General features: G+C 36.6%; 15 protein-coding genes across 21 annotated transcripts; 7 read left to right on the forward strand and 8 right to left on the reverse strand.

The window, feature by feature from the left end:
- Positions 1-46,869: 46,869 nt before the first annotated feature.
- Positions 46,870-49,573, reverse strand: LOC141482869 (uncharacterized). 2 transcript variants are annotated; one of them, XM_074176744.1, is made up of 3 exons: positions 49,069-49,573; positions 48,788-49,009; positions 46,870-48,730 (listed from the first exon to the last, which is right to left on the reverse strand). In XM_074176744.1, the coding sequence occupies exons 2-3, from the start codon at positions 48,965-48,967 to the stop codon at positions 48,083-48,085; spliced, it is 828 nt and encodes a 275-aa protein (XP_074032845.1). In that variant the 5' UTR covers positions 48,968-49,009; positions 49,069-49,573; the 3' UTR covers positions 46,870-48,082. The 2 variants fall into 2 exon arrangements, with proteins under 2 accessions (XP_074032845.1, XP_074032846.1); XM_074176745.1 differs by having other exon boundaries at positions 48,788-49,573.
- Positions 49,574-72,956: 23,383 nt separating this feature from the next.
- On the forward strand, positions 72,957-74,878 carry LOC111504912 (uncharacterized). The gene is made up of 2 exons (XM_023159632.2): positions 72,957-73,507; positions 73,701-74,878. Exons 1-2 carry the CDS (start codon positions 73,153-73,155, stop codon positions 73,955-73,957), a joined length of 612 nt encoding a protein of 203 aa, XP_023015400.2. The 5' UTR covers positions 72,957-73,152; the 3' UTR covers positions 73,958-74,878.
- Positions 74,879-75,606: 728 nt separating this feature from the next.
- LOC111504911 (THAP domain-containing protein 1) lies at positions 75,607-79,144 on the forward strand. Its single transcript, XM_023159631.2, has 3 exons — positions 75,607-75,812; positions 76,162-76,348; positions 76,424-79,144. The coding sequence occupies exons 1-3, from the start codon at positions 75,733-75,735 to the stop codon at positions 76,754-76,756; spliced, it is 600 nt and encodes a 199-aa protein (XP_023015399.2). The 5' UTR covers positions 75,607-75,732; the 3' UTR covers positions 76,757-79,144.
- Positions 77,948-111,860, reverse strand: LOC111504928 (DDB1- and CUL4-associated factor 6). The gene is made up of 11 exons (XM_074176754.1): positions 111,535-111,860; positions 108,617-108,889; positions 105,441-105,597; positions 105,210-105,370; positions 104,997-105,148; positions 104,742-104,925; positions 101,180-101,411; positions 96,201-96,492; positions 91,978-92,108; positions 88,451-88,703; positions 77,948-86,256 (listed from the first exon to the last, which is right to left on the reverse strand). Exons 1-11 carry the CDS (start codon positions 111,620-111,622, stop codon positions 86,104-86,106), a joined length of 2,076 nt encoding a protein of 691 aa, XP_074032855.1. The 5' UTR covers positions 111,623-111,860; the 3' UTR covers positions 77,948-86,103.
- A 624-nt stretch (positions 111,861-112,484) lies between these two features.
- Positions 112,485-142,238, reverse strand: LOC111504927 (uncharacterized). 2 transcript variants are annotated; one of them, XM_023159646.2, is made up of 11 exons: positions 140,225-142,238; positions 139,023-139,352; positions 135,933-136,241; positions 135,092-135,469; positions 132,752-135,009; positions 131,882-132,122; positions 130,829-131,305; positions 127,919-128,014; positions 122,066-122,398; positions 119,174-119,239; positions 112,485-118,618 (listed from the first exon to the last, which is right to left on the reverse strand). In XM_023159646.2, exons 1-11 carry the CDS (start codon positions 142,143-142,145, stop codon positions 112,554-112,556), a joined length of 12,474 nt encoding a protein of 4,157 aa, XP_023015414.2. In that variant the 5' UTR covers positions 142,146-142,238; the 3' UTR covers positions 112,485-112,553. The 2 variants fall into 2 exon arrangements, with proteins under 2 accessions (XP_023015414.2, XP_023015415.2); XM_023159647.2 differs by lacking the exon at positions 119,174-119,239.
- Positions 142,239-143,181: 943 nt separating this feature from the next.
- LOC141482871 (uncharacterized) lies at positions 143,182-147,342 on the forward strand. The gene is made up of 2 exons (XM_074176755.1): positions 143,182-145,113; positions 145,591-147,342. Exons 1-2 carry the CDS (start codon positions 144,241-144,243, stop codon positions 145,849-145,851), a joined length of 1,134 nt encoding a protein of 377 aa, XP_074032856.1. The 5' UTR covers positions 143,182-144,240; the 3' UTR covers positions 145,852-147,342.
- Positions 147,343-147,428: 86 nt separating this feature from the next.
- On the reverse strand, positions 147,429-161,765 carry Pbp95 (proximal sequence element A Pbp95). Of its 3 annotated transcripts, none has more exons than XM_074176757.1 (10): positions 161,503-161,765; positions 160,953-161,025; positions 160,820-160,894; positions 160,048-160,493; positions 159,479-159,711; positions 156,007-156,399; positions 152,188-152,569; positions 148,776-149,449; positions 148,394-148,701; positions 147,429-148,306 (listed from the first exon to the last, which is right to left on the reverse strand). In XM_074176757.1, the coding sequence occupies exons 2-10, from the start codon at positions 161,007-161,009 to the stop codon at positions 147,737-147,739; spliced, it is 3,138 nt and encodes a 1,045-aa protein (XP_074032858.1). In that variant the 5' UTR covers positions 161,010-161,025; positions 161,503-161,765; the 3' UTR covers positions 147,429-147,736. The 3 variants fall into 3 exon arrangements, with proteins under 3 accessions (XP_074032858.1, XP_023015413.2, XP_074032857.1); XM_023159645.2 differs by having other exon boundaries at positions 160,953-161,037; XM_074176756.1 differs by lacking the exon at positions 161,503-161,765 and adding an exon at positions 161,415-161,475 and having other exon boundaries at positions 160,953-161,037.
- Positions 161,766-163,613: 1,848 nt separating this feature from the next.
- Positions 163,614-171,207, forward strand: LOC111504925 (uncharacterized). The gene is made up of 5 exons (XM_023159644.2): positions 163,614-164,330; positions 164,573-164,853; positions 165,729-166,016; positions 166,315-166,701; positions 168,943-171,207. Exons 1-5 carry the CDS (start codon positions 163,960-163,962, stop codon positions 169,206-169,208), a joined length of 1,593 nt encoding a protein of 530 aa, XP_023015412.1. The 5' UTR covers positions 163,614-163,959; the 3' UTR covers positions 169,209-171,207.
- Positions 171,208-173,542: 2,335 nt separating this feature from the next.
- On the reverse strand, positions 173,543-177,871 carry LOC111504923 (mitochondrial ribosomal protein S31). The gene is made up of 7 exons (XM_023159643.2): positions 177,716-177,871; positions 177,435-177,663; positions 176,994-177,096; positions 176,819-176,933; positions 176,426-176,596; positions 176,135-176,352; positions 173,543-173,851 (listed from the first exon to the last, which is right to left on the reverse strand). Exons 1-7 carry the CDS (start codon positions 177,739-177,741, stop codon positions 173,586-173,588), a joined length of 1,128 nt encoding a protein of 375 aa, XP_023015411.2. The 5' UTR covers positions 177,742-177,871; the 3' UTR covers positions 173,543-173,585.
- Positions 177,872-178,848: 977 nt separating this feature from the next.
- On the forward strand, positions 178,849-180,324 carry LOC111504922 (uncharacterized). Its single transcript, XM_023159642.2, has one exon. The coding sequence runs from the start codon at positions 179,026-179,028 to the stop codon at positions 180,169-180,171; it is 1,146 nt and encodes a 381-aa protein (XP_023015410.2). The 5' UTR covers positions 178,849-179,025; the 3' UTR covers positions 180,172-180,324.
- Positions 180,325-181,724: 1,400 nt separating this feature from the next.
- On the reverse strand, positions 181,725-191,589 carry LOC111504931 (bis(5'-adenosyl)-triphosphatase enpp4). Its single transcript, XM_074176758.1, has 8 exons — positions 191,470-191,589; positions 190,368-191,413; positions 190,174-190,314; positions 188,153-188,305; positions 187,929-188,100; positions 187,636-187,845; positions 186,504-186,761; positions 181,725-184,786 (listed from the first exon to the last, which is right to left on the reverse strand). The coding sequence occupies exons 2-8, from the start codon at positions 190,710-190,712 to the stop codon at positions 184,611-184,613; spliced, it is 1,455 nt and encodes a 484-aa protein (XP_074032859.1). The 5' UTR covers positions 190,713-191,413; positions 191,470-191,589; the 3' UTR covers positions 181,725-184,610.
- Positions 191,590-192,414: 825 nt separating this feature from the next.
- Positions 192,415-193,663, forward strand: LOC111504921 (EEF1A lysine methyltransferase 1). Its single transcript, XM_023159641.2, has 4 exons — positions 192,415-192,710; positions 192,877-193,027; positions 193,247-193,456; positions 193,511-193,663. Exons 1-4 carry the CDS (start codon positions 192,561-192,563, stop codon positions 193,639-193,641), a joined length of 642 nt encoding a protein of 213 aa, XP_023015409.2. The 5' UTR covers positions 192,415-192,560; the 3' UTR covers positions 193,642-193,663.
- Positions 193,664-194,866: 1,203 nt separating this feature from the next.
- LOC111504920 (uncharacterized) lies at positions 194,867-197,356 on the reverse strand. 2 transcript variants are annotated; one of them, XM_023159639.2, is made up of 6 exons: positions 196,927-197,356; positions 196,714-196,742; positions 196,411-196,459; positions 196,044-196,159; positions 195,552-195,707; positions 194,867-195,485 (listed from the first exon to the last, which is right to left on the reverse strand). In XM_023159639.2, exons 1-6 carry the CDS (start codon positions 197,041-197,043, stop codon positions 195,224-195,226), a joined length of 729 nt encoding a protein of 242 aa, XP_023015407.2. In that variant the 5' UTR covers positions 197,044-197,356; the 3' UTR covers positions 194,867-195,223. The 2 variants fall into 2 exon arrangements, with proteins under 2 accessions (XP_023015407.2, XP_023015408.2); XM_023159640.2 differs by having other exon boundaries at positions 196,044-196,135; positions 196,927-197,355.
- Positions 197,357-198,914: 1,558 nt separating this feature from the next.
- LOC111504919 (lipase maturation factor 2) lies at positions 198,915-206,926 on the forward strand. Its single transcript, XM_074176762.1, has 10 exons — positions 198,915-199,139; positions 199,240-199,423; positions 200,168-200,269; positions 202,942-203,138; positions 203,198-203,376; positions 203,436-203,670; positions 203,842-204,041; positions 204,104-204,344; positions 204,414-204,630; positions 206,030-206,926. The coding sequence occupies exons 1-10, from the start codon at positions 199,046-199,048 to the stop codon at positions 206,301-206,303; spliced, it is 1,923 nt and encodes a 640-aa protein (XP_074032863.1). The 5' UTR covers positions 198,915-199,045; the 3' UTR covers positions 206,304-206,926.
- A 213-nt stretch (positions 206,927-207,139) lies between these two features.
- spn-E (tudor domain containing 9 protein spindle E) lies at positions 207,140-226,823 on the reverse strand. 2 transcript variants are annotated; one of them, XM_074176761.1, is made up of 11 exons: positions 226,480-226,823; positions 226,089-226,332; positions 224,699-225,418; positions 220,491-221,291; positions 218,750-219,120; positions 216,828-217,145; positions 216,179-216,635; positions 214,106-214,402; positions 213,640-213,975; positions 209,713-209,972; positions 207,140-207,795 (listed from the first exon to the last, which is right to left on the reverse strand). In XM_074176761.1, the coding sequence occupies exons 1-11, from the start codon at positions 226,641-226,643 to the stop codon at positions 207,417-207,419; spliced, it is 4,347 nt and encodes a 1,448-aa protein (XP_074032862.1). In that variant the 5' UTR covers positions 226,644-226,823; the 3' UTR covers positions 207,140-207,416. The 2 variants fall into 2 exon arrangements, with proteins under 2 accessions (XP_074032862.1, XP_074032861.1); XM_074176760.1 differs by having other exon boundaries at positions 220,491-221,294.
- Between the last annotated feature and the right edge of the window lie 1,278 nt (positions 226,824-228,101).

Genomic DNA, 228,101 nt, shown 5'->3' on the forward strand with positions numbered 1-228,101 from the left:
GAACAGGAATGTGGGAGATTTCTTCTGAGAAATCGGTACATTTGCCTCATTTGAAGAAACTTCTTTAAACGGTTTTTGTATGTGCTTAACCATTTTTCTGTCCGGCATTCCGTGAAAATTCCAACAGCTTTATCAAGATTTTTTTTCGATATTCACTCAAGATATTTTCGCGTTGTTTTCGCTGTTTATGTTCTGTTTCGTTCAACTCATGCCGAAACCACTTTAAATGATACTATTATGATAATTTGTGACAAATCTGAAAAGAAAACGTTTTTTCCAATTCCTTATTTCAGCCTATATAAGTATTTTAAGAAAGATTGTTTTGAAAAGGGCTTAGCGGGATAGTGACCGACCAGTGCAATCTTAGGGGAAACGTAATAATAATAATAATAATAATAATGTATGACCCCTTTCTTTGCAAGATGTGGAAAAATAATGTCTTCAGTTCAAAAATATCTGTGAGGATTTTTATTTTCCGGTCATCCAAAAAAATAGAGTTTTCAAACTGACTTGGTCCGTCACAGCACACATTTTAGCTCATTTTCAGCACTTTATTATTTCCCAACTGGTCATTTTGACCTTTTGAGATAAATCCACTTAATTTATCGGACTTCTATATAAATATCGAGGTCTAATAGGTATTTTATTTATATCGAATACGATGCATAATTTGGTATCAACTAAAAACGGTATTCTCGCCATTATATCCTCCTAATAAAAATGATAATCTCGACACTCAAAAAGTTGTAATCACGGCATTAAGTAGTTCTCTCGTCTGATAGACCGAAAAAAATCTCGGGCATAATTTTCGTTCATTGTGTGTCTCATTAGAATTTTACACGCGTGTAGCATTAATGAGGAGACATAATTAAAATTTCATTTCTAATGAATGGTATTTTAGTTTTATTCTGTTATTCGCTTAGTGCTTAATCATTCGAATAAATGACTCACGAAATATTCGAATGGAATACCTTCTTCGATGACGGTGACGTCGTACATTATTAAAGAAGCAGTTTTGATTAATTTTCAGATAAACGCAATTGCAGTTGAATGAAGAGGTAACAAAATAGAAAACCCGTATTCCGTGTAGTGTAGAATATACTTTACCAGGACGGATATCTCAACAAAGTGATGCAATGTGCTGAAACATTTAGAACTCTACATGCATAATTATGTGCACCAGAAGAAGCTATACTTAATGCGGTAGACAATCCTTCAAATAGTAGGAACCAGGAAAATTGCACTGCAGCCGGAAGTCAGCCGAAAAACCATACGGACAGTTCTAAAAAGAAACCTCCTATGTCAGTATCACATACAGCGGGTCAAAGCTCTACTGCCTCGGGATTTTCACCCAAGATTATTGTTTCCAGGCGGTTGATTCAAACAATGGCACAACATAATTTTTTACACGCTTTATATTAGCTTCATCTGTATGTATGTATGTATGTTTTTATGTATGTTTCTTTATTTGTAATTCTCAAGCTCGAAATCTGTATTTGACAGAATTATCGACATTATTGCTTGATCTATTCGCGGGCAGTACTCGTGATTCAGTACAGAAAAAAGTTTTGAACGAAAAGGAAGATACATTTTAAAATCTTTAGTCCGTTCATAATTTGTTGATAGCTCACTGCAAGTTTGACCCTCATTAGAGAACTGAAATACAGAGAGGACAGCTAATATGATATAATAACAAAAACCAAACTAAAACTGGCAGTTTAAGATGTTTTCGACTAACCCACCTTGTATCTGAAGAAATACAATACAGCTATAAAACTTTTAATCCGATTATGTAGGTATTTTGAGTGGAAATGAGTGACCAGTGTCGTAGAGTATATGATTAAAACATTAGTTACTTTAAATAAATAAATATATTAATATTCTTAAAGTGTGGGTACTGTAAACTGTACTTTTATTTTAAAAAAAATTCTTTATTTTATTCAAAAATAATAAGTTACTTGCAATTTGTAAAAGATACATTTATTTAATTAATACCTATTTTTAAATGATATAAACTACGATTACTTACAAAACTATTCAAATTCAAAATAAACAGGATCATCTTCGGAATCCGAGTCGTCTTGCAGGTTAATAATTAGCGGTTGTATCTCTACAGTCGCATCAATTATATTGTCAAGATCCCACATTTTTTGTTCTTCTGCATCTTTTGTCTTACTGCATCTCGCCAATTTTGTTCTGTAATATGTTGTAAAGACTCATATAACAATTCACGTACAGCTTGTATTTTATATGACGTATTTTTTGTAGCCACATAGCTTTTCATTTGTGCCCAAATGAGTTCAATTGGATTTAATTCGCAGTGGTAGGGTGGAAGTCTAAGGACTGTGATGTTTCGTCTTTCCGCCATTTTGTCAACTACGTATTTCTTGAACTTAGATTTGTGTTGCCGGGCAATTTTTAAAAGTTCTGCTTTAACCATTCCATCTTCGTAAGGCAAGGATTTATTCCGCAGTCAGTCAATGATATCCTGTTTCTTCCACGCAGTCGTTGGAAGTCTTTCAACTAGTCGTGAATGATAAGGTGCATTATCTAATACTATAATTGAGTTTGGTGGTATATGTTCAATCATCTGCTCAAAATACTCTTCGAAAACATCAGCTGTCATCTCCTCGTGATAGTCTTTTGTGCTTTTGGATTCAAATTCCAACATACCATGCTTAGCAAATCCTTTTTCACTGCCAATGTGAGAAACTATTAATCTACTGCCTTTACCAGAGGGTGGGGAAATACCAGCCTTCCATAAAGGCTTGCCTGGAGCTTGATATATTTTTATCTGTCCAAATTTTTGTGAGAGTATGACCTGCGTTTACCCACGTTTCGTTCTGATAGTAAATTGGCCTTCCTTCAGCCCGAAATTTTCGTATAGATCTTAGATACTTTCTTCAACATATTATCTCTTCCCGGTCAATCAAAAGTGATTTTCGGTCTGATTTCTCCCACCGGAAATTTAATTCTTTTAAAACTTGCCACAATTTGGTTCGTCCGACATGAGGCAAATCCGTGTCGTCTCTAACTTCTTGTAAAATTTTGTTTAAGTTGGGTATTTCTTTTTTGTAAAAAAATTCGTGAATTTTCCTTCGAATACCATTTTTGGCAAATTCATCAATTTCAATAGTTTTTCTCCCCCTCTTTAAGTATTCGTTTGTATTTGGGTTAGCTATACCTTTTTTTTTCTTTCTGATAGGAACCTATATATTGTTGACTCCCCTACGCCCGTCATGTTGGCACAACTCATGATTATGTTCTGAACAGTGTTTGTGGGATTCTGAGAAACCAGAGCATCGTGAACGTTCAAAACAATAGTCTTCTCTCTTGGTGAATAGACAGACTTACTGACTGTACACAACGGTACCGGTGTAAAACTTGATGATGTTGATGATGATGACGAAGCCATCGCAAGCAATCAAACAAAACAAGCAGGAACGAAAGGTACGTATATGTTTGTAGGAATTTGAAAAAAAGTTACTCACGCACTCCACAAAATTCGCAAAATAAATATTAGAGACGTTAATTACTGCCGTAGACGCCGAAACACCAACGAGCCGTAAATTAAATGCGATTAAAAAATGTACTAAACCAAAAATTATTTTCGTTCGTAACAACTTCACCCTTTCAAGGCAAGTTTCGAATATAAACTGAAGCTTTATATTTAATGAATAAACACCTCAGGAACCTCCGCCTATGATTTTACGAGTTTTACGACCGTTTTATGACTTGGGCCCTCATTTTGTGCTATCGACAAATTATGAACGGACTATAATTTGATTATTTGAAAGCAAACCAGAATATAGATTTCAACAATGAAAACGTTATCATACATTGTACGCATAAAAAATTCAGTTACTTAAATATTTCAAAAAATCGAAAAATAGAATTAAGGTGCTCAACATATCAAATTAAAAGATTGATTCGAAAAATAAAATTATTCACTGAAAAAATATTTCAAGTCCATTAATATTTTGAATGAAACTTCAAATCAAAACATCAAGACTGAATTGTTTTTTGAAATTATTATTGCAAATTTTCCCTTTACTTCAAAACAAATTTTACAACTGTCCGCTCTCTGTTAGAGACTAACTCTACTACCTGCATCTCAGTATTACTATAGAATTTAAGACCTCAAACTTTATTATGTTGTTTGAGAGGAATTTCACATTCGTGCACCGTCTGTTAAAGATTTATAATACTAGTGACTAGAACTTAAAAAAAAATTATTTTCGACAATGAATTGGACTAAAAAGTGAAAAATAAATATAGTTTGAAACAACTAAAAAAAACACGCTTTTATATCTTATGAAACTAAAAAGTAAAAAATAAATAAAGTTTTAAAAAGCTCATAAGATACTTTTAAAGAACATCGAACTAAAAAGTTAAAAATATTTTTTTAAATAAGCTTAAAACAATAACGAACGAAAAATACTATTACTATTGAGAAAAAAGGGTGGTGTTTTGTGCCATATTTTTTGTATATCAAGCGCCCGTCCCTTTTTTCACAATAATACTCTTATTTTTCGTTCGTTATAGTTTTGAGATTATTAAAAAAAAAAACTTTTTAGTTCGAAGTTCTTTAAAAGCGTGTTTTTTAGTTTTTTAAAACTATATTTATTACCAAATATTTTATTTATGGACGACTTTCGGGCCGACGAAAATCTCCACATCATTAGAGAAAGTCACTTTCTGCAAGAATTTTCGCTGAACATTTGGGTAGGAAGGATTGGTGACTACCTAATTGGCCCCCATTTTTTCTACCAGCAAGATCGACATGTGAATCCTATACGAACTTTTTGCGAGCTCATTTACCCATTTTGTTAGATGCTCGTCAGCATTTCAACATCAGCTATCCTTGTCTCTGGATTGGACGTGCAAGACCTCAAAATTGGCCAGCTCGCAGTCCTGAAATGAATCCTCTAGATTTCTATTTATGGGGTTATCTGAAGGTTCTTGTTGATAAAATTCCTATACTAGATGTGAATGACTTGAGGAATGGAATAATTGACAATTGCTGTGTCATTAGAAATACTCCTGGTATTTTTTAACGTGTCAGACAAATCGATTGCAGTCGTGTATTTTATCAGAAGGTGGAACTATACTTGATTTCAATATAAATTCAATGATTTTCACGACACATTAATTTTTCACCTTAGTAGAGATGAATGAACAAGATATTAAAATTGCACAAAGAACAGGTAATACGTTGAAAACATTAGATAAAAATAATAAAGACAAAATAACCAAATTCGAGAAATCAAGAGTACCTATATAAATTAAATTTATATAATTTTTTTTTATATACCTTAGGGAGTAGTACTGATGAAATTTGTGTAGAACTTCTGAAGAAGTGTTTTAGTGTCATTTGTAATCCATTGTTAAACCTTATCAACAGTTCTTTAGGGAAAGGTGAAGTACTAACTGAAATAAAATTATCTACTATTGGTCAATCGGTAGCCAAGCGGTTCGGTGTGGGTGCTTTGTTCACTCACTCGAATTGACTGCCGTGCTGGTCAGTGGTTCAAGCCCTAGTCTGAACGATCGATCTTCACTTGCTACCGACAACCCGTGTTAGGAATCACACGTTAAAAGGTAAGACCTCGTTAATCCTTGGCTCGCACAAGTTTCAACTTCTGAGGGTTGTCGTTCGTAGGGGTGCGACAGCTGGTTAACGGAAAAACAGAATTTAAACAGATCTATACCAAAAGGACCAAATACAAACCAAGCTATTCAATTGAGACCGATAAACATGATTAATGCTACAGCTAAAGTATTGGAAAGGGCTGTATATGAACAGATAGTGGATTATTTGGAAAGTAATAGTCCTTTGTAAGTATCAATCAGCTTTTCGGAGCAAACATAGTTGTGAAACTGTTTACAATGTGTTTTAACAGAAGGGAAGAATGGTGCGGAAAAGGATAAGTATACTATGGCAGTATTTCTTGACCTTCAAAGGGCATTTGAAACTGTAGATGCAGACTGATTAGTAAGATTGAAAGCTTAGGTATTGATGGAATAGCACTAAACTGGATCATGAATTATCTGAGTAATAGACAGCAAAGGTTGAAAATAGAGGAAGTTTATTCTGATAACATGCAAAATAATATAAGTGTACCCCAAGGGTCTATTTTGGGACTATTGTTATTTCTTATATATTCAAGAATGTAGAATTAACTAATTTGCCGACTGTACCTTAGTAGTGAAAATGTGTGTTGATACTATAAACGCTAGTCTTGAAAGGGTGTATAGATATTGCTCTGCAAATCTGCTGAAGGTGAACGTAAATAAAACAAAATGGATGTTATTAGGGAAACATAGAGATCATAAAAATGAAAACCTACTTCTACGATTAAATGACAGTAATATAGAGAAGGTAAACAAATTCGTTCACTTGGGTGTAACTAATAACAGCAACTTGAAATTCAGGGGACATGCTAATCAAGTTATCAAAACAATAGTTTACAAAATCAACTATTTAAGAAGATGTTCCCCATATATGAGCCAGTGGTCTAAGTTATTAGTATACAACTCCATAATCCTTCCATATTTGAATTATTGTTCTACCATTCTGTTCTTTCTCAATCAAAATTGGATATTCACCTGTATATCTACAGAGTAAATTACCTTATGTGGCTGAAATACATAGGCATAATACCAGAAACAGAAACAATATAAAAAAAAGTAGTACACATAATTCTTTATTTTATAAAGGAGTAGATTGTTTTAATATACTATGTTTTAATATAGTATAATCCTATGTATGACTTTTTTATGAAACTTTTTATTTATACATTTGTATTTTTAATCAGAATTTTTGTATTTTTTCATATTGATATTATTTTATTTATAATGTGACAATGTATTTACTATTGCAAATGATTTAGTTTCTCAACTAAAAGAAGATATATATATATATATATATATATATATATATATATGTATGTAATTGTAATGAAATTGTATTATTATTATTATATTGGTTAAACTGGCAGAACATTTAGGAATCGCATCCAGGAACATCATATGAACTATGTAATTGATATAATATGCTCTATATAATCATAATTTGAGGATGTACCTTAGGTATATAAAAGTTGAGTAGACTATGTAGGGGATAACCACTAATATATTAGTAAAATTTAGTCATAATGACCTCATGAGGACGCTAATTTGCTTAGCAACGCGCATCGATAGACCGTAATTTTGTTCTGGTGTTGGAAAAGTGTTTTCAATATTAACGTTGATTTCTTCCTCAAATGATTCTCAAAAATCAATTGATTATCGCACACGATCAATTACAATCACAGATAACGCTATACGAAACCTTTCAACGCATCAATCGTCTTCAAATGAACCGTTTAATTGTTGTTTCAGATTACCATCTCGGTCATTGAGTGTTTTAAATGCCCCAAACAGTATTTCACCTGCGAACAATTCGTCTCCAGTGACCCTTGACAAAGTAACAGCAGATAAAAGTATCCTCGGTGTAACTGTTCTACCTGATGGTATGTAGATAGGCACACGGATGAATATTGTTTTTTCTTTCTTGTCCCATCGGCGACCTTCGTGATTTTCTTGTCGATATTAGTTGTTTCATTTAATTAATGAACTTGTTCTATTTTAGGTAATTCCGATTCCATCAAACTCTGGACTTTTACGAATTCAGAAACGAAGTTAGGTAATACATGGTCTGTTTAAAAACAGGTGTATTTTCTTTTTCTCAAAAAATATCTATTTATTCATTAGTTTTCATTATGAATTTTTATGAATATTTCCAATTAATTTTAAAAATATCCGGCTCGAAAGACCAATGTTTCGACCCACGATTGTTTTATCGTGAGTATGAATGCTTAATGCAAACAAGAATTACAATAACTCTTTTGAAAATATAGGATAAGAAAAATAACTGGCAAGATGTACTGTAGACAAGACAAAGATTTATTCTAACTATGCTCTTACATGGTATGAAACTTAAATGGATCATGTTATAAAATGAAATGTTAGAGAAGGGGTCAGATTCGTTATTGTATGGATAGACAGAGGTTTGGATAAATATAGGTAGGAAAGGACATAATAGTGGGTTATTCTCAAGATAAAGGAAACAAGGAACAATTTAGGAATTGAAATTCTAGCTATTTATAGCTCACAATATATTTGCTTGAGAAAAGATATTCGAGAATTTTGAATTTTATGAGGATAAGTGGATTGGAAAAGACAGGGGTCTCCAAACTTTGAAGCCTTCGGGCCATAATGATTTTTTCAGTTTGTTCCAAGGGCCAATTTCTGCCCTTAACTATATGTCTAGACTAGGATAGTCGCAAAGTGCGTGACCTAAGCAAATTTACGCTTTTTTGCATTTCAATTATTATTGTGTATTGTGACACTTAACGACATCTAGTGGCGAGTAGTGGTACTGAGTACTATCTTTTTCAGCTACCCGCTAGGTGGCATTAGGCGTAATTAAATATTTGGAATTACCGCGTTGGTTCGAGAAAGTTCTGGTTAATATGCTTAAACTTATATACTTTAGTTAAGTTTTCTTTATCAACATTTATGTCGTTAAGTTTTACCTTGCAAGTAAATAAAACCGAGTAATTATCATTCTGTGTTTTTTTTCTTCAACTCATCACAGCAATAGTAACAGCAATTAGGTAATCTTTGGCTGTCGCGGGCCGGATTGATGACACTGGCGGGCCGGATTTGGCCCGCGGGCCGTAGTTTGAGAATGATGAAAAATCAAATAACTTCAACAAGATTAGTTAACAATACATAAAATAAAAATAATGGCATAAAACAATCTGTTTTGTTGTACAAATTTTAGAGCTGGCAACTCTAGGCTATATAGTAAAAAATTAAGATTCCCATGAAAAACATAATAATTACGATAGCAAGATTTTGTGTCCGATTTTTTTGTTGCTACAAAAATTTAATCAAATGAATTTTTTTTGCAATAATCAAAGCAGAAGAATCATGAAATTTATATAAATTGATAGAATTTAATGAAGAAAAGAGAACTAAACCAGTTTTGTCAAACTTATACATGTACATGTACAACGGCTATATCCATCAATTTATTGATAGAATTTTGTTTATAAAAAATCAGAAAAATACCCCAAAGGTGCTTCTTCGTTCCATCCTGTTTATATGTCCCCTCACTCACAAGCGATTATGGTGAAATTGGGGATACATTTGGTGATCCGAAAGTGCATATAGATTATAACGACAAGGAGTCACATGTCTCTAGAAATGAAATGAAATCGAGAAAGGTTAATGCAATCAAGCTGCTGAAAAATATTTCTATGAATATAAAAGATAATTAGATAAGTAACACTATTCTGATCATTCCCACATTGATTTCAATTTAGGAGCCACCGGTAGACAGCTGTTTCAGCCTATTGGGCATCGTCAGTACCGGGCAGGCGGTCCTCGATCGAAGACAAAATGTGAATAACCAATAAAAGCACTTGATAAATTAGTTCCCGTTAGATATGATACACATAAACAGATGCGCTTTCAAATGCAGGAACAAACAGTAGTAACTCAGCATTAGATCGGGACAATATAGTGGGTGTTTCAATTCTTCCCAACCAAATAACAGGTCGTCCTATTCGTTTCTTATCGTTAATATTTTGCGGCCCCAACCTATGTATGTGCCATTTTTGTTGAACCATATGTGTTGTCTTGTTGAACCGATATTTGTCAAGAATAATTACATATGTGCACATATCAAGTTTTAGACGCTTTCATTTTCTTCTTTTTCAGACGGAACCCGACAATTCTATATTTTTTGTAACGTATACATTTCAAGTATTACATGTCCGTACAGTTTTTAAGATCTGTGGGAAATATTTCGAGGGATCTGTTTGAATTTCGTAACACTTCAAACTTTGTAAGCTAGTCTACATCAGATTATCTTAAATTCCCTGCGCTTGCAAAGTCGTCCAGCGATAAATCGTCCCCTTCAACATAGTTTCCACAACAATAACGTTGAAATGTAGCAGCAAATCTTTGCGCTACGAGACTGAAACGACTGTAGTGTTGTGTCTTATCTCGATAAATCAAAACCATTTGTTGGACCGCAAGCAAGGTGTATGAACATGTCCCGTACGCGGAAACGGAGGCACCATTAGAAAATTCACAAAAGCCTAGTTGAATGTATAAATCACTGAGCGTGTGAAATAGCACGCTGCCATACCACTATTTATGCCTCCTAAAGTGTGCGTTTAACGACGCCACAAAAAAAGTCGATACAAACGCAATAATACTATTAGAGGTATACGCTTAAGCAATTAAGAGCCGATTATTAGTGATATAATTGCCTGGAGCTTGCGGAAATATCAAATGCCATTTACGATGATCCCGTAAATACACATAAATCTATGAGAGCTTAGGCAAACACCTGAGGAAGATCACTAGAGACCAGCAAACCATGTAACACCAAATTATTTGAAAAAATCATCATCAGATCATCATCTATGAATTGAAGAATCCACTACGTAGAAGTTGACAAGCTTGAGGGGTCTCAACGGATGCCAAATATAAAGTTTACAATCTTTGAAAAAATGTTTTTACTTAATGCAGAAAAATGTCAAAGTCAGTTCATCAAAACCCACAAGTATCCAAAAGTATTAAGCTCATTGAAAAACATTTTTGGGTAATCCCATAGAACCCTTTTTTTGAGTCGCATTAATTACAAATGATATTATACTGTTTCTATACGTATATCAATAAAGCCTGTGCTATTCATGTTACAGAAAAATTGATAGTAATTATTTTGCACAGTTTTTTGAGAGAAACAAAAATATCCTATGAACTCTTTCGTCACTGAACTAATTCGAAAAATTGTTGAAAAATATCTCAACTATTTCTCATTTTTCTTAAAACAATTATACAGGGGTACACAAAAGTCCGGAATAAAATTAATATCTTTTTAACCAGTATTTTAGGAAAAAAACGCTGAAACACGTCAGTTGCTTTCACGTTGTACGCATTTTTTGGCAATAAAATGAAATATTTTTTTCAACCCCTTAACTGCAACCCTCCCCAACTTTTTTATCAAATGCAAACCTATGTGTATGGGATCATTGAAAAGCTCGTAAAAAATGGAATCTGACAATACCCTTTTTTTTTCTCATGCGGTTACCACGAAATGAGAAAAAACTCTTTTAAAACCAAAAAAGTTAGAAATACCTACTTAGTGCTATTTACGGGTGAATTAACGTTGCAAAAAACAAATAAGTGGTGATGATGTACATTGCTCAACAATTGCTAAGGATCACCAGTACCTACTTTCTAAAAGTTTGCAAATTTTTAGAATAAACCAACCGGGCCAGACACCACAACAAATTTTATTGGTTTATGTGTAAAACTGATAACGTAATGTAGCATCAACATTCTGTGGATTTTATTTTTCTTACCAAACACTTACACATATTTTTTTTAAATTAGTTCCATCTGGCGCCAGATGAAGCCATTGTATGGCGAAACACGTGTTGCGTTTTTGTAAAACAATTTAGTGAAAATCTCACAATAAAGTGTATTTGGAATACGTTAGTTATGGATTTTCATCAAGTATCGGCCGATTCCATCATATCTCTTGAGTCAGTTTTAAAATTGTGGCATTTCTGGGTGAAATTGAAATTGTATGTATGTTTAGTTTATTAATTGGGTACCTTCAATGTGTTCTTTTTTAATTTGCTAAACAAAAATGGTATTGTTGGAGAGGCAGCGTATCGAAGTCTTGATATTGTTGGAATATGGGGATAGAATGCCGAGTCAAATTGAGGTGTGTACTTTATTTATTGCAAAATATCCGGAAAATCACATTTCCCAGGCTACTGTGAGTAAGATCTTACACAAATTTGAAGAACATGGTACAGTGAAGGACTTGCCCAGAAGTGGCCGGCCACATGTTTTAGACGAAGATCAAAAATTGGACATTGCCGTATCTCTGTAGGAAGATCCACATTTGTCAACGGTTTCATTAGCCCAAAACATTCCTGCGTCTAGACGTACGATTGGGAGGTTTTTGAAAACAGAAAAATACCACCCATATAAGGTATGTTTTGCCCAAGAGCTCTTGGAAGATGACTATGACAGGCGTTTGCAATTTTGTGAGGAAATAATGAGGCGATGTGACGAGAATAATGGGTTTCCACTCAACATACCCTTTTCGGAAGAAGCTACTTTTTATTTACGTGGAGAAGTTAACAGGCACAACTATCGATTCTGGAGTCAGGAAAACCCACACTGGATATGCGAAGCTCGTACGCAGCGTCCTCAGAAAGTAAATGTATAGACAGGCATCATCAACAGAGTATTAGGGCCATCCTTTTTTTAGGGAAACCTTACAGCTGCATGCTACTTAGACTTTTTACGCTTTGAATTAGTCCCTGCTTTAGCTGTTATGTTTCCTTATGGAGCAGATCCAGATATCCCCACTGAAACACTTTGGTTCCAACAGGAAGGCGCTCCCCCACATTTTGGTATTGATGTCAGAGAATATCTCGATGACATATTTGCAGGACGCTGGATTCGACGACGTGGTACAATTGAATGGCCGTCAAGTTCCCCAGACTTAACGCCATTAGATTATTTTTATTGGGGATATATGAAAGACAAGGTTTATAAAAATAGGCCGGTTAATTTTGAAGATCTAAAAAGCAGAATTAGACTGGAATCACATAACATACCGGCTGAGGCCATTCGGTGTTGAAAAAAAAATTCATTTCATTGCCAAAAAATTCCTACAACGTGAAATCAACTGACGCGTTTCAGCGTTTTTTTCCTAAAATACTTGTTAAAAAGATATTAATTTTATTCCGAACTTTTGCGCACCCCTGTAGGTATTTTTATTATATAAACCACTATAACTGTCGAAAATTTCATTCATTTACTTGATGCGATAATTAATGCTAACAACCTACTTGAAAAACGAACTCTCTAACAGACGACTGAATTTTTTCCATTGCCGATAATTTTCTGCAAAGCTATCAAGTATCTAACGTGTTAAAGAAAAAAGTAAAGGCCTGCGGTAATGATAACACTATAGCGCTGTGTAAAAGCGGTTAGCTTTTTATCACATTTCGGAGCAATACAAATTTTAAGTAACCTGAAAAAAAAATCTTCAGTGCTTGCTTCATCGGGGCAGTTGAAATTTTTTGCGACATTCAAATATTATTTCACTAGTTCGTACTTCCATTGTCTATTATATAAAATGATTTGAAATCCCTGAAACAAGTAAAAAAGAATAATTAAAAAGAATAGTTGAAAATAACTATTATATTGAGCAACAATAAACCTGAAATGAAATGATAGTGAAATAACCTACAAGTAAAAATATAATAATTGAATAAATAAAAATTAAAGGAATGCAAAAAGAAAATAATAAAAAAATAAAAAAGTGGAGAGATTCCAAGTCACCTTAGTTCACGACGTTTCGATTGTTGGTATCTACAATCGTCTTCTGGTGATGACTGGACTGATTCCTCCGAGAGATGACTATTTTATAGGTCGTTGAAAGACTTTCACTTTCTCTACTTTCCATTTTCCGCTTCACTGATTCCGTGAGAGATAACCGATTTGGCGGGAGTTGGTCATTTTTCGTTTGATGATGGGTTTCCATATGTTTCGTATATCTACGCTGGCCTGGCTGAATACGTTGTTGGACAACATGTATGCGGCTTCCTTAAATTTTCTCCTGAACCAATGTTCCTCTCTGTGCAAGATCTCAGCTTGGGACCACTCGATGTTGTGTTGATGGGTCCAAACATGGTCTGCTATTCCTGATTTGCTGGTTTCTCCTCGCTGTGTGTGCTTCTTGTGCTCGGCAATGCGAACATTCAATGGCCTCTTAGTTTCACCAATATAGGATTTTCCGCACGCAGACCATGTTTGGACCCATCAACACATCGAGTGGTCCCAAGCTGAGATCTTGCACAGAGAGGAACATTGGTTCAGGAGAAAATTTAAGGAAGCCGCATACATGTTGTCCAACAACGTATTCAGCCAGGCCAGCGTAGATATACGAAACATATGGAAACCCATCATCAAACGAAAAATGACCAACTCCCGCCAAATCGGTCATCTCTCACGGAATCAGTGAAGCGGAAAATGGAAAGTAGAGAAAGTGAAAGTATTTCAACGACCTATAAAATAGTCATCTCTCGGAGGAATCAGTCCAGTCATCACCAGAAGACGATTGTAGATACCAACAATCGAAACGTCGTGAACTAACGTGACTTGGAATCTCTACACTTTTTTATTTTTTTATTATTTTCTTTTTGCATTCCTTTAATTTTTATTTATTCAATTATTATATTTTTACTTGTAGGTTATTTCACTATCATTTCATTTCAGGTTTATTGTTGCTTAATATAAGTTATTTTCAACTATTCTTTTCAATTATTCTTTTTTACTTGTTTCAGGGATTTCAAATCATTTTATATAATAGACAATGGAAGTCCGAACTAGTGAAATTCATCACGAAACATTGTCAATCACCTTCAAACAAATTCAAATATTATTTTACGGTTATTTTAGCGGCTGACACAAATCAAAGTAAACAATGAATTTGATGAAAATTCAGGGTGATGTACACCAAAATAAGAAAAAAACAACGTATTCATCCCCGGACGCCTGACAGAAGTGATAACTTCAAGTAATCTCAGTTGAACTATTTAATATTATAATACCAAAAGCCAATTGTTACTTTTGCAGAAATAAATAATGATACTAATATTGTAAATACACACAATTCATATCATCATTTTTAAGCCAAGTTTTACATTATAAAAGAATATTATGAACTTGCTGGTTAGATTTTTATAATACTGTCAACAGTATATGTCTAACGCACACTAAACACTGAGCGTTTGTCCGACGAGAGAGGAGGAGCCTGCCTTCCGCTGACGTATGCGTGAGAGAAAGGAAGCCTGAGAGACTGGCGCTGTAAGGCGTTAGGTAACGAAGCGGTTTACCCTCTCATAAAAAGTTTATCGGACTCGCCAAATCTGTGAAATATTAAAATTCCTGTTATTTTCTGAATATACGTATGATTTCACTGATGGCACATCTTAATTACAATTTATAGTCCACGAAAAATTGATTTTAGGAACTACAACTGAAAAAACAGAAGTTTAATAAGAAATTCTAATTAGAGACAACTGTATCATTTTGGATTTATGGTGATGTCACATTTTGTCCAACTCGTCATGATATAATTTTCAATCGTACGCCTGCGATAGAGAACGTTGAAATGAGACATGGTCGGATTATTAAAAAACGCCCCGTTATGTTATTCCTTAATTAGATCCAGTTAAGCCATCATATTTCATCGAGGTTGATTAAAGAAGGCTAATGAAAGCTATCCGTTAACAACAAAATTTCGCAAATGATATATCATTAGTCCGTCCCTCTGAATAACGTATCAAAACAGAACAATTCAATCGCTCAGAAATATTTTAATTGCTTTTGTCAGCTCTCTTCGAACGATAGCGATCCTGTTCAGGAAGTTCGGATTCCAACCCATTCCATAATTAAAACCAACAAATATGTTACAAGTTTTGTTCTGCTCCACCTCTTCGGTATCAGTATGGCTTTGTAGCTTCGATGATTTTATTATAATTATAGCTTGTCTCTCTTCAGAGTTATTAACAAACTGTTCTCACTTACACAGAATGATCGGATTGATGGAGACGTTTAGTTTTAATAGCATGGTTCTTCAAATGGTAGCTGTCTTTCTGGTGGTTCTGCTTCTCCCTTGTAGTCGTGTTTTTTACATGACAGACCGTGGGAATTCTTCCTTTGAAACCGAACACAATAGTTACATAAAAATAGAAATACCACAACTAGGAGATGATATTTTTATACTGAACTATTTCAGAAAGATAAGGAAATAAAAGAAATTGAAGAACTTATTGATGTAGCCGTTGCTACTTGGTGGTATAAAAGTGGTACATAGAAAGTTTCATTTCTCATTTTTCATCTCCAAGTAGAAAATATAGTTATTCTTTGAGAAAACAAATAATAAAGAGGTATCAATGAGTACATAATGTGTATTAAAAAAGTGAAGGCAAGCAATAAAAAAGTGGTGAACCTATTCAGAATATAAAACACCGACGACAGAGATAAAATAATAAATATATCGGGTCTTTTATTAAGCCTTCTTATCTTTGAATTTAAATAAAATAAAGTGTTTGTGAGATATCATCAACCTTTTTTATTCGTTTGAAAGACCTATTGATGCCATTATGTGTGGAATATAACAAGTTATATCAGGAACTGATAGTACACCTGATAGTACATGCATTACAAATGCATGTTTCCAGCCCAGGTCGTTGGCCGATCAGTTTTTTAAAAAGTCTCAAAGCAAATCCTTCGAAATAAATATCCTACCGACTGCGCCAATTATTTCGAAGGATTCGCTTTGAGACTTTTCAAAAAACTTCATTTGCACATTTAAGGCAAATGACTACAATTGAATTGATTAAATGAAAAAACAAGGTGTATAAATAAGTTCGCATATGACGCAATGCTGTGTAAGCAGCATTTGGACTGGCACCGTCAGTCCAAAATCCACACCAAACAGTAACTTTTGTTGCATTGGACGCTCTTGGATCTCATGTGGATTGGTACTGTCCCAAATTCGACAATTTTGTTTGTTGGCCGTTATTAATTGTCAAAGTTCGAAATCTCTGTTGAAAGACCCGTTATAACTTGAAAGGAATGATTTTTTGCTGTTCTGCAACCGCCTGACTAGCTCATTTCTGCAAACGCTACAACGTCATGGCCCTTTGCATTGTATTTTCCCTTCATCTTCATGACACCAAGTCCAACAATCTTGTGTCCTGTATTAATTTGTACAGGTTCTTTATTATGGGTGTTTATCATATTTTTTGGAAATCAATTTTGGTTCCAATGATTTGCTAGCTTCTTGTCATCCAGCACCTCACATGTGTACAAAATACAATGAGCTTGTATATGTTCCTTTGTTGCAACAGAATCTTTTCTGATGTTGACAATTTAATTTCAAACAATCAACACGGTTTCTTTAGCAAAAGATCAACAATAACTAACTTAATGTGCTTCACACAATCAGTGAGTAATGCACTTAATAATAACCTACAAGTAGAAACTGTCTACACAGATTTCTCGAAGGCGTTCGACGAGTTGGATCATAACATTCTTATCAATAAACTTCACCAATATGGATTCGACTCCCAACTCTTAAACCTTTTCCGCTCATACTTAACTGAACGTATCCTATTCGTAGATTATAGGGGTCACAGGTCGTTCCAATTTATTGCAAACAGTGGTGTCCCTCAAGGAAGCAATTTAGCACCTCTTTTATTCTCACTTTTTTTAGCAATTTCTTACTCTTTACAGATGATTCGAAAATCTTTGGATCATTACATCACCGGAGGACTGCTTAATCTTACAAAAAGACCTTGACTTTTTGTACAATTGGTGTACCAAAAATAATCTTCCCCTTAATACAAACAAAAGTAAATACTCGAAATACACCCTTAAACATGATGTTATTTCTCATTATTACTGCATAAATAACACACCTTTTCAAATAAGCACTCATCAAAGGAATTTGGTGTCATATTTGACCCTGAATTGAGTTTCTCCATCCACTATGACACAATAACATGCTCAGGCAAACGGATGCTAGGGCTCATTTATCGTAACTGTAAGAACTTTCGTAGCAGAGACAGTTTTTTAACTCTTTTCAATGCATACGTCAAATCTCGGCTGGAATATGCCTCCCTTACATGGTCACTCATATACAATGTCCACATAAACAAAATCGAGTCTATACAAAGAGGCTTCATGAAATATATTACTTACAAGCTAGAAGGAGTTTACCCTGAACAAGGCATCGACAACTGAATACTACTGAATAAATTCGAAATATTATCCCTTCAAAACCGAAGAACCTACTACTCTATAATTTTCATTAATAAATAGTGAATAATCTGATTGACTGTCCCGAACTACTCTCCCACTTCAACTTTCATGTTCCACGAATCAATTCTACAAGTGAACTGACTTTTTATCTACCAAATTCTAGAACAAACATATTACTAAAGTCACCAGTTGTTGCAATGAGCAAACTTTACAATCAACTCTGTGAAAATCTCGAAATTTATTACGAACCTATTGGTCAAGTTAAGAACCACGTTGAGAAACTTATATGTATGTGTATTGTGTGTATATAGGCAGATATGAACTGTAACATGCTTGTTAATACTGTTAATGTGTCTAGTTATTGGGATTTATTTCTGTTTAGACATTAAACAATTTTTTTTTACTTATAACATATCAAATGATTTTTAAATGGACACTGTAATATTTCAGATGGTTTCTTTAGAAAGATTTTTTTGGGCGTAATCCCAGATATATTTTCTTAGACTTCATTTCTGGGAAAGAAGGTTTGGGCATTCCATTTCTCTGTCTTCATAGAAAAAAGTGGGAATCTCCAGAGAAAGGAAAAATGCAAATGATTCCAAAAAATCAATCCTATACAGAGATCATGCAAGAAAATATTTCAGACACTTGAATTACAAGAAATAAAAAACTACTTTTAAATGAACACTGAATTATACAAAAAACACGTCTCTCTATTCAGTTTGTATTCCAAACATTCGTTATTGGAATTGAATTAGATATCATTCACAGGGTTTCTACACAATATACTCCTTCCAAAAATGTATCTAGTTACTCCCATAGCTCTTTTATGGATTTGATAATACTTACCATCTCCCTGAGTATCTTATCACCCAGTATAAACTGAATTTATTCCATTTGTCGGTACGTTTTTACGTCTTTTACCGTCAATCCAAAGTAGCATTCGTTGAAAACTGAGTTTCCTTCATCTCCTGAAGAATATTGCTTTTCTGGCGATTAGGAAAAGTATTGTTTTGGATTTATTTTACGCCAGAGGTTCAGTTTTACACTTCATTAACAAATTCACAGTCGATTTGGATTGAACAAATTCATCATTATATTCATATACATTCGGTGAACTTATTTTCTGTTCAACTGTCCCTCACTTATAACGTTAGAAATTGATTGAATTTTTAAATGTATCCATCATAATTTGTTGTGCTTTACGGAATTTCTATAAACATCGATAAAGATGAGATTTTCAATGCTTGCTGCAGTTCCAAAAAATTCCAATTTGTTACATCAACGTAGAAAGTATTAAAAACTCTTCTTTGTTACCAAATAAGGAGCATATTCACCTTGAAAATGGGTCTAAAGTGAGAGAGAGGTCTGTATTTGAGAAGCGTGTGAAGGAAAGACAACAGTTCATCATCAGCATCGCTAAAAAACAACGACCGTACGGCAAAGTGTGAAATTTAATTACATCGTACGCACATGTAAGGATTTGAAGAAACATGGTCGATGGTAGTCACGCAGACGAAGGTGTGTTTTCTTTAGCAATCTTCTAATTCCAACCAATAAAAATTAGCCACTCGATGAACTACTTTTCCATTGGCTTTACTTCTACGAAAGTAAACAATACTGATTAGAAAGTACGCAATACGTTGAAGATGTTTATATTGTGATTATAATTCCTCTGTGGCGAATAAAAGACAGGAGAGGGAGAGAAACATAAATATCTTTATCAGTGTCAAATAATTTTATGGATGTAAATAATTAATGACACGTAAAATCTTACAGTTACATATTTTTTTAATTGATGGCGTTTCTTAATATGGTGTCTAAAAATCTCAACCTCCCTTCGTTGGGAAATAGTGGCTCCTCAAAGATCAGAAGGGGGTCATATTCCACCTTCTTTTCTGCACGAAAAACCGATCGGGATACACATGAATTTATTTTGATTCTTTACTGTTCGATTGACAAATTCAAGAAATATTACCGGAGTTGTATGCCAACACCAAACCGTTATTCAGGAAGATTAATCTTTCTCTTGAAGATGATAACTTGGTGATTGAAACACGTGTGGAGGTGTTAAAAATAACTGTTTGTTGTTGGGATAAAATCCCAGTAATATTCGTTAAAAATTTAGTTAAAAATTCACGTTGGTAGGATTGCTTCGCTCTAATATTACAAATTCGAATAGTATACATTATGTCGATTACTAAAAAGCTCAATCCTATTATAGAATCAGAACCTCAAAAGCTCGGGAAAGCTTGTCTTTGAGGAGTTTAAGCTCAACATTTGCAATAATTTTAAAAGAAAACCTCAAAAAAGTTCGGGAAAGCTTGTCTTATTTGCAATGATTTCAAAAGGGAACCTCAAAAGAGCTCGGGAAAGCTTGTCTTTGAGGAGTTTCAGCTTAACATTTGCAATGATTTCAAAAGAGAACCTCAAAAAAGCTCGGGAAAGCTTGTCTTTGAGGAGTTTAAGCTCAACATTTGCAATGATTTCAAAAGGGAACCTCAAAAAAGCTCGGGAAAGCTTGTCTTTGAGGAGTTCAAGCTAAATATTTGCAATGATTTTAAAAGAGAACCTCAAAAAAGTTCAGGAAACTTGTCTTATTTGCAATGATTTCAAAAGCGAACCTCAGAAAAGCTCTAAAAAGCCGTCTTTGAGGAGTTTCAGCTTAACGTTTGCAATGATTTCAAAAGGGAACCTCAAAAAAGCTCGCGAAAGCTTGACTTTGAGGAGTTTCAGCTTAAAATTTGCAATGATTTGAAAAGGGAACCACAAAAAAGCTCAGGAAAGCTTGACTTTGAGGAGTTTCAGCTTGAAATTTGCAATGATTTGAAAAGGGAACCACAAAAAAGCTCAGGAAAGCTTGACTTTGAGGAGTTTCAGCTTGAAATTTGCAATGATTTGAAAAGGGAACCGCAAAAAAGCTCAGGAAAGCTTGTCTTTGAGGAGTTCTAGATTAATATTTGCAATGATTCCAAGGGAGAACCTCAAAAAAGTTCGAAAAAGCCGTCTTTGAGGAGTTTCAGCTTAACATTTGCAATGATTTCAAAAGAGAACCTCAAAAAAGCTCAAAAAAAGCTTGTCTTTGAGGAGTTTCAGCTCAACATTTACAATTATTTCCAAATGAACCCAAAAAAGCTCGGGGAAGCTTGTCTTTGAGGAGTTTTAGATTGATATTTGCAATGATTTCAAGAGGGAACCTCAAAAAAGCTCGAAAAAGCCGTCTTTGAGTAGTTTCAGCTTAACATTTGCAATGATTTCAAAAGAGAACCTCAAAAAAGCTCGAAAAAAGCTTGTCTTCGAGGAGTTTTAGATTAATATTTGCAAAGATTTCAAAAGGGAACCTCAAAAAAGCTCGGGAAAGCTTGACTTTGAGGAGTTTCAGCTCGAAATTTGCAATGATTTGAAAAGGGAACCTCAAAAAAGCTCAGGAAAGTTTGTCTTTGAGGAGTTTTAGATTCATATTTGCAATGATTTCAAGAGGGAACCTCAAAAAAGGTCGAAAAAGCCGTCTTTGAGGAGTTTCAGCTCAACATTTGCAATTATTTCAAAAGAGAACCTCAAAAAAGATCGAAAAAAGCTTGTCTTCGAGGAGTTTCAGCTCAACATTTGCAATTATTTCCAAATGAACCTAAAAAAACTCGGGAAAGCTTGTCTTCGAGGAGTTTTAGATTAACTGTTGGAAAAATTTCAAACTTTCAATGACTGGGTATAGGGTCAATGACCAAGCAACAACGAGGTGAAGAATATGGTGGGTATTATATTGTTAGTTCTTGTCCGTATTTATGCATACATACGCACGCACAAATGAGGATCTACAGGAGATTTCGAACTGGGGTGAAAAGTAAGCAGGTTCAATTCAATGCCACAAAAACCCAGGAATCGGTTTTGTCCGGTCTCCGGACCGGTCCGGTCCGGTCTCCGAACCGGATATAATGATTTCAGGACAACCTCCTTCTGTTTCGGTAAGCTTGTTGACGGTTGAAATGGATACCAATACGTCTTGGCACAATCATGTCGCTGATCATGATTGTTCAAAATATAGCTAATAACAGTCGTCACTGAAATATTATGAATGAAACATTTTCCGAAGAAATGCAATTTGTTGTTACCAATAAAACGAAACTCGGTAGCTTTCAGGAACGTAACTGATGTATATCTTCTTGTTGATCCAGGTGCAATTTTTACCGCAAATAAATTCTCCTGAGTTTAATCAAGATTAATCGTATAGTTGATAGCAACCCTCTCGTGTGGACCAACACATAAATTTCAGGCAGTGGTTGTGTTGATACACCTGTACAAAGTTCAGTTGTATGCAAATCAAATATTCAAATGAGCAACAGGAACACACGAATGCTATAGCATATCAATGAAAATGGTCCTCATGCTCAAAACGGTGTCACGATGGAAGTTAAGGTATTGAAGAAGTTGGAATATTGAATGGCCGACTCACATCAATTTTGAAAAAAAAAAAACAACAAACTCTTCGATGTCTTGAATATTGACAAAACATCATTTAACAATACAATATGTAAATAGTTGGATATATCTATACAGTGCATTTCTTTAATATCCCCCCCACAGTAACGTCAATATCTCTACAAATAATCATTTTTCTCTGCCGTATATCCAATATTGAAGCAGGTTCAGTTCCGTACACCTTTTGCTTCGAATAGCCCCTTGAAAAAGTCCAAAGGTATCAAATCTGGCGAGCGGGCTGGCCATTCTGTAGGACCTCGACGGCAAATCCAACGACCGGAAAAAGTAGTATCCAAATAGTCCCCATGTTGAATTTTGATCAATAAATAGAGGTGCTACAATATGGTTTCCAAATATTCCTGCCCAAACGTTGAGTTTTTCTGGATATTGGGAAAACTAAATGGGAATATTCTAACTGAACAATGATGTTTATTTTCGTACTGACATTTTTTGTCGTTTTTATGAACAAAAAATAACTTAACAAACCTTATCGGATTGTTGGAATTGCTATATGGCAGATAAAAAGGAATATTTCTAGAAATATCGATATTAATGTGTTTGTCTTCAGGAAATCATTAAATGTCCCGCCATTTCACTTCAAAATGAAGTATTCATGCATTAATTTCATTATCCCAATCAGTGAGTGAGTGAGTCAGTCAGTGGGTCGGCCAGTCTGTCAGTCAGTCGATCAGTGAGTCTGTCAGTCAGTGTATTTGTCTATCAGTGAGCCAATGATACAGTCAGTAAGTCAGTAAGACAATCAGTGATTCAGTCCGTCACTCAGTCAGTGGGTCAGTCTGTCAGTTAATGAGTCAATCTGTCAGTGAAAGAGTGTGTCAGTCAGTGAAAGTCACTCAGTCAGTCAGTGGGTCAGTCTGTCAGTCAGTGAGTCAGTCATATGATGGAATCGATACTTGATGAAAAATCTATAACAAACGTATTCTAAAAACATTTTATTGTGTGATTTTCACTAGACAGTTTTACAAAAACACACCACGTGTTCCGCCATACAATGGCTACCTCGCCCGATGAGGGGCGAGCGCGAGGACACGCCCGAGGAAGCCATTGTATGGCAAAACACTTGTTGCTTTTTTTAAAAATTATCTATGGAAAATCACACAATAAAGTGTTTTTAGAATACGTCAGTCTTTCAGTCAATCAGTGGGTTAGTCTATCTGTCAGTGAGTCAGTCTGTCAGTAAGACAGTATGTCTGTCAGTCAGTCAGTGGGTCATTCAGAGAGTCAGTCTGTCACTCAGTCAGTGGGTCAGTCTGTCAGTTTATGAGTCAGTAAAAGTCAGTCTGTCAATCAGTCAGTCTGTGTGTCAGTCAGTGAAAGTCAGTCTTTCAGTCAGTCAGTCATTGGGTCAGTCTTTCAGGTAGTCAGTGGCTCAGTCTATCAGTCAGTGAATCAGTCTATCGGTCAGTGAAAGTTAGTCTGTCAGTCAGTCAGTGGGTCAGTTGGTGAGTCAGTCTTCAGTTAGTCAGTGGATCAGTCTTTCAGTCAATCAGTGGGTCAGTCTGTTAGTGAGACAGTGTATCGGTCAGTATGTCAGTCAGTCAGTGAGTCAGTCTGCCAGTCAGACATTCACATAATTTTTTTAACACACCTCGTATATGAAAGTGGTTGTTTCGAGAGGACTTTTTCTTTCAGTTTGTTTCTGCGAGCTACTTCTTTTCATGATCTACACATCTTTGTTTAAAGTTGAATTTCTTTTTTTCCTTCTTTGGAGGATTCTCTTTTTTTTGTATAAAGATTGAGAAGAAATCTAGAACTTCTCTCTCTCATAGTGGAATTCTCTTTAGATTTAAATGGTGGTAATCAAATGTCATACATCAAAGAGACCCAAACAATACCAAAATTGAATTAGGAGTCGTAAATTCATTTTGATTATCGATAAAATTTCCAAGGAATTTCTCAAGCCTTTGGATGAGTATTCCCAGATCTGTGTTACTTGAACTTTCTCATGGCTAAAGAAGAATTTTCGCACGTAAGAAGTATCGTTTGTCTGACAGCAGCAGCAGCGGCGAGTAATTATTTAATAATTTAAAAATGGTGGTGCATGTACATTACCAGGTATTCTTATTTTGTGAAAAAAGAAGCCGTACACCGCGCTATCGACGATGCCAGCAGAATCTCAAAAGTCTCTGCAATTAAGGAAATTCTAGAATGTTAATTGTCGTGCCTTATGCGGAGGTAATATTCGAAAAAAATCAAAAATACGTGTAATTGCAGTTGTTCTAGCTGCTGCGTGATTATCGTACTTTATTGGCGGATTACGGACGCAAACTTTTTTGTCGAATATCCGCCGTTGCCTGTCTTGAATTCTAAATGAATGCGTCGATAATTATTGGCAGACCTGCTCTTCGATACGGTTTTGAAAGAACACGTAGATTACGAATTATTTCTTCATTAGGGTTTATTGGTTCGCTTTTTGAAAAGGTTCTTCTTCTCGGATCGATCCGTAATGTTTATCGATTAATTTCTTGTTTGACGTCTTCACTTCGATCAATCATGAAAAACAAATGATCAATTTCTACTCGCGACAATCACTGTATAGATTACCGCTTCTTTCACAAACGAAACAGATACCGCATTGGTATATGATTATGTTTCTGTTTTGTCTGTTTTCTGTTTAAAATCTGTTTTTCCGTTAATCAGCTGCCGCCCCCATACGAACGACAACTCTCAGAAGTTGAGAAACTTGTGCGAGCTAAGGACTAACGAGGTCTCACCTTTTAACGTGTGATTCCTAACCTTGATCCTTGAATCCTTGATTACAAGGATATATTGATATGTGACGATGTCTTGAATTTAGTGTCTGGAGACATCCTACATTTCATTTTATGAAAGAGAGGACATTGGCAGATCAAGATCTTCAGATGATGTGGTGCTACAGGTTTTTTCGGGTTTTCCTGCAGCTGAAAAAGCAAATGCGCCACTGGAATCGATAAAGTCGCCCTGGAGCGCTAATTAATTTTTGTTGTTTTATAATTTCAAAATTTGTATTTTAGAAAAAATAAAATAATTTATTTATTAACCGAGAATAAAATAAATATTGCGTTGCCACGGAAAGGAAGTATAACATATTGAAAGCGTAATACACATCTTTGTTTCAAAATGAAAACTTTTCTTATACAGGAAAAGTTGTAGAAAATATGCAATAACGAAAATGTTTACAGTACCTACATGCATACATTTTCAAAAAATAATACAAAGCTTAAAATTATGAAACAACAAAAATTAATTGGCGCTCCGGGGCGACTTCATTGATTCCAGTGGCGCATTCGCTTTTTCAGCTGCAGGAAAACCCGGAAAAACCTGCGGCACCACATCATCTGAAGATCTTGATCTACGAAATGTCCTCTCTCTCGTAAACCAAAATGTAGGGTGTCTCCAGAGGCTCTAAAAAATTCAATACATCGCCAAAATGAGCGTTTTAAGTTGAATCTCCAGAAAATCAATGAGTTTGTTCCGAAATGCCTATTTTATTTTGATGTTTTGTGATTTGATATTATTGAATATTAAGTTCTTGCTACAATACTGTATAATTTTGAGTAATTTTCGGTGTTGACAAGAAATAAAAATAACTTTGCACTAAAAACTTTGAAAATTTATTTTCTTTTCAAAACAATTGACCGTGGTTAACACGATAGCTGTGTAATTTGTAATATTACAGGATTTTAAAATGAACCGTCGTATACAGAATGCTATCTATTTATCGTTTTAGCAAAATTTTTTCGTAGTCCCCATTAAAAAAAATGGGTAAAAAATAAAACTTCACTTAGATGGCCATAACTTCAAATCTAGATGTACTTTTCAATGCTGAAAAACTTTTCTAAACTATTCTTGTCACAAAATCAAATATTTGAAGGCTCCTCATAAATTACGAGTGTTTTACTGTATTTTGTTGGTGTATGTTTGGTTTTAGGAGATGCACAAACTTTTATCAAGAATAACTTTTTGTCGAAAAACCGTTAATAAATAAGTTTCCCATATGGTGCATACTTAGGGGATGACACTGTATAAGTATACCTGAACTCAACTAAAATCATTAGTCATAAAATACTTAAAAGGTCAATGGTTGAAATTGTTAATTGAAGTACTAATTATTTAGAGTTTAGTCAGTATCAATACGCCTGAGGAAGTTATTGAATAGTGAATTTTCTTACAACAAAGTTTATATCTTCAATTTCGAGACGATGTTGTTGACAAAGTCACCCGACATAACCCTTCTGGACTTTTTCGACAATACAAAGTTCAAACTAGTTGGTGCTGCTGAAGAAACAGGTGGTATCTGCGTATACGGTTAAATAAAGAAATAAGAGGTTTTATTTGTTCTCAACTTACCCATTATGTTCGGCGTATGTTTGGAATGTCGATTTATAATATTGTTAACTTCAGCTGCCTCTGTGCCGTCCAGTCTTCTATTCCTCTGTTTGACTATTTCCGTATAGACCAGGCGATAGAGGCCGTTATATGTGTAAATTGGGGATTCTTGGTTATTCTTCCTCTCACCTATATCACCCTAGTCTTTTGAATTTTTTTAGATTTCCTTGTTTCTCCACTATCTGGGGTTTAGGTCATTCACACGAATTTTCAACAAGTGGTTTTTTAGAGTTCCCAATATGAATGTTTCTGTAAAACTTGAATATATTTTAGAACTCGTGGAGACATACAGTGTATCTCACTTCTCATGGAAACACCCCCGCATCTTCCGTAATAATCGCGACGGAACAACCCATTTTTACTGTAAAACATACTAGGGGGCAAAATAGGCTCGAAATTCCTTCAGATTCGTGATCAGGACTACCAACTTACTACAAATTCAGAGAAAAGAGCTATTCGCCTGGTTGGAGATGTGAATATCACTTGCAACCCCGATAGTCTGGAACATCGAAGAGAAAGTGAAGGTAATTGTTGTTATGGAGAATCGTCTAATCACTATTAAAAGGTTTCTGAGTATGTCGGCATATCGGCATGCCATGGCGTTTGATGATGACACACCATAAATTTTGCTTGTAGCTAAGATATTCTTAAATGAGCATACCTATTTATTATTATGTAAATATTTCAAATTGCAATGTTGTAGCAAAATTGTTGTTGTATATAAATAAATAAACATAATTCTTTCAACATTTCTTTCATCAAATACCCCAACGCACGCCACTGCAGGTAATAAAACTACCCGAACCCTCACCCGCCTATTCCAGCTGTGGAAAATTGTAACGAAATCTCCAAATTTTGTTAGCATTCTGCATCAATACTTAGAAAACAGAGTATAGAACTATCAAAAACGAACTATCGAGAGTACGAATATAAAGATAATTTTTATAGTCTTGGATGTTCCACTTTCAACCACTCTACATCGGAATATCATGAAAGCCTGTCTCCGTTTCGAAATTTGATGGCCTCTCGTTGAATAAAGTACCATTTTATTTCTCAGTTCTCATTTCAAAGTTGTCTTTCGTGAATTACAGATGAGAACTACAAGAATTTGATGTTATAATTACAGTAACTCTGCTGCAGTTTCATATTTTTCTGTGAACATGAATGGTTCTGGTTCACATGTTTAAAAACCACACTACCGGCAGATTATTCAACGGAAGCATGAAACATTCAATTTCCATCGCTTTTGTGTTTGCATGTCCTGGGCTATACATAGAAAATCAACAGAGTATCATCATATTTGCCTTTGTTATTATTATATGGATATACCTACAAGTTCAGCACGTGGAGAATCGTCTTTCATTCCTTTCAAAGGTTTCTTAAGAACAAAGTAGTCTCAAAAAAACGACACATACCCATATAGCTTCGACAAGACAGTGTTGTAAGTGTATATTCCTGTAGCACAACTGGCAAATATATTGTAACGAATGAAAGAATTGACTGTCTTAAACAAATTTATTTTTAACAATATTTCACAATCACAACTAATTTATATACAACACTTAGCAACTAACGCTCTATTTATCTTCACTGTTCAAATTCTTTGTTAACATTCGATTTGCTTTCTGAATACAGAATGACTGCCGCTCGAGACGGAAAGCGGCCTTTTTATATCGGCAACGATCGCTCCAGATCTCTCTAGGGGTTTCGGCACTCATCTATACCTTTCGCGGTGGTTCGCGATAAGTCATGTGTTTGCTGGCTGAGATCTCGGTCAGGGCCGGCTTCAGATTCGTTACAATATAATTTAAAATAGCCCAATGAAATCAATTTGACGTATAAGAAAACCTTCTCTCATACTTTCTGTGTTTTTAACTATCATACAATATTCCTATTTTTCTGCACCTGGCTTTATGCTTTTACTCAGTGGAGTTGCATTTTCACTTTTTCCTGTTTCTTGAATAATGAGATACTTTGAAAGAAATTTCAGTAAAGAAGACAGTGCTTCTTCCTAATTTTCTGTGTTTTCAACATTCGACAGTGTGAAAAATAAACAAAAGTAAATCAATAGAGAATCAGCTGATGTTAAACTGAACAAAAGTTCAACCCCAAAAGTTACTGTAAAATATAAACCATTGAATATATTCTTGTTAATTCTTCAGAGAGTAATTGAATAGATGGGTTTGAAAAAACGCTCCCTTTTTATGCCCAGGGAGCTCCCCAGTAGACAGATTCAAAAATCCTTCCTTATTGTACATCAACAACATATAAAAGAACCTACATACAGAATCCCAGCCGCCACAAAACTGGAGAAACAGTTATGAAAAAGTAATTTCATATGTAAACGCTCCCCCTTTTATCCCCAGGGGGATCCCCAGTTGGAATAATAAAAAATCCTTCCTTATTGTACATCTACAATATGAAACAACCCTACATACAAAATTTCAGCCTCCGAAAATATAGCGATACGGAGAAACACTAATGAAAGGTAATTTTCATATGTGAACGTGCCTCTTTTGCCTCCAGGGGGCGCTTCAGTTGAAATATTTGAAAATCCTGTCTTATTGCACATTTACAACATAAAACGAACCTACATACAAAATTTCAGCCTCCGAAAATAGAGCGGTACAGGTCTACTTATAAAAATTATCATTTTTATAAGTAAACGCTCTCCTTTTACCCCCATAGGGGGCGCCCCAGTTGGAATATTTGAAAATTTTTCCTTAATACGCATATAAGCCCTAAGAAGCACCTATTTTCCAAATTTCCGCTTCCTAGAACTCACCAGTACGAAGAAACAGAGATGAATGAGAGATTACATATTATGCTTTTTTTCCTAAGCATTATCATTGCCCATGGCATATAATAAACCACAATTTTCATTATCATTATTGATGTTTGTTGAAAACGATATATTTATTACAAATCGAAGCGTTTTTAAACAATGATTTATTAGGTTTTGAGAACTTCTCAAAACGTAAATTGTAGAAAAATTTGGACGCTTCAGTGGTTATTCATTTATACTGGAACTTTTCAAAGTGAGCTTAGACATAGACTCTTAAAAACCCAGAAAACAGCAAGAAAAAGTAATACCGAAGTATTTTACATTTTCTGGTACTATGTTCATCGTATATTTCAAATATAAAAAAAAGAAAAGTTCGGGAAATTGAAAAATATCACCAAAATCAAGGTCAAAACTAATGAATCTAAACATACTCTTTATTGGGTGACAGAGAGATTATATACCAAATTGACTCGATTATATGTTTGTCAAGTCCGTCGTTATTGATTTTACATAAACGTGTTCAGCTACTTTCGCATGAAATACAAAGGCCATCTTTGTTTGAACAAAAGTTAGAATGTCTCATGAATAACTATTCTGGTGTATTTTAATAATTACCAGCTACTAGCATTGACGAAAAATAAAACTTTTTTATTGGTTTCATTAGTGTTCGTTACTCACAAATAAGCAAATAGAGTCGACAAATTGTTTGCATCTCTCGCAACGATGTTTGGGATAGGTGTGTGATGATAATGATGATTTATTCAATAAAAAAAAACTTGTCCGAGTCCGAGCACTCCAATAATTCACAAAAAAAAAAGTTTTCTAGAAAAATCCAACCATTTTAGTGTTCACTCAGTTTGAATCCCATATTAGTCTGGTTCACATGTACCCGATTTAGCTCTTCTTGGTGACATTTTTCAGCCCTGTCCAAAAATTACGACCAAGGTATCATTCGATTCGTATTTTTGCCTAGAAAGTTCAAGGAAAGGTCCGAAAACGCGCCGATAAAAATTACAACAGTTATAAACAATTAAGTGAAAAAAGAATGGGGCTTTAGTTTTTTCTTAATATCTCGGAAAATTTTGGAAATTTGAAAAAAGGCTGGGATAAATAGAGCTGTAGGGCTTCTTCAAGGTGGCATGCGACAAAATGATGTAGCTCTTCGTTTGGGGGTCTCCCAAAGTGTTATCAGTCGATTGTGGCGGCGTTTCCGTGAACTGGCAGTCCAGCCGAACAACATCCAGGGCGAGGACGCGCTACAACTGCAGTTCAAGACCGATTTTTGGTCCTAACCGCAAGAAGACAACCGACAATCACAGCACCTGAGTTGGTTAACGTGTTGCAGCAGACGCACCAGGTAACCATTGGTCGTGATACTGTCAGAAATCGACTGCATGAAGCAGATCTCCACAACAGAAGGCCACCTTTTGTCGAGAGGCAATCGCGGTAGAAGATTAGAGTGGTGTCATGAACATCAAAACTGGGATGCAAATGATTGAGCCACAGTTTTGTTTACAGACGAATCCAGATTTGGATTTCATCCAGATTCTCGTCGAGTAAGACTGTGGAGACGACCTGGAAATAATGAACGTTTGAGACACGTCCAGGAAGTCTACACCTACAGAGGTGGTACAGTAATGCTATGAGGCGGAATCATGATCGGCGGCAGAACCGATCTCGTTTTTCCAAATCGCTCCCTCACAGCTCGACAGTACCTCGACACCATTCTTCTACCTATCGTCCGTCCGTTTGCTGGTGGTGTTGGTGAAAACTTCCACCTAATGCACGATAATGCTCGTCCACATGTCGCGCGTCTAGTGACTGACTAGCTCACCAACGAAGGAGTTGATGTATTGCCATGGCCAGCACAATCACCGGACCTGAATCCCACCGAGCATGTGTAGGACACGCTTTAACGAAGAATTACTCCGCATATGGGAAACATTCACAGAACGTTTCAATTGAGAGAGCTTTTAATCGCTGAATGGGCAAATGTACCTCAACAAGACATTGACAATCTCATTTTGTCGATGCACGATAGATGTAGGGCCGTAATAAACCAGCGTGGAGGCCATACTTTGTACTGATTCCAATTTTTTTGTATTATGATTTTTTTTTCGGGGTGCCAAAGAAGAGCCATATTTTTTTTAGTTTTGCTTATATGCGCACTCAGTATTTTTGACCATTTAATAAATTTTGTTTTAAGTAACATTCGTTTAATAATCACCGATCAACTTTTTTTTTCCCTAAAGCGATCTAAAAAAAAATTATTGCCGTTTTTAAAAATATCCCTAGACTTTTCCGATGTGTGTATTTTGAATAATTTAAATCCTTCGCCTAATTATTGCTACATCTGGTGGAATATCCACCAAATTTTGAAATTTTTCTTTGAAGTACTGTGTATTCACTCTGTGTGACATTTCTCGATTCAGAATTCCATGCTTCATAAACACTTTAGTACGTTTCACATTGACATGACAACTGACAGTTGTCCTCCAAGACAATTAAACATAGTCGTATAATGACACAACTACTTGAAGTGACGCAAGTAGTAAGTTTAACAATATCAAGTACCCGAAGTGATGATGAATGTACACACCTACGTTCATTTTCAGAGAGTAAATATTATGGTGGACGTTTTTATATCCAACGAAGAATTTCTAATAACAAATAATTATTGATGCCTCGCAATCGTATGAATCGACCAGTATATTCGCACGTAAAACTGAATAAAGGATCCATTTTCTGATCGTGATTACCAGCGTCATTAGTGCAATCATCACAGAAATGACTTTCAGTTCCTAGACAAGCTTCCCATTCATCGACGCCACTGATTCCGATGATTTTCCATTTGAGTCGATTCTCCATTTGTAAACCACAAGTGGAGGCTCATTAAGGCCCTGTAAGAGCTTTGACGGATCTGGTTTCTATGCGAATTTGCAAAGATTGACATAATCCGTGGCTTTGGATTTATTTATTTAGTATTCGTCTGAATAAGGACGTTTTCCAGATTCATACGTCACGTCACGACTTCTTTGTTACTTTGCACAATATACAATTCTGGGGATTCATAGTTTCATAGTGATGAATTTATTTACTGAAGAAGCGACAGCTACGGCTGAAAAATCAAAGGGGCGTTTGTTTGAAGGTGGTTGACAATGTTTCGTGGTGTATTTCATCAGTTCGGACTTCAGGTGATAACTGGACTTATTCCTCCGAGATCTGACTATTTATAGGTCATTCGAGTGCTTTCACCTATCTCCTCTTCCCTCCCTCCACTTCATTGGTTTTAGCGGGAGATGACCGTTTGGCGGGAGCTGGTCGTTTTTCGCTTGATTAGAGGTTTCCATATGTTACGTATCTCTACGCTAGCTTGACTAAATGTGTTGTTGGACAACATATACGCGGCTTCTTTAAATTTTCTCCTGAACCAGTGTTCCTCTTTGTGGATGATTTCAGCTTAAGCCCACTTGATGTTGTGTTGATGAGTCCAATTATGCTCTGCTATTCCTGATTTGCTGGTTTCTCCTCGCTGTGTGTGTTTCTTGTGCTCAGCAATGCGAACTTTCAATGGTCTCTTAGTTTCACCGATGTATGATTATCCGCACTCGCAGAGGATCCGGTAAATGCAATTCTTGGAATCGCAGTCCGCATTTGGTGGCCTGGTTTTCGTGAGGCTGCTACGGATAATGTTCCCAGATCTGAAGCAGGTCCTGATGTTATACTTGGACCCAATCCTTCTTATCCTTTCCGATAATCCTCTGATGTAGGGAAGTGCAAGCACTGGTTGTGGCGGCGTCTCTTCCTTGTGGAGTTCCTGCTATCTTCTAGCTGAGGCCTGTTCTACCATCACTCTGGAGTAACCATTCCGTTGTAGGTCATTTTTGATAATGCCTAGTTCCTTTTCATTCACTGAGATATTACAGTTTTGACTAGACTTATAAAAGCAGACCTTCGAATAAACCTAATAGTTTTAGTATTCTCAACAATTTTAGCATTACATTCTTCTTTATTTTGCGATTCATGAAACATTGTAAACCACCTTCAAACAAACTTCTTTATTTTATTCGTTTCTCCATAAATTTCAAATCTGTTAATCTTAATCTGTTAATCTTAATAATTTTTTTAATTGTTTTTTCATGGTTTTCAAATCAATTTATATTATATTAGACAATGGAAGTCCGAACTGATGAAATACACCACGAAACATTGTCAATCGCCTTCAAACAAATCTCAGAGAATACTCATTCAAGTCAATTGAAATAAATGCTCGGGATTCGACGAAGTCGACGAATGCCGTTTTATCATGGTCTTGCTTGGCGAAGGTTCTACCGGTAACACAGTTATCGAAGTGCTTGAAAATATGGCAGTCACTTGGCGAGAGTTCCGGGGAGAATGGTGGCTGAGGCAGAACTTCCACGCTCAATTCGTTTGATTTTCAAACGGTGATTTATGAAACGTGCGGACGAGCGTTGTCGTGTAGCAAGATCGAACCAGTACCGGCTCTGATGTGATGGTTTGGCCCAGTTGCAGAAAGTTATATAGAATCACAGCTGTCGCTGACCACCATAAAGTAAACATAGTTTTTTCTGGCGGGTTTTCACCTTTGGAAAGTGCCTGGTTGGGTCATCGGTGTCCAACCACTGTTCTGAACGTCTCATGCGACGATCAGATAAAAAAAAAAGGATCGTTTTGGTTGCGAAACGGCGCAATTTCTGTGGACGGTTCTATTACGTTTCAAACCACCAAAAAACGTATGGGAGCTGATTCCCAGTTCCTTCGCCATCCCACACACCTTTTGTGATGGGTCAGTCTCCAACAGGATCCTCAAATCCTCGTCCTGGATTACTGTAGGTCGACCACTTTAGGCTCGTCTTCGAGGCTAAAACCTCTTTATTGAGATATGAAGCTACAAAAACACTTGGCAATAAAACGGGCAAAACTATTGAAACAATCTTTTAACTGGATCAAAATATTCGGATGTCAAAATGATAGAAATTATGTTAGGAAAAAGAAAATTTCGATGAATATAACAGTTCAAAAATGAATCAAGTATTGAAATTAATGAAAAAACTAAAATTATTTTGGACCGAAATAGTCGGTCGAGTTATTTAAATTAAAAGTAATTTAAAAAAATTAATGAATGAAAAATATTGAAAAAAAATGGATGGCAAAAAATTGTAAGAATGATGATTTGTGAAGAACACCGATAATCGTGAATTGATAGTGGGAGTGAGAGCAATATTTTGGAAAAATCCTGATTTGGATACTATCGTAAGTCGAATTAGAAGCCTTCAGGAATTATGTGACACTGTTCCATTCGAATCATTGAGGATAACATCTAACCTTCATATGGGGTAGAGCCGCAGGATCAGAAAACATTCTTCGAAATAATTAACCTTGAAATGAAATCGATGGTTTTTACCGATTTTTTATCCACTTTGAGGATGTCAGAGTCAGTCAGAGTCAGAAATGCTTTACTGTCATGAAAGTTTAGGTTTTGTTGACAAAGCAGGCTTAAGAACTAAAACAATCTGAAACATTAACAAGAATTTAAAACAAGATATTAATATGGCTCAAGCACACTTCAAAAAGTTTATTGAAAAAGTCTGTGACAAAAAATGTTATATGTTGACAAAACAGGCTTAAGAACTAAAACAATATTTATATTGTTGGAATTATGAGTTACAAAGTTTTTTTACTCTTTTTCGAAACTGTTTATAGCATGTTAACTTTCTGATTGAAACGGGGAGATGACTGAAATATTTTTGCTATTACAAAGAATCGAATTTTTAATGTGTGCTGTTGACGGGACATAAGTCTGAGTTGAGTTCGAGATGTTATCTTTGTGCTTTATGTGCATTAGGCAGACTGTTTCTAAAATAAAGAGGCAGTAGTCTGTTAAGATGTGATGTGCTAAAAAAAGGGGCTTACAAAAATCTTGCACTCTAACTCTGGTAATGAACCCCTCTGCTCTTTTTGTATAGTGAAAACTTGACTCAATAAGTTTTGACAGCTGCTCCCCCAGAAACAAATTCCGTGCCACAAGTGGGATTTAAAAAGTGCAGAGTATGCTTTTCTAGCAGAGTGATAGTCCAAAGAGTTAGAGATAGACCTTATCATATAACGACGAGGATTTTTTTTTGCATAGTACACTAATATGCGTTCCAAATTTTAATTTGTTGTCTATGTTGAGGCCAATGATGTGTTCTTCAAGAATTTTATGGTCCAGGTTACATTTAAAGGACATCACATCAGTCTTCGATATATTGAAAGATAATAAATTGGCATCACACCATTGTTTAACTTTGCCTATATCATGCTCTACCCTAATTTTTAGTGCATCAGTGCTTCTTCCATGTCAAAGTATAGACGTGTCGTCAGCAAAACTTGTGAATTTGCCTTCAATCGATATATATATGCCAGATCATTTACATATAATAAAAACAGCAAAGGTCCGAGGACAGATCCCTGAGGTACTCCGCATTTAATGCTCATTTTATCTGATGATGAACTTTTGAAATTCACTACTTGAACGTGAGAGATCATCCCATCCTGAAGAGTTTTTATTTTTTATGCTAGACAGGGTTTCTTTTATTTCATTTCCAGAGGTTGGGGAATAGTTGAATGACTTCGATATGGCTACATGCCTAAGGGATCTCATTGGTTGATATTTTTTTGCTATTTTTTGAGCAATGGAACAGTAGTAAGTGTTTAATTCGTTTCAACTCAGTTCTCTATCAACCAAAGATTTTTTTGCTTTTTCCTCTTAATTCGTTAACAATTTTCCATGTTTTCTGCTGTTTATTATTTGCATTTAATATTCGATTGCTGTAATCAGTAGTTTTCGCATTTTCTTAATGACTTCTCAGAATGAAAATTCAATTCTCAAAATGAGCGTACCAACTATGAAAATGGAAAAAGAATAAATTCAAGAATTTCACTGAAAAATAATGACACGTCAGGAATCTTTTCGTTTACTTTTTGAGACATTGATCAATCAGAGTCCCCCCTCTCGTTTCCTGTGCTTCAAAATCGTGTCAGACCATTCATTAACATCCATTGTACTGGTTTCTATTGTCTCAATATTTCTTCATCGATCGAACACATATCTCGTTCCTAATCTGGCAGGAACACACAGAAGCATTTTTTTAAATTAGATTCATTATCATGCTCTTTGAAATATCCCTTAGAAGGTATGTTCAACATCAACATTTCTCCGTTTCAATAATAATCGATGAAAGGCTCTGGCCATTCTTCAGCTACAGCTCACAAACGAAACAATCGGCGAGAATTCATTGTTGCCGACGTCCCGTTAAATAATAATTATCGGTGTGTACAAAGTAATTAAACCTCAAATACGCCAACGGGGTCATGCATATCAAATCTTTTGTTGTGCCAAAATAGTAGAAGCAAGGTTTGTTAATGCGATTTTGATGTGCGTTTCAGTCTTTGGATATCACACGTTCACTGTTATTTCAACCAAAAAGTTATTATACAGGGTGATTCAAAAGTATTTTGACAAACCTATGGAGGTGATTCCTCACAATATTCTAATATGAATTGTCCAAATAAATAAATGTCCGGAAACGCTTCGTTTCCAAGATACAGGATGTTGAAGTTTTATTTTCGTTTTTTCAAATAACTTTGGAAATACTGAACAGTTAGTGAATGGCATTATCAGTATCAATTTTCTGTAAATGTATGGGCGGCAATAATTGATAATTACTTGATAGGTCCAACTTACAGACACTTTTTAGAAAATGAATTACCGGGACTACTTCAGGAGCCCCATCATGCATGATGGGGCTCCGGCCCATTTTAGCGTTGTAGCCAGGGAATTCCTTAACACAGTCTATCCAAATCGATGGATCGGTAGGGGGTGTAGAAGAACCTAACCAGGCGTGGGCACCAAGGTCCCCAGATCTAAACCCGATAGATTTATATTTTTGGGGACATTTGAAGTCACTAGTATATAAGACTCCAGTAGTGAACGAGGAAGATCTAAGAATCCGAATAGTAGACGCCTGTGAAACAATAAGAAACACACCAATAATTTTTGAGCGGGTACGAGATTCAATGACTAGACGACTGACTGCCTGTATCTTCGCTGAAGGTGGACACTTCCAACAATTTATTTGAATAAAATTTAGTTTCGTTTATTTTAGTTTATTCTACATATTCACAATTTCCTGAAATAAAATGTTGACATTTCTTGCAAATTTTATTAAAACAAATACTGATTATGCACCCTTGATACAAAAATAACTATTTCGCTTAAGGATGTCATAAAGGAACGTGCCCAACAGTAATGACGTTTTACTCAAACGAGTAAAACGTCAAATTCATTTCCAAAGCATTCTTGTGAAAAAAGCAAAATATTCGTAATAACTTCAACATGCATCGATTATCAAATAATCGACTTGAAGTTTTCAAGTCCAAATATTTAGAAAACGGTTGCTTACAGCGACTAGTAACAAGGGTACTTCATTTACATAGATATAATAGAGAAATCGATTTTTTTACTGAAAAATGTGCTAGAATTACGCCCAAAACAGTTATGAATCTTTAAAAAAGAAAAAGACGTGTAGGTGGCGCCCCCTACGAGTAAGAGCAATAAGAACATCAGGTTCGAATTCGACACCTCAAAAACCTCCTATTATCAAGTTTCGTTAAATCAAGTTCAGTATTTCAAAAGTTATTTGAAAAAAACGAAAATAAAAATAAAACTTCAACATCCTGCATCTTGGAAACGAAGCGTTTTCGGACATTTATTTATTTGGACAATTCATATTAGAATATTGTGAGGAATTACCTCCTGAAGTTTGTCAAAGTACTTTTGAATCACCCTGTAGAAAGTTCAATTTTTCTAATAATTCTACCTCATAAAAAATTGAATGCATATTTTCTTGTTAACTTCTGGTTATGATACATCTTCGTAAAATTTATTTATTTATTTACTGACTTGCCATTAAACAATGAACATGTAATCAGTGTGATTGAAAAAATAAACAATTGAATAATAATATACAATATCAAAAAACCAATCAATTAATTATTTTTAATAATAATCAGCAGTTTCTTCATAGTAGGTCAATACGATTAACTTGATTTTTACAAGAGTACAAGGATGAGTCAAACAAATCAATATAGCTGCTGTTCTTATTTGTTAACCTGAGCATTCTAGTGTTGGTTTCATTTAGCCATAGCTTGTAGAATAGTAAGGAAGTAAGTATAGTAAACAACTCCGACACTCTGGTACTTCTTGAATTTACATTGAAGTTAATCATTAGTGTTAGAAATGGATAGTTCATATCATCATTTATAACTTTATGAAGAAGTCTTAGATCAATTTCAGCTCGGCGGTGCTCCAATGTAGATAAATTCAGAAGAAGCAGAATGTCTGAGTACTCATAGACAGACCTCAGATATCCGAGCTTAAATGCACATGATCTCAGAAATTTGTTTCGTACTTTCTCAATCATAGATATATCTGTCTGATATAGAGGACTCCATATCACGCAATTATTTTCCAAGACCGAGCGTACCAAAGAACAGTACATTATTTCAAAGGTATTTATAGACCATTTATCTGTGGATCGTTGAACAAATCCCAATAATTTGAGTGATTCAGATATAATGTGATCAATATGATCTCTTTAAAGGTTACTTTGCTATCAAATAACACTCTCAAGTCCAGAACGCTGTTAGTCAACGTTAGATAAATGTTTTTGATTTTATATGGATATACAATAGCTCTTGAAAATGTTATTTGGTAACATTTATTTATATTTAAATGAAGCATGTTTTCGTCATACCAACGAGATAAGTTATTTAAATCTATCTGTATCAGTTCTGCATCAACCCTGTAAAGTTTGAGATCATCTTCAAACATTGAATAATAGCTGTGGTGTATGACATCCGACACATCGTTTACAAAAAGAATGGAGAGTATTGGGCCTCTATGCGATCCTTGAGGGACGCCAGACGTTACAGGAATTTGTGATGATATGGAACCAGCATATTTAATGAATTATATTATCCAAATAACTCTTTAACCGTTTCGACATGTTACCATTGATGCCTAACGCTAGGAGCTTAACCATGAGGAGATCATGATTCACCCTGTCAAAGGCTTTAGAAAAATCAGTATAAATAGAGTCAAGTTGGTGTTTTTCCTCTAGGTTATTCAAAAGAAAATGTTGATAAAGCAATAAATTCGTAGCGGTGGATCTACCAGATATAAAGCCTTGTTGGAGTTCATTTATTATGTTTTTGTATCGAATATCAGTTTTTTAGTTATCAAACAATCCAGAAAATTGGAATTTCAGATTGCTTGCTCACTGGACGGTAGTTTTTAATATCTTCTCTATCACCAGATTTGTGGCGAAAACTTTGCTTCCAGAATTTAGGGAAGATTACCATAGATAAAAAAAAGAATAAATAATGTTTGTAAGGGTTTTGCTAGAGTGAATATGCAGTTTTTTAGAAATTGCAAAGGAATTCCATCGGGACCATCTGAGAGTTTGTCTGGGGCTATCATAAGTTGATTGATTATTTCTGCTGTTTCAATATAGTAGTTGGAAATCTGTAAACTCTCTGTGAATTTGTTTTGCGGAATTTGAAAAACCTTTTCGTCAGAATAGGTAGTAGAAAAATAATTTGCGAAAAGATCAACAATACCATTGTTACTTTTGCAAGTGATATCCTCCAAATACATGGTTGATGGTAAATTATATGATTTTCTTTTATTTTTTTATATATTTCCAAAAGCTTCGAGAATCATTTGCAGTCCATGCAGTCCAAATTCAATCAGAATCAAATAGATTCAATTTTCAATATCAACATTGAATTTATTGTATTCCGAGACATATAACAAAAACAAAGTCGTACTTTTTATTTGCGCTGGTAGACACGGTGCTGGTCCCAGTCGTATCCGGTCTGACCTACAGATGGCGGTATTTGTTTAAAAATATCACTGTATTAGAGAGTACACAATTTATAAAGCATATGTTTCAAGTTTGAAGACGCTGCGCTGTTTAGTATTTGTTTGGCAGCCATCAATATCGAACGTTTTCGGTGAATTTGTAAAAATGAAGAAAATTGGTCATCATTATGTGGTACACTACTTTTATTTGAAAGGCCTCAGCCCAACAGTGTTTGGAACAGTGTTCCAAGCTTTCCAGAAGCAGCTGTTGCAATTCCAGCGACACGAATGTGCCAAGACATATTGGTGTTCATTTCAACTCCCCAACAAACTTATAGAAGCAGAAAGAGGAATTGTTTGACCTGATATTATCAAGTCAAACACTCAGTGTTTTTGTTTTAGAATATTCCAAGTTCATAGACATCGAAATTGATACGATCACAGGATATAGAAACATAAAACAATCCCCAAATACGTAAACTTTGCACAGATTGCATATTGAGCTTTTAACTAAGCACAGTGGCCGGATCAAAGTTGCAATGTTAGCGTATAAATCTTCATAAATATTGAGGGAGATCAAGATCATGAACAGACATTATTCAGAAATTCATTCAGTATCTATTGATCTTCAGAAATGGTTCCAGCAATGCACCACATCTCTTTTTCTTCGATCTTGCTGAGTGGCAGTATAATGTAAGTTTTTGGTGATTTATTGTATTTTTGATTAACATTTTAGTGTCAGTTTATTCCTGAAATATTTCCCCGTTTCGTTACAATAAATATTTAATTGAGTTTTCAAACGAGTTCTCTCATTATTTGGATGAATGATGAATGGGTGACATCCTCTCGTTAATAAGCCAAGCGAGTACAGAGTTGCGACAATAGCAACAAAGAAGGCCTTTATTTTAAACCAATTCGTTACAACACCTCACCAATATTTCTCCACAATAATCCTTCATTTCAAGGAGCTGCAAACTGTAAAAAAAACTACAAATTTCTAGTGAGAAGAAAGCGATAATTGATGATTACCAGAGTGTCCACCGTCATGAATCATAATAAAGTAGTTGGTTCAATATTCAAAGTCATCTGAACGAGTTCCTTCTCTGCATACATGATACACTTCTATATTACAATGCGCGTTAACATAAAAAAAGAGATCTGTTGTATTTAGTTCAGCGGTGAATAGTACCTGTTTCGGATCCGGTTATCATGATAATTTCGTTTCTTTTTCGCGATGAAGCGAGTGTTACGGAAGCCAACAGGTTGTCGTCTCGTCAGTGAGATATGATTTCTTCTTCTTCTTCTTATGTGTGTCGGAAAAATGTGTAGACAGGTTGAAACAGCATACAGTCAAAAGCGGGAGCAAGTTTATTTCAACACGCTTTTATTAGCTTTACATGTATATATGTTTATTTGTAACTCTGACGCTCGTGATCTGTATTTGTCAGAATTATCGACATTATTACTTGATCTATTCGCGGGCAGATGGCGCTGTACGTAACCTCCTTGATATAATTCGAACTCACGCCCTCCATTGCGCGCCTTGGGCTTGGTAGCTGATTTTCAAGGCTCCCTCTCCGGATTCGGAAAATATCAATGATCATTTTTCTAAACAATATACCGCTGATTGATCCCATAGTTTAGATGAAACAAATATAGTTTAAAAAGACTGAAAAACACGATTTTATAGCATACGAAACTAAAAAATTAAAAATAAATACAGGGTGTAACTGAATAAGTGTAAAACATTTGAGGAGGTGATTATCTTTCATATCTTTCATAACAAGGGAGCATCCCTTGTTAAGATACAGCCCCTTAAAGGGGGTACATAAAATTTGTATAACAATTTTTTTCTCAAGCACTGAAAGAGTTACAATATTGAAATTAACCTGCCGTTCTGTACTACCAAAAAGACACTTAGACAGAAATTTATTTACATTTACATTTACAAAAAATGTCTCTTGGGTTTTTTGCCCAAAATAAACCAGTTCGCAACAAAAAATTATTTTACGAACAACTACAGAGATACATCGTCATAAATGCGAACTGGTTTTATTGTTATTTTGTAGTTAGTACCTGCATTTAACGATTAAAGGATAATGAACAAAACTAATTTATTAATAGCAAAACACACAACATGTAGAAATCATAGTAAATGTTCAATATGTCTACCTTCAAACATTACGCATGCGTCTAGACGTTGGCGCATTGAGCCACGTATTCGCTCAAATATTCCTGGAGTCTCTCTGATTACCCTGCACGCATCGATGATGCGGTTTCTTAAGTCCTCTACATCGCGAACAGGAGTACGATAAACCAAATGCTGTAAATGGCCCCAAATAGAAAAATCGAGAAGATTGAGATCCGGGGATCGAGCGGGCCAATTCTGTGGTCCTCCTCGAGCTATCCACTGATTTGGATATGTTTCAGTTAAATGCTGACGTGCTACTTGACTAAAATGGGCGGGAGCCCCATCATGCACAAAAACATATCCCTTCTGACGCCCAAAGGAACTTTCTCCAGCAGTCCTGGATGCACTCCTCTTAAAAATTGAACGTATGCCTCATCATTTAATTGAGGAGGTAGAAAATGAGGCACAATTAAATCATTCCCAATAACTCCGAGCCACACGTTAAGAGAAAACTGTTTTTGATGGTTAGTTTCGACAATAGCGTGAAGGAAACACCTGTACACCTAAAACGCACTCATACGGGACAGTATCTGAACCACGAATCCAACAACCATCAATCGACTAAAAGAGGAATCATCAAGACTCTATTAGACCGTGCTTTTGGTCTCTGTAATACGAAGGAAGGTTTCGAGAAGGAACTAGACATTATCAAAAATTATCTTCAACGGAATGGCTACTCCAAAGCGATGGTAGAAAAGACTTTGGCTAGAAGACAGCAGGAGCCTCGCAAGGAAGTGCTTGCACAACCAGTGCTTGCACTTCCCTACATCAGAGGATTATCGGAGAGGATAAGAAGAATTGGTTCCAAGTACAACATCAGAACTTGCTTCAGATCCGGTAACACTATCCGTAGCAGCCTCACGAAAACCAGGCCACCAAACGCGGACTGCGATTCCAAGAATTGCATTTACCGGATACCCTGTGAGTGCGGAAAATCCTATATTGGTGAAACTAAGAGGCCATTGAATGTTCGCATTGCTGAGCACAAGAAACACACACAACTAGGGGAAACCAGCAAATCAGGAATAGCAAACCATGTTTGGACCCATCAACACAACATCGAGTGGTCCCAAGCTGAGATCTTACACAGAGAGGAACATTGGTTTGGGAAAAAATTCAAGGAAGCCGCTTACATGTTGTCCAACAATGTATTCAGCCAGGTCAGCGTAGAAATACGCGACATATGGAAACCCATCATCAAGCGGAAAATGGCCAACTCCCGCCAAACGGTCATCTCCCACGGAACCAGTGAAGCGGAAAATGGAAAGCGGGGATAAGTGAAAGTACTCGAACGACCTGTAAATAGTCATCTCTCGGAGGAATGGAAGTCTGAACTAGTGAAATTCATCATGAAACACTGTCAATCACCTTCAAACAAATATTTTTTATTAGTTCTTTCAGGGATTTCAAATCATGTTATATAATATCAGACAATGGAAGTCCGAACTAATGAAATTCATCATGAAACATTGTCAAACACCTTCAAACAAACAAAAACATCAATACAATCTTTAAAATGAAGCAAAAGTTTCTTTCTCATTTTCAATGTAGAGTATTTCGACGTTAAACGCAACACTCGAAACTAGTCACATCGTCGCTAGATCATCGCGAAGCATCGACCTTCCCCCTCAGGTGTAACACCACGACATCCACCTCTATCACCGAGAACCCCTTTTAATGTACGCTCGAGCAAGAAAGAGATGCACCGCCGCGAACATACATATTCATGCCGTATCTCGCGTCGGGATCTAATCTCCGCATCTCTCCGAGTTAATTACGGCATCTGTCATTGCGTCGACCGTTGCGAGCGAGCGGCTCCCAAAATGAACCTTGTGGCGCGCCTGCATTGGGCGCGCGCGAGACACGTGCGCGCCGCGCCAGAAGGTGTTTCGGCCCGAAAGGAATGCCGATGGACGGAACATCCACTCAACTGGTGGCAGATGCCCGGGCGCAGGGGTGGATTTATAAGGGATTGGTTGCCGATTGCTTTTTTGAAGACGCAGAATACTACAGTTAGTTTCTGTCAAGCAGTTCGTATGTTTATCACAATGTTGCCGAATATAATTTTTTCTCGGCAACCGTCCGAGAAGTACCCATTTCCCAGACGCTTTCTCTTTAGGAAAGTAGTATTTCTCCTGTAACTTTTGTTCAATGGTTAATTTTACTTCCATTGTCTAATATGATTCGAAAACTAGGAAAAAAACAACGCTGGGTGTCATAGTAAAAGGACAACAGCAATTCATAGAGGTACCACATGGTTCACAATTGAGGCCTCTATTATTGACCATTTAGATCCATAATCTGTACTATTATAGATATGCTACCTGTGAATTATGCTCCATGGTGAATTATGTTTCTTGATTAATTTTACTTTTATTGAATCATATAATTCGAAAACTAGGAAAAAAACAACGCTGGCTGTCATAGTAAAAGGACAACAGCAATTCGTAGGGGTACCACATGGTTCACAATTGAGGCCTCTATTATTGATCATTTAGATCCATAATTTGTACTATTATAGATATGCTACCTGTGAATTATGCTCCATGGTGAATTATGTTTCTTGATTAATTTTACTTTTATTGAATCATATGATTCGAAAACTAGGAAAAAAACAACGGTGGGTGTCATAATAAAAGGACAACAGCAATTCATAGAGGTACCACATGGTTCACAATTGAGGCCTCTATTATTGACCATTTAGATCCATAATCTGTACTATTATAGATATGCTACCTGTGAATTATGCTCCATGGTGAATTATGTTTCTTGATTAATTTTACTTTCATTGAATCATATAATTCGAAAACTAGGAAAAAAACAACGCTGGGTGTCATAGTAAAAGGACAACAGCAATTCATAGGGGTACCACATGGTTCACAATTGAGGCCTCTATTATTGATCATTAAGATCCGTAATTTGTACTATTATAGATAAGCTACCTGTGAATTATGCTCCATAGTGAATTATGTTTCTTGATGAATTTTACTTTTATTGAATCATATGATTCGAAAACTAGGAAAAGAACAACGCTGGGTGTCATAGTAAAACGACAACAGCAATTCATAGGGTTACCACATGGTTCACAATTGAGGCCTCTATCATTTATCATTTATATCTATGATTTGTACTGGCATAGTCCAATTCTTCTTATCATCTGACGTAGCACTGGTTGTGCTTAATACCCTTCGTGGTATTAGCCAGGGGAGTAGTTGTTTTCTGATAGGCATCAGTCCATTAAACCTACTATGTAAATATATCGAGACCTGGCTTGAACGTTTAAAATGCATTTGCTTCAGATTAGATTAGGTTCAGTTTAGGATTAGGCAGACTTAGGTTAAGTAGACTTAGGTTTGGTAGGCAAAATAAAAATTATATAAGCCTTACAACAACAAGGGTTAAGTGTTAGAACACCAATTGGCGCAATTCCTCTTGTGATTGCCTGTCATTCATGTTTGCTTTCTTTTTTTTTCTCATCTGATTATAATTGTGCTTCAGGGTACGTGGAAAGCGGAAATGAAGACATTTATTACTATTATCATTATTAATTTTTGATATCAATATTTGTTTGTTGAAGCTTTAATAACTTCCAACCATTATATGCGAACGCTTTCGATAGCAGATTATACTGTCATCTTCATGGTTCTACTCAAACTGAACGTTTTACCTTCTTGTTTGTTCTTTTATAAGGTTATAACGCTTTAACGCAGGTATTTGTCCTCTCCTTTCATCCGGATTTCTTTTTAAATTTGCCTGTACTTGGCTTACATCAGGTAATATCTAGGTTCATTGATTCTAGGAATGTGTATTGTTTTGTGGGTAAATATTAGGTATTGCTGATAGCACAGCTTGCTATCGAAAGCGCTCGCATATAATAATCAGAAGTTTTTAAAGCTTCAAAGCCTTTTTGTGAACAAATGTTAATATCAAAACATTGAAAACAATAGAAAAACTAGTTGCATCAATCAAAAATAAAATTATTATTATTAATATGACAATAAGCTAATGAAAGACCCGTATAAACTAATACAACGAAGAAAAATGTTGAAATATTTGTCATGGAGAGTTAAAATCGCAGTAAACGCAGCAAAAGACAGAGACGGCTCCCAAATAGCAAAGAAAAATATTCTAATTCAAAGCGCGATATTTGAGATCTGAATTTTTTTATGCAGAAGCTGTTACTCCTACAGAATACTTGAGATTTTCATTCGGATGTGAGTAGTCAATTAGTAGTCCATTTATTATAAAGTCAACACAATTTCTCCGCTCGCTAATACGCTTCTTAAACTTCCTTTCTCTTGCGGACGTACGTAGTTGGCATTTAATATTTCCGTTTGACAAAACTTTTGACAGCTTCATCTAACGGGTAATTCAACAGCGATATTCTTGTACTTATTCGATGCTATCGAATGTGATCATAAATCAATGTGTACCGTTGAAATTCGATTAATCAATTTGGAAGAATGCCTAGATCGGCATCAACAACCTACAGAGAAATGCTCCATGAAGTCACACCGGGAGAAAAAATCAATTAATAATCCCTGCTTCAATTACGAATGAATATTTATCTACATTATCGGCTTGTTAACACCTGAGTCTGTATGTATGAAGTGCCTACATTCAATGGGAGTGACTTCTGTGCCATGTCTTCGAGTCTCTCGAGTTTCATGCCAATGTTACGGTATTATTATCAGTGCATATTATAAAACAGAGTCCCACTCCGGGCCTGTCTGTCTGTCTGTCTGCCTATACAATGAACTCAAAATACTCCCGTAGAGGAAGGTGAACGGGATAGTTCATCGACGTTTTGTGTGAATTGGTTGAAATATGACGTTATCTGTTAGAAGTCGGGGCAGTGGTGCTACCTTGCGAGTTTTCATCAAAAAAGTTGCCTTACCCCTTTGTTCAACACAAATTGTTCTTCTTTTATGGGTCTACAAAAATGTCAGGCTGGGGCATATGTCTATCTTTTAAGGATAACTCCCAACACTCATTTTAATTTCCTAAACTACACCTCACGATTTGATTTGTAGTTTAGGAAATTAGTATGGATCTTCATCAAGTAACGGCGGAATCAATCAGAAAACTCATTTTAATGTTTAAGAAACAGTGACATGATGTGGTTGGGAAAACAATTTGAAAGGATGTGATACTAATCATTATCAAATAAATTATAATTGAATGCACCATACAAAATTAAAGGTTTCGCGCGAGAAAATCAATATTAATAATAATAATATCGTTTATTTCTGACCGGGATATTATAAGCTTATATCGTCATAGTTACGCTATCAATAAAGAGGGTCATAACTCCCTTGGGACATTATAGATTTTATAATTCCCTCTACCTTTCACAAGTAAAAATAAATAGAAATGAAAACTGAACCATATTTTATTTATTCACGTCATTACAAATAATAAATGTACAATTTTGAAATGTTCCCTGAAAATTGCTTCCGCCACTAGAAACAATTTCTTCTTTTGTATGGCTGGAGCTTCTGTTCACTACAGTCGAGGTACCTGCCTCTTCTGATGACAAAGTAGACAACATACGCGCCGTTTTATTTCGCAATTCGATGCTATCCTCCAAATACCCCTCCGCCACCGTGGAACTTTTCCAACCTCCGTGTCTTTTTAAGTTAGTCATAGTTGCTCCTGCATTGGCTAGAGCAGTAGCAGAAGTGCGACGAAGGCAATGTCCCGTATAGGAAGATGAGTTTGGCAATCCTAAATACATTGCGATTTTGCTGGGGATTTTCCCAAACATGTTTTTTCCAATTGGCTGAGATGTACATTTATTTTGTCGGAAGCTCAAAAAAAATCGTTCAATACCTTTAGGACGCAAAGACATATAAAGTCTTAATAAAGGCAAAGCGGAGAACTCTTTTTCATCCACAACTGTAAATTTCTTCGATACACCAGTTTTACTTTCCGGTACGTTCACTACCATAACGGAATCCCGGTCCTCTATATCCGATATCTTCATATTCAAAAGTTCCTGACTTCTGCATCCTCCAAAATAACCCATAATCAAAACAACCTATAACAAAAAAAAGGAAATAAATACACACAAAAAGGAAAATAAGAAAAAAATTACCTTATGCAATAAATGAATATCATTAGGAGCGTCCTTTAGGAATCTGATAACATCTTTAGGAGATAAAACAGCAGACTTTTTCGGCTTATAACTCTTACTCTTCCGTTTCAAAAAAGCCTGTAGTTCATTGAACTTGGTGATATCTCGTTTCTCATGTATAGTCACCATCGATTTTAGCATTGACCATTTAGTCCATAAAGAATTCGGACTCTACGTTTCTGACTGAAACGAATAAACACAATTACTACCAAATCTACCGAAAAACATAGAAAATTCCTTACCAGTTCTTGAAAATATGCCAGAAATACAGTTTCAGTGACATCTTTTGGCATAACATTTTTCCGTGTCAGCCAGTCCAGATATATCTTGTATTCTTTTTGGTATACGGCTTCACTTTTCGATGGAATTAATGATTCTCTTGCTTGTTCAGCTTTTTTCAAAATATCCTCCATTATATTTGGGGTAGAAAACACGTTTTCACCGCAAACACAGTTTGATAAAAAAGTTCTGTTTATAAACAAGTAACATAGCAACAACCTAGCAACAAGAAAACTCTACTATAATCAACGGTACCTGATTCAAATATACCGGGAAGGTAATGAATTGGTACATTTTTCCGTTTCAAAAATGAACAAAATTTTATTGAAATCGGTCAGAAATAAAATTATCTATGTACCACGGGAATTAATGAGCCTTAATAACCTCAGGCAATTGCTGTCCCTCGGGCCAGAGGCCCTCGGGACGCAAACTTTGCCATCGGTAATTAAGGCCCTCCCTTGGTACATAAATAACTATTATTATGCATAAAAAATACATTTATGCATAAAAGGAAAACAGTTAGCCAAAGGGTATCTTCCACCCATCCCAAAAATTATACAGTGAGTGTAAGAAAATTATAATATTAAAACTTATTTACTATCATAACACTGATGGAAAATTGAAAAAAATACTAGATCATATAGTTGCTAGTAACTCTTAATATTGTCAACATTATTTTGCTCAATTTAACAATTTCATTGCACTACCATGCGTTGAATTTTAAATTTTTTAAATTAGCACTGCTCAGGAAGCATCTGGGAATTTATTTCTTTCTCAAATTGATGATTATTATGATTCAAAAGGGGTAAAATTTTATTCAGATAAGGGGCAATATAAGAAAAAGATCCTTGAACTTTGAAAGTACGGTGCCTAGGTATGTTGAATGAGTTAATTCTCAAATTGACCATATGACGAATGTTTGACGAATGATACTTTGAAAATGTTTGTCGCATGTTCATGGAAAAACAAAGAGCCATCTATGGTTACGTCAAGATTTTTAGCACTGTCTACCCAGTCAATGTCTGCGTTATCGAGAGTGAGCCTAAAGTTAAACTGAGTTTCTACTATTTGTCTTTGAGACCCAATGCATAAGGCCAAAGTTTTATTTGGATTAATTTTCAGTCCATGATATAGGAATGTTTTGTGCAAATCTGTGTTTATATTGGCCACGCAACTTTCTGTATCGGTGTTATGAGAAGACAAATATAACTAACTGTATATCATCTGCGTATAGATGTTCTTGACAATGTCATAAAAAAGTGGGGTATTCAAAAATGAACACTGAAAACATCAAGGGTCCTAAAATACTTCCCTGCGGTACACCTGAGACTATTTCTTTTAGGGTTGACCATGAGTAATCGTCCAGTTTGACCCTCTGGGATCTGCCTGTGAGATAGCTGGTCATCCATTTAAGAAAAATATCATCGAATCCTAGGAACTTGAGCTTGCTGATGAAAGCTTTACTTTGATCAAGCAGTACCAAAATGGTGACTTCTGATTGATCTCTGAATCTTAATAATAATAATAATAATAAAAAAAGCGGAGATTTGTCGGTTCCTAAGAATTACAGACCGATAACATGCTTGAATTCGTGTTATAATTTGTTTACAAGCATCTTATACACACGAATACTCACCGCAGTTGACCGAGTGTTCGAACGGATATATGAGCAGAGAGGGTCGAAGAGAGGAGTCGCTGGATGTAAAGAGAACTTGCTCATCGATAGATGTGTAACGCAGGACTCGATACAATATAAGCGTAACCTCTCTATGGCCTGGATCGATTGCCGTAAGGCATTTGATACAATTTCGCATGAGCTCATCTTGCATTTGCTCAGATGCCTTGCGGTACCCGACAACATAGTGAGATGCATTGAACAACAGATACCACTTTGGCGAACTCGCTTCACCATAACATCTGGTCAAGCAAGAGTTCAAACAGGGTGGATCACTTTCAGAAGGGGTGTATTTCAGGGTGATTCCCTCAGCCCCCTTCTATTCTGGATCTCACTATTGCCATTATCCGTTGCGCTCAGAAATACTCGAGGGTATAACTGTGGCACCCCCGGAAACCGGAGGCAAAAGGTCACCCATCTGTTTTATATGGATGATCTTAAACTTTATGCCTCTGGAGAGAAGGATCTCCATCAGTCCTTGAGGGTGGTGGAAGAGTACACGCATGCTATCTGTATGGAATTCGGGATAGAGAAATGTGCAATGGTTCATCTCAAAAGAGGACGATGCGGGGACTACGGAGAGGATGTGCAGCTCGTAGATGGAAGCATCTTACACCATCTGGATGCCGGAGAGACGTATACTTACCTCGGGGTGGAACAACGCCACTCACAAGAGGTAACTGCAGTGAAAAACTCTCTCCGCGGCAAGTATCAGCACAAACTTCGACAGATCTGGTCATCGGAACTGTCGGGGAAGAACAAAGTAGCTGCAACAAATATGCTTGCCGTTCCAATCTTACTCTACTCCTTTGGAGTAGTGAAGTGGACTCGGGAGGAGCTGTATCAACTCGACGTAAAGACCCGAAAAATGATGCATCTCTATAGGAGTTTGCATCCCAAATCGTCCGTTCCACGGTTGTACTTCCCTCGACAACAGGGAGGCCGTGGACTTTCGAGTTTTGAGTGTCTACATGACAGAATGGTACTGGATACAGCCCGTAAAGTCGTCAGGAGTTCGGATCCCCTTCTCTGCATGGTCCGTGACCATGAGAGAGCAGGAATTGGAGCTTTTCTCCTTAGGGCAGCTGCCCGAGCAACTGATGAACTCGGTATAGTTTTCGACTCTGAACGAGGTGACTACAACTCTGTCACCGAGTTGGAACCCGTTCAGCAAAATGCTCAGATAAAAGCCGCAGAGATCACCTTACTTCTGCGGAGACACAAGGATAAGCCAATGCATGAGGTCTTCTTCAATAACATTGGAGACCTTGGCTTATCAAAGCGCCTGACGTTCGCTTTTCTCAGGTCGAGTGGGCCGAAGTCAGAAAGTGAGGAGTTCATCATGGCTTGCCAGGATAGTGTCTTCAACACTTGAGTTTACCGCAGTCGCGTGATGGGTATAGAGGTCCTTGACACAAGGTGCAGGGTCTGCCGCGAGGCGCCCGAGACCCTAATGCAATTGCTGTCAGCATGTCCAGCATATGCGGTCTCGGCCTATATCCATCTACATAACGCGGCCCTAAGAGTGCTATATTACCATCTACGGCACGCTTACGGTATTGACGAGACACCGGTGTTGCCCTACGCTCCGGGGGATATTGAATCCTTTGTGGGGAACGAGAAGTGCCGAATTTATTGGAACTATTCGTTCCCCACCCTCAGGCTCATACAAGCTAATAAGCCTGATGTAGTCCTTCTCGACCACCAGACCAAAACGATATTTGTCGTGGAGTTTTCAGCTCCTGGCGAGACGAATATCGTCAGAAAAGAGGAGGAAAAACGGATAAAATATCGAGATTTTCTTTTCGAACTCCGCAGACTCTATCCAGATCACTCTGTCAAGATGGTCGTTCTGATTGTTAGAATCCTTGGTGGATTGATGACCTCTCTACTCTCGAATCTCAAAATCATACTGGCTTGCCGCACTAAGGCAGAAATCTTAGCCGCACAGATGCAGAAGGCTGTCATTCTTGGCTCACTGCGTTTGCTCAGGGCACATGATTCTCGGACCCAATGATCACTTACCCCACGGTGTGGGGAGTGGTCATTGGTTGATAATGCTGGCACACCCTCCCGAATGTATCGGGGCTTCGGGGGATAAGGCCTGACCAGCGCACAATACAGTGAAAAAAAAAATAATAATAATAATAATAAGGGCTCGTTGAAAATATGTTTAACTTCATCAATACAGTGTGGTATCAACTGAAGAAATCATCTTGATATTTATATTGTCAATACCTAAAGCAATAGATTTTATTTGTTTGATAGCAGTCAAAATATCATCATCGCATATATCGGTGAGGGAAAATCTCATAGGAGCGTTCAATTTATTGTAGAATGAAAGGGTGTTATTATTAACTATTGAATGTCCAGCCATGTTTGAAAAATAATCATTGATTTCATCAGGTCTACGTAGTTCAATTGGCAGGCTATTGGTTTGCGAGGATGATTTTGTAGTATCACCCCAATCTGTAAGATTTCTCCATGTCATTCAAGCGGCCTGACAAACCAATGTATTGGTTAATATATAGGTTGGTTTTTGTTTTACAAAGTGGAATCATTTTGAAGGTTAACGTCGCATTTTCATTTCGTGTTGTATTCAACTCTAGCTCCTTGCCTACTTATCTATTTCAAAATTAAAATTGATAGTTGTGAACATACTTATGGCAGAATATAACGAATTAACCCGCGTAGAATCCGATCCCGAGGGTTTATCTGAATTATAAGTTGCTCTTGGATAATGCGGCTTTCTAATAGTGTAAAATGTGTAGTATTTAATGTAAACCGCGGAATTGGGTCAAATTGGACACTTTCAAAGAGAAACTCCTGCTGTCAAACTAGATAGATGAGTTACAGCATGTTTTTGCGAAAATGTGCATTTTCGAAAAGTTGCTGTAACTTATTGCTTTCAAAACTTTCTTCTTTCTATGTAAACATTTTCAAAGCACTTTCTTACGTAGAATTCGTCAGGATCTCTGATTTCTTGAAAATAAAATGCTGGCCATGTTACTCGTTGATGATGTAGCGGTCTATAATTTCCCTCTTTACATTTTTTCCATTGAAAAACAATCAAATCCACACGGTCAACATTCACCTTATCAAATAAAATAGTTGAAAATGGAGTGAATATGTCAATATAAAATCTCGTTTAGATACCTTGAATCATCATCAATTTAGTTCGGGTCATGAGCCACTCCCAGTCAAATGGAGGTTTTTGATTGAGCCTCGCATTTACTCGCTTGATTACTGATGTAATCAAAGTTGAAAGTACAATACCAGAGATGGATATTTTTGTCTGTGCGTAAGCCCCAAGAGCCAATGAATAATTTTGTTTCGTATAGAATGTTGTTCATTACTGAATATTTTTCGTGGTTTTAATTATGGAGAAGTGTGTTTTCCAAGCCTTTATCTCGACAGGTGGGTCGTTTAATTCAAGTATATCAAGATAGACGTGTCGAAGACAAAGAAAGAACTTCGGAAATGCTTTTTTCTGATGAATTTTCATTATGATCCTCAGATAAGGTCCGAGCATATTAAAAGTTTAGCGTTGTACGGAGGGTCATAAATTTCCCAAAGCTCCCTTTTCCTAATAACAACAAAAATTTTATTGCATTTTAACGCACCGAGTGAATTAGCCAAATATTTTCTATATATAAATTAGCATGTTTTTCCTATTTAAAAAGTTTACTACTGTCGTAAATTTCTTCCCGTAACAATTATTTATTCTGTCTGAAATAAGAATGCTAATATATTGTGATGGTGTTTGTTCGATAAAAATTATGAAAATAGTAGTAAATCAATTGATTCAATTCGGCAATGAGAGTTATCAAATGAGTTTTGGTAAAATTTGTTAGCCACTGCCATTCCACTGGCTTCAGAGTGCCTCTAAATAGGTGTGACCAAAATTTCATGAAAAAATATTCATTATTAACAAAGTTATGACAACTCAAAAATTTGAAAACTCACACAGCTAACAGTCACAATATATCATTTTTTTTATGATTTCAACTATGAAGTGCCGCCAGATGAAAAAAAAAACAAATAGCGTAAATATTTTTAATGAAAAGTGCCGCCAGATGAAAAAAAAAAACAAATAGCGTAAATATTTTTAATGAAAATAACGGAATTACATTCACACAATTCAACTAACAATGAAGCAAAAATTTTTAATAAACGTAACTAATAACTAATTATTGAAATGTTTCGATTCAGTGCAACAATTAATTCTAACTCATATGCTAGTAGCCTCTACTAATCCACCACGTATTTCGATACATGTGTCGTAACGCTTACGAATGTTTCTGATTACGTTCCTTAGTTCTTGAGGGCTAATATCTGCACATACCTGTCGAATCCTTGCACAAAGTTCATTTCTATCTCTCGAGAAGTTTTTGTAAACCTTTTGTGTGAGAAGTCCCCAGAGAGAAAAGTCCAAAACTGTGAGGTCTGGAGATCTGGGTGGCCACTCTATAAACGGACTACCACGGCCTATCCATCGGTTTGGAAAATGTTCGTTAAGCCATTGCCTCAGAGCTCTGGCATAATGAACTGAACACCCATATAACTGGACAATTAAATTTGATCGTTAATTGATTGGCAGCTCGTGAATAGCATCCCAAAACTCTGTGTTTAAAAAATCTAGAAACCTCTGTGCATTAATGTTTTCCTCAAAAAAGAAAGGACCAATAATTCGTTAAATTGAAATATTGGGTCTTAGTTTTAGTTAATTTGCGTGAAAACTTGAATGTAATTCCGTTATTTTTATTAAAAATATTTACGCTATTTGTTTTTTTTTTTCATCTGGCGGCACTTTATTGTTGAAATCATAAAAAAAATATTCTCATGGCTATATCTGTTGATATAGGGTGTTTTTTGTGACTGTTAGCTGTGTGAGTGTACGAATTTTTGAGTTGTCATAACTTTGTTAATAATGAATATTTTTCATGAAATTTTGGTCACACCTGTTTAGAGGCACTCTGAATCCAGTGGCGTTGTGATTTTTTCAATAAAAAAATCGCTAATGAAAAATCCCGATTTTCTACTAAGAAAAAATATCGTAGTATGCCCTGAAACTTTAATAAACATTTCAAATTTTGTCCCAAAGTAGACCTTTTAGTACTTGACATTTAAAAAAAAAAATTTTAAAATCGGTTTACAACCTCAAATTTTAGGGGGGTGTTTCCATTAAAAATGGGTCACACTGTATATACACACATCGGAAAAGTCTAGGGATATTTTTAAAAATGGCAATATTTTTTTTTAGATCGCTTTAGGGAAAAAAAAAGTTGACGGGTGATTATTAAACGAATGTAACTTACAACAAAATTTATTAAATGGTCAAAAATACTGAGTGCGCATATAAGCAAAACTAAAAAAAAAAAATGGCTCTTCTTTGGCACCCCGAAAAAAAATCATAATACAAAAAAAATTGGAATCAGTACAAAGTATGGCCTCCACGCTGGTTTATTACGGCCCATATGCGGAGTAATTCTTCGTTGAAGCATGTCCCACACATGCTCGATGGGATTCAGGTCCGGTGATTGTGCTGGCCATGGCAATACATCAACTCCTTCGTTGGTGAGCCAGTCAGTCACTAGACGCGCGACATGTGGACGAGCATTATCGTGCATTAGGTGGAAGTTTTCACCAACAACACCAGCAAACGGACGGACGATAGGGAGAAGAATGGTGTCGAGGTACTGTCGAGCTGTGAGGGAGCGATTCGGAAAAACGAGATCGGTTCTGCCGCCGATCATGATTCCGCCCCATAGCATTACTGTACCACCTCTGTATGTGCGGACTTCCTGGACGTGTCTCAAACGTTCATTATTTCCAGGTCGTCTCCACAGTCTTACTCGACGAGAATCTGGATGAAATCCAAATCTGGATTCGTCTGTAAACAAAACTGTGGCCCAATCATTTGCATCCCAGTTTTGATGTTCATGACACCACTCTAATCTTCTACCGCGATTGCCTCTCGACAAAGGTGGACATCTAAGTGGCCTTCTGTTGTGGAGATCCGCTTCATGCAGTCGATTTCTGACAGTATCACGACCAATGGTTACCTGGTGCGTCTGCTGCAACACGTTAACCAACTCAGGTGCTGTGATTGTCGGTTGTCTTCTTGCAGTTAAGACCAAAAATCAGTCTTAAACTGCAGTTGTAGCGCGTCCTCGTCCTGGATGTTGTTCGGCTGGACTGCCAGTTTCACGGAAACGCCGCCACAACCGACTGATAACACTTTGGGAGATCCCCAAACGAAGAGCTACATCATTTTGTCGCATGCCACCTTGAAGAAGCCCTACAGCTCTATTCATCTCAGCCAATGGTAAGTGATGGCGTTCCATGTTAAAGCACAATATTTCCAGTTTAATTGCTGAGCAAGAACTGCATAGAATGTACAAACTCGACACTTTCAGATTATTCATTTTAGCCGAAAACCTACAGTTTGTAAAAAACTTGATAAAAGATTAGTTACCGTTTTTGCAGGCTTTGTTCAACCCATAGAAATATACAGGGTGGTCGAGTGTACCAATTTAATCGAAATTAAACGACCTCATGCATTTATTTTTATGATATTTAGTATGTTATAAAAATATCCCTAGACTTTTCCGATGTGTTTATATATTTATGTGGTTGAAAAACCCATCAACTCTCTTTTAAAGCTATGTTCGAAAGAACTGTTTACTCTCCCTAGCCTTTATCAAAAATGAAAAACAGTTCAAAAGTAGTAAGTGCTTTCAATCTGTTTCCGCGACCCACCTAAATTACTCTAGCGACCCATAGTTTGGGAACCACTGGATTAAACAGTTAAAGCTGTGAAAAAGTTGCCTAGCCTTCAACTTTTTCATAATTTTTCAGCATTGAGGAAATTATTCAGGCCAATATCTCTCTTACTATAATAATTTCTGGGAGAAACTAATAGTTTATATTTATTTTCAAGTGCATATAATATAGTTTTTTTGTTAACTGAACAAAAACACACATTTGTTTCCGGAAATTTTATTTAGGAATAAATAAAAAGTAAAAGTTCTTTGACATATACTCAAAATTTCACACCTGCCACTCGAACTCATCAAAACACAAAATATATCCCATCTGTATAGAAACTCATCTTTGAAATCACCGACCTACGTCAAAGGTACAATATATGTCATTACATGTCCATTCGCAAAGTAGATTTCCGCTTGTAGATAAGATCAGCGACAGAGAAAATAGAACAAAAGCCGAAAGTCCTATCTTCAGATTGCGCTTATGCAATCTCTCCCATCAGTATCTACCTGCACGCGACGGAGAAGAAAAAACTCCTCAACCCATTTTATCACCTAGTTATTAGGTCTGTCTACAGGTGTAGCGGAACTACTTCTGTTTCAGGCTTTAATAATTCATAATAATCATTAAATTTATTAATTCTTCGAGCAAGGTGCGCCTCGCCGAACATTACTTTCCAAGTTTATTCGCCAAACCAACAAGGAGCGAACAAACAAGGATTATACGCACGATGTCGGGTGACAAGTGCATCCATTGAAGTATCAGCTGTGAAAAATTTCAAGTTTCTTTGGACATTGGACAAGGATTGTTTTATAGATGACCAGATGAGCCGACGGACTTTGCATCAACGCAGAATTAATAAATGCTTTGTTATTAGTTGAGTTACTTTTTCATATATATTTATTTAACAGCAAAGCCAATTTACAGAGACATATACAGCGTGTTCCTTAAACACATGCTAATATTTAAGGAAGTAATTCTTAGACCCATTTTAAGGAAAAAACGTCCTATGGACGTATGTCCTAAACGCCTTAACTTTTGAGATACAGGGTGGCAAAGTTTTCAAAAATAATCAGTTTTTTAATAATAACTGAGATAATTTTGTAGACATCTTTGGCATATTTGGTGCATATGTTCCATGCCTCAAGGCGCATTTTCTGATGTACAATTTTCTTAATTTTCTCTGCCAGTGGCGTACGTACGAGTTTTGAAATGTATATTTTTGGCGAAAAAAATACTACGCCACTGCTTTATCTTGAATTAAAAATTATTTTTAAAATCTCCATACATTTTTGAGCACATTTGATTTGCTGGGTTTTCTTTGTCCGACGCATGGTTTTCGCTCAAAAAATTAAAAATCGCTTTACTTAAGGATAAATTCCTCAAAAATCTGATGCGGTATCGTGCATCGACTGAAAGCAAACTAAGAGATCAGATTTGTTTTCAAAATAATTGAGGATCTAAAAGGTATTTGTTTGTTGTCAGATGCACTGTTCTCAATTAAAATTACGTCATAACGCAGCACCGCTTAATAATTTTTGAAAACATAAATTTAGTTATCCTGGAATAAATGACGTGTAGCAGAATTTATTTACTGCACCTCTTGGAAATATGGAGTTTGTCGATATGTGATTTCTTTTAAAGATTAAAAGCAGAAAAACCAGCGTACCCACCATAGCAATAAAAAACGAATTCTCTGTATGAACAAACGTCAGTAGCTAATATTGATGTTGGTTTAAAGTAAGGTGGTGGTGTTAAAAACTGTCACAGCGCGTTTTGATTGATTTTGAAGTTATTAAGGTAGTCCGCTGTTTTTCTGAATATCAGTAAATATGGTAAATTATACGAATGCGGAAATGGCGCAGATGCATTACGTATATGGCCATGCCGATGGTAATGCAACAGAAGCCAGGTGCATTTATCAGGAAAGATATCCTAATCGTGCCTTACCAGATAGCCGAACCTTTTCAAATAATCATCGTCGACTTGGGGAAACTGGTAGTTTCAAGAAAGGGACTCCGGAAGGTAGACCTCGTGTAGTAAGAACTCCTGAAATTGAGGAAGCGGTGCTGCAAGAAATTGAGGAACATCCTGAGACGAGTACGAGGAAGATCGCTAGAACTCTGGATATTTGTCATCAAATTGTTTGGCGTATTTTAGTTGATTTTTTGTTATACCCATACCATATTTCAAGAGTGCAGGCATTACTCCCCAGAGATTTTCCACAGCGTGTGCACTTCAGTCAGTGGTATCTACAAAGTATTGCACTAAATCCGCAGTTTGAGACACAAATTTTGTTCACAGACGAAGCAAATTTTTCTCGGAATGCCATTCAAAATTTCCATAACAATCATGTGTTGGCTTCCAGGTCTTCCTTATCTCCACTGCTTTCATCATAATTGATCTGAAGTATTTCGTTTTCCGACTGCGCCATATTGTAATAAACTTTTGGAGAAACAAGAGGATGAATTCCTAACTAATAACAATACCTGTTTTTTATATCACGATGGTAATAAGAATGTATGAAAAAGAAGTATACATAGTGTTCATATACTACAATTTTTGGAAAGGTAATTTCAAGCTCTATTGAAATATGCAGGAATATAAAGGGTGTCTCATTAAAAAAAATAGTTTTCCATCAATAACTATTGATATCTCATTAGAAAAAAATTAGTTTCTTACAACATTGAATTCTACGTATGAAAGTGCTTTGGAAATGTTTTCATAGGAACAAGAAATTTTTGGAAGGAAAAAAGCTACAGCCACTTTTCGAAAAACATGCTGCACGTTTTCGAAAAACATGATGTAACTCAGAAACGCTGATATATATTAACATGCGGTTTTCACCATTAGGTTTGTCATAAAATTTGACTCACAGACATCAGATTAAAAGTGTCGTATTTGGCCCACTCTGTACACGCCTTGATAATTGTATATTAATTTTTCTTTCTTAAAATCAATCTTGCCGTATAACCTGACTATGGTATCTAGAAAATATATTGTATTTTTGCGATTCAATTCGATGATAAATATATTTCATTATTTCTATTAATCTTGTGCGAATAAAACAATCAAAATTATCCACATTTTCGTAATGCTTCCAAAAATTTCAATCTAGCTCAGTCCAAACACGTCAAACCTTGTTGAAAATTATAAATCAAAAGTTATTTCTTCCAGCACGTGTCAGGTCATTTTTCTTTCCTTTTTCAACGACAGCGCCTCCCATAACAGCTGGCAAGTGGCGGTTTTTACCTTGTTCGGGGGTGGATATTGTGTCTTCCTTCGTAAACTACGACTGATGGTACTACCGAATCTGTTATTCAAATGTTCAGGTGCTACTTGGTCCTTTTTTCTTCAGGTTTATATCTCCGATCTCCTGTTTTTACTGATAAGTGTGCTACGATGAAAGAAAATGAGCTCGACTCAAGATTTACAGATGGGAAGGCAAGTTTTGGTATAGTCTCCTATTTTTTTTTTATAAAAATTATATTTCTAGTTTTTACTGTGTTATCAAAGATTGGTAAAATTCAGCCACTATATTAATATTCCAGAGATATTGATAGTTTACATTATTTATTCCAAGATTTGTGTGAATTAAAAATCTAAAATGTAATACGAATATCAAAGTAACATTTTTACAGAAGTTCCGATGTGTAGCTTTAGAATGAAGAACGGGCGCTTGATATACAAAAAATATGGCACAAAGCGCTTTTACACAATAATACTATAGTATTTTTCGTTCGTTATTGTTTTAAGCTTATTTAAAAAAAAATATTTTCAACTTTTCAGTTCGATGTTCTTTAAAAGCGTGTTTTTTAGTTTTTTAAACTATATTTATTTTTCATTTTTTAGTTTCTTATGCTATAATAGCATACATGTAAAGTGAGTTCGAATTATATCAAGGAGGTTACATACAGCGCCATCTGCCCGCGAATAGATCAAGCAATACTGTCGATAATTCTGTCAAATACAGATCACGAGCTTAAGAGTTACGAGCAAACAAACAAATATACATACATTCAGGTGAAGCTAATGAAAGAGTTTTGCAAAATTATTTGAGCTAGCTATGTGTAATAACGTTACAAATTTTCTACATAAATGTAATATAATTAGCAATAACCAACACGGATACTCACGAGAGAGATCAACAAACAGTGTAATATTTCAATTTACTCAAAATATAAAAAACTTAATGGAAAGAAAATACTTAGCACTTGAAATGTTCTTAAATCTGTCAAAGGCATTTGACTGCTTGAATCACGAGATACTTATAAAAAACTAGAACTAACAGATCGCCAACAAATCTGTTTAAAAAATCTGTTTTTCCGTTATCCAGCTGTCGCACCCCTACGAACGACAACCCTCAGAAGTCGAAACTTGAGCGAGCTAAGAATTAACGAGGTCTTATCTTTTAACGTGTGATTCCTAACACGGGTTGTCGGTAGCAAGTGAAGATCGATCGTTCAGACTAGGGCTTGAACCACCGACCAACACGGCAGTCAATTCGAGTGAGTGAACAAAGCACCTACGCCGAACCGCTTGGCTACCGACCGACCAAATAGTAACTATTAACAAACATGGTCAAACATGTAAATCTAAGAATGCGGCAGTGAAACCAGGAATACCCCAAGGAAGCATTGCAGGCCCCTTGTTATTTATTATCTACTATCTATTATAAACGATTTATGTTATTATTCAAACACACATAATTCAATTTCAGTCTTTGCTGATGACACTAATTTATTAATATGCCGTGAAACATACCCTGAAGTAGTAAAAACAAGTATGGAAACGTTTAATGATACAAAAGAATGGTTCACTAGGAATAGATTAATTTTGAATGAATCTAAAACTAATCTTATACTTTTTAGAAGTAATCAATTCCAAATAGAACGACCTCAAACTTTGAATATTGAAAACATAACAATAAAATATTCAGAAGACACCAAATTTCTAGGACTTCATATTGATGAATTCTTGAAATGGAACAAACAGATTGATTATACAGCTAACAAATTGAGCAAAATTTCGTATGGACTAAGGGTGGTTCACAAATATCTCAACAAAGAATCGGTAAAAATTTTATATTGTTCCAATTTTGAGTCTGTAGCTAGATATGGAATCATATTTTGGGGAAGCAATAGTAATATAAATAAAATATTTATAATTCAGAAAAGAGCAATCAGAATGATGAGTAATTTGAAGTATAATCAATCGTGTAGAAATGTCTTCAAGAATAACGGGATAATGACGATATATGCTCTTTATATTTATGAATGCTTAATGTTTGTATTAAAAAATAGGCATCTGTTCTTTAACAATATTAATCAACATTCCTATGGAACAAGAAGAAATGATTTCGTGCTCCCTATACATAGGTTAACAATAAATTGCCTAATCGAATCAAAGATTTGAGGAGCATAAAGAAATATAAGAAAGAAATAAAAAAATACTTAATCGATTTAGAATCATATAGTGTTAGTGACTTTTTAGACCAAACGGAATTATAGAAATGTATATATTTATGAGTATATGTAGTCTTTTTTATTTGTTTTTGACATTGTTTCATTCTATGTTGTCTGTGTACAAGCTGTAATAGTCGGCATATTTTTGAAATGAAGATTATTATTATTATTATCATTAATTAAAAAAGGTTGTGGATGAGCGTAGCACCATCTACCAAACGATGAAACTCTTTAATAAAATCCCCCAAAATATACGAAATATTGAGTTTGTGAGCAGATTTCTGAAGCCTTTGAAAGAATTCTCACTCGATCAGGAGCCCTACAGTATTGAGGAATTTTTTCAAGTTGTGTAAAGATGTAAAAGTTTCATTTAAATCAAATTTTTTTCATTTCAGAATTTCAGTCAGAGTGTGTGTTTCTAAAAAAATTTGATGTGTTTTAATTCTTCAGCATCTACTTTTACATGTTTATTTTTTAAAGTTCCCTATGATGATTTTCATCTTATACAGTCCGAATTCCTGGAATGTATATATGTATGTATGTATGTATGTATAAGATTTTGTATTTTGTGGAGTACTTTTACAGACAAGGTATTCTGTTTTTCATGTAGGACTACAAATACTATGTGAAGTAAATGAATTTATCTCTCTATTTATCTATTGATATGAAAATTTGGAAAAATGGGGGATAAGAAGTTGAAAACGAAAGATTTTCCAAAAATGCAAAAAAAAGTACATTTTATATAAAAAAAGCGATTTATTTCCAACAGCAGTACCCAGTTACAGGAAATGCTATTATTACAGAGTATATTGAAATAAATATTAAAAATAATGGAATATAAAATGGTATAAAAGTAAATGCTAAAACAAAGTATATATAAAATATTCATATACGTAGGATTTCAAGAGATGAATGAAAAATTGAGTATATAACACAAAAAGTTACAAATCATGAAACGTAGCCCTACTGAAACAAATATTATTTATATTATTATTAAAAGTGATTGTGCATACATGATACCAAGGCGTTCAGAGAGTCGAAATTTATATCGCAATGTTCACAGATTTTATTGAAGCTACTGCACATAAAATTCAATGTTGATCGTAGCATAACATTTGTGCGTGATGCTTCGCAATAGAATTTCAGATTGTGTCGACCTTCACTTCTTGGTACTAAGAAACTGATCTCGGGTGAACGAACCGTACTGTCAATATTGTTGTTCAGTAATTTATGCAGGAATTTTATACCAAGGATAACTCTCCTATTTTCCAAAGATGTCATATCAAATCGTGTCAGCAATATTTTATGATCGATGCCTCCCGTGGGGTATTGACCATCAACTTATAGACATAAGTATTTCAGGAACTTTCTCTGCACACTCTTAATTGATGTTTTTTGGTAGTCGTAAACTGAATTCCATAACATAGAGCCATACGCAAAATATAGCAATTTTAAGGTGGCAATACTTTTGAAGTTTTTGCCATTTCTGTAAATGAATCCAAGCATCATATTTGCATCAGCAGTCATATTCCTTATATATGTTGTAAATGATAATTTACTGTCGACGAATTGTTCTCTATTAACTAGATATGATTCTATTAGCGTAAGCAGTTAGGTAGAGAGTCCCAACTTTGTCAATTTGCTGAGAAGAACATAATGGTCTATTTGATCGAAGGCTTCTTGAAAGTCTAAATAAACAACATCCACTTTGTATGCTGAGAGAGGGAGTTCAAACACACCCGCTGGTATGTTAGAGTAGCATAAAAGAAAAATCTGACCCGTCTCTACGCTCCACCCCCTCGTCGAACCCCTGGAAATGCCCCTCAGTCCGTACCTGGCATCGGTTGTTGCATCAAAGTAGAGGTGGTGCAACACACGCGACCAGTAGTGCAGGTCAGCCCCAACCCCGTAACCTCTTCGTAAATACTTCCGCATAGGTCAGCACGCCATCAACAACAACAATCAACCCTTCTGCTTTTCTAGCTTCCCGCCACGCTTTTCCTGCTTCGGAAACAGTTTTTTTATCGTGCCATTTGATTTTTTCTTCGAGGGGTGTTTATGAGTTTTTAGTGTTTTTGAAAAAGTGTGATTTTTTTGGATAGTCATGCAGTTTTTGGATCTGTTCGGTACTAGTTGGTATGTATTTTCTTTTTCTCGATTATTATAACAAACTTCTATTTGGTATTTTCGAAACTCCATCTCCTTCAGTTTATCAAATCAAAACATGAATAAATTTAAAGATGAAGATTTAAGTCAATTTGTTTTTGTTTTATCAACTTTTTTGTTACTACAAAACTTTAGAGCTCGGCAAAAGTATATTATTTAATGAACACTTGTTGTAAAATATTCGGAAGGATATATTCAATATTCAATCATTTAACATAGGATAACAAATATGTGTGATTGATGACTATTTATCGTATGGAAATTTATGATCACTTTAATGAAATGAATAAAATAGCTATTCATGAGCAATTTCAGGGACAAAATAAAATTTACTTTTAACGCAAATATCATACAAAGTTTTTTGTACAGTTGTCCTGTTTTAATAATAAAATAGACAAATTTAATATTTCTTTAAAAACACATTCTGACATCTCTTGTCAGTTAACCACATCGGAAAAGTCTAGGGATATTTTTATAACATACTAAATATCATAAAAATAAATGCATGAGGTCGTTTAATTTCGATTAAATTGGTACACTCGACCACCCTGTAGATGTCTATGGGTTGAACAAAGCCTGCAAAAACGGTAACTAATCTTTTATCAAGTTTTTTACAAACTGTAGGTTTTCGGCTAAAATGAATAATCTGAAAGTGTCGAGTTTGTACATTCTATGCAGTTCTTGCTCAGCAATTAAACTGGAAATATTGTGCTTTAACATGGAACGCCATCACTTACCATTGGCTGAGATGAATAGAGCTGTAGGGCTTCTTCAAGGTGGCATGCGACAAAATGATGTAGCTCTTCGTTTGGGGGTCTCCCAAAGTGTTATCAGTCGATTGTGGCGGCGTTTCCGTGAAACTAGCAGTCCAGCCGAACAACATCCAGGGCGAGGACGCGCTACAACTGCAGTTCAAGACCGATTTTTGGTCTTAACCGCAAGAAGACAACCGACAATCACAGCACCTGAGTTGGTTAACGTGTTGCAGCAGACGCACCAGGTAACCATTGGTCGTGATACTGTCAGAAATCGACTGCATGAAGCAGATCTCCACAACAGAAGGCCACTTAGATGTCCACCTTTGTCGAGAGGCAATCGCGGTAGAAGATTAGAGTGGTGTCAAGAACATCAAAACTGGGATGCAAATGATTGGGCCACAGTTTTGTGCACAGACGAATCCAGATTTGAATTTCATCCAGATTCTCGTCGAGTAAGACTGTGGAGACGACCTGGAAATAATGAACGTTTGAGACACTTCCAGGAAGTCCACACATACAGAGGTGGTACAGTAATGCTATGGGGCGGAATCATGATCGGCGGCAGAACCGATCTCGTTTTTCCAAATCGCTCCCTCACAGCTCGACAGTACCTCGACACCATTCTTCTACCTATCGTCCGTCCGTTTGCTGGTGCTGTTGGTGAAAACTTCCACCTAATGCACGATAATGCTCGTCCACATGTCGCGCGTCTAGTGACTGACTGGCTCACCAACGAAGGAGTTGATGTATTGCGATGGCCAGCACAATCACCGGACCTGAATAACATCGAGCATGTGTGGGACATGCTTCAACGAAGAATTACTCCGCATATGGGGAACATTCACACAACGTTTCAATTGAGAGAGCTTTTAATCGCTGAATGGGCAAATGTACCTCAACAAGACATTGACAATCTCATTTTGTCGATGCACGATAGATGTAGGGCCGTAATAAACCAGCGTGGAGGCCATACTTTGTACTGATTCCAATTTTTTTTGTATTATGATTTTTTTTCGGGGTGCCAAAGAAGAGCCATATTTTTTTTAGTTTTGCTTATATGCGCACTAAGTATTTTTGACCATTTAATAAATTTTGTTGTAAGTTACATTCGTTTAATAATCACCCGTCATTTTTTTTTCCCTAAAGCGATCTAAAAAAAAATTATTGCCATTTTTAAAAATATCCCTAGACTTTTCCGATGTGTGTATTTTCGTGTTTTCCCAGTATTGTATTGTTTACAGCTCACGCGTTTTATTTAAAGTCACATTTAAAGTTCTTGCTGGTGTTTAATGTCTTGCGTAATAAAGAACAAAGGTGAGGAATTGTGTTTTTCCAACGATATTGAAGAGGCTGCAAAAAGAGCCAAAAAATTCGGCTCAGCAGTACAACATCGGACATTCTAATTTTCTTAGCTGGTGTAGACTTAAAAACGTTGAAGGAAATGTCAGCGAAACCGTCTTTTTAAACTATTTAGAAGAGAAATCAAAAATATGGAACTCGTCAACTTTGTGGACCAAGTTTTCAATTATAAAGTCGAGTGCGCTCTTTAAAAATGGTGTTAATTCAAGCAAATATTTCAAGGAAATGAAATTCATAGGTCCAAAAAATCAAAAACTCTTACGTTCGAACAAGTCCAGAGGTTTATAAATGAGGTGCCAGATGAAAAATATTTGATAATAAAAGTTGCTAGATACTATTTTCGGAATATATAAAGCTTGCCGGCGTGAAGAGCTCTGTCATTTATTAATAGAAGACATTAAATCAATGGATAAATCATTGATTGTTGAAAATCCAAATACAAAAACGAAAATAGGTCGTTCTTTTTGCATTGTTGGAAAAAACATTGACTATTTCAATAAATACGTTGCATTACGCTCTTCTGTTATCAATCATCAAAGTTTTTTTTCTGAAATACTCAAATTATAAATGCAGTGGCAACCTAGTTGGTATAAACACGTTTGGGAAAATGCCCTCAATCATTGTTGAGTTTCTGAACCTCCCGGAACCAAAGGAATATACAGGTCACTGTTTCAAAAGGTCTTCTGCTTCTTTGCTAACAGAATCTGGAGCAAATATAACGGATATTAAGAAGCACAGAGGACGGAAGTCTACAACAGTAGCTGAGGGTTACATCGATCAATATATTTTTTATAAAAAGGCTATTGCTGAAGAATAATCCCAACAGCTAGCTCCAGCGTTACAATCGTCCTTTTCACTCAAAGAACCAAATGTTAATGCCCATGAAATTGTCAACTTAGCTAGTTCAAATGTAGAACAAGGCTTTTCAACATCGCAAGATATTAATAATATTAATAATAATATAATGAATGTATATTATACATTTGTAACAGATTTTAATTGTATCTATATCTATTGTTCACGATAAAACTCCCTTGAAAATAGAATAATTATGTTTTGTTTATTGCTATCTGGTCGAAAAAAATCGTGTTAAAAATGCTTTTAACTAACACTAGTGTTAAAAATGTTTTTAACTTTGTGAACATCATCTTTTCTTGAAAATGTCACTTTTAATGACAGTTGTACCAAAACACTTTTGTCTAGTAATTTTATTTGTACGATCGGTTTCAGGTTTTACCCCGTTATCAGGTTTCGGGGTTTACCCGGATAAATATTTTCGTATTGAGTGTAGCGATCTCAAGTTGGTCGAATAACTTTGTATGCCCTGTGTAATCCACGATGTATTTTTTTTATCTTTATTTCCCGTTTGGGAAAACATTCTTTATTAACCAGAGTTTAGGAAGAATGTTTTCCCAAACGAAAATTTTAAAAAATCCGTGGATTATACAGGGCATATAAATTTCTGCGACCAACTTGAGATCGCTACACTCAAAACGAAAATATTTTCCCGGTTAATTTTTTAAAACATTCTTCAACGAATATGGCCAAATTTACGGACGGGTAATTAAACATGCAAAAGAAATTCATTACAAGAGTTAATAAACAAAGCTGATAGTAAAATCAAAGAAAACTGGGCCAAGAAATAAATCAATTTCAATTTTATAACATGTCAACATAGATCCGGAAACACTCAATAATTTTTATTGCACAATTACTCAAAAACTAACTTCATCCCCTGTTTCTTCTTCAAATCCTATGGATTATTCAAATACTGTAAATATGTCTAACAACTTTCATTTTGAAGATAGTAATTTATTAGAGCTGAAAGAAATCTTGCAAGAAAAAAATACAAAAATGCAACGGACATTGACGAAATTTCAGTGAAAATTTCAAATAATCTTGGCTATAAATAAATCCTTTTCCTTTGGAAATCTCCCTCCGTGTCTAAAAACAGCTCTTGTAATTTCTCTTTTCAAAGTCGGTAATGCAGAAGATCCAAATAACTTTGAATCCATCTCCATGCTCTCAACATTCTCAAAAAACATAGAAAAACTGGTTGAAAAAGAGTTTTAGCTTTTCTTTATGAATAGATAATATTGTCCAAGTGTCAATTTGGCTTTCAAAAGGCAAGCTTTTGATTGTGTAAATCATGAACTTCTTTTGCTTGTTTCAATTGAATAATATGTAATATGTATTTATATTATAGTTATTTGATAATAAAATCACTACCAAGATGAATACAGAATATAATTAATGATTTTCGTAAGTGTTTTCCTACGAACAAAGTAGTTACTTTCATGAGTATATTAATAGTTCCTTCACGATAGCTACTTTCAATAAATCGCTCATAAATGTCTCAGAATGTGAATTAGTTGTTATTTTATCTTTCTTCAGAGAAAAGACTTGAAAACATATCTCAACGTTATGCAGTAAAATTCATAAGTCGTTGGCGTTTCATACCAAATATGCATACATAGTAGCAATTTGAGGAAATGGAATCAGGTATTCATTTTTTTATTTATTTAGTTAGTTTTAGTACTTCCCATACAAATGTATATCATATTAATCAAGCAGAACCCAGTACTTTCGAAATTGATGATCCATCAAACACTTCTGATATTGAAGATGAACTACAGAGTGACAAAGCTGTACAAGTCAATATCGGAATTTCGATTTATAATACAAGTACATGAAATCACTATATATTCGCATATTTACAAAAAGAAAATAAACTTATCATACTTGAGTGAACTTCGATAATATAAAAATACATATGAATTATTATGATATAGGTGTAAATATAGCAGTTTTGGAGCCATTTTAACGAGTTTTTGTATAGGTTATGTTTTGGTATATTATAAACTGCTGTGCATTTATGAATGAAAATCTATGTTATGGACTAAAATATATCGTCTAATATAATAATTACCTTGCAGTTTTCACTCCTTTGATCTCTGCACACGTAAAATGAAGTTTTGATGTAAAATATGCTGCATCATAAATGCATCCATTTTCGGTAGATTGTCCGATCGTACTTTAACAAAAACAGTTTCAGTCATTGTCCTAGGTTCACTAAAAATCTAGAGTCATTAGAAATCACCACAGGAATACAAGTTTTTAAACTATTTTTGTCACAAACACTACTAACATAGTATGAATATCAAAGCTGATAAATCCAACGTTGGGTTATCTGACGTCACATTTCGTTTCGACCAATGGTGAAGCGTTTTGGAAGTTTGAATTTCCCTCCCTTATTTTTCACTGTTTATATAATATTTTATGGATTTAAATAACTAAATAACTTTGCAGTTATAATGTACTGATAATAAAGACTTGAAAAAAAAAATATTTGAGACAAATTTGGGAATCTTCCAAAGAAAGGAAGGAAGATAGATCATGCAAAGAAGTCCACACAAAGTGGAAGTTTTTTTATTGATGTTCTCTCGACAGTTTTTAATTTTCGTTCCAAACATGGAATTACTTCGAAATATCAAGAAAAGTGTTCATCATGTACGCACTTGAATATTTTAATGACTTAAAAAATAAATTGAACGTAGTTATTTAGTTATTGGAATTTTTGTTCTCACAGAACAAAATTGCACGTCCAAAAGCAGTAACATAATGTTTTTCCAAAAAACCATTTTCGTTATCATCATCATTTTGCCTCCTCAGTTATTCAGCTAGAAACAAATATTTACAAATTTATTTTAGAAAAACTTGCAAATAGTAGTGTGCCGATAATATGACAGTAACGAATGCGGCAAAGAAATAAGTGGGTAATTATTTCTTTGAGTAGAATATTCCGATGGCGCCGTACAATCATTTTTGCGTGTAAACTATCCGAAAAGTGACAAAGATACCTACCAGTGATGATTTTTGCCGACCTAACTCGGCTGAAGCATCATTTGTCTCTTGTTTGTCGGTATTCTTTTCGAAAAGGTTTTTGTCATTCGTTGTTTGTTCCGTAGTGCGTGTTTAATAAATTATCAAGAATGAATTCAATGATGACCACTAGAAGTTATTGAAAAATTAATTTTGTTGCAATCAAATCTGCCAAATAAATGAAAAACGATCAATCATAGCATTTATAAAATCTTATGAATAAAAAAATTCGTAATAATTGCCCTTTTTTATGTAGTTTTACTCCTCACTATATGAAAAAAATATTATAGCTGAGTATCTCAAATTCCGAGATAACGGGTGATTTTTTAAGAGGTACAGGATTTGATTTTCAAAACAACATAAAAAATTTGAAAAAAATGATTAAATCTTTATTGGAATCGATAGAACGATCAATATAATTTAATATTTGAAGATGATTTCATGCAAATGTTGTCTGCGGCTCCGCTTTAGATCCAAAGCGCAAAGTCCGATTTTGACACACTCTCTCTAACATATCGACCGGTATTTCACGTATGAATGCTTCAATATTGCCTTCTAGAGCGTCAGTCGTTGCTGATTTATCCCTGTAGACATGAGCCTCAACATGACCCCACAAGAAATAATCCAAAGGCATTAAATCACACGATCTAGGCGGCCAATTGTTGGGCCCCAAACGTTAGATAAACTGTTTACCGACATGCCACATGTCTGGCATGTCCAATTCTTTCATTTTGGGCAACAAAAAGTAACGTACCGGCCATTGTCGTCTTTGAAGAAGTACGGCCCGATGATACCACCGACTCATAATCCACACCAAACAGTGACTTTTTCGGGATGCATCGGTAGCTCTTGCAATGCTTGTGGCTGGTTTTCACTCCAGATGCGGCAATTTTGCTTGTTAACGTATCCATTCAACCAGAAATGAGCCTCGTCGCTGAACACAATTTTTCGATAAAAATGTGGCTCTTCCTCCAATTTTGCTAGCGCCCATTCACCAAATGTTAAACGTTGTGGGAGGTCGTGTAGCTTCAATTCTTGCACCAGCTGTATCTTATAATTTTCCAGGTATTTAAGTAACAGAGACCCGCTGCGAACGGCGGCGAATCGACATTTCACGGTCATCACGAACACTGACGGTTACAGCCGCAATATTTTCTTCGGTCCTCACTCTACGTATGCGTGTTGGTGGTTAAATGTCCAATAATGTAAACTGGGTTCGAAATTTAGTCACAAGCTTCCGAATAGCTCCCTCAGTAGGTCGACGAAACTGCCCATAAATTGGAAGAAGTGCACGATGCACTTTCTTCACCGAGCATGAATTTTGATAATGAAATTCAATAATTTGCAAGCGTTGTTCATTCGTTAGTCGATTCGTGGTTAAATTATAGAGCAAACTGAACAAATTTGACAATGACACAAGACACGATTCACGCGTGATCTGTCAAAAACAGTGTTGCCAAAAAGATACCAGCAAAAAAATTACTATTACTTATCTAATTTCGACTGGACCATAAAGTAGTCTTCAATGTTATGTGTTGTTTGAATTGTCAGCAGATATGCCTTGAGGTAGTTTTTGGTTTGAATTAAGTTTAAACCTGATATCTATTTATACGCATATTGCACACTCGATTTATCTATTCATGTAGTTTGGAATATAAGGTATAACAATATTAATAAAAGATAAGTGGATTGATGCTTGTTGACTTATAACTCTTGAAGTTTTGGTATTAGTAGATTGGTCTTTTGTGCAAAAAGGCCTCAATTTGTATCAATAAATTTACATTTCTCATCAAAAAATGTCTCATTCAGCAATATCATGAGAACAAACATCAATACGTCGCGTATTCTTTTCGATTTCATTCCCATTCTGTTTACTTAAGTGCTAGATCGTAAACCCAGCAAAATAATAACTTTTTTCCACAGACATTCGCAACCAGACCACCAGGACTTTTCTTCTTTCTCGAATCGAAAATGGACATAATGAAATCCTTCTACGGCCGCTACCAACCCCCCGACAACCACTACTCTACCTCCCCTAACGGTAGCTTCGACGATGTTGGCTACTTTCCCCAGATGCACCCCTACAGAAGCGAGCAGGTTTTCGCTACTAGAGACGTCGTGAAGAGTCCCGAAACGTACGACGTCAACACTTTCGACAGTTTTATTTCCACGACGAGCGACATCAACGATCTCAGCTCTTTGTCGGAGGCAGAGAAGTGCTCCTACGGAAACTTCAACTTTTTCAAGCTGAAGAGGGGCCATTTCAACAGCGACGGGGGCGGAAAAAACACAGTGATCCTCAATCAAGACAGGAAGAGCTCGAGGGGTATGTAAATTCTTGTAGTTTATATTTTAAGTAAGCGTAGAAGGCTTTTTGTTTTTTTTTTCGGTATGTCGTAAACTATAGCCTGTTTTCTAATAGTAAAAAGTATTAAATACTAAAATTTCGTGATTTCGTTATGATTTGTCACAGCTGTCACAGTTGATGCGACTATTTTGTACATGGTTATTGTTTCCAGGTCGTCGAAAAACGGTGGTGCGAGACCGACCGACGTCGCCGAGCGTGATGAAGAAGCGTCGTCTAGCGGCGAACGCCAGAGAGAGGAGGAGGATGAACGGCCTCAACGAGGCGTTCGACAGACTTCGAGAGGTGATTCCCAGCTTGGACGCGGATCAGAAGCTGAGCAAGTTCGAGACTCTGCAGATGGCGCAGACGTACATTTCTGCGCTCAGAGAGTTGCTCGAGAGGGGCGACGCAGGCACGCCGGACAGATAGTACACGGTGTCGGGAGTGTCCGGACGACGGTTCCGGGCGCTTTCCAGACTCTTCGAGATGTTCCGTGACTGTGGATGAGATGATTCGTTTAACGGCTCGCGTAGTTTTGAAAAAAAATATGGGCTTGTGTATTTTTTTTGCGAGTCTGATATCGAAACTCTCGGAAATGAAAACTGTGGAATATAATTCGTACGATTTCATTACAGAACATAAAAATTCAACAGAACACTAAAAATCAATTGACAGAAATGTATTTGCCTGTATCATGCTTAATTTTGACTGTATCAGTGTGTTGATCTCATTTCAATGTGTCTTTAATATAAACCAGCAAGGTATTTTATCACACCTTATTTTCACGATCGGCGTACCTTCATTCACTTGTCACTTTCATACTCATTATTATTTTTTTAAATACAATACGTTCAACTTCCTCAAAATGATATCTTATCCGGCAAACTGAATCATTAAAACTAAATAAAACTGTTACACGGGACTTTTTCGTGGGTTCTGTCGGCAGTGTTGCAAAATTGAACTAAAAATTATTGCGCCGTGATTAAACTTATGATTCATTCAAATAGAGTCTGAATCGACAGTTTGTATTTATTCTTTTGTAATTTTGTAATTCGTATGCATACAATTATGGAAATATGGCAACATCATTCACATTTCTTTATTTTGCCTTTTCATGATATTGCCACAGAACGTTTAATTTTCTGAGAGTTGTATCATTTCCACCAACCTCCAAAAAAATTGTTTTTGAAACTAAATCACGTTTGTATGAGGGATGTTTATCGATACTGTTGGAAGTTTAATAAAATTACACTTGAAATGAATCAGATTTCAAATTCATGAGGTTATCGAAAAGATATATAAGTTTTTTCCAAGTTGACTTCAGATACGTGGTCACTGAACGAAAATACATAGTAATAAACGAATAATCACCTTGTTTGAGTTCGGGAACGTATTTTTTTCTGTAAATTTCGCCGTTCTATATTATTCTAGTCCAATTCCAAATATTTATTATCAATTCACTTTTTGTACATTATTGTTAAAAAGACACGATAGGTTAAATACCATATTTGTAGAAAATTCTGTAGTTTTAGGAAATAATGGAGATTATTTATAGCTAAACATTTTTTAATGGAAAATTAATTTGAACATGTACATTTGTACATACTACACAATTATCAATTTTTTTATACATAAATATATATTTTTTGTACTTTTTTCAGCCTTTCCTTTTTTACTTATCATTCTGTGATTAATATGCTCAAGTTAGATGTTTGTCGCTAGACACAGCATACGTCTTGATCCTATTTGAAATACCTTTTTGAGGCTGCCAACATGACTTCAAAAGTTGGCCCTTACATAAAAAAACTTTGTTATTTGTTCCCACTTTTTATAAAGTCCATCATCTCGTAAATAGTAGCCGAAATATTGTCTTTACGCCTCATGTTACATGCTGCTTCATCTTCCTGACAGTAACCGAAACGCGCAGTTGTATTTTGTAAACACAGTTGCGTAGGAACCTTGGCGAGCAGAAAATGAAATTGATCAAACTTTGTACATAAGGTAATAGATGGCACTGGAATCGTTTCCAGATGTAAACGTTTTTGTGTGCTCAGCGCCTCTGTGAATGAAATGCCGAAGTAGATTGGATCCATCGAAGTAGAAAGAAAAGGAATACGCACTCAAATAACCGTGTGACGACTGAAGTGTGGTAAACACTTTTTATGAAAAGATATTTATTTTAACGTTCAGTCTTCGAGATCAAAATGGTTCAGTGCTCTGTTTTGGTGTGTTTCAATAATAGTGCAAACAAAAATAAAGCTTTATCTGGTGTGACATTTCACAGGTAACTTAATAAAATATTCCTATGTTTACTTTGGAGGCTATGAAAAGTTACTGAATTGTATGGACCGTACTCGCTCGAAGTTATAAATTGTTTTATTATTTTATGCAATTAATTCTGCTAAATAACTTAAAAAAGCGCAATTAAATTTCCATAAAAATAAATTCAGTATTAGAATGAACATAATATCCTCTAGAACACTATTATTTTCCCAAAAATAAACTCCACATGAAAGTAGGATTTCAACGATACTTCATGTTTTTTCGCAATAGATTTATGTATTTGATATTTGTTTCCAATATTTAAGATACAACAACAAAGAGCTCAAGCTTTAAATCTTTGCTTTTTCAAGGTTTCCAAAAAAAAATAAGTTGAGGAATATGTGGGTTGAAGCCACTAGAAGAGTTGATTGGGCTCCTCCTAAAGATGCTGTCATCTGCTCTGTTCATTTTGAAGAGTCCTGTCTATATACTACTCCAAAAGGTCAGCATAAAGTGATTGAAGGCTCTATACCAAGCAAATTTCTTCTTAAAATTGAGGTAAGATTAATTTTTCGAACATGGCCGCATTATTTGAAATAAAAAAAAAGTTTCAGTAATTATTTTCAATTATAGAGTGCTCCTTCAACTTTGACATTAACACAAGATGAGTCCATGGTTGTGCCGCATATAAAGGAAGAGCCAGAAGAAGAAACACAATGCAGTGTCCAATCATTCATATCTACTTCAAATGAGGAAAGCTCAACAATAGTAACGACTCATGATGACATGAGAAGATTGTCTGATAGTGATTCGCCAGAAACGAAAAAACTGAAATTGGAAATTTTAAGACTGGATAGTGTTTTAGACAGACAGCGAAGAAATCTTAAACGGCTTTGGCAAAAAAATCGCAGGCAGAGCAAAAAAATTAGTTCTCTTCAAGAAATGTTTTTAGCCATTGAAAAATAGAACTTTTTAGATGACGCAGAGTATTTTACTCTAGATGAAATAACTTGAAACATGACAGATCAAGATCTAATGAGGAGATACATTCGTAAGGCCAAAAAATGACGAATCAAAAACAATAGTTGCCATTTTTAAGTACTTTTACTCATACACTACATTTTTATTTCGCACCCCCAAACTCTGCAGAAATGGTACCAGAACTACAATTCTGAACCAGGGTTCAAGTCTACGGCACTAGTTACATTAAAAAAGTAAGTGAAAAACAGGACACAAGCTGTTAGTTAGTCTCATTCTGGATGAGACGTTTCTACGAGAACACATAGACTGGGACGGAATGAAATTTGTTACACTGCGAAAACTTCCTTTTGTTTGTAAGTTGCCAATTGTTTATTTTTATGTGGATTCTGTATCTGGGTTACTAACACAGTGGTTATAAAATTTGGATTGTGTTAACTAGATATGAAACGCTAGCAGTTTAGCCGGATAACAGATATTCTGTCAACCTTGCAGAGGGACAATCACATGGATTTAATGCTAGTAGCGCCATCTGTGTGTTATCCTATTAACTTATGAGTCCATCTAATAAAGGTGTTATTATTTTGATATGATTTTTATCAACATTTAATCCATTACTATTCATACGATTTTATATTTGTGTTCAAACTTAATTTGAGTACGGATCTGCCTTCGAGTAGTGTTACTTGTTGAGCGGCGCCGAATCCTCTTACCACACTTCGGACTTCACTTGCAGGCGCTCATACGCTCACTTTGCACATTTCCTTGGTTTCTTAATTCCGTGGTTGTATCTGTTGAATTCAAAAAAAATTGAGAGTCCCGTAGATCGAGTGTTATCGTCAAAATATTTTACATAGAAGTTGAAGTGATTACACCACGATATTTCTAAGCATCTTGATCCATAATCTTCAATAACATGTCTCACCATCAGTTGGGCAATATTGATAAATAGAATTTGAAACCTTTTTCCACGCTAGAACAAAAATAATGTCTTTTGACGCGCGTTTCTCAGTCACCTCCTGATGATGCTGACTTAGTTGGCAAAACGCGTGTCGAGAAACATTATTTTTGTTTTGGTATGAGTTTCAGTTGTCTACTTTCTGTTTTCCGAAATTGAGGATTCATATTCGACTTCAAACAGTGCTGCAAAGACTTGTTAGGTAGAAAAAAAAACATTAATAATTCTTATAGCTTTATTTATCGGAATGAGCAAGAGAATACACGTTATAAAACCAACATTTCTCAAGAATCAATTGCCTATAATTGGAGACAGAGATATCTCTTCAACTTTCCAAAAGATAACAGTGCTTCTGAATACTTGCAGTTTAATTAAATGACGTCATGCTTTGCAACGCCCCAAGGAACTAAAAATGTTCAATATCTTCATACAAACAAAGTGGCAATAAGACAAATGTTTCATTTCGAAACATCGATGTCCGCCATTGAAGATGACAGTGTTCCCAGTATATTGTGTAGGAATCCTGTGAATGATATCTGATTCAATTCCAAAACGAATGTATGAACTAACTAGGAAAAAGTCGTTTTTGTACAATTCAATGTTCATATGAAAGTTTTCTTCCAGTTTGTGCCTGAAAGATAGTTATTTCTTTGCATAATCTATGCATCTTTGTTAGGACGATATTTTGGAATTACTTGCTTTCTTCCTTTCTTTGGAAAATTCTCACATTTTTTGTATAAAGATGGAGTAGTAAGTAGAAAGCCAAAACCTTCCTTTCCCAAGAATTATTCTATTCTGAAAATAAACTACTCAAATTGAATATAGAGACACATCCTTAAAATCCAACAAGTAAAAAAAATATGTATTAAAAACTTCTGGTGTGCACTCCATACTAATTCTTATCTCGTTCCATTCGGTTGTTGTTTACTTTTTCCTTTGTTCACTTCTTTTTTTACTTTTAGCTACAAAATCAGTAATATAAATAATTCTGTATTTAGTTTCAGTTTACTTTCGTTCGTGATAGGTATTTAATTTTAAAATTTAAACAATGAATGTTGATGTATTGGGTAGACAGAGGATACGTAGAGTGTACCTCAACGAATTTCAAGTTGCTAGAGCAGTGGCATTGATCGAAGTAGGATATTCAAGACGTCGTGTAGCCCAAATGCTTAATGTGAGTCATTCTGCGGATTCCAGAGCTTGGAATCTCTACCAAATATACGGCATAGTAAACAGAACCCCTTATCCCAATCGACAGAGGGAAATAACCCGCAGAGAAGATCGTTTGTTACGACTTTGGGCAATTAGGGGTCGCACCGATTCTGCTACAAAACTGCAAAAGCTACGGGAACGCGAATTTCGACCCAATCGATACGAAACCGACTTCAAGAAGTACAACTCCATGCAAGGCAACCTGCTAGAGCCCCTAGATTAACTCCAGCTCATCGAGGAAATCGTAGAAACTTTTGTCAAGAGCATTGTAATTGGAATTTGGAGCAGTGGGCCAATGTAATGTTTACAGATGAAAAAAAATTCATGTTATTCAAAAATGACGGACGTGTTCGCGTATGTAGACGTCCCGGTGAACGCTATTTGGATGACTGTGCAAGAAATTGTTCCATTTGGAGGTGGATCGATAATGGTATGGGCTGGTATAACTTTGGCAGACACACGGACATTGTGGTGTTTCGGGAAGGGACTTTACTGGCTGTCCGTTACATAGAGGAGATATTGGAACCTCATATCGTCCCATTTGCCCAAAATATGGGCCCTGGGTTCATTTTACAACACGATAATGCCACGCCACACGTAGCCAGGGTTGCGAGAAATTTCCTACAGGAGCACAATATCAATGTCATGAGATGGCCAGCTAATAGTCCGGATTTAAATCATATTGAGCAGCTCTGGGATGAACTGGAAAGTCGTTTGAAAGGATCAACCCTTCCAAAATCTGAACCAAGTTGCAGATGCTTTTTTGACGATTTACGAGCAGTTACCCCAACAAATAATTAGAAATTTGGTGGAAAGCATGCCTCGTCGTTGTGCCAAACTTCTTAGAGCCAGGGGTGGACGTACTCACTATTAATGCACATTTTTCTTATTTTTTTCTGAAATGAATTTTCTTTGTTTCTGACACTCATTTGTATTTCTTTTTAATCATATTACCAAACAGCATTTTGAAAATAATGTAAGTAAATTTTGATAAAGGCACCTATAAACTATTTTATACATATAAATGTTTGACAAAATAGTACATATTTTGTACTTATTGCATTTTACGGACATGTCTCTATATTCATTTTGAGTAGTTTATATCCCTTTCAACCTGTCATTGAAAAGTTCAATGTATATGTCACGAAAATAATATCCCATAACCTGGTGTTTAACAAAACGAAGGGACATTTTCTCAATTCAAAAGTTGGGTAGAGATGTCTCATCAATTTCTGATAAACGGGTCATTCTCTTCCTCGTCCCAAAGGCCACATAATATATTTCATAAAGAGTAAAATTTATACATCACAAAAATAAATCCTCGCTCTCCACAAAACAAACAGTACTCAAGATTCTGAGGACAATCAATTCATATCAAGAATCTGGGAAGTACCTACTTCTGAAGAATATAACTGAACCATTTTCAGTTTTACCAATTTTATCTGGAACTAATCGGTTTTACAAAAACGCAACACGTGTTTCGCTATATATATATATATATATATATATATATATATATATATATATATATATATATATATATATATATATCAAAAGAGGAAAATTCGTGGACAGAACACTCAAAAAATAGGGGCAAACCGCGGACACGTGTTTCTGGCTATTGGCCACGAATTTTCCTCTTTTGATTTATATCATACACACTCGTTAATATTTACATCTCTATATATATATATATATACTTTTTTTCTTAAAGCCACCGTTTCTGAGACACGACGAGTCAAAAAGTTGTAATCGTCATTATATGCATAAGTATGCCACTTATATACATCTCTGAAATTGTCATTTAAGTAAAAATATTTTACTTTTGGTATACATAAGTATAAATATAAGAATATCCGGTAGAATAAAATAGCAACATCTTCATCTTCCGATATTCTATTTGATGAACTTATGACAGTTCCTACCAGTCAACAGAAATTTCTTGCAAATACTCACAACAATTCTCGGTTCATTTCAATGTTGAAGGATAAGTTTATTGGCGAAAATATATTGGTTAAACAGGCTAATAGCGATGCCGACGTACTGATTATTGAAACACCTATAGAGCAATTTGATTTGACAAATACAACTATTGTTGTTGGTGAAGATGTACACTTACTCGTACTTCTTACTGCTCGAACTCCACCTGAAAAAACTATTTTCTTTCTAAAGCCAGGAAAAGCTCAAAGTCAAACCGAAATATATTCGTCAAAAAGTTTAACTGCTTTTGCAAAGAGTCAAAATCATGTACTATTTTTACACGCAATAACTGGCTGTGATACGTCTGCATTTTACAGGAGGGGTAAAGTAACAGTCTTTAAAATGTTTGAAAAACAAGATTTAGTTCAATGTGCTGCAGTTTTCAAAAAAGTAATTTGACTCAACAAGAAATTATCACCAACGGGATTCAGTTTCTTCTTTCTATGTACAAAGCTCCGAACAAAACCACCTGCTTAGAAAAGTATCGACATGCAGGTTTCGTAAAAAACACTAAAAATAAGAAACAGGTGCAATTAGCTTGTTTTCATCCAACCTCAGTTGCTGCTCATCAACATCTTTTCCGGGTATATTACCAAGTTCAAGTGTGGCTTGGTTATCAGCTAGACCCAAAAGACTGGGGTTGGAAGTTGGTCGACAATGAATTAGAACCTGTTCAGACTTTACTCCCACCTGCACCGGAAAAACTGCTGAATATAATTTTTGCAACTGTAAAAATGGATGCAGCGCTGAATGTGGTTGTAAAAAAGTTGGACTGCTGTATTCTCTGGCATGTACACATGCGATAAATCACTCTTGGCGCAGTTTACCTACACCCAGGATGAACATCAAGAAGAAGAAGAAGATCAAGAAGAAGAAGAAGACCAAGAAGAAGAAGACCAAGAAGAAGAAGTATTTGAAGGTTATGACTCAGATGAATGAATTTTTACATTTTTTTAATTTCAATCGTTTTTTTTAATTTCCAACCCTTCCTAATATATTTTATTATGCCAGTTTTCAATTTGACAGAATCACAATAGACATGTGGAATAGACCTACTGGGGAAACCACTTTTAAAAAAACGCGCTAAGTACACTACCTCATAGGTGGCGTGGAAATGTGTGCATATAATGACGATTACAACTTTTTGACTCGTCGTATCTCAGAAACGGTGGCTCTAAGAAAAAAAAGTATTGATACAATTTTTGTAGAGAATTTCATGATCTACAATTTTCATCTGAAATTATTTCACGATAAAGCTCACCGTTTTCCTAAAAATCGCAAAAAACCAATTGTTTTCGAGATTTTTGACCTTTGACCTCGAATGCATTTTTTTCCAGGCGTCGCAATCATTCGGAATTTTAATATATATGGTATTATCAATGAAGAGGAATTCTTTGTACAAGCACTCATATGAAAGTGGGCAAACCGTAGACACGTGTTTCTAACTGCGATGACATGAAACCGCAGTTGGCTCCCTGATGGTGAATCCGCTTGTTTTGTTTTCAACCCTTTTTTTCGCAACCAAGTGTTGCCCATCCTTTACACTTGGCTGTACCGTACTGACGAAGGCTAAATAGCCAGTAACACGTGTCTACGGTTTGCCCACTTTCATATGAGTGCTTGTCCAAAGAATTCCTTTGTCTAAAGTGTTTTTATTCATTTCATTTGAGTGATCATGAATTACCATGAAGTAAATAAGTCATAAATCACACATATTAACTTATGTATCAGTTAATTATCAGTTTCCACATTTGAAAGAATATTCAGTGACGGGAAGTCATTCAATTTTAGTCGGTCACTTTAAATTCTCAATCCATTTATTTCTGAACATTCTAAAAGACAGAGTCAGCCCTATGTAAATTTCAGTCGAGAATTTTGAATGCTCTTGACAAGAAAAAAATGTGTCATGGGCCTTTTTATAGATTTCTTACGCGCTTCTAATTGTGTGGACCATGAACTGTTACTATCTAAGCTTTATTGATCAGGTGTAAGAGGGGTACCACATGATTTGGTGAGATCTTATCTCATAGTTAGGAGGCAAAAAGTGAGAATTGGTCAATGTACAGGCGATGATTGTGATGTAAAGCAGGGAGTTCCCCAGGGTTCGAATTTAGGCCCCTTTTTTCTCTTGTTATTTGCTAATGATCTAATTACGTTCATCAGTAAAACAAACTCGGTATTCGTTACAAGTTATGCTGGCTCCCCTGGCTAATACCACGAAGGGCGTTAGATTATATCCGATTATATCCGGTATTAAAACGAATTGTTCTTAGATAATTTGATTTATAGCCAGTCTTCAAGTATGCCCACTGACTATATGTGAAAATTTTACTTCCTTATACGAGGAATTGGGCAAATTTCGGATATGCAGTCGGTTACCTCGTTCACAGGCAGATGGGGCGACGACAAACCTGTTGTATGTTGTATGCTTCAGCTTAGTTCGAGGAATGATACTCTGACGGAATTCGATTTTTAATTATCGGAAATCATCGACTTTATGTTGATGATATTACAATACCTTGTACTGACGAGTGGCCAAACAGCCCGAAACCGGTCTGCAAGTGTGTTCCAATAATTGAAAATCTATTGCGGCAGTTGTATCGCTAACAGCATATGCAGGAATAACTTCTGTGAAGAATCCTGCACTGACACCTGTCGGATATAATCCAACGCCCTTCGTGGTATTAGCCAGGGGAGTAGTTGTTTTCTGATAGGTGTCAGTCCATTGATCTACAGTGTATGGAGTTGAGACAGGTCTGAACGAATTGTTCTTAGATAATTTGATTTATAGCCAGTCTTCAAGTATGCCCACTGACTATATGTGAAAATATTTTGACTGACTTATAATATGGTTACTTATTATTTGGACTAACTTTTATAATATGGTTACATGTAGTTATTTACATTTATATGTTTTTACATTTACTTTTACTTTCAAAATCGACATTTTCTTTGTTTATGGTGCATTGATTTCTGTCAACTGTACATTTCAACCAAAGAAATAAATATTATTATTATTATAAATGTCTGGTTACACCACCTTCTCCAAAAAATGCCCCGTTTCACGACCTCCAGTTTTTTAAAAGAATTGAATGGATACAAAAATATAGACGATACTCTATCTAAAGCTGTACGCAGTACAGTACAGTACGCAATACCAATTGTAGTATTTGAATCTGGAAAATGTTTCCTTATTCTGCTTCGATGAAAATATTTTGATGAATGTTGAGAAAGAAACGGTAAAGACTCTAAACAGGCCAGTAAACGGGTAATAATAGGGGAATTAGTTAAAATAGAAAATAAAGAACCTTTTTGAGGAGTGGCATCATAAGAAGGGCCACCCTAATAGACCAGCCTTGCGTTTTTGTAAAACTGTTTTGTGGAAATATAAAGCTTTTCTTGAATTCATTCATTTGCTCAAAAATAAGCATTTAAAACTGACTTTCAGAATCAATGGTGACCAACACGACAATTCGACTAGATATTCCGGCAATCCAAAAATAATAAAAATCAAAATAAATGTTGGGCACGGAGGTATCAAGTTTTTTAACGAGCTATCAAATACACAGACCATTATTAGGAGTTAATGATTAAGAAACCCTGCTTCGAAACTTTCTACAGTCTTTTAAATATTCTCAGGGTCAAAATTTATTATTCGACTGCCTGCCAAAACAAAAAGGTTGACTCTCTAGAGGTGAGAGTGTCAGAAAAATTGGTTCAACAACTTTCTCGGAAGTAGGATTTATCGAACGCCTCAGAACCTCGGAAAAACACAAAAGTATTAGAATCACAATTGGAGCCTTAAGATCCATTAATTAACAAACCCTAATAACTTTCCGATTATTTTCTAACAGATGCCGTAACAATCTGGCAAATTTCAATTCGGGGGCTCCAAAGAGAAAATACTGAATGTAATTTTATGAAAAATCAACACAAAATTGGACATTAAATGCCGATACAAGGAAACTTGATTCAAATAAAACTAGTAAATTCATCTAGAATGAACAATGATAATAATAATGATGAAGAACTGCAGTATACTTGAAACAATCCCAAACTGAGTAAATAAATAAATTAAATTTAAATTTGCAAATAATTTAGATCAAGAGTATATAAAATATAAGTCAAGTTTTATTTTCAAACATTTCAATACAACATTGAAAAAAATATATGACTTTTTGTATATAGTAGACTGAAATACAATATTTTTCAAAAATGTTGTTGGGTGCAAAAACAATTTGTAACAATCAACAAAACTGCGATACTCATCAGTAAAGCAAACAATGAAGAGAATATAAGAATTCTCCATTTGTCAAACACCGTAAATATTTCAATATACTCTGGATCAAACAGCAGTTCACACATTTCGGATTCTTGTCGTGTAACAATGTCTACCACCTTCAGCGAGAATATTGCAACGTTTACATTGAAAATCTTGTTATTATTGATGTCAAAGTTTATTTCTAAACTCAAAATGACTTTCAAAAGAGCTGCTAAACTTTCTCAATGGTTGTATGAACTTCACTTCGGCCACAGCAAGCCATGAAAGACACAAAAGGCCAATAACAGATATCCGTGTTATAATTAATCATTTTTCTTTATAATTTTTGCCACTGGCCTCCATTCAGTGCATTTCATCCATAAAAATCACACACAAACTACTAGACTAGATGCTCTTGCATGAGAAATTTGTTTGGAGCACATACAATTTTACAAAGTTGGTAACACTGTGTGTTCGTCACTAGTGTCAGTTGTCATATCAGTTGACGTTTGTATTGTCCGTTTTTGAGTTTCATTTCCTGTCTGACAGTTTTTTACATTGTAATCATACTTTTAGTCTTCATCATATTCAGTTGAAGTTGGACAATTGACACGACAACTGACATTAATGACGAATGACAGGGTATCCAACTCAGAAAAATACATGTGCTTCTCCATCTGATATGGTCCAGTGTTGCTTTCGAAACTGCTGTCATAAACACGATGAAAAGTTTGTCGAAGATCGCTTTGAAAATTTTCCGCATTGCTCATTCTCGCAGCGCCATCTGTCCGCAGCATTTTGCAACAAACAGGCGACCCGTTCAGCCTACGGACATCTAGTACTACATTGGATAACGACAACAAAATAATATCACAGTATCGGAAATAAGAACCCAAAACGCGTGAAATCTGCGAAAAAAAAGCATTAACCTTCCTCTTCTTCTCTTCTGCGAGGCGGTCTGTTTCGTGCCCCTCTCCTGATCTGGTTGAGGGCCGCGAGCATTCTGATCATGAAGGCAGCGGGAACAGTAATCGTATCTCTGGTTTCTTCCAGCATTATTGCGTTGCGATTAATTAACTGAAAATAAAAAGAGACGTTCTGAATCCTGCGAATAAATTCCAATCTGGTTACAGTACAATACGATATGTTACGAAAAGAAATTAGTCTGATGACTGTATGAGATCATATGTACAGAAAATAGAATTGAAACATTCACCTTTTCCTACACAGTAGTATCTGACAAACGCCTGTCGGATGTAATTCAATGCCCGTCGTGGTAATATCCCGGAAAGTAGTTTTCGCAGGCATCTCCCAGATACTGTTAGAACATTGGAAGAGGCGATTGATTAGAATTTTCATTTGAAATATGTATTTTGTTACAAAAACTTCTTAATGAGACAATTACCACGGCACAGACAATATGCATGCGTCTAACTTACTTATCAGATCTGTACGGTCTGAGTAACTTTTTTTTCTGCAAGAATTCGTGGTTTTCAGAACTAATTTTATGAGAAATTCGAATAGAAATATGAAAATTTATTTTCTTAATTAAATCTAGAATCACAGTTAAGTGTTGCTAACAGTTCCTAGATGGCGTCGTATTGTGTGTTTGTTACTATCGTATAATTATTACATGATGGCAGATTCAAGCGAACCGGTACCTTCTAATGTAGAAAAGCGGAAAGTTATACACGTGAAGAATTCAAAAAAAATTATCTGACTAAGAAATGTAGGAGATTTTATACGATTTACAACACAAATATTGTGACATTAAAGATTTGAATTTATATTGTTATACCTTTAGATCGTCTGGAAGATTAATTTGAGAGTGACAATTCTCGAAGCGGGGGCGCATTTTATCAAGATATTGTTGTAAATCATGCACTAAAGAAAATAACGCTGCCCGCCACTGGTAGCCATAAACCAATTGTGACGTGGTCAAGAGCGCGCCAGTCCGGCCAACGTTTCGTGTTTGTTCAACGTTCGCAGCCGTTCTAGACGTGGCGAGCATAATTCTACCTGCTTCAAAGGATTTCTGAAGAATTCTCCACCGGTTTCCGGATAGTTCGTTTGCCGCATATAAACGCTACCTACGAGCATATCGACAAGTTTAAGTGACAGTGCGGTGCACTGCGATAAAATTTGAATAATATTTGAAGTGTTTGGTTGTATTAAAAGTGAAATAAAGTTGAGTTTGACTTTTGTATGGCGGTCAATTACTGTCAAATCCACGGGGAATAACGTAACAATATGGATGGAAATGGTCTGTCAAGTACGCAATATCATTCTTTGAAGTGATGAGGTTGTCGTGCAATTATTTGTCTTTGTTTTCCAAAAACTCTATTACAGACTCAAATAGATTGTAGAATCAAGTGTGTGAAAAAGGAATCGGTTGAAATCTTCATCATTAGCAACACAAAGCTGATTAAATAATCTGTCATTTAAAGAGCTGTTTCGGATTTTATTGACTGCTTTGATGATATATTGCAGTGATTGAGAGAGGCGCTCACTCAAATTTTTCGCAACCAAATGTTGCCTTTGCGACGTCCTGTCATAGCCGGAGCGCCATCCGTAACAGCTGATATAATATTCTTCAGTGGAATTTATTTCTCATTATTATATTTATATGGTTTTTCCTTTTGTATCCTTCTCTAAATTTCTGGCAAATAGTAGTTCTTGATTTTGTCTTCTGACACCACTCACAATATTCACCTGCACCTAGCTAGTCGCTAACTAAATTCACTTATTTTCGTAATATCGTCGAATGACATTACTGGCTGTATGGCGCGCGCGCTTTTATATGAGGCAGCGGGCGGGCCTAGTACTTTCGAGAATGGAGACTAGAAACTTCTCGCTTCGCATTGAATCTTACCGCCATCTATTGTACAGTTTGACAACTATCAGACAGGAAATAGTTACTGTCTAGTCCCCTAGATGGCGTTACACGAGGAAACGCGCGTCAAGCTTAAAGAAACGGTAAAGTTTGTGTTAAAACCAAAAAAAAACATTTTTGAATCAGCCATCGCCCCCCTAAACCTCTTCAACGCCCCCCAATTTCTCTGTGCCCTTTACTGCCCCCCCTATAGGCCTAAAGCGCCCAAAAGGGGGCGTTATTGCCCACTCTGAGAAATACTAGTTTAGAATATTGATTGATGACCAATTTTTTGGGCTTATTTGACATCATTTCAAATGTAATTTTGTATTTCATGACATATTACGAACTTCAATTCGTACCCTGGATATGAGTTCCTCTTAAAGACAAATCACTTACGTCGGCAGACATCACCTCGTCAAAGGACGGCTCCTCCAGGATGGGACCCCACACCTTGACGTCGTGGTCGATCCCGCTGGTGGCGAGTAAAGGAAGCGTCGGGTGCGGCTGGAGACAGTTCACGACGTGCTTATCGGCCTGAAGCAGCATCTTCACGGCGGCCGTCTCGCGATTCCAGATGAAGACGTGGCCGCAGTCCGAGCCGGACATGACGTAGTCGTCGCCCCAGAAGGCCGCCTCCTTGATCATCGTCCTAAGAAAACAAAAATTATTATTTAATGTAATAATATTAATAATTCATTGAAATAAACAAACGTGGACTAATGTAAACATGATAGACAGATATTCAGATATTTATTCGTGCTTCTAATCATGAGCTTGTACGGTATCAGAGAACATCTCACAAATAACTTTACATTGAAATACACACATCAGAAAAGTCTAGGGATATTTTTATAACATAAAAATAAATGCATGAGGTCGTTTAATTTCGATTAAATTGTTACACTCGACCACCCTGTAGATTTCTAAGTATTGAACAAAGCCTGCAAAAACGGTAACTAATCTTTTATCAAGTTTTTTACAAACTGTAGGTTTTCGGCTAAAATGAATAATCTGAAAGTGTCGAGTTTGTACATTCTATGCAGTTCTTGCTCAGCAATTAAACTGGAAATATTGTGCTTTAACATGGAACGCCATCACTTACCATTGGCTGAGATGAATAGAGCTGTAGGGCTTCTTCAAGGTGGCATGCGACAAAATGATGTAGCTCTTCGTTTGGGGGTCTCCCAAAGTGTTATCAGTCGATTGTGGCGGCGTTTCCGTGAAACTGGCAGTCCAGCCGAACAACATCCAGGGCGAGGACGCGCTACAACTGCAGTTCGAGACCGATTTTTGGTCTTAACCGCGAGAAGACAACCGACAATCACAGCACCTGAGTTGGTTAACGTGTTGCAGCAGACGCACCAGGTAACCATTGGTCGTGATACTGTCAGAAATCGACTGCATGAAGTAGATCTCCACAACAGAAGGCCACTTAGATGTCCACCTTAGTCGAGAGGCAATCGCGGTAGAAGATTAGAGTGGTGTCAAGAACATCAAAACTGGGATGCAAATGATTGGGCCACAGTTTTGTTTACAGACGAATCCAGATTTGGATTTCATCCAGATTCTCGTCGAGTAAGACTGTGGAGACGACCTGGAAATAATGAACGTTTGAGACACGTCCAGGAAGTCCACACATACAGAGGTGTTACAGTAATGCTATGGGGCGGAATCATGATCGGCGGCAGAACCGATCTCGTTTTTCCAAATCGCTCCCTCACAGCTCGACAGTACCTCGACACCATTCTTCTACCTATCGTCCGTCCGTTTGCTGGTGCTGTTGCTGAAAACTTCCACCTAATGCACGATAATGCTCGTCCACATGTCGCGCGTCTAGTGACTGACTGGCTCACCAACGAAGGAGTTGATGTATTGCCATGGCCAGCACAATCACCGGACCTGAATCCCATCGAGCATGTGTGGGACATGCTTCAACGAAGAACTACTCCGCATATGGGGAACATTCACACAACGTTTCAATTGAGAGAGCTTTTAATCGCTGAATGGGCAAATGTACCTCAACAAGACATTGACAATCTCATTTTGTCGATGCACGATAGATGTAGGGCCGTAATAAACCAGCGTGGAGGCCATACTTTGTACTGATTCCAATTTTTTTTGTATTATGATTTTTTTTCGGGGTGCCAAAGAAGAGACATATTTTTTTTTAGTTTTGCTTATATGCGCACTCAGTATTTTTGACCATTTAGTAAATTTTGTTGTAAGTTACATTCGTTTAATAATCACCCGTCAACTTTTTTTTCCCTAAAGCGATCGAAAAAAAGAATTATTGCCATTTTTAAAAATATCCCTAGACTTTTCCGATGTGTGTAGTTACCTTATGTATATACATACATACACATGATATGCCCAAGTTCAGGTGAAAATCACCTCACCCCCTGCTTCTTATGTGAACTCACAATTTTGTAGGTATCTGTGGCAGATATTCGAAGGGAAAACAACAACTAACCCAGCTAATGCCACGCAGAAAGCTGAAGTGAAAAAGTGAAACCGTCAAGCACCTGTGTAACGTCTTCCATTCGGAAAATTCGTCGCAATTTTTCATTTGGTCGGGACGACCTCCGATTCAATCGTTTCCAAGTCCTTGCTTCTCGTCAGTACCGGGCAGGTCATTTCAAACGGAGTGAACCCCCTGAGTATCCCGAACAAACAACATTAATTCCAACTAGTCATAAACTCTATCTGCAGTTGATTCAGTAGTATGTCCACTGCGCCATCTGCAGACAATGTCCGGAAACAACTCCACAAACACAAACTCCGGGGTGGGAATCAGAATAATAAACGTATTCTGGAGAGGTGCTTTATGACCTATACAAGTCTTTCCCAAAGTGGTTTAAGGGGGGGGGCGATGGCTAATTTGAAAATGATTTTTGCTTCTAACACAAACTTTACCGCTCCTTTACGCTTAACGCGCGTTTCCTCGTGTAACGCCATCTAGGGGACTAAACAGTAACTATTTCCTGTCCGATAGTTGTCAAACTGTACAATAGATGGCGGTAAGCTTCAATGCGATGCGAGAAGTTTCTAGTCTCCATTCTCGAAAGTACTAGGCCCGCCCGCTGCCTCATATGAAAGCGCACGCGCCATCCAGCCAGTAATGTCATTCGACGATGTTACTAAACCAAGTGAATTTAGTTAGCGACTAGCTAGGTAAAGTGCTGTACGTGCGGTGGTGAATACTGATGTCAGGTGTTTTTCCATCTGAACTTTGGGCATGTAATACGCACCTATTCGAAATATGTTCATTATACATACACATATTATTATCATATTACCATCATTATACATTATATACACACATATATCCACATATATACAAGCCTGCATAATGTGCAATATATCAGCTAATGGTTAAAAATAAGATGAAAAACCTTTATTTGAATAGACGCAATACATAAGGAGAATTGCATACAAGCTAAAAGAAAAAAAGATGAACTGCTATATCAGTTGAAGATGATTTCAATCTTAGAGTGTATCAAATTGATCTCTCAGATACTCAGGTTGCATTTTGTGAAGATCAAGATAAAATGTTATTGATATTCTAGTAAAATGTCGATTTCATAACAAATGTAACACCCAAATCACGTACTTTATTCACTTGTTGAATTAGTGTATCATCAAGATGACTAAAGTAAGTAAGTTAAGTGAGTAAAGAAAAACCGGTTGATTTGCTCCAAGAAAAAGTGATCCGAGGTCTTTTTTCTTTTGACATTATAGAAGAATAACACACAAAATTGTTAATTATATTACCCCAGATATAATATCCAGTATTGGTTATGAAAAATACGAATGATGAAAGAATTGAAGTTACCGGAGAATTGTCTCGAAATTTAATTACAATTATCATCTCAATATAATATTTACGAAAATATGATACATTTACCTTGTGAATGATACATTACCTCGAGTTTCTATGACCAATGTACTTCATTTTTACCTCGGCCTCGTGTATAAAGTGCTCTTCACTTTTCTTTTCTCTTCTTTCTAATTTATCTTCTTCTACGTTTTTGGCGAGGTCTTCAGAGTCAACGTTCTAAAAGTTAATTTCAAATACATCAACGATCTTATTCAATTTAGTGAATAAAAAATACAGAATTCCTCTTTTCAGTCAAAAAAGTGAATATAGGCTTTCATGGCCGTAGTCACGATTAGAAACAACAAAATCCGGGCTGGTAGATCCTGATTGGATGGAACCTGAACCACCAAACCTTTCATCTGCTACTACGACTGACTTCAACAGTGGTATGTGCGTTGACTGAACAGATGAAGGTTACGTCTCCAAGTTCAGCAATGACTGACTGGCGAGCTATGTTTTCACTCGTATTTATTATTGCAGAGAGTGGTGGGGTGATTGTGCAGATGGTGTGGACGGTGGTGGGGGCGACTGCGATGTGTCCCTACAAATGCTCACTTCTGATTGGGCCGCACTTTTGCTGGGTCGTTCTGATTGGTCGGCACAGATACTAGGTTGTTCTGATTGGTCCACGTTGATGACATACATGTTCCTAGTGGTATGTCAATCAGAGTTGTATTCTAGTCCATTTCTGGCCTTTATGGCTATTGAAATTGATGGCCTCCCTATTTAGTTGTTTGTGATAATGCGTTGAATCACACCGGATAGCAGTTTCTTCGTATTTTAATACATGGTCTGTTTCTGCTAGGACATGTTTTGCAATGGGGAATGTTCCGCCTGACGAAAATCAAGTAGTTTTCATGAAAGAGCTCTAAAACAACGCATTTTAAACTTATCATTTCAACCTTTTTCTTCAAAAAATTATTTAAATACTTAAAAAAGAGGAATGAAATAATGCATTCATCACTTAAAAGGATTCGTTTCTATTTCACCATTTGGCAACATCGGTTATAGCTAATAAAGGACAATGCATCTGTTGAGACAAACAAAGATGACATATTTCAGAGGCGTGCTGTTCTGTTTACTTATGTTCCGAGTTCCGAGACATTCTGTGACATATGACCTAACCTATCTTCCTCTATATAAATAAATAACAAAACAACTGTTGTTTATGTGGCTTATGAAGGTGGTATTGAACTATAATTTATATTTTGCCTTAATTGTTGATTAATAAAGATAATTTTCCTTTTTTAAATTAGAATATCTAGGTACGTATACATTATTTCAACTTGATTAAGGTGCTGTTGCCAATATGTGAATTAGAAACAAATCCCTTTAAAAATTAAAACCCAACATTTGAAACATCAATTTGAATACTTTTCGAATTGAATTTGAAAAACTCATGAATTAAACTCAACTTTATTTTGTTCAAACTTGCATTTGCTGTAATAACCCAAATTGAGGAACATTCCCCATTGCGGATTTCTCCGGTTAAATGAGACGGCAGCTACGATTGTGTTCTTATATCCTGGTGTTGATGCTGCGATTAGTGGTTCTGACGTAAGTTTTGTATATGATTTGTTGTATATGTTGTTGACATTAACGCTAGTTATAGGATCTTCAAACAGGGATTTCCGAACTTTGACAGCTGATATCATGGAAAAGGATCCTTGAATGTATACCACACTGAGATCCTTCAGATAAACAAGAAAAAAGATAGGCCCAGGAAGTGAACCCTGAGGAACACCGCATCACAGTATTCGTTTCAGAATTTAACAATCTGAATTATGTTGGAGAGGTACGCTTCAAGCCGTTTGTTTAGAATCCCTGACGCTTCAGCTTTCGGAGAAGTATTCCGGGATTCACACAATCAAAAGCTTTCGAGAAATCACAGAGCACATCTCTGTCGGCCTCATCATTGTTCCTTTTCAGTCCGATCCTCACCATCCTTGCGATATGTGGAAAATCACAAGACACTAGAAACTCATATCTGAATAAAGAGGAGAAAATGAATTTTTGAAAATACAAAAATATTCAACAGTATACAGGGTGTAACTAAATAAGTGTAAAACATATAAGGAGGTGATTCCTCATCGAAAAAAAGATAGGATCTTTCATATAAAGAAACTTCATTGGAGCATCCCTTGTTAAGATACAGCCCCTTAAAGGGGGTACATAAAATTTGTATAACAATTTTTTTCACAAGCACTAAAAAAGTTACAATATTGAAATCAATCTGACGTTTTGTACTACCAAAAAGACACTTAGCCAGTAATTTATTTGATTTACCCCATGGTTGTAAGGGGTGGAAAACGCAACCCCTAAAATTTATTTCCAATGTAACTTTTTGTCTTATTATTTGTTTACCATTTAAAAATTTATTTCCGATAGCCTGTTTCATTCTAAACAAAAAATGTCTCTTGAGTTTTTTGCCCAAAATAAACCAGTTTGCAGCAAAAAATTATTTTACGAACAACTACAGAGATACATCATCATAAATGCGAAAATACAAACCTATCTAGTGGGTCGCTATTAGCGATAGTGACAATTAAATTGGTATGACGCTGTCAGTTTGTGAATTTTCGAAATTGAATTAATAATAATTGTGTGTTGTTCTGTTCTTAATTTGTTACTTTAATAATTCACTATTATTATTATTATTATTCACTATTAAAATGGCATACACAAATGAGGAAATGGCTGACATGCATTACGTTTACAATCAGTCGCAGGGGAATGGGTTAGAAGCTTCTAGAAGATATGCTGAAATGTATCCTCAACGGCAGCATCCTTCACATAGAATATTTGTTTCGACTTCATCAACGATTACGAGAATATGGTTCATTCGACAAAAGAACGCAGGATTGTGGTCGCCATAGAGAAGTACGAACACCACAGCTTGAGGAAGCAGTACTTTATTTGATTGAAGAACAACCTACTACCAGTACTAGAAAGATTGCTTTCCAGCTAAATGTTGATCATATGACGGTATTTCGAATTTTAAAGGAACAACTCTTATACCCTTACCATCTGCAACGAGTACCGGCACTGTTAAGAAATTGTGACTTTCTGAAGACGATAGAATTCACAGACGAATGTAGTTTTTCTCGGGACAAGATTATTAATTTTTATAATTACCACATATGGGCTGATGAAAACCCTCACGCTATTGTCGAAACTAACCATCACGAACAGTTTTCTCTCAACGTGTGGCTCGTAGTTATTGGGGATGATTTAATTGGGCCTCATTTTCTACCTCCTCGATTAAATGGTGAGGCATACGTTCAATTTTTAAGAGAAGTGCATCCAGTACTGCTGAAGGAAGTTCCTTTGGGCGACAGAAGGTATATGTTTTTTATGCATGATGGGGCTCCCGCCCATTTCAGTCAAGTAGCACGTCAGCATATAACTGAAACATATGCAAATCAGTGGATAGGTCGAGGAGGACCACAGAACTGGCCCACTCGATCCCCGGATCTCAATCCTCTCGATTTCTCTATTTGGGGCCACTTACAGCATTTGGTTTATCGTACTCCTGTTCGCGATGTAGAGGACTTAAGAAACCGCATCATAGATGCGTGCAGGGTAATCAGAGAGACTCCAGGAATATTTGAGCGAATACGTGGCTCAATGCGCCGACGTCTAGACGCATGCGTAATGTCTGAAGGTAGACATATTGAACATTTACTATGATTTCTACATGTTGTGTGCTTTGTTATTAATAAATCAGTTTTGTTTATTACCCTTTAATCGTTTAATGCAGGTACTAACTACAAAATAACAATAAATCCAGTTCGCATTTATGATGATGTATCTCTGTAGTTGTTCGTAAAATAATTCTTTGCTGCGAACTGGTTTATTTTGGGCAAAAAACCAAAGAGACATTTTTTGTTTAGAATGAAACAGGCCATCGAAAATAAATTTTTAAATGGTAAACAAATAATAAGACAAAAAGTTACAATGGAAATAAATTTTAGGGGTTGCGTTTTCCACCCCTTACAACCATGGGGTAAACCAAATAAATTACTGGCCAAGTGTCTTTTTGGTAGTACAAAACGTCACGTTAATTTCAATATTGTAACTTTTTCAGTGCTTGTGAAAAAAATTGTTATACAAATTTTATGTACCCCCTTCAAGGGGCTGTATCTCAACAAGGGATGCTCCAATGAAGTTTCTTTATATGAAAGATCCTATCTTTTTTTCGATGAGGAATCACCTCCTTCAATGTTTTACACTTATTCAGTTACACCCTGTATGTATCAACTCACTCACCATCGGCTCCGATGTGGCAGAGACTGCAGCGCCTTCAGAAGTGGAAGGTGCACTAAGAACGTCCTCTCCGAACGTCCTGTTGACCTCCCTGCCGACCCTAAGACTAATGGTGGAGTTCGAGGTGCTCTGCTGCGAGTACCTGAAGCTGACGGAAGGTTCGGCGCCGTGCTGTTCGATAAAACCCTCCCGGAGATTCCGGAGCGCCGTCAAATGGTTGTGCAGGTGGCTTGTTATCGTGGAGCGGTTAAAGTTTTCGGGGTTTGACGATGAAGGCTCCTGACCGGAAGACGATCTGATGTCCAGCAGATGAAGGTAGAACAGATTAAATAAAAAAGGTGGTGTAGGTGTACAATGGGCGGCAATTCAGTTTTTGGACCAACAGGTAGATAGTTTATTTCAAAAAGGAAAACCTAATCTTTGCAAAAAAATTATTGCACATATACATAAGAAATTGTATATATAAATGAAAACTATATCATTAAATGGTATATTGCATTGTCTAAACTTGAAAACTGTGCTTTAGTAGGATGTCCACTGCGCCATCTACAGACAAAGTCCTGAAACAACTCCACAAACATAATATACTCCGGGGGAGGAGTAAGAATAATAAACATATTTTAGAGAGAGAGAAGTTCAAGTAAAAAACACCTTGCCCCTCGCCTCTCATGCTAATGCCACGCAGAAAGCTGAAGTACAACCATCAGGCACTTGTGCAACGTCTTCCATTTGAAAGATTCATCGCAATCAACTTCCTACTTATGAAGAGCAGAAATTAATTTCATTTGGTCAGGACGACCACCGGTTTCGGAGTACTTGCTCCTCGTCAGTACCGGGCAGGTCATTTCAGACGGAGCGAACCGTCTGAATATCCCGAACAAACAATATTAATTCCAACTATACTAAAACCAATAATGATTGAGAGTAGAAGTAAGCCCAGTTGACAGCAAATCGGGGGCGTGCTTATTCATTTTTGAGAGGGTTAAGAATGAAAGAAAAATTCTTAGTACAATTAGTTAAAATATTCATACACATTTTTTATTTATTTCATTGAAACTTTGCAATATCGTAATTTAGCTAATCGTTGTAGTCATTAGGTGGGCCTTATGAAAACGGAGTAATAATCGTGGTAATTATAGTAGGTACCGAATAAACTAACAATATTAATAAAAAACACAATATATATATATATATATATATATATATATATATATATATATATATATATATATATATATATATATAACTTTTTTTCACTATTGGGTTGCAGCAATTGATAAGTGAACTCTTTATAACTATTCTCAAGCTTTCGAGTAACTTAAACTCATCGTCAGGGGTACTAACAAATACAAATTACAAATTTTTGATAATAGAATATAATATAAATGTAAATGTACAAATTTTCGTCTAATCTTTAACCTCAGATTCGTCACTGTTGCTACCGCTATCATCAAAGTGAATAATAATTGGTTCAATATTGTGTTCAATACGGTTGTCTACTTCCCACATTTTTTGCTCCTCTTTTAAAACATGCTGCATGCATTTCTTCCAGTCTTCTGCAGAAACAGTTCGAAAAGCTCCTTATAGGTGATGTTGCACGTCCACTAATTTAAATGTTGTGTTTTCTCGTGCCACATATCCTTTTACTTGCGCCCAGATTAATTCTATTGGGTTTAATTCGCAGTGGTATGGTGGTAACCTTAAATCTGTAATTCCACGACTTAACGCCATTTCATCCACTGCGAATTTTTTATATTTGTCTGTGTGTAATTTTGTTAGCTGAAGTAGTTCTGCCTTTAAACTATCTTTATTATATTGGATGTTCTTATTAATTAACCATTCTTGAATTGCTGCTTTTTTCCATGATTGTTTCGGTAATGGTTCTAAATGTCGACTATGGCATGGGGCATTGTCCATGACGATGACAGACCCAGGTTCCACAAGTTGAATGATGCCTTCAAACCATTTTTCAAACACCTCCGCATTCATCTCTTCATGATAGTCGCCTGTTTTCTCAGATTTAAATATTAATTCACCATTTGGTAAAAATCCACTGTCACTTCCTATATGCGTAACTATCAGACGACTACCTTTTCCAGATGGCTGTTTTAACCCAACTGACAAACCTTCATTAAAGGCTTGTCGTGCACTTGTTATATTACCATCCTGACATACTTTTTTGACCGTATGTCCTTGGTTAACCCATGTCTCGTCCATGAAGTACAATTTTTTTTTGTGCTTCCGAAATTCGTCAATTTTTCTTAGATAGTTTCTTCTCCATGCTATTATTTCTTGACGTTCAATGAGAATGCTTTTGCTGTCAACTTTTCCGTACGTAAATTTCATTTCGTGTACAAGTTTCCTAAAAAATTCTTTACCCATTTTTGGGACCAATTCATGATCGCTAAGTGCCTCCAGATCTGTTTGTAGTGTGGGCAGCTCATTTCTGAAAAAGAAACTGTGAATAGTTCTGCGTATACTGGTTTTGGCTTCTTCATCAACTGTGTTTTTTTTTCATCCGCTACTAGTTTTTGGCGTTTGTACGTCCCCATGAATTTCTGCTTCTCTTAGTATTTTGTAAATCGATGATTTTGGTACACCGGTATAATCAGAGCACATATCAACTAATTTATCTTTTGTAATTGTGGAATTTAATGATGTAGAAATGCCCGGTTGGTTATTCGGAGGTACACACGTACAATTACAGCACACATGCACAAAGTCATCTTTTGGTGGCTGATGATCTCTTTCAAGATAGTGAAATACTCGCAGTACAATTTGTTTTCCTCTTACTGACCGAGACTCCGACCGTTTTACCTTTTTCGACGTGGAAGGCCCGACCATGTCTCCCATTTTTTGAGTAGTTTGAGAACGGTGTAGAAATATAATTATGTAACGCTTAAACACTTATTAGCACTATTATTTTCACCAATTGTTATCACAACACGTCGATTGCTGACTAACTTAACTGTAAAACGTACAATTCACGCTGTATAATTCACAAACCAATGATACGCTCATGGCTGCAAGTACATTAGTGAGGACTGCAACGATGAGATGGAAGTTACGGTTAAGTGACAAAGACAGAAATATCGTTGCGTACAGCGTTGCCACTAGTTGTAATAAATATCTAACACTATACAGAAAATAATGAATTTCAACTGATCAGTAATCAGGAAATGTATAAGTATTACTCATTACAAGCTCATTACAGATTTTTGTCATAAATAATACCTTTTAATCGTACTAGTATTGTGTATTATCTATAATTTGCCACAACCTACAACTCTACTGCTTACTATATTTTGATTCTGCTATAAACTGGTAACGTAAAATTTAAATATGACAACGCGCTTTACTCTCAATCATTATTGGTTTTACTATAGTCGTAAACTCAGTAGGATGTACCACTGCGCCACCTGCAGACAAAGCCCGGAAGGACTTCTAAATGGAAAACGTTGCACAGGTACCTTATGGTTTTACTTCAGCTTTCCGTGCGGCATTAGCTGGGTTAGTTGTTGTTCATCCGTCTAGTATCCGTCACACTTACCTACAATGTCATAGGTTCACATGAAAGGCAAGGGGGCAAGGTGTTTTTCACCTTAACTCGAGTATGTTATATGCACCTCTCAGGAAGATACTCATTTATTATTCTCCCAATATGGGAGTGATCAGAATTTAATATTTGACTTTCATGGAATTATTTTCCAGCAGCTCGACTGCATTAACCTTTCTCGACTTCACAAAACAGGTCCCAGTTTTGATCTTTGCGGTACGCCGGATATTATAATTTTTTCAACTAATTATGTGGTATATTGTTCAAACACTGATTTTTATACAAACAAAAAAAGGTTCAGATTTCGTAATAGTTTCATTTTCACGAATGACAATCATAGTGAACTTACTCGGACATCTAAGATCACCTGAGTCATCAAAAATCAAATAAAATAATGACAGGTACAATTGATTGAATCGATCTAAGAAGCATTTGCATGAATTATGCATACTCTGGAGTCTTTTCTGTTGATAAAAGTATGTGGATTGGAATATTATTTGGAATATTATAGTCGATGTTATGGTTTCATATGTATGGACTATGTTGTATCCTATGCAATTCAAATTTATGGCGATTTTTAAATAGAAACATTAAGCACGTGGACATATTGGATGGCCAGCTATGTCGCCAGACTTAAATCCGTTGGATTACTTTATGTGGGGCCATCTGAAGAATGTTGTTTATAAAACAACAGAAGTAAACAATATTATAAACAAAATTATAAACAAGGTTCAACAAGAATTTCTTTAACGTTTATGTTACTGTCAAATACAGCAAGGACTACAGTTCGAACATTTAAAATAAAGTCATGAATTTATTACTGGATTAATTTCCTATTGGTTGTTAAATTGATCATTAAAAAAATATAAAATAATTAATTCATTTCTACTTTTACAAGATATCAATAAAATTTATTTTCTAAGCGCATATCTTTCAAATTCTGTCCGTTAGACCCCAAGTATCATACCTTTTCGGAACCAGCTCGTTACGGATTATCTAAAAATGACACCAAATACAGGGTGTTGCATTTAAAAAAATTACTGATGACGTCATCACAATACTATGGATCACAATGTATAATGAAATTTTGTTGTAAAATGTAGAATATTGAAATTAAAAATCGACGTGTTTCAGGTTTTTGTAAAACGACCTTTGGTTTTGGAAATATCCAATTTACTACATACTTTGCGGACACACTGTATATACCTATATGAGTGCTTAATGTTTCTATTTAAAAATCGCAATAAATTTAAATTGCATAACATCGACCATAATATTCCAATCCACATATTTTCATCAACAGAAAAGACTTCAGAGTATGCATGTATTAGGTCCTTCCAAACTTTAGAATTAACTCCATACTTTGTGAACACTCTGTATAGGTCCCTGACATGGTCACTATATTCAATTTTCTGATGGCTTTTACCTTCTGACAGCTTGGTCCGAGTCCATACCGGCCTCTTCAACGTTATCGGGGTTCCTCGAAGCGATCTCCCTTTCCCTGCTCTCCATGAACCTCCGCGTGGTCTCGTCGAGAGAATCCTCCCCGCCGGCGCTGAGGGCGGCCCTCGTCATTGGATCGTTGAGCATGCGAGAGAGAACGTCAGTCATGCGCTGCATCAACGTCGCTTGTAGTACAGGCCTGGCCTGTCCGAGACCTGAAAAACATCGGTTCACTAGTGACACAACATATGAGCTTTCAGTAATGACGTATGAAATAACCCCCCAACTGACGAGGACCAACAATTCCGAAACATTTTCCAGAAAGTTTTTTTTTTACAATTAAGAATATTTAATCAACAATCAACATTATTACAGAATTACAACTAAAATCTATAAAAACAATAAAGTTGTGCATATACATATATACATACATATATATATATATATATATATATATATATATATATATATATATATAATATATATATATATATATATATATATATATATATATATATATATATATATATATATATATATATATATATACATCGGAAAAGTCTAGGGATATTTTTAAAAATGAGAATATTTTTTTTTAGATCGCTTTAGGGGAAAAACAGTTGACGGGTGATTATTAAACGAATGTAACTTACAACAAAATTTATTAAATGGTCAAAAATACTGAGTGCGCATATAAGCAAAACTAAAAAAAAAATGGCTCTTCTTTGGCACCCCGAAAAAAAATCATAATACAAAAAAAAATGGAATCAGTACAAAGTATGGCCTCCACGCTGGTTTATTACGGCCCTACATCTATCGTGCATCGACAAAATGAGATTGTCAATGTCTTGTTGAGGTACATTTGCCCATTCAGCGATTAAAAGCTCTCTCAATTGAAACGTTGTGTGAATGTTCCCCATATGCTGAGTAATTCTTCGTTGAAACATGTCCCACACTTGCTCGATGGGATTCAGGTCCGGTGATTGTGCTGGCCATGGCAATACATCAACTTTTTCGTTGGTGAGCCAGTCAGTCACTAGACGCGCGACATGTGGACGAGCATTATCATGCATTAGGTGGAAGTTTTCACCAACAGCACCAGCAAACGGACGGACGATAGGTAGAAGAATGGTGTCGAGGTACTGTCGAGCTGTGAGGGAGCGATTTGGAAAAACGAGATTGGTTCTGCCGCCGATCATGATTCCGCCCCATAGCATTACTGTACCACCTCTGTATGTGTGGACTTCCTGGACGTGTCTCAAACGTTCATTATTTCGAGGTCGTCTCCATAGTCTTACTCGACGAGAATCTGGATGAAATCCAAATCTGGATTCGTCTGTAAACAAAACTGTGGCCCAATCATTTGCATCCCAGTTTTGATGTTCTTGACACCACTCTAATCTTCTACCGCGATTGCCTCTCGACAAAGGTGGACATCTAAGTGGCCTTCTGTTGTGGAGATCTGCTTCATGCAGTCGATTTCTGACAGTATCACGACCAATGGTTACCTGGTGCGTCTGCTGCAACACGTTAACCAACTCAGGTGCTGTGATTGTCGGTTGTCTTCTTGCGGTTAAGACCAAAAATCGGTCTTGAACTGCAGTTGTAGCGCGTCCTCGCCCTGGATGTTGTTCGGCTGGACTGCCAGTTTCACGGAAACGCCGCCACAATCGACTGATAACACTTTGGGAGACCCCCAAACGAAGAGCTACATCATTTTGTCGCATGCCACCTTGAAGAAGCCCTACAGCTCTATTCATCTCAGCCAATGGTAAGTGATGGCGTTCCAAGTTAAAGCACAATATTTCCAGTTTGATTGCTGAGCAAGAACTGCATAGAATGTACAAACTCGACACTTTCAGATTATTCATTTTGGCCGAAAACCTACAGTTTGTAAAAAACTTGATAAAAGATTAGTTACCGTTTTTGCAGGCTTTGTTCAATCCTTAGAAATCTACAGGGTGGTCGAGTGTAACAATTTAAACGAAATTAAACGACCTCATGCATTTATTTTTATGTTATAAATATATATATATATATATATATATATATATATATATATATATATATATATATATATATATATATATATATAGCCTAGCGCTTTCGACAGCTGGTCGTACCGTCATGATCTAAGCACTATTCAAACTGAACGTGTCATTGTTGTATGTCTTTTTATACGATCCGAACACCTCAATACAGGCACTCCAGGTATTTCAAGTAAATTTGCCTGTATTTGGGTTACATCAGGTACTATTCTGTGTGTTATACAAATTAATCTGAGTAAATAAAGAGATTATTATTATTAACTGATAATCCGAGACAGCTTTGAAATTTGTACAAGGGTTAACTGAAAATCATATGGATTTAATACTAGTAGCGCCATCTGTGTGTTAGCCTACAAACTTCAAGCCCATCTGACATGACATGATGATGCCACATTTGACAGTTATACTGCCACCAGGATAGTTCTAAATTCAATTGAGGCTGAAGATTCCAATTTTATTCCTCAATATATATTTTTTTGAATTTATTGAATTAGGATTCCCTAATATACAGGTTAGCTAACTTAAAATATAATATAATCAACAAAATTTATATTAATAATACAATTTTATATACATACATGATTTTCTTGTATTTGTTCTATTTATATGAATGTGACTGTTGTGCCTAGAAGAATGGTGATGAATGTCCTCATTGAAAGTTATTAATGATAGCAAGTTTGGTGGGGTCATTTTATTTAATATTTTATAAATGAAAACCATGGAACAATAGAATAATCTTTTAGATACTGAGAGCCATTGTAGGGCAGATAGCATGGTAGAAATTGGTGTACACCTATTACATTTTAAAATTATTTTCATTCCTCGATTTTGTAGTTTTTGTATTTGTTGCACTTTGTTCAAATTTAAAGAGAATAAAATAGATGCACAGTAGTCAAAATGGGGTTGGATTATTGATTTATATACCATAATTTTTGTATCTGTTGATAAGTTATTGGCTATTCTTGAGAAAAAATATGATTTTTTTGCAATCTTTTTTTCAATATATTTGAAGTGGTCGTCGAATGATAAGGAATTATCCAGTTGAAATCCCAAATACTTCACTGATGTTACTATTTCTATACGTTCATCTTCAATTTTTATATTTATGTTGTTTGCATTCATTTGATTATATTTGAATTTAGTAGTAATTATCATTGCTTTTGTTTTTTCAACGTTAAGTTTCATTTTATTGGTTTTCCGATATTTTTCTACTTTCTCTAGAACTTCATTCATTCTGCCAACAGTTTCTTCTAAATTTGCTCCAGTACAGGCCTGCAAATAAGTTAATGAACTCACAGTCTGTAAGTAATTGAATATCATTCAGATACAGAATGAATAATAGGGGACCAAGCACACTACCTTGTGGCACTCCTGTGTGAATTGGTTATGCATGATGAGAAATAATCGTTCACATGTACTCTCTGTTTCCTATTTGATAAATAATTACTCATCGATACGATTCAAAATTCAAAATATTTAGAATATAACGTCACTTACTGACGGTAGTGGTATTGTCCCTCTCTGGCCTGGCATCCGGCCCCGTATCTGACCAGTCCCCCCTCAACCTCAATCTCCTCACGGGCGGAGGAGACATTCTCTCCCTCTTCCCGGTCGCTGCTCTGAGTTTCTCCCATGGCGTCAATTTTCTAATAGGCTTCTTGAACTGCACCGTGTTTTTATCCTACAAACAAAACAATCCTCACCAACCAACTAAGTCAGTGGCCTCGGCAGAGCGCCTCGCGGAACACCTACCTGCACGGTGAACAGATACAAATATTCGGAGGAATAGCTGACCAGCATGTCTTCTCCGTTCCCGCTGAAATTCAGAGAGGTGATTCTGCTGTGCGGGTTCGTTCCGAAATGCGGTGGCAAGAAGGCGCAGAAAGGCTGAGCTTTGAAGTGATCTGCAATTTCAAATGAATAAAGATGACCTTCGGGTTGAACGAGCAGTGAAAAGTAACGTACCTCCAGGTTGGGTTCCCAGAAATCTTCTATCGTAGATACGAACGGTGGAATCGGAACAACCTGCAGCTAGTTGGTGAGAAGACATCGGATTGATGGCGAGTGCTGTAACAGCGTTGGAACCCGACACGAGTATGTCGTCTTTGCAACGAGGTTTGAAACAACTGAAAAACACCTCTAATTTCAGAACAAAAACCTCAGTTACATCCATACCTGATAGTTAGTAGTGTTTACCTAGATTTGGTTCGCAAATCAAACCCTCGAAGAGTGCCGTCTTCCCCACAACTGACAAAAGTGAAGGGCTCGTTTGGAATAGTTACAACTTTATAGGTGGTGGTTCCTCCGTGGCAATGAAACTGATTATGGCATGATTCGTCGGGCCTGTTCAGATCTATAATATAATCAATCAGATATTGAATGGATTTTTTCTTGAGGGAGAACATCAAGGTTTTTTATTAATAATAATAATAATATTTGTTTCTTTGGTTGAAGAGTACAGTTGACAGAAATCAATGCACAATAAATAAAGAAAATGTCAATTATAAAAGTAAATGTGAAAACATATAAATGTAAATAACTGCATATAACCATTTTATAAAAGTCAGTCCACATAATATGTAACCATATTATAAGTCAGTCAAAATAATATAATCAACACAATAACACAAATAGTGGTAAACATCCATAAGTAATAAAAGTAACATATAAATGTAACTAGTTATTGACTACAAAAAAGGGAATAAATAATAATCAATAAAATATAATCAACACACAATTTCTCAAGTATTTCTCAAGTATTGAAAGTAAACACTTTAACCAAATGTGCTAAAGCTCAAGATCTCAGGTTAGTTGATTGGTGAAAAAAAATGGTTTCTTAAAAAAAATTCTTTGTTGCTAAAAAATGCGTTTGTCAATTAACAGTCGTTTTTTGCAACTAAATATTAAAATTAAGGAACCGTTTTTTTTTTAATCATAAACTCTATTGTTTTTCAAGGTTTTGAAAAAACTTTTTTTAAATTCTTTTTTTTAATTGTTTATTTACGAAAAATAAAGAAAATCAAAGAATAAATTTAAAAAAAACACATAGTTACTTTTATTATAGAACAAATTATTGAAAAAAAAAATTGTTTATAAATTTTTTTTTAAATAAACAATTAAAAAAAGAATAAAAAAAAGTTTTTTCAAAACCTTAAAGAACAATAGAATTTATGATTAAAAAAAAAACGGTTCCATAATTTTAATATTTAGTTGCAAAAAACGATTGTAAATAACAAACACATCTTTAGCAACAATGAATTTTTTTAAGAAACCATTTTTTTTCTGAAAATCATGATTTTTTTCAATTAACATAATGCAAAAAAAATTTTTCGAATTGCTTATAAACAATGTATTTGTTTATAATAAATTTATTAATAGCTGTAAAAAATTAAAAAAAAAATATATTAATTACTTTTTAGCCATGAGACATTGAAACAATAAAAAATTAGAAAAAAAAATTTGTAATGTATTTTTTATAAAATTATAATTTTCAATTGTCAATAAAAAAATAGAAAATAACAATTTTTTTATTTTTGGCAAGGGTAATGTATTTTCTTGCCTATTAAGGATAACTTCACCAAAGGAAAAAAATCCCAGGTTTTAGTTTAATAATTATAGGGATTTTTATATTAACTTTCAATCAGAAAAAGTTATTAATTAACAATTTTATAATTAACGTTAAAATTGGGATAAAAATTTTTTGACTGCGGATTATTGTTTATTTATGTATCCCAACATTACATGAATTTTTTCATTCCTTAATATTTACATTTAATATGTATGAAATTCATGGTTACAAGTATATGTTTTTACATTTACTTTTATAATTGACATTTTTTTTGTTTATCGTGCATTGATTTCTGTCAACTGTACTTTTCAACCAAAGAAATAAATATTATCATTATTATTTTTCAAATTGAATGTCTGCAGACGTTTGTAGCAATCGGAATGTTGTTGATAGGTACCAACGGAATTGTTGGATTTTTAATTACTCGGTAGGTCCAGTGTACATTTCAGCTAGGTTAATAATTTTGAAATCACCAAAATTGTTATTGTCGAATTTTTTTTTGCACCGTTTCTTTGAAACAAAGCGATCTATCAAAAATCATCAAAGAACAAAATATCCTTAGAGTAGTCCAAGGAATAGCCTCCTAACTTTTGCCGCATGTTTAATAAACACCCTGTAGATATAGTGATTATTTATTGACACGCCCATGAATGGCAAAAATATTATTCTTAGTAACAGAGATGCCTCTATTTAACACTCTGTGTATTTTGTTTCGAAATAAACGCTAAAAAAACACGTGTTGCGATTTTGTAAACTTCAAATTGGAAATTTCACATCAAAGTATGATTTTTTTAATACGTTTGATCAATGTTTAACTAATTACAGATTCCGTAGGCTATTAAATATAATAGTAATATAGTGATTATTTATTGACACGCCCATGAATGGCAAAAATATTATTCTTAGTAACAGAGATGTCTCTATTTAACACTCTGTGTATTTTTTTTTTGAAATAAACGCTAAAAAACACGTGTTGCGATTTTGTAAACTTCAAATTGGAAATTTCACATCAAAGTATGATTTTTTTAATACGTTTGATCAATGTTTAACTAATTACAGATTCCGTAGGCTATTAAATATAATAGTAATATAGTGATTATTTATTGACACGCCCATGAATGGCAAAAATATTATTCTTAGTAACAGAGATGTCTCTATTTAACACTCTGTGTATTTTGTTTCGAAATAAACGCTAAAAAAACACGTGTTGCGATTTTGTAAACTTCAAATTGGAAATTCCACATCAAAGTATGATTTTTTTAATACGTTTGATCAATGTTTAACTAATTACAGATTCCGTAGGCTATTAAATATAATAGTAATATAGTGATTATTGATTGACACGCCCATGAATGGCAAAAATATTATTCTTAGTAACAGAGATGTCTCTATTTAACACTCTGTGTATTTTGTTTCGAAATAAACGCTAAAAAAACACGTGTTGCGATTTTGTAAACTTCAAATTGGAAATTCCACATCAAAGTATGATTTTTTTAATACGTTTGATCAATGTTTAACTAATTACAGATTCCGTAGGCTATTAAATATAATAGTAATATAGTGATTATTGATTGACACGCCCATGAATGGCAAAAATATTATTCTTAGTAACAGAGATGTCTCTATTTAACACTCTGTGTATTGTGTTTCGAAATAAACGCTAAAAAAACACGTGTTGCGATTTTGTAAACTTCAAATTGGAAATTTCACATCAAAGTATGATTTTTTTAATACGTTCGATCAATGTTTAACTAATAACAGCTTCCGTAGGCTATTAAATATAAGACATCGATGATATGATTACCCGTGTGCAATATTATTCCATCTCCAGAACAAGAAACGATCTGATTATCACTAGTGCAAGGCAGGAACTTGGCGCTGAATATATTAGCTCGGTGACTAGTGCGGTAACACTCCTTGACGTTGGCATCGTGAGCATTTGTGATTACTAAATGTTGATCATCCGATCCGGACAAAATATACTCCCCAGTGTCATTCCAACAGATTGAATTAACACACCCTTGGTGGATGAGCATGTTCCTGATGAGGCCCAATCTTTGAACGAAGCTCTCATCGCCTGTAATATCAATAAAGGTATAGGTACTTTATTGTCGAAAGTAAGGAATACTTTACATACAATACACACACACACATACACAGTGTGTATATACACAATATACATACATACATAACCACAAATACGTACATACAAATTAAATGCATCATGTCCCAAAAAAATGTATAAACAAAAATATTATGACAGAGTAAAAAAATAGATCTTACATGATGGCACTAAAAGCGGATGTCAGAAAACAAATTCACCAATATTTTTTACAATTTGAAATTCTGTGTATAGAGAACGTTTTGAAAGGTCTTTCCTCGAACTATAATGCGGCCTAATTTCTGAATTATCTCCAGATTTATTTTTATATATTCAAGAAATCGATTATACATCTTACCTCCATTCTATTTTAATGAATCTTTGGTTAGAGGTAAGATATAAGCAAGTTCAATTTATTAGTTCGTAGTATTGACTGACGAATATTGACTTATTTTTATTGACAAAGCACACTGAAAACAACTTTGAGAATCTTGTGTGTTTCGAAGGGCAGTCTACATGGGCCAAGACAGTTCGGTTTGCTTATGTTCCCTTACAGCTCGTTTTTGTTGCATCAACACACTTTGTAACAATGAAATGTTACAAGTGTATGGAATGATTCATTTTTTCACCTCTCAACTATTGAGCATTGTTAGATCGTTCGCATATGGTAGACAAAGATAGTACCAAGGACGGATCCTTGAGGCACTTCATTATTGATGTTTTCAACATTATAAATTGTATTTATACGTCTGATTTGATAACTGAATTGCACATACGCCCTCTCATTCCATAGTGGTGAAGCTTTTGCTTCAGTTTTCATGCAGTCAAATGTCTCAGACAAATCACAAAAACTGACGCGGACACAAAAAACGAACGCGATCACAAAATAACTGACGCGGTTACAAAAAACTGACGCGGTCACAAAAAACTGACGCGATTACAGAAACCAATGCGATCACAAAAACTGACGCAGTCACACAAAACTGCCGCGGTTACAGAAACCGACGCGGTCACAAAAACTGACGCAGTCACACAAAACTGATGCTTTTTCTCATTATATTTGATTACTGGAAGGAAAATCAATCATAATCAAATCACTTCATTTAATTAGTTTTCATTTCAGTCTTTGCTCTCTCCGTTATTCTACCTAGGTCTTGGTATTCTTCAGACCTCTCCAATAAAATTATGTCATTAGCATAGAGTTCATATTTGGTAAGGTCATTAAATAATGGAAGATACTCAATATAAATAAAAAATCAAAAACTGACACGCCCACAAAAAACGAACGCGATCACAAAAAACTGATGCGGCCACAAAAACTAGCGCGGCCACAAAAACTGACGCGGTCACAAAAACTGACGCGGCCACAAAAACTGACGCGGTTACAGAAACCGACGCGTTCACAAAAACTGCTGCAGTCACACAAAACTATTGCTTTTTCTCATTATATTTGATTACTGGAAGGAAAATCAGTCATAATTTAATTGGTTTTCAGTTCAGTCTTTGATCTCTCTGTTATTCCATCTAGGTCTTGGTTTTCTTCAGACCTCTCCAATAAAATGATGTCATCAGCATAGAGTTCATATTTGGTAAGGTTATTAAATAACGTAAGATCATCAATATATTGTTATTGGGATTTATTCCTTATTTTAAATATAAATCAAGAACAGCAATAGATCAAGGATGCCAGAAGTAAGTTCACATTTATTTGACATATTTTTTATAAATTTTATCATTTGATAACGTTATTTCAAATAATAATGAATAACCTTGATACTGTTCCATTTGAAGCAACAGTTTTTCTATTAGACTTGCGCTAATATTCAGCTTGTTGGAATGTATTTAGATATATTGATTGTGTACTTCTAGTTTGGTGGTTTTAGTGATTCATTTTTGTGAATAAGTCATTAAATAAAGTCCACTGTTTTGCTTCGCTAAGAGCTTGAAAGTTAGTTGAAACTGCAGTATCTTCGATCTTTTCAAATTTGCATCGGTATCATTCGAAAATATGTACCTTCCCTGATCAACTGAAGCAAATTGACACAAAACAGATATACAACGATAATTGCTACATTTGTCTTCAAATATCAAATTAATATTGTTTATAATGATGTTAGTTATGACCCCAAACATTTTGAGATCAGTAATTCAAGGAAAAAATTCTGTTCTTCTGATACATTATTCTGAGAATGGATTAGAGATCAAACATTTAATCGGATACAATTTTTATGTGATGTTGAGAAAACCATTTTAGCTTTCATGATCTCTTAAGCTTTTTCAATCATGAAATTATAGATTAGGGTGTGTTAATGATATTATGTTAAAAATGAAATCATAGCAAGCTCAGCGGTGTCAAATTCGAACAAGTTGCAGACAAAGGAAAATATTTCATTCCTATGATTCATAATAATTTTAAAACTAACATTTTGGAATCAAGCCCATAGATATCTTTACAGTTCTTATTTTTAGTATCTCCCATTTGTATGAAAGTTATCTCCTTGAAAATGGAACCTTCCACTAACAAGTTCCTTTTCATGATATTATTGTTGGTATTAGCTTCTTTAGAGTTTATCTAAGTTTTTATAGATCAGAGATTCATTTGGTAGCGAACAGTGACTCACCTTTTGCTATTTCATAAGTTTTCGTCCTGTTACCGCTGTACTGTCTCTTGTAAATATCTCTGAACATCGATTTGCGTTCATTGTTCATTTTGTTGCTTAATTTAGTTCAAGTGGAGCTTATAATTTTTTTTGTACTACTGCTAAAAATAGACCATTTTTGGAGAGTTTCGTAAAATTCATGTTTTATAATGTGACACTCGGATGCTGATGCATAGATGAAAAGTTTAATTTTTCACTTCTCATGTGAATTGCATTTTGTTGCAGATCAAGAACAAAATAAATAAAATTAGATAAACAATAGACCTGTCAGTGTCAAATGAATTGGGCATATGCGCAACTGACGTTTTGCTGGGTGAGTAAACCTGGAGACATTCACAGAACACAGTTCTTTCCATCGAACTAAAACCCAGAGATTTAGTTCTGTGAGTGTTTACCGTTTACCTTTGCTAAACTAGTGCCGCAAAGAAATTATATCAAGTTCCACGACCGGTAAAATGATTGTCCCTAATGTTGAGTGCTTGATAAAAAAAGCAAAGAATCATCATTTTTGAAATTAATTTGAAACTGGAAAATAATGGTATTCATAACATTCATAGTTGAGAAATAATTCATGACTATATATTTATGACCTTTGGGCGACTTGAAAAACTCATATACCTGTACTTATAACGGAGTCTTCCAAAAACACTGGGTTTCAGGATTCAGGAAATAATTTTTTCGTTAATTTGCTGCTAAATAATTAATTTTAATTCATTATTTTTCATTACGAACTGTATGTTTCAATCATGATTATTTCCATTCGAGACATTGGAACTTTAAAAAAATGATTGAACTGTGCTTCGTTACAAAGATTAGAGAAATCATCGCTATGAATTTGGAAACACATCTTAATGAATGTCAAATGAACCAAAACAAAATTATAGTACTCATTGCACCCTAAAACAAATACATTTTTAAGGATCCTTTTATTTGCAGAACAATCATGTCAAAGCATTACAAAAGTTGTTGGTGACGACTGATCACGGCCTAATTTCATAAATGGCAATAGCCGGGGGTTCACACCGCCCACATTTTGTCACAGCGTAAATAGTTACTTGAATGGTCGAAGTCAGGTCCAAAGAATGAATCATAGCGCTCGTCCTACCGCCGCTCATGACCTTCGACTTGTTCACTCCGTTGATAAAAATGTCGTAACCCGTTATGCTGTTTCCTCGAGGCGGTTTCCATTTGATTATGATACTGTCCTTCGTGATGCGTCTTATGTCCACGATCTCGAATCCGCTTAAATCGACGTGCGGCGGATCTTTCGTCCGATGCGACTTGCCGCACTTGCAGGTCTTCGAAGATTTCTTTTTCTTCTTCTCCGTTTCTATAGCTCTCGACATTTTATCGTCGAAATGGCTTTTGACAGGCACCTCTTCTTCTACGGTGTATAGGACGTTAGTGGAAATGACCTCGTGCGATCGGTCCAGCGATTTGACATCGTCTGCCTTGTCGTAGTCCGGGGCATCACTGATGGATTTGTTCAAAACTTTGTCAAAAGTCTTGCTGCTGGTCCGCTGCTTCAACTCTCCCGTCATAGCGTCGATCATTCTATCCTTGGCTTTGCACTTCTCCTGCAGATTAGTCAGCGCCAACTTCAGACCGGACATCGTTTGTCCGAACGCGGATGCTTGCTTCACCAGTGGCTTGCTCTTCAAGGCCTTGAGTTCCGCTTCGGTGCAAGCGCACTTGATTTTTGTCAGTGCCTTGCGAATTTCTTCGATTTGCTCGCGACATTCGCAATTTTCCTTTTGATCTTTTTCTATTTTCTTTTCTAGAGCTTCGTCGTTCATTTGCGACAGATCGATATCTGCCAATTTGGCTTCGCAAGCGCAGCACGTGGGACAAGTGCAATTCGTGGAATGTTGTTCTGAATCGACCTCTGTCTGTTGCTGGAGTTTGCTGACTTTTGCCTGGACAACTTGATCTGGACACGGTGCGCAAACGCAGGTAGGACAATCACACTCGGGAACTTGCATCTGGGGTACGTCTCCTATTTGCCCAGAAATAACATTGGATTGCTTTTGAGATACGTGGGATGCTTGGGCAGCCATTTGGCCAGATATGTGAGATCGTTGGGCAGGCATTTGGGAACCTTGTTGTCCTGATACGTGAGATGGCTGAGCAGCAATTTGGGTAGACTGTTGACCCGATATGTGAGATTGTTGCGCAGGCATTTGGACAGATTGTTGTCCTGATATATGAGATTGTTGGGTAGACATTTGGACAGATTGCTGACCTGATACGTGAGATGGCTGAGCAGCAATTTGGGTGGACTGTTGACCCGATATGTGTGACCGTTGTGCAGGCATATGGTTAGATTGTTGCCCTGATATGTGAGATGATTGTGTGGCCATTTGGGCAGATTGTTGTCCAGATATGTGAGACGGCTGAACAGCTATTAGAGTAGATTCTTTTTGAGATGATACTGAAGGAGCGAATGATATCTGGGCAGATTGTTTTCCAGATACATGAGATGGCCGGCAAGACACTTGAGACGACTTTGGAGGTATGGGGGGTGCCGAAAAATGAGTATTTGGACACTGGCAAGATGGACACTCACAATGAGCTACCGGTAAAGATCTGGTCGGCTGGGATTGCTTTCCAGATATACGAGATGTTTGAGCTGACACCTGTGGTTGAATCTGTTTGGATGTTTGGGCTGATACTTGAGGCCTTCCAGATATATTTGATTGTTTTCCTGAAATATGTGAAGGTTGTCCAGAAACGTGTGACGCTTTTCCAGAAATATGTGATGGTTGTCCAGAAACGTGTGAAACTTTTCCAGAAATATGTGATGGTTGCCCAGAGATATGAGATGGTTTTCCAGAGATATGAGATGGTTGTCCAGAGATATGAGATGGTTGCCCAGAAACTGCAGGTGGACATGATACATGTGAGCCCGGACATGATGGGTGACATGATACATGGGAAGGTTGTCCGGATGCGTGAGAAGTTGGGCAAGACACTCGGCGTACTTCTGTTGATTGCTTGGCGGACATTCGAGATTGTTTATCAGCTAGAGGTGACAAAATACCAGCTTGGAAATCCTGAGCTTTTGCTGCACACGAACATGTTGGACATTCGCAGTGTAGTCTCGACACTGGCCTAGCAGAATCAGGCGCGGAAGAAGGACGGGCCGATACATATTCCTTTTGACTAACCGCCATAGAAGGTGTCGACTGTGGTTGAACTGTTCCTCCCTGGACTAGCATAAGTTCGTCTTGGCTGATGGGTGGTTGCCCACCTTCCTTGTTGCAACTTGGGCAAGTACAAATTTGGCAAAAACATGGTGCTCTAAAGGGCACTTCAAAAGGCGGTGCTTCCGCAGTTGCAGGGGCTGATACTTTACTACGGTCGTGAATCGAATTATTGATTGCTGGTTGTTCTTCACTCTCGGTTGCTCTTCTCTCTGAACAAATTACGCAGGAACACGTACTGCAGTCGCAAAGTTTCCTGATAGGCGTTTCGAACGGTGGGGGATCCATTAATTTCTGCTCTGCAGCATTGGGTTGGGGTACACCGAGCACTTGTTCTGGTGGAACCTCGTTGGGTTGAGGCTTCTGTAAGAATCCACACACAACACACTCGCAATCGCCACAGTTGCAAATTTGAGTATTTCCGTTCGGAACTGTTGGAATTTCTTCTTTACCACAATTCAAGCATATGCAGGTGGCGCATTTGCAATTAGGGTTGTGCTCCCCGGCAGGCCCGGGAAACGATGCTGCTGCCGGTATTCCAGTCTTATTTCCAGCCCCAGCTTTTGCTTTGTCGAAACAGTCGATGCAGATACACGCCAGACATGTGCACGTATCTGGATGTTTCAACTCCTGCTTCGGCTTTTCTCTCGAACAAACATCGCAGTTGCATTCGATGCAATGGCACGGTGCCAAAACGGCCAATGTCGGAGGAGTCTCAGACGTCACTGTTTCAGGCGTAGCTACCGGTTTTTCTGATTTCGGTTCAGGATCGGGGGCAGTAGCCGGCTCCGTCTCGATGTAAGAGCACTTCTCGCACAAGCAAACGCCGCATTTACACTCATCGTAATCGTATTTTGGTTTTATGGACCAATAACACACTCCGCATATTGTCGGATCGTCACAAAGACATTTCTTTTTAGTGACTTTTTCTATTTGTTCCACTTTTTCGACGAAACTAATCGCTTGAGGAACGCCGAATTTGGACGCTTTCGAAGGGACACCTCTCATCGCGTCTCCCCCTGGTTGAACCTTCGGGCACTCCACGCAAATGCAATCGCCACACTTGCATTCAAGAGCGTGTGATATTCTATCAATTTTGCCGTAACAATCGACGCATTGGCACACTGAACACGAGCAACCTTCCACGTGCCCTGTAGGTTCTGTCGGTCCGTCCGTCTGATCCGACACCGGCTGGTTCACTACTGTTTCTTCAACCGCTGCCTGAACTGCATCCACCTCCTCGGGACACTTGCATTCTGCGCAGATACACTCCTGTGCATGTGTTCCGCTATCCGTTTTCGTACCTACGCTCGGTTTAGCGGACACCGCTTGGCTGAAGTCGCTCGCCGTCTCCATGACTTCGTCCAGGCATTGGCACTCGGTGCAGGTGCAGTTATCCGGGTGACCGACTTTGGTGGGCTCCGGAGTGGGTAATCCTTCCGAACAAAGGCACTCCTGGCAGATGCACTCGTCTGGGTGTTTTTCATCGCTAGTTGTGAGGGGCTGAGTTTTCGACTCGCCAGTGGGTAGTGGTTCGGCTGGTTTCTCGTCTCTCTTTCCCAGAGCTTTATCTTTGCCAGGACACTCACAAATATCACACGTGCACCCCTTTGGATGGGACGGGGCTTGGACGCTCGATTTTTCTTTCAAAGGTTTATCGCTGCAAATAGCGCTTTGTTTGGCGACAACAAAAGGCTTATTCTTAGTCGGATCCGCGCACGGTTGGCATTCGCATACTGGACAATCACAAGGGACCGGCGCGCTCTTAGCCACGGTTGCCGGCGTCTTCTTTTTCTTCGGATCCTGGCACGGCGAACATTCACACACTTCGCAGTCGCACTCGGCGAGCGGTCTGTGCTCCGGAATGGGCTGCAACGGTGTAGGTTTTTGTTCGGAAGGCTTCGCCGAAATCGGTTTCTGTTCAGTGAGTTTCAAGGTGGCAGCTCCAGGGCAATCACACTTTTCGCACGTGCACTCTTCTTCTGGTTGGTCGCCTTGAGCGCTCGATGGTTCGGGACACAAGCAAGTAACACAGTCGCAATCGGAGGGTTTTTTTCCGGGGGGCGGTTGAGATTTGCTCTCGATTTTGCTTACTTTTGAAGCCGCCGCTGGTAGTTGAGAAGCGATTGTAGGTACTTTAGATGCAGTCGTGGGTATGTTAGATGCGGTCGTAGGCATGTTAGATGCGGTCGTAGGTATGTTAGATGCGGTCGTAGGCACATTTGAGGCGGTGACAGGTAAATTGGAAATGTTCGTTGGTACTTTTGAAGGAGATTTCGACATTTTTGATGATGACTTGGGACACACGCACTTATCACAATCACAATCATCAGGATGGGGCTCTTCTCCTGGAGATGTCGGTGTTTCTTGAGGCGCCCTATCGGTCTGCCCTTTAGACATAGGGCATACGCATTCTGTGCAGTCGCAATCCTCGGGCCGTGACAATGACAACGCCTTCACCAGCTTTTCCGATTCCTTCTTGCTCATCTTAGACTGTTGAGCCGAAACCGGATCTTTCGCTTTGTCACCTTGGTCAACAGGACAAGGTTCGCACGTGCATTCACCTTTGCAGCAACAACCTTTGACTCTGACTTTGTTACTCGAAGGCGCAGGCGTGGCGCTCTTCGCCCCTTTCAGCTGATCGCAGGGAAGTTGTGACGGGACCTCATCGGCCGGCACAGGTTTGGGTTTGTTGAAACAGACTTTGCACTCACACTCGCCACAGCTGCACATCTTTGCCAGCTGGCTGGGGGTGACTCCTGGAGCTAGTTTACTGGCGGTAACACCCGGAGTTTCGGGAATTTTTTTTTTCGCTTGATCGCCGCAGGGGGAGCACTTGCACTCCTCGCAGGTGCATTCCGTGGGAGTCGGGAGCTTTATTTTCGGCGGGCTGGCGTTCGAGTTGGTCGCTATCGGAATCCGAGACCGTTCCATGGCCAATTTCTTGGCATTGATCGCGTTTATACACTCGCACTTCATCGACACCTGGTAGATCTGCTTTTCGTCCCTAATAACGGGAAACTCCCGTGTCTGCGCCAATTGCTGGATTTTCGGTAGGCAGAGGCAGTCGATGCATTCACAGCTGCGCGGGTGCGGAAATTTTTTGGGAGGTTCTTCGTAGAGCTCTAGAGGACAGTTTGTGGCCGGAAGAAATACGTCTTCGATACTGATGCGCTTTCTGTTTTTGGGTACGGCACCTCGGTTTGTATCGAGGTTGGTGCTGCGCAGAAATGCCTCAGTTTTAAAAGGAGAGCAACACGGACACCCAGGTTGGTGGCCCGACTGCATGTAAATCGCTTGATTTTTCTGCGAAGGAAAAACACAGCAGCATAGTTTCTCAGACTCTGGGTCCGGAGGTTTAACGGTTCCGGTGGCCGCCTTCCTCTTGGCAATTATTTCTGGTGAACAAACGACGCACTGGCACACTCCAACGCAATCGCACGCGCTGTAGTCCAGTTTAGAGGAACGCTTTTTCTTCTGCCTTTTCCCCCCCGAACTGCTGCTGATCGGGGGAGGATTATCTCTGTCTGACAACTTCGATACAGAATCTGGTACTTCTGATGAACTTTTGCGTTTTTCCGGTTTCTTTTCTGTTTTCTCTGGACGTTTCGATTTATTTTTCTCGACTTCTGTTTTGGACCCCACAGAATATTTTCCTTCGATGGGATCTCGATCTGCATTAGTAGGTAACGGTTCTCGGGCACTTTTGTACGATTCTGAAGGTTCACTGGATGTCTCGCGACGAGTAGGGGTAGTTTGTGATAGTTCAATGGCATCTTCCCTATTAGTTTTTCGTGAACTTTTGCTCTCAACTAACTGTTCCTTCTGAGCGTTGCTCCTGTCTGGAAAATGGAGAAAACACTTTTAGTTTTTTGACAAAGAAATTAGTTTTATACGAACTAAAATTAAAGTACTGACAATCATCGATTACAAATCCAATTGAGTTTGAAACTATGTTATATAAGGTGTGAGATTTCTCTTCTGGTTAAAGAGCAGAGACAATTGCGGGTTTTTCAGAAAAAACAATGTGGAAGTGGCATTCAGACCACACGGCAGGTTATCTAATTATCTTTTTAATGCAAAAGACAAAGTGGACAAGGTGGAGATACCTGAAGTTTATAAGCTCAAGTGTCCGGAGTGTTTATGTGGGACAATGTGATCGAAATTTCTCAAAACGTAAAGGTCCTTCAGGCTAGGTAAAAATGATTCGACGTTACTCAAAACATGAATTTCAAATATTTTACAAATGCAACATATTTTGAAAAAGTTTTGAAATGACGTTTGAAAGTGCATGATAAAGACCTGAATACTAATCAAATACAACATGCATAAATTATTTGATTCAATTTCTGAACCGTATATTTTTCATATATACATTCCAATTATTTATGGCTCACCTTGATCATTGCTATGTTTTGAATCCAGAGACTCTTCATTCAAGATACTCAATTCATCTGTAGTTCCTGGAAAAGGAAATGATATAATGATAAAGAATTCATTTCTTCAAGAAACACACATGGTGTGGAAAAATGATTCAAAGCAAAACTACCACATAACTTACTACAAATAAGAGAAAAAAGATAAGTAATTTGAAACAGGGAAGAAGAAATGAGAAGCCTGAATATAAGTTGACCACTATCAAGAGGATTCACATTGGATTTGAATCGCTAAATTAAATCCATTTGGAAAAATGTTCTCAGGAAGTTTATTCCATATGAACGCAGTTCTCCAAATGAGGAACTTCTCAAACAGTGAAGTTCGAGATGTACTGAGTTGAACCTTAAAACGATGAGCAGCCACAGTTTGTCGCGTATTTCTGATGTTCCACTCTTGGTGCCAAGTCACTTGAACAATTCCTGTGAAAGTATTCATAAAAGAGAGACAAATCCCCAACCTATCTTCGATGTTCCAGACTATCAACGTTGTAAGTGATGTTCTCGCCTCTAATCAGGCGGACGGCTCTTTTCTGGATGGAATCCAGATATAAAGCGTTACTCAATTAACACATTCCTAATTCTTCATGAAGAAAATCAGTTCTTTGGATCTTTTAAGGGATTCACTCCTACCATAATCTGAAAAATAGCACTTTGTAAAATAATTTTTTTTTCAGATTGTGGAAGGTTCCATGCAATTTTTTTCACTTTTTCACTTTCTCTCTCTCTCTGCTCCATGTCGTTTCATCGAGCAGAAATAGCAAATAAATATTGGCGGGAATGATCTAATCTATAATAAGATTAGTGCCAATAAAACGCACTTATAAAAAAAACCAACCACAGAATAGTAATAGTATTCTGTGACCTGATATCAATCAATCAAAGAAGAAACTAACCTCGTTCAAAGACGTTTATTCAATTTTGGTTTTGTTAGTTTTTCGGTTACATATTTGGTATTAGGGGGGCCCTGCTATAAGCTTAAGCCTCTTCAGCGTTAAAACTTACCTCGTCAATCACCACAACTGTTGTCGGCGTTTCTAACTATTACATATTTTCATGGTAGGTACGAATATATGGAATAAATAAAAGATATGAAATTATGGTACCCTGATATCTTCAAAAATATTCACAAGCCTCACTGACGCAAGAGTGTAATAATTGGCAAATACATATATAAATAACTATTCCAACAGGTTGCTATTACATCGAAAAAAATATTTGATATTCTATGAAATTACTGAAAAAAATTTCAATTTTTTTGCTAGTGTCACGTCACAGATTGTAGATCACATTGAAAAGTATTATTTGTCTCTTACAGATAGAAGAAAAATGCCAGATATATTAATGCTGTACAAATTATTCAATAAACGTGTCGATTGTCCTACGTTGATAACAAAAATTTCATTGAATACACTTTGCAGAGACTTGCGAAACCATGATCTCTTTGCAACCCCATTTAGAAAAACCAATTCAGGAAATAACTCTCCTTCATGCAGAATTGTAAGATCCTTCAATTGCAATGATATTGAAAAACTGAGGTTACCTTTCCTTAGATTTGAAAAGTATGTGAAATATATTTTTATTTATAATTAGTTATCGATTCTTCATATAGGTACTGTTTTTTTAAATTTTTTGTTAATATTCATTAGTATATAGTGTAACGTACTTATCATTTATATTTTGTTTTCTCACTATCTTTCATATGTAAAATGAGGATATTTTTGGATTGATTCTGTTTGTATCCCTATTTGTGTAATAAATAAATAAAAAAAGTCATCGCTCATTGTGATTGCATCATGATTTGTAGTTTTTTGACCATTCAATGCCAATATTTATTAGGAATGGGCTATTACACTACAATCAGCGAACTAAGTGCTAGCGCATTTTACGATGGAACATGCTACACTGTTGCCATAACGGGCCATAGATACCAACCATCCTCAGCTAACGAAAACTCAGTCACAGAAAAGTAAACAATCAGAACTTTCACTGACAAGAGCAACACATTTGAAATGTTTTTATGAGTAGACAAAAGAAAGATAATTTATTGTTCTGTGACACAGATTAGGCGCCCTCCACTGTTCTGTAATAAAAATTGATATACATGATTCTCTCCGACTTTCATTTATTAATATTCTAAGGCATTTGTTCTGCAATAGAAATAATTTCTGAGCTGCTGATAATAAGATAATAACAGTCGTGACTGAATTTCAGCTTAGAGTTGTAAATAATTTATTTTTAAATCAGTTGCTTTCTTCCTTTTTTCGGAAGACTGCCTCATTTGATTGTGTAAAGATGGAGAAGTAGAAAGCCGAAACCTTCTTTCCCATGAATCAGATTAGTTTCACCATTTCTTCAATTCCTCTGTATTCATTATCGTTAACAATGGGTATGCAACATTTATACAAATTGTAATTTAAAAAAAGTGAATCGAAAATCTACATTCATATTGCTTGAAAATGTAACAAAAATAAATATTGTTTACAAATTTATAGGTATAGTCATCCTTACGAATTCACCATATGATGTTTCCAAAATTTACACGTTTTATTTTAACTTATAACCCGGGACAGCACTGTATCAAAACCAGATACATTGTATCAAAATTTCAACAATTTATCTGAATAATATAACGCCCATATTTCAGTTTACTTATATTTTGTTGTAATTTTCACGTATACTGTTGTTGAATACATTTTGAAAGCTCCTTTTAACCGCTCAACCCATCAAACTCAAACCATCAACTCATCAGACAAACTTTGTTATTCCTAAATGTTTTTCTACTTCACAGTAAAAGCATGCCAACATAGATCAAAGTACCTACTCGGTAGTGGTTCTAGAGTTAAAAAAACTCACCTTGGGTCTTTCCGGAATCCAAAGCACTGGCCTCTGCGACATCGCTCACTCCAGAACTCTGCGCGGCTTCACCACTAGCAAATATATCGGTCGACGGATTGGCGGGTTCACCCTCTTCCATTGCCTTCTTCACTGGTAATTTTTGAACAGTCATCTTGGTTTCGGTATTGGTTTCGATGTCTTTCGATGTTGATACTCCGACGTCTTTACAGTCGCAGCACTGACATGATTGTTCTGCAGAAGTAGATGATTGACAGGCGCAGTCACGCTTTTGACGGGGGGCGGCCTTCTTGACGGATTTCGGTCGGTCGTCGGGAGTTTTTGTCTCGGGCTCTTTAAAAATATCCGTGAGTGAGGGTGGCTTTTCGAAAAATAGAGAGTAAACAAGTGGATTTCAGTAGTTGTTGGTAGAATCCACACGGATCACGGATGTATAGAAAACTGTCCGTTTGTGTTTTACATCTCCCACTTAGAAAGTGAGAGATGTAAAAAATATATTATGAAAGAAGTCAGTAAATGTTTGCTGCTTCAATGATTGCAAAAACAGTACTCAGAAATTTTATAGATTCTCGAAAGATCTCAAAAGGTAAGTAAGTATCTAATAAGTTGTTCAATCTGTATGATTTTTATTCTAGGGCAAACATATGGCTGCAGACCTGATTTGCTTAACAAATTAGAAACACTGTACAAAAGCAGTTATCGTTTATGTGGCAGTCAATTTGAAAATGATGTGATAATAAGTAGCCATATGAAAAAACTCCTACGACAGAATGCGGTACCAACGATATTTATCTGGTCATCAAAGTCAAGTACTGATATAGATATGATAATGTCGTTTATAATGATTATTTTTTTAACAATATCTTTGACTGTTTTGCAATTTTCAATTTTAGTTACCTCTGGGACAGACGACACACCATTAAAAGATTTGGCCATCCCTTCTAATTCAACGTCATCCCCAAAATCTTGTTTTTTGTTATTTCACATGAGTACTTATTTGCAACACATTATATTATATGTATCAACATTATAGAAAGAAATATTGAAGACGAGAGAGAAAGAAAATTAAACAAAATAAAAATTCACATTCAAAACTGCGGTGAACATTTTTTTAAATAGTCAACGGCCGGACTTTTTGCTCGGTCTGACCGAACGGCGATATCAAAACATGTGTGGGCTCTTGAATAGCCAGTGAAATCGCCGTACGGAATAAGTAACTTGCCACAAAATCTTCTATAATATCCTTAAATTTCGTTTTTATATAAGCGCACGCCTATGGTGAAAGAACGAAATCGACTCCGCACTTCATTTCGAGGTCACCGAGAATTATGGGAATTTAAGAATGAAAGTAGTGGGAGTTGATTTACTGGTCGATTCTTTTTGCTGTGGCAGAAGTGTGTGGTAGCAGTGTCTACAAAATTATCATATATAGGGTGTGCGTGTGATATCATCGACATTTTTTATTCGTTTGTGAGACCTGTTGATGCCATTATGTATGGAATATAATATCGTTTACTACGAATAACTCCCAAATACATAACTATACCACTAGAGGGAATAATATGTTTCATCTCTCTAATTGGAAAATGGCAAACTCAATGAAATCGCTATTCTATAAAGGACTCAATGAGTTTAATAAGCTACCACAAGACATCAACCAATCTAATATCATTTATGTATTTAAAACGAGGATCAGTACACATATCCAGTCACTATAAATCACCAGAATGTATTACAACATAATCAATCTTGTTCACACGAATTTATATCTGTCTTTTTTTATTATATAACTATTAGTCTAGAAACATGTTTGTATAGCTATTTTTTTTTAGTTTTATATTAGGACATGTCCTACTAAATAAATGAAGTTCTTCTTCAAATCTCCGCCACGGCTCCTCTGGGTAGAGCTCATCCAAAACGTCCAATTTTCCATGATTCTGACGCATAATTCAGGCTGAATGTGACCGATTGCATATGTTATGTTTGCTTTGAGGACCGCTGTGGTTTGAGGCTTATTCGCATACACCTGCGACTTCAGAAAACCCCACAAGAAAAAGTCTAGCGGATTCAAATCGCACGATCTCGGTGGCCCGTTCATATCACCTCCACATCTTCAAATCGCACGTGCAGAATATCCAATGTGGCATTGAAACCACATGTCGTTGGGATCCAGATCATCCAATTCAGTGCCAAAAGAAGTTGGTAATCATCGACCTATCTTGCTCGTCGTTAAGAGCGATGGCCTGACCAACGTCGTCCTCAAAGAAGTATGGACCGATGACGACGACAGCCCAAAATCCACACCAAACACCAACTTCATCGGGATTCATTGGTTGCTCTTGGATCCCATGTGGATAGGTATCGTCCCAAATTTGACAGTTTTGTTTGTTCACGTACCCATTCATCCAGAAGTGGGCCGAATCGCTGAATATGATTTTGAGATGGAAATCAGGGTCAGTTGACATTTGCTCCAGATCCCATTCAGCGAACACACGTGGTTGTCTATGGTCGTTCACCTTCAGTTCCTGGGTCCGTTGAATTTTGTGCAGGCCCAAGTTTCTACGTAAACTTCGTCAAGTTGTGGTCTGCTGAAGGCCGAGTTCTTGTGAGCGACACAAAATCGACTGCCTCGGAATCTCCTGTACACTCACAGACAGGACGATGTTTTCGGCAGATCTTGCGTTTCGTTGACGTACAGGTGTTGGTCGATCATTTACTGAATCAGTGGGCTCAAATTCATCCACTCCATTGCGAATAGTCCTCTCGTTAGGACGGTTATGGCGACCGTAAAATGGACGAAGCGCGCGGTATGTTGCCCGAACAGACCACCCATTTTGATAACACAATTTTATTATTTGCACATATTGCTGAATGCTATATCGGTTCATGGTAATTTGGCAAAACAGCCTCAATACCAAAATGGCAACAAATTTGACAAGATGGCCTTTATCAATTGTCATAGTTCGGAAGTCCCTTTTGGAAGAACCTATATTTTCGGCGCTAAAAACCAAACAAAATCAGAATATTACTGCATAAATATTTTTCCAAAAATTCCCTGCTACTGAAAAGGTACTAAAAGACGTAAATGACGTCCGGACTTGCCAAGTTTAAAACGCACTGTGATATGATTGAGTTGACTGCAATAATCACTTTCTATACCGATAGACGATGTGTTTATTTTTTTGTCATAATCAACATCACAGAACATTAGAACTGTCAGATGAAAAACTAAAATTGTAAACAAGTAGGGTCACTACATGAACATGAATAACAACAGAACTCAAAACCCATGGAACATGATTCTACACGCACTACTTTGCATAGATTATTTTTTTTAGTAGTAGTAGTAGACTTTATTTTAGGAATCCTAATATACAGTATATAGTTATGCATATATGAATAATTTATATACGTATATAATTTTACAGTGCGTCATGTATTACAATTTGATATATTCTAATAATAACTTTTTGAAGACTTTTAAGGAATTTACATGTTTTATTTCATCAGGTAGGTAACTTATTGAAACTATCTAGACCTTTAAAGAACAATGAATTCATTCCACTCTTATAGTTTGTTCGGGATCTATAAAATGTATTACATGTTCTTGTGTTATATGAATGAATGTCATTATTTCGAACTATATATCTGCTAAGATAGACTAGTTGTATCCCACTCGTAATTTTGAAAATAAAAATCATGCTCAAATAATACAGTCTTTTATGTACCGGCTGCCACTGTAGAGTATTTAACATGGATTCAATAGTGGTATACTGGTTGCATCTCAAGACGATTCTCATACCTCGATTTTGTTTCTGCAACTGTCCCATTTGATTTTGGTTGAATAGATACATCAGTGTGGCACAGTAGTCAAAGTGTGGCCTTATTATGTAGTTGTAACATGTTAGTCTAGCAAAGGTTGATGAAGATTTTGAAATTCTAGAGAAAAAATACATTTTCTTACATATCTTTCTAATGGTATATTCGGCATGCTTATTCAAATTTAATTGATGGTCTATTATGAATCCTAGGTACTTAATTTCATTTACAATTGTGAGTTGATTATTGAATATCCTGATATTAACGTCGTTAGTATCAATCTTTCTTTGATTCGAATTTGTTGTAACAATCATTGCCTTAGATTTATTAATATTCAATTTGAGTTTATTCACTTGTATATATAATTCAGTGTTTAAGATATATTGATATTTTGTACAGCTTCTTTTAAATCACAGTTTTCCGTATATACAAGGTTATCATCAGCAAATAAATTAATATGGTGTGAACCAGGTACATAGTTGATATAATTTATATAAATAATGAATAGCAGTAGTCCAAAAACACTACCTTGTGGTACACCTATGTCATTTGTAATTTGATCTGATATTACATCACAAATTTTAGTCCTTTGACTTCTTTGCTCAAGATAACTATTTAATCAGTTAAAGCTTTTCCAGTTACACCATAATACATCAGTTTATTGATCAAAGTATCTTCCATTTCCACTTTAATTTGTTCCTTATAATTCATAATTCTCGAGACAGTCGATAGTTTTAGTTCCAAGTTATTGCAGATTAAATGGTTTATGATAATACTGAAAATATTCAAAAATATTCTTCTTCTCTTTCATCATATAATGGCCTCAGCTACTAAGACTCTAACGTATTGACTGTGCATTCAATTATTCAATTGTCAGCTGTCAGTTTCGAGTGCTGTCCACTGCCTCTTCTTCTTCCACATTTTTTCATTATTGATTATTTGCAGAAAATTCCACTACTTTATGTTCAAATCCGCTAAGCCGCTACCGTCGAGTAAATACCGCTACCGTAGAGGAATTCCGCTACGGTAGCGGTATGTCGCGATGACTGTCATCTTGAGCTGGTTTATTTGTATGGGTAGGTATATTCTACAGTTATCAGTGGATGAAGCAGATAAATTATAAACAACGTATTGAGATTTATGCAAGTAGAAGCAACGGCAGATGAAATGAGAATTCCTCTTGAGAAGGTAAGAAGTAATAGTAATAATGAGTTAAATATCATATGAATTGTATATCGCACGCAATGTTTTGTAGATTACCTACCTGCTACGTTTCACAATCATTATTAGTACAACTACGCATTAAAGTATCTATCAATTATCGGTTGTAAGTTCCTCCATTTTCTCCTTATTCATTTATCTATAATGAGAATGTACTCATATATTATTGACAATTATACATCACTCATCAACTTTCAGTTTATTCCACCGAGAGCGGTACAAATCAGATATACGCGACGGACGGTGGCTGCTCATCGTTTTGAGGTTCAACTCAGAACACCTCGAACTTCACTGTTCAAGAACTTCTGGTAGTGCTGTGTTTTTTCCTTAAAAAAATAATTTTCCACCTGTTCATAAGGAATAATTTGGGTTCCCGTTCCCTACTGGTATATGAGCAGTTATCAACACTTGCCGAATTTCTTTGAGACAAAATTGTTTTCCCAACTGTACTTCCTGATTGTACTTCATTGTTTGCTGAGTTGTATATTCTATTCATGTAAACAATAAATACTTACCCAACTATTAACCAATCTCGCCAGAGCTTTCAAGGTAGATTTATCAACTGAAATGAACCGCAAAGAAATTGATGATCCTTGTCTGCTGTATTCCAAAGAGGTAAAAAAAGCTAATTCAATTTAAATGAACATGCGTTGTTAATGCGTTAAATATAACTCGGGATTAAATTCAGGAGCAGTTCAAGAAGTACAATTCAAGTAATATCACTTCGTACGGAGAATTCATTTCGATAGAAACATTAGGTAGATTAAAAAATGAAGAATTCAGTCTGATGACCTGCTTGAATGCATAACGTACCATCCTGTTGCGAAACAGGTTCTCCTCTTCCTGGCTGCTGTTCTGAAAAAACAACCGATTTTTTTTCAACGTGCAGTTCCTTTCCGCTGGACACATCTGTAACACATTTCAAACATTTATTTAGAAAAGATGTAACATATAACAAAGATATAACATAAACGGTGGAGCGGTATAATATTCATTCCTGGGTAATAACGTATGTGTGTATATGTGACCTATCTTATTTGTATATATCTAAAAGATCAAGAAATAATCTCATCCTTGATCGACCTCGTTTAAGAATTTCAGAAGAAATTATAGAAACTGTAAATGAGCCCTCTGAAAATTTTTGGAAGTAGTGAAAATCGTCAGAGTTTTGCAAGTTAATGATCTAATTGTAATAAATATTGATACGATAAAATGCCTGGGTTTGATGTTATAGATATTTAATAATAGTGACATTGTTTATGGCAATTGTGTTGAATATTTAGCCCGCTCGAGGATGCAGAAGATCCAAAAGCATGTACTCAGTAGGTATATATGTGATACAAATATCAGGGCATGAGTATCAAATGTGTGGGACACCCCACATCAATAACATCGGATGGCTGAAAATGCAAAATAGACATCAATTATATTTTTCAATAAAATACCAGAAAATCTGGCAAAAAAGCTCACTCCACGCCGTCAAGTTCACACCAAAAACCTCAGAACTGTCACCACCCTTACCATACTTAAACATTCCACGGCTTCGTTTAATGAAAAATCATTCACATTTCAGGCTGCTTCTATCATAAATATGTAAAATCACAACCATGTTTATCTTTCAAAAAGAAAATTGAGACGATAATATTCGGTGTGAACATTGATCACAAGAATCTGCAAGATATTAACTTTTCATCATTATATTTGTCTTATTTTGATTTGTAAAGGTGAAGGTAAAGCAAAAGGGAAGCTGAAGCTCTGACAAAGTCGGGAGCAGGGTGACCACATGCGGAAGATTTCTACTTTTTCGGTAAATTTTCAACACAAATGGAAAATGTGAGTGGCGACATCTACAGCAAATTACATGAATTCATTATTTCTAGGTTTTGCTCGCTTAGATACACAAAACACAAATTGGATACAGATCATAAAACATCCATTTCCCGAATGCTCATACTGTTTTCTGAATATCTCCGACCTCCGAATAAGAAGAAGAAGATAATAATAATACATAACCTCATTTTAGTTTTTCGTTTTTGAAACATTCAAAGAATTCAAAGTTTCATTTTAAACATGGAAACATTTATGTTTTTGAATCTTGAAATCTAATACTTGAAACAGTTCAAGTATTCAAAATAACCAACAACACAGAAGAAACTTGTTATTTCAAGTATTAGACCACGTCCATTGGCCATACCCGTAAGAAGGCCAAGGCCTTCTATATTCAGTCCTATGCTGTGATTCAGTCATGCTTCATGCTATTGAAATGTCTTTACAATCGCCACCTAGTGGTCGAAAACTCAAATTTTCATTATGTTGATGCTCTTCAAATATATTGCAGGAGATTTCAGTAGGTTTTCAATGACACTGTAGGTAGATTTCTCGAATAAAATGTGGTCACGCTGGTCGGGAGGGAGCGTCACACCATGGGGAATGGTTCGGAAATTCATGTGCCCCAAGCAGACGCCTTCTGCATTTGTTCGATCATGATTTCTGGCTTCGTACGGCAAAAGAACTACTACAAGCTTATCAGCTTGTATGAACGTGAGGGAGCGTAAGCCAACACCTCTGTCTCGTCAATACCGTAGATGATAATTAATAAAACACTCGTAGGGCCGCGTTATGTCGATGTAAATAGGCTGAGACCGCATATGCCAGGCAGGTGTTAGGAACCTTTATACCCATCATGCGACTGCGGTTTCGACTTCAGCCCACTTGACCTGAGGAAAGTGAAGGTCAAGTGCTTTGATGAGCCGATATCTTCAATGTTGTTAAAGAAGACCCCATGCATTAGTGAAGTGATTCCTGCGGAATTCATGTGGGCCTTTTGCTGAACGGATTTCAACTAGGTGATAATCACCTCGTTCACTGTCGAAAGTAAAACAGAGTTTTAGTTCATCAGCCGTTCGGGCAGCTGCCCTAAAGAGAAATGCTCTAACTTCCGCTCTCTAATGGTCGCGGACAATGCAGAGAAGGGGATCCCAACTCCCGATGAATTTACGGGCTCCATCCAGTACCATTCAATCATGTAGACAGTCCCAACTCAAAAGTCCACGGCCTTCCTGTTGTCGGGGGGAATTCCAACAGTGGAAGGGACGACTTGGGATGCTAACTCCTATGGAGATGCATCATTTTTCGGATCTTCACGTCGAGTTGATACAGCTCGTCCCGAGTGTCCACTTTACTGCTTCTAACGAGTAGAGTAAGATTGAAATGGCAAATATATTCGTAGCAGCAACTTTTTTCTTTTCCGACAGTTCCGATGACCAGATCTGTCGGAGTTCGTGCTGATACTTCCCGCAGAGAGAGTTCTTCACTGCTGCTGGTTGGTATACGTCTCTCCAGAAGGCGATATTTTTATTATTATAAATTAAGTCGAAGATAATCTGAATTATTCTTGAATAATTTCCCAAATTTTTAGTAATTCTAAATAAGTTAACGACCTTATTGACCTGTGATTGTTTCGCGATATAAAATATCAGTGTTGAAACTAATGTGTTTATTAGTGTCAAAGACATTATATTTTTTCGGCTTTGGTCTGAAGGTTTTTATGTTTAAATATCATTTACAACTGCGATATAAGAATAATCGAAGGGATCTGACAAAGGACACGGCACATACGACATCGTTTAGCACAAATATATGAAATAACAGCCAAAACCACAGAAACTTTCAAGTTTCTTGAATAAAACGTGATCGGCCCTAAAATAGACCCTCGAAGTATACCTTCTCCGTGTCTAGAATCGCTCTTGTCTTGAGTGGCGACCTCGGAGACTCTCGGCTCTGCCTCGGTAGACCGTACCACCGTTTCAATTATGCTGGTTTGCTGTCGAGTCGTTTCCGTTTTCCTCAAATCCGTGCCAACGTCTTTGGTGTCGATCGGGCTGGTTTTGACGGTCATCTCGGTCTTTTCCGCGGGTTTCGCCACGCCGTTTTCTGGAACGAATACGTGGGAACTGATGGGGATGCTCCCCGTTGTCGTTCGAGAGACGACTTCGGATTCGATTCGGGGCTGATCGTCGGTAGTCGTTGACGTTTGGTTGAGCACCTCGGCAGCGCTGGATTTCGTGAAAGTGGGAACCTGAGAGATCTGTTGGGTGCTAGAAACATTGTTCTGTGGTTTGCATGTGCAGCTGGAGCTCAACGCCGTCGTGTCTTTAGTGTAGTCGCTGACCGATTCTAAGCCGGTAAGTTCAGAGTCACCTTGAAGATATGTACATTACTAGTTTACCACTCAGATATTTTGGTACTCTTGGAACAACGGATCATTACACATGCGGCATCAATACCTATCACGATAAAACACATATTTTTATATAGCATAGCAAAGTGAAAGCATCTTTTAACAGTTATTTTCAATGGGGTTCACGGTGGAAACGATCTTTTCGACCCTTTGAGTAATATTGTTGATTTTTCAAGTGGCTTTGCTTTATTTGACCAAAAGATCGATACTGAAAGCTAGTAAAAGATTCCCGTCTACAACGCTTAACATGCGTTGTCAGTATTTTATATTTTACGAAAAATTATAAGTCTCATACTTTGTTACAGTTGTGAAAAGAGTTGCAATTCCACGTGGAGGTTGCAAGTACTCCCATGCACCCCTTTGAGGTGAAGACAAAGTATTAGCTTCCTACCCGAAACTTGCAAATTACATTTCCGTTGTTCGGGTCAGTAGCCACGTCTTTTTTCGTTTTCGTTAATTTCTCGACTCGTTTCGGATGCTCATATTGACGAGGCATGTGTAAAAATCCATTGAGTATACTGTAATAGTGGATTTACCTGTCAATATCGAATCTTTCTCCTTCATCAGCTTGATCATTTTTTGTTTGGCCTCGCTGAATTCAGCTACGGCTTCCGGCGAAGGTGTTATTGGTTCTTTCCCATAGCGTTTCTTCACTCTCTCGCCTTCGATTATAACGACTGGTATGTCTTCGGTTGTTCCGATTTCTGTCTTCCCAATTTCATCCATAGTGGCAGTTCCTTCGGTATCTCCTGACAATTCTGTTATTTGGGTAACCACCTAGGAGCAAATTGATTTTATTAACGATCGTTCATGAACACTACGTAAGTCTATGGGGTAAAACCAAGTTCTGTCCTGCGATAATAGCCTTAGCTCTGATGCCTGACTATTCTTTTTTTACAATCTTTCATATCACTAATGGCCGTATTCTCCGTACAGTATTAAGCACAGCTTAGACTAGCTTAATTCGTAAATTTCATTGCATGGTAACGAAAATCAGCTTTAAGCCCGCTGGAAGTTAATCCCTCTCTTTTGCGGTTAAGAGCCTTTAAACTAAGCCTCCATTTTTGCGGCTCAAAGCCTTTGAACTAAGCTTTTATGAACCTAATCCAGCTTTCTGTCTCGCCTAATTCGTAAATTTTATATTCACCGTAACGAAAATCATCCTTAAGCTCGCTTGAAGTTAAGCCCCCCCTTTTTACGGCTTAAAGCCTTTAAACTAAGCTGTCATGGACCTAATCCACCTTTTCTGCGGTGGGGTCGGAGAAGCACCACTATAACAATTGTACGAACAAAGAACAAGATGTTTATACACCTACAAAATTCAACCTTCCGTCAATGATAATTTTCGTCGAGGGCGAACTAAACTTATGTGAAATGGCACTTGTCACTTGTGTGACTACACTTACCTCTATAGTTCCGTCTTCCTGGTAAGTCAATGCAGTTTCAATAAGACCAGCCGGACCTTCGGTGATGACTTCCAAATTACCGGAAGTGGTCACTGTCGTTGTGACATGAAGACCTGACGGAGGTTCGTCCAAACAAATGGCTCCGGTTTCCACTTCGAACGGAAAATCTCCGACGAATGTTTCTTCAAAAATATTCTCCGGTTTCAGGTCTGGTTTTTCCTCTTTGTCTTCTGACGTGATGGTTTCATCTTTTGTGGGAGTTTCCAAGACATCCAAGACGACTGCTTGTAATACTACCTCTTCTTCTGGATCAGCACTGCTGCCCTTGTCAGAAACAGGTAAGATTTGGTTGTCTTTCTGCTCGGTTGGTTTGTCTCCTCCTTGGATTGGTGTCTCTGATACTTCTTCTACTGGTTCTTCTGAAGTAACAGTTTCTTTTGTGTTTTCAGTGTCATGTTTTGAGGCCTCTGAAAGATTTTCTTCAACAGTTTTTCCACTTTTAGCCAAGTCCTCCTGAACAATATCGGACGCCTCTGCTTCTTCAGCTTGGGGTTTATCCACTGTCGGCTCTTCAGAGTCTTTCGCAGCTTCTGACGGCACAACTTCTTTTTCTCTTGCTTTCGCAAGGTCTTCGGAACCTGCAGCAGCAACTAGTTCATCTTTCAAACTCCCCGGGGAAATCGTATTCATCAAAATCCCAGTTATGTATTTCGCGGCTTCTTCTGGTGAGGCCGTAGATTCTTTTTTGGTTCCTTCCAAGAGCTCCGCTGGAGAAGTAATCTTTTCATCTTCCAAAACTTTTCCCTCTACAGCTTTGACAGGTGTTTGACAAGGCTTACCAAAGGAAAAACAAGGAGCGGTGTCACCACAAACCATACCACAAGACACCGTCTCTTCTGCGCTTTTTTGGTCAGCGGAGGGTTCCTCCGAAGCTATGAATTGCTTTGGTTCCAGGGTTGTATCGCCATCAGGTTCTGCAACAGCTGTCACATCAAAAGGTGAGGGTTCTTCTTCCTTCTTTTCCATTATTGTGTCGTCAGGAGTATCTGATATCGCGCAAGGTTTTCCGATAACCGTACATGGAGCCGGATCTTCACAAAGCAGAGGACAAGGTTCGCTTCCCGTGTCTGTGGTTAATTTTACGGGTGGTTGTTCTGGATGGGTTTTTTCTTTGGAAGGTCCATATGGTTTACCAATATCTGCAAGAGGGGTGTCTTTGCAAATCTGAGGACAGGGTTCGCTTGCTGTATCTTTGGTTACTTTCACGGGTGGTTGTTCCAGATGGACTTTTTCTTTGGAAGATCCACATGGTTTTCCGATATCTACACAGGGGGCGTTATCTTCGCAGATCTGAGGACATGGTTCGCTTGCTGTATCTTTGGTTACTTTTACGGGTGGTTGTTCCAGATGGACTTTTTCTTTGGAAGGTCCACATGGTTTTCCGATATCAACACAGGGGGCGTTATCTTCGCAGATCTGAGGACATGGTTCGCTTGCTGTATCTTTTGTTATTTTCACGGGTGGTTGTTCCAAATGAATGTTTTCTTTGAAAGGTTCACATGGTTTGCCGATATCTGCACAAGGAGCGTTGTCTTCGCAAATCTGAGGACAGGGTTCGCTCGCTGTGTCTTTGGTCATTTTTACAGGTGGTTGTTCCGCCTCCATTTTTATTTTGGAGAGAACGCAAGGTTTTCCAATAGTTACGCATGGGGCGGTATCTTCACAAATCAGAGGACATGGTTCGCTCCCGGTGTCTTTAGTTACTTTTCCGGCTGGTAGAACAGATTCAATTTTTCCTTTCGGACGAGCGCAAGGTACTCCAATGGTCGCACAAGGAGCGGTATTTTCAATCGGGTAAGTATCGTCTCCTGTATATTTGGCAACTTCATCTTTGGGAGTTGCGCAAGGTTTCCCGATCACAATGCATGGTGCGGAGTCTCCACAAATATTTGGACAAGGCATAGTACCTGTTGCTTTCGTCTTTGTCCCAGGTACTTTAGATGCTTCATCTGGGAGCATTCCAGCTTTATATATAGCACAAGGACGGTTTATAGAAGCGCAAGGTCCTTTTTCATCGCATACGAAAGGACATGGTTGGTCAAGTGCTGTGTAGTACCTAGATTCTTGACCTTCTCCCAGAACAGGAGAACCACCAGAGCTAGTTGCAGTGGGTTTTATATTCAAATGACTGCTTTCGTTTTTTTCAGCAAAAGTTGGAGGTACGGAAAAAATTGTTTCTGTGGGTTTTGAGTCGTCGCCTGGAAAAAATAAAACAGTGAAAATGAATGTTACCTAAATATATGCATCGATATCCAGGTATGTCCTGAGAGTATCTCTCACCTTTCTCTTTGGCAGCTCCCCCCTCTCCTGGAGATCCTCCAGCCCCGACGTCTCGAAAATTGTTGCACTGACACCACTCATTCTCAGTCTGCGGCGGAGATTGACACGAGCAGTCCTTCTTGCTGGGAATCGAGTCCAACGACCTCATGTGGATCTTCCTGCTCTCCACCAGGTCGGTCAAGTCCTTGATGAGCTTGGCGGCTCCTGTTAATTCTGGCAGTTTGGAGCACTCTTCGCAGGGAGCGATCTCCTTCAAGGTCTTGCTCAGCTTCCTGGCGATGACGTGCAAATTCGAGTCGCACTTGAAAGTTTCCGATTGATTTTCTTGGGGTTTTGGAGATTGCCGTGGGGTGCAAGTCGCTGAAGTCTTTGAACTCTCTGATAATAGAAGGGAATGTGGAATCAAAAACAGTATTCCCCTTAATCTCCAATCATTTGACAGTACATATTCAAGTCTACGTTCAAAGCAAGTATGATACCTCAGGTAAGTGGGTATTAAATATCTATTAAACAGAATCTTGAAAAAAAAACAATGAATAGACTCGCCTGAAAATCTAACTTCCACCTTGTGTTACTCTGAATTTGACACGTAATTGAATATAATTTGTCTACATAGATGACACTTTGATAATATCATATTCTGATATTCCCAGGTTATTTTGCAAATAATATATTTAGAAATTGAAAATAATCCAAATTCAAAGCGTTCGATTCATGAGTTTGCATTATTTTTGACTTTTAATTAATGATTAGCGCCAGTGTTCATTCTCTTGCACTTCAACCCCAGTACAAAAATATAAGAACGAACAGAGAAAATCCTCTCCGCGCCATATAAACTCACCCCCGAATCCCGGACTTCTTTTGGCCAGCATCCTTATCGTCTCAGCTTCGTTGAGCTTCTGCTTCAAGAGATCATCCTCCAGCTTCGAACACATGCAGTCAAGCGACTTCATCTCCTCCTTCAGACGATTGTTGATGGCGTTCAGATCCGTCATGTTGGAACAAGCGACGCATAGCTGCAGCTTCAGCGCGTTCATCTCCCTCATGTAGCTGTCCTGGCTGGCCGCCATGTTCTCGGAGGTTTTGTTCAGTTCTTGCTGAAGCTGAGCGTACTTGCACCTCTCCGTCTGCAACTTTTGTTTCATCGGACCTGTGGAATGGTGTGATAATAATAATGATAATGTTATTAATCACAACACAACAAAGTTTTTGTTTCGGGGTTGAAATTAGATGATTTTAATGTATTTCCACGTGTTAAAACCGAAAGTGACCATAAAAATTATATATTAGCTCTTGTTTTCAAGATATAGTATCATTATATATATGTATATTGAGTTTTCAACAAATGAAATATTTCATCACCAACAGTTGGTACACATGTTTGTTTACATAACACCCCTCTCATCAGCTGTTCTTAAGTAGTAAACATAACCTATGTGAGTTTGTCAATTGTACGCACGTGGTTGCTATTGAAATTATCGTGTGAAGTTGATTTTTAAATTAATTCAAGTGCTGATCTGAAATGCCTCGAAAGTGTGTGAATTCTGTCGATAACTTTTGCTATATATGTGGTGAAATAACATTTAAGGCTCAGAAACGTAAAATGACACCTATCGTTAAGACAGCCTATGAACATTATTTTGGTGTGAAAGTTGGGGACCAAGATAAATCATGGGCTCCTCATATATGTTGTAATTCTTGTTCCGTCATATTGCGAGAGTGGCTGAAAAATAAAAACCGGGCAATGGCTTTTGCAGTACCTATGGTTTGGCGTGAGCCTACCAATCATACAGACGACTGTTATTTCTGCTTAACTCCTCCCATTAAGCAAGGTTTATCTATGAAGAAAAGAGGAACGGTTAAATACCCTAATCTCCCATCTGCTTTTCGGCCTGTACCACACTCAGACAATTTGCCAGTCCCTTCTCCACCCCAAAACTATGAAATTTTAGAGGAAGGTGATGAAGACTGTTTAGAAGGAGCAACCCATCCTTCTACATCCTATGACCCTGATTTTGAGGTAAGCGATAGGTCTAGTGATCCGCACAGAATTAGTCAAGCAGAGTTGAGTGACCTTATAAGAGATCTTCGCTTGTCTAAGGAAAAGGCTGAGCTGTTAGGGTCAAGACTACAACAGTGGAATCTTCTAAAACATGATGTGAAAATATCTCAGTACAGACAGCGTCAAATAGATTTGCTTCCTTTTTTTGAGAAAAAAGAAAACCTCGTAGTTTGTTCTGATGTTAATGGTTTGATGGACTGCTTGAATTTGGATCACACTCCATCTGAATGGAGACTGTTTATAGACTCTTCAAAACTAAGCTTAAAAGCTGTACTTCTGCATAATGGAAATCAGCTACCCTCTATTCCTATAGGTCATGCAGTTCACATGAAGGAAACATATATAAATATGAAAACACTTCTCCAATCAATCAAATATGAACAACACAAGTGGCACATCTGTGGTGATCTGAAAGTCATTGCTATACTCCTAGGAATGCAATTAGGGTTCACCAAGTACTGTTGTTTTTTGTGTCTGTGGGACAGTCGGGATAGAAAATCTCACTATAAAAAAATGAACTGGCCTACACGAGACCTAAACCCTAATGAGAAAAATGTAGTTTACGAGCCTCTTGTAGATCCTAAGGATGTTCTCCTTCCCCCATTACATATTAAGTTGGGACTAATGAAAAACTTTGTGAAGGCCATGGACCAGGAAGGACAAGCTTTTAAGTACTTGAGAGCAAAGTTTCCCAGGTTGAGTGATGCTAAAGTCAAGGAAGGCATCTTTATTGGGCCTCAAATCCGTGAAATCGTAAATGATCCTGCTTTTGACATGATTTTAACAGGAAATGAAAAAAGAGCCTGGGAAGCCTTTAAGGGGGTTGTACATGGGTTTTTAGGTAACAAAAGAGATGATAACTTCACAGCATTGGTTAAAGAGCTTCTTCAAGCTTACCACCAACTTGGATGCAACATGTCCTTAAAAATTCATTTTCTTCACTCTCATCTTAATTTCTTCCCACAAAACTGTGGAGCTGTGAGTGACGAACATGGAGAAAGATTCCATCAAGACATTGCCTTAATGGAACAGAGATATCAGGGCCGTTGGAATGAAGCAATGCTTGCAGACTACTGCTGGTCTGTGTGTAGGGATGCTCCAGAAGTGTTTTATAAAAGACAAGCTAAACGACAGCGATCTTACAATGAATCGGATGGACTTAATTGAAATTTGGTGGTACAAACTTCTTTTATTTGTCAAAACACTAAGAATAGTGTTTTTTTTTATTAATTTTGTACTTAAAATATTCTAAAAGAAACATAACAATATTGTTTTATGTACTTTCACTTTTCACGTATAGTATAACTACTCTTCAAGATTAAGTACTGTGTATCTCAAAAACCAGAGCTAATAAAAATTTTTCATTGTTATTTTCGTTTTTATCACCCCAAAATTAGTAGAAATTGACTTATTTAGTGTAGGAAACATTCAAAAAATATTTTTTTGTTGTGTTGTGTAATGATAAAGCAAGGATGGCCATCCATTATTTCAGGCTTTTCCACCACCACCAATGCACAACAAATGGTGCAAAACCGTACCGGAGCCCAGATGCACTTGGGAGGAAGAACTCATTTCTTCCTCCAATGCTAGGTCTATGGCTAGTCATTGGTGAGAACGAGAAGCATCGCGAAAACACGCGAGAAACCATCTCGCTTATTTCAACAGCATCTGCGTGTTGTGGATAATCTGCCACCCGCTGATCAGGTGGAATCCTTCTGGAAGCACATTTATAAACACCTACAGCTACTCAACTCAGGCATTCCAGCCTCAGTGTGAAACAACACCATGATACAAGAATATAAATAATATAACCTGAATTCCCAAATAATGAAGTCACGTGGAAGGAATATAATCTCACTACATGTTTACCTTCAACTTTCTCCAAACACTGTTTCATTTCGTACTTCAGCTCCATCAGTTCGCTTTTCAAAATTTGATTTTCCAGCCTCAGTTCGTCAGTTATTCTTTTGACATCGCCCTGTGGATGATTCTTCTCAGCCGCTGCTGCACAGCAATATGTCGGTTGGCTCGCCATGTTCTGGAAGGTCTTGAAAACACTGTCGTAGTTTTTCTCGCGTTCCAGCAACTCTTGCATGTGGCATTTGATGCACTTCTCCGTTGTGGTCGTGTCTGGTGGGGTTTTTTTCTTAGCTGTGCAGCAACAGCAGTCTATCGTGGTGCTTTTGGTGTCGCCAACACCTAGAAAAGACGGAATAAAGAAACATCCCATGGCATTTTTATCAATATCTACACTTCAAAGTTCAAAATGTCACCTATCACACCTTTTAAGCACAAATCATTGTCCAACAAGTTGCTGCCGAATGAACAATTCTACCTCTGCCGGAACAGTAACAGCAATGGAATAAGCAAATCGATCTGCTGAAGAATTTGCAACCATTAATAATGATTTTGCTTCTCGATGGCTTATTAGATGTATACTGAAGCAGCTCAATATTAACAAAGCTTCTGGACCTGATGGAGTACCTATTCTCGTACTCAGAATTCCTCGGGTTCTGCTCATACCAAAAAAGGCAAGAAAAATGTTCCAAATAATTATAGACCAAATGCTTTACTACCTACAGTTGTTAATCGACGCATTGTTGATTATTTGGAGCGCTTCAACATCTTGAGTGTCCATCAATATAGTTTCCGGAAGCAAAGATCAATGATAACCTGCATATACTGTCACCCACTTACCTAACCTAAAATATCCTTCATACATATATCACCCGTATCCAAAACAAGATAATGGAAATACACGAGAAGTTCTATTTTTTCCTGAAAATCTGGAATAGGTCAGAGGTAAAATGTGATGTTACGAAAACTCAGGCATAAGTTTTTTCTAAGAAACTACACAATACTTGCTAAGGCACATGGAGATAGATGTGTAAAAGCTAGGAAAACCAAAACACTTTGTCTGTTGTCTCATCTCATCTGATAATGTTTACCGCAGTCGTAGACGAAACGCCGCACATGAAAATCTACAGACCACGACGAGCAAACCCGGAAATAGCTTTGACATAAACAAGTAGATCCTAAGTCATACAAGAACTAAAACTTTGCCAACTCACCTTTGAAAATCGAGCTGTTGATGACTGGAGATCCGATAAAAGCACACTGGTTGTCCATGTCTCTTATGTTCGATCTGGATCTAACCCTTTTCGCAGATGGACACGTGCCTATGTTGCACATACTCTTCCTTTTCTCCGTCCTCTTTCCATAACTTTCAGTCTGGGTTAGAGGACTGGACATTGATAGAACAACAGGACAAGTGTCATCTCTGCAGGGGCCTCTCTTAGCTCCAACGAAATCTGGGCAGGTATCCTCCCTACATGGAAGCTGATTGAAACTACTACCAACAAAATCGGGACAAGTGTCTTCTCTACAAGGAAGTTCTCTGGAACTCCCACTGCTGAAATCGGGACAAGTGTCCAAGCAAGGTATTCGCCTGGACGATTCGTTACGAAAATCAGGACAAGTGTCTTCTCTACAAGGGGCAACTTCCACATCGCCGACTGCGAATTCTGGGCAAGTGTTGGGAGTGCAAGACCTAGTCGAAATACTTGAGGTCTTCTCTGGGCAAGTGTTGAGGTTACAAGGCACAACATCACCAGCATTTTGGCTTCCCATCGTCAAAGGAGCAGCATCTTGTGAAGGAGTAGTATCTCTAGCTTTGGGCTTCTTGCTTGACAAAGGGTTAACCCAGCAATTATCCAAATTAGCGTGTAACGGTTTTTCTCTCTCCTTCGCTTCGACTTCATTTTTCTTGTCTAAACACACTCGGCAGGTACTCCCCGTGATTCTGGTGGCTTTGCTGGAAGAGGTGACCACAGCTTCGATTTGCTTATCGGCAGGATGAAGAGATTGTCCACTGACAGCCCTACTGGAAGTAATTGCTTGGGCCTCTACTTGCTTGTCAGAAGGATTGTATCCTAGCTGGCTGCCCTTTTCCAAACATATACAACAAGAACTCTTACTTACCTTGGTAGATTTTGTAGAAATCGAAGCTTGAGCTGCACTTTGCTTATCGGTAAGCTTTGGTTTTTTCAGCTCTATGCACACTTGGCAAGCGCTAGTTTTTCTTGGAGGTCTGGTATCGAAGGGGAGCATTGCTTCGATCTGTTGATGCACTTGAGACTTAACATCGCAGCAAATTTGACAGGGACTGGCGATCGCCTTGATATCTCTGTTAGAAGTATCCATCATTGCTTCAATTATTTTGTCCTCTTTGGGGGCAGTTTTGATTCGGCTCGTGTTGCAAGAGGCTGGCTGTTTAGGTACGTTGTAGGTGCTGGTAGTGTGGGAGAAAACAACCCTGCTGGCCTGTTTGCTGCTGGTCCGGGTGTTGCTAGACAAACAACAGGAACAAATGTTACTTTCTTTGGCGTGACCCGCATCAAAAGAGCAACTGTCGCTGCAGCAAAAGCTGTTGTTCATCTCTTGTGAGTAACTATCGGCAGTGGTGTCATTTTTCGTAGTGCTGTCTTTGTCGCAGATGCAGCACTCACTGGAAGACCCCAACGTTTCTGGAACGGTCTCAAAAGACACAATTTTGCTGGAGGTCGATCTGCTTTCGGTGTTGCAACGAGAGGACGAATCGGTTTCTCTGGTAGGTTCCTCACTCGTAGTGTTGGAAGGGTGGATAGCGCTACATTTCATTGTCAGGATGGACTTGGCGTTTTCCATCACCTTGTGGAAGAACCCGCCTGGACTATTGGTAGCTGGGAAGTTACTGCCGTTTCCGACGGTGACGTCTTTTACGGGACTTGCAGGCCTCTTGGGAAAAATTTTGGGGACTTCTTCGATTTCTTCATACGAGCACGACGTTGTGCTTTGTCCAGCTATGAGTGACTCTACTTGGGCGATTTTTTCGCGTAGCTCTAACTCCTTGGCTTTTAGCAGGAGGCTTTGGTCTTCGAATTGGTTTTTCAGCGCTTCCCAGTAAACAGTTTGGTCCTGGGTCGTGCAAGAACACGGGTCTTCAGGTTCCATTTGGGAATTTCGATATATTTTCGAAAATTAACGGTAAATTTGGAGCCGTTCACTGAGGAATTTAGTGACATTTTGGGAAATGTCAGTGCGACAGGTGGCGTCTTAATTTTCATAACCCCTCATACAGGGGGATGAATGATAAATTTCATTCGGGTTCATAAAAGGCACACCAAAATGTCTGCTCCACATAGAAAAACTCTTGTATGATTGATTCATCAAAAATTGTATTTAGTTTCTTTTGGCTATCAGAATGTCTTATTTGAAGTTTTGTTGATACATCCATCAAGGTAAAACGTAAATTCATCATTGGGCTACAATATTTGTGAAATATTGGCTCCTGATTAATAAATAGCTGTCATCATTTCGTAATATTCACTTCTTCTGTCGTGATAGATGTGTAGAATTTTTTTGATTTTATCAACACCGTAAGTGTCCCCCTTGATAACGAACTTTGTGTTTTGTATTTTTTCACATTTTATGAAGGCTAAAATATTGAGCAATACTCTGTATATTAGGCTTTCAATGCTAATCCGTTGTAGCTAGTTTTGAGTTATATCGTAATAATATCCAATCTAGTTCGATATATTTATACTTCTCTGAAAGGTCAAAGTGAATATTCACCGTACACAATAAATACTTTTTTATTTTCAAACGTAACAATGAACAAAGCGTCAATAATGAAATAATGTAATTGCTGAGCCGGAACATTACTTGATTAACCCTTCAGAAAACACCTGCATTTTCAGTACAACGCTCAATCAAAAATGAAAGAGACTCTGACATTTCAAACGTTCCTGAAAATATCCAGAATTATCGGACTTTGTCCTTGGAAAAAAAAGGAGAACAGAATGCTCAATATACTGCTGAGAATGAATGTTGTCTCATGCAGCGGCTTCTTCATTTTCGGAATCATTTTAATGTTTGTTAAAAGAGTTCGAGAAATTTACGACGACAGCTCCTCATCCCACTCTTTGGCTACTGTTGTGGACGCCCTGGAACTGTTACTTTCCTCCATGTTCATGGTTTCAGTATTTACAAAGTGTTGCTTCTCCAGAGCAGATTGGATGCCTACACTGGATGCTATTCTGAAAGATGACGAAGCGGATCTCTATCATGCTGGCCATAAGTGTATTTCCTTCTGCAAAGTTTTGGTCAGCCATCTTGTTATCATTTGTATATACTTGTTTAATTCCTTCTCATGGATTGGCGTTGCATTGAACGATGGTTTTATTGAGTACATCTGCTTTGGGATGCGGTACTACTACCAATTCGTGTTGGTCTCTCTGATCTGGGAACTTTCAGGCATATTGGATCATCGCTACAAAACGGTTAAAGCTAATGTCCTAAACACATTATCGACGAGTTCAATCGTCTCTTCGGAATATCTCCGGCTGAGGATTCGACACATCAAATCAGAATATTTGGATTTGTACAGAGCTGTCATGTATGTCAGCGGTTTTTTTGGTGCCACCATATGGCTGTTATTAGGTTGTGTAACTGCTACTTTGCTGAATAATTTTTCTTGGTTACTGTATAATGAAAAAGCTAATGACTCAACGAAAGGTTGGATGTATTTTTTTGCCTCAACTCTTGTGAGCCCTCTATTCAATTTGGTGAGTGAAAATTATCGAGCTAACACTTTTAGGCCCAACATCAAAAAAGGCTGCTATTGATTAGCAGCCTGAACACGTGTTAATAGTTATTGTAAGAACACGACCGGGGAAGTTATTGTTTGCGAGCAAAAGGTCACGTGATATCGCTTCTCGAATCGGAGACCACACAATTTTTCACTCCAGCCCACTCACTTCAGTTTTTTATTCATTCCTGTGTAGTTTTTCATATTCCCTCTGATTAATAGTTTTATTTACAGTCCTTGAGCGATCTAATAACGTCAATAGGTATACAAACACTTACGTGACGAAGACACTCTATCATCAGCGAAGTGATATATAGACAAAAAAGTCAATAATACCACTTACGATTATAAGTGGTAATATTGACTTTGATAAATGAGAAATAGCTGTCCATTGCGACGATTGAACCAACCCCTTCACTAAATACCTACGCTAAATGATTAGTACCACTATAAACGAAGATGGGAGACTCTCGGTCATTCGAAACATATTTGAAAATCTCCAGAATTATCGGACTTTGCCCGTGGAAGAGAATCACCAACAATATTTTTGACGTTCTATCAAGAGTTAATCTTCTCGTGTGTAGCACAGTGTTCATTTTCACCAGTATATTAACGATTGTTAATAAAGTCCATGTGATAAAAGAGAGTAAACACGAGTATAAATTTCCTCTGGTCGTTGTGGACATCTTGGAAGGAGTATGCGGCTTTATTTTTATGGCTTCACTGCTTACGAAGTGTCTCTTCTTCAGTACTGATTGGAACTCTCTCCTAGCAAGTATTCAGAATCCCAGCTCGATTGATTTCGCGACTAGAAAAAAAAAGTATGCTGCCTTCTTCAAGGTCATAGTTAGTCATGCCGTGACGTCCTGCATATTTATTTTCGAGACATATTCCTGGTTCGGAGTTGCAGACCATGAAAAAAGTGTGATCGAGATACTATCGGCATATGTTTCTCTTGGCGTACGATTCTATTACCAGTTTGTTTTGGTCTGTCTGATTTGGGAACTATCCGCCATACTTGAACACCGCTACAACCTGATCAAAGTGAATATTTTGAACATCTTTTCAAGGGATTCAGGGAGAGTCGTGTTTCCGAAACATCTGAAGCAAAGGATCAGAGTCATCAAGTCGGATTACGCGGATCTGTATAAAGCTGTTTCGCATGCCAGTGGTTTCTTTGGTATCACCATTTTGATGTTTTTAGCTTGTACGGTAGCTGCTCTCTTAAACAGCTGCTGTTGGGGATTGTATTATGGATACGCTGCAAAGGTTGAAAGCGACTGGATTGGCCCTCTTTTAACTTCTGTACTCGTGAGTCCTTTACATAATCTGGTGAGTAGTTAGTAATTGGAAATTCAAAATAGACGTCATGAAGTCTCTTTTCCGCCTCGTGATTCTACATCTGCTCAGTCATATATTAATAACGATCTTCAAAGCCATCTTTGACATTTCTACATCCCATAAGCTCAAGCTCAATTATAATTATTATAGTGAACTCATAAACTACACTTTTCGAGTCCGCATCGAAAATGAAATACTTCCCTCCGTGACCGAGGTAGAAAATTTAGCATTGTGGTTTGATATCCACCACACGGAACAATTCAGTTTCAGCCAAACACAAATCGTGCATCTTCACCCGCTGCTTCTCGTACCCTGTGAATTTCCAACATAAACAATTGAAAACTTCACAAAGAGACTGAATACATACTTAACTGCCTAGTCTTTTGTCCGTCCCCGACTTACGCAATACAAAATAATTTTCATGGGAGACTAAATGTATTTTTCAATAATGTTATTATATCTTTACAGGCGTTAACAACGTTCCTGGTAATGGCCTGCGACAGAGTGGAACGCAGCGGTGAAAACCTCATCAACGCATGTTTTCTTCTCCTACAAGAGATGGATAAATCGGACATCAGCGATGAACTCACCTTCCTCGTTCAGCAACTGCAAGCGCTAGCGCCGAAATTTTCGGCCGTTGGCCTGTTTTATGTCAACCGAAGAGTTTTGTCTACGCTCATGACTTTCACGACGGCCTACGTCATTGTCATTTTACAATTCAAAAATTAGATTTAACTTATGTTTATGATACATGTTATCGGTGTGAAACACTGCACTTGCAAAAATTCCTGACTAGGATCTCCGGGAGCAAAGGCCAAGTTGATGTAAAATAAGAAGAATAAGAATAATTTTATTTACTTTGAGAAGTGAGTCCTTACCACAAACCACCTACTATATAGACTCCCCACGGCAATGGTATTGGTCGAAGATGCTTTTGTAGTTCGTTGTTTCAACCTGTAGATGTCACAGCAACGATTTGTCAAATTATGAGCATGCGTAGTTGACGACAATGCTGTCAGCTGGCAACGATTTTCAGCTTCCTCTATAACTTAGAATCGGAACTAAACAAATAAGCGGGAAACTTAAACGCAATCATTGAAACTTTTCCTAGAGATCAATTACCCTAACACCAAACTGATATTTTTTGCACTCGACGCGCGTTTCGCTAACAAGGTTAGCATCTTCAGAAGAAAATTGATACAGTATCAATTGATAGATGAAGATGCTAACCTTGTTAGCGAAACACGCGTCGAGTACAAAAAATATCAGTTTGGTGTTAGGGTAATTGATCTCTAGGAGAAGTTTCAACTTTTCACCAAAGGTTCCAATCTCATAGTTTATTAGCTCAACCGTTGTTTACTTTGAAAGTGTTACATTCTAATTTGCTACTGAAATCAAAATAAAGTCTTTGGGATAGAAAGTTTTTGGCTTTCTACTACTCCATCTCGATACAAGAAATGTGGGAATCTTCCAAAAAAAGGAAGGAAGCAGTCAATTTCAAAAATTAACTATATAAAGTCATTGCTATGGTTGATTCCAATAGCAAGATAGAAATAATATTCATATGTAACAGTTCATGAAACATAATTCGCATATGAAGGGTAAATAATTGTAAGGTTATAAAGTTTGGCATAGTAAGTAGTTTGTGGTCCTTACTACTCCGAGCGTAGATTTTTGAAATCATTAGAATAAATTCCCTAAAAGAGATTCTGTCAATCACAATGATGTGTGCCATCACATTTTCTAAAGAATCAATTCCTATCTTTTCAAAAATGCAAACGAGCATGCCCATTTGTAGGTATTATTTAAAATAAATATGCGGTGTAAAAAGTTTTTGGTATAATTAATAACACCTGTTTCACAATTAGAGGCATTTTAAACTTTTTTGAAAACATTTTTATTAATTAAACTTTGATGTTTCAACAATCGTGTATTTTTTTATATTTCTGTTTAATCAGTTCTTGGGCATATGAAACAAATGTTATTTTACTGCGTTTCATGTTCGAAATCGATATTTAATAAATTACTCGAAATGAAAAATCTAGATTTGAGAATTCCTACTTCATTCAATTGGTTTTTTTTTTCGTTATAATTGAATCAAAATCGAACGTAACTTCAAAGTTTTTAGAAAAATGTGTTTGACAACTTGAAAGAGGGGAGCTCTTTATTTGTTGTAATACTCTAGATTTTCGGGTTGAAAACTGAAAAAGTGACAAAATCAAATCACTTCTTTTTTTCATTCTGTTGAAACACGAAACATGAAAACCATGTTTTCATCAAATAAAGATTTAAAAAATAATAGACTGTAATTTTCACATTTTATTATAACAAAACTTTGTGTTCTTAACAACTATGAAAAATAAAATGAATTGAGTTTGGTAGCGATGAAAAAAAAACTAACTTTCTTGGCCGGATGTCCCTATAATTAAGGCCAATAATCAAGAAGATGAATTGGCCACAGTTTCGGGAGCCGTCAGCCACGATTCCAAATTCTTCCCCTGAATGATCGTCTCGAGCTGTAAAATCCGTCTGTACAGCAAAAATAAATAAATGAAAAAAATTCTAATGGATAAAAATGCTTCAAAACAATACTGATATCAAATCACAACATTTATCACAGAGTGAAAGACATTTCACTATCAGAATCACTGCCCTCATTCTCGTCCTGTTCTCTCTTCAAAAATATGTTCAACTTGTCCAAGTCATATAAATCGTCGAAATCCCCATCTTCAGACTTCGACTGCGAGTATCCTGACAGAACCGACTCCAGTTTGGCCAAATCAGCAACATCGTCCGTACTACTGGGAAATGACATATTTGAACCGCACTCCGACAACATATCAATGCTGTTTTCGTCACCTCTTTCAGTCTCAAACTGTTTATCGTCAGTGAAAACGGGAGCAGTCGGCAAAGAATTAGAACCGTTTTCGAAACTCTGCCTCTGACTAGATTCAGTTACGACTGGGTTTTCTTCTTTTGTGTCATCACAAAATTCACTGGAGGTTATTGTTGAAGTGGAAGTTGAGTCCTGTCTCTGACTAGATTTGGTTGCAAATGGAATGTCTTCTGTTGTGTTGCTATTGCTTGATGTTATTGTCGAAGTAGAAGTTGTTTGAGGCAGCGTTTTTATATTGTTTTTAGGTTGCCGAGATTGGTTCTTTGGCACTATTATGTTGAGTTTCAGCTGGAAAATATAAAAAAGAACAGTTTGAAAGCCAACCTCGTACAGTCGAAAACGAATCATTTCCCACCGAAAGTAAATCCCACTCACCTCTTTTATCACAGTCTTCGTTCCCTTGCCAGACCGAACCTTATCGAAGTAGAACAACTTTTTGCTGCTGTCCTGCAAAAGATTCGCGATGACGCTCTTGTCAGTCACCGGCTTGAGTTTCAGGGACGGCTTAGCCTTGGCGGGTGTCGTTTTCTGAGGCGCTTCAGGAGGAGGCATGAGCTCGACCAATCTCGGCCTCTTCACGTCGTTCGTTTCCGACCGATTCGCCCTGCTGTAGGTTCGTTTGAGCGGAGGAACGGTTAATTCCTCTATATTTTCCGTGATATCCCTTAGTTCAGGTGAAGGACCTGGCAAGAAATGATTAATTCATTACTAGAAATCTAACCTACCTGTTTAGACAAACTCGTAACATCGAACCCACCTTCGAGCGTCAACAGAGAGGGCCACTTGAACAGCGAGTAGAACCTCTGGTAGAACAAAGACCTGTCCACCTTGACCAGCGCCTGTTGCTCCGGCGTCATCTCGGCCAGATTCTGGACCATCTTGAACTTGGACCGGCTGACGGATGAGCGAGTGAAGGGATCCAACTTGACGAAGATCTCTTTCGGCGAGTTCCTGAAGTGGAGGTTCTTGATGAGCAGGCTGCGCAACCCGATGGTCGAAAACAGATTGGGAGGGACTAGACCCGTCACGTGTCCACCCCTACTTCCACTCCGCCTGAGTCTGAGCGCCGTTAGGATCTCCAGATCGAAGCAGTCCAAGCGGCTTGACTGCGGCAACTTTTCAGGAATGTCCAGCCTGACGTTCAGAGTGTCCAGCAACACTTCAATGTCTTCGACGGCATTTTTCACAGCTGTGGGGAAGAACTTATTGTCGACGCCCGGCTTGAACGAGTTGCTGAAGAAATTCGTCAGCATGACGTCGACGTCCTTGATGTCTTCTTCTTCTTCTTGCTCAAACTCGTCTGAAAAATCGCTGTTAGGTGGGCTGTCGAGTGGTTTCGTGTAGCCGTTGCGTCTCATGGACTTCAAGTGCTTCTCGAGGTCTTTTATTGTTGGTATGAAAGAGCTGTCTTTGAATTGATCAGCGATTTGCCTGGGGAATAACGAGCGTTTATTTATTTTTTCGACAATCTTTGGATTCGCCCAGAATAATTCAACATTAACCAACCTATCAAATTTACGTAACTGAAGCCTCAGTTACCAGTTGATTTGATATCAGGCTAAAGTATTCTTTCTCAAAGTGGGCGATAACGCCCCCTTTTGTGCGCTGGAGGCCTATAGGGGGGCAGTAAAGGGCACAGAGAAGATTAGGGGGCGTTGAAGCAGTTTTGGGGGGCGTTAAAGAAGTTTAGGGGGGGCGATGGCTAATTTAAAAATGTTTTTTTTGCTTTCAACATAAACTTTACCGCTCCTTTGCGCTTAACACGCGTTTCCTCGTGTAACGCCATCTAGGGGACTAGACAGTAACTATTTCCTGTCCGATAGTTGTCAAACTGTACAATAGATGGCGGTAAGCTTCAATGCGAAGCGAGAAGTTTCTAGTATCCATTCTCGAGAGTACTAGGCCTGCCCGCTGCCTCATATAAAAGGTGACGACTTGACCTTGATTGAAACAAAAAATGTCATTGCTGCTTTTGTAGCCAAATTGCTCTTATACAAGAATAATATCGGCGGACGTGAGTTTCGCAATTTCTCTAATTTGTCAGCAGTATCCTTCAACAACGACGACTTGCTTCTTTACTACCAACATTTGGAGAACCTCTACAGTGATTTCGCAGAATGATTCCAGAATTTTGGCTACAAAATCCAATCCAGCAATTATACCCTGCATTATGGTCCATCGTTCAACGATTTTGGATAGCATTTCCATCATCGTAGTTGTGTGAACGTGGATTTAGTGCTGTGGCAACTAAAAAGGGAAATTGATTGCAGATTACCAAATTGAAATGTTTGTTTCAATAACACGAATAAAAGTTTTCCTAATATTAAAAAATGGTGTTAAAACACCATTACCCTCATCAGAAAGTTTTATTTTCACATGACACACATAATTTAATTATTAAATTATTAAGATGTAGTAGAGTAAAAAAAATAGGGGGCGCTAGAAAATAATTAATTCTCGAAGTGGGCGGTAGATAAAATAAGTTTGAGAACCTCTGCTTTAAACCATTTATTTATTTTCTTTTTTTTTGTGAGTCAAGGCACTGACAACATATGTATGGCTCGTTCATATTCGTTTATATAATCTTTCACAGAAATTGTATTTGTAATAAGTTGGTGTTCTTATTGTCTTCTAAACATGTTTGTACTAAGTCATCTGATAGTCTGTAATATCTTTTCGCTTCCCAGAGGTATTTACATTATGTCAAAAAGAGTTTTACTGTCGGTATAGCAAAAAAAAAATTGGTCAAATTTTTATGGCCAATTATGGTCTGTCATTTATTCGTTTATCCATTTTTCAAATCAATATGTGTAGAACGACAAACGGAAACTGAAAAATAACTATATGAATCAATGAAATTTATACTAGCGATATTGCTGTATTATGTTCTAGACTTCTAGACCATTTGAACTTAAAATTTTGGTTATTAAATGTTTGCAAGTCTTGGTATTCGGTTCACCAAGCATGAAAGGTACAATTAGTGTGATAGATGTCTGCGTGAAAAGGTATTTTTCTAGATAATTATACCTGAATAAGTTATGTTTAGAATCAAAACAGATTGATTATTTATCTGAGAACTTCAGCATCTTCGTTGTTAGAAATTGTTTCAAATCTCTTCTGATCATCTGCAAACAATAACAAAGAAGTATTGTTAAAGACGGACTCAGTGCCAAGTTACTTATGAATATATTGAAAAGAAAGGGCCCAAAGTGGTATCCTTGAGGCATTCCAGATGTAATCATGACTGTTTGGGAAATTGAACTACTGATTTTGACACTTTTAGTAAGGTGTGACAATCAATTCTTAAACTAATCCAAAGCATCGAGCAGGAAGTGATTAACTGTATTGAATGCTTTAGCCCAGAGGTTCTCAAACTTATTTTGTCTACCGTCCAATTCGAGAATTAACAGTTGGCTGAGCCGAGTGTTTCTTTTCCAGTTCTCAAAAAATAAGTCACAATTTTGTCTTTTTAGGGAAATTGCGATTTTGCCGATATATAATTGGAAATTTGGCTACAAAAGCAGCAATGACATTTTTTGTTTTATTCAAATTCAAGTCGTCACCTTTTATATGAGGTAGCGGGCAGGCCTAGTACTTTCGAGAATGGAGACTGGAAACTTCTAGCTTCGCATTGAAGCTTACCGCCATCTATTGTACATTTTGACAACTATCGGACAGGAAATAGTTACTGTCTAGTCCCCTAGATGGCGTTTCACGAGGAAAGCGCGTTAAGCTTGAAAGAGCGGTAAAGTTTGTGTTAAAAGCAACAAAAACATTTTTAAATTAGCCATCGCCCCCCTAAACCGCTTCAACTGTACCCTTTACTGCCCCCCTATAGGTTTCCAGCGCTTACAAGAGGGCGTTATAGCCCACTTTGAGAAAGACTAGTTTAAAGAAACATGAATGGATCCAATGCCGATCCCTGAGGTACCCAGAAAAATGTATCGAAACAAGAAACATGTCCCCAACTTCACCAAAATCGCTTGTGAGTGCTGAGGCATATGTCCTCTTTTATGAACAGGAGGAAACGAAGCAGCACCACCTTTGAGGTGATTTTTTGTCTCTTCTTTCTTCTTCTTTTTATAAACTCAGTTCTCTGAATTGATTTATATTCCATGACTGTTCCAAATCTTAATTATAATATTTTTAGAAACTTCCAACATCCTCACCTCAGAACCATGAAGTCCTGATGCTCGGCGCTCCAATTATGCTTCCGCCTCTTCACGTCCTCGACGCCAGCCTCGGGATGCTGCTCGAGAAACGTTTTGATTACGCTGTAGCGCTGCCTCAGCTGGCCTCTAGATCTCGGTATTTTCTTGGCGAGCTCTGTCCAGCTCGACGAACCGTGCTCTGCCACGTGATCCAAGATCATCCGGTCTTCATCCGTGCTCCAAGTGCCTTTTTTGACGAAGTTCTTCACGTTGGAATTGTACCTCGCCTTGATTTGGCTGGGGGAGCGGTTCGATATGTAGTCGGTGCACTTTTTGTAGTTGGTGCCGAATTTGTCGACGCATATCATTATCAGTATGTCTTCCGCTTCGGAGAATTTGCCTGGAAAACAGATTTTGAAAAACAAAGATATGAAAAAATAATTCAAATATCTCATACAGTGTGACCAATCAATCAATACAACTGATGAATTATATTTTGTCCAATTTTGATGAATAATTCTCAGGTGGATTATATCTGCACACACTTTTCTAAGGCTTTTGATGGAGTGGATGATTTAACTCATACAAGTTGCATTCGCTACGATTCAATAAAAAATTATTAAATTGGTTCATCAGCTGTTTGAAAGACAGAACTGAATGTGCCAAAGAAATATACCATTTGAAAAATTCAGGCTTCATTATAGACATATATTTGAAATGGAATTGAAGTTAAATCAAATTCATTTATCATCGAAATCCATACAAATGTTTTAAAGACATACATCATATAAACTTATTGGACTAGTCGTAACAGAACCTACAAGCTGCAAAAATATAGAAAAAATAAGTATGTATTGAAAGAACTATTATCAGGTCGCGAGTAAAAGAACAATTATTTAGAATAATAATAATAATAATAACTTTATTCGTCATTTCGATCATTTACATGATATAAGACATGTCATAAATAAAAATATGAAAACTATATAAAACAATAATAACAGTCCACAGTATAACATAGATCGGACACTTGAAACAGGTACCTAACTATATACATATATAAAAAATAACACAAACACACATACACATATATATGTATACACATACATAAATATACATAAAGTAAATTTATCTTTAACTAGGATGAAAGAAATGCAGTGAAAGCAATAATCATGATAACAGTGTATCCGGTTCTAAGAATTCTTCTACGCTATAATATCCCTTATTAGTTAATAGCTCCTTTATTTGTTTTTTAAATGGTATAATATGCAAATCTTTAATATCTTGAGGCAACGTATTGAATAATATTATGCCATTATATGCAAGTGATTCCTTGAATGTCGATGTTGTATGTTTTGGGATAGTTAATAAATGTCTATTTCGTGTTGCACAATTATGAACTTTTGATTCATCTCTCAGATTGGGTACATTATTTTTCACATGAAGCAGAGCTTTATATATATAGATACAAGGTAACGTTAGCATCTTTTTCTTGCAGAAAGCAGATCTACAGCTATCCCTAGGTGCAATATTAAAGATAGTTCTAATTATTCTTTTTTGAACAATAAAAACACATTATGAGCCATATGTGAGTACGCCAATGAATAGTAAACAGTCCTGATACCATCTAAACTAAGCACGTCTTTGATCTGTCGTAATGCAAATAACGCTTGATCCAATTTTTGCAGACATAATCGATATGGGGCTCCCAAGACAAGGTTTTATCTATAAACATATCAAGGAGTTTGGCTGTTTCCGAGAGTTGGATGCTGTTGAGTTTCATTGTTTTCCTTAACGCGAAGCTTAAATGTACTGTTTTACTTTCGTTCAGTTTTAGTTGATTTCTATCACACCAAGAAATCATGTCATCCATGACTGAATTAATGTTGTTTTCTAACTCCTCCACAGTATTTCCGGAAACTGTTATGGTAGTGTCATCTGCGAATAGGATAATGAAACCTTGTTTTATATACTTCGGAAAATCATTTATATAGATAGAGAAAAGCAGTGGGCCTAAAATGGCCCCCTGTAGTACCCCAATGATAATATCTTGAATATCAGATACTGCATTATTCACAGTCACTACCATTTTCCTATCTTCCATAAAAGATTATATCTATTCCAGAAGCAAGCCTCTAAAGGCGATGTTATATAACTTACTAACCATTAGGTCACTATTTACTGGATAAAACGCCTTAGCCAAGTCAAATAATATTGAAAGTACGTACTTTCCCTTATCGATTTCATTGTAAATAAACTCGAATTTTCTAGCAATAACAGTCTCAACTGATTTAGCTTTTCTAAAACTATGTTGATGATCGGTCAAAGAACATTGAAAGCTCCAAAAATGAAATTATGAAATTAATAATCTAATGAAAAAATTGCGTCTTTTAATATTAAAATTTAAATTTTCACAAAATATTTCAAGCAGAAAACATATGAAAATGATTTGTTTTTCTTCCAATCTAGTCCAATCTCAATTGAACTATGGTATATTACCATGGAGAGGGGGACAATCAAATTTATTTGAACAATTTAGAAATATTACAAAAGTGGTTCCTAAAAATCATGTACAATGAAAACATTTGGTATTCCTCTGATAAATTATTTGAAGAATGCAAAATAATGGACATTAGGCAATTATTTTGTTTTAACATAATCACTTTCATATTTTCTCCTGAAGATTGCATTAAAAAAATGAACATACAGTGCATTTCTTTAATGCCCACCCCCCCTTCATATCACATCAAATCCTGCCATTCTCTTGTATTTACATATTTAAATGCTTACTATACATCCACGATAATTTAACAAAATATAACACAAATTCTTCTTACCACAGTTACTCAACCAGAAATGGAAAATTGTTAAGTATTCCTAGACACAGATCCTCTAAATTTGAACAGTCATCCAAATATATGGAAATAAAATTATTCAATCACCTACCTGATCACTTTAAAACTATGAGTTTGATGTCATTTAAAAGAGAAGTTGAAAATTTGCTCCTGTCTAAGTCTTATTACAGTGTCAGTGAATTCTTTTTAGACGACTTTAGCTGATTGCAGACCAGACTTTCATCCAGATTTTATTATTTTATTATACATCCAATTTTGACTAATCTTTTTTTTTTCTTTATATTTTATACATTTTTATACTTTAAAACCACTGAGATATCTTAATGTATGTTTATTTTCATTATACTATTTTAACGTGTTGTACTGACACGTCCTATACGTTGTTAACGTCTCAAAGGATAAATAAATATTATTATTATTGAGCTCGCACAAGTTTCTCAACTTCTGAGAGTTGTCGTTCTTATGGATTTTTTTTAAAGCACTAAAAATGTTAGGTTTCATTCTTAGATCTGCAAATGAATTATCTTTCACTTCAATAAAAATCATATATTGTTCAATTGTTAGATCAACAATTGTCGAACTTGTCGAACTTATAACTTTAAATGTGAATCCAAGGAGAACAAGAAATTCGGAAATCATCAAAGTTCCCTTTTGTCGCACCAACTATGGCCGGAATTAATTTGTAGGTAGAATTTTGAGACTTGCAAATACATACAATGTAGATTTAGAATTTTTTAATTCTTCTTTGGAAACATTTAAAAAGACTGCGAGAAGATTGTAATTCATTATTTTTACTATTTTTTTTTTAATTTCATTTTATATATTTTTCCTTGAACCTAGCTTAGATTACTGTTAAATACATAATGTGTGAACTTGTTGATCATCTTGTAAAAACTAGGCATTGCCGTAAATAAATGAATGAATCAATAAATAAATTATTATCGACAAAGCAAAACTATCTATTTACTGCACAAGAACTCACCCGACTTTTTATCGTTCTGACTGAGGTAATACGTATACCTATGATGGAGCTGCGACCTCGTCCTGAACTTGAAATGTTTCACGACTTTGACCCACGGTATGTACGAACCAATGCGACACTTGTTGATCACTTCGAGCAGTTTCCTGTCCTCCTCGAACGTGAAGTCCCCCTTTTTAAATTTCGAGTACAACCTGCTGAAATAGTGGGAACAAACAATGAAACTCGAGCGATTCGTACCGAGTTCTTTGGCTATCTCGTCCCATCGCTGGCACTTATACTTCTCGACGAGTTTTCGAAGCTTGACATTCTCTGCGTCGGTCCAGGGGCCGTTGTTGAACGACGGGTGCAGGTGGACGTGCCAGACGGAGCGGCATTCGAAATCCGAGTGTTTTTCTGCAATTTGGGGTAATATTTGTGGTTACTATTGAAGACGGTCATAATTCAGATACCAAGTACCCTAATCAATCAATCAACGTGGTCAAACATAAATATCCCAATAGGTATACATTAGAGATTATTTGCAATATCGAAAAGAAAGCTAAACTACGCGAGAAGTACAAGAAAACTGGTAATATGCAGTGCAATAAATTTTTATCAAAACAATGATAAAAATAAAAACAACAATAAAAATTAATTGGGGCTCCGGGACGACTTCATTGATTCCAGTGGCGCATTTGCTTTTTCAGCTGCAGAAAAACCCAGTACAATTATGAATTCAAGAGCCTTAGACTTGTCATCAAAAACTAAACCAAAGCTGCATATGATATTTACTTAAATTCTATACAAGAATCTGTAGTATCTTATCCTCAATCATTTTGGTCATACATACATTCCAAGAATATGATGGCTTCACTATTGATTCTCCAGATGAAATTGTAAATAGTTTTGCAAATTTTTTTCACAGTACATATTCAAACTCTGCAGTTGATGAAAATACTTTGCATCCATGCTTATCAAATTCAAATTGTTTTTATAATAATGTAAACTTTGAAAACATCAGCGAACAGGAAATCTTGATTGCAGCACGTAAACTAAAAAATAAGTTCACTTCTGGTCCTGATAAGATACCAATACACATCGGTGTATTGGTCTATCCCTTACTGACACTTTTCAATCTTGCAGTTAAAAATGATAATTTTCCTGAATTGATTGATTGATATGATTGTTTGTATGCATGTTTGTGTGTATAACTCTCAAGATCGGGATCTCTATTGACAGAATTATCGGCATTATTGCTTGATCTATTCGCGGGCAGATGGCGCTGTTCGTGACCTATTTGATATTTCTTGGTCTATTCGTGGGCAGATGGCGTTGTACGTAATATTGCTTGATCTACTTGCGAACAGATGGCGCTGTACGTAACTATCAATTATTGCAATCAAATCAAAATGTACTTTATTGTTGAAGATGAAATCTCATTGACAAAGTGTTACTATTCTAAGAAATATAAGATACACAGCTTAAAAGATATTGTCGAAGATAAAATATTATTGTCAAAGTGTCATTATTTTAAAGAATAGGTATAAGTTATACAAATTGAAAGTTATATTTGAACATTTGGTGATTTCAGCATTTTGCGGTGAAAAAGTAGTCATAAAGTGACAATATATATGCTACATATTGAAATAAATTATATTTTTGAATGATGCAACTGATTTTCCTTCACTTTCAGTATTTTAATATCGAATGTGAGTCACAAAAAGGATTTGAAGCTTTATAACTTCTATTTAATTATCTGCGAGCGCATTCAACAGCTGGTCGTACTGTCATCATCTAGGCACTCCTCAAACTGAACTTGTCATCCTGTCGTCTGCCTCTTTATACAGTCAGAACGTCTCAACTCAAGTATTTCAGGTACTTTAGGTAAATTTGCCTGTATTTGTACTGCATGAGGTACTCTTCTTTGTGTTAGATCTTCTCTAGGAATGTGTGTGGTTTTGTTTAATATATTGAATGTGAGGTCTTGTTGTGTTTTGATTTGTATTTGTTCCTCGATAACTGATTAATGACTGTTAAATTTATGGATGTTCAAGTTTTCCCAAATGTCCATGCGGTTTCCCTTATTGACTTATTTCATGAGTTTTATGTTCTCTGCTGGGGGGAAATTATGTTTGTTTTGTATGGCGTGTGTTGCGAGGTTTGATTTATAAACTATTGGATTTATGTATGCCTTTTTGTGTCCCTTGTACCTTTAGATCAGTTTTTTCTTTGTTTGACCGATAAAGAATTTGCTGCAGTCCCAGCATTGTGTACTGTATATCCCGTTTTGGTTTTTGTCTTCTTCTTTTTCATAGTTGTTTATTTTTTCTATTATTTTCGTGTTTGGCTTGTATGTGATGTTGATGAAGATTAATCACACTGAGGAGTTCAGGTACATTTATTATCTGATTAAATATGTTGAATATAAATAGTACATCATTTAAGCCTCGACGATCCAACAGGGTTGGCATGTCAAAATGTTCTAGTTGAGTCCTATAGGAGATCATAGAGGGAGACTCTTTATTTTTTTTGAAGTAGGTGTCCCTAAGAAATTTCTTCTGCATTTTTTCTATCATCTCTGAATGAAATGCTGTTTGCGGATTCCAAATTGTTGAAGCGTATTCAAGCTTTGATCTGACAAAGGCATTGAATAGAAGAATTCCTAGTTCCCATTTGAACCCCTGGCGTTTCTTAACACAAAATCAAGCTTTGTTTGCATCACAAACAATATATTCTATGTGCTTTCTGAAATTGAAGTTACTATTAAATATGACTCCTAGATCTTTGATTTGAACAAGTTTGGTGCCATTTACTGAATATTCTGGTGGAATAATAACATTTTTCCGTGAAAAAGACATAACTTTGTCGTCTCACAAAAGATAGTGATAGAATCTAAGTCTTTCTGAAGGTTTTCACTGTCACTTTCATCGTTGACGGTTTGGTATAGTTTGAGATCATCTGCATAGAGCAGGAATTTAGAATGTCTTATATAATCACCTATATTGTTAATGAACATTATAAAACAAAGTGGGCCTAGAATTGATCCCTGAGGAACGCCAGAGGTTGGTCTGAGTAGTGTCTTTTTTTATTGAAAACAACAAATTGATCTCTATCTGATAGATATGACTTCACTAATGTTATCATTGATTGATTCATTGAGAATTTCCTTAATTTGGCGATGAGAACTTCATGTTTCACTTTGTCGAATGCTTTCGCTAGGTCTGTGTAGATTACATCAACTTGTTAGGTATAGTGCCATCTGCCCGCGAATAGATCAAGCAATAATGTCGAAATATCGAGGAGGTTACATACAGCGCCATCTGCCCGCGAATAGATCAAGCAATAATGTCGATAATTCTGTCAAATACAGATCTCGAGCTTGAGAGTTACAAGCAAATAAACATACATACATACATACAGGTTAAGCTTATAAAGAAGTGTTATTAAAAAAAATATAAAAACACTAGACATTTGTACATGGGACACGACTCACCTCCAATGAAAACCTCTGAAACTTTTTCCCAATCAATATTTTCATCCGAATTCAGAGGGGGAATCTCGCTATTGCCATTTTCGCTCAATTCCTGAAGCCTCGCATTCAGTTCTTCGAGTTCCTCTTTCGATCCTCCGCTCGAAGTGACTTTTATGATCTTCCGATTCACTTCGCTTTGCTGATTGATGTTATAGTTCAATTTGACAGCGTCTACCAGTAACTCGCACTCAGACCTTGATGACAGTAAAATAAGTTTAGTATTGTTTTGATTATCGAAAAGCATTCATAACTATGGATGTATCGATATTACCTTATAAACCGAAATAGTTTGGGTTCAGCAGTAGTGCAGTCTATATTATTAAAAGTTATTTACATAATCAACTCCAGAATATCGAATTACAATTGTAGAAGCGAAAAAAAGAAAGCTACTATTAAGCGAAACTTGTGTTGCGTTTTTTTTAGACTGTTTAGTGAAAATCTCACAATAAAATGTTTCTTGAATATGTTATATACAACCGATTCCATCACAAATAATAATGGATGAAAACATATTATTATTATTATAATACCTGGTCCATTTGGGGCTAGGCATCACGTCATAGATGGTCAATTCATTATTTGCCCGCTTCCTCAGAGTATCTTTGTTAGAGGGACAACAGTACAGTTGTCTGTCTTTGAAGTAAGGGGCCCCCAAACGCCACGCACCAGCTGTGAAGTGCGTTCCTCTAGTCGCATCCTTGCACTGCTTGAAGATTTCATTCTTTTCCACTATGTTTTGTTTGCACTCTATGAGCAGGTCTTTGATTTTTTTGTACAGCTGAATGAGGTGCATGTTCTTCTGTCGATTCAGCAGGAGGATCTTCTTCAGATCTGGGTCGGAGCACGAATCGATTATTCCCTTCTCTTCGGGTTTGAGCGAGGATATCGGATTGTATTTGTACAATGAGCTTAGGTCTAGAGAGTTGAGACAGTCCTGGGATTCGTAAGGTTCTATTAGGTCTGCGTTTTCGTCTTCCTGTCCAAGAGCAGAGAAAAAAATCAGTAGTACTACTTTGTTTACGTTATTATAATGTATAGACATTCTTAAAAATTGAAAATATGAATTTTATTGCGAATAAATTCGAGTAATTTCAGTGTATGACACCGAAAACAAAATGGAACGAATATCTTCAAGAAAAAAAAGCATCTCAAAATTATACTCATACCCTTGTCTTGAATTTATTGTATCTGATTCAATAGATACATTAGTGTAGCACAGAAATCAAAATGTGACTGATTTTTGAGACTTTTGAGTCAATACTAAGGGAATACAAATTATAAGAGAATGTATGAAATACTTACGAAACACTCTTCCAAATCACTATCATCATAATTTATGAAACCTCCGTACTGAAATTCGTCATCGTCTTCGTTTTCCTGAAGAAAAAGGTGTTTGATGTGATTTTGAAATATTTTTAATACATCACAGATTTACCTCTTTACTATGCTTGAGGACTTCTAGCATTTTGTTCAAATCCGCTTCGTCATCCATTTTCTCGTCCTTTATTCTGATAAAAAATCTACAAAAATGTTTCTTTAACAAGAACAATTTGTATTTCATAAATTTGGAGAACAATCACAATTTCAACAATATGACATACTACATATGGCAAATAATAGGAAGAAATTCCAAAAATCCACAGCCTTCAAACCCGATGAATATTCACACTATAGGAAATAAATCACAGAAACTGAAGCTGCTGGATTCTTTGGAAATCAACAAGGGCACAAACATCCAAATTCCTTATTGAAAGATCAACAAGAGGCTAACCACTCACAACTTTTAAACTTTTTTTTTCATAATGCCAATAATTTTATTCACATTAAAAATTAATTGCTATCCAAAAACTGAGTTGTAATTGCTTTACAAATTTCTACCTGTTATCTCAAAATGTACCTTCTATCCAAGAACTGGGGCTGTAATATGTTTTACAAAGTCTACCTGTTATCTCATTTACTATTAATGGTTAAGTGAGCTAACTTACTGTTGTATAATATAAGAATTGTAGACCAATGTGTACTATACTATTTATTACTACTGATGAAAATGCGGTGTTAGCGAAACGTGTCTAGAATTAAAAAAAAAATCCATTCAAAATTTCCTAAATCCTTGTTGACTTGGTGATCGAAACACGTGTCGAGGTGTAAAAATAACGATTTGGTGTTGAGGAAAAAACTCCAGTAATATTCCTTGTTGACTACTTTAAAAAACTTTGTTGTTATTTGGAAGAAATGTCAACTTTTGAAGGTTTGTTCGATCTTAAATTTGGAGCCAAGCGAACAGATCTCATATTACTCTGAGGAACAGATGATATTAGATACAAGTGTTCACAGAGTCAACGGAGCGAAATATATTTAACGAACGCTCAATCACAGTAAAAGTATTTCTGAATGACAAGTCCACATTTGTGTTATTATCTGTTATCGCAAAATCTGTGATATATGATCGATGAGGTTATTTCTACGATAGTATGTGCAGATAAGACTAAAAAATTTTACCAAAATAAATTTTTCAAAAAATATCTAAACTCAACCAATTTTCAAAACCGCTAACACTTTTTTTCTCTCTCATGCAAATACAGAACACAGAGCAGATGTAATTAAGAAAACAGATCTGCATTATTGAATGCTTGCCGAGTGGAACGAGCTAATAGACGCTCAGATTTGATTTAACGAACACAATTTGACTTGAATGTCAAATGTTAAACCCATCAGTAGCATTACATACCTGAAAGCGTTTCTGTGTGATTTGGTACAGACCTCAGAGTAATAAAAAATATATTATTTCTCTGAGGTACAGATTGCCTCTTGTAATCCTTAATAGTTTTCACAATTGAGCCAACCTAAGTTTTTTTGTGTGATATGCGACACTGATGCTCGAATTCTCCGTATATTATGCAATGCTAAGTTCTGTTGAAAAATCAAGCTCAGCAAGAATGCTGATGTTGAATACCGTAATCACTTGAGCCAAATTTTCTGATGAATCACTTCTGAAATTCCCCAAGTAAGTCATGCTGACAATAAAGCGAGATAAGAATAATTTTATGTCAAAATCAAAGATAATGGTCATATAATTTTTAATTTGAAATAAGTGTTGATAAAACACACTTCATATAGGAGACTGAAAAACGGAGGTCTTTTATGCTATAATGTTGGTGACTCTTGCTATAGAATTTATTGCTAATTGCAAACTATAGGAAAAAAATTATACCGATGATGGCGCCAATCAAATGATAATAAGTCATGCTGACAATAAAGCGAGATAAGAATAATTTTATGTCAAAATCAAAGATAATGGTCATATAATTTTTAACGGGAAGGACCTCATTTGAAATAAGTGTTGATAAAACACACTTCATATAGGAGACTGAAAAAAGGAGGTCTTTTATGCTATAATGTTGGTGACTCTTGCTATAGAATTTATTGCAAATTGCAAACTATAGGAAAAAAATTATACCGATGATGGCGCCAATCAAATGATAATCTACTAATCGGAACAACTGAATGTATAGCAGAGATCGTGTTTATTGTTTTGGGTTTCATTGTGTTTTTAGATGTTTGACTGTGAATTTGGAAGAGTAATGTTTGATACGTTCATTATAGACAAGAATAACTGATGAATAGGGATACGACATCTAGTAGATACATTATAAACTAAGACAGATGGCAAAACAAAAAAAAGTCCTGTCGTCTATTTTACATACTGTCGAAGGTTCTTATACTCTCCTTAAGCGAAACTGATTAATTTAACCTATTCATCATTTTCTCATATCTATAATGATCACACCACATGACTCTCACAAAAACTCATAACATAGTAGAGCCCAAATCATTTCATAACCTATATTTCACGTTCGGTTATTACACTCAGTTGTTTCTAGTTTGACAGTTTGACTTAGCTTTCTACTGTCACCGTAGAAGTAAACACTTCTATACGATGCTACTATGGTTTGACGTTTGACTAGCGTCACAGAATAGAAAGGTTTTTATTCTGTGGTTGGTAGAAGTTTACTATTCTGTGATAGAGTAGTTCATATCAAAGAGTACACCAGGCACTAGGTGTACACTTTGGTTGAGATAAATTATTTTTGGGAAGCACGCAAGAAACTACAACGATTCGTGTGAATAGCTGGCACGGATTTTTGTTTAACCACAACTTTACGTTTGAATCTTCAAACCATGAGTCCTAAAATATTCCTGTATCTTGAATTGAACCTAGATGTAGCCCCCACCGTGATAATTCAGAATTTCATTTACCTGTCAACTTTTTTATTTGTTTTTTTTGAATGTTAGGTTCTACCATTTTTTGCAATTTGTTTTTATCGTCCTTATCTTTTCCATCAGAGATTATTTTTCTTATATTTTCCAGCAAACCTGTTTTAAAGTGTCAGTCGATCCCCTTTTAAATTTTGATAAAATAACTATTTTTTGGGTTCACGGAAATGGATGAAGCATTCAAAATAAGGGATAAAGCATCCTTGGAGAAAATCATCTGCAATAACTGTAAAAATCTCCTGAACGTGAGTCCGGTATTTTGCGTCAAAGAGGGGGATTCCATCATAGAAGTCTGCGGAAGGTGCAATGACAAATTGAAGCAGGACGAGAATGTATGGAGGCAGTATGCCTACGAAAATCTGGCTCAACTCTTCACTTATCCTTGCGCTAACAAAAAATTGGGTTGCGGGGCTCTTCTCAAATGGAACCAGGTTCTGGACCATGAACTAATTTGTGAATATCAAAAGATAATTTGCCCCCTGTCACATACCGAACTCTTTCCAGACAAAGGTTGTGATTGGACAGGATTGGTGAATAGGTAGGTTTTTCACTATTCATTTTGTTTAAGAAGAAACAACGATAAAAATAAATGATATAAATTTATTTGTACATCGTGATTTTACTGATATATTTTCAGATGAAACTTTGCAAGCTTGTTCCAACAAAAATCATAATTGATTTGTATGTTTTGATTAGTGCATTCCCATTAACAAGAAGGGAATCTCTGAATGTAGAATTTTCATGAAAAGTGTACGTGGAAAATATCTGTTATTGTTACAGTCTCAACAACCACATCGAGTCATCTCACAAGGACTACATCAAGACCCCTCCTGAATTGGAATGGCACGACTGCTCTGAAAGCAATCACATTTTCTTCACCTATGTCGGGATTAAATTAGTCACCGTTGTCATCAAGTATGACTCCAAAAACAAATTTTACTGTTTGCTGATGTTGAACGGCAACAGTATCGAGAGCCAGTGTTACCGCTACCAGTTGGAATTATACAATGAAAGCAGAAAAGACTCTATAATACTGCGCAAATCCAGTCTCCAGCCACTAGGTAGGACTACTAATCTATTTTTTGACAGAGTTGACTAATACTTGATGAAAATCTAGATTTCTAAGAAAAACTCATGAAACTGGAGAATAATGAATACAATTTTATCCAAGCCATCATTTAATGTACTTTTAGGATCTACCATAGGTACCAATTTCCTCGTTGCTTACTGAACTCAATAAAGAGAACAGTTCCAATCTTTTTGATCAACGAGCAATAAATCAGAATTTTCTATTCGAAATACAATACATAATAATCATGATTGAACTTGTGCCCTTCTGCCAAAATTCGTAAAATTACTTCTATGTTCTTTCATTCTTTTGGAGAAAGTTCTTTTGGTTTGTCCGATATTTAATTTTGGTGCAAGATACTTAGACTCCTGCTTTCATTCACTATTTATACTGAAGACTGTTTGTCTCGTCCGTATTAACAGAAACCTAAATACAGACAGAGCAGCATACAGTCACCAAACCAAGAAGATCCACATAAGTGGATAAAGATCTAATTCTCAAGTCTCTTCCTAGTTTTGACAAGCTATAGATTTGCATGTATGTATGTATGTAGGTGTGTAGGTATGTATGTATGTGTGTATGTAGGTGTGTTTGTGTATGTATGTAGGTGTGTTTGTGTATGTATGTATGTAGGTGTGTATGTATGTATGTATGTAGGTGTGTTTGTGTATGTATGTAGGTGTGTTTGTGTATGTATGTAGGTGTGTATGTGTATGTATGTAGGTGTGTATGTATGTAGGTGTGTCTCTGAAATTTTGTTTTTTATACTTGCAAATGTTCTCTGATATTTTCTGAATTGCTCATTATTTTGTCTTGTGAACCTTTGAAATGAGTTTTACTATTTCCAATGATATGATTTTTTTCGAGGTTGCATGAAGGTGAATTTGGAAACCCCTTCAAAGATGATGCTCTTGGATATCGAGAAGATCAAGGATTTGCTGCAACACACCAATGTCGTGTACGGGCGATTCGGTATTGTTAAGAAAAACAAAAAGGAGATCATGCAAATTTGTAATGGGGTTATCAACGAGATTTCTCTGTCCCCTAAGTTGTTCAAGCCGGCCCCTCTTCCCATCGATGAGAATATTCTTCAGGAGCTGGAGTGCCCGGTCTGTAACGAGTTCATGATTCCTCCAATATATATTTGTCAAGCAGGTGAGGTTCAAGTTTGTTATAATATGTTGTAATGTTGATAATAATAAAGCTCGAAGAAGTGTAAACGTTCACGGCCGAAGATAACTGTGTGAAAGCTATTTTCCGGGATTTTTGACCGTGGTCTGCAGGTTTTCATACTTGAAGTTTCGTCTACTGCTGCGGTAGACATTGCTGCAATTCTGGAGCAAGGAATATGTGGGATGACGGCAAAAAAAATGGAAGGTAGCTTTGACACCGTAATAATGGTGACTAGTGTATTCATTTCGAGTTCCATTGATAGAAACGAAATACTTCTCAGGTCACAGCTTATGCGAAGGTTGTAAGTCCAGGATAAAAACATGTCCAAACTGTCGCTGCGAGCTTTCGAGCTCCCGCAACTTCACCCTCGAGAATTTAACCAGAAAAGTCCACTATCCGTGCAGGAATAGAGAAATTGGATGCTCCTTCGTATCAACTTCGGACGGGATACGAGGCCACGACAGTTTGTGCGAACTAACCGAAACCTTCTGCATACTGCAATGCGGTCACCAGTGCCTCAAGCCGGCGATGTACTCGCATATCATTGAAAAGCACCCCGATGATCTGATGTCGTTGAATACTGTCCACGTGCGGGACGTTTCCACCAAGAAGGAGTCTTTCTATGTGCTGTATGCCTTTGGGGATCTTTTCAGGTTCAGCATCAAAGGTGAGACATCTTTTTTTTTGAGCAGAATGTTCAAGTCCTGGCGGTGAAAGTGATATCTATCTACTAACTTTTTATTGATCTTCTTCTGGTATGTTCTCCTCGGCTTTATCAAGATCTATGTGAAATGAAATAGTTGAAATTTTAGAGACAGAAATTTTTCATGGCAATTCGTACAGCTTTTCCCTATTCAACGAAAGTGCTGGATACCCTGTATAAACTCATTCTCAAGAATTATCAGAAAATTTCCCAGTTATTTATTCTTGAGAATCAAATCCAATCAAAATATACTTAATTGTCCAAAAATTTGCATCTTATTGATAAAGTCCAAGAAATACAATGTAAATATAGATGATAGATAGAATAGAATACTTGTATTGTCCTTCTGGAGAATAAAGAACTATTATTATTATTAGGTATAATTACTTTTTTTAAAAGTAATTGCACATGTGGGAATAACATATTTATGGATATGTACTATGTACCAGGGAACAGGGAACCTCTAAATTATAGTTCTGTGATGCACAGAACTATAACTTAGAGCAGTGAACACTCAGTAGCAGAAACAGTTCTTCTTCTTCATATGGCCTAAGCTGACAGGAGAATCTGGCCAAGTAAGAATAGTTGTGCACGATCTGAATTTACATTTCATAACGTAATCAATTTTGCAGCATGGACCTCTCGTATATCGTACCTTGAACCACGATTGTCTTTTTTGCATACATGCGTTTAATTTGCTTTGTAATATGGCAGCGTCTATTGGAATTTCATCAAGCAAACATTTGAATGATATATTCGTTTTGGATACATTGAGAGAGAGTAAATTCGCTTCCCACCAGCTCTTCACCTTCTTCAAGTCAAATGATATTATTTTATTTAGCTCCACTGAGTTTTTTCATTCTACAATATTGTAGTATCATCTGTGAATAGAGTGAAACTACCAGATATGTCAATCATAGAGATGTCATTCATATATAACAGAAATAGAATAGGGCCTAACACAGAACCCTGTGGTACACCATATTTAATTACCTTGTTTTCCGAGAGTTCTGTTGTCCTCACCATTTGGCTCTGATCTGAAAGGTACGATTCAAACCAAGTGTTCGTTACACCTCTACATCCATATTTATGAACTTTTTTTAGAAAAGTTTTATGATCGCAATCAAACGGCTCTGAAATATCGCAAAAAATTGCGGCGGCTACTTCACCGGCATTCAATTTAGAGTAAATCATTGATTTTAAACAAAAAAAAAAAAAGAACTCTGCAAAATGATTGTTCAAGAAGGTGAAAGCCTTTTCATTTGACGAAAATCTCTGTCTACCAAGAGCATTTTTTAGATAAAGGAACAATAAAAAAGTCACTTGGGGCTAGATCTGGTGAGTGAGGCGAATGGTCAAGAAGTTCAAACCGTGATTCGTTGATTTTTGACATGGCAACCGCTGAGGTGTGAGACGTTGCGTTGTCTTGGTGCAACAGGATACATAATCGAATAAAGTAACTCCATGACTATCCCAAGAAATAGTCGCCAGCACTTTCCCAGCCTCAAAAACAGTTTTTGTTTGTTTTGTTGCCGATTCCCCCTTTGCAGTCCACTGTTTGGACTGTGTTTCCATTTCGGGTGTATCCAAGTTTCATCTACAGTAATTAATTAGTGCAAAAACTCGGATTCATGGCGCCTTAACTGCGTTGGAAATATTCATTGGAACATTTTTTTGGTCTAACGTGAGCAAACGCGGCACCCAACGGTCGGACAGCTTCGTCATGCCTAAATTTCGATTTAATATGTGACAGATACGTGCTTTTGACTTGTTCAAAACCTCCGCTATCTCTCTCACTTCAATTCGGCGGTCGTTTAGCATCATTTGGTGAACTTTGGCGATGTCCGAAACGTTCATCGTCTCCCAAACTCTTACGGCCACATTTAAATTTAGCTACCCAAAATCTCACTGTGGTAAATGATGGTGCAGAGTCACCATACATGGAATCCAACTCATCTCTGATTTGCTTGAACGTAATGCCTTTCAAAAACAAATATTTAACGACAGCTCGATATTCGATTTTGTCCTTTTTCATAAAAACACTGACATCAACTCACATCAACATCTGAAACTGTCGAAAGATGAACAACCAAATTCACTAGCTTTTATTTACGAGTGCTGCCATCTTCATGTTGAGGTCGGAAACTTATCAGACCACCCTCGTATGTTTCTACCTAGTTTGAAGGATTTTTTTTCGTTTCTCAGGTTCCAATTTGAACCCGTACAAGTTCAACTTGCAACACATGGGCACGGAGGACGGCGACCCCAAATATCGCTTCCTCTTCCAAATAATTGATCAGTCTCCTCTCGCTACCTACATCAGCTTCAACAACATCTGCCAGAAGATGACGATGATCCCGAACACAGCCCATGCGACGGGAATAAGCATTCCGTGGAATTTGCTCAAGCCTATGCTTTACGAATCCAAATACTTTTACTATAAGATCACGATAAGCAAGTTAGTTGGTTAATGGGTTCTAGTTTAGTTGAGTATTTGTGTTTTGACACTGACCATCGTTACTGTTGAAGGAAACGAAGCTTTCTTCTTGTTAAAGAATTTTATTTTGACGTTTTCGAGTTAAATTCGAAGGAAACACACAAACAGAAAATTAGGAGTAGTTACAAAAATTTTTCACCTTGAAAGGAATTTGTAAGTTTATTGAAAGATAGAGAGTTAATTTCAAGTCTTGAATCGAAGAACCAGATAGATTTCACTCCAGTGCTTTGTTTTTTAGCATCACTGGTGAGAATTGACTCTGTCGGTAATGACATTTTGGCCTTACGTATCACTATTTTACGCAGCGCCCCCTACATATCACATCTACGTTGCTAATATAGTGATTTGTTGAACAGCTCTGCCTCATGGGTTGAGAACATGCCATTTTCGTGAGAAAAATCATATTGAAGTTCACTTCAACTCTTATTTCATTTAAAAATTATATCAAAACAAGTTATTTTGGTTTTCTTGATGCATTCATAAAAACGATATTTTCGTGATCTACGCCAGATGGCACCACAGCGAAAAAAGTTGTGTAACATACTCGAGCTTTGATTGAGTGATGATTTGAATATTATAAGATGAAACGTCGATTCGTTCTATATATAGTTCTTTACAAATAACGAAATTTTTGTGATCTGCGCTAGATGGCACCACAGTGAAAAATAATCCGTAATATATTAAGCTTTGATTAAGATATGACACATCGATTCTTTCTATATATATTTGTCTTCAAATAACGATATTGTTGTGATCTGCGCTAGATGGAGCCACAGCGAAAATATTCCGTAATATTTGATTTGAGTATTATAAGATGAACCATCGATTCTTTCAATATACATAAATTTGTTTACAAATAACGATATTGTTGTGATCTGCGCTAGATGGCGCCACGGCGAAAATATTCCGTAATATCTTGAGCTGTGATTGAGCGATGATTTGAGTATTATAAGATGAAACATCGATCATTTATGTATCTAGTTGTCTACAAATATTTTTGAATCCGATTGAGTTTTAGATTTCGTACACTTTGAGAGGAGAAATATTGGATTTACAGTCACAAAAATATCAGTTTCATGAATGCTAACAACACAAATAAGCAACCACTGACATATCAAAGCAAAATCTTAATGCAGTTGGTGGTAGATACAGGGTGTTTTGTAACTACTAATTATTTTCGAAATTTTATGTCGATGACAAAAGCAAAAATTTTATATTATTTCAGATAAACAGAATGACTTATTTCTATAATTATTTTGAAATGTATTTGATTATTATGGCATATTTATTTCGTATTTAGGAGAGTAAATACTTGATTGTTTTTATCTTATTTTTCTGATTTACTGCATCGAAGATTCAAAAATACTATTGAAAGACGCAGACTAAATATTTTAATGTAAGTTTTATGTTTTCAAGTATATGCATCGAGTCTCACCTAATTGTAAATGTTCGTTATTGATTGTTAAAAAGTTTCCAACGATTATCGCAATTTGCAACGTCTCACATTTTCAAGAGCTTTTCTTGAAAGAATCCAATCTGCCAATGTACTATAATTGGGCTGAGAATAGGTGAGAAGAAAATTCTGGAAATAACCTTGCAAAAAGTCTCATCTCACTTTCAACTTGCCAAAATTTTTGCCAACTCATTTTCAGCATAATTTTTAGTATATTGGAGGTTCTAAAACGGACATTTTTGAATTAATTACATATTTCATGTATGTACAAAGAAGAGCGAATCAAAATTAAGACAGAAACAAGGCATTGATATAGTTGGCAACTTTTTTATTATTATTATTGCAGTATGTGAGGCTTGACGCATGTCTTCAGATTGTCGCGGAGAAGTATTGCTAGCTATTAGGAATATTTCTAGAAATTACTTAGAAACACTTCCCATTAGATATTGGGGGTGTCTCATTATTTCGCGAGTTGTACGAGTTTATTTCAATAATGAATATAACAAATATTTTCGTTTTATTTTTATTTTGTTTTTTTAAGGACAAAACAAGCACTACAGGAAAATCCCTAAGGCGCTCTTAGAGATAGCGGTGCCTGTGCGAAAGTAGCGATTTTAAAAGTCAGTTTGCAAATAAATAATTTTTCATTGAATAGATGTTCCCTGCTCTAAGTTATAGTTCTGTGATGAACAGAACTATAACTTAGCAGGGAACACTCAGTAGCAGAAACAGTTCTTCTTCATATGGCCTAAGCTGACAGGACAATCTGACCAAGTAAGAATAGTCTGTGCACGATCTGAATTTACATTTCATAACGTAATCAATTTTGCAGCATGGATCTCTCGTATATCTTACCTTGAACCACGATTCTTTTTTTTGCATACATTTTTTCATTTTCCGCCCTTTTACCAGAATGTACACTATTAGATAACACAACACAACAAAGTTTTTGTTTCGGGGTTGAAATTAGATAATTTTAATGTATTTCCACGTGTTAAAACCGAAAGTGACCATAAAAATTATATATTAGCTCTTGTTTTCAAGATATAGTATCATTATATTATATATATATATATATATATATATATATATATGTATATTGAGTTTTCAACAAATGAAATATTTCATCACCAACAGTTGGTACACATGTTTGTTTACTTAACACCCCTCTCATCAGCTGTTCTTAAGTAGTAAACATAACCTATGTAAGTTTGTCAATTGTACGCACGTGGTTGCTATTGAAATTATCGTGTGAAGTTGATTTTTAAATTAATTCAAGTGCTGATCTGAAATGCCTCGAAAGTGTGTGAATTCTGTCGATAGCTTTTGCTATATATATGTGGTGAAATAACATTTAAGGCTCAGAAACGTAAAATGACACCTATCGTTAAGACAGCCTATGAACATTATTTTGGTGTGAAAGTTGGGGACCAAGATAAATCATGGGCTCCTCATATATGTTGTAATTCTTGTTCCGTCATATTGCGAGAGTGGCTGAAAAATAAAAACCGGGCAATGGCTTTTGCAGTACCTATGGTTTGGCGTGAGCCTACCAATCATACAGACGACTGTTATTTCTGCTTAACTCCTCCCATTAAGCAAGGTTTATCTATGAAGAAAAGAGGAACGGTTAAATACCCTAATCTCCCATCTGCTCTTCGGCCTGTACCACACTCAGACAATTTGCCAGTCCCTTCTCCACCCCAAAACTATGAAATTTTAGAGGAAGGTGATGAAGACTGTTTAGAAGGAGCAACCCATCCTTCTACATCCTATGACCCTGATTTTGAGGTAAGCGATAGGTCTAGTGATCCGCACAGAATTAGTCAAGCAGAGTTGAGTGACCTTATAAGAGACCTTCGCTTGTCTAAGCAGGAAAAGGCTGAGCTGTTAGGGTCAAGACTACAACAGTGGAATCTTCTAAAACATGATGTGAAAATATCTCAGTACAGACAGAGAAAGATTCCATCAAGACATTGCCTTAATGGAACAGAGATATCAGGGCCGTTGGAGTGAAGCAATGCTTGCAGACTACTGCTGGTCTGTGTGTAGGGATGCTCCAGAAGTGTTTTATAAAAGACAAGCTAAACGACAGCGATCTTACAATGAATCGGATGGACTTAATTGAAATTTGGTGGTACAAACTTCTTTTATTTGTCAAAACAGTAAGAATAATTTTTTTTTTTATTAATTTTGTACTTAAAATATTCTAAAAGAAACAACAATATTGTTTTATGTACTTTCACTTTTCACGTATAGTATAACTACTCTTTAAGATTAAGTACTGTGTATCTCAAAAACCAGAGCTAATAAAAATTTTTCATTGTTATTTTCGTTTTTATCACCCCAAAATTAGTAGAAATTGACTAATTTAGTGTAGGAAACATTCAAAAAATATTTTTTTGTTGTGTTGTGTAATTTTCTCAATATATCAAAAACTGGAAAAACGAATTGAAATGGTAATAATATCGATTCATTATGTTTAGTTTGTTGGTGAGAATCAAAAAGGTAGAAATGCTTTGCTTGTTCATCGATTTCCTGCTATCGAAAAAATAGATCAAAGAATTTGCATATTTTTTTGTAAATGCTGACAGTGGCATATGGTGATTGTACTCTGGAGTCAAAAAATGTTCACAAGTGGTAAAAGCTTTTCACAGATGGTCGAGAAGATATAAATGACGACGCTCGACCTGGACGCACTAGCAAATCAACAACCGATGAAAATGCTGAGAAAGTGAAGACAATTGTTACAGAGAATCGTCGAATCACTATTAGATAAGTTGCTGAGGATTTCGACATACCGGTTTGCAGACATTTCAGGCATATTATCTCGGTTCTGAAATAAATTTTCGACAAACTAGAAAATTAATTTATTACAACTAAACCAACATCTCGGTACTACTCAACAGATTTTTGAGCTTGCTTGGCCTCGACGGGAAAAGCCCCAACTTCCTGAAGCAGCTTCTTCTTGTCCTCAAAGTAGTTTTTATACCAATCTATGTGTTCCTTCTTGGCCTCGACGGTGAGATATGGATTTTTCGAAAGGCCAACGCAGACCAGTTCCATAAAATGTCGAATTGGCCCCCGCGAAGGGCACCACGGCTCCAAATGCTCCTCTAGAAAGATGTGCTTGGCGAAGTACACCTTCTTTTCTTCATCCAAACCTGAAAGACAAAAGTATTGAGCCTGAGTCCAAAAAACCTAGCCTCAGGGTGCTATCACCAGTGATCTTGGAGTAAATGCAGGATAATTAGATTCTTATTGGGTAGAATTCGGTGGATAAAGATCAATAATTATATATTGGAAACCATGGAATGTTCTATTTGGTGTTCCCACCAAATATGTATAGTAAGGAAAAAAAAACAATAATTCAAAACATAACTGAGTATGAACAGAGCACAAAAAAAGATAAATCAAAACTGAAACTTGAAAAAAATACAAATAAATATACATACATATACACATACATACATATTATTATATGCTTGAATATGATTATCAACATGAACATAGATAATATGATTATCAACATGAACATAGTTAATAAATATTATTATTATTATAATATATCTATACAAACATTGTAAAATTTTATAGGTACCTTTATAATGAATCAAAGTTTGCTCAATATTTTTTTTGAACTTATTTTTGACCTAATTGAGTCAAAAGGATCACTTTTTGCTGATGAATTCGCGTTACATCTCGATCAGATTGAACCCTATAATAACTTTCTGAGACTTCAATCTGATTTAAACTAATTAACCGATTGGTGTAGAATGAATTTATTTATTTATTTATTTGCCACTGAGGTACAGTATGTACATATGGTATGTCAATAACTTAAAATTAATATATATACAGAACATAATAACAGTGTGATACGAATAAAATAGGTAGGTATTTCATTTATCATATATGTGTATATACATATATGCATATATACACACATACACACACCCACATATATAAACATACACACATACATACACATATATAGACAAGACACGTATATAAATTCCTTAGTAAAAATATGGAATAGGCGTCAAATATAACACTAAATAATAGTAAGAGGAAAAAAAATAAGTAAAATCATTGCTCAACGGAAATCATCTTCCAGGAATTCATCACAACTATAGTAACATTTTTGCAGCAGCAATTGCTTTACTCTACCATGAAACACTTTATCAGAGGTAATTTGTTTGATCTGCTCTGGTAATTTATTATACAGATTTATGGCATTATACAAAGGGGACTTTTTATATTTCGTTGACTTATGACTTGGAATACGCAAAACATCACCATGACGTGTGTTGTAACTGTGCACCGTTGCGTTTGTTTCTAGTTCATGGATGTTAGATCTAGCAAATCCTATACATTTAAGAATGTATATGGAGGGAGCCGGTAATAATTTTTCCCTAACGAATACTGGTTTACAGCTGTCTCGGTGTTCAATGCTGAAAATTAGTCTAACAATGCGCTTTTGTGCTACGAATACTCTGATGAATTCATTACTGCAACCCCATGCTATGATATTGATGGATATATGTGAATATGCCATAGCAAAATAGATTTCTAGTAGACCTGCTGTGTCCATGCATGATTTCATTTGCCTTAAAGCAAAGAATGTCTTGTTTAATTTGTTGCAGACATCTTTTATTTGCAGATCCCATGATAAGCTTTCATCCAAGTAAGTTCCTAAAAATTTTATTTCGCTACTAATCTTTATTTCGTTAATAGTTTGTAGGTCATCTGGAACATTATTTTTCCTATTATAGAAATTTACTATTACAGTTTTTGTGGAGTTTAATATTAATCTGTTTCGCTGACACCAGGAGCTAAAACTATCGATTATGCATTTTACCTTACTAAGCAGTACATCAATATTTCCCCCTGTAACTGTGATAGTGGTATCATCCGCAAACATGGTAAGGTGGCAATCATTCAGATATTCTGACAAATCATTTGCATACAACAAAAAAAGCAATGGTCCAAGCACTGACCCCTGTGGCACTCCAAGCTTAACGTCGTTGCACCTTGCTCAGATCTTAATTTGGATAAATGTGTAGTGATGTGTTTTAATCGTTCCCAGTCACCCTGCCTGTTTAACGATGATGTTTGAATAGGAATGAGTCTGGATCTGATTTACGAACAGCAAGCTCATGTTCATAAGTGTTCTTAGAAAAGTGGAAATTTGATTGGTGGGTGTGAATACTGTTCTTATATCGTGCCTCTTCAGAATTTGGATCACTCTGTCAGTAACTCCATGAATACAGAAGGAAGAGCTTTTGGGTGGTCCGTCTGTTCATCGAGGTGATTGGGATGTGGGATACGGGTTTGGTGATGTTGGTTTTGGCCAAGGGCGGACATAACACCACTTTGTCAAGATAATTAAACACAATTTTGATTGATTGATTGAATTTGTGCTACAAATTGATAGCCAGCGTTACCTTGTTCATTATCAATTGGGAAATTCCACAACTTTCCCTGCTCCGTCCACGAAATCATTTGTTGGAAGTAATTGCTAGGCGGGTGAGTGACGCATAACTTCAGATCACGTTCGTACATTGCCTGCCACGTTTCATTGCCGGGCACTTCCTTCAAGGAATCCTTGTTTGTGAATATGCCTAGAGGTTTCGCTCCGAAGAGGTCTATTCTTTGGATCACCCTGAAAGTGGAACATTGAATGTTTTCTAAAAGGTTTGATTTCTTAAAACGCTATCGAGGGAATATTTTCTTACATATCTTGTCTTGGCTTCATTTGCATGGTCTTTCTGGTTCTCTTCTCTGGTTTTGACGGGTCTCCTCCTTGCCTGGAGTGTACTTGCTGTAGAATGCTTCTGACTTCATCGGCCTTTGATTGTTCCACAGATTTTGGTTCTCTATCGATTTTCATGTCCTTGATTATCTCGCTGAAATTTCAGATGCGACTAGTAGTTAGATTGATAGAAAAATAGATAGTTGAAAAGTTTATGGTACATGTGAATGGTTAAAATAGCACAATATTTGGATTGACTGTCTCTACTCAATATAAATCATATTCAAAATTTATTCAGAGATCATCAGTACCATTATTTGAGGTTACTTTATGTTGTAATAAAAAAGTATGTCTTAACAGTTTTCAGGGTCGTTACCTCAAAGTTGTTGACGTGGGTTCTAGAAGCTTTGTTAGCAACTCGGATTCGGTTTGTCGCACATTACCTCCTAACTCTTGGGCAACATTTTTCACTGCATTTACCATTTTATCTTCTGGAAACAATGAATATATTATTGCAGAAACTGCAAATTGAATTAAAATATCTAACTCACGCTTGCTTTCAGTTTTCTTGGGCTCATCATTAGCATCTTTTTTTGATCGCTTGTTTGTAGGTTTTGCCAAATCAAGATTGTAGCTTTTTGCGACCACATCTTTCTGAAATAAGTTGTACATAATTGAGTCCATAAAATGCAAAGAATTTTGGACAGCAGTTTTATGAAAAAATTGTATTCTGATATTAGAGTTTGTCTTTTGGGAATTGAATATTCAATATTTTTCTAGGTTCATGAATAATTTATTTTAGACAACACATACTTTTAGTGAGTAGTTATTGCAGCTACATTTTTACCCAGTTCATATCTGAAAGAAATTTCTATGTTTGATCTACATATTGTTGGAAAGTTACTTTACTACTGTGAAGAAACCTACATCTAAACTTTGACTAAGCAAATTACTTTTTTTCATTATTCTGTTGAGAGTGAACTTGAACTCACTTCAAGTAACTGCTGCAACAAAGTGTTCAACTTGCTTAAAGTTTCATCCTTTTTGGCTTGTAAATTATTTTTGGGTTTCATATCTGGACCATCGCTATCGGAATCACTGCTGCTGCTGCCACTGCTGCTGCTGTCACTACTGGAGCTGCTATCCTGGGTACTTTTTTCCTTAGAAAGACGTACTTCGTTATAAACGGAGCATAGGAATTTGTCCTTTGAAAAGTGATTCCTGTAATATTTAAATAATAACGTTATCATAATTGATTAATCACATAGTATACCTCCTGATAAGCTGAAACACCTTCATTTTAAATTTTTTGGGCAAAAGTAATGTTTTTTTTCTGCTTTCCTGCTTGTCGAGTTTTTTAGAACTGAACGAAAAAAAATCAATTTTTTAGGGTTATACTCTCAAATCTATGAACGAGAATGACATAATACATAACCTCAAATGACAAAAGCTCTCTCTCACTCTCTCTAAGTGTTTGTTTCCATGTAGGCGCATTTAGCTAGCTCGAATCAAGTGATTGCAAATTGATCTGAAAAGAAATCGTGCTGTAAATCCATAAAATTCGGTGCTTTTGATATAACTTCTGTTCGTTTTCTGTTACTGCCTCTTCTCATGTCAGAGAATGGTACCGTCAAAGATATTAAACCCTGATCTTTTACCAATTCGTTTTTGTTTGAGATTAACCCCACTTTATACACATGTTGATAGATTGTGCAAGAAAAGAAATCTGTCACACATATTATGTTGATCTTTGAATCATGGACCATGATATATTAAAAAAAAATGTCTCACTTCATATCAATTTTGTCCAAAATGTAAAAGATATTGAAAATTGAATTACCAACTTGTCATTGTCGAGCTGCGTCACTTGAGTAGCACTCAAATTTGAGAAAAATTTTATTAAAAAATCCATATATTGAATTAATTTTTGGACAGCTTTATTTTGTAAAATTTTCAGTAATAAGTGTTATTTTATTTGTTTCTTTATATTGACTATTATCATACAATCTGAATTATCTACCTGATAATACAGTATTATCATAATCATGTATTGAATGATTTCTTTTCCGGGTTTCCGTTCTACAATATGTTATGTGAAGAAAACATCTGTGGATAGTAACACGTCAATTTTTATATTTTCGTCCAAAGTAGGTAGTGATTCAGTTATCAAGTCCCAAAAATGAAGAATGTTTTGTTTTTGTTTAACAAACAAGAAGAGTGCTAAAGAGGAAGTATAAGAAGGAATATGGAGCGGAGAGTTACATTTAAAGGAAAAACAAAGAAAACAAAAAACATAAATGATTCAACATTATGCCTAATCCGACAACGTTGCATTCCACTAATGACTAATGAGCTGGAGCTGGCTAAATCGCAGTTTAGCATTTTACTGTTGCCTAATAATTGTTAATGGCCAAATGTTCATAGAAAACACGGGCTATTAAGAAGAAAGAGAGAGAGAGAGAGAGAATCAATGACAGATAACCCGAAAAATAGAGCGGTATTCTGTTTGTAATTTTATCTGAAATACGTGTTATACTACAAAACGGTACAAACACAAAGACATTATCCAACGTACAGCTAAATATGGCCACGAACTCTCTCGTATTACCCGAAGATGATGCATCCTTTCTTAAGTGCTCCCTTTGTAACGGTTACTTGTCAGTACCGCCCATCAAATCATCCGTGGACGGAACTCGATACCAATGCGGAAGATGCGACTTTTTGGATCCTCAGATAAACGTGAGAAACTTCACTTACGAACGAGTGGCCAAATTCATGTGCTTCCCCTGCATTTACAAGGGCTGCGAAGAGAAGCTGCCTTGGACCGCTGTGAAAGACCACGAGCTGACCTGCCCCAGCCGCACCATCAGGTGCCCCCTTGAATCGTGCGGAATAACAGTGGAAGCCTGCAACACCATCGAGCACTTCGACGAGTGCCACCCTGACACCAAGGTGATGAATGGAGTGTCCAAGCGATACAGATTGACCGTCAGGCCTGAACTCACCAAGCCTTTCCTGGGGATGCTCGTCCATGACGACAAACCGTACTTTTGCTTGATTGGCAACAACGAACAGAAGCTACGGGTTTCCGTTTACTCGGTTGCAACTTGTACTGACGACAAGTACCAGCTCATTCTGTCCACCTCGTTGGATAGAAAAGTGTCAGTTCCGGGAGAAAAAGTTATGCCGTACAATGATCGAGTGCACTGTACACAGTGCTACATGCGTACCTGCCAGCTGCAAACACACAAGTACTCAAAATGCTACAGCAAGCTCTACGAAATGACTACCGAGTTGGATCTCCTCTCGCTCAAGGCTATCCTCAAGTCGGACAGCGTATTCGGCACGATAATAATAGAACCAAACAGCTACGTGGACAACATGACTATCATGAAGAGAGCTCTAGAGTGCCCCATTTGCAAGGACTACATGTCATCTCCGATATATTTTTGCCAGACCGGCCACATCATCTGCCACAAGTGTAAGGACAAGCTGTTCAGATGCCCCTCGTGCGAAGCAGATTTTGTGGTGTCAAGGAATTACACTGTGGAAGATCTGTCGGAGAGTTTGCAGTTGACTTGCAACAACAAGGAGTGCGACTTTGTTGGAAGCGTTAAGGCTTTGAAGCTACACGAAGACAGCTGCAAAACCAAGACTGCCCCTTCTTCCCGTCCTTTTTTCTCTAAGCGAAGGATAGTCAGAGTGAGGCGGAAGCTCTACATTGATTGATTATTTTGCTTACAAAACGCCAAGATTTTATATTAGAGTGCAGGTGATTTCACTTGTAATATGTATTTTAGTTTGTGATATTAAATAGTTGGTGGTTGAAGTTTTGGTTTGTGTTATGAACCGATTCTATTGAATAAAATGGATCAGTACGTATATACACCTTTGTTATGTGAGTTTTTATAGTATCCAGTTTCCCAAAAACTTTTTAAAATTTCATTTTTGTTTTATTCCAATAAAGTATTTAATCAATCAATAAATTAGAATATCTACGTGTGAGAACAATAGGCAAAATGACTGGCTGAGCTAATATGTAGTTGAGAGAAGTCAGTGTATACTGCTAAAGAAAAGTATTTCTGAAATACAATATGTTCGCAGGGGTACCTCAGGGTTCCGTACTTGGGCCACTCTTATTCACAGCATTCATGAATGGCCTGACTTGATTAAAAAGGAAATTGTGTTTGCAAATGACACAAACTTTTGCTTGAAAAAGCATTCACAGTATAGTTCATAGTATAAATATTAATGAAGACTGGACCAACTTAAATAATAATATATACATGCCATTCGATAAATTTGAAGTACTCACAATGCCTCACTTACGAAAAATAATCCGCGGCACGAACAATAAATTTTCTATTCATGAAATATTGAACTGTAGGATGCTAAAGGAGATATTTGAAACTATAGGACATGCTATTCTAAATTTCGTTAATACATCGTTAACTATTGGTGAAATTCCACAAAGTTTGAAAATTAGTACTATTGTACCAATTCAAAAAGTTCCTAATACCAATAAAGCTGATGAATTTCGCCCAATCAATACATTACCACCTATCAAAAAATTACTCGAAGTGGCTGTATACGATCAGTTATTACATCATGTTGAGTCAAATTGTATTTTAATGAATAATCAGTCAGGATTTCGAAAACAGTTTTCATGCGAGTCCGCGTTACAATTAACTTTATGCCATATAAAAACTCAATTGGATAATAAGAAATATGTAATTACTGTGTTCCTTGATCTGAAGAGAGCATTTGAAACCATTGATCGTAAAATATTGTTGAATAAACTCAAGCAATATGGGATAAGGGGCAAGGAGCAAGACTTTTCAATTGTCTACCCTTCTACTCTAAGAAATTTCTCCGATATCAAAAAGTTTAAAATGAACCTCAAAGAGTTTTTAATTGATCGGACTATTTATTCAGTGGAAGACTTCTATAAAAATGACTGTACATAATGTGTGTATTATTTATATGTATTTGAATGTTTATTGTATATTATAATTGTTTTTCACCTGATGTAACTCCGTTATATTTTAATCTGCATATTGTTGTATTAATATACTTGTTTTTGACATTTCCTACATCATAATTGTATTATCTAAAAGGAATAAACAGTATTATTATTATTGTATAGCGTAAATATCGTCCAGATATCGTCCAGGAGCTGACCTTTTCTTATTTTCAACCACTATCCATGAAAGATCAGGCTGAGCACGAGAAATTAAAAAAAATGTAAGAAAAATGGGTAACACTTCAGGAATAAAACAAAATTTTATCCTTCAACATTTAATCCCGATTTGATCGAACAACTATAAAATTTACATCAATTGAAAATGAAATCTAACCTAGTATCACCCAAATTGTGCTATACCAATAAATAAAAACGAAACTATTCGAAATTCAACAATTTGGCAATTTGATCACCACATCTTCCTTTTCATTAATGCTTCAACATACTTATTCCTAAAAATATTAAACATAACATAGTTGTTTTCCTGCATGCATTTACCAAAACCTACGGTGTAGGTAGTTGAAAGAGATATTTCACACATCCTGCATAGAGGTGTGTCCACTAGCCCCATATTATGGAGGTGTTTCCTTAGTTGACAGTGACCGGTGTAACATTTGGCTAGTTCCGCAATGGGAAATGTTCCTCAATTTAGGTTATTACAGCAAATGCAAGTTGGAACAAAAAGTTGAGTTTAATTCATGAGTTTTTCAAATTCACTTTGAAAAGTATTCAAATTGATGTTTCAAATGTTGGGTTTTAATTTCTGAAGGGATTTGTTTCTAATTCACATATTGGCAACAGCGCCAATATCAAGTTGAAATAATTTATACGTAACTAGATATTCTACTTTGAAAAAGGAAAATTATCTTTATAAATCAGCAATTAAGGCAAAATATAAATTATAGTTCAATACCACCTCCACAAGCTACATAAACAACAGTTGTTTTGTTATTTATTTATATAGAGGAAGAGAGGTTAGGTGCACAAAATGTATGTCACAGAATGTCTCTGAACTCGGAAAATGAGTAAACAGAACAGCACTCCTCTGAAATATGTCATCTTTGTTTATCTCATACAGGTAACAGATTCATTGTCCTTTATTAGCTATAACAGATGTTGCCAAATTGTGAAATTGAAACGGATCCCTTTAAATGTTGAATGCATTATTTCATTCCTCTTTTTCAAGTATTTAAATATTTTTTTAAAGAAAAAGGTTGAAATGATAAGTTTAAAATGCGTTGTTTCAGAGCTCTTTTATGAAAACTACTTGAGTTTCGTCAGGAGGAACATTCCCCATTGGCAAAGTCATCAAGCTAGGTGTCACTGGGTCCTAATGAGTCGGCAATGCGATTACCTTTACTACTGTCGTGCCCTTTAACTCACCTCAGGATAATGTTATCATCTACTGAGGCTCCTCAATAGCTTTTACAGCCCTCATGAAGATTAATTTCACCAGCAGCCTTAGCAATTATGAGTAAAGTAGAGTAAAAAAATGAGTTTCATACATTTTTTACTCCACTATAATCTAAAATGTTCAAAAAGTGCATTCTCCTAGTCTGTTTGAAATGGAAAGGACTTTATGAAACAGAGTAGCTTCTTATACTGCATCTCAATTCATCGATATTCTTAAAGCCTGATGAAAGCTAAAACTATAACCTCTTGTGTAGGACAAGTACAAAACAAGCGCCTCCTGAAGACGTCAACTAGGTTGGTGAAACGCGAGAAGGGTATTACCGTTCTGGTGATTGGGAGACGTACTTGTTTCGGTTCCGAGGTATTACCTCTCGTCAGTGCAGGAAAGATCCGACTCAAACAGCAGTGTGCTTGGGACTTGATTAATTTCAACGCAGCTCAACTGCTTGTATGAAACTTTCGCTTAAGTGAAAGATTGTTAAATAGTAACAATAACGCATACTTATGGACTACCAAAAATTCAGTGAAAATTCATTGATGTTTATTTATTCTATTTTTTGATAATATCTCAGACAACGCAATTCCAAATCTTTAGCGCTGTCTTATATTGGGGGGGAACTAATGCTTTTGTTTCAATAATCTTGGTGCATTAAATGAAAATAAATCAGAAATTTAGTGTCAAATAGGAAAATTATGATTCCAACATTGTACAGAAAAACAGAACAGTGTTGCTCCTGTAAATCGCCATTAAGTACAACAAAAAAAAACCTTTCGAGAACCCCCTTTCACAAAAATAACTCAAAAGTATCATAATCTTACGCGAAGCCAATATTTCATAAAATTTTCAAGTTTTTGTGGTCGATCGAAACAACATGTACAAACAAGAGTAAACATTATTCACTAGAATAGAAAAAATCTTGCAAATCGAACATCAAAAGATATTTTCTCATTTTGTTGATGAAATATTCGTTTTATTGTCAGGTTTGATAAATAAATAGAATCGGTGGATAGAGAGAAAATATCCGTTAATGTCTAAAAAAGTTTCTGAAATATCTACAATTCACCTACAAAACTGTCGATTCACAATTAGATACCAAAAAGTATGAATCACACAAGTAGAGTGGTTACTACTTAGACTACAAGTCTAAGCAGAGTTAAAAGTATGTAAAATGCAAGGACTCTGTCCTTGAACAAATATATCAAAATTTGTTATTAATGTTAAAATACCCGTCACATCCTTTTGCCAAGGAATTACTTCGAAGATTTCTGCACAACCTTCAAGTATAATAATATAAATTTAGGTTATGAAATCAACAGTTTTTATCTAAATCCATACTTTTTGGTCATAAGTACTAACATATTCGATAATAAACCAACTCGAGTTATTTGCCATGCGACTCCTAATTATTATTATCCTCGACATACCTTTCTCACCTTGTGTATTTGGACGTCAATATAATCACAAAAAGTTTCACAAAAATTTGAGACAAAATCGAATGATGCGCATTCTCTACGGAGACAATGACATTCACGATCCTTCCCGGCATTACCCAGAAAAGTAGTTACATTTTGAGGGACATTGAAAAAACTTACTGTAACTAAACCCATAGTTTAAAAGTTTCAATCCAATGACCCACTAGATCAACGGATCTAACCTTCATGGACTTTTTCAGGATTTCATCGTCTCCGTTAAATGAGCATCGCTCTCGAATAGGACGGTCTCTACCCTAACCTACGTATCTTCGGCTTCAAGCAGGTGCTGTGCTTCTATGATGTTGTTTTGGAAAGTTTGCGGAGAACGCTTATTCAAAGCAGCCGTGGTTGTGATGTTTTGTTGGCGAATTATCAGATAGAGAGCCACGGCAGCAGCCGAACTTATGGCCAACACGACAATGAGGAATCCTACTACTGGAAAGGAAAGAAAATGGAAGAATTGTTAGCGGCGCAAAACCAATTAGAATGAAAAATCTGAGGTAATTATTTAACTGGAAAGATATTCGATGCAATTGTGTCATGACATCCCAATATAGCATTTCCCTATTCGAGAGGGAACAACATTTATATGTATGCGTTTAAAAAAAAGCTGAAAAACGTATCTGGCTACTGGCTAGTTCCAATGACATGGATATTTGGGAAAAAAGACATCTTATGTCTGGCTATATGTCTAAAAACCAAATTCGTTAAGCCAGAATGAGAAATGAATTCTTTGCTTTTTTGGCTTGGCATCAGTCAAATCCCCATTTCAAAAAAACTGAAGCTTCTTCATGCAGAACAGTTGAGGATACAAATTATTAGATAGTGCCAGCTCGGAAAGGTACTGGTTAAATATGCTAGGACAAAGCCCATTTTGATAGAAAAAATCTTCTTTTTTTTCTGTTTTAGAGTTCAACAACTAGTCATTTTACCACAGCCAGCTCAACTGCTTCGCCGTCAAATTTTCAAGAAATGGATGGTCCCCGGACAAATGTCCAACAAAGAAACCCATCACACTACGGGATATTTTTTTAATTTTTCCCGGGTTCTGTGGCAGATTATATGTTCAGTGACATCAATATTCGAGTATTCACTTTTTTTGGGTTTTTTCGATGAGCGAAGTTTTTGCTAGTACTAGTTTTTGTGTATATTTTGTTGGAGTTTATACATTGGGAAGCCAATGTATTATGGTTATGTGCTCGTATTAGACGTTTCAAGTTCCTTTGACATATTACCTATGACAAGTGACACACGTGACATTTGATGAGCCAACTGTCATAATTTAGAACTCTGAAATGTCAGATGAGATGCGTTCTATGCTTTGGTGGTTAGAAATATACTTTAAAGGATAATTTAAATGAGCCACCACTAGACAACTTTTTATATATTTCTGAAGTAGCTCCTGAGGAAATGGCGTAAAAAAAAAACAATTTTTTGATAAAAAATTGTTCGCCTCAATGTGTCACGTGGTCCTGAGATTTTTTCTTAAATCTTCAGATTTGGAGACATTAGAAGTGGAAAGTTTTTAAATCAACATCCTGCACATGTTTGTTGGATTTGACTCATATAGCAGTTCAAAGTACCTAATTATTGTCTCGGTTACTTTAAGGTATACACTTTATTTTTTATATTTTTGTTGGGATAATTTAGGAGTGTGAATTACTTTTATATATTTTTAAAATTTTACAGAGTATGAATTTTAATATGAGGTACAACATAGCCTTATTTTTGCCAGAATTCGTACTCATTGATTTTTTTTTATTTATAGTAAATATTTTCAATTTGTAGTATGCATGAATTTTTCTTTCAGTTATCTCTAGGTTTTCTTGGCTTTTGCTTTCGTACGGCGTATTTAGCTATTTTCCTTCAGTTATGTTATCTTTCATTCAGTAAAATATGAGGATACATTCATCATCAGTCGTTTCACCCAACATCTCAGTTTCTTAATGTCACCGAATCAAAGTAAGCTGCCCAAGGATTTCTTCAATTTGTTTGTAAAAATTATATGAAAGCAGACGAATACAGAAAAATCGCATTTATTAACAAGCCCCAACACCATACCTTACGATAACCCTTCCACCTTAACCTTACAGAAAAACATATTTTCGGTCTGCAACATTTAATTACAGGTGCCACAACACAATTTACTTACCTGTGACTGCCACCATGAATCCTATGCTGTATCTTCCATGTTTGTCAACCAAAATATCTACGATGTTGCCCATCGATCCATTATTTACTCTGGGGGGCAGCTCCAGTATTTCAGTGAACAGGTTGTAGAGGTCAACGGTGTGAAAAGGGGCTACTTTGTGCTCTTTCTTGATTTTCGGTCCGCGGGCCATGAAGAAGGGATGCATGTCGCTCACGTTGTAGTCGTAGCCGTGAACTCCAAATTCAGAAGTGTTAGTCACTACAAAAGTATCATACATTTCAGCTGATATATTGATTTAACCAGAAGACCTCTTAAATGGAAAAGTCTGTGAAAAATATATTGGTCAGACTAAGCGAGTCATTAAAATTCGTTTCAAAGAACACGCAGCACATATCAAACTACGTACACCAGAAAAATCTAGTATCACTCAACAAGCCTTGGAGAACAGCTATAAAATGAATAAAAACAGTAGATCACCAAAGCCGATTCTGTGACACCAGCCAATGAGAGCGTAGCAATTTGTCACATGACCAGCTTGTTCGGTTGGTTACGCTATCGGTGCGGTTGGGTTGTGTCTAACCGAACCTAACCTAACCATCTAACCCAGCCGCACGGTACCGTAACCAACCGAACAAACTGGTCATGTGACAAACTGCTACGCTCTCATTGGCTGGTGTAACAGAATCGGCTTTGGTGATCTACTAAAAACTATCTGAAACGTCTATAACAAACAATAACAAATTTATCCACATTGGAAACTTCTTGAAGAGGCTCTACAGGAAAAAGCATAGTGTACTGCACTGGAGAAAGTTTTGAACATCTAAAATTAGTTCAATAAAATTTCGACTGGAGTTTTTACATAAAAAATACTGTACGCTGGATCCAAAACCAATTCAAGAAGTTTGCCTTTATGGTAGGTCAATAATAACTTTGATTCAGGATTTTCATATTCTAAACATAGAACTGTTGATGAGGAGCTGTCTCCAACTCAATTCTTACTCATGATCATAACTCCTGTCATACCAAGATATTCAATCAGTCTCAACTAGATTTCAAACAAGAGTAATAGTGTTATGTTAACTGAAACATTACAACGGAACTTACACTAAAACACGAGCTGAAATCCACTTACATGTAAAATTGTAACGTTGGGCATATTTCGGTGCAGCTATTATCAAGTCGTCCAAAGCATAACCTACGTCGGCCATGACCAGAATCGGAGGAGATCGAGAGTTCTTTTTGTAATGCCAATGTTTGGGAAAGTTTTCCTTTTTGTAAACTTTGAAATGCCCGTTTGTAGCCGAGCCGACTTTGAGCGCATCATAGATCACATCCTCATAACCTGCAATACAAAGGTGTTCCTCAAAGCCCCACCTTAGGACCCCTCTGAAGAATGACTTACTAGACGGATGACTGTCCACTTACCTTCTTTTGGCGTTATTTGTATGCAAGGCGAGGCCCCAGCCCAGTAGTAGGTATCGTTTTTCATGTACTGCGTAATGTTGATGAAATGGGGAGGTGTGACGGAGATTAAACCGTGATCGCTGAGATGAATTACATTTACACGGTCTGTTAATTTGTGAATTTCCAACTGGTCCTGAAACAATCGACTTTGGGAGAGGGACATGAGAGAAATTGCTGGGACTGACCTTCAAATATTCAGTGACATTGTCAAGTTTTCTCAGGATATCTTTGACAACAACGGAGTTTGCTCCGAAAGCATGGCCGTGGGAATCTGGTTCCTCGATATAGAACATTACTAAATTAGCTGGTTTCTTGGGATCTGTTATCCACGACATAACCTGAAAGATGAAAACTCTACAAATATATTGAAAAAATTCAAATTATAGAATATCTTGAGAAATCAAAATTGTATGAGTGGTTTGAGAGAAAAATTTCGATTTTTGTTTTTTTTTATCATTTTCTATTGTTATTTTACCTACCCCAACTATCCCGGTTCATTGAAAACCTGATAGAATAATAATAATGATAATATTTATTCAGTTGGATGATCTATAGATGACATGTCGAAACATGTACAAATACAAAATTAAAATAACAAACTCCTTGCACTTAGAGCCGCACTATACAAAATATACAATTTACAAAGATAATATAATATATAATAGTCAAAACCAAAACTAATCTGTTATTTATGTAACACCATCGTTATTAAAATATTCTTAAAATGTTACACATGTACAGGGTCATAAGTTATCATCCATATAGGTATTCTTCGAGAGAATAATAGGATTTATCCAGGAGCAACTCTTTGATTTGATAGTTATACTGTTTTAGAGCCAGATTTTTTATTGTTTTTGGAAGTTTATTGTACAATTTAATGGCCAAAAGCCTGGAACATGATTCAGATACAACTAATCTGTGTGTTGGTAGTTCCAACTGTACGGAATTTCTAGTATTATAATTCTTATTACCATCAAGAGTAGGAAAACTGGTTATATGCGATTTTACATATTTCATTATCTCATAAATGTATATACTTGTAACAGGCAATATTCTGAGATTTTGGAAGATGAGTTTGCAACTTGTTCTTCTAATAACTCCTGCTATATACCTTTTGATTCTTTTTTGAATTTTGAGTATTCTGGAACAATCACTAGATGCTCCACAAGCTATAATAGCATAGGAAATGTTACAATCAAAGTATGCATGGTAGTACATTAATAAGAGTGATCTATTTACATTCCAGCGTAGTTGTTGAATACAATTAGATATTGAGGATATCTTTTTACAAACCGTATCAATATGCTTATTCCATCTGAGATTTTCTTTGAACCCAAAAATGTTGTCTCCTCTTGTTGAATTGATCCATTAATTGATGTTACTAGTAAACTGTGATCTGGAGTGGTTCTTGAATGATTAAAACTTAAAAGCACAGTTTTTCTTTCATTTAACAACCGACCATTGTCTGAGAACCACTTTTGGATTCTTTATATTTCATCAGATGCTTTATTAACTGTGGCTTTATTATTTTCCTGAGTTATCAATGGGTGAATGAACTAGCCTTTATATAATATAAATTATGACTGTATAAACTTTTTTTTTGCATTCTATATTTGTATTTTGTTTGTGTTTTATATTGACTAACAACTGTGATATTTTAAGTAGATGTTGTATATTTATTGTAGTACTCATAATTTGAAATTTTATTCCTGAGTTTAGTTGACTAACACATTGTGGTGTCGTATTTGATTATATATGTATTGTATTAGCAGTTTCATTGCTAAATAAAGGATTTATATATATAAAGATGTGTCATCGGCATACATAACAAACTGATCACTATAAAAATCATTTAGGCACATATATTATATATACTCATAAGAGTGGACCTAATACAGAACCCAGAGGAACTCCGAGGAAACAATTTTTAGATTCTAATTTATTTCTGCTAACCTCTACATAGTAGTATCTACCTACCCTCTAATTTACAAATTATTTGTGGGTTATTCCCCTGATTCCATACATTTCAATCTTTGGTAGGAGAATTTTGCGATCTACCTCGTTATCAAAATTTGGCATTGATTTTATCATATTGACTTTTTAATTTATTATTATCTACTTTTTACTTACCCTCACATAATGTATATTTTTATTGAAAATAAATCATGATTATAGTTGCAATATAAATATCACCGTAGATACTCACTGTATCGACTCTACGAAACCAATCAACGTTGGGATCGAACCCTTGCATATATGTTATATTTTTACCCTGATAAGGAAAATCCGCACCAGGCCACATCATGGTGGCAGAGTGCCTTCCGCCACCCTGATCCTCGTTCCATCTCTGAAACATAGGATGATTCCACTACCAAGTCGACAGGAGCGTCTACAACATACCCAAATAGGCACGGTGCTGTTATCGTAATGGAACATTTCGTAACCAATTTTCATGACTGTGTCGCTCTGCTTGTCGTAGTAGGTGTTGCCTACCACTCCGTGCACTTCGGTGTACAAACCCGTCGCGATGGAGTGGTGGTTGGGGAAGGTTTTTGTCGGGAAAACGTTGACCAGGTAATCAGAATAGGTCCCCGTCTTCTTGATCCTCTCCATATTCGGAACCAGCTTCGTGTCGAAGAAGTTGTACCTGAAGGCATCGTAGGAAACGACAATCAAAATCGGGTGTTCAGAAATGCAACATACTGAATCGAGTAATAGAGCTATCACGATAATTTTTATTAACATGCCCAATAGTTGTGTTTATGCAGTATTTTGATGAAAAATGATAGGTCGATATAGTTGACAAATGACAGCTGACATTGCTTAAATCAACTTCGTACGCGTCGAAAGGATAGCTTACTTTCCATTATGATTGAACATTCTACCTTGTGACGTAAAAATCCACAATCAGAATGGAGTGTAACTCTTCAGGTGCAGTTTCATTTGCCATAGGCCAATGAGAAAATAGCATAAATGGAAACACGCCGTTATAATGCGGGACTGAGTTTACTTTTAACACCAATGTGAACCTTCATGTACACAATGTAATAGAAAAAAATAGTAAAAGAATTCATCGTCAGTTCATGACATTCCTCAATGTTAAGAGTCCTTCGTTTGTTTCCTTGGTTTTCATTACTGACTCACGAATATTGTACATTTTTTGTGATTTTTCAATTATTATTCACCATTTATTTGAAGAATTGGAATTTATGTCCAGTATTAAAAGAAATTATCCAAATGTGACTTCGTATTGAGACCACAAAAGTGTCGACGTTCTTCTCTTTTGACTAACGATAACTGAGTGGCTCTAGCTGGAAGTGGAGGAGGCTTGAATTCGATCCTGCTGTAATTGAAAGCTTCAGGAAACTGATGTCGTCTTTGCGATCTCAACCAATATTCTTTAGGTGATTTTTCAATAGTGGTCCCCTGTTCATAAATTGAGAATACTGCAAAAAATTCCAAGAAAGAAGTTTATCGATAGATTTGGTTGAATTCCACTTACCTCTCATATTCGGAGACATAATTGTGGGAGATATACGTATGACAGAAATTTGACAGCTTTCAGGTATAGGTATATCATACTCAATAAAAAGTACCTAGACTATATAACCACTAGTACTGTATAAAAAAATCAAACGAGGAACGACAATCAAATAATTAATGAAAACAATGAAATGAATGTGGAATCGAAATGAAATTGTGGAAATACGCCTATATTCAAGATTATAATTTAAAATCACACTTGTGACTTACTGGAAAAACGGGAAATAAATTTTTGAAAAAAAGTTTCTGGCTTTCTATTTCTTCATCTTCATACAAAGATTTGGTAATCTTCTGAAAAAGGAAGAATTCATACACTTTATATTCAATCAACTTTATACAAGATGTATATAGATTATGCAAAGAAGTAACTTTTAGACACAAAATGGAAAAAACTCATCTCGAAAATTTCATATAAACATTGAGTTACATTTGTGATGCAGTGTTTGGAACCTTCGGTGTAGTAATGAATATTACTGTAGTTTTATCCCAACACCAAACCGTTATTTTAACACCTCGACACGTGTTTCGATCACCAAGTGATCATCTTCGAAAGAGAGGTTAAATTGTTCATCTGATTCAATTTTATAACGAATATTTGGAATAAAAACTGAATAGATGGAACTGTTTTTGTTTAATTCGAATGGCCCTTTTTCCTTTAGTTTGTGTCTGAAAGTTACTTCTTTGCATGATATATACCTCTTTGTATAGAGTTCATTTTGTTGAATTGCTTACTTTCTTCTTTTTTATGTCAGGGATGCTAACATAAAATAGCAGAATATCAATAACAACAATAAAGAACAATGTTATGTCCCGTGTCAGTCCTTACCTGACATGTCAGTTCTATAAAAAAAAGATTGGTTAAAGGATAAAAGTTGTACATCTACGCACCCAATTAAAGAAGAACAAGAGAAACCTCCTTAACCTCAAATTGGAAAAATTTCAAATCTGTCTTAGTATCAGATTCATAATAATCTTAATCTACATTTTACCGATATAATAACTCAGAGCTAAAGCTAGGCTACCATCTAATTTTGCTATGCTATTTCTGTGATGTCTTCAAACGTAAGTGACGACGAGGATGTTCCACAGTTATCAGCAGAAACGTTCGCTGTTTTGCAAGAATTTTATAAAGAACAGGAAGAACGCGAAAGCAACTTGGTATTAGATACGGACCCGAACGCTTCTCTGGAGGAAGATTGGGTAGGCAGTAAGGGTGGATTGATGCACCACTCTCCAAGTTTTAAGTCTTGAGAATTCATTTTTCATTCGTTACTACTAGATTAATTGCTAACCAATTCTTACGACTGAGTAATGAATCCGCCCTGGAATTTGAAAAGCTTCGTTGGAATGTAGTTTTTTTTTTCAGCAACTCAGTCAGTTTTGGTATGACGATCATACGATAGATGTATTAGTAGATGTAGCTTTGAAATCGGTTGGTGATAATGGAAAGATAGCTTTAGTTTCTTGCCCGACACTGTACAAGAAAATGCGAAGGAAAGCTAGAGAGAATTGTGAAAGTAAGTGTTGCCACAGCATTACTGCATGATCGGTCAGCTTTAAGACCATTCAAATGGGTTGAATAAAACCTTCACAATCGTTTATTATAAAAAAAATGACTAAGTGAGGTGCATGTTAATATGCAAATTATAAATTATCCTGGAGGTGAGTTTTGAAAAGCCGTGATAAAACATAATCAGGACTCGTGATCAATTCTGTGATCATTACTATATTTTCAGTTACTTTATTCGAGTATGACAAGAGGTTTTCCGTATACGGCAAAGACTTCATATTCTATGACTACAAATCCCCACTAGATGTTCCAAGAGATAAGTCTGATTACTACGATTTAGTTATTGCGGATCCCCCATTTCTGTCTGATGAATGTCTGACAAAAACTGCTGTTACCATCAGATTTTTAACGAAAGACAAGATAATATTGTGCACCGGTAAGTGATAATTCATATCCAACTCGCCGTATGTAGCAGATATTTTTTTCTTAGGTGCTGTAATGGCAGACATGGCCAAAAGGTTGCTGGACCTGCAGAAAAGTTCTTTTGAGCCGAGACACAAGAATAATTTGGCCAATGAGTTTTGGTGCTACTCGAACTTCAACTTGAACGAACTACTGTGATGAATAAATGAAAAAAACTCTCGTTTTGTTCAAGTTTTATTGATATGTTTGCATGAAATGTACTTGTTATAAAAAATCGTAACGAAGCAGATGCAGGTTATCTGCGGATCAAAATCCGAATTATTAGAATAACAGTCATAAAAGTAACGAAAAATCTCGGCAACATATATAACGAGTGGTAAAGCTAATATAAATAATCAATGTACTTTGTTAGACAAATATATATGCCTTCAGCAGGAACGAAATAAATTGTTAAAACATTCGCAAATTACCACAAATGAACCTGAATTCTGCGCAATTCCACACCAGGTTCTTTGGAGATTCACGTCCTCGCAGATCTCTAGTAACTAGAAACATTAAAGGCCCCACTATAGAAGCAATATCTTGGTCCCACCATTTTTTTGCTTCTCCAAACACCTGTAATTGCTAAAAAAATCTTCAAAGGGACTATTATTTTTACAAAACTTTCTAAACTAATATTTAGATTATCTACGTCAACTTATTCATTTGATTTCTTTTGACGATTCAACCACAACCTTTCTGGGTGGAACATGTCCCTTTATAACCATTCTGGCTTAAATAATGAAGGTTATACAAATTCAGCCCTGATGTATCTAATTGATATCACTATACAAATAGTTTCGGTACTTGCAATTTTGAATCTCTTTGTAGAATACTATTTGGAGCAATTTGTTTTTTCGCTGACAGCAGACCAAGAATACTTCAACTATTTAATATAATCACAATTCATCTAAAACAGCAATATTCTATCACTTAAATACAATATTAAATTCTGCAATATAACAACCAGGAGCCTGCTTATTACATTAACAAATATCCTTAAACAGCCACGACACTTCATACTCCCCGTAATATCTAGCCATTCATCAATCCTTCGTTTCTCGTTAATAAAAATGATAGTACAGTCTTATACATTTTGGAATAGGTAATATGTAGTTTGCCAGTCGTCTGGTGATATTTTGGCTTATATACAAACACTATATTCTGACAGACAATTCACGACAGTGCTAAAAAAATGTAGTATGCCTCTGAGAAAAAAGAGTATTCAATTTTTCAAAATATTCCCCATTCATTCTGTCATACAGATTCTCGGTAAAGGTTATAATGTTCACGCTTCACCATTGCCTTGATTTCAACAAGTTAAAAAAGTAAAAGGTATAATGAATGTAAATTCAGAAGCTGGATAATTAGCTCCACTCCATAATTGTACTATTCAACGTTATATTAGATCACATGTTGCAAAAATACAGTAAGAATCATTAAATTATAAATAAATAAGTAAAGACTGACCTCCAAGTCACTTTAAACTGTTAAAAAACAAAGATTAGTATTTGGTGTCAGGTGTGGGATTCCAGCAATTAACATTTTCTGATATTGAATCATGATTCTTTGGCGATATTTCGTTTCCCCTTTCAGTGCTTAAGTTACCATTCAATCTCAACATCAGTTCCATCTGTACCACACAACTGACCTCTAGTCCCAGACAGGAACGAATAAAAAACCAAATGTGAGTGAACCGCGACATACCAACCAAAATCTTGTTCGAGCAGCTCGTTTCGAATCAGCTGAACAACTCTTGACCCGTTTCTTCCAGTGTTTTGTTTGTTAATCTTTCTATCTCGCAAAGCAGGAACTGAGTATCGGTGTCGACCTCTGACAAAGGTGGACTTGCGTGTATGGAGTTGTGAACGTTGTCCCATTCCAGAGAGTTATCCGAAGAAGACACCCGGGACCAGTCAGACTCACTAGGAGGGGCAGCGCTGGCAGAATGGCGGGGGCTCGAATTGCTGGGGCACAGAGATACATCTTCGGGAAGTTGAGTCCTAAAGAAAAATGTATGCAAAGAATTTATCGGTGGTATCGAAGATATGATAATCAAAGGTTTTTACCATGAACTTCCTGAAGGATCATGAATCATGGATATGGGTAGAGTTTCATGTTCCCATTCTAGATCAAGAGAACTGGCAGGCGTTGATGTTGTAGTTCGTTGTAACAAAGCACGAGCATCCAGACACTGGAGTTGTATATCACGACTAGTACATGACCTAAAACAGACAGACATGCAATCCGGCTCGAAGGTCCAATGTCTTGAGTGAGTATAGAAAAAAAGTTCTTGGAGTTGGACTAAAATATCCGTAACTAGCACGGTGGAAATTTTCTTTGGAGAATAGTTTGTTTTTTATTTTGTTGCTGAAGACTCAAGAAAGCAACTTCAACCGAGAATGACTTCCTGTCGCTATATTTATCTTTCCTTGAATTGGTATCATTTTCTAGGTTTTCCGGAAAACAGAAATAGAGCTTCTCTTTGTTACATCCTCTTTTCTTTATGTATGTTATGAAATATTATTTGGAAGTGACATAAATAAATAGTGTCAACTTACCCAGACGATGGATTCCTCTGTGATTCAGATAGTCTACTGTAGGCTGACACTTGTGGGTTCAACAGGCTGTCAACTAATTGTAGCACAGGTTTCTGTCGTGAAAAATGAACAGAGATCTGAGACAGACGTGAGGACAAAATAAAATTAGTGTTTTTGTGGGTGGCAGGACTCGCTGATACCTCAAATGTTATTGAGACTTTGAAGTATCCAGCTTCCTAAATGTCTTTGTGTGCTCCTATCTTATAACTATTACTCTCACCAGGTTTTAGTGACAATGGCATTGAATAATAATAATGAAGTAAAAGTTGATCAGAAGGCAAAAAATATAATGCAGAATATATAAGTTTATTTGATGAATTGTAATTACCTTTTTCTTGGTCCGTTTTTTGAAAAGACGCGATAATAGGCCTCTACTGCTACAAGTGCATGAAAAAAATATAGAAGTTAATTGATGAAGTAAAAAATTAATCATCCATGTTGTTTCCAAATGAAGATAAAGTTTGATGACTTGTTAGTGGTTAGCTTAAAAAATATTTTATTAACAGGCTCACAAATCACAGATATCAAACATTTTAATGGATTTTGAATAGCCAGTAACAAGTAATATATATTTCTATGCTATCATTAAAAATGTAAGACATTAGAATTACTGTAATATGATGTACCGTACCTTTTATTTTCCTCAGCATAAGGAGAGTTCTGAAACAGAAAATGAAAGATGTTTATATAGAATTCATTGAGATAAACAAAACTGAATTTGAACACCTGGAAAGTGAATACTGGCCTAACTCTTTAAATTACTAAACTGATCTGAAGACTGTAGAATATTATTCTTTGCAGAGCGATACTACAATTTCCGACAATATAAAAACATCCTGCTCACCTCATCGACGAGAAAAGAAAAATCAACCGCGCTGTTTTCATTGTCGAGTATACTAAAGTTTTGAAAGGCTTTCACAGCTCTGCTCTCCGGTAGACAAGTTTGGAAGCAATTGCCCATTGCTGCTGCAGCCCTGTGGGGACTGCACACGCTTCAACCCCCATAGGGCCGCGATGAATCCGAAGACTCCGTCTTGGGGAACTTATTAGCTATTTCTTTCGCCCAAATCGTTGCCTATCTGGTTTGGTGTTCGTCAGTTGGCAAGTCCGAAAATGTGTCGCGAAGTGGGGTAGTGATTCATGAAAGGTTTGAGCCAAATTATCAAATGGGAACAGAGGAGACAATGTCAAAGTTTTTCGAAAGTACAAAATGAAAGTTGAAAATATCTCTACAATTCAGATCTTATCTGTCATATCCTAATTTGTTAGCTGTCATTACTGTCAACAGTGTCAATATGTTAATAACAACCAAGGGATCGTTCGTTTGTAAATTGAAGAATTTAAAAAAAGGGGAAAGCGTCTGTAGGCAGCAAGATTTTTCGTATGTGTGACTGTCCGATAAAATCACCACATTAATTCCAAAAATTATATTGAAAGGACAAAATTAAAACAATCTTTTAAGTTACCCTCAATTCACATGCCTTTTTGGAATGTTTATTGGATTATGAGCCCATGTAGCCTTCGATATTTTTTTTATTCAATTACACAGTGTTATTCAGTGATACTGTAAAATTTTCACTAAACAGTTTTACAAAAACGCAACACGTGTTTTGCCATACAAAAACTTCTTCAGGGGTGTAAACATATCGCACACAGAATCGCTACAAAAAACTTCATGTGTAAAAGCTTATAAGTATAAAATTCCACTTACAAAGAGAAACTTGTTCAAAATTTCGAGTTAAAAAATGCTATTCTCAATTGAACAATGAGATTGTTCATTCTAAACGATTAGTGAATATTACTCTATATATATACTCTATACAACTGTAACCACATTCCTATCTAACCCAGATGATAGGTTCAGACAGCGGCTTGAGTGGTGTTATTGAGAGGATCACCTGGTAAACGCTACTTCAATTATGAAGATAGACTTAGCACTTTGGCGGCGTCATAAACACACATTTTTTAAAAATACAGGTTCTATACGGGTAAGACCTGAGTAATCCTTTTGACGTGTCTAATCTGAGGTACCGGTACCGGTGAGACTCTTGCCATGTATACATCAGAAAGTGGGCTGGTTTACTTTTTTCATTCCTTTTTTATTCTCGTTCAGAATTTCTTTTTTCTTTCCTGGGTATATTGAATACATGTGCGTAAAATAATGGATTTTAGTTAAAACTTTAGATACGTTAGGATGGAAGGGGAAAGGGATCTTCTTCTCTTCTTTATTGGCCGATGCTTCCTGTTCAGGCGCAATTGGGGGATCTTCTTCTCTTCCAAAAAAACATATGGATTCAGAAAGTAATGGTAGGGATATAATGAAAAATGTTAACTTTACAAGGAAGAGAGTGGTAAATATTCAACACCTCCTTACGACAGTAAGGTAACGAACAGTCTCTTATTTCTTTTTTGTCCTGAACTGCCTGCCTCATGTCCAGATTTTCTCCAATTTTTTAAAAAGATGATCGGGACGACTTTGATTCAAAATCTGAAATGATATATTATGAATTTAATTCGCGTTTTCGATTGGAGTTTGGTATCAGCGTTTGGTAACAATAATTCTGAACAGAAACGTACTGTAAGTCATGATTTGTACCAGAAACCCAACTTGAACAAATTTGAGTTTTACTTTTTCAGTTAACAGAAGAGCCGAGACTATTTCTAGTTTCATAAAATAAATGTTCAAAGGACTGAATTATCTTAATTATCCTTTCAATGCGTACGGTAACCGTATTGCCGTACTGGGATTGAAATTACCGCGCTTTCACGGAGTAAATTGCAACAGAGATTGAACTTTCACTGTGACGTGACCTTGACAGGCAACCCGATTCAAGGCGAACTTAGTCGAGTTCAGTGTTCCGTTAGAAAAATTTAGGTGTGAATTCGATGCGCTTACGCTTGAAGTAATCGCGAAGAAAATTAAAAAAAAATCGAAGGACAGTGTTATACATGAAACTACAAATATGATCGCTGTGAGATACACGAGGAATTTATTTTTGAGATCGTTATGTGTCGTTTATCTGACTGCCTTTTTGTCGTTTTACATTCAGATCCCCGGTGAGTGAAATGAAGGATATTAGTTATTTCCTTTGCTTCTTCAGCAACCTTCCTCTCCAAATGCCGGACGTGCTTCTTAATTACGTGTTCTAATTCGCAGGTTTGTACGGAGATAATGGAGTCCTACCAGCCAGTTCGGTGCTAGAGAACAGCAAGCACAAGACCCTTTCTGCCAAGGTGCACTACCAGCCTACCCTGCTGTGGCTGGCACCTTATTTGGGACTCGACACCAACTGTGCTCTTGATGTGCTGGCACTGTTGGGGGCCTTTCTAGCTTTTACAGGGTAAGCATTTCACTTGAATGAGATACCAAGAGAATGTATTTGACTACATTCATCCTGATAGATGTGAACTGTTTGATGAAAATTCATGATAATTATATTTGATACATTTTTAGTTGACAAAAAACATGTCAATACCTGGACAAGGTTGTTTTTTGTAAAGCATTTGTGGCAGTTTTTGTAATCTGTTCAGTGGAAATATCATAAATTGAAAAATTGTCAATCAGACAATGTATACCGTCTCTGAAGATATCTCATTGACAGAGTCATCTAAAATTCTAAAAGATGATGCATATTTTCAATGTCAGAATTCAGATAAATGTGTACAAGTAAAATATAGATTAACGACAATTTTTTTCTAAAGAATAACGTTAGATGCTTCAACTTTGGGAAAATACTTCATTCAAATTTGGTGATTTGTCACATTCTTGTTGAAATCTGAATGTGACCAACAAATTTAAGTTTATTGTCAGTTATTACCCCCAAAAATTTAGAACTAGGTCTGTTTTCAATCATCTTGTCTGCATTCTTTATAGTTAATTCAACATTTGAATTTGATAGAGATTTTCACTAGGGTTTATCAATTTGACGGAACTACCACTTTTAAAAAAAGTAGAGATACGACAATTGTCTCGATTACACGACAATAACTGCCCTAGTTTCAAAGAGCTCAAAGTTTTCCGATAAATATAGTTGTGATGAGGAATAAAAATATTAGTTGAATAAAGACATTTTCTTCTATTTCAGGTTTATTTCACAGAAATTCTGTACCATCCCCCTATTTGCTGGGTTATGGTCTCTTTACTTCTCGCTGTTCCAAGTTGGTCAAGTTTTTGTAACAAACGGATAGTAAGTGTTATTATTTTAGGTTTTTAGCAATAAGTTTGTTCCTAAGAGTCGAAAATATCCATACACTGTCGTTATCTTTTTCCAAGGTACCTGATATTGAATTATTTACGTCTGCACTTGATTAAATTACTTGCAGTATTTATGGCATAACAACAAGTGGTATCACATTTCAGATATCGATGTCTGTCTATAACTTTTAGACGTTGGTCTGAATAATTCAGTGAATATGAGTTTTCAAAAAAAAAAAGTTGATTAGTTGGTTAGAAAAATCATTGACACAATGAAAAATGTTTGAAATCAAATCACAAAATATATTACACAGTTGAAAACCAAAACCACCGCTGAAGAATTTTTTTTTTGTAGTCGAACAAATCAAACAGTGTGATCTCGTGGGCATATTTCAATGGCATTCTATTTTCCGCCTTGGGGGTGATAATTCCTGATTTCCTTTCTCGATGCTTATTTACGATATACAAAGAACCTACCTGCATATTTCAAGATTCTAGGTTCAGTAGCTTCGGCTGTACTTCAATATATTTAGCTGCTATTAAAAAAAAACAGAAAAGTTATTGACACTATGAAAAAAGTTTAAAATCAAATCACAAAACATATTACTTGCACAGCTGAAAACCAAAACCACTGTTGAAGAATATATTTTTTGCAGTTGAACAAATCAAATACAGTGTGAGCATATTTTAATGACACATTTATTTATATCCTTGAATACACTGCTTTGGGGATACGGTAAATATTTCAACAATATTTTTCTGATCGAGAGTAAGACTCATTTATGATACTGACTAGATAACAGCAAAATTTTCATCAGAAATAAATTATTATCCGTTCCACGTTTAGAGTAGAGTATTCAAATGTATAAATTAGTGAAGACCGTGACAAAAAGTATATTGGTCAGACTGAACAAGCTATCAAAACTCGGTTCAAAGAACACAGTGTGAAACATGTTTCACATATTCGATTTTATAGATCGGAAAAGTTCAGTATTACTTAAAATGCCATAGATAATGGTCATAGAGTAAACGAGAAATGCTTCAAATTGTTGAGACTAGTACATAACAAGTTTTCAGATGCCGTCGATAGTTTAGAAATCAAAAAATGTGAAATGATATCTGTGAACAGTGATGAAGGTCCCATTCCTAATAGCACTGATATAAATACAGGTAAGGATTAGATATCACGCTGGTAGTAAATAGCAATAAGACAATTACAAATGACTAGGAATTAAATCTAAAGAAATGAACTTTAAACGTTCAAGCCAATCTCGAATATACCTACACAATAGGTTGAATGGACTGACGCCTATCAGAAAACAACTACTGCCCTGGCTAATATCACAAAGGGCGTTGGAATATATCCGACAGGCGTCAGTGCAGGAATCTTCACTGAAAATGTCCTGCATATGCAATTGGCAATACAACTGAAAGAGTCAACCTTCAACTTTGGAACGGGCACACTAGGAATTAATTAATTGATTATCCTTGGTGATAATTTCTGTAGATGTTTATATAAGAATAATTTAGATCATTTCCTGATGATGATAACTTGATTAGCGAAACGTGCTTCAAGAGACATAATTTTTGTTTTGGTGAGAGAAAAGAGTAGAGTACAGTAACTTATCTGACCATTTTACATACTATGGCAAGTCACAAATACTGAATTCCTTGTTCAGAGTTACTAGTGTCTAGTACATCTACATCTAGTACAAAATAATAGGAGTATAGAATATAGGATAAAGAAGGTAATTTTGTCTAATTAATAATGATACTATCGTCTTTATTATCTTTAAATACATTTCTCAAGCAGATTATTTAGTTACAATTTGATTGTTATATGAAGAAAAATAGCAAAGTTCAATTTGCATGATGACAAGTCATCATTCAATTGCTCTTCTGAGTTGATCCTATTAAGTTTATTATTTGTTACGACCGGTTTCGGGTTTTTAAAGCATTCTCAAGTAATCGATACATTTTGTAACAGGTACCTAAAATAAAAAAATGTCAACTGAATTATCAATACCAATATTACAACAATAACTGATCTGCCACGTCGATATATTCCTCAGTTTTATAAACAACAGTGTTGGAGAAGAAACTTTTCAATAGTAGATTTAAATTTTGCAAGACTCAGTGACTTCAGAGACAAGTGAACATGATTGTACAATTGTAAGTTTAGTGAATTTCTCTCACTAATTGTTAGTTTATGTACAACGCCATCTGCCCGTGAATAGATCAAGCAATCATGTTGATATATCAAGGAAGTTAAGTACAGCGCCATCTGCCCGCGAATAGATCAAGCAAGGTGAGTTACATACATACAGGTGAAGCTAATAAAAGCGTGTTAAAAATGTATACATTTCTCAAATAAGAAAAAAAATCCAAAGAAAGTCTGGAAATGGCAGAATGTGGAATGAGAAAACTATGAACAATGACAAAAATTCTATTCAAAACATCCCATCGTTGAAAACTAGTGAGAACTTTCTCTAAAAAGTTTCCAGCCAACTTGTAGCTTTTATTGTTGAGGTGCGTTTCTTTTAAACTGTACTTTTATAAATTATAACCAGTGATAATGCAACTTACCAAATTGTTATTGCGTTTGTTGAAGAAAATAAAAAACGTATCATAATTATCATCGTAAACACTGTACTATACTTTCAGTGACGAATTATTGCTCGAAACTGGCTTTCTAGCAATTTTCGTAGCTCCCCTGCTGCCAGGACGCAGAAAAGGCTCCAGAGACTCCCCCAGCGACTTGATTACTCTCTGGCTAGTGCGATGGCTCCTCTTCAGATTTCTACTCACCACGGGCCTGACTAAGTTGATGAGTGGCTGCCCCTCGTGGTGGAGCTTGAAAGGTGAGGAAACGAAGATGAGTTTCCACCAAAAACAAAATTAATGGAAACTTCAATTTCAGCTTTGAGTCGTTATTTCGAGGTGATGCCGTTGCCGACCTCTCTGTCGTGGTACGCCCACCATTTGCCAGAATGGTTCCTCAAGGTCACTCAGGTTTTCACGAACGTTTGCGAGATTGGTTTGCCTTTCTTGTTTTTCTTGCCCATCAGGAGCGTCCGCATAACTGGATTCTTCTTACAGGTAAGTTGTTTTTTGGACCCCCGGAGCTTACGGATTCAACCGTTTTTTTTTTTCTCTAGGCCTTTCTACAAATATGCATCGCTCTAACTGGAAACTTTGGTTTCTCCAATGTCTTGGTGATGACTTTGCTGCTGTCCTTGTTGGACGACCAGCTTTTCTACAGGAGGAGGTCTTCGAGCACGTGGTCTTTGGTTGGGAAAATGGTTAACGTCGTAGTGCATGGGGTGTTGATCTATTGGGTCGTTCAACTCTATTCGCTGAAACTCAATAACGGCCAAATTGATTCTGACATAGGTAAGTCAAATGTTTGGCTAGTTAAAATTGATAGTAACGTTTATTTTCCTAAGAAACATACTATGTTTCTTTGGAAAGTTGAAGTAAATTCAAGTCAAAATGTGATTATTTTTCCACAAATTTTATTTATTATGAAAGCCATCGACTTAACTGACAAATATAATGTTCCAGCATTCACAAAGAGCCAATTCGACATGGTTCTCTCCCGAGCACTGACTTACACTATATACTTTGGCCTGGTGTCGCTGACCACCACAATCCTGAGTGCTTTGTCTGCTGCCCTATTTGACCATCAAGGAAACAAACTGTTGGCTACCTTGTCAACCATTTTTTATGCTGCTATTGCTTGTCTCATCTTTTCTTCCAGCACCGTGAGTAGCCTGCATGTCCGACGAGATGTCTTTTGGAACTCCAGCCTTTGCCACTGTTTCAGGTACCTTTGGCATCGTTACATTCCGCATCCAACTCCACCGTCAATCCGATGGTTCGTTCAGCTTACAATCGCCTCCACAAGCTACATGCCGTCAATCAGTACGGACTGTTCAACAAAATGCCGGGGGTTTCCGGAAGGTCCGAAATAGTTTTCGAAGGGGCCAAAGAAGCCGACGGCCCTTGGCAGGAAATCAACTTTCTATTCAAGCCTGGAAACGTAAACTCCACTCTACCGCAAGTCGGTAAGTCATTTTAACCTCCTAAGCATCGTGCTTCAGATGAATTGTTAATATCTGTCGATTACTTTGCAGCCCCACATGCTCCTCAGCTCGACTGGCAAATGTATTGGGCTGCGTATAGTACCTACGACCAGCAGCCGTGGTTACTTTCTTTCGCTCACAGAATTTTGTCCTACACACCAGAGGTGATGACTCTTATCGATTTTAGAGAATCTCCATTCCGCCATTCGCCTCCAAAATACTTGAGAGCCGTGCTGTACAACTACCAGTACACGCCCTGGAGCAAGAGGTAATACATCCAACAAATGGTGTCAGGTGTGGGGTTTATATGTGACCACTTTTTCGTCTTTTTGGAATTAGTTGCTATAATCTTATGACTGTAGCTGCTAAAGAATTATTTATAGGTATTATTTGCATGAGTTGTTACTAAGTTATATTTCATTAGTCAGACAAATTGTAGTGACCTTAACACAAAATCTTTAAAAATAATATTTATTATTTTGAATTATAAATACTTTTAATTTCAATTCAATTTAGCACTAATCGGTGCCCAATATTTTTGGTTAACCTATCTTTAGCTAACACAAATAGATTCGACGCTTTCCCTACACGTGAACATGCAACATTAGTTGCCCATGAGAAAAACATGGATTTTCCAAATCTGAACCACAAATGGACATTGTTTGGCCTTGAGACTTGTTTATGAACACGGCAAAAGCTAAACGAATTGGAAACTGTAGCCTTCTGAAGGGTATTGGAATACGTGGGAACAGGACCACTTTTCCTTTGAACTTCCCAGTTAAAAAAGGTTGCTTCAAGAATATTTCCGGTGATCTTTTTGTGACCAAACGCGTACCGTTGCATAATTGAGAAAAACATGCTATTATAGCACATTGAAATGAGAAGTGCTAAATAATTTTTAAAAGAGGTTTAATAAAAAATAATAAAAAAAAATTGTACAATTATTGTGGAGTTTTGTACCATTTTCTAATAGATATATTAATTAACTTTTATAACTATGTGATAATACTTACATGTATATATTTTCATTGAAGAGTTTTGAACAATGAAGCACAAATAATTGAAAAGCAGGAATAATTTCACTGTATTATCTTCACTATACTATTAATTCAATTTACACTTGAGTCCAAGTAACACGTGGCCGGCTATGCTAACGCCAAAAATTTAAAAAGTAAAAACAAATAAATTTCACGGTATTTCGTTTACTTCAAAATAAATTTAACTTATACTTTAGCCTCAACAATACGTGGTGGTTATGCTATTGAATTGTAGCTTGTATGACACGTTTGTAGGTTTAACATAGCAGCGCCATCTATTGATTACTTACTGAACCCAGTCAACATTTACCGCCATCTGTTGAAATCGTTTGGAGTTAACAGATAATTGTGAATGTCAAATAATTTGCAATAATATTGCGACCATAAATTAAGATGTAAGCTATCCTACCTTTCAAGTTGAATCAAACTGCACACAGTGTGCAAATTTGATTAAAATCGGTCGAGTAGTTTAGGAGTCCATCGCGGACAAACAACGTGACACGTAATTTATATATATTTTGTATAAATAAAATTAACTAGTAGTTCAGTGTTATATCATTATTTGGAATACTGTAACGTCTATGTTTCTGAATAACTCTATTTCCTGACGGTTCGTGACATTCTTTCCAGAAATCAAAACGGCTGGTGGACACGGCAGAAGGTTTCCGAGTATATGCCAGTCTTCTCCGAGGATTCCCAGTTTTTGAACGACTACTTGAAAGCTAGAAACTTGTTACCAACTCTGTCTAAGGACAAGGTGAATCCAGTGTGGAGACGAATCCTGATCACCATCAGGTTCCTCATGATCCATCTAGAAGCTACATTGCTGCATTGGTCTGTAATCACGGCGGGTTTGGCATTTATTTGCACGTCAACGAGACCTCCTCTGCAATACAAGCGTTAACGGGGAAGGGTTTGCCCGAAGACAGTGGATGATTGCAACCGTTTGTGTCTAGTTGGTTCCGGTTATGTTTTGAACTGCTTATTGAATTGGCTTTGAAATACTCGCGTACTGATTAATTTTTCATGCTCATTCGAACTGATGACTGTCTCTGGGAGAACATATCAATCAGGTTGTGGGGCTCTCTGTCTCCCATTGGATATATTTACTACTTCAAATTATTAAAAATCAAAATTTCAACATTTAATTTAAAAAAATGGTGTCAGGTGTGTACTTTACTAGACACAAAAATTGTTTGTTTTGAACACCTTCATTTCGTATGTTTTCAGTCAAAGCCCCAGTATTTTTGTATTTATATTGGTAGTTGTTATAGCAATCTTGCGTTTCATGCACCTTTTCATAGATCTTAGCGTTGAAATTACCCGTTGACTGATATTTTTCATTGATTTATACGTTTAAATGGTAGATATTGCATCTTAGATTTTTATTAAATACTTGCTGTAAATATCGATCATACTTCGTGTGAAGTTATCTTGATTTTTTCCTATTTTCATAGATATGTGGTTTTATTGTGTGTGGTGTGAAAATATATTTTCCGTCTTGCTGAATAAAGAACTTCTTTCGTATTTCAATGTGTAATTTTCTGATTGATACGGCCTTTACTTGATGAAGATCCGTAATTTTATAAACTACACTATACGATTTGATCTCCACAAACACATACTAGTACGTTATTCGCTACGAAAAAGCTGCTATGTACTTATGAATTGAATGGTGTCAGGTGTGGGATTAATCTGGGATTAGACCTAAGTAGGAGAAAAAGCAAGTAGTCTGAAATTAGGTTGTATGAAAAGTTTATTGCAACCAAAAGAGGTGCAGTAGTTCTTAGCTGTCCAAATCATTTAATCGAACAGAGCTCGCGTCAATATCACAAAGAATGAAGTAAAAAAAAACTTCCTTATTCCTAATTATTTCATCTGCACTTCTCAAACAAAAACAGTTAGTCCTAACTTAAACTCTAAAAAACTAAACTCAAAGAACATAAAAATATCAACAAAAACATTGATAACGTCACTATAGCTTACAAACTAAACAACGTAAAAAATTCTGTCAAATCTAATCTTCCTCTTCGGACAAATTAACGTCCTGCAACTTCTTGTAGTATTCTGCGACGGATCGCTTGTGGTCCGGCGAAATCAGGTGGGACCTTACATCGTGTACGTCGAAAAGAACTGCTTCGCACAGCAGACATTCCGTTTCCGAGGAGGGTATCATGGTCTGCGCCATGAGGTCCAGGTCCTCGAGATTCTTCCCAATGTTCGGATTGTAGTCTCCGAAATTCTTCAGCCTGACAAACCACAGCAGAGGCCAGATGCCCTCGTCGGAGTCCGTTCGGTCCGGTTTCAGCTCGATGGCGTCGTGGTTGGTTGTTTCCCAAACGTTCGCGTTCTTGGGGTTCGTTCTACGGACTGGTTTCCGATCGCAGTAGACGAGGCTGAAACGAATTCAACCAATGTTAAATTAGGTTTACGAAATGTATTTCTGGAAATAGGGTACAAGAAGGCAGAGATCAATACTTGAAACTTTTTTTTTTTTTTTTTTTTTTTACATCTGTTTTTTATTCATTTAAAATCAGTTCATTTGATCCAAACCAAGATCGTGCTTTGTCCAGGATATTATTTAGGGTATGTTGAGGAGTTTTAAGTTCGTCCACTGCTCTGTTCAAGGTTGCATCATCCGCATACATGGTATTCTTAATATCAGATGAATTCAAGAAATGTGGTAGATCATTAATATATATAAGAAAGAGAAGTGGTCCTAATATGGAGCCCTGAGGAACTACTCTCATCAATTTCATTTTTCGACTACGAGATTCTCCGCATTCTACCACTTGAAATCTCTCAGTCAAGTATGATTCTATCATCTTCAGGCACACCCCTCTAATACCATACCAGTATAATTTGTCTAAGAGGATTTTATGATTCACACAATCAAACGCCGAAGTGAGATCAGTGAATACACCAATATATTTATTTTTATTGTCAAATGCATCTTTTATGTAATTTGTGAGAGAGTTGATTTCCCTCTTCTGAAGCCAAATTGATGTGGACTAAAAAATATCATTGACTTCTAAAAATTCAACAAGCTGTGTGTAAATGGCATATTCAATTATCTTCGAGAAAGATGGTAAAATGGAAATTTGTCGGAAGTTTTTTTTCAGTTTGTTCAAAATAATTCTAATATCGTCTGATGTTGAAGGTCAGAAGAACATAGATTTATTTATATTATATGCCTTGTCTATTACATTGATTGACTCAGTTTCAGATAAATTTTCCAAAGTGGATTGGATTGTTTGATATTTTATTTTTTCTACCAGTTACAGTATTAATGATCTGCCAAACTGTTTTACTAAAATCATCTGTAGATGTTGGTAGACTTTGATGGTACTCTTTTTTAGACATCTGTAATATATCCTGACACGGTTTTTTATATTCTTTATATATATGTACGTTTTGCTCGGTTGGGTTTATATTTTGTGACTGAAACAGAAACATCAAGGTTTCTTTAGTTGCCCTAACTTGAGGAGTTATATTTTGTTTTGTATACTAAACTCAAGATTTTGAGTTTTGCCACTATTCAACTTCAATTTATTTGCTAGAAACCAAGTGTTGACTTGATTTTCAAATTCTTTCATTACTTGTGGAATGTTAGATGATGATTGATCGCTATATATCAAAGTTGTATCATCTGCATAGAGAATGGCCTTATAGGGAGACATGAAATTACATATGTCATTAACATAAATAACAAAGAGCAGGGGCCCAAGTATTGAACTTTGTGGAACACCGTGATCAATAGGTTCAAAATTTGATGTAATGCCATTACACGAAACCGCCTGATACCTATTTGAAAGGTACGATTCTATAAGTGACTAAGATACCCCTCTAACTCCATAATAATATAATTTTTTAAGAAGTATACCGTATGATACACAATCAAAAGCCTTACACAAGTCAAAAAGCGTTATGGCAGTGTGCACACCCTTCTCGAATCCTTCAACAATAGATCCCACAACATCAAAGACACCTAGAGAGCCATATTGGGCCATACAATGAGACTACAAAGGAAATCTCAGGAGGTCTACCATACCACACTCATATAGTGTTCACATTACTTTCATCAAACTCTTTCATTTGCTACCCGTATAATGGACCTTCATAAGAAAATTAGTCTGTAATATTTGACATGAATCTCTGGCAAACAACAACAAGTTTTAAATGATGTTACGGTCAGAAACAATCGTCAGATGGCGCCACATAATACACAGTATTGCCAAAGCTAAAATATATACACCTAATGTTCCTACGCCTCGCAAGAAAGGTGAAGAAAAAATAGAATAAACGAAACTTACTCAATCAAATGCTTCTTGAGTGCCTTCTGCTTGCGGATCATTTCCGCCTGGGCAGATGCTCCGTTGCATATGTCTTCCATGAGCGTGATGCCCTGGTTCATGTGGAAGCGCACAGTGTTGATCTTGTTGATCTCTTCCTCCTTCAGGTCTGTGTCGCACACCAGAGTCAGGTCGTGGGACGGGTAGAACGATTTGTTCGTGAACTGATTACAGCCGAGACCGCAGAGCACCGAAGCGACCCTTGTGCAATCGTTCGTCACCTTACAACAAATTTGTGTTTGTTTATACTTCATAACAAGATTCACAGTATGGTAAAATTGAGGGAACCATTCGCTATCTTTCATGTTCCTTTCCTTAGATCAGAGGTTCTAAAACTTATTTTGTCTGCCGCCCACTTCAAGATTAATTATTTTCTAGCGCCCCCCAATTTTTTTTACTTACTACATCTCAAGAATCACAATCACAGTCATTATTTTAATAATTAAATTATGTGTGTCATGTGAAAATAAGACTTTCTGATGAGGGTAATGTAAAACACCATTTTGTATTATTAGGAAAACTTTCTTATTAGTCAGTGGGCTATGCTTCAAGACTGGCAGTAAACAAATCTAAAGAAATGAACTTTAAACGTTCAAGCCAGTTTCGAATATACCTACACAGTAGGTTGAATGGACTGACGCCTATCAGAAAGCAACTACTCCCCTGGCTAATACCACAAAAAGCGTTGGATTAGGTTCAAAACCAGAATAGTTGAACCAAAAACAAGGCTTCAAAAAACCACCAAAATTGATACGAGACTCTATAACCACTTACCATCTCAATTTCGAGATTTACCTCCAGAAATATTCAAATCCAAATTGAAATGTATTTTTATCTAGTAACTGTATTTACAACTTCCAAGAATTTACTCAGTTAATCGCTGAAAATCGGCATTTGTTCATGGATAATCACAGTGATTGAATAACTTTTATTGTTACGGTCTATATCCATATATTATCTATATTTCATTCATTTAACATTCTATACATTAACATTATATATTTTTTTACATTTTATACATCATACTTCATATATTTTATACATTTACGTTTTATATATAATTCATACATTTTACATTTTATATATTCATATTTAGTCATCCCTTAAAATGTATTTTATCTTTGTAAGGGTTCAATCTCAGGGTTTTTTGAAAGGGGTTGCTGCTGATCCAATGAGACACAGGATAAGGTGCGAAACAATCTATTTTCAGTTCAAAGGGGAGACAGAGTACTTATTTGGTTGTTGACTTAGTTCTAAAATAATTACAAATGTTTTAATAAAATAGTTAAAAGTAGTTAATAAAAACTTCACACACGTGTTACATCGTTTATAGTAATAAAAATCATTACCCACCTAAAATAATTACAGGCACGGAAGTCGACGGTGAATCTTGTCCTTAAGGACCACAGTAAGGTAATTTAGAACGAAGTTCACTTTAAAGAGCAAACAAGAAGAATCTTTGAACAATCGAGCAAATATGGCGCATCAAAAACCTTTCTCACTCAGGTCTCTAGAAACGAAAAAGAATCTCGACAGTCCTTCATAAAAAACCTGACCCTGGAAATACTTTGCCAATGCAAAAAACCCGTCAAAATGAAATATTGGTTGCCTATCCCGGAGGGCATGAGGGCCACCGCTACTTATGATTAAGGAAGGTAGAAAACTGTAAACAACTGGAATCGGCCTTCACTGCGGCGGATAAGTTACCGAGAAAATTCAACAGATGGCGAAACGATACTAGTTAAAATGGAAATAAATGAAATAGTTATGATTTGTCACATCTTGTATGTAGATCATATATGTTTTTTTATTCTTCAATATCCCATATCACAATCATTGTCAACCTCGATTATATTCCCAGGACTACAAATTATTCTATCATCTATCTTTAGTTATTTGGGTTAAGGTTTGGACGTGTCTATAAAATGTAAAATTTTCTTGAGGCAAATAAAGATGAAATGAAATTATATCCACAGGCGCCAGGAAAACTTTTATTCATGTTATTATAACAAACATTTCAATTTGAATTTCAAAACTAAACTAATGTGAAGGATGAGTTTGTTAATATCAGGCTCGAATTTACTCAAAAACAGTCGTAAGTCACCGCTATCAAAAACCGTTGAACGGTGGACCACAATCCAGAGTACAATTGCAGGATTGGCTTTTGTAGCCAAAATTCTTGGTATCCATTTTTGATTTTTTTTTATTTTCTCGTTCGTTATCAGTTCTATGAGTTCTTCCAGCTGGGTTGATCCTGTTGTGTTGACATTTGAAAAAGGATCCAACACCCAATCCGGTATTTCCAATTTTAAAATGTCCTGGAATCGTTCTGCAAAATCACGTCTGCCGATATTATTCTTGTATAAGAGCAATTTGGCTACAAAAGCAGCAATGACTTTTTTTGTTTTAATCAAATTCAAGTCGTCACCTTGAAGTTGGAGATTGACATCATTAAATAATTCATACAGGTCTGTCAAGTACGCAAAATCATTTTTTGAAGTGATGAGGTTGTCGTGCAATTCTTTGTCTTTGTTTTCTAAGAACTCTATTACAGACTCAAATAGATTGTAAAATCGAGTCAGACAGTTACCTCTTGATAACCAACGCACTTCTGTGTGAAACAGCAATCGGTTGAAATCTTCATCATTAGCAACACAAAGCTGATTAAATAATCTGTCATTTAAAGAGCTGTTTCCTCAAAGGAATTTTTCGGTTTATGCTGACGCTGGTTTATGGAGCACAGTAATTATTACTTCTTTTATTGCAGGTAAAATTAAATCCTCTCAAATAGTGTGAGGTTCACCTGTTTGAGCAATTAGCAAGGAGATATTGTAGGAAGCTCGGAGTCCGTCGTTTTTATCTAAATGCATTTCATACAAATGATCTTGTAGCCTTAAGGGTTTCATCGCTTCATTCGAAAATGTTTTTTGACAAAGAAGGCACACTGGCAAAGATGGAATTGTGGAATTCTCAATAAATCCATATTTTATATATTCCGCGCTATACTGCCGTTTCTTCTTTTTTGCTTGCGACATAACTTTGTCTTCAAAAATGCCGAAGTAAAGAATCGAGAATTAAAAACTTGCTAATGACACCACTCACAGTATTCACCACCGCACATACAACACTTTACGTAGCTAGTCACTATTTGAATTCACTTATTTTCGTACTATCGTCGAGTGACATTACTGGCTGGATGGCGCGCGCGCTTTTATATGAGGCAGCGGGCGGGCCTAGTACTTTCGAGAATGGAGACTAGAAACTTCTCACTTCGCATTGAAGCTTACCGCCATCTATTGTACAGTTTGACAACTATCGGACAGGAAATAGTTACTGTCTAGTCCCCTAGATGGCGTTACACGAGGAAACGCGCGTTAAGCGTAAAGGAGTGGTAAAGTTTGTGTTAAAAGCAAAAAAACTTTTTTAAATTAGCCATCGCCCCCCTAAACCGCTTCAACGCCCCCCAATCTTCTCTGTGCCCTTAAGTGCCCCCTTATAGGCCTCCGGCGCCCACAAGGGGGCGTTATCGCTCAATTTGAGAAAGCCTACCTTAGATGGAACGGGTTTTATATATGATTTTATGAACGAATGAATATTCAACACAAGCACTACAGGAAGATCCTGTAGTGCTTGTGTTTTGTGAAGTATCAATGAAGATTCATTCATTCATTTTGTGGATAATAATACAAAGTAAAAAAAAAGAAATTCATAGTTAATTAGCTACTGACAAATTCTATGCATGTCTCGGCAAGTCACCAAGAAAATAAAGTAAAAAAAAAACCTTTACTGTCCAATCAGGCACTAGACTCGATTACAGGACACAGAATTTTGGGATGAAAGTATTATTATTATTATAACTTGATCACGAGAAAGACTAAAATCTCTCACCTTGACTTTCATCGTCGGACAGAAGAGGAGCGCGAGCAGCGTCGGTAACCCCGGAACGTTCGGCATGAGCGTCGTCTGCCTCAGATTGATTTTCGAGCTCTCCCCGCTCTGGCTGACGTACGCCGCAACAAGCAGCCTTGTGTGGTCGTCTTGAGGCTCGCTGTCGAGCAGCACCGAGTTCACCGAAGACCCTTCGACGACGACGTGCTTGTCTTTGGCGCTCTCCACGCATCCGTAGAGGCTCATCTCGAGTGGGCTGAACGGACCCTTCAGTACGATAGTCTTGCAGTTGGCGCCTCTGGCGCGGGGCCCGTCGAAGTCGCGGTAGTCGACGATCTGTGTAGGAGAAAGCATAATAGTAGTAGCAGTAGTAGACGTCAGAGGTTGGTAGGTATAACTAAGAAATATCCATCCACATATACATAAAAACTTTCCGACAAAACATTCGAGAAATATATATACATACCCTGTCAACGCTTAGGCGAGCCGCTTCGATATTGGGGTTTTCAGACTTGAGTACGGCCATTCTTTTCTCGTGGTCCGCTCGGGAGAGGAAGCTTTCAATAGAAGGATCGGCGTGGCCTAGCTCGAGCATCTGCTGGTTTATCGACTTCACTTGGCGGGTTTGTGGCTGGTTCTTAAACACTTCCACGTTGAGGACATTGTCAACAACTGAGTGGACTTTGGCGTAGAGGAGCACATTCATCGTTTGGTTCTTCCAGTGGTTGTTTATTTTCTCGGACCAGACTCCTTTCGGATTGACCTGCAAAAGGGTGGGAAATTGAAGATTGATTCTTCCAAAGACACTTTTCCAAATTTCTAACCCAGACTCTATCAGTGAATTCGAAGCTTTCTCAAACTCTCTTATCACATCAAAAACCCTTCCAAACTCTCATATTAGTTTTTTCAAACTGCATTATTACATATGAGCCTCAACCGAAACTCTTTTTTCGCATCTGAGGCTCTTGCAAATACTTGTATCATTCGGAAGACTCTCCCAAACTCTCTTATCCCAACAGTGATTTTTACATTCTCTCTTATCGCATCAGAGCTCCCCCCCACGTTAATTTCTGTATCTGAGACTCACAAAAACTTCTTAATCAAGGCTCCCTAAATATTTCTTATCCCATCATAGGTTTCCTTAAAATATCTCATCGCTTCTGAGACTTGTCATCTTCTCTGTCTTATCACATGTAAACCTCACCCAAAATAACTATTGCATTAGAGAATCTACCAAACTCTTTACTTACATTAGAAACACAATGAAATTGTCTTATCACGCCCAATAGTCACTCAAACTCTCTTATCGCATCAGAGGCTCTCCAAAATTATCTTTAAGCATCAAAGGCTCTCCAAAACTCTTTTATCACATCAGAGGCTCCCCAAATGTATCTCATCACATCAGAGGCTCTCCAAAACTATCTTATCACATCAGAGGCTCCCCAAATGTATCTCATCATATCAGAGGCTCTCCAAATCTATCTTATCACATCAGAGGCTCTCTAAAACTCTCTTATCACATCAGAGACTCTCCAAAACTATCTTATCACACCAGAGGCTCTCCACAAATCTCTTATCACATCAGAGACTCTCCAAAACTATCTTTCGAGCATTAGAGGCTCTCCAAAACTCACTTATCACATCAGAGACTCCCCAAAATGTATCTCATCACATCAGAGGCTCTCCAAAACTCTTTTATCACATCAGAGACTCTCCAAAACTCTCTTATCACATCAGAGGCTCTCCAAAACTATCTTATCACGTCAGAAGCTCTCCAAAAATCTCTTATCACTTCAGAGGCTCCCCAAATGTATCTCATCACATCAGAGGCTCTCTAAAACTATCTTATCACACCAGAGGCTCCCCAAATGTATCTCATCACATCAGAGGCTCTCCAGAACTATCTTATCACATTAGAGACTCTCCAAAACTATCTTTGAGCATCAGATGCTCTCCAAAACTCTCTTATCGCATCAGAGGCTCTCCAAAACCCCCTTAATATATCAGAGGCTCTCCAAAACTATCTGATTCCATCAGATGTTCTCCAAAACTCTCTTAATACTTCTATGTTCTCCCCAAACTCATATCAGAAGCTCTCTCAAACTTTCTGAGACTCAGATACGATATGATAGTTTGAAGGAACATCTGATGCGATAAGAGAGATTACGAAAGCTTTTGTTGTGATGAGAGAGTATGAGAGAATCTCTGTTACAGTGAGAGAATTTGGAAGAGCCTCAGACGTGAAAAGACGGTTTTGGTGATGCTTAGATGTAATAAGATGATAAGAGAGAGTTTCTGATGCGATGAGAGAGTTTGGAAGGACCATCTGATGCGATGAGAAAGTTTGGGATAAGAATATAGAAAAGAGGCTTGTGCGATGAGAGACTCTGCGATATATGTATCAAGAAAGTTTGACTGAGATTCCGGTGAGATAGTTTCTAATGTAATGAGAGATATTGAACCCATATCAAAGTTCTTTAAAACTTCACTCTTATTGTACCAGAAACTTTTCCATCGCCTTTCACTCACTCTCTCTTACCTTCCTCGATGGTTGTACTCCGTGCAGCAAGCACTCTACTCCTAGGGGCGCCATGTCGCACTCCTTCCTCCCGGGAATGTTCGGCAGGGAGTACAGCGCTTTTAGCGCCACCTGCTGGATGTTGCCGTAGTCGATAAAGAGCACCTGTGCCATGTCCTGCGACAGAGAGATCACCTGGCAGCGGTAGAACATGTTATCTTCCGAGTACCTCGTCGCGTACAGGTTGCCGACCTTAACGCGGTCCCCGCTCGTGGCGACTTCCTGCAGCACCGTCTTGTTGAGGATCTCCTCGATCCTAGCGAGGTAGATCTCGCTTTCGAGCAAGTTCACCCAGAAATGGCCGGCATCGATGTGCTCCGTGATCTTGATGGTGATCCATTCGGTGTTGAGGGACGGAATCGGCGAGTACTCGTCCTCGGTGTAGCAGTTGCGCTCTCTGGCCACCGACGACGCCACTCTGTAGGTTATTTATCGAATACGTCATAGCGAACAAAAGTAATTGATGTATTATCGGTTGAGAGAGATTCTAACATAGGACATTTATAAGAAAACAACTGTCACTCCAAGATAATTTGATCCTGTTCCCCAACAAACATTTCTAGATATAAATTCTATAGAGTTCCCAAATCGATAAATGTCTATCCCCTACCTGTTCTCGATGACCTCCAGCACAGACTTCTTCTTGATGCCGTTGCGCTCCGCCCAACTCCACGCCTCCTTCAGAGGGAGCAGATTCAGGTTGAACTGATACTTAAGCTGGCGCTTGCGTATCGCCTCGTACACCTCATTAGGGATGCGCCCGGGTACGGTGCCAGTGACCATAGTGCGCTGGCCCACCGAGAACGTAACGTGCTCCTGGCGACGTTCGAAATTCTTGAACTCTATGTAGATTTTGGTGCTGCCGTCGAAGCCGACCGAAATGTCCTTCTCGCTCTCGCGCTCGTTCTTCAACAAATCCTTGATGGCCCTGCCAACAAAATCCCGCGAAATTTCAACATTCGCCCTATTTTTTCAACAGATCTAAAGCAAATTCAAATCCAAGATAGAGTGGATGTAAACATTGACATGTCCTACGCACGTGATATTGAAAATCCCAAGAATTGGCCAGGGTCGTATTCAGAACCAACATCTTGTTGATCGCAAATGCTATATCATACTTAGGAAAACTTTTTTATAATAACGAGTGAAATGCACAAGTTTTGCAGTTTAACGGGAAAAATGCAGATAATATGTGTAATATAAAAATATTTTCATTGGATTTTTCACAGCGCACTCAAGCATTATATGAAAAGAGACGTAATTATTTCTTTATTGATAATTTTTATTTTATGTAAAATCAAAAGGAATATTAATCAAAATTATTCAACTGGATGAATTTGTCTCTTCATCAGTAGTGTCATCCTCACCAATCTGAATTATATCAGTGGCTCGATTTGTGCCTCTATTACGTCATCAAGCTTCCACATCTTTGTCTCGACTTCTGATATCACATGCCGAACACACTTCTCCCATTTCTCCGCTGTGACTCTTTTGAAAGCGTCATCAAAAAGCACTTTGAGATCTGCAAATTTGAACGTGGTGTTATGCTGAGCTACAAAATTCCTCACATCCGCCCATATTAACTCGATGGGACTGAGCTCGCAGTGGCATGGAGGTAGGCAAAGGACAATTTTGTTTTGGCCTGCTGCCATCTCATCGACTATATTTTTTTGGTATTCAAGCTTGCGCTCCTTGACAATTATTAGTAGCTGTACTCTTAGCATTGAGTCTTCAAAGCTAATATTCTTTGGATCGCAGCCAATTTTGGATTTCAACCAAAGAAGCCATTGTATGGCTTCATCTGGCCTAGTATTTTCGAGAATGGAGACTAGAAACTTCTTGCTTCGCATTGAAGCTTACCGCCATCTATTGTACAGTTTGACAACTATCGGACAGGAAATAGTTACTGTCTAGTCCCCTAGATGGCATTACACGAGGAAACGCGCGTAAAGCATGAAGGAGCGGTTAAAGTTTGTGTTAAAAGCAAAAAAACATTTTTAAATTAGCCATCGCCCCCCTAAACTGCTTCAACGCCCCCAATCTTCTCATAGTTAGAGAAAATACTCACGCAATTAAGACCAACAGAAAGATCAGACGAAAATATATCAACTTTCAAATCTTGTACCTTGTAGACGGGTCAGCTAGGCAAAATATGGTTTTTCCGTTGAACCACGTCAAGTGTGGCCTAGTTTGCAAAGAACGGCAGAAAATTGACAACCATCTTACTGAGGCTTAGCCATAGGCTAATTAGGGATAAGTATGGCAAGTCGAGATCAATTCAGATGAAAATAACCTCTCACGATTGATCGAGGGTTACAAAAAACTCATCGAGTGGGGTACCCGCGATTGCTATGGAGATTTTCTAGGGACAGTGTTTCAACATGGTGACAGACAAGTAAAAGTGGTCGTATACCCATACTAGTCCAGTTTGTCTGGTAAAATTCCTTGTTCAACTGACACGTTTATTAAATATGCATACCCTACGTGAAGATTCACGATCCCGACATCTAACAAAAATCACTATCACCATACCTAACATACAGGGGCCCCGGCTGTGTCTGATCCATACCGGTGAAGTAAACCGACCGGAACGGATTTCTCCCGCCGACCATCTTGACAGCCTCGCGTTCTTCCATCTGCATCGATTCCGGCGTTTTGATGAAGAAGTTCGGATAGAACGCCCCCGCCGCGAGTATCTTGAGCACGAGCGCCCTCTCGTCGGGCCCCAGCTGCACCTGGTTCGGCATCGCAGCGATATTCAGTTGCCCGAGACGTTGGCTGATCTCGTTGACGAGGAGGCTCCACTCCCGCAGGCCTCGGTAGCTCACTAGGTTCATGCTGCACCAGCGGTGCTCCGATTGGAAGTTGTCGAACTGGTTTTCACGCTTGCACGACTGCCATACCTGGAACGGTTGAGGGGTTGGTTATACGTAGGAGATGTGTACTAATAACGATAATAAAGTAGCTTTATAATAATAATATTGTTAATAGCTTTATTGAAATAGATATCCTGATACAGTCACGTATATATCTATAGACTTGAATATGAGGGGGGAGAAAGGAATATAGGGGAAAGGGTGGGGGAGAGAGGAAGAGAAAAGGGGAAGAAGATAGGAGAAGAGGATAGGATGGGGGCAGAGATGGTGATAGGAAGAGGTGGTGGTGATGGAAAGGGGAAGAGGGAGAGAGAGAGAAGAGCGAGAATATGCTTTATAAGAAAATACATTCTTATTTACAAAGCGAGGAACGAAAGCGGAAGAGGGAGGAAAAGAGGGGCGGGAAGGAGAGAGAAGATGAGAATATGCTTCATAAGAAAGTCCATTCTTATTGACAAAGCGAGCGAGCGGGAAAGATAAAGGAGTGAGAGCGAGGGACAGAGGAGAGAGAGTGGGATGAGGGAAGGGAGGACGAGAATACGCTTTATAAGACAGGACATTCTTATTGACAAAGCGAACTAGCGAGAGGGGAAGAGGAGAGCGAGTATATGCTTTGTAAGAAAGTACATTTTTATTGACAAAGGGAGCGAGCAAAATGGAAAGAGAGAGCGAGCACAATGGAAAGAGGGAGCGAGCGAAAGGGAAAGAGGGATCGAGCGAAAGGGAAAGAGGGAGCGAGCAAAAGGGAAAGTGGGAGCGAACGAAAGGGAAAGAGGGAGTGAGAGCGAGGTACAGAGATGAGGGAAGGAAGGACGAGAATACGCTTCATAAGACAGGACATTCTTATTGACAAAGCAAACTAATGAGAGGGAAAGAGGTGAGCGAGAATATGCTTTGTAAGAAAGTACATTTTTATTGACTAAGGGAGCGAGTGAAAGGGAAAGAGGGAGTGATGGCGAGGGAAAGAGGAGAGATATGACGGAAGGGAGGACGAGAATACGCTTTTTAAGACAGTACATTCTTATTGATAAAGCGAACTAGTGAGAGGGGAAGAGGAGAGCGAGAATATGCTTTATAAGAAAGTACATTCTTATTGACAACGGGAGCGGGCGAGAGGGGAAAAGGGGAGGGTAATGGGAGAGGGAGAGCGACCGATGTGGGAAGAGACTGAGAATGGAAAAGGGGGTCAGGGCGGGAGAAGAGGGGCAGAGCGAGAGACAATATGATTCATAACAAAGTACATTCTTGATAAAGCTTGTTGAAAATGAAATAAATAATATATCTTATAACATCAAGTTGAAAACTGTTTAACGTACATGAACAACGAATGAAAACAGAAAATGTGTGTAGATTCTGACTAGAAACTAAGCTTTTTCAGCGGTCTAAACATTTCATACCTGGAACAAATTCAGCAAGGCAATCAAATCGCTGAAAGAACCGTCAGCCCACACGAGCAGTTTCTTGTAAGCATTGAACCTCTGCTGGAACGGTATGGAGAATATATTCTGGATGGAACAACCTGCAGCCATGATGATGGTTTCTTCGAGACAACTGAACAAGTGCCCCAAAACAATCAATTTCGACAAACGTACGTCAACGGGCAGCAAAGCCATGACCCTACCCAAAAAAGTGATGTCTCCATCTGTCGCGGAATACTTCCCCTTGCAAGTCTGTAGCAGGCCTCCGCTCTCTTTCAAACTCAACACGGTTAACTCGATATTCCGCAAGTTCGGCGGGTTCAGAGCCAGAGCTAAGATTTGCTGGGGAGTGTTGTTCAGATTGAGTAACTTCGCTTGCAGCACGATTCGCTCCAATGGGGCCCTGAGGATTTCGGGGAGGCTTTTCTCCGACATCTTATTCGAGTAGAATTTCCTGGGTACGAGCCGGTAAACACGTCCGTTTCCGATTCTACCCACTCGCCCGGATCTCTGGTCGCAGTTCACGTGAGACGCCCACTCCAGCTTCAAGCTCATGTACTTCGTGATGGGGTCGACGGTCATCACTTTAGTCAGGCAGAAATCGATGACGTAGTAAGAATCTGGTACTGTTATGGAGCTTTCGGCGATGTTCGTCGACAGAATGACCTTCCTATGTCCCGGCTTCGCAGGCCTGAACACCTTTGCTTGCTCGTCGTTAGGCAGAGAAGAGTGCAGGGGTATTATGTCCCATTTCATTCTCTGCGAGTCCTCTTCGAAGTGCTGCTGAGGAAAGAGATCAAGATTACAGAAATTTGCAAATGTTCAAAAATATAATACAGAAGTTGATTCAAAAATGAAATGAGTAAAAAAACATTTTTATTTTAAACGGTTAAAAAAAAAAAAGATAATAATGTAGGCATCAGGATGTTATGCACTTCAAATAGTTTCAAATGAACTGAATCCATCCACAACAAAAACGGTATATCATTCCCTGATTGAGTCCCACTTGACATATGGTGTTGCCTTTTGGAGACAGTGTTTGTTTTGCGAAAGTAAGCGGTTAGATACTTATGCAAGGTGGAAGTGCATGCCATGTAGACCATTATTTTTGAGAGAAAAAATTCTCAGTTTTTTGTATTTTCATACTTGAAACTGTTTGCCTGATTTATAAAAACAAAATATGGTTGGAACTCCGGAAGATATAAACTACATATCCCGGCAAGCAACAGAAAATAAAATGAATCTTCCTGTTCCAAAAACAAGTCAGACAAAAGTATTCTTTATAATTTATGGAAGTAAAAGACTGTATAATGACATACCTTACGAAATTAGGAAGAAGAAAAGCTATAAAAAGTTGAGAAATCTTGTTAAATATGTCCTTGCAATGGAACTTTGCTGTGATTCAATATAGGTGTTTTTTTGTTGTTTATATTGACACCTATACTTTAAATTATATCACTGGTCTACAGTGGTTTTGTTGCCCTAGATATAAGATTGATTTTGGGTGTATTTATACTCGCAATTCATGAAATTATCAATGGTAGAAATGGAAATAGTTTTATTCATCACTAAAATTTTCACACATACATAATTACAAGACTAAATACGAGAAAACTTATTGGACTAGTCAAAAGTAAAACGCTAAAAGCAAAACAAAAATGTTTGATCTTGAACAAACTTAAAAGAGAAGACTACATGTATAAAATAAACTAAGTCATTTATCTAAGTTTTGTAAAATTTGCTCTCGTTTTCTTTTAAATATTTATTTTCATTTTACATTACAAAAATTCGAAAACAAGAACTTTAGGCCTATAACTCTAATTCCCACCCTGGCCAAAATAATCGAGAAATTGGTGCAGGAAAGGTTGCTAAGGTTTTTATGCCGAAACAACATACTAAGCGAGGATCAATTCGGATTTCAAAAACGCAAGAATACGAATTATGCCATATTGGCGCTAATGACCAAAGTCTACAAACGAATTAATGAAGGGCAATCAACCGCGGCAGTATTTTGCGACCTAACAAAGGCCTTTGATTGCGTAAATCACCAAATTCTGTTAGACAAACTTGATTATTATGGTTTCAGAGGAATTAGCCTGCAGTGGTTTAGATCTTACCTGGAGAATCGTAGCCAGTTGGTAAAAACTGACCACTATTCACGTATTGGAGCTACTAGATGTGGTGTGCCTCAGGGTTCGGTACTGGGACCTCTTTTATTTTTGTTATATGTCAACGATATCTCCCATTCGAATATATCTGGGAGGTTCACGTTATTTGCAGATGATACCACTATACTTTGGCACAGTAGTGATGAAACATCTTTACACAATGTCATACAACGTGATCTCGAAACAATAAGAACGTGGTTTGACAATAATCTCCTTGTACTCAACATCTCCAAGACTAACTTGTTAGCCTTCAAATGTGAATTGGACACAATAATTCTTGATTCAACTAATATTGACAATTCCCCCTGCACAAAATTCTTGGGTCTTCATATTGACAGTAACCTGAGATTCGATGAACATGTTAAAAAACTGTCTGAAAAACTATCCTCTGGGTGCTATGCCATTAGAGTCATCAATAATGAGGTAGGATTTGCAGCAGCAAAATCTGCCTACCATGCATTAATTGAATCGCATATAGGTTATGCAATTGCTTTGCAATAAAAATTTATTACAGATGATCCAAGTTGTACAAAAAAGAGCCATTAGAGCCCTCTTCATGATTAAGAGTCGCAAATCGTGCAAAGAATACTTTAAAAATCACCAAATCCTCACAGTGATCTCTATTTTTATATTGGAAACATCTTGTTTGATTCATAAGCACCGTGATCTATGTAAAGGAGCGTCATCGTCTTACAATACTCGATCTTCCCAAAACTCGACTCTTATGTTGCCTATACCCAAAAGTCGCCTCGTAAAGGACTCTATTATATATAACAGCTTCAAAATATACAACTACCTTCCAGCAAGAATTAGGGAAATCAAGGATTATAATAGATTCAGAGGTAGTGTGAAGGTTTTACTCTCTGATCATCCCTTCTATAGCTTGGATGAATTTTTTATAGCCAAATTATCTGAATGAACTCATTATCCATATCTGTCATTGCTGAGGCTCAATTATGTGAATATGTATGTATGGATGGGTGTATATATATATATATATATATATATATATATATATATATATATATATATATATATATATATATATATATATATATATATATATATATATATATACGACAACTGACTTTGTCAACAAGAATTGTATTCTTTCGACAATAAAGCATATTCTGATTCTGATTTGATATGGAATGAGAGAGAGATATACATTTATTATCTGAAAGATTGAACAATCTTGTAGATAAACAAATTAGGGCTTAAAATCTAAGATTTATACAACTAAAATAACTTCACATAGAGTGAGATTGTTAATTGAAAACAGTTTTTTTGTGAAATTATCATGTCAAGCACTTTAATTCTAATTTTTAGATTTTTTGAAATATTTAAGTAACTGAATTGTTTAGGTTTACATTTTACGATAACGTTTTCATTGTTGAAATCCATATTCGCTTGCTTTCAAATAATCAAATTAGATTTTAAAATGTATCTTCTGTTTCGTTCAAAACTGTTTTCTGTACTAAATCACGGGTAATTGAAAATATTTAAATATCTAAATACTTCATCTGAGAAGTACATTTCGCTTACACTTATAATTCTTAAAATTCATTTTCTATTTTGATTTTTTTAACAACCTATCAAGGAGGACGTACAGCGCCATCTGCCCGCGAATAGATCAATAAATATCGAGGTTACGTATAGCGCCATCTCCCCACGAATAGATCAAGCAATAATAATGTCGATAATTCTGTCAATAAGATCCCGAGCTTGGGAGTTACAAGCAAACAAACATACATACATACAGGTGAATCTAATATAAAGCGTGCAATAAAATTACAGTTGTGTTCAGAGAGTTAGGAAAGAACTTAGTGGCAGTGTATCTATTGGTGTTCTAATATTTTGATAAATTCAAAGTAATTTTCGAAGATTTTTTTTTGAGTCTATAGAGAAGGTTTTATAATTTTTAATACGTTTTATCCTTAAGGGTAGAATACTACAAATTTTTGGTAGTGTGTTTTCAGATTCTTGTATTTCGCAGCTACATATTTACTATATACTTACTTGCTTTAGAAGCCTATCGGCTTCTTCAATTTCAAAGATACCAGGCAAGAACACCAAGACGCTACCGATAATTTTTTTGTTGGTGTTGGGATCCGTAGCGTCGAGTTTGTCCAAAATTCCGACGAGGAAAGTGAACACTTTCCAGATGCTCTGGCTGATTTCCGGCCTGTCTATGTCGAAATTCGGTTCCTCAGATCTTATCGCAGAAATAGCGTTCGAGAGGTTTTCCAAATAAAAAGTGGTCTTCACGAAGAGGTTTTGCTTGTTGACATAGATGATGGGCGCGGGCAGGGAAGTGTTGAGATTCTGGCATCGAAAATAGTAAGCAAACTCTTCTGCTTCGATTGTGGCCGACATGAGTATCACTCTCGTGCGGGGAGAGTTGGTGAACAGGAACCGCCTCACGATCAGCATCAGAAAGTCCAAGTCCTGGTTCCTCTCGTGGACTTCGTCGATGATGATATGCGTGTAGTGGTGCAGGGACTGCGCGTGGATCAGCTTCTGAAGCAACACACCAGTGGTCATGTAGGTGAGGATCATGTCGGGTGAGATCTTTTTCTCCAGCCCTACTTGGTACCCGCAAACGGTTCCCAAGGTCCAGCCTCTCTCTTCGCATACCCTTTTCGCTACGTTGATGGTAGCGATCTTTCTCGGTTGAGTCACCGCTATGTTGCAGTACTCGGACTTCTCCCTGCAATGGTCCAGGATGAACTGTGGCACCTGTCGATAATAACTATAATTACCAAGTAGATAGATACATACTTTATTCGTGTTATTACACAGAAGTGCTCATACATACGTGACATAAAGTAGTTACACAAAGAGTAAATATGTATAAATATGTGAAATATCACGGTCAATGTCAATGTCATTTTAAACATTCGAAAAAATCTAGTATCTTCTTAACACTTGAATGAATCGAGTCCCGTAGAAAAAAGTTTTTTCACCATTTTTCCGGGATACTGATATATTAAAGATTTGAAAGTTATTTAAAGAGTTAGCCAATCGAAGAGTTCTGAGAATAAAACCGTTATATGAATAATTAAATATGTGTTGAATGACAGCAGATTTGCATCGCACCATTGTTTAATTTTGCTGAAGTCATAACGTATGCTTTCATATAAATTCTTTTGACTTTCATGGAAGCAGTAAATTAGATCCTTAATGAAAAGGTTAAGTAGCAATGGTTCCAAGTGTGATCCTTGTGGAACACCCGATGTAACTGCAAAGGTATGAGAATAGTAATGATTAGCCCTTACAGTTTGCGTTCTTTCCGTAAGATAGCTCTTGAGCCACTGCAATACCAGTTCATCAACGCCATATGAACAAAATTTATGAATCAAGAGCTCAAGGTTTGGAAAAATATAATACCCATAAATCGTAACAGTACCTGCGTGGACTTTCCGCAGCCCGTGGGGCCTTGGATTATAACGACATTGTTTACTTCAACCAGATTGACAATCTTGTCCCGAAGGTGGTCGATCGGGAGCTCTTTCTTGATGAAGGTGCTGTTGAAATTGTAGGAGGAGTATATGCTGAGCGGATGGTTTTTGTGTTCAATGCCGTTGACACTTTCAACATCAGACATGCCCCCTGCCTCGGTGGTACGGGGATCAGTGGAGGAAGTGGCATACCTGAAACCAAAATGGTTCTGATAACTGTGTCGGGAAGAGATAATAATAATAGTTCCTTCATTTCATTAAAATTTAGTTTTTTGCAAATAGCATCTTTGTGGTTATTGAGAGTTTATAGTCAAGTTTATTTCTGATATTGAGGCGCACCTGTTCATTTCTTGCATGACGAATTCTTGTTCATAAGTGTCGGATGGTTCTAACTCGTCTTCGTCCGTTGAGCTGAATTCCTCGTCGTCCACCCCCATTACACCGTTCACGGTGCCGGTGGGATATGTAATTTTTTTGCCAAGCTTTGCTAGTAAACTATTCATGTTGATTGAAGTCGAAATACCGACTCGAAATATACCGACTTTTTATATTAAAAGAATCACTCTCGATTAACGAGGCAATTCCCACATACTATAAATTTTTTTTTATACACTTTCAAGATAAACTTTGTTTTTATCAAATATACATAATGTAGTATGCCAGACCATAGACACAGAATAGAATAGAAGTCGGAGGTCGGTAATGTCATGTTCATGTCATGTAAGATGTCATATCGGATGGTAAATGGTAAATAACAGAATTAGCGATTTCCTTTGGTAAAAATAATGCCTTCATCTCACTCTGTCACTACACTAGTTCTGTCAAACTTCAATGAATGAAATGCTGAAATTTGCTCAGAGGAAATTTGAATCTCTTCATTATTTTTTTTATATAGTTTTCCATAAAACATTTTACATGGGAAAGGGGTCCAAGTGATTACACCAGGGATATTCTATGCTGAATATCGAGTCGTGATTTTAAGAGCTTTTAATTACGGTCGGCAAGGATCATCAGGTTTACTAGAGGTTACAGCTCTCGCGGTAGATTTTTGAATGGTAAATATTTTGTCTAGATGAGTTTCTGATGCTGTACTCTGTACTCCAGATTAGAATCCCACATTTGAAAATTATGTTATTGTGATCTCTGTCTTCTACACATCTACTGTAAGCCATGTATAATATTCTGACTACAAAATTTATATCCGATATACATTCGTGCTAATGTGGATCGTTGAGTTTTGTACGATGGAACGATCACGACTATGACGTCAAATGATGGGGGGATGAGAATCCAGCTTTTAACGGAAACCCCACGGACCTCCTCCGTTCCTAAATACAGACTTTTTATCCGTTAAAATCCTTTTGCGTAAGGGTTAGAGACAACAACTGTAGTTATTTTATTTCGCACATTAGTACATCCAACACCACAGACTGCAGCGTATTACAGCACAGCCCATAACTCATTATTGACAATTTTTCCATTATTGATGAAATTTTCAAAATTCTGATATCGGCTAACATGGTAATGAACCTTTCATGAACCTGAAGTACGAAAAATCACTCACTAGCAGCGCTAGTAGTTCGGTAGGGACAAACACTACCTTATCCTCATATAAACATATTATGGTAAAGTACAATTAAAAAGGAATGTTTTTAACACAAGAAGATGTTCCTGGAGCAAAACTAAAATTTGCAACTGTGAAGAATAACAATGTTGTAACATTAAAACGTTGGCTTGCCGTAATTTAAAAGTAACTGGAAAAAAAGTTAATTAATAGACAGGTTAATATACAGACTCTAGTAAAAGAATAGCAGTAGTGTAATAAAAGAAAATTAAAAAAATTATGAATTTAAGATTCATTTCCGAGTGAAATATGAATCAAATATAGATGGTAATGAAATAAATTTAATTAAATATAATAAATTAATATAGTTTAATGAACGATTGAGGTTATATCTCAT

The sequence above is a fragment of the Leptinotarsa decemlineata genome, unplaced genomic scaffold (genome assembly GCF_025532065.1).
Source record: "Leptinotarsa decemlineata unplaced genomic scaffold, Ldec_3_MD MMD2_tig00002082_RagTag_RagTag, whole genome shotgun sequence".
In the NCBI taxonomy this organism is placed as follows: domain Eukaryota; kingdom Metazoa; phylum Arthropoda; class Insecta; order Coleoptera; family Chrysomelidae; genus Leptinotarsa; species Leptinotarsa decemlineata.

What these genes read in the sequence shown, in the direction of transcription:
- LOC141482869 (XM_074176744.1), bottom strand. Translation starts at nt 48,967, where the DNA reads ATGCTAAAATCGATGGTGACTATACATGAGAAACGAGATATCACCAAG. An exon ending in ATATTCATTTATTGCATAAG is followed by an intron (nt 48,731 to 48,787) that starts GTAATTTTTTTC and finishes TTTTTGTTATAG; the next exon opens with GTTGTTTTGATTATGGGTTA.
- LOC111504912 (XM_023159632.2), top strand. Translation starts at nt 73,153, where the DNA reads ATGGACATAATGAAATCCTTCTACGGCCGCTACCAACCCCCCGACAAC. An exon ending in AGACAGGAAGAGCTCGAGGG is followed by an intron (nt 73,508 to 73,700) that starts GTATGTAAATTC and finishes TATTGTTTCCAG; the next exon opens with GTCGTCGAAAAACGGTGGTG.
- LOC111504911 (XM_023159631.2), top strand. Translation starts at nt 75,733, where the DNA reads ATGGTTCAGTGCTCTGTTTTGGTGTGTTTCAATAATAGTGCAAACAAA. An exon ending in TCTGGTGTGACATTTCACAG is followed by an intron (nt 75,813 to 76,161) that starts GTAACTTAATAA and finishes TGCTTTTTCAAG; the next exon opens with GTTTCCAAAAAAAAATAAGT. An exon ending in AATTTCTTCTTAAAATTGAG is followed by an intron (nt 76,349 to 76,423) that starts GTAAGATTAATT and finishes TTTCAATTATAG; the next exon opens with AGTGCTCCTTCAACTTTGAC.
- LOC111504928 (XM_074176754.1), bottom strand. Translation starts at nt 111,622, where the DNA reads ATGAACAATGAACGCAAATCGATGTTCAGAGATATTTACAAGAGACAG. An exon ending in TCGGACCAAGCTGTCAGAAG is followed by an intron (nt 96,493 to 101,179) that starts GTAAAAGCCATC and finishes GCTGGACATCAG; the next exon opens with ATCGTCTTCCGGTCAGGAGC. An exon ending in ATTGGTCATAGAAACTCGAG is followed by an intron (nt 88,704 to 91,977) that starts GTAATGTATCAT and finishes TTGTTTTCTTAG; the next exon opens with GACGATGATCAAGGAGGCGG.
- LOC111504927 (XM_023159646.2), bottom strand. Translation starts at nt 142,145, where the DNA reads ATGGAACCTGAAGACCCGTGTTCTTGCACGACCCAGGACCAAACTGTT. An exon ending in CAACAGCTCGATTTTCAAAG is followed by an intron (nt 139,353 to 140,224) that starts GTGAGTTGGCAA and finishes CGTCTTTTCTAG; the next exon opens with GTGTTGGCGACACCAAAAGC. An exon ending in AAAACATAGCAATGATCAAG is followed by an intron (nt 118,619 to 119,173) that starts GTGAGCCATAAA and finishes TCCATTTTCCAG; the next exon opens with ACAGGAGCAACGCTCAGAAG.
- LOC141482871 (XM_074176755.1), top strand. Translation starts at nt 144,241, where the DNA reads ATGGGAGACTCTCGGTCATTCGAAACATATTTGAAAATCTCCAGAATT. An exon ending in TGAGTCCTTTACATAATCTG is followed by an intron (nt 145,114 to 145,590) that starts GTGAGTAGTTAG and finishes ATATCTTTACAG; the next exon opens with GCGTTAACAACGTTCCTGGT.
- Pbp95 (XM_074176757.1), bottom strand. Translation starts at nt 161,009, where the DNA reads ATGGATGACGAAGCGGATTTGAACAAAATGCTAGAAGTCCTCAAGCAT. An exon ending in TTCAGAGGTTTTCATTGGAG is followed by an intron (nt 156,400 to 159,478) that starts GTGAGTCGTGTC and finishes CCCAAATTGCAG; the next exon opens with AAAAACACTCGGATTTCGAA. An exon ending in CTCTCTGTTGACGCTCGAAG is followed by an intron (nt 148,702 to 148,775) that starts GTGGGTTCGATG and finishes ATTTCTTGCCAG; the next exon opens with GTCCTTCACCTGAACTAAGG.
- LOC111504925 (XM_023159644.2), top strand. Translation starts at nt 163,960, where the DNA reads ATGGATGAAGCATTCAAAATAAGGGATAAAGCATCCTTGGAGAAAATC. An exon ending in ATCCAGTCTCCAGCCACTAG is followed by an intron (nt 164,854 to 165,728) that starts GTAGGACTACTA and finishes ATTTTTTTCGAG; the next exon opens with GTTGCATGAAGGTGAATTTG. An exon ending in AATATATATTTGTCAAGCAG is followed by an intron (nt 166,017 to 166,314) that starts GTGAGGTTCAAG and finishes AATACTTCTCAG; the next exon opens with GTCACAGCTTATGCGAAGGT.
- LOC111504923 (XM_023159643.2), bottom strand. Translation starts at nt 177,741, where the DNA reads ATGAAGGTGTTTCAGCTTATCAGGAG. An exon ending in TGTTGCAGCAGTTACTTGAA is followed by an intron (nt 177,097 to 177,434) that starts GTGAGTTCAAGT and finishes AACTTATTTCAG; the next exon opens with AAAGATGTGGTCGCAAAAAG. An exon ending in ATGAAGCCAAGACAAGATAT is followed by an intron (nt 176,353 to 176,425) that starts GTAAGAAAATAT and finishes TTCCACTTTCAG; the next exon opens with GGTGATCCAAAGAATAGACC.
- LOC111504922 (XM_023159642.2), top strand. Translation starts at nt 179,026, where the DNA reads ATGGCCACGAACTCTCTCGTATTACCCGAAGATGATGCATCCTTTCTT.
- LOC111504931 (XM_074176758.1), bottom strand. Translation starts at nt 190,712, where the DNA reads ATGTTAATAAAAATTATCGTGATAGCTCTATTACTCGATTCAGTATGT. An exon ending in ATGTCACTGAATATTTGAAG is followed by an intron (nt 188,101 to 188,152) that starts GTCAGTCCCAGC and finishes CGATTGTTTCAG; the next exon opens with GACCAGTTGGAAATTCACAA. An exon ending in ACAAATAACGCCAAAAGAAG is followed by an intron (nt 187,846 to 187,928) that starts GTAAGTGGACAG and finishes TTTGTATTGCAG; the next exon opens with GTTATGAGGATGTGATCTAT.
- LOC111504921 (XM_023159641.2), top strand. Translation starts at nt 192,561, where the DNA reads ATGTCTTCAAACGTAAGTGACGACGAGGATGTTCCACAGTTATCAGCA. An exon ending in AGCTAGAGAGAATTGTGAAA is followed by an intron (nt 193,028 to 193,246) that starts GTAAGTGTTGCC and finishes CTATATTTTCAG; the next exon opens with TTACTTTATTCGAGTATGAC. An exon ending in CAAGATAATATTGTGCACCG is followed by an intron (nt 193,457 to 193,510) that starts GTAAGTGATAAT and finishes TTTTTTTCTTAG; the next exon opens with GTGCTGTAATGGCAGACATG.
- LOC111504920 (XM_023159639.2), bottom strand. Translation starts at nt 197,043, where the DNA reads ATGGGCAATTGCTTCCAAACTTGTCTACCGGAGAGCAGAGCTGTGAAA. An exon ending in TTTCTTTTCTCGTCGATGAG is followed by an intron (nt 196,743 to 196,926) that starts GTGAGCAGGATG and finishes TTTCTGTTTCAG; the next exon opens with AACTCTCCTTATGCTGAGGA. An exon ending in CAGAGGAATCCATCGTCTGG is followed by an intron (nt 195,708 to 196,043) that starts GTAAGTTGACAC and finishes TGTCTGTTTTAG; the next exon opens with GTCATGTACTAGTCGTGATA.
- LOC111504919 (XM_074176762.1), top strand. Translation starts at nt 199,046, where the DNA reads ATGATCGCTGTGAGATACACGAGGAATTTATTTTTGAGATCGTTATGT. An exon ending in CTCGTGGTGGAGCTTGAAAG is followed by an intron (nt 203,139 to 203,197) that starts GTGAGGAAACGA and finishes CTTCAATTTCAG; the next exon opens with CTTTGAGTCGTTATTTCGAG. An exon ending in CCAAATTGATTCTGACATAG is followed by an intron (nt 203,671 to 203,841) that starts GTAAGTCAAATG and finishes ATAATGTTCCAG; the next exon opens with CATTCACAAAGAGCCAATTC.
- spn-E (XM_074176760.1), bottom strand. Translation starts at nt 226,643, where the DNA reads ATGAATAGTTTACTAGCAAAGCTTGGCAAAAAAATTACATATCCCACC. An exon ending in CTGGAGGTCATCGAGAACAG is followed by an intron (nt 216,636 to 216,827) that starts GTAGGGGATAGA and finishes AATAACCTACAG; the next exon opens with AGTGGCGTCGTCGGTGGCCA. An exon ending in CTCAAGAAGCATTTGATTGA is followed by an intron (nt 207,796 to 209,712) that starts GTAAGTTTCGTT and finishes AATTCGTTTCAG; the next exon opens with CCTCGTCTACTGCGATCGGA.